Source organism: Sminthopsis crassicaudata, chromosome 1, assembly GCF_048593235.1.
Source record: "Sminthopsis crassicaudata isolate SCR6 chromosome 1, ASM4859323v1, whole genome shotgun sequence".
Classification (NCBI taxonomy): Eukaryota; Metazoa; Chordata; class Mammalia; order Dasyuromorphia; family Dasyuridae; genus Sminthopsis; species Sminthopsis crassicaudata.
In genome coordinates, this window is record NC_133617.1 from 447,650,119 (window position 1) to 447,938,476 (window position 288,358).

A 288,358-nucleotide genomic window follows, 5' to 3' on the forward strand; every position below is an offset into this window, starting at 1 on the left:
CTCCTACCCCTTCTATCTACATTCCTACATTCTAGCCAAATATGCCTAACTAATATTCTTCCATGATAATCTATTTCCCTTCTGTATTTCTTTTCATAGTCTAATTTTTATTATTATGTACAGTCTCTCTCCACTCATACCTCTTAGAATCTTTAGCTTTAAAATAAAAACTAAACTAAACTCCCAGGCTAGTGCTCTTTCCACAAAGGACATCAAAAAGGAGATCATTTCAAATTTCATTTATCAGATATTTTGTCATTCAAAACAACATGATAGAGTATATAGATTCACAGACTATTTTAAAAGTTCAATAACAGCCAGTAGTTCTATTTAAATATTTGAATATAACTTTCTCAAAACTTGAATATCAATACATTTGACCATGACAAAATTATCTAATATGTTTATTAAAAAGTGGTGGAAGTATGTGCATAAATAGTTTCAAACCAACTTGATAAAAATGTGTAATCTCCATCTATGTGTTCACTGAAGACTGGTGATTAAAATTTGAAGGGGAAAAAAAAGACAGATACCATAATATAACATTAACTAACTGGTGCTGGAACATTTATATAGTCCCTTTTGTCATAAACAAGAATGACAAATAAATTCGTTATAATAATTGCTATGGCAACAAGTAGCAAAAACAAAACAAAGCAAAAAGAAAACTATTTTTATGGAACACAAAGTACGAGTAAAAGACTCCAAACAAAACTTGTCACCATGAAAAATTGCATTCAATACAAACAAGCATGCAATCAATGCATACTGAATATCCAACATTATTTTAAACATTCGTTATACTTGAAATTAAAACCAAACCATAAGAGTAGTGTTTCACCCAGCAAAAACATTCACTAAATGCAGATTTAAGTGAGCACATGTCTTGGATTATACCCTAAGATCATAGCCACAATAGATCATTGGGGTCCTGGCCTCATCTGGGAACATCAGGACCAACCTGAAAGTATCTACTCCTTTATGTCTTGCTAAGTTACATATTTTAATGTACCTGTTACTATTTCTAAGGGCCCATCACTACAAAATTAATACATACAGCCCTGTGGTACCTTTTTTCTTATCTTGATCTGTGAACTTTAAAAATGATTTAAAATAAACAAAAATATTAAGATACAAAATCTGTGCAAAATAGAAAAGCCTGTACATACAGTAACAGTTGTCACATGCCAAAAATAATAATAAAATAGGAAAAGTCTAAAAAGCCCTGAGTTCAGTAATCTTGCAAAAGTGAGGAGGGAAGGTATTCAACTGTTTCTATATGTCATTGAAATATTCTAAACTGTTCAGTATTCAATTACTTTTTTTTTTCAAGATGGGAGAGAAGTTGTGTAGGTTTCAGTTGTTTAGTTGATATGGCATGTCATTCAATTCAGAAAATATTTCTTAATACTCAATTTCATTTAGGTCTTCAGAAAATCCTGATGACTGCTGAGTCATATCTTCTATTTCTGTAAAAGAAAAACAAGTAGAAGTGAATAATAATTTGTTTTAAAATTGATAAAGAAAAACATCTAATAAGCCAGGTTGAGATCACTTTGTAAAATCCTTTTCAATCAAGCTTGTGTAATTAGGAAAAATAAATAAGTTTTACCTCTACAGGGTCCCGCCTGAAATTTAATATCATCAATAGCAATATCGCTTCTTATTGATACACCCCGAATAGCTTCAAAAACAATCTGAAAAACAATTCACACTGGATTTAAGAATATTGTGGCTTTTTATAGAGAAAAAACTAAGACTTGATGGAATGTATTTAATATGGTTGCTGGCATTCAGTAGAACACAGGATGGATAGCGTGCATGTACCATAAGACATCAAAAGATCTAGAGGCAGGCAAGCAGGAAGCTAATTGGACCCCTGATGGTAGAATTATGGGAGGACCTGGTCTAGAGTCAACATAGGATGGGCAGGTATGCTGTCATCTGGCCTGGAGTTAGTAACCATATCAAAGAGATAATATACACAAAGAAGACATATACACATGTAAATGGACAAACCAAGTAGAATTAAAATAATTGATTAAGTAGGTATGAGTATATTTGTCATGCTGAGCACTATTACATTCGAACTGGAGCCACCAGAAGAAAGGGGAATAAGTTTCACTGCTTTAAAGATTCTGACAACAAAATTAATCTGATTCCCAGCTTCTAAAAAGGGAAGTTGGAAAGGACTGATTTATTTTATTAATAATTAGGCTTCCAAAACAATAGATGGTGAGCCAATTAATACCTCACTGAGACTGATGGTAGCAAATCCTTCAAGAAAAGATATGCAATCTACACAGTAATGAGCAACTGTCTCCCATTTGGATTGGTTTATGATTTGAATTAAGTATTTCAAAAGAATATAAATTGGTAAGTTAATAAAAGGATGACTTGAAATTAATATATCAAAGAAGTTTTAATACATAATAACAAAGGTAAAAAATAATTTTAAAATATTCTAGGATCACATATTTTCATTTGAAGGGTTTTAAATGATTAACAATAGTATGAAGGCGGCCTCAAACAGCATTTGTAATAAGAGAAAAATGAAAGCCACTGTGAGTTTGCCTGAAAATTGGCAAAGATGACCCCCCCAAAAAAAATTTTTTTTGTCTGAGTAGCTCTAGAAAGATATGTTATTTAGTTGTTTTTCAGTCATGGCAAACTATGACTCCATTTGGGATTTTCTTGGCAAAGATCCTGGAGTGGGTTGCCATTTCTTCCCAGCTCATTTTACAAATGAGGAAACTAAGGCAAACTCATAGTGGCTTTCATTTGATTTTCTCTTATTACAAATGCTGTTTGAGGCTGCCTTCATACCATCGTTAATCATTTAAAACCCTTCAAATGAAAACTTGATTTATCAATCAAGACTAGGTTTCTTTATTTTTGCCATACTACAATTCACAGTTATTGACCCAGCCTACCAGATTATAATATTGGCTTCCATTAGGTCCTTAGTAACAAATTCCCAAGGATATAAAAAGACACACTGATCCCCATTGATAGTATAATGCTGGAGAAACTGAGGCAAGGTAGAGATTAGAGAGTTTTTAATATTTTATTTGGGTTTCTGAGAGGAAGAGGTTGTCTGGAGGCAGAACAGAATCCATTCTGCCTCCAGGGCTGAATTGGACAAAGAATCCAGCAAGCAAATGTGAGATTCCAATGATTTTTATATGTGGCTCTAAGATCAAGGGAGACAAAGGCAAGAGGTGGAGTCCAAGCATTGGGAAACTCACGAATTTCCAGGAAAGGACCATCAATCTGGTTCTGACAGGGTGATAAACTGGGAGGAAGGGGGTAGTCACTAAAGACAGAAAGTCTGGAATTTAAACATATATAAGCATATCTCTCAGTAACTCATCTGAAACTTATGGCTCTATGGAATGCTAATGATCAGGGATCCCAGTCCTAATTATCTCAGTCCTAATGGTCAGGAAGGGAAGGTGCAACCAGGGGGATTAAGGCAGAACAATTCAGGGAAACTGAGGTAGAACAATTAGGGAAACAGGCAAGACATTTTAGGGAAACTGAGGAAGAATAATAAAAAGAAACTCTGGCACAACAATAGAGCTGTTTAATAGTAATCATGAAGCTTTTCTTGAGATTTGTTGTTATAATTAAAAAGAAAGCCCTAGTTGCAGAAATATATATTATTGGTAAAGTTATATGCAGGTCCAACCATTTCTGAAAAATAATTTAGAATTATATGAGAAAAGTAACAGAAGTATTCATACTCTTTGACCCAGAGATCCCGCTGCTGGCCATATTCCCCAAAGAAGTAAAAGCAAAGAAAATATAATCCCACATATACCTAAATATGAATACATTATTTGGGGAAACAGCAAAGAGATAGGAATAAAATGAATTACCATTAATAGGGGCATGGCAGAACAAATTGTAATATATAAATGTGATGAAATGACAAATATGTGAAATTCAAAAATCACAACTATATAGATGGCCATAGGATGACTTAGGCAGTACAATATGTACAATAATTATAATATAAATGACAGATCACTAAAAGAAAGCCAAAGTCTGAGTAAATTTTAAGAAAATAACATCAGAGACCTTTCAATCAATATTTCCCTTCCCCTCAATAGAGAAGCAGCGGACTACAATGGCAGAATACTGCTCAGAAATGGTCAGATGAAATCAACTGTGATGTTGAACAAAAAAGAAATCAATCTTTTTTAGAAGGAAAATCCAAAAAGACCATCTGAGACATGAATTTGAAATCCCCTCAATTTGAGCCTCAGCTTATTTCATTTACCTGGTGCTGCCTTTCATAGCTGTATTCAACCAGTCCTCTTAGCCAGGTAATACTCTGTTCACCTCTTCTTCTCCATAAGAGGGATTCTTGTCTATAACCCTCCTTTTTCAAGTAAATATTTAAGAATCCAGTTCCTGCTCCATACATGTGATAGAAAAATGTGAGGCAGTGCTTTCCAATGACTCCTCTTAGAGATGTTGATGCCAGTTTTGCCTTTTGCCCATAAACCATATTAGATGCCTCAATGTACATGTAGTAGCCTAAAGAGAGATACAAAGTCAAATACAGTCACAATAAATTAAATTATATCCTTCTTCCACTCCATATATTCTGTGCAACAATCCGAGAGAAATAGATGCCTATATTATAATAATGAAAAAGGATACCACATACATGCAAAATAACTGTTAAGAAACCTTACTCTCATTATATTTTAAGTTCAATTGTCTATGATAGAGTTTAATTTTCAGGAGGATAATTAGCATACTATAATATTTTCATACATGTTGCTACTAAAACATCAGCTTTATTTCTCTAATAAAATTTATCCTTCAGATATAAATATGGATAATGTCTTCTTTGCATTTACAAAGAGGAAGAATTGAAACACAGCACTTTGAATTAGTTCAAGATTGAATTAGTAAAGAGGCAATCAGACTGAGGGAAGACTGTAGGGTCTTTATTTAGGAAAAGACTCTGAATAATACAGATCATAGAATTATGTATTTAGTTCTGGCTTTACGGATCATGTAATCCAACCTTCTCATTTATATATGAGGAAACTGAAACCCAGAGGAGTGAAATAATTTGTCCAAGGTTTTAAGGTTGGAAAATTGTGGTTTCAAATCAAATTCCCATGTCTTTCCAAATGTAGCTCATTGTCCCCCTCCTCTCTCTCTCTCTCTCCATAATGGATGGAGCCCTCAAAAGATAAAAGATCTCCTTAGAGGAAATGCTCTCCCTGGAGGAAGGATAATTGAAAAGTCTGTTAAGACATTCAATTTTTGGAGTGGTTTCTGAAAAATGATGTCCTTTGAATTTTTGAGAAGAAACAAATGATCCAATCAACGTGATAACAATGGAAAAAGCACTTCATTCAGGGCCAAAGGATGTGATGAACCAATTACTACCTGTGTATAAATTACATGACTTTTCTAGGTCTCAGTTTCTCACCTCTAAAATGAGGAAGTTAGACTAAATAATTTCTAAATTCCAGCTCTAAATCTGTGATCCTTCGATTTAATATTATACCCAGCATTTTTTTAATGACAGTGTATGATAAGAACTAGTTTAATGCTTAAGTAAGCCATCTTTCCCCTTGTATTTACAGCTTATGATCAATAACTGAGATGTGTGAGACAGTTGTCAAGATATCAGGACCTCTGCCTTAATCAGGGTATAATTGTTGGGGATGGGAGTACTGGGCCTTCAAGGAAGATTGTAATGAAAAAAGCCTTGAGGAATTATCCACCCAATCCCCAAAGGACTCTAATTCCATAATCTAGTCCCAAATATAGTTAAAAATTTCACATTGTATCCTACATGGACATAATAATAATAATGTTAGCTAGCATATAGTGATTTATGTGTATTATCTTATTACAATATTATTTTTCTTCAATCTTTGGAGGTAGGTGATATTGTTATCCCTATTTTGCAGATGAGGAATCCAAAGCAGGATTGAAACTCCAAATCCAATACTCTAGCCATTATGCCACATATCTGCTTAAGTGCTTCTGGATAGAGGTTATGGCTGCTTCCACTGAGATCAGGGCCTGTTTGAACATATCTGATATTTTTAAATCTTAAAAAAATCTCCTCAGGAGTCAGAATTGATTAGACACAAATTGTCTAAGGAATTCCTTCTGGACTAATAGAGTTCCCCTAGAAACTGTTCATTGAGCTTTCTCAGTCATGGACCCTGCTTTATAAGTTATTCTATTATATTTGGCTGTTGACCAACCTTCAATTAGCTGTCTTCACTGATCTTACCTTGGTTCCTATTCATAATGAACCCTGATGCTTACCTTGGATCCCTTTGGATCCTATCTATCAGGATACCTATATCAGGTATCCTGAGTTTTTCAATTCTCTACTATCTGACCATGCCTTTTACTTAGACTGAGATAGAGATATTTTAGGTTTACCTATTGATGCATTTGCTCAAGTTTCTACATATCTCTGTTTTGACTGAAAGAGGGAGTGAAAGAAGTAAATTACTTAGTCCAACCTTATTTTTATTAATACTTTGCTCTACATAACTATTTGAATCAACTATTTTGGATCAATTGTGAAATAATTCCTGATTATGCGATTGAATGAAATACTCATACATTGATTGAATAAATGCTATACAGTCGTGAATCAAAACTTTATCCTTTTTGTTTGTGAGTTTTGGGAAATAGTCTGAAGATGCAGCTTAATGTTAGAGTTTTAAGTTTGTAATGAATACAGGGGAATTCAAAATAATTCTCTTAAGTTGTACTGAAATTTATGACCAAGTTATTTTTGTAATTATAGAGTCAGTAATTGGAGGGGACTATAAGAGCGAAGGTGACCTTGGTGGGGAATGGATGTTACTCTCAAATTAATCATTTTCTGTAGATTTCTTCTGAGAAATGTGAACTTTTTTTTATTATGAACACATTAGGATTGTCCATAAGACAATACCAAAATAGATCAAAACCAGTAATTTTAAGGAAAGTTGAATAGTGCTTAGTACAGTAAGTGCTTTAAAATATTGATTGAGGTCAAAGGATATGAACAGACAATTCTCAGATGATGAAATTGAAATTATATCCACTTATATGAAAGAGTGTTCCAAATCACTACTGATCAGAGAAATGCAAATTAAGACAACTCTGAGATACCACTACACACCTGTCAGACTGGCTAAGATGACAGGAACAAATAATGATGAATGTTGGAGGGGATGTGGGAAAACTGGGACACTAATACATTGTTGGTGGAGTTGTGAAAGAATCCAGCCATTCTGGAGAGCAATTTGGAACTATGCCCAAATAGTTCTCAAACTGTGATCCAGCATTGCTGCTATTGGGCTTATATCCCAAAGAAGTACTGAGGAGGGGAAAGGGACCTGTATGTGCCAAAATGTTTGTGGCAGCTCTTTTTGTAGTGGCTAGAAACTGGAAGATGAATGGATGTCCATCAATTGGAGAATGGTTGGGTAAATTATGGTATTTGAAGGTTATGGAATATTATTGCTCTATAAGAAATGACCAGCAGGAGGAATACAGAGAGGCTTGGAGAGACTTACATCAACTGATGCTGAGTGAAATGAATAGAACCAGAAGATCGCTGTACACTTCAATGTTGTATGAAGATGTATTCTGATGGAAGTGAATATCTTCAACATAAAGAAGATCCATCTCACTTCCAGTTGATCAATGATGGACAGAAACAACTACACCCAGAGAAGGAACACTGGGAAGTGAATGTAAATTGTTAGCACTACTATCTATCTACACAGGTTATTTATACCTTCGGAATCTAATACTTAATGTACAACAAGAAAATGGTATTTACACACATATATTGTATCTAGGTTATATTGTAACATATGTACAATGTATGGGATTGCCTGTCATCAAGGGGAGGGAGTAGAGGGAGGGAGGGGATAATTTGGAAAAATGAATACAAGGGATAATATTATAAAAAAATACTCATTCATATATGCTGTGAAAAAAAATTATAAATAAATAAAAATTTAAAAATAAAATAATAAAATAAAATAAAATAAAATATTGATTGATTGGAATTATGGGACTTGGAGGCAAACCTCAGCTCTGCCACTTCTGTTTTACTTTGGTCAAGTTAACATATATCTGAAGTTCATTTGCCACTTCTGTAAAGTTAGGGGGTTGTACTAGATGGCTTTATATGTTTTAAATCTATGATAGTTGTCTGTTATCAGCATGGACATTATTCCTAGTGACTGTAATAATGCTAATGGCAACCATCCATGCTTATTTCTTTCTCCTGAGGCAATTGGGACTTGTTAGGAAGTGTCAAGTGTCTGAGATCAAATTTGAACTCAGGTCCTCCTGACTTAAGGGGCTGGTGCTCTATCTACTGTGCCATCTAGCTGCCCCATGCTTATTTATCTTGTGGGAATTTTGTTCATTTATGCTCCTAAATTTACCATGGGTTCATTCAGTGTTTTGGAACTATTCCTTTATTTCTGTTTGTATTACAGGATTAACAGTAAAATATGGGTCGTTTGCTATTTTTCCTTTTTGCCTGTCTTCTTTTTGACTTATATATTTCTTAGGGGACATCTGTTAGCAGAAAGGACACTGAATTTGCAATCAGAAAACTTGGCCTAAATCCCATCTGTTATCTACTATTGTTATTACCCAGGCCAAGTGACTTAATCCCTCTTTACTTTGGGTTCTTATCTATAGTGAAAGAGTTGCATCTATTGGCCTTAAAAGTCTCTTCTGTCTCCAAATCTATGATCCTACCATCATTTACTTATCTTGATATACAGTTCAAATTTAGTTTCTTTGGGAGATAAATGTGCTTTTCATCTTTACATGTCAAGAAATTTATTTCTACAAATACTTCTCCTGTAAAAAAGCTCAGAGTTTTGTGAACATCCAATAACAGTGACATACATTTTGGAAAGTCCACAAACGCCTTATGTGTTTAATAAGCTCTGCCACATTAAAGCAGCAAACACCTCAGCAAATACAAATTGTGGAGCTAAGCCAAGAAATTTGATTGCTGTGAATCACAATGGAGCTCATATGATCCAGCACACACAGGTCTGAAGAATGGATTACTAACTGGAGATGAACATAAAAAATTATTTTTCCTCTAAGGGTCCTTGTTTAACACTCAAATCTGGGGCTATAACAGGTCTATTTGGGATGAGAAAATTATTTCACGGTTCCATCTGTTCTTTGTGTAGCATCTGTAAGGCATGTTAAAGCACAAAGCATCCTAGGAATTCTGAATTAGGTGCCAGTTGTTCCTGTGGCCTCCTGACCTCCCTCTACTTGAGTTGGGGACACAGCCTGAATACCTCATGTGACTTTGTTCCCTCTGAGCAATAAAGAGTTATCCACAGTCACTCTCTGGCAATGTGGAGAATTCTTAATAATCAGTGAAACTTTAGATTCGCTGTTCATGTACTCTAGGAGGAATAGCCACAGGATAATCCTCAGAAAATGCTCTTAACTCTGTTTTAAGATGCTCTTTAATTCCAGTTAGCTAAAAATCTTCCCAGTGATATTTCTGTGATTAAGTAGCATTTGGCACTATGGGTAGTTTATAGGGATTACTAGAGAAACTTAGGGATAATAAGAGAAAATGACAAGATTTTAACATAGAACTTCAAAAATATTTTAACATTATTTCTATAGTATAGGAGATTAGATAGTTGCCTGAGGCTCCAAGAGGACCAGTCATGATCACTCTAGAACTGGCACCATGGTCATATAGCTAAGGGAGGATTGAATCCAGATCTTCCTGACTAAAGGTTCAGAATTTTTATCTTTTATACTTTTTTTGTCTCTCCATATAATTAGAGGATAGTGTTGATGAGGAGTAAATGAGGAGGAGTAAACTGAAGTTTTAAAGAGAGATGGGTCAGTTGCTTTCTCTCTCTCTCCTTCCTTCCCCAAAGTAACCAAGGGCTGGTTCGGCAGCAAAGGAATTTGGTACTTAATGCTGTATGGAAACATAGTCTTTATTGATTAGAATGGAAACACCGGAGAGCCGGTGGGCAAAATGGCTGCATGGTACAAGACCATTTTTGCAAAGAGAAGATTTTTGAGTTCTCTCTTTTATGCAGTGATGTAAGGAGGTCCCGGAGAGTGATGTAAATAAGATATCGATTCTCTTGTTATCTTTTGGGGACAGACAGAAGTCTCTTCCCAAAAGGAATTTCCTGATGCCATTTGGTCTATCTGAGCAGATTAGAATGGGGGCTGTAAAACACTGGCCAGCTCAAACTAGTTTGACCACATCTTGTATCAAAGGTCCAAGTCCCAAAAGAAGTTGGAGATCAAACAAGGATTACCAAAGGGCTACCGCCCTCAACAGTGTTAGGATTATACCTGTGGAATTAAATGGCTTTTTAAAAAATTCCTTAATCATGTGTGGGGGAGAAGACCTTATCTGATGCAACAGTAGATTGAAGGCAAGTGCAAATCAAAATAGTCAAGACGAACTTCCCTTCTGTGATATTATAGAATATCGAATAATATAAGGATGAAGTAGAATGATTCTTTGGAAGGAGCACAAAACTCAGCACAGAATATGTTTTTAAGTCCTGGCTCTGCCATATACCACTTATGTGACCTCATACAAGTCACTTAGAAAAGCCATTCTGCACCTCAGTTTTATTATATGAAAAGAAGGAGGTTGTACTAGATAATGCCTAAGATAACAATATCTGTAAAAAAATCAAAGCTTGTTAGAAGACAAAAACATATATACCCCAAAACAAATTGAAATTCAACTGAAACATTTTTTAAATAATAAGACCCTTTGCCCAACTTCATAATTTTAAAATAAATTTTAAATTAAAAAACTTTATTAACACTCTTAAGATATTAGCAACAGCTCCATTATGGTTTTTTAAATTATAAATAAAGATAAGAAAAGCATTTACACATTTACTGTGTATTAGGTGCTATAACAAATGTTGCACATACAAATGCAAGCAAGTCAGTCAATTTTTATCCTCAAGGTGCTTTGACTCTAATGGAAAAAGACAACACATAAAGAGTTGGTGGTAGAAGAAGATGGTGTATCATCTAAGGAATTTTCAAACAACACTTCATTGTCAGAGAAGCTGCAGAGCATGGTGGAAAAGAGCATTAGAAGAGCATTAGACTTTCAATCAGAAGCCAGAGATGAAAATCTACCTCTGCTACTTATCACCATGGGACTTTGGACAGGTATCTCTACTGCTTTGTAACTCAATGAAGGGTCAAACTGAATGCTCACATGACCATGGATATTGGAACATGGAATTTAAGGGTTAGAAAGAACATGGGTAGAGTACAAGAGACATTTTAAAAATGTAATCCTGATTACTGTAAATATTGTATCCCCTCAAGCAGTCACACATATTAGAATTCAGACTATTCAAAGTTATAATTATGTAAAATATGGTAATTGACTCAAACCCAGTGGAAATATTTGTTGTGAATTCAAATAACGAAGCCAATTCAGGAGATTCATGATTAGTACTAATTAGAACTGCAATTTTTAATCTCAGTAAATTCTAGAGAAATAAAAGAAGTAGATACTGGACATGAGTGCCTTTGAAAGAGTCAAGATGATCTGGTATAGCATAAAATGAGATGAAAATTCACTAATCAGAATTTAGCTTGCAAAGGGCAGAGTCCAGGCTTCTTGCAAGACAGAGATGACAATTATGTATAAATTGTGGACAGTACAGTATGGAGATAATAAGTGACAATTACTGGGAATTAAAAACACCTCTGACTTTATGTGCTATTATTTTGGAGGATAATTGCTTAAGACGATGAAGACTTCTGAGAAGCACTACTAAATAAAGCTTTCCTAGAAACTATTAAAAAAAAGAGAGATGCACATCTACCTTCTTGAGATAGAGTAAGGGTAGCTTTACCCAGAAGCAAGGGAAATAGATGTAAAGTTCTTTTGTCTCTAAATCGTGATCGTTCTCTGGAAGGAGATCTCTTGGGGAGCTTCTGGGGAGGCAGCCTTAGTTTTAGATTCAGTTCAAGTAATCCCCAAAATGCAGCCAGGAGTTAAAGTCCAGATCCTATATTGTGACCTTCAAAGTCTTGAATCTTTTCCTGTCAGAATGTCTCCAGCCAGCGTCAGTCTTTAGCTCCCTCTGAATCCAAAGCCTCCAGCCAGCATGAAGGTAGACATGGGAATGAATTAGACTCTGCCTCCAAGAGTGTGGGATTTTGGGTTTCCCAGAATTCAATCCTAGATGTGAATCTCCCAGAAGTCCATGAATAGGCTTTTCCTTTAGACTTGTGAATCTGCTCTTGTCCAAGTGTCCCTAGCCAGCACCAGAGTAGAACCTTGAATGACTCCTCCTTCCTGAATCCTGGCTCCTTATTATCCTCCCAGAGAATGGGCTTGTGGGTACTCCATGGGCTTGTGGGAACTCCTTACAGAACCAATGAGCAAATTCTTTTAAAGGTGTAAACTCCTTTAAAGGTTTGAACTCCTTTAAAGGTGTGAACTCTGAGCTAGAGAATTGTTAAGAACCTACTTAGCACCTAGTAATAATCCCAACAAATAGATATGATTTTTCAAGGTTCATTCATCATTAAATTACCAAGGCTAAAGAGATAAAACAATTTCAGTTCAGCAATATTTAAGATACTTTCTCAGTAAGACTTTTTTTTTTTTTGGTTGCCATGAAACACCCCCATAAACATCAAGGACACTACAACAAATAATGGATTATAGAAAATTCTGAAAATATGGCACCATGTACATACTAATAGAACAACAATGAATAATAAAAATCTTGAGAACTGAACAAGAATGTTCTTCATTGCCTCATTAAACAAGAAGCATCTGAACTGAGAACTTCCTGATTCTGCCAGATTGGAACAGGTCATAGAAGAGAAAATTGCTGAATCTGCTTACCATCATATAAATTTTTTGGTTGCCATGAAACACCCCCATAAACATCAAGGACACTACAACAAATAATGGATTATAGAAAATTCTGAAAATATGGCACCATGTACATACTAATAGAACAACAATGAATAATAAAAATCTTGAGAACTGAACAAGAATGTTCTTCATTGCCTCATTAAACAAGAAGCATCTGAACTGAGAACTTCCTGATTCTGCCAGATTGGAACAGGTCATAGAAGAGAAAATTGCTGAATCTGCTTACCATCATATAAATTTCAACTGATCTGTAATAATGTAATTAGATATGAAGGAAGGCATTTATTATCGAAAAATAAAATATTGAGGAGTAGGTTATTGGTGGTGATAAATCTGGTGGTGGTGATGCTCCACCTTTTTATTGCTTCAGTACCAATAAATAATTCACTGTATTCTTTTGGGTTCCTTTTAAATCATTTATCATAGACCTAAACCTAGCTTTTCCCTGTTTTATGTATATGTATATATTATATATATATATATATATATATATGATATAAAAGTAGCAGATTTGGTAGAACAGTCATTAGTTGCAAATCTGATAAGCATACTTCCTTCTACAGATGAGAAAGGACCTATACTCACCACAGTGATAATAGAGTAACAAACTGATACTTTTATATTATGAATAGATGACATAGTAGTACCCTAAAGTTTGCAAAATTTTGTTGCCTATAAAATCTAATTCAGTTGTTACACTACATCAAGTAAATACTACAAGCAAATAATATGAGCAGTATTATACACATTTTACTAGTGATGAAGTATAGCCTGGCTTCAAAATCAAGGAGACTTAGGTTTTAAGTGCCTGAATGCTGAACTCTAACCTCTTAAAAATGAATACACCATATACATATACACCCATTGTTGTTGTTCAATTGTTCTTGTGTCTGACTCTGAACTCCATGGACTGTCTTACTCTAATACTGTCCATAGGGTTTTATGGGCAAGGATACTGCAGGGTTTGCTATTTCCTTCCCCAGTGGATTAAGGCAAATAGAGGTTAAATGATGTGTTCAGGCTCACACAACTAGTAAGTGTTTGAGGCCAGATTTGAACTTAGGTCTTCCTGACTCTAGTCTCAGCACTCTATCCATTGAGCCACCTACCTATTTCCATACAAAAATACACATATAGTTATGCATATATGTGGACATAAATACCCATAGATAACTTATATATGTTGTTGTTATTCCATTGTTTCAATCACATTCAACTCTTTATAACACTATAGTTTTTTTTGATAAGATACTTGGTTTGCTATTTCTTTTTTTTAGCTTATTTTACAAATGAGGAAACTGAGGCAAACAGTGTTAAGTGACTTGCCCAGGGTCACACAGTAAGTGTCTGAAGCCAGATTTGAAGTTAGGTCTTCCTGTTTCCAGGCCTAGTGCTCTATCTATTGTCCTATCTAGCTCCTTACACACACATATATGTATATGTGTATGTATAAACATATGTTTATACGTATATGTTATGTTTTATTAATTCTGTACTTAGAATCTTTTACATAGAAGTGCATGGCTAGAGGTACATAATATGCTTCATCACTGATCCTCTGGAGTCATGATTGATCATTACATTGCCAAAAGTACTAAGCCTTTCAAATCTATCTGTATTTATACATAGATAATGGTTCCTTGAATTCTACATCATTATCTTCCAGAACCATTCATGCATCACACTCAGGGGACAACCATATAACTTAGAAGGGCAGCAGGAAGGAGCAATGTTTTATCTGCTGTGTTTATAGAATATCATTATAAATGATGATCATAACAATGATCCTGACTCAAGGAAAAATAGTAAATTATATTCAGGAACTTGGACAAGTCACTCCTTTTCCCTATTTTTCCATTTGTGCAATAGGAATAATCATATTTGCATTGATAAGCCCTCAGGGTTTTGGGTAAGGAAAGAACATTGCAGACAAACCCCTAGTCTATTATTATTATTATTTATTTAGGATGGCAAAGAATTGAACACTTCATTTTTAAGAGGTTAGAGTTCAGCATTCAGGCACTTAAAAGATTAACTTTTTGCTATTTGGAAAATTGAACTGTCTTCACTTGTGCAGGAATTGGATTTAATTGAGCCAGAGTTGCACAAAGTTGTCAGTCTCACTCTTCCTGAGTTATTGAAGTTTAGTGACAAAGACAAAAGTCAAGATGATGATCTGGGATTCAGTGGATGACCTTGGTGTCTTTAATACCTAACCAAGATCTAAGCATTTTATTTGCCTGCTTGAGCTACCTTTATGGCTGCTGGAACAAATTGTTCTCATCTGCACGTTCTGTAGGGGAGAGTCTTGACATGCTTGTGGTACACATCTCCCTAACTCATCAACAAGTTTGAGTCTTGTCAGTGGCCCTCCCCTTAGCGTAGCCCATCTCACAAGATGATTTACTGGGGTATGGCTGGTGTACATGCTATATAGATTCTTGGAGTCACGGGTGAATCAAGTAAATAGCAAAGATGGATGGATGAACAGCCCTGAAAAGGGGTTGGCAAGCCCTAATACCAGAGGTGCTAGTCCTTCTGGAATACCTCATGCATTCCTTGATACATGTCAGGGTTCTGAAAAGTGGATGGACACAGTCTGGCACAGGGGAGATAGGAAGAATAATACAAATAAGAACTTAGAGGTGAGAACAGAATAGTGACATGTAAATTGTTAAACAATTTGCTTGGCAGGTTAAAAAAATGTGATCTTGGATATAACAAGACATGAGGACATGTATGCAACTGAAGAAGAATATTGAAGCTCAAAATCAGGAGTTTCTGGAGTTATTGTAGCCTCATGAGAAGTGGAATATAAGAATTACCTTGATTTTACCCATAGGGAAATTAGCTCAAAGAGAAGAATTGATTAGCTTAAGTTCAGGGATGCAGAGCCCAGATTTTCTGATATCAAATGTACTTGCTTTTTCTACTAGACCATGGTGGTGTAATATATCAGAAAAAACATGATCTATACGTAGCATATAGGTAAACATACACAAAAAGATATATGTGTATAAATCCTGTCCTTCTGTATCACCTTTCTATTGTCAAGGGAAGATTTTGGAGTGAATCACATGGAAAAGATTTGGTCACTTTCAAAAGAAATGTTTTAAATATTTGTATTAATACTCATAATCTCAAATGTTTTTTGAACATTTTAATCACTATTTGAAACAGACATAAAACAAATCAAACTTGAACACTTAAAAGACATGCATAGCAGAATAAATTCCATTTTTCATTTTTGTTCCAATATCAGTGACACAACACAACAGATTTTGCCTCTGGCAAATTTAGACTAAATCTAAATTTCTTATAATTGGAGCTGTCTGAAACTGGAATAAACTGCATTAGCACACAGAGAACTCCTGTCCCTGGAGGTTTTCAAAAATTCTGAATAACCACTTATAGGCTATATTGTTCAGTTATGGCATAGGCTTCAGATATACTTTCCAGCTCTTAAATCCTATTCTTATGTGAGAACAAGGGTATCAACATGACATCTGATAAAAATTTCTGGATATTAGTTATAGGCTACAAAGGAATAAGAGGGGACCATGGAAAAGAAATTTGGTAAGGAAGTTGCTGTAGTCCAGGCCTTAAATAGAATATTAACGGGGACCATAGGAATAAAAAGGAAAGAATCTGATAAGAATTATGGGCTGGTGCTCTAGCCTTGAAGTTAGGAGGACCTGAGTTCAAATCTGGCCTCAGACACTTAACACTTCTTAGCTGTGTGACCCTGGGCAATTGTCTCAGGAAAAAAAAATGGCAACATTTCCTAATAGATTAAATGAGGAAGACAACTCAAAGGTGGAGACAAAAAAAAAAGACAAGTTGGGGAACCAAGATGACTGATGTCATTAATTATGATGGTGAAGTTGGTGAGGTTTTGGAAGTTGATATTGTTGTTGTCCAGTCATTTTTCAGTTAGGTCCAAATCTCCATAATTCCATTTGGGATTTTCTCAGCAAAAGTCTTGGGTTGATTTGTCATTTATTTCTCTAGCTCATTTTGCAAATGAGGAAACTGAGGCAAACAAATTTAAGTGATTTTTCTCATGGTCACACCACTAGTATTTGAGGCCAGATTTGAACTTAGAAAGATGAGTCTTCTTGACTCCAAGCCTAGCGCTCTATCACTGTAATATGGATATGCCCTTTGGAGGATGAAGTGGATAATAAATTTTGGAAATATTTGCGTTAAAAAAATTTTGGGATTTCAGGCCTCAAGAAATTCCGAATTAAACAAAAGACCCTGGAAAAGATTTGAGAGTTATATGGGTAAAAACTGAAACCACACAAATAGAGCTTAAGATGAACTTTGATTGCTACCACAGTTGGTGGAAAGGATGAAATAAAGGATTTAGCAAAGGTGAAAGAAAAGAAGTTGTCAGAGTAGAATCAAAAGAACCCAAGTTAATAAGAATGTGTTTAGCAGGGTCAGAGATTTACCTCGTATATGCTAGACACTTTACAAATATACATTTGATCTGCACAAACAAAATCAATGTAGCCACAATTGAAAGGGAAAAAGAAAGCTAAGGAATTTTTTTTTTTTTACATCCAAGGGTTTTGATAAAGCCAAATATATAGAGAACATATAAAGAATTAACTCAAAATTATAAAATACAAGCCATTCTCCAATTGATAAGTGGTCAAAGGAAATGAACAGACAATTTTCAGATGAAGAAATTAAAGCCATTTCTAGTCACATATGATCTGCACAATAAACCTGTGAGGTAGGCATTATTGCTATCTCCATTTGAGGAAACTGAAGTAGGCAGAGATTAAATGATTTGACTAGAGTCACACAGTTTGTAAGTGTCAGAGGCCAAATCTGATCTTTAGTATTTCTTAATCCAGGCCTAGAGTTCTTTCTACTACTGCCTGTAGAGATTAAAATATGAAAGCTACAATGCAAAGGATCGAGGGAGCCATTGGTGACAAAAGAAAAAAAGAGCAAATATATTAAGAGCATTTTATCTGTCTTTTTCTATTTTACAAGTCCAGGTGAGTACTTGAAAACATCACAGAGATTCAAGTGCCATGCTTTTCTAAAAATTTATCCTAAATGTAATATGGACTCTTATAATTTCTTTAACACTTCTGGGTCATGTGGATGTGAGCTGGCATGGTCTAGTTCAGTAAAACACAAATGAATTGATGTTTTCTTTTATTTGTTTTATCTTTGATGACACATAGATGTGGATATTACTTTGCTTTAATACCTATTCACAAAACAGAGTTGATATTCTTAAAGTCATAAAAACAAAAATCAATTGAGTATTTTCAATGAACGTTCAAAGTTTAAAATAGGTTGTAATATAGAATTAGGCATTTAGATTTTATGGGGTTCAGTTATGCCAAGGCCCACTGAGAAGGAAAGAAGAAAAGGACAGATATTTATTTGTATTTATTTTCTTTATGTTTAATCTGTCTCATATATTGTAATCTTCTGTTGTCTCTAAATTGTAATCGTAATTGTAAACTCCTTTAAAGGTTTGAACTCCTTTAAAAGTGTGAACTCTGAACTAGAGAATTGTTAAGTACTCTGCTAAAATTAGATAATTATATCCATTCCAGTGACTTAGCACCTTGTTAAGAATCCTAACAATATATGTCCTTGTTGTCTCCCCCATGAGAATGTAAGCTTCTTGCAAGGAAGAATAGAGTTTTTAAAATTATTATTATAGTTTTTTATTTACAAGATATATGCATGGGTAATTTTATAACATTGACAGTTACAAAACCTTTTGTTCCAAATTTTCCCCTGCTTCCCCCCATCTTCTCCCCCAGATGGCAGGTTGACCAATACATTTAAAATATTTTAAAATATAAGTTAAATACAATATATGGATACATGTCCATACAGTTATTTTGCTGTACAAAAAGAATTAGACTTTGAAATAGTGTACCATTAGCCTGTGAAGGAAATAAAAAATGCAGGCAGACAAAAATTGAAGGATTGGGAATTCTATGTAATGGTTCATAGTCATGTCCCAGAGTTCTTTTGCTGGATGTAGCTAGTTCAATTCATTACTGCTCTATTGGAACTGATTTGGTTCATCTTATTGTTGAAGAGGGCCATGTCCATTAGAATTGATCATCATATAGTATTGTTTTTGAAATATATAATGATCTCCTGATCCTGCTCATTTCACTCAGCATCAGTTCATGTGAGTAACTCCAGGCCTTTCTGAAATCATTCTGCTAGTCATTTCTTACAGAACAATAATATTCCATAACATTCATATACCACAGTTTGTTTAGCCATTCTCCAATTGATGGGCATCCACTCAGTTTCCAGTTTCTGGCCACTACAAAGAAGGCTGCCACAAACATTCTTGTACATACAGGTCCCTTTCTCTTCTTTAAAATCTCTTTGGGATATAAGCCCAGTAGTAGCACTATTGGATCAAAGGGTATGCACAGTTTGATAACTTTTTGAGCATAGTTCCAAATCGTTCTCCAGAATGGTTGGATGTATTCATAATTCCACCAACAATGTATCAGTGTCCCAGTTTTCCCACATCCCCTCCAACATTCTGCATTATCTTTCCCTGTCTGACATGTGTGTAGTGGTATCTCAGAGTTGACTTAATTTATATTTCTCTGATTAATAATGACTTGGAGTATCTTTCCATATGGCTAGAAATAGTTTCAATTTCTTTGTCTATGAATTGTCTGTTCATATCCTGAATAGCTTGATTTCTAAGAAATTAGAGTCAGTTCTCTATATATTTTGGAAATGAGGCCTTTATCAGAACCTTTGACTGTAAAAATGTTTTCCCAGTTTATTGCTTCCCTTCTAATCTTGTCTGCATTAGTTTTGTGAAATTTTCTATTTTGTGATCAATAATGATCTCTAGTTCTTTAGTCATAATTCCTTCCTCTTCCACAGGTCTGAGAGGTAAACTATCCTATGTTCTTCTAATTTATTTATAATCTCATTCTTTATGGCTAAGTAATGAACCCATTTTGACCTTATCTTGGTGTAGGGTGTTAAGTGTTGGTCAATACCTAGTTTCTGCCATACTAATTTCCAATTTTCCCAGCAATTTTTGCCAAACAGTGAGTTCTTATCCCAAAAGCTGGGGTCTTTGGGTTGTCGAACACTAGATTATTAAAGTTATTGATTAGTTTGTCCTTTGAGCCCAACCTATTCCACCGATCAACTAGTCTATTTCTTTGCCAATACCAAAATGGTTTTGGTGACCACTGCTTTGTAATATAATATTAGATCTGGTATAGCTAGGCCACCTTCATTTGATTTTTTTTTTCATTAATTCCCTTGAAATTCTTGACTTTTTGTTTTTCCATATGAACTTTGTTGTTATTTTTTCTAGGTCATTAAAATAGTTTTTTGGGAGTCTGATTAGTATAGCACTAAATAGATTAGTTTAAGGAGTATTGACATTTTTATTACATTTGCTCATCCTATCCAAGAGCATTTAATATTTTCCCAATTGGTTAGATCTGACTTTATTTGCATGGAAAGTGTTTTGTAGTTTTGCACATATAGTTCCTGATTTTCCCTTGGCAAATAGATTCCTAAATATTTTATGCTATTGGTAGTTACTTTAAATGGAATTTCTCTTTGTTACTCTAAGTGTTGGATTTTGTTAGTGATATATAAGAATGCTAATGACTTATGTGGGTTTATTTTATTTTGCAACTTTGCTAAAGATATAGGTTATTTCTAATAGCTTTTTAGTAGAATCTCTGGGGTTCTGTAAGTACCATCATATCATCAGCAAAGAGTGATAATTTAGTTTTCTCATTACCTACTCTAATTCCTTTAATCATTACCTACTCATTACCTTTAATCATTACTCATTACCTACTCTAATTCCTTTAATCTCTTTCTTCACTCTTATTGCCAAAGCTAGCATTTCTAATACAATATTAAGTAGTAAGTGGGCAACCTTGTTTCACTCCTGATCTTATTGGGATGATCCCAGTTTATCCCCAGAATAGCTTGTTCTATTTCTTTTTCTAAAATGGGACCATTTAAGCAATTTACTTCCTCTTTTGTTAATCTGGGAAGCCTATATTTTTGGAGGTAGTCATCCATTTCACTAAGGTTATCAAATTTAAGTTGGGCAAAGTAACTCCTTATTATTACTCTAATTTCCTCTTCATTGGTGGAAAGTTCTACCTTTTCATTTTTAAGACTAACAATTTGATTTTCCTCTTTCTTTTTTCTAATCAGATTTACCAAAGGTTTATCTATTTTATTTGTTTTTTCATAAAACCAACTCTTAGTTTTATTTATTAATTCAATACTTTTTTACTTTCAATATTATTAATTTCTCCTTTTAATTTTAGAGTTTCAAGTTTAATGTATGAGTGGGGGTTTTTAATTTGGTCTTTTTCTAGCTTTTTAAGTTGCAAGCCTAATTCATTGATCTTCTCTTTCTCTATTTTATTCAAGTAAGCCTTTAAAGATATAAAATTTTCCCTTATTACCACTTTGGCTGCATCCCACAAATTTTGGTATGATGTCTCATCGTTGTCATTATCTTGAGTGAAATTATTAATTGTCTATAATTTACTGTTTCACCCATCATTCTTAAAATGAGATTATAGTTTCCAATTATTTTTTGGTCTATTTACCCCTAACTTTTTGTTGAATGTAGTTTTTACTGCATTGTGATATGAAAAGAAAGCATTTACTATTTCTGCCTTTCTGCATTTAATTTTGAGATCTTTATGTCCTAATATATAGTCAATTTTTGTACAGGTTTCATGAACTGCTGAGAATAAAGTATACTCCTTTCTGTCACCATTCAGTTTTCTCCAAAGATCTAGCATACCTAATTTTTCTAATATTCTATTTACCTCTTTAATTTCTTTCTTATTTGTTTTGTGGTTTGATTTATCTAATTCTGAGTGTGCAAGGTTGAGATCTCCTACTATTATAGTTTTGCTGTCTATTTCTTCTTGCAACTCTCTTAACTTCTTCTTTAAGAAGTTAGATGCTATACCACTTGATGCATATATATTTAGTATTGAAGATATAGTTTCCTTCCTTATCTCTTTTGATTAGATCAATTTTTGCTTTTGCTTGATCTGAGATAAGGATGGCTACCCCTGCTTTTTTTACTTCACCTGAAGCATAATAGATTCTTCTCCAGCCTTTTACCTTTACTCTGTATGTATCTCCCTGCTTTAAATGTGTTTCCTGTAAACAGCATATTATAGGGTTCTGACTTTTGATTCAGTCTGCTATCCGCTTCCACTTTATGGGAGAGTTCATCCCATTCACATTTATGGTTAAAATTACTAATTCTGTATTTCCTGCCATCTTATTATCCGTAGATTATGCTTTTCTTTTTCTTGCCCCACCTTTTTCACTTTCCCAGTATTAAACTTATGGGCACCACTTGCATCATGCAGCTCTCCATCTTTAGGATCTCTCTCCCCCTTTGAATCCTTTCCCCTTTCTTGTACCTTTCCCTTATTACTCTTTTCCTTTTCACTTTTCCTCTCTCACTTTTTAATGATGTGAGAGAAGTTTCTCTGTAAGACAAATATGTCAATTATTTTCTTGTTGAGCCAACTCTGATGAGACTAAGATTCACATAATGTTCCTCCCCCTCTCTAAATTCCCTCAGATATGATAGGTTTCCTTTGCCTCTTCATGGAATGCAGTTTTCCTCTTTTTATCTCCACTTTTCCCTTTTTCTGACACTATGCCCTTTTCATTTCTACTTCCCTTTATGTTATATCAGTAAAATCAAATTATACATGTACTCTTTATGCATATCCCCAAAAGAAATACAGTTCTCAGGAGTTCTTTTTACCTTTTTCTACTTCTCTTGAGTCCTGTGGTTGGAGATCAGATTTTTTGTTTAGATCTGTTTGTTTGTTGTTTTTTTTTGGAAACAAATGGAATTCATCTGTTTCATTCCATGGAAGAAAATGCTCAGCATATTATAGGGTTCTTGGCTGCATTCCAAGTTCTTTTGCCTTTCAGAACATCATATTCCAGGCCCTTTGATCCTTTAATGTGGAAGCAGCAAGATTTTGAGTGATCCTTATTGTAGCACCTCAGTATTTGAATTGCTTTTTTCTGGCTGCTTGTAATATTTTTTCCTTAGTCTGATAGTTCTGAAATTTGGCCACAATATTCCTTGGAGTTTTTATTTTAGGGTCTTTTTCAGAAGGTGTTTGATGAATTCTTTAAATGCCTATTTTACCTTCTGATTCTATTACATCTGGGCAATTCTCTTTAATGATTTCCTGTAAAATAGTATCTAGGTTCTTTTTTCATCATAATTTTTGGGAAGTCTAATAATCCTCAGATTTTCTTTTCTAGATCTATTTTCCAAATCTGTTGTTTTTCCAAGTAGATATTTAATGGTTTTTCTAATTTTGCATTTTTTTGGTTTTGTTTTTTGGTTTTGTTAGACTGATTCTTGATGTCTCAATGAATCATTCATTACTATTTGTTCAGTTCTGATTTTTTTTTTCAGTTCTGATTTTTAATGAGTTATTTTCTTTATTAGCTTTTTAAACTTCTTTTTGTATATGTCCAATTGAGCTTTTAAATGACTTGTTTTGCTCTATGGAATTTTTTTTCCATTTCACTATTTTTTTTTCACTGAATTACTTTCTTTTTCCAATTCACAAATCCTACTTTCCTGGGAGTTCTTTACCTTTTCCAATTCACCTTTCAGGAAGTTGTTATTCTCTTGCATAGCTTCTCTTTCCTTTCCCCATTTTTCTTCTAGCTCTCTTTTAAGATTTTTTATAGTTTCTTTTAGGAGAGCCTTGTGTGATAGGGGGCAGGCTACATCGTTTTGTCTGGAGACTGTCTACTATTAGTCTCCTTGGGATTGAAAATTTGCTCTCTTTCTGTATAGAAGCTATCGATAGTCCTTTTGATTTTTTACTCTTTTTTTTTTTTTTTTTTTTTTAAAGCTTTTAGGGTCTGCCTTCAGGGCAAGGAGGTTACCAGCTTCCTCTGTAGAGAAGGGATAGGTATATGGACAGTAGTTGTCCTGCCAACAGGCTGTGAAAAGAGTGAGGTGTGAGAGTGCTCTGGGAAAAGTTCCCCACCGGAAATCTGGGTATCATAGCTGAGCTGTGGAAGTGCCCAGTGAAGGACCCTGCTGTGGGGATTAGCAACTGCCTTGGGGCTAGAGGCTGAGCAGCAAATTTGTCATTGCTCCAGGCTAAGGCTCACTGTGTGTATTAGCAGTTGCCCAGCCACCCTGCAGGGCACTGGAAGTGTCTCTGCCCTGGGGAGTACAGTTGCACTGCAGAACTTTTACTGCCCCAAGCCGAGCCCCCCACTGTGCAGATTAGAGGCTGCCCCAGGGTCACCCTGTGCTGCAGTATGCTGCTGCTCAGCTGTGTTGTGGTCTGTGCTGAGTCACTTCCGGTTTTGGGTGGGTAGAGCCAGATCCTGTTAGGTTCTGGCGTTTTTTAGAGTACCCTTCTATCTTTGGCTTTAATTTCTCTGCTGGTCTATTGCTTTGCAACCAAAGCAGAGCAGTCAGCCTATGGCAGAGTCGTCTCTGTAAATTTTCTAACCACAGAGGCCACCCCTGCCTGGTCTACTCAATAAGCTAACCTCTGGTTCTATCCCTATTTGTGCTGGTCTGTTCCTACTACTCAGGACAAACCTTCTCTGGCAATCTTCCAGATTATCTTCAGCTGGTAAGTTGTTGCACTTCCAATCTTCGTGAATTTTACCAGTCAAGCACTATTTTTGAGGCTCAATTTAATAATTCGTAGTGAGGGTATGAGAGAGGCTCAGAAAGTCGTGTGTGCCTTCTCCGTCATCTTGGCTCTGACCCCCCCCCCCAAGGATAGTTTTATTCAATTTATTTAGAATACCACCAGTTCCATTGTAGATGACAAATATTTGCAAGTTTGTTGATATCAGTCTTAGTAATATATGTGTGCTTTTATAAATTAAAATGCTACCAGTCCTTCTCTAGCTACTCATTAGAGTTGTAATCTCCTTCTTGTAATAGGGAACAAGGTAAAGGACAGGTGACTTGGGCTATAAGCTCTTCCCTGACTCTAAAATTGAATAACTCTTCTTGAGCATTTTACTTAATTTCTATTTAAGTTTCCATTTGGGAAAGTGTAATTATTGCCAAATGCCTCTCCCTACCTTCAAGGGACAAATATAATCAAAATTAGGAAGAATTGTTGGATCCTGTGTAACTTAACTAATATAACTGTGTTCTTAACTAAACAAGGCTAGGCAATGATCTAAAGACTTACATTGCAGTAAAGATACTGATGAACTGTATTGGCATGGTGAGTTCACTCATCTGTCTACCTTACTCCAATGAAATCACATATCTAGGCCCTATTCTCTATCCTACTAAGTGCAGTACATATCTAATAATATCTAATTATTATCTAATAATAATAGCAACATTTATATAAAATTATAAATTTTACAAGGCACTTTACATATGTTATCTGATTTCTCTCTTACAACAACTCTGAGGTAAATAATGCTAATATTATGCCCATTTTACAGAATAGGTTAAGTGACTTGCTCAAGATTCCCCAGCTATAGTAAGTTTCTGAGGTAGAATTTGAAATCAAGTATTCTTTGCTTCCAAGTCTAACAATCCACCTTTTGTGTTTCATGCCTACTGCACAAGAAGAGTAATCAAGGAAATAAAAGATAAAATTCTTTCTTTAAGGAACTTCTAATTTAATTGGGAAAACAAGAAATAAACCTAAAATAGATGAGTAACTGGCTACAAGAGGGCAAGGAATGACTGGCTCAGTCAAAATGAAGAACAGGCAATATTTGTCTTTAGCCATCCTTTCCCCTTTCTTGCCACTACCTCTACATTTTGAGCTAGTATACCTAGTTTCCTATTGCTAGCTCTTGGCTATCCAGGGTCCTATCCTCTTATATCAGAGGAAATAAGAGTAATAAATTTAGGGCTGGAAGGGACTTGAGGTCATCAAGTCATATTCTTTTATTTTATAAATGGGAAAACTGAGTCCTAGCGATGAGATGTCCCCATGACATCACTGTGAGAACTAAGATAGTCCCAGAACTTCTAGAAAGGTATGCTTGAAGGAAGCCAATGACTCTAATAGACCAAGGCAAATAGGTAGGGCATTTCAGGAAATGCAGTAAAAAGTTATGGGAGACAAAAGATGGCATGTCATGTAAAAAACAGCAAGGTTAACACAAGTGATGTTGGAGCTGGGATTCAAGTTATGTTCTTTGACTCCAGATTAACACCCTTTCCATTGCATCATGATCCCTCCCAAGCCTATTCTTTCTTAGGAGTGTCCCAAGTTCTGGAGCTTTCCTTTCTCTCTCTCCTAATAAATATCTGTTTTTTAGTCCAATTATCATAGCATCCCATTGAGTAACTGGCTAGCTTAATTTAGATAAAGTAATCCCAGTTAAGAGGTAGTGTGGCATAGAGAATATGTTGCCAGAAATCAAGTACTTGTGGGTTCCAATTCTATTTCTGTCACTTACCAAGACTAGTCACTTAACTATCATGTGTTTCAGGGAAGTCCTTAGAATTTATAGGCTAAATTAGAGAAAGACTTCAATTTGCATTGGTGGAAGGAGATCCAATATCAGGAGTTTCCCACATTGACAAAATTACAGATTCTTAATCTTTCAATCATAGCTATGATATTCACCAATCTTTTCAGATTAATATATTACCCTATCCACATAAATTATCTGCATTTTCACAGAAGACCTCTAGACTAACTAAAGATTCATCAAAAGCTGGAACTTTAAATATTGAGGAAGATAGGAAAGAGACAAAAACATTTTGAGATAAGAGGGCATTTGTTCCTTCAGGCAGACTAGATTTGTAGTTTGAGGTACTGAGTTTAAGTCTTTATTCTTTCACCTTTTACTTGTGTGACTTTGGGCTTAATATCTCTGAGTTTCAGTTTTCTCAATTATAAAATGAGATACTTAGACTAAGATTAGGGGTTCATAGCCTAGGATTTGTAAACTTGCTTTAAAACTATTTAAATGATTGTATTTCAAAATTTATCTCCCTTTGTAGTTCTATATATTTTTTAAAATATTTTGAGAAGGGGCCCATAGGTTTCATCAGACTGCCAAAGGTTTCAATGACACAATAAAGATTAAGATTAAACTAGATATGTCTCTGAGGAGCCTTCTAATTTTAAATCTATGATTATATGAAAACTACATAACCTATACATACAAGTTATGTATATATATATATAAATACATATACACATACATATATGCATGAAAACACATATAAACATGTAGAAGATGTTATATGGTCATATAAAGTTTTGAGTACCACCTCTAAAAGATATCCTGCTCATTTCTCTTCCCTTACCTATGGCCACAATGGAATGCCTTCCCCACAAATTCTACCTTCATATTAAGGCTCAGTTAAAATCCTAATTAAAATCCTCCCTGACTACCCATTCCTCATTGATCCTTCTCCTGTATTGCTAATACCGCTTCTAATAGATTCTGCAATTTCTATTTTCTGTGGTTACTTAGGTAGGTTAGTAGTTCTTTCCCCCATTAGATTCTATGTTCTATGAGAGCAAAAAGCCCATGCTGCCTTCTGTGTCTTCCTATATCACTAAGCAGTTTCCCAAATGTGCTCCACAATTTGTTGTGTCTTTGTTTTACCCAGGCTATTCCTTCCTTAATGGAATGACCTTACCCATCCTGTATCACTACCTATCAAATATTACCTATCCTCCAAGGTCCAATTTAACTGTCACTTTTTCTTAAAGCCCTGAGCCAGAAGAAAACAGTCCCTCTTTTGAACTCTTATAGCACTTTATATAGTTGACTGGATTTTTTTTGAAGCCATTGTTTTTCAGAAAACTTGCTCTCTATCTTCCTAGTTTTGTTTTCCTTCAATTAACCCAAGGAAAAAAAAAACTGCCTATGATAAAGAGAATAGTCCATGAAGAAAAGAGAAGAGAAAAAAGAGCTAATCTTCTTGCTCCTGTTTTCTCTTTTTTTCCTTCCCTTTCCTTATGTGAGAAGGTATAAAACATTTACTCTTGGAAAGTATAAACTCCACTTTTTCTTGTATAATAATAACTTATACTTTAGAGATTTACAAAGCAGTTGACATGTTCTTTCATTTGATATTCACAATAATCCTATGAAGCAGGCCCAGGAACTATTATTATTGCCATTTTATGGATGAGGCTTATAGACCATAATTTGCTCAGGGTCCCACAGCTAACAAAGCATAAAGTGCTATACTCTACTATATTATTCACAAACTATAAAGTACTATATATAATACAAGCTACCATTGCATAGTTTCCATTTTTAAGATTAAGCCCCAGGAGAAAGGCAGCCAGCTATGTAGAGAAGATATAATGTTTATGTATCTGCTCTGAGCTGCTGATATGGTTTGCTGTTGACATGCTTTGTTGTGGTGGTAAAATTGGACTTTGGGAATATTTGTGATGAAGCATGAATTAAACTTGTAATTGTAGTTACTAGGCATATTTGATATGAGATTCATATATATCTATGAGTTGGAATAGATGGCCTCTGAAGTCTCTTCCAAACTCTTAAGATTGTGATTTCCTGCCTTCTTGCCACTTGGAGAGTGTAAGACAGAGTGTAAGAGAGAGGCAGATGGCCTCTCTTAACTTGTATCTATTGTTTCTGATTCTGCCTTCTAAGGTCAAACAGAGAACAAGTCTGATCCTCCTTTACTTGACAATTCTTCAAATTCATAACAGCTCTTTCTGCTTGGCCCACCCCCAGCCTTACAAGATCATTTGCCTTCAGGCTATCTCATCATCTAATAAAATGTGGGAAAGAGAAAGTTTCTTTCCTGGGCTTATAACTTTTAAATAATTGCTTTGAATAGACTATTCTCTCAGACAATTACAATTATTATTATTTTGACATTCTGAATTCTTTGCAGATAACTTCAGCATAAGTGGAGTGATGAAAATGTAATCTGACCAGGAAGCAATAGACTGTTTCTTTAAGAGTTTATGTTCCCCATTATTGTTCTGTAAGAAATGACTAACAAGATGATTTCAGAGATTTCAGATTTCAGAGAGGTCTGGAGAGACTTAGATGAACTGATGCTAAGTGAAATGAGTAGAACCAGGAAATCATTATACATGACAACAACAAGATTATACGTTCTGATGGACGTGACTCTCTTCAACAATGAGATGATTCAAACCAGTTTCAATTGTTCTGTGAGGAAGAGAGCCAGATACACCCAGAGAAAGGAATGTGGGAACAGAGTGTAGTTCACAACATAGCATTTTCACTCTTTTTGTTGTTGTTTGCTTGCATTTTGTTTTGCTTCACTTTTTTTCTTGTGCAGCACAATAATTGTATAAATATGTATACATATATTGGATTTAACATATATTTCTACCATATTTACCATGTATTGGATTACTTGCCATTTAGGAAAGGGAATGGGAGAAGTGAAGGAATTGAAACATAGGGTTTTGCAAGGGCTAATATTGAAGATTTTTCCATGCATATGTTTTGAAAAATAAAAAACTTTAATTAAAAAAAAAGTGTTCATGTTCCCAACTCCCCCTTTTTGTTCTATGTAAAACTGGGTCCTCTAGGGGACCTCTAGGGACTCTGTCTTGCCTCTATTCTATCTACTCCTCAGTAGAGGTTTATTACTTACTTTAGCAAAAGGAAATACAAAGAAGTCAAATCTTAGCAAGATAATAGAATAATCAAAGACTTAAAAATAAGGAAAAGCAAGATCTAGGATAGAAAGTTCATCTTCCCCAAATGATGAGAAGGAAAGAAGGAAGGAAAGAAGTTTGAGACAGAAGTCTATGTAAGGACCATAGTAAATGGTAAATGCTATTTTAAGCCTGCACAGTAAATGACCTAATATGTTAAGTCTCATGCATCCCATGTATAATTAGCCCATGTATATTGAGATCTATTTTTAAATAGATTTTTTAGATAGCAAGTCCCATATATAATTAACAGATGCTTGAGTTCTATATATAAATGTTGAGTTCCATAAAGAATTAACACATGTATGTTGAGTCCTATATAGGATTTGTACATGTGTGGATTTGTATGTATCTAATGCACAATATATAGGTGACCAGTCATGATCTTTTAAGTGCTGCTTGCATAGCTCAGAAAACACTATTTGGGAAGATTTTTTTAAAGAACACCACATGGCCTCCTTCTGCTCAGAAAGTTCAACATGAAGTTTAACTCACCTACCCCAGTAGTGTGATCGCCTTTTGGACCTGTGTAGGATGTAGGTGTTTCTCCTCTCCTTCTATGCCAGCTGCTCCGGTTTCTTCTTTCTTGAGTAAATGTACATTCATCTTGCTCAAAAGTACACTCCCCTGGTGGGGGTGGAATCATCTCTGTAAGGAAACAACAGGGTCTGTGACTTTCAGCTAATTTCTATAAATATGTGTTCAAATGCTTATAACATGAGATCAATTTATAAGTGCAGCAAAGTAGTATTTCATGCACATGGTTAGGGAACTATTATTATTAGGGAGCATTTATACAACTGTCTAGAAAGCAATATATTCCTTATGTATGTGGTAGAATGCTATATACTTCCCCCCATACATGCATATGTATACATATATACAAATAATTTATAATGCATTTATATGCATTTGCATACTTTCCTTTCTATTTCAGAGCACAGATGTGACACAACAATATTTGACTGGTGAGCCATGCTTACCAAATTACAAATGGCATATGTTATATGTTATTATAAATATTGTTTTTGTTGTTGTTACCTACAGATTCTTTTAAGATTATGGCAACATGTAGTAAAAAATTCTCACAAAAGTTTGAAATGAATCCTGATTATTTTCTTTGGGGATAAGAATTCAAATATGTAGAATACAAATTGAAGGAGGGTCGAATAAGGTCTGCAGGGAACATTAGTACTCGAGGAGTTGGAATAGATTAATTGTTTCTCATGATTCCTGGTCCATTTTCCATAGTTAGCTGGATTCTATCCCTTATGTACTATCTACTACATATACTATATGGGAAAAGGGGATAAGAATAACAACAATAGTAATAACTAGCTATTTATATAGTGCTTTATGATTTACAAAGTAATTTATGAATATTATGAGACAACTAACAAACACAGGTTAAGTGACTTGTTTAGGGTCACACAACTGGCAAGTGTTTGTGACTAAATTAGAACTCAGCCCCTTTTGACATGAAATGCAATATTCTATTCATTTCATGTTTAAGAGATAACTAGGAAAAGAAGACACTGAAAAATATGATTAAGGTCAAAGTTAAGGGAGAGAAGGTGGATTATAAATTATAATTCTGCTTAGTGAAACACAAAAACTGGATATTTTCTCTTCTGACTTCTTAGGGTCTCCTTCCTCTTTCTGATTGTAATGATGCTTTTCAAAATCCAGATTTTGAGTGTTTTATCTAAAACATACAGAATCTTTTCAAAATGCTATGTAATTTTGGCATTCCTTTTGTTTTCCCAAGGTGCAGGTATGACTCATTTATCTTGAATTGTATTTGACTGATACAGGCCAATAGTCTTCATTAAAATCCATACAATTTTCATGCACAAAAGAAAGAAATAGATTCAGCTTACTATAAAATAAAAGATTGTTCATTTTTCTCACTCTCTGATTAAAATCCCCTCCAGTAGATGTGTGGGGTGTGTATTAGTGTCTCTACTTATATAGGTATATGATACATACATAATTTAAAAACAAGACTTCTGACTACAAATTCGGTGCTTTTTATCCCATAGGTGGGCTCAGTCAACTGTCCTTAATTTTCGTTTTTGTACCATGTCTAGCATGGTACCTAGCATATGTTAGTCACTCAGCAAGCATTTATTAAGTGCTTACTATGTTGCAGGTACTATGCTAAGTTCGGGGGATAGAAAGAAAGACAGCCTATTGGTTGAATGAAAGTGGCAAAAAGAGCTTATGACTGAAAAGATATAACAATCTCAGTATTGAACAAAAACTCATGCAATCTTGTAATACCCAAAGGAAGGTCAGTAGAGTGCTGGGTGGATCCTCAAGGGAGTATTTATGGAAGGACACAAAGAAAGACTTTGAATATTGAACTGTCAGTTTGAACTGGGTTTGAGTACTTACTGTTGTTTATCATCTTTGTAATATTGGGTATGTGATTTAACCTCTCTGGATTCCTGTTTCCTTCTCTATAGAATGAGCAGATGGGACTAAAAGGCTTCTGGGATTCTTCCAGCCTCAAATCTATGATACAACTTTATGATCCTGTGGGGGCAGTTAGGTGGGTAGCAACACTGGTCTTGGAATCAGGAAATTTAAATCCTGCTTTAGACAATTGCGAGCTATGTAACCCTGTGCAAGTCAATGACCCCTGTTTGCCTCAGTTTCCTTATCTGCAAAATAAGCTGGAGAATGGCAAACAACTCCAGTATCTCTGCCGAGAAAACTCCAAATTGAGTTCTTTGATATGGCCAAGAATTGTATGGACTGAGAAACCAAAGATTAATTATGATGATCTGGACTAGTGGAGAGAATACCCACACCAAAGAGATCAGAGTTTCAACAAAGGTTTTTGAGTTACAATAGTAACTCAAAAGTAAAGTACAAAAAGTAAAAAATGTACATTTACTTTGATGTATTTTAGAAATTTATATTTTATAAATATATATATATATGTAGATAGATATCTACATATTACATATATAGATATCTACATATATATATATGTAGGTAGATATCTATATATGTAATATGTAGATATCTATCTACATATATATATATTTTACAAATATATATATATGTAGATAGATATCTACATATTACATATATCTACACATAGATATATATAATATACAGATAGCTATATCTATATGTAGATATATATAGATATAGATACATGTAATATATAGATATATATCTATATATAAAGAGAAATATGATTTTAAAATGTGGATGGTGATATGAACCTGGCTGTATGATTAGAAAAGGCTTTTATTTATGATTAGGGGATGATGGCCTCTGTTATATACTGGTACATACAACATTTGAGAAGATCCATAGGAAGGCCTCTATTGTTTGACATTTAAGTGAAGGATCTATGAAAGAATATGGACAAGAAACTGAAGCATAAATGGGCTATAGTTTGTACTCTTTAGTGAACATAATAGTGTAAATGTCTCCTTTCATACAAGTTGGGAAATAGCACTGGCATAGAAATGGTATGATGAGTTTCTGAAAATAAATTATGTTTCTCACTCGTATTCTTAATATGACTAAGGCACAAGAAGAGAAATGAAAACTAGAAGGTATGGAGTAGAACTGTCTAGAAAACAGAAATGACATAAGTCTTACCAGTAAATTGGCAGTTTCCCAGATGTACTGTTATATCATCCAGGGCTACAAGGCCACAGTCCCAAAAGCTTTTACACCAACTCATGAAAACAACCTGTAATTTATAAGCACAAATATCCATGAATTCTGTTGCCTATGATACCAAAATGTGAATAGCTGAGGATTTTATTACAGAATTAGGAGAGTTTAAACTATAGTGAAAATCATGTCTTGACTAGTCTAAATGGCATAGTAATGGATGCCATTTATCTGTGACCAATGGAAAGAGTGAGATTTTTTTTCACCTTCCAAACATATTTACCTTCATAATTATGCTTCAACTAAGTCTAATAGTTAAGCTAGTTTATGTTCACTGTTACATACTGTAGCTAAATCCTAATTAGTGCAAATATGAATTCCATGAAATGGTCATATTATTTGAATTTACATTACATATTTTCAGTGGGCTGGAACCAGTCACCATGCTTTACATGATTATATCTTTGATATAATAATATAATAATCTAATGATCACTTCATGGGACGCATCATTAATTTGCAATAGGGATACAGCTGTAAATGACACTGGGGGAAGTCAGGTAAGAGAGGTAACAGATGGTAGGGAAAAGGCAATTGACAATTAAAAATATATCCCAGACAATCCACAAAGTAGTCAATCAAAAGTTAACTTTTCTGTTTGCCTTTTTTCCAACGATTTTTAGATGATGGTTAAAAAGGACTCTGAATGACAGATAAAGGATTTGTATTTAATACAATAGTAGTAGGAAACCACTTTGTGTGTGTGTGTGTGTGTGTGTGTGTGTGTGTGTGTGTGTGTATGTATGTGATAGAGAGAGAAAGACACACAGAGAGACACAGAAACAGAGACAGACAGAAGGAGGGTCAGATCTGCAAGTGTGGATGCAGAAAACTTCATCAGAACCTGAGTCAAAATCTTAAAAAAAATTTTTTTTATAGAGCCAAGCTATCCTTTATATTCTTTTGGCATAGGCTTTAAGAATATAAGGTTAATTCCATGCCATGATGAGCATGGCATAAAATGGCATAAGAATATATAATCATATAACAATGATTATGATAACTTAGCATTTATGTAGAACATTAAGATTTTCAAAGTACTTTCCTTATGTTTACTTACTTGATTCTTATGATAATTCTGTGAGGTATTATGGTCCCTATTTTACTAAGAAGAAAACTGAGCTGCATCTAGAAGGAACCTCTACTTTAATTTATAACCACAGCTGTTGTTGTATTTTTAAAATATATGCATTTATTGAGAAGTAGCATAGTATAACAATTTAGAGGGTTTACTGGATTCAAGTGCCAGCTCTGACATATATTGGTTATGTGACCTTGGACAAGTAACTTAGCCTCTTAATGCCAAAGATAATTCTGTAACACTCTTAAGTTGCAGAGAAGGTATTGATTTGCATTGGTATAAAGAATTTTCACATTAAGAGTTCCCCACACCAATGAAATTAATTACAAGTCTGTTCCTACCCACTGTTAAAAACTGAATAAAATTTTTCTGGGCTATAATTTATTAAATTAATTATTATAAACATGATGGTTTAAAAAGCATAGTTTTAACACTTTAACAGTCTCATGTTTGATTCTTCCTAGTGTCTTCTCTGATATTCACAAAACTAGGATTTACCTGCTTATCAGCTAAAATAAATTCTCTGAAGAAAAAATAGGAGAAAACCATATGGATTTAGGGGCCATTATATTACCCTTGAGCTGAAAATGAGCTAATAATTGCAAAAAAGGAATTAATAAAGAGGCAACTCATTAGTATAGAGGATAGAGCACAGGACTTGGAATCAGGACAGCCAAAGTTTTAATCCTGCTTCAGCCACTTAGCATTATATGACTTTCAACAAGTCATAACTTCTTGCTGCCTTAGTTTCCTTATAATAGCATCTTCTTCAGAGAAAGGTTATAAGGAACAAATGAAATAACAAATACAAAAGGCTTTGTAAACCTTCAAGGACTATATGAGTTATCAAAAGGGAATGAAATCTTGCTCAGTATTCAATTTGCTCTCCTTTAGAAAAGGATGATTTGCTGTAATGTTCTCTTGTTGGGTTTTCTTGGGATTTCTGGGAGCAGCTTTCTTTTCAGTTCAGTAATCACAACAAGGGCAGGGAGGTGTTAAAGTCCAGATCCTTTATTGTCTCTATCAAAGTCCTATCTCCTTCACTTGGGGCTCAGCTAGTTTTCTGGAGGCCTTCAAGAGTCTTGGTTTCAGTGGAGAAGCAAAAGAGGAGAGCCTGCCATCAAGGTGGTGTGAGCTAGGATGAATCTGTCTGAGTCCAAGGGCTTATTCTCTAGCCTTCAGCCTCCAGTATTCTGTCCTCTTCTATTTGAAAGAACCTAGTTGAGTTTGTCCTCGTTTATATGCTCTTTCATCATAAGTGTGAATCTTGTAGAACTATATTAAGTACTAATTACATGTACTGAACTTTATTAAGTACCATGCTAAACAACCATTGTCTTTATCAATTCCACTGGCTTAACACCTTGTAAGAATCCTTGTTTCAGGGGGAGCCAAGATGGAGGAGAAGCCAGACAGGACTTTTTAAGCTCTCTCTCATTCCTTCAATACCAACTATTTAATTCAGCCTCAAAAAAACAGTGCTTGACTGGTAAAACCCACGAAGATTGGAAGTACAACAACTTACCAGCTGAAGAGAATCTGGAATATAGACAGAAAAGGTTTGACCTGAGGTGGTGGGAGTAGACCAGCACAGGCAGGGGTAGAATCTAGAGCTGGGATGGCCTCTGCAGTTGGAAGATTTACATGGAGCTCTCTGCCATAGCTTGACAGCTTTGCTTTGGTGGCAGAATAGTCGAACAGCAGAGAAGTTGGCCTGGGGTAGTGGGTACACTGAGGGACGCCAAAGCCTGAGAGGATCTGGCTGCGCCCACCCAGGAACGGAAGTGCCTCAGTGAAGACCATAACACAGTGCATAGTGGCATTCTGTAGCGAGGGGCTCTGGTTGGGGGGCAGTCACACACAGCAGGGGCACAGCCCAGGGCAGCCTCTCAATTGCACAGTGAGGGGCTTGGCCTGGGGTAGTGGAATTTCCCCAGCTCGGCTGCACTCCCCAGGCAGAGACACTTCCAGTGAGGTGAGGGATAGGATGGCTGCAAATACTCAAAACAGGAGTTTGTGGTGGGGGGCAGTGATACCTTTGCTGCCTAACCTCTAGCCCCTAGAGCACTTACACAGCCTGGCCAGATACCCAGGCCTACTCACTTCCATGTGGAGCTCTTCCCAGAGCCCTCCCACAGCTCGGCCATTCCTTGCAGCCCATTGAGAGGGCAAATACTGTCCATATTCCCCTCCTTCCTCTGCATAGGAAGCTAGTAACCTCCTTGCCCTGAAGGTAGACTCTGAAGGCTTTTAAAAAAATGAGTAAAAAAATGAAGAAAATGATTGACAGCTTCTATACAGAAAAAGAGCAGGTTTCCAACCCCAAGGAGACAACCCTAATAGCAAACAGCCTCCAGACAATACCCCAAATAATTCTCTCCTAGAAGAGACTATTAAAGATCTCAAAAGAGAGAAGAAAAATGGGGAAAGGAAAGAGAAGCTATGCAAGAGAATAACAACGTTCTGAAATGTGAATTGGAAAAGGTAAAGAAATCACAGGAAAGTAGGATCTGTGAATTGGAAAAGATAAAGAATTCCCAAGAAAGTAGGATTTGTGAATTGGAAAAAGAAAATAACTCACTAAAAAACAAATTTAGTGAAATGGAAAAAAAAAATCCATAAAGCAAAACAACTTATTTAAAAACTCAATTGGGCATATACAAAAAGAAGCAAAAAAAGCTAATGAAGAAAATAACTCATTAAAAATCAGAACTGAACAAATACAAATGAATGATTCATTGAGACACCAAGAATTAGTCAAGCAAAACCAAAAAAATGAAAATCTGGAGAAAAATGTCAACTATCAACTTGCCAAAACGACAGACCTGGAAAGTAGATCTAGGAGAGATAAGCTGAGGATTATTGGACTTCCTGAAAATTATGATGAAAAAAAGAGCCTAGATACTATTTTACAGGAAATCATCAAAGAGAACTGCTCAGAGGTAATAGAACCAAAAGGTAAAATAGGCATTGAAAGAATTCATCAGACTTTCGGCCAAGATGGCAGCATGGAGGCAGACAGCTGCTTCAGCTCCATTTTTCTCTCAGAACTTACTTCATGACAAGCCTCGGAATTAATGGTTGGCCGAGAAAGAAACCCACAAATAATCACCAAGAGAAGACATCCTTGACCAAGGGAGAACTAGAGATCATTATTGATCACAAAATAGAACTTTTTGATTACATCAAATTAAAAAACTTTTGTACAAACAAAACTAATGCAAACAAGATTAGAAGGGAAGTAACAAATTGGAAAAACATTTTTACAGTTAAAGGTTCTGATAAAGGCCTCATCTCTAAAATATACAGAGGATTGACTCTAATTTATAAGAAATCAAGCCATTCTCTAATTGATAAATGGTCAAAGTATATGAACAGACAATTTTCAGATGATGAAATTGAAACTGTTTCTACTCATATGAAAGAGTGTTCCAAATTACTATTGATCAGAGAAATGCAAATTAAGACAACTCTGAGATACCACTACACACCTGTCAGATTTGCTAAGCTGACAGGAACAAATAATGATGAATGTTGGAGGGGCTGTGGGAAAACTGGGACACTGATGCATTGTTTGTGGAGTTGTGAACGAAACCAACCATTCTGGAGAGCAATCTGGAATTATGCCCAAAAAGTTATCAAAATGTGCATACCTTTTGACCCAGCCATACTAGTACTGGGCTTATATCCCAAGGAAATACTAAAGAAGGGAAAGGGACCTGCATGTGCCAAAATGTTTGTGGCAGCCTTATTCATAGTGGCTAGAAGCTGGAAAATGAATGGATGTCCATCAATTGGAGAATGGTTGGGTAAATTATGGCATATGAATGTTATGGAATATTATTGTTCTATAAGAAATGACCAACAGGAGGAATACAGAGAGGCTTGGAGAGACTTACATCAAGTGATGCTGAGTGAAACGAGCAGAACTAGGGGATCATTATATACTTCAACAATGATACTGTATGTGGATGTATTCTGATGGAAGTGGATATCTTCAACATAGAGAAAAGCTAATCCAATTCCAATTGATCAATTATGGACAGAATCAGCTACATCCAGAAAAGGAACACTGGGAAATGAGTGTAAACTGTGAGAATTGGTTTTTTTTTTTTTGTTTGTTTTGTTTTGCTCTTCCCAGATTATTTTTACCTTGTGAATACAATCCTTCCTTTGCAACAACAACAAAATTCGGTTCTGCACATATATATTGTACTTAAGATATACTATAAGATATTTAATATGTATGGGAATGCCCACCATCCAGGGGAGGGAGTGGAAGGAAGGAGGGGAAAAACTAGGAACAGAAGGGAGTACAAGGGATAATGTTGCAAAAAAAAAAATTATCTATGCATACATACTGCCAAAGAAAATGTTTATAATTATAAAAATTAATAAAAAAAATAAAGAAGGAATTCATCAAATACCTTCTGAACATTGTGGCCAAATTTCAGAACTATCAGACTAAGGAAAAAATATTACAAGCAGCCAGGAAAAAACAATTCAAGTACCAAGGTGCCACAATAAGGGTCACTCAAGATCTGGCTGCCTCCACCTTAAAGGATCGTAGGGCCTGGAATCTGATATTCCGAAAGGCAAAAGAACTTGGAAAGCAGCCAATAATAAACTACCCAGCTAAGTTAAACATTTTCTTCTATGGAAGAAGATGGACACTTAATGAAACAGATGAATTCCATATGTTTCTAAGGAAAAAATCAGATCTAAACAAAAAATTTGATCTCCAATCATAGGACTCAAGAGAAGCAGAAAAAGGTAAAAGGAACTCTTGAGAACTGTATTTCTCTTGTGGATATACATTAAGAATACATGTATAATTTTATTTTAATGATATTACAAAAAAAAAAAGGGAAGTAGAAATGGAAAGGGGATAGTGTCAGAAAAAGGGAAAAGGGGAGATAAAAAGAGGGAAACTATATTCCACAAAGAGGCAAAGAAAACCTATCATATCTGAGGGAAGTTAGAGAGGGGGAGGAACATTGTATGAACCTTACTCTCATCAAAATTGGCTCAAAGAGAAAATAATTGACATCTTGGTTTTATAGAAAATTCTCACCTCATTAAAAAGGGGGAGAGAAAAAGGGAAAAGAAAAAGAGTTATAAGGAAAGGGAACATGAAAGGGAGGAGGGATGGATACTAAAGAGGGAGGGCTGCGTGACACAAGTGGGGCCCATAAGTTTAATATTGGGGAAGGGGTTCGGGGGGGGAAGGGAAAAAAGCATAATCTGGCGATAATATGATGGCAGGAAATAGAGAGATAGTAATTTTAACTGTAAATGTGAATGGGATGAACTCTCCCATTAAGTGGAGATGGATAGCAGACTGGATCAAAAGTCAGAACCCTACAATATGTTGTTTACAGGAAACATTTAAAGCAGGGAGATACATACAGAGTAAAAGTAAAAGGCTGGAGCAGAACCTATTATGTTTCAAGTGAAGTCAAAAAAGCAGGGGTAGCCATCCTTATCTTAGATCAAGCAAAAGCAAAAATTGATCTAATCAAAAGAGATAAGGAAGGAAACTATATCTTGTTAAAGAGTAGCATAGACAATGAAGCAATTTCAATACTAAATATATATGCACCAAGTGGTGTAGCATCTAACTTCCTAAAGGAGAAATTGAGAAAGTTGCAAGAAGAAATAGACAACAAAACTATAATAGTGGGAGATCTCAACCTTGCACTCTCAGAACTAGATAAATCAAAGCACAAACAAATAAGAAAGAAATTAAAGAGGTAAATAGAATATTAGGAAAATTAGGTATGATAGATCTTTGGAAAAAACTGAATGGTGACAGAAAGGAGTATATTTTCTTCACAGCAATTCATGGAAACCTATACAAAAATTGACCATATATTAGGACATATGAGATCTCAAAATTAAATTCTTTTCAGATCACATTGCAATAAAAACTACATTCAGCAAAAAGTTAGGGGTAAATAGATCAAAAAGTAATTGGAAACTAAATAATCTCATCTTAAAGAATGATTGAGTGAAACAGCAAATTATAGACATAATTAATAATTTCAAGATAATGACGACAATGAGACATCATACCAAAATTTGTGGGATGCAGCTAAAGCGGTAATAAGGGGAATTTTTATATCTTTAGAGGCTTACTTGAAGAAAATAGAGAAAAAGAAGATCAATGATTGGGTTTGCAACTTAAAAAGCTAGAAAAAGACCAAATTAAAAATCCCCAATCAAATCCTAAACTTGAAATTCTAAAATTAAGAGGAGAAATTAATAATATTGAAAAGTAAAAATACTATGGAACTAATAAAACTAAGAGTTGGTTTTGTGAAAAAACCAATAAAATAGATAAACCTTTGGTAAATCTGATTAGAAAAAGGAGAGAGGAAAATCAAATTGTTAGTCTTAAAAATGAAAAGGAAGAACTTTCCATCAATGAGGAAATTAGAGAAATAATAAGGGTCTTTCTTGGTATAATTCCACTTTTTCAGTTAGCTAGAAATGATATAATCACAAATCCATTGTGGAGCAGCTAACAAGGCAGAGGTTCTTGAGCCAAACACTAGGCTTCAACTGAGTTTTAAAAATACTTTTCAAAGTGAGTTTAAGGATCCCTTAAACATTGTTGATAATTGCTTTCTGTTTAGGTTATGAATACTTCACAAGTGTCTCCAGTTATGTTTCATTATCCAGGCTGAACAGCTATTTTTCATCACTCAAATATCTGTATGAAGGGAAAGGTTTTAGAAAAGGACATTGATTTTTATATGGGAACATTCCAACTCACATGCCAGAAAGTTCAGATGTTCACAAAACAATGTTAAAAACCCGAATCCCTTGACAATTTACCAAACAGTTTGATTCTGAGTTAATTTTTAGTTCTCCTCCCAATGAAATTACACATCTTTTAAAAATATATGTTCAGGAAAGAGTTGGACTCTATTGACTATTGACTTCAGAGATAATTCTTTAGGAAATTACTATAATCTATCAAGTAAAAAAGCTCAGTGTCTTATAATTAAGACATTATTGACACAAACAGTTGTAGCCTATACTATCCATCTTGAGAACATTCACTTAACTATTTAAACATAAAGGCATAAATGAAGATAAAATAAAACTATAAAAGATAACAAAATACAAGAATCCAATATTTATAGCTATGGAGCTTGTGTTTTCATGAAACTAATGCTAGGCAGAATTGAAGATATTTAAAATAAAAAGCCCAAATTTCTCCATGTTCTTAATGGCAAGGATGTATTTTTAGAAATAGCAGTTAAAATGTAATAATATGCCTTTTACAAATGTATATTTAGTTTCCATATACCACAGAAGGCAATTTGAGGATTTGTTTTAAATATATATATTTTAGCTGACCAGTACTTAATTTGGTCATGCCTTTCCTTTCTTCCTTGGTGCATCTGGTTTAGTTCAACTTTTAGCTTTGAAAAGCAACAAAAATTGGTCAGCTTCCAACATTTCCTAGTGTGCAAGACTTTCTGCACTAGTATTCTTCCAAGTTTTGGGTTAAAGGGGTCTTGATAACATTCTACAGGTCTGCAGTTTAATTTTTCCATTGGTATTTCAGTAGTTGCTTCCTTATTCCCAAGAAAAACATTATATATATATATATATATATATATATATATATATATATATATATATATATATATATATATATATATAATAAAGATTACATATATATATATATGTAATCTTTTGTCTTTTGACTTACTGGACTTTTAAAGCTAGCATTCCCTTAAGTAGTAGATCTGAGGATTGGTTGTTTCAATGAAAAGCATCTTCCAGGAAGTTTATAGACAAAGCCATGGAATCAAGAGAATTGGGGGACACTTTAGAAATAGTCTAGTTGGAATCACACTTCAGAAAACGTGATTGAAGAATTTAGGTTCTTGCAGCACTCTTTCATTTATTCAATAACCATTTATTAACTATTTTATTACATTTCAGGTATTTTGCTAGGCACTGTGACTACAGAGAAAAAAATTAATCTCAGTGCTCAAAGAGTTTAAATTCTGTTGAGTAAAAACAACATATACACATATATGTAAATACAAAATATATGAAAAGTAATTTTGAGAAGGGGAGGACATTAGGTGACTAAGAAGAAACTTATGTATGAGGTAAACAGTTTAGTTAAGTTTTGAAGAAAGACAGAGATTTTTAGCCATGTACAATAGGTCCCCCTACTTTCTCTCTCTCTTCTTAACCAATCCAGCTTCCTAATTTATTATTTTTCCAAAGCTGCTCTATCCAGAATTATTTATTATCTCTTATTTAATGGCCAATGGGCTTTTCCTCAATCTTCATTCTTTATTACTTCCCAATAGCCTCTGACACTGTTATCATCCTTTCCTCCTTAATATTCTCTTCTTTTTAAGTATTCAGGTCATACCTCTCTCCTGTTTTATCTCTTTGTTATCTGACCATTCCTCACTCTACTTTGTAGAATTCTCATAAAAACCATACCTTCTAATTGTAGTTAATCCACATGGCTCTGTCCTGGGCTCTCTTCTAATATTGTCTTCCTACTATTTCACATGGTGAGCTCATCAATTCCCATGGATTTATTTAGTATCTCTATGATGATGATTTTCAAATAAATATAACAATCCTACCCTAACTTTTTCAATGACCTAACTGCCCTTCAGATATTTTGAACTGATTAACCAGTACAAATCTTAAACTCAATATATCCAAAACAGAACGCACTATCTTTTCCTCTAAACTGTCCTCACTGTCTACCATCCCTGTTACTGTTTAGAGCAACACCATCCTCCTAGTCCCTCAGGCTTGCAACATAAGAGTCATCTTGGTCTCACTCTTCTTTTACTCCACCCTTCTTTACCATCCCATCCATATGCAACTGTTGCAAAGGCCTGTTGACTTTGCCTTTACAACATCTTTTCAATATATCCCTTTCTCTCCTCTGATACTATCCCAATACTGGTTATAAAACCTCATCATCTCATGCTTTTTGGAATAGTTTAGTGGTAGAACTATATGCTTTCATTCTCTCCTCACTCACATCCATTCTTCATTAGCCACTAAAGTGATCTTTCTAAAGTACATGTTCTTAAAGTACATGTTAAAGTACTGGAGTACTCCTACTCCAGTGGCTCCCTATTGCCTCCTGGATTAAATTAAAAAAATTTCTGTTTGGCATTCAAGCACTTCCTACTTCCCTTCCTCTCCCCATCAGGTACTATTTAATCCAGTAACATTGGCATCCTGGATTTTTCACAAATAAGCCATTCATTTTTTCTGAGCTTGTTATTAAAGGTATTTCCAAGATAGTCTTCCTTGATTCTCATTTTTCAGTGCTTGGTCACATAATTCAGAATGAAACGGTCATCAGATGAAGTCTTCCTGATAGCCCAAACTGGTGACAGTTTTTACCCTCTCTGACTTCATACAATACTTTATTTTGCTTCTCTCTAAGATTAGCATATCATGTTGTTGTGTATTAGTATTATCTATCTATGTCACATCCTCTTACTACATCATTAGTAAGGGCAGTGATCATAGTAAGAGCTAGAAAGGAGAACTGAGGCTTTCCAATACAATTCCCTCATTTTACAATTGAGGAAACTGAGGCTTAAGAGATTAGGTGACTTGTCCAAGGTCACAGAATATTTACAAGTATTTGTGACAGCCCTCCTGGAGAAAAGGGAGTATATGGTATAGACAAGGATATGAAAGAAAGTGATCTCCCCTTACCTACCTTTGCTTTTCACACAATAGATGCTTAAGTAATATTTCTTGAATTGAATCAAACAATGGACCCCTGAAGGCAAGGTAGAGAGCAGGCAAACGTTTATGCTGCTCATGCCTAATTCTAACTCTTGTTCTTTCCCCAGGAAAATTATTTTTGGATTAGAAAGAGAGGCTGAGGAAAGAAGTCTGAATTGAGATGTAGCCCAAGGGATAAATCTTAGAAGAGGGTGTGAACTAGAGCCATGGTAACTCTTAAATAAAGGAGTGAGGAGGAGGCATTACTGGCATGCTGCCACCACAAAAGAATACCGTTTTAGGCAAGGAAGTTACAAAGGACTAACTATAATTTCACCAGTACTTATTAATCCCCTTTGTAGCATGCTGTCCTTTACTTTTCCTTGATTTCATACTGATGCATTGAATTCCATTTTCCCAATAGTCTTGATATTCTTGAAATATTTTGGCTTTACCTGGTTTAGTCTCTTTTACATTATAGCAATCCTTCCTTTTCTCTAGGATAATTGTTAAAAGAATACTTATATTTATTGTGTGACTGTAGATAAATCACGTAAATTTAGCTTCAGTTTCCTCAACTGTAAAATGAGGGAGTTAGATTAGAGGATCTCAAATACTACTTTTCAGCTCTTCATCCTCCTAAAACCTCAAAGCTTCATACTAACCATGCTTTTACAATATACCCTGCAGCTATTAATCTCTAATCAGGAACTCTGGGGACAATGCTTTGGAGGAGTCAACTCTTCTTTCAGACTATATATTGGCTTTCCTGATTGGTGAGAACATATTCTATTTAGCTGGCACAAGGCCTGATCATGTGCCCACCTCTGTGCCATATATTACATGTACTATTACCCACTTCTACTTCTTTCTCTAAAAAATAGTAATCAAATCAATAAATCTATTGTTTCTGAAAAGAGGATGTTAAGCCATGAATGACCCTGTGATTTCATTTTCTTTGTCTTAGCTCAAACACTTTCCCTTAGTCACAATTTTTCTATAAGGGCTATCTTTCCCAATTAGAATTTAAGCTTTAGGAAAGTCACTTTAGTAATTGAATAGAAAATGAATTGAACTGAGGAGAGACTAGAGACAGGCAGATTAATGCAATATAATCCATAGAGTGATAAAGACCTGCACTAGGTCTCTCTCTGAAACTCCTTCAAGGAGAAAGTCTCCTTGAATCCTGGCCTCTGTAAAAGACCCCACTTTAGAGAAACAGGATAAATAGCTTCATTCTGTTATCCTGACAGATGGGCACCACCCCCATTGATAATACTCACTACTGATTAATTTTCCTATTGATGTGGAGATTAATCCAGAGACACTCATTCAATTCCAAGATTCCTCCCTATTCTGATTTCAGGTAGCTCAAACTGCACTCAGCCCTCATCAAGAGCAACCCCCAGTTTCTAGCCATAAAATAAGCCAACTTGGAGCTCAGTCCTTGCAGAGGACCTAACATGCTATACCAAGGAACCTCTCCTTGGCATAAGCTGCAACCCTCTGCCCCTGAAATGATATTCTCTTTCAGCGTTACCCCCTCTTTTATCTTTCTCACCTATTTCCCTAACAAGACTTTATACCTCTCTGTTGTGATTTCTGTGCTAGAAACTTATTTCTCTGTCAGGATTTTGCCACAAGCAATTCAGTCTTTCTGTTCATGCATAGCTAAGGCTGACTTCCCAATGCCAATAATAAACTATTTTTACCAGTCTAGCTTTTTGGGCTCATAAATTCTTTTACAAAGGACCTCTGTGCTGCCAGATGGGGGTTCCCACAACTCCCTGCCCTGCATTGAATTCTAGGGGAATCTAAGGGAGCCAAACCACTTCATTTGATTCCCTGACCACCAGAAACACTAACCTCATCATTTGGTTTCCTGACCGGGAATCAAGGGGAGACTAACCTCATCATTTTGTTTGCACATTCTAAGCATTTAGCAATGCTTATCTTAAATGAACTTAAATTCTTATATTAACTTCTCTCATTCATTCATACATACATAATATATAGCTTATAAGTATGTATAATAATATACACATCCATATATATACATATATACAGGTTAATATTTATATTGTTAGTAATATTAAATTATAAGGAGATGTAAAAAGCATACACATATGCTTAAAGGAGATCACATGTAGAAAGCATGGAACATAATAACATAACAAACTCTCACAAGTTTTGAATATATTTATCTTCACCCTTAAATGCCCCATCATTCTTTACCAGAGACTTCTTTTACATTTTACAGAAGCTATTTATTTCAACCATAATTTTGTCCATAAACATTTTCTCTACCATACTTTCTCCAAAACTTACAAATTTATTTTTGTTCCATTATTTTCAGTTGTGTCTGACTTTGTGACCCCATTTGGGGTTTTCTTGGCAAAGATATGGAAAATCCATTTCCTTCTCCAGATGTAGAGATTGACACAAACAGGAGTTAAGTGACTTGACCAAGGTCACACAGCTAGTAATTGTCTTAAGGCCAAATTTGAACTCAGAAAGATAAACCTGCCTCACTCCAAGTACTAAACTCTATTTATTGAATCACTTAGCTGACAAGCTGATATTCAGGAAAAAATCCTTGTTTTTTCTTCCTTATTCCTGACAGGTCCCTCTAGGATGGCTTGAAAAGGTCATAACTTTGAAGGAGGAGAAGTGAACATTTCTTCCACTGTTATTTAAAAAAAAAACTTGGAAAGGGAAATCAGTCACGCTCAAACTTGTACATATGGTCACCACACACAGCAATGATGTGATGTGTCATTCAGGAGGAATGTTTTCCCATTTTTCCCAGTAGCTTACCATCAGTTGTCAGTTATATTTTCTGCTGAAAAATCAGGCCCTTCTATCAGGGACTTTTTTCTTCTCTTTTGATATTTCCAAGAGATAAAATGATTTAAATTAGAACCATCTGATGACTAGTTGATACATTAGTAAAAGTCTTTGGAAAAATACAAAGAAAACAGTCTGTGTGCAAAATAACAATATGCTACAAAATTAAAAGGAATTGATTTGGAAAATTAATGGTAGGAGAAACTGATGTGAAAAAAAAGCATATGATCAGGATGTTATTGTTGTTTCTCCTTTGTTCTTGAAAAGGATCAATGACATCAGGAGAGTGATGAAGACTTGCAAATGATTTAAGTGATGCAAGGTGGTGCACGGTCATTAGCACTTTTCTGTTCTCCAGAAGCATCTAAGTCTAGTGGCAATACATATGGCAAGACAGTTGACTGGTGATGATTTCAGTATACAGTGGGAGATCTTGAACTTTTAAAGCCCATGTCTTTCCCAGGTCTTGGTTTGTCTGAGGCAATGCCCATTCAATGATAGAAGGCTGGAGTAAGAATTGAGACAAAAGATGACCTTCCCAAAAGAATCATTGTTCTCCCTTCATTCTTTAAGAGGCTCAATGACATCAGGAAGGTAATGTCTTGACTTGCAAGTGAATTGTATTTAAGTGAGGCCAGACTGTATAAAGTCATCAGAGTTCCAATAAGACAAGATGAAAGGGATGGTTTTAGAGAAACCTGAGAAACCACATAAAACTGGTGTAGAGTGAAGTAAGCAGAACCAGGAGAGCAAATAATGCAAGAACAATATTATAAAGGCAAGAAATGTTGAAAGAATAAAGATCTTGATCAATACAATTAGCAACCATGATATTAAAAGACTTACAATGTCAACACAAATCCTGTATGGTCAATCTGGAGGGTGATATGAATAGGGAAAACTACATTATTTTAGTTCAGTTTAGCTCATTAACAAAATTTATCACATAAAAAGGAAAGATGATGCTTTAGCTTTCCAACAACAACAAAGAATGTCCAATGAACAAAACTAGTTAAGAGAAACAGAAGGATAAATTAAAAAAAAAAAACCCTCAAATATGGAACTGGGAAATAGCAATAGATACAGTACATTTGTATGGAACGGGTTTCATGATAGTTGCCTTACCTAACATAGGATTGTTGTGAGTAGAGATACAACCTGTACAACAGCTTTTCTGGAGATTTATACCAGGGTGTTAAAATTTAGAGGGGTATGTTTCTTCCTCCAGAGTTCCTCATGTCCCTCATGCTTTGGGATCTTCTTCTAGGTCTGAGGCTTCTCCCTCTGCATCAGTTATCCACTAATCTACTCTTGGACCTGGTCTGCCATCCCCTGTCCTTCTAAGAAGCCCCCAAAATAGTTCACCATCACATTTGTTCCATATTATCACTACATCTTATAGTGAAGGAGAGTAAAAGACGATTGTATTTGAAACTAGATATAGGTTTGAATTCCACTTCTGCCACTTAATAGCTGTGTAATCTTGGCAAGTCACCATATCTTTGGGTCTCAGTTTCCTCATCGATAAAAGGAAGGGATTAGACTAGATCTCCAAGGTCTCTTTCACATCTTGATTCTATGTAATAAAACCCATTAGAGCTTTCTTTAATATTAAATATCAGAGACAATAGCAGCAACTGACTTTGTAAATTGTACTGATGGTAGAGCAAACATCTTTCTGTTGCTAACAGAGCAAGCAGAGCTTTCTTGATGAGGAGGAAAATTAACATCATGCTGTTATATTAATAATCAATTATTATTTTTGTGATCTATCCTTTTTCTTTCTATTTTTATCAAGATCCTACTTCTGAAAAGACTAGGAATTCTCTGAAGTGTGTGACTGAATAATATGATCACTCCTAGCTCCTGAAGCATCTCTTGGTCTGGACCTCATCCAAATGAATCCCTGACTTTTGTTTATTCTATAAACAGGATCCAGTTTGAGTTTAATCCTGGTCAACATAGGGAAGAACAAGCCAATGAAAATCTGATTGTGGGCTAATTTTTTTCTAGTAAAGATTGTTAACATTCCTTAGGAGTCAGAGATGGATGTGATTGGCCACATCTGAGGGCCAGCCTACCACCTCCCCCATTCCCAAAGATGGGGAGGAGCTGGGAACTCTTGGCCTATCCCCTCATTAAAACATCCATCAATCTGTATTGCTAGGGAAAATTACAATGATATCCTCAGGCCAATTAGAAGTAAACTTTATGTAAATAGGTCTTCTCTCTGGGTCTCTGGTGCAAATGGAGGCATACTATTGACTAATCACATTCCCTATTCATAAATGATATTGTGTTTGGAGAAGTGGTGTCATCTTTTTTATTGGTTAAATTTCCCTCTCAACAGTACAAAACTATCCTATCTCTTTAAAAGAAGAAAAACCCCCAAATAGAAATTTTGAATTGAAAGAAATGAGTTCAAATCCTAGTTCTGAAATTTGCTACCTATGTGACCCTGGGCAGATCACTTAATTTCTCTGGGCTTCAATTTCCTCCTTTAGGAAACGAGGGAATTAGAATAGATGGTCCATCTTACCTCTAGGTCTATGGGGCTGAAATAGACTTAATATAGAGCTTTGGGATATATGAATTAATTTTGCCTCAAACCTCTAAAAGGAGCTGAAAAGCGGGGAGGTGATAGAAAAGCTTTGGTATTGGGAAGATTATTTTTGTTTGATTCTCTTGCATGTGACTTTAGAAGCTGGGGGAAAATTGGGAAAATATAGAGCAAACTTGGACATCATTTCATCTCTTCTTTTCATCCAGGCTGGCTACATACTTAGGTATATATCTTTGGGGACAGATATTTGCCCCTCAACACTGTCCTCGTGGCTAAGTGTATTCTAGTGCCATTAAGCTTTCTGGGTTGATGATTGGGGGGAGGAGAGGGAGAATGAGAGTGAATTCAGGGAGACTAATACATCCTAATTCTCTCTGTGTTTTTCTTTCTGTGGCACTGGGATTCAACTAGTGCTTCCTTGCATATATGGTTGTTTGTTTTAACACTGGGACTGGTTCTGAAGATAATAATTTTCATTAACAGGTGCTATTCTTAATGCTCTTTCCTGTTTGCATCAAGGTAGAAATTCCCTCCTAAAAGTCTATATGCTTGCAAATCTTGTAACTCATCAAAATGCTTATTATATTTCAAAGTGTGCTCCTTATACCAATGAAATCATATATCTGGTCTAAATATAAAATACTACAATAAAATAAATGAGTTCATATAGGATACAGGTAATAATAAGAATATTGCTTAGGTGAATTTTCATGTGTTTTGAAATCCTGGAGAATTGAATTTATATGTAAATTTGAGATTGCTCTTACAATAGCAACTATAATTCAAAGAAATACTTATGTAATCAATATGACTGGAATTTCAAGTCATGCTAATTTGTCTCTTAGTTCTATTCCCTCACAAAACCAGTTGCAAAACCCAGTGGAATTGCCATTTTGGTAAGGAAAAAGTGAACAAATGATGAATATGTAAGTAAAAGAAAATGACTGGAAATTGGCTCAAAGCTGTTTTTCTTTTTGATTTGATATTTAATTTCACTGAAGTGCTTGGGGGTACTGAGAAATTAAATGACTTGCACTAGTCACATAATTAGTATATACTGTGTCAAAGCCAGGACTTTTTGAATTCACATCTTCCTCATTCTAAAGCCATATTCTACCCACTAGAGTATGTTCTCGAAGAGTATCAAAATGCCATCACTGTGTTAGATTCAAATTACAAAGAGTCCAACTGTGGCTAATCTGACCAATAGGAGCTTGAAATATTCTACCACAGGTAGTCCCTATGCACATTCATGGTGGATTCTCTTATTTTGTATATCTTATATTTCTTTTGAGTTATTTCAGTTCTTTGCTCATAGAGGACAGTACCTTCTCAGATGACTGCACTCCATGCTAGGCATCTCTGTGCTAGTGTTGCCCATGTTACGCAATCAATTCTAAAGTTTTACAGAGAAGCCTAGAGAGTATCCCTGTATCTGTTTGTTTGTTTGTTTGTTTGTTTGTTTGTTTTTTTTGACCATCATGTGAACACTTGTCCTGCTAGCACCCACCCTTCTTCATTAAGAAAGGATTAAGAGAAGGGAATAAATCCTTTTCTTTACCTCCACTGTAAGAAGAACAGTTCAAGAGGCATGGGATTGTGTCTCCATTGTTCAATTCTAGAATGTTTACTCAGATTCATTTTAAAATATCTTTTCCTGGTTCAAGAGTCTTATAAATGTAACCTGAAGTTGTCTGGGGCCTTAGTCATGCTGGAAGTATAGGGGGAACTGTTCCAGATAGGATATCTCCAAGCTAGAAATGACTTGAATAATATAGATTTATGTTAAATTGAATGAAATTGTTTCTGGAAGACTTGAGCCTAAAACCAGAGAGTACAATGTGTTTATGTGTATGTATGTATGTTATCTATCCATAGAAAGTATACATATATGTATATATGTATACACACACATACCTATGCTGCCTCTTATTTCATACCTATTATAGTTTAGACCATCTCTGATGAATTTGGACTTTAAATGATACTATGAGTGAAGACTAGGTTTATTAAACTTAAACTAGGTTTATTAAACTTAACATTTGCAATACTATGTTAAAATGTAGTCTTAGTTAAGGTTATATTTTTTTCCCTTGTTCATTCTTCATTATTATGGTGTTTCATTGTGTACTGAATGATATCTTAATACTTTGATGGATCTGTAATCTTGCCAATTTGGGTACTGTTGTTAGAAGTACAGAGCATAAGTCATTTATGTATTCTTTTTTTTTTTGGCTGAGGCAATTGGGATTAAGTGACTTGCCCAAGGTCACACAGCTAGTAAGTTTAAGTATCTGAGGCTAGATTTGAACTCAGGTCCTCCTGATTTCAGGGCTGGTGCTTTATCCGATGCACCACCTAGCTGCCCTTCATTTATGTATTCTTATCCACAAGAATCTTATGGGATTCTTGACAGTTGTTGTGGATGATTCCCAGATTGGGAATGAATGAATGGATGAATCTGGAGAGGGAAGACCCTCAGGGTGTCTGGCCAAAGCAGAAATGACTGCTATTTACATTCAGTTTGAGTCAATCAGGACTCAAACCATGACCAAATGGGGCTTGGCCTAAGACCTAGTGACTAGCTAGAATCAAATTGGTTTTGGTTTAAGCCCTAGTCCTTAAAAACAGAAATATAGTCAGTAAATCCCAGATAGTTGTTAGATGACTCCTTTTTTTAATAAGTGACATTGTGCTAATGCCATCATGTATATGCAGAGACTCCTAAATGAGATCCACAATCATTCCAAATACTTCAGTCTAAAGGATATTGATTAATTAATGACTTTGTTTTCACCATTTTGCACTCAGAAGACTTTACATGATTACAGAATATACTAGCTAGAAGGGTTTATGTAGATCATTTGAATCTAGCCCCTTCATTTTGCAAAATGAGAAAACAAGTCAAAAGACATGAAATGATTTTCCTACTGTCATGGAGATGAATTGAGTGTTAGAACTATGTTTCAAAATCAGTTCTGATTCTCTTCCCAGTGCTCTTTAATACTGGAACCTTAATTTCCTGGAACAGTAATCTAGCAATATATCTCTTCATTCTTAGAGATTTCATGATATGACTGGAAAGTCATTTCCTGGTACAATTCTTGCCCACATCTTTGTTGCCAGTTCTCTGATCTTTTCTAAATAAGAGATGTCTTGTTTACTAAGCAGACAGCTGCTGACAAATCTTTCCAGAAACTTTAAAGATCAGTATTTTGAATTTTGAGCAAATTTCCTTTTGGACATATTGCCCCCAGAATATTAGTCTGATAGATTTTGAGCATGGATTCATTCTGATATCTTTAAATATTTAAATTAAAAGAAGAGGTCATGGAGATCTTAAGAGAGGCCTATTTTTTCGTTGTTCAACCATGTTGATTATTATTAAAAATAAATTTTTAAAAACTAAGTTTTACAGCTTATTAAATCTCTATACAAGGTATCCAGACACAAATCAGTCTTTATGTTCTCAAGAGTCTTTCTATTTCTCTATTTCCATAATAAGAATATTCAAGGACTCCTATTTAAATTTCACTATGGCCGAATTGCATTTTCTGTGGCTCTGACTGTCGTATTCTAAGAATGAAAGTGCATTAACCTTGTTCATATTTCTCTTCCTTTGCTCCATAATATGCTTTATTCATGGTATAGTATAAAATAAGATGTTGGCAGGCAAATTTGACATATATCTTCTCCAGGAGAAGAGGAGACAGAAGGTCTGTTTTCAAATGTTTATTCAATATAAAAGACTTTTCTTTCCCCCTTGGTGATCTCATGAGCTCCTATCAGAACTATGGGTGCAACCTGACCCTAAATAACTTTTCCAGCATTATTACATATCATAGTCCAGTTATATTTTTATTGTATTCTTCCATGACTGTGTACTCCATCCTAACATTCTTCTCTTAGAATTGCTAGTTTCTTTTAAAACTCAGCAGGTTTAAACCATTTTCTTCGTGAATGCTTTTCTCATTTCCCTAGCTATTAGTGACCTCCCCTAAAAATATCTTATATTTATTTTATATGTACATACACATATAATACCAATATTAATATTATTAATGCTAGTGTCTTATCTCTATAGATTATTTATAATTTATTCTGTGTGTTGTTCTTACATAGTTGTTTGTATGATGTCTTTCCCATTTGACTATGCATGAACTCATTAAGAACAGGTGCTTTTTCCTCTTTCTTTATATGTACTTAACACAGTGGCTGATGGATAATAGGCACTTAATCAATACTTGCTGATTTACTGACATATAGATGTTTTTCCTAATAAGTAGTTAATTTATGTCTTATAGATTTATATTCCTACGAGTGCTTTTTACTGTATCAATGTTAACAATAGAATGCATTACTTTCTTGTTTCTTTTGGATATTCTCCAAAGAAGATTAATTAGAATCTTTTTTGTAGTTCTTTTGATACTTTATGGATACCAGTGCAATGCTCAAGGTTGTTCATCTGTTTCTCTTTGACTCTTCCACTCCTTTCATTTACTATCTTCTCCTGAAACCTGCCTAGTTGATACTGCCTCCTTGGCTACTCCTTCCAGTACTGGCTATACCTTCACTCACTCCTGTCAGTTCACTCACTGAGGCAGGTGATTTGAATTACTTCTTGTTTTCTATTTTCACTTCAAGATTCTCTCTTTACCTCCATCATTCAGTAACTTCTCCTCTGAGGTTCATGCTATTCAAACCCACCACACAAACAAAATCCTGGTAGCTATTGTCTTGTTGTTCTGTTGTTTTTTTAGTTGTACCTGACTTTTTAGTGAATCCATTTGGAGATTTTTTTGGCAAAGATAGTGGAGTGATTTGCTATTTCCTTCTCCAGATCATGTTTGAGGCAAAAACAACATCACACAGCTAATAAATGCCAGAGGGCAGATTTGAAGTCAGATAGATTATTCTTCCTGACTCTTGGCTGTGGTCTACAGACTCCCAAGTCACTCCTCTCCTTTCTTAATTACTTCAGTACATGGCTCACAATTTTTCTCTCCTCTCCAGCTTCTTTCCTTATACTAGAGGACTTAAATATGCCTAATGACTTTCCCTCAAATACTCTTAATTGCTCACTTCCTCAACCAATTCACTTCATCTTGTTAAAATGAGAGTTTGCTCATGACTGTATCCTTAATGAGAACAGGGTATGATGTTGCTTCCTTTTTATTTGTAGGAATAAATTCATTCTTTGTTGGAAGCTTAAACTTTCCATTTGTCAGCATTTTTCCACTTTTCAATGACCTCATCTGGTATAGCAAGATAGTTCTTGCTCTCAAGAAGGTTATATTCTAATGGGGAAAGAAAGTCTTTGTAACTATTCTTTTATAATTATCACAATATAGCACTTGAAGCTATGTCTATCTTTGTGATACAGGCAATAAAAATCTCTCTCCCTTCTCCTTCCCCCCAGGGAATAATTGTAAGGAGTCCTAGTCCTAAATTCCTTACCTTTCAAGACATGTAAGAATAGAGAAAGATTCCTGGAGTACCCTTTATTTTCTGTTTTAGAGGGAGACCAGGCTTTACTTTGAAAATGGGTAGGAGTCATTTGACCGTGGCAGAATTAGAAGTTTTGTAGCAGATCACTTCAAAATTCATTCTACTCTTCATACTTGCTGGAAATGAAATCTTCACATTTCTTTTCCCCTTTTCTTACCTTGGAGAATCCCTTTGGTTTGTTCCTTTGCCTCTAAAATGGTCACTTTCCTTCTAATCTCTTTAGCATTTCTCATCTCTTTAAGGGATTTGACACCATTATCTAACTTTCCCTTATCTTACTAAGATTATTCTTTTCTTATTTTTCTATTTTCTTTTCTTCTTCATATCTTTCTTTAGGTCTTTCTCCTCTTTCCCATTCCTTATATCAAGTCAAAAACTGAGATTTCATCAGAGCAAAACAAAAAATACTATTCTGGTCCATTTCAGGATTTTGTGGAACCAGATATAAATCTACATACATCAGTCAAGCTTTCACTAGAAATAAAAAAAGGCTAAAAAGAATTAAGTGGAAATAGTGTTGAATGTGGAGTCAAGTCAGAAGACTTGAGTTCAAATCTTGATTGCCAAATTATCCTACTCAGACCCTGAAGCCTTCAGTTTTCTTATCTGTAAGATGTAAACTTTCGATTTAATGACCTTTATTTAATTATTTTTCGATTATATTTATAGCTAATTATTAAATTAGAATCCAGGATTTTCTCCTCTGTTTCTTCATTAAGAACCAGAACATATAGAAGGTCAACTTCTAAAGGAAATGACTGATTGAGATTCTTGGGGAACATATACCTTAATCTTAGGCTAGATACTATCTGACTAGAAGACTGCATGTTTTTAGGTTATAAACAGAATCCAGTCTGGGTGATTTCGTGCTCCAAGGAGAATAGTCTCTGCCCTTGTACCCCTCCATTAGAATTTAGGGTGACTCAGTTCCTGAAGGAGAAAACCAACCAGATGCATGGAGATGGATTCCCCTATCCAGATTGCTAGAGTCAGCTGAGTTTCATGATCAAGCCATTATTCTCCCCTTTAAAGAGAATAAGCCATTAGCTAATAATTAGCTATATTCTTGCTTATGTGGATTTTCAGTTTTTTTCTTCTAAAAAAAAAAAGGAACTTATAATGGACAGAATGTTAAATGTTTCAAATTAACATAACATTTAAATTATTATTTGTTACAATATTATATATGCAATATTATAAAAGAGATTGTCTTCAGACAGGTTGCATTGAAAGACTAAATTGGCATGTGTTAGGGTGACTCACTCACATCAAAGCACGGTCTTCAACCAAGGATCTGAATGTTTGAAGGGTAATGTTTATCCTCAATTTTATATATATATATATATATATATATATATATATATATATATATATATATATATATAAATTATATATATATAAATTTTCTCTGTTGAAAATTGGCTTTTAAAGCATATTTTGGAATGAATTAGTCTCTCTTCTCCCAAATTCTAGCTTGGGAAATATTGTCAAGATAAATTTTGGTTATCTGCTCAACATTTGACCTAGACAAAAACCCGAAATTAAAAACTCTGATCTGATTAAAAAAAAAAAGTCTTCCCTTAATTTGTGGCCTTTCAAGTATCATCTTTAAATGTGTGCATGACCTGAAAGGATTCTGAAACATTTGAAAAATATTACCTTAGTAGGCTAATCACATAAAAGCAGACATTTAGAATGGAATATTTTGGAGTGTGTATCACCAGCTTTAAAAAGGATTGGTTTAGGGGCAGGTAGGTGGTGCAGTGGATAGAGCACCAGCCCTGGAGTCAGGAGGACCTGAGTTCAAATCTGATCTCAGACACTTAACACTTCCTAGCTGTGTGACCCTGAGCAGGTCACTTAACCCCAAATGCCTCAGAGAAAAAAAAAAAAAAGGATTGGTTTTTTTCTGTTTGAATTTTATTTGTTGAATTAATTGAGATACAAGAAAGTACACTTTGTAGCTAATAATCATGGTTGTCCACTTATGAGGGGGGGAAATCTGAAAAATAACATTTTAAAATCTCACTGGGGCAGTAACCATGCATAGTTTTTCTCTAAGCTTCCTTTAAAATTTAGGTCCCCCCTTTTTTATTTTAAATCTCCACTCTGGTGGTAGAATGGAAAGACCATTGGGTTTAAAGTCAGAGCCCTAAGTTCAAATATAGATTCTAATGAACTTTATTTAGACAGGTCTCTTAAATTCTCTAGGTCTTAATTTCTTCATCTGTAAAATGAATCTTGGGATAGATGAACTTTAAGGTCACTTCCAGCTTTAAATATATAACCTTGTGAAACTTTTGAGATCCCACATATAAGGCTTGTTTCTCCACTCCAGACTACTCTCCACTTAGCAACTGTAAGTTAGAGCCAGCCTTACCCAGAATCAGAGAAGACTGTAATTTATCTACACTAATGATGATAAGGGTTTCCCAAAAATCACATTCCTTCCCTTCCCCCCCCAACCAAGATTATCTCACTCCATCAATTGGGCACAAAATCTGTCACTATTAGTTCTCTATATTTTAACTTTCATAAAATATTATGTCATTGGAGTTTAGCATGCCAGCAACTTGTAACTGGCTTAAAGCTAATGCTAAACTAATAACAACTTATATCAATCATGAGATCATAAATTTAGAGCAGTAAGGAACCTTAGAATATTTTGGTTGATCACTTTCTTAACAAAGCTGTGAGATAGGAAGTACACCTTTTGTTCCATTGTTTTTCAGTCATATTCAACTCTTCATGACCCCTTTTGGAGGTTTTTTAGCAAAGATCCTAGAGTAGTTTGCCATTTCCTTCTCTACCTCGTTTTACAGATAAGGAAACTAAGGCAAACAGAATGAAATGATTTGCCCAGGATCACATAGCTATTAAGTGTCTGAAGGCCAGATTTTAACTATGGAAGATGAGTCTTTTGTTCTCAGCCCAGCACTTTATCCACTATGCCACCTAGCTGTTCCACACTTATTGATACTTCCTTTTTTAATAAGATTCAGAGAAATGAATGTGTGACTACATAGAGTAAGTACTGATTCTGGGATTCGAACACAGATTTTTCCTAACTTCAGGTTCAGTACTCTATATGTTAGATAAACTAAATACAATAAGAACATTTCACACCTTACTTTAAGGTTTCTAAAATTCTGTTCTCACATCAACTCTGAATTGGACAATGCAAAAATTATTATCCCCACTTTACAGATGAGAAGATTGAGGTTTAGAGACTTAAACGACTTAGAATCATATAGTTAGGAAATAGAAAAGATGGGTTAATAATGATACTAGCTAACATTTACATAACACATGATTATTATCTCATTCTAACTTCACAGCATCTTATAAATATGGAAATTGAGACAGGTTAAATGACTTGCTCAAGGTCACATGTTAGAGGTAAGATTTGAATTCAGATCTTCTTGACCCTAATCTAACTCTATTTCATCCTTTTCCTGACTCAGAAGACTCCAAGTATAAGTCTTCTGAATCCAAGTCCAGAGCTCTTCACCGAAGCAATTGGGGTTAAGTGACTTGCCCAGGTTCACACAGTTAGAAAGTGTTAAGTGTCTGAGATCAAATTTGAACTCAGGTCCTCCTGACTTCAGGGCTGGTGCTCTATCCACTGCGCCACCTAGCTGCCCCTAGAGTTCTTTTCACCAAACCATGATGCATACTTATAGGCAGAAATAGTCTATTATTTATAAAATTATTTATAAAACAATTATTTTCTACATGCCTATTATTGTTGGGCTCTAAGGAAAAGCAATTTTGGGCATGATTTAGCTTTGGCTTCTATACGGAGAAAAACCACATGGAAGAACCATAAATTCATTCAAATTTATTTATATTCAGATATTATGACTGTCAAATCCTGAATTATCGAGAGCTTCAAAGAGGATTGTATATATATATATATATGTATATATATATATGTATATATATATATATACATATATATATATATATATATATATATATAAAGGATTCTAGAATCATAGATGTTGAGCTGTAAAAGATCTTAAGAGATCATTTATTTTCATGTACTCATTTTATAGATGAAACTGGTCATAGTAGTAAGCCTTATAGATGAGAAAGGAATTGGGTTCTCTAACTCTGAAACCAGCTTTCTCTCCTTTATTCCATGCATGTGAATTGTAGATGTGTTTGGACCCTCCTGATCCAAGTCTTTCAATGACAGGGTGAAATTATATCACTTAGGAAAACAAAGTATAGTTTTCTCCCCATACCACCTTGGCCACAGCCTACCACTACCATTACATAGCCCTAGACATTTAATTGTGGGTTTGTAAAGAAAGGAAACACAAATATATTTCCAAACTGCAATCTCAACATCTGGTACACCTGCCACACCCATGGCCCAACCTGACTGGGAATGGTGCCTAAACCTTCCCCAACATCAAATATAATACATTATACCAATGTATTATAACATATAAATAGCATTATACATAATATATTCACATTAATATATATAAAATCATGTTATATATTATAATCAATTTTTATATTATGTGTTACTTATAAATAAGCAAAATATTTAATGGTTATAATATAATTTACATTTATATGTAATTATAATAATCCTGACTTAGATATGTTGACTTTAAAATTAAGAGGATAAAGTAGACTAAAGGAGCTTACAGAATAGATAAAACATAGGAGCATCAAAATCTTATGATAGTTTTAATCTTCCCTTCTCTGGGCTTCAATTTTCTCTTCTATATTACCTTAAATCATCCCTAAGATATTTTCCATCTCCAAAAATATGACTGTTATCTATGCATGAATAGCCAATATGTTGTGTAACTTGGCCCTGCTCCCACCCACTGAATATTGAGGCCTGTTTTTCCTTATTTGTAAAATAAAAGGATGAGATGACTTCTGAAGTCCTTTCTTAGGATCTTTTGACTTCTTGACTCCAGAGGCAATCAGTACATCACACTACCTCTTTTATATCAATACAACCAAAAAACTTGCTTTGTAAAGTACTATCTGTAGATAATATTTTTGACTCACTCTGTCTAAATATCAGCTTTCTTATCTATTCTCTTGCATTTTTCCTTTAAATATTCAGATAGTAGATAATGTTCTTTTGTTTTGTTTTGTATTTTTCCTAAAGATATTTCCCTATGTCTTAATTCTTGTTGATCTTATTTGCATTACATTACACTTGGGCCAGTAGGTGGTGGCACAAAGGATAGAATACAGAAGGATTCATCTTCCTGAATTCAAATATAGACTCAAATACTTACTAGGTGAGAAAGTCACTTAACCCTGTTTGGCTGTTCCCTCATCTATAGAATGAACTGAAGAAGGAAATGGCAAACCATCCTACTTGTTTTGCCAAGAAAACCACAAAAATGGGTACAAAGAATTGTACATGACTGAAATGACTGAATAACGAAAATTTATTGCGCTAATAATAGTGTAATTTAGCTAATTGTCTCACTTCACTGGACATTTGGTTTGCTCCCAGGCTTTAAAAAAATAATTACAACGAGTGCTGCCATAAAATTCTTTGGACAGATATATCTTTTCTCATTTGTTTAATGGTTCCTAAAAAAAATATTTCTAAGCTATAGCCCAACAATTGAATTATTGCATCCAACACTTCTTTATAGGCTTTATTAATGTTTTCCTTCATTGGATCTGGTAAACTTCAAAAATTTCCCATTACCAAATGAGATGGCTCTGGTTCTCTTCAATATCTTGTTGGACCCATCTACAGAATGATACCTAACTTGTCAGGATCCAGTGATTTTCTGGCACAAGTATGCATATACTAAAGAATAAGGATAGACTCAGAGTAAGGTTTCTTCCTATGAAGTCTGGCAAAACTGCATGCTTTTTAGTGCTTAAATGGAATCAGACTCAGAGTAGAAAAGAGATTTTCTAGTTCCACCCTCACATATAGCATGAATCCCTTTTCTAGCATTGATGGTGGGTGGTCATTCACCCTCAAAGGACAATATGGAACTCATGTTATCCTGATATAGCTCACTTGAATGAATTAATTTGGACAACTCTAATATTAGATAATTTTATATATAATTAGCAATATGGTAAAACTGCCTGAACAGGATTTTTTGTTGTTGTTGTTGCAATGAAAAAACTGACTAAAGAGTATGTTATTATTGATAACAACTATAAAAGTAATTCATGCCCCAAAGAATACTTAAAAACTCTGGATTCTCACCCCAAAAAGATCATTGTAATATTCTTCTCTAAAATGTAATATTTTCTGCGAGCAAGTTTCTTGGGGAGCTTCTGAGAAGAGCCTTCGTTTCAGTTCAGTGTAATCATCCCAAATGCAGCCAGGAGTTAAAGTCCAAATCCTTTACTGTCTCCTTCAAAGTTTTGTCTCCTTCACTTGGGGCATGGCTAGCTTTCTTAGAGGCCTATCTCTCTCCTTGGTTCCAAGAGCTCCTGCCTCTAGTCCTTTGCCTCTGCCAGCTTCAGTCTACAGCCAGCACAAAGGTGGAAGATGGAATGAATCTGTCTCCTCCTCTGACAGTGGGCTTGTCCCCTTTGGCTCTGAGAGCTCCTCCTTATATATGTTCTCTTAAAGGTGTGAATCTTGTGTAATTATAGTAAGTACTAAGTACATGTCAATTAGAGAATCATTATCTCATCAATTCCACTTCATATCTTGTTTCAAGTTCTGGCCCATAACATCTCCTTGTAGGATCAGATCAATCATAATGAACCATGCTAAATTAGATAATTTTGTCTCTATCAACTCTATCAGACACAACCTTGTAAGAATCCTAACAGGTCATTTTGCCTCAATATCTTCATTGAAAAATGGATGGGCATTATTTGGTTTCCAGAGTTATGAAAATTAAATTGGAGAAATGAAACAAATTAGAAAACTATAAAAATTGTCCCTGTCTCCAAGGAGCTTGCAGTCTAATGCAGAAGACATAAGCAAACAGTTGTGTATAAATAAGATATATAAAGGATAAATGCTGTATAAAGATAGTCCAGGGAAAAGCCCAAGCAGTAAGGCAAAATCAGGAAATGCTGCTTGCAAAAAGTGGAACTTTAGCTGAGACATGAAAGAAGGCTAGATATGAGTTGGAGATTGAGAGAATTCCAGGCTCACTGATCCACCAATGAAAATGCCCAGAGTTAGGATATGGAATGTGTTAGGATTTTACTAGGTGCTAAGTTGGTTGTCTGATACTTAACAATTCTCTAGTTCAGAGTTCACACCTTCAAAAGGAGTTTACACCTTTAGACTTCTGAGAGGAGTTTACACCTTTAAAGGAGTTAGCTCATTGTCCCCTTAAGGAGTTCCCACAAGCCCATGGAGTACCCACAAGCCTATTCTCTGGAATGATAAAAGGAGCCAAGACTCAGTGGGGAGAGTCAGTCTGGAAGAAGTCAGTCTGGGTTGAGTCAAGGAGAGGATTTGCCAGGAAAATTTCAGGGAAGCTTGAGGAGATTCACTAGTCTAAAGGAAAAGCCTGCTCATGGACTTCTGGGAGATTCAAATCTAGGATTGAATTCTGGGAAACCCACAATCCCACACTCTTGGAGGCAGAGTCTGATTCATTCCCACATCTACCTTTGTGCTGGCTTGGAGGCTTTGGATTCAGAGCGAGCTAGAGACTGAAGCTGGCTGGAGACATCCTGACAGGAAAAGATTCAAGATTTTGAAGGGCACAATATAGGATCTGGACTTTAACTCCTGGCTGCATTTTGAGGATTACTGGAACTGAAACTAAAACTAAGGCTGCCTCCCCCGAGGCTCCCCCAAGAGATCTCCTCCCAGAGAACCATCGAAATTTGGAGACAACAGAACATTACATTTTGGCGCCCAACATGGGGCAAGGACTTTTGCTTATCCTGACTCTGGCTGATTCTGAGCCCAGACTCTTCAGGAATGTCTGTAAAAGGAACAGCAAAAAGGCAAGGGGGAACATTATCTTCCTCCAAAAGAATGTAAGTTCCTTGGGGATAGAAACTAACTTTTGTAAAGAGGGGTTGGCTTGAGATTTGAAAAGAATCTTTTGTTCTTTGCCCTTGGCCCTCCTCTGTTACCTTCCCTTCTAGAATAAAAGCTCCTTTGGGGAGAGACTGGCTATGTAATGGGGGGTCTCCGCATTCATGTTGTGTAACTTCTGTAACATTCAATTAATGGGGAATCAGGAGAGGGACTTGTGCTTCAGGATAGGAAAATAAAATGCTGCCTTTGGAGTTTCACAGGATCTCTAGCATCTCAAGATAACAATGCTATTATTTCATCCCACGCAAAATACAGAAGATGCCAAGGAGGCACAGAATTCAATAAACTGATATAGGGGAAAAAAATCAAAACCTTTAGACAAGGAATCCATAATCTGAACTGAACTTGGGGATACCACCAAAACAAACATTCTAGTAAAATCTATCTTTATCTCATAAAGTCCTTCATATCACTCTGCCTTCCCCTTCCCCTAATTCCCAACGCCAACCAGACTTATAATTACTCTGTGAAATGCAAATACATTTCAGGGATGTTGAACCCTTTCCCCTAGAACTGCATTGTAAAAAGATTTTACTGTTATAATGGGAGTGGCATGATACAGTGGAGTTGAAGGCAGTAAGATGGGTTCATATTAAATCTCTGATACATACTACTTATATAATTCTTTACATTTACAGAATAAATATCTGTTTTGGTAAAATTATTTTGTCAGAAGTACTCCCTACATACATGCAATCAGCAATCTGAATAAAATCCTGATCTCTTCCCTGTTCCCTTCATCTCCAAGTTATGTTGTTTTTTTTCTTATAATTCTTCTGGATGCTAGAACCATGTGCATGATTCTTTTTCCAAGCAACATAGTGCTTAGAAACTCTCCTCTCTTCTAGCCCAGTTCTTAATTTTCAAAGATAGTATTTCACATGAGGCAACTCAAGGCTGGTACCATTTAAGAGATCTCTTTTCTATAGCTGTAGTAGAAAATCAAAATCCCTCCTTCCTCAACAATTGGCTGGGAAACAGTTGATGAAGTCCTGAATACTGTGTTGGACAGAAAGAAACTAAAGAAACTGATCCCTGAAGGAAGCAAGGAGAAGGTACTAATAGAGATCAGTTTAGTACCCTCTGGGAAGGTCATCCAGTCTGAAATACAAGTTATGTCAAACCCCTGAGACCCACTCCCTGTAGGGGTTTCCAACAGTATGTCCCTAAGATTAAATTTTCCCTATAAAATGTACTTATGGGCCATCTCATGGCACTGTCTTCCTTTGGGTCAGTCCTCCTTTTCATTCTACATCATGGTGTTTTCTTTATCCTACCTCCCCACCATCACCATATATATGCACACATATCATGCCATGTGGTAGCTTTTCTAACTCCATTAGACTTCTCAATCCCACTTCTCCTTAAAGCTAACTAACTCTTTTAGAGTGCTAAGTCCCTTTCAGGATTTAGCCTGCCAGCTAAGGATATTCCCCAACTTCATGGAATGCTCCCTTTCCATTGGGTAATTGTGGGTTCCACTGAGGAACTTATCTTTCATAAGCTCTCCCACTCTATTTCACTTTTATCATTACTGATGTCTGTTGTAATTCTTCATTTTGTTTATAATCTTTTCATAAATCTTTTGCCAAAGAGATTTACCATTGTGAATTCTTCACATGACTGAACCGCGACTTTTGGTGCCTATCATCTGGTGTCTATATCACTCATATCAAATGACATTGGCCATGAACTCTTATCTGTGTCCAAGTAGGCAAGCACATCTATTTCCATCACATATGAACTATATAGGAGTTCCTATGTAGGAACTAAAGGAACTCTATAGTTGCTCTAGTTGCTGCCATCTCTTGTGTTAGGAAAGATGTTTGTATGTGGAAGGGTCTGGGTAAACATATATAATTCTCATATAATTTCCATTAGATTGTTAGCTACCTGAGAACAGGAAATAATCTTTTGCATATTTTTGGATATATTAGCCCAGTGCCTGGCATATAATATTTATATACTATATAGTATTTATAGTAAATACTTATTGATTGAATTATTGATGTGCTATTGTTCCAAGGCCATCATTACTGGTGGGGGATGGGAGAAAAAGTATATGGTCTATATAAATGAATGAATGAATGAATGAAACTCACTCCAAAAGAGTCTCAATAAATCTCACTATACAAAGAAGAAAATTGTTAACAATGATACATTTTCTAAGATCACAGTCTCAAGAAAAAAAATTCTTGATAGGGAATGCAAGGAACTTAAACACTTCCAAGTAATAAATACTTTTTAGTACTTGGGCAAGAAAAAAAAATCAAAGGATAAATGATGATTTTTGTTTAGGCAAACCAGAGACTAGTAACAAAGACTCTGTGATTGAACCTGTTTATATATATTTTTTAGCAGATAGTCACAAATTGAGACTTATTATACTCCTTTTTCTCTCCACAGATTCCTTGGATTCATCATAGGTAGACAAAATTTTGATCATTAATTAATTAAGAAGGTTGTTAGTACTCTATTATGCCAGCATTACTCCAGCAATCTCAGAATTCCGAAAAGATGATTACCACGCAGTCTGTTTGAAACTCCCTTTAGATATCCCAGGATGACAAAATCTTTGGATATTAAAGGGACATCGAGTTTGTTAAAGTGCACTTGGACAACAATTCACTTCTATAATATACATGACAAATATAATATATATAACTCAGACTTTACTTAAATAGCTAGTGAGGCGGAACCCACAAACTCATCCATACTCCCTGTTACTCCCAAACTTGGACTCATATAAAGTAAAAGTATGGTTGCTTTACCTTATAGGTGGGAATTTGATCTGTACTTTTCTGTATTCCTCACAGTGTTGAAGTATATTTGGGGAGAGCTCTTTCTTTTCTAATTGCAATGAAGATCAATTAGAGGTGCCCATGAGTGATCACTAGAACAGTAAGTTTTTGATGACCAGTAGCAAGAGTTTCCTTGGGATTATGAATTCCACCCCCCACTGCCTACCCCATTTTCATTTCAGTTAGATGTCTCTCTCATAAGTTGACTGTGACACAATGTGCTGACCTTCTTTTATCCTGCTCCAACTTTCTTTTTGTGGGGAATTTTGGCTTTTAGATGGAAGCTCAGTAGTTGTATCTGGTTCTTTTATATGTACTTCCAGATGAAGCAAACAAACAAACAACTTATAAACTCTGGATGGTTTTGTGCCAGAGACAGAGGCACTAAAAACATAAAAGCAAGAATATATATATATATTGCCAATGCAGGTTATCAGCTCCTGGAGAAAGAAAACTGACTAATCCTGAATTATGAAATGACATTTTTTTGTTCGATTGTTTTTCAGTTATGTTCAATTCAATTTACTTGGGATTTTCTTGGCAAACTCAATACTGGAATGGTTTGCTGTTTCTTTCTCCATCTCATTTTACAGCTGGGGAAACTAAGTGACTTGCCCAGGGTCACATAGCTAATAAATGTCTGAGACTAGATGTGAACTCATGAAGATGAGTCTTCCTAATTCTGAGCTCAGAGTTATATCCACAGCAACATCTAGAGGTGGCATTTTACCATTCTTCTAATGTTAATACTTGTAATTTTATTAGCATAGAGAGATCCCCATGAGGAAACTACCTCTACCAAGGGAGAACAATAATCTGCTCTGAAATTTATAGTTGAGTAGGGCCCTGAGAGGTATTCAGAGACACCCAGCTAGAATATGTCAGAAATAGGACCTATACTCACATCTTTCTTACTCTGACATTGGCTCATTACCCACTAAATCACATTGCACTGGAATCTCATTTATAAAGTGAATTCTTATTCAAGTACAGTTTAACAAACTAGATATCCCTTCCAACTTTAAAGATTTTGTCATTCTGGGATATTTAAAGGGAGTTTCAAACAGACTTAATGGTAATAATCATCTTTAGGGGCATTTTCAGAATTCTGATGCTGGCATAAGAGAGTACTCACCTTCTTAAGCATACATAACCTTCTTAAGCATATATAATATACATAGATCATACTTCAACAGGTGGGATAGTGGGAAAAGATGATTGGTTTGACAGTACCTTAGAAGGCATGGGCTTCTTGAAAGTGATTTCAGCTTGAAGCCAAACTCCTGGTGGAGACTCCAAAACTGACCAGATTTTCTCTTGGACTACATGATTCTCTTCGAAGATATAGACAGCTAAGGTGTCACTCATTTTAAAAAATCCATTTATGGCATAGTAAAAACGTAGACAATACTGCAAGTTTCCAGGTAGGGAAGGACCATAGAGACGTCCAATGTACCCTGGCTGTGATGTAAGCTTTGTATTCGCCAGCAAGTAATAACCTGAAAATAGAAGAGGTTGGTTATTGCTTAAATCATATAGATCTGCTATTAAAACATTAAACAACAATGAGGAAAAAAACAAACTTCTGCTTTCCTCATAGATTTTATTGATTGATATAATTTTCCAAGACTAGGGTTTTCAGTGTTAGCTTATGTATTTTAGAAAGCTGTATTTAAAATTGGGGTAGATAGGAGGAGTCCATAGTAAGCTCCATAAGCCATTATTGATATGAGGCTGCATATGAAAAGATTCCAGTCATCAGAGTAAATTAATAGTTGATTTTTCCCTTGATTTACAAAATTAAAAAGCTAAATGTATCTTTGTGCAGCCTGCCCCCTTTGGCTGACATCCTGGCTGAAGTACAGTGCTCTTGGTCACTGGACAATGAAGGTGAGCTTAAGCTATTTATTCCTGGTTTTGTTACTGACCAGTTGGTACTGAAAAAGGAAGAATCTGAAAGATTCTTATGCTTGGGACCTGAAAAAGCAGGATAAGTGTATCAGTAGATAGCAGTTGTACGCTACTCTTCTGTCACTCATACGTGTGTTTTAAAACACACTGAATGAGAAGGTTTAAATCAAATATGATCTTCTGGTCTCAGAGGGGTTCTTCTTCCATCCTCCATATTTCCCACCAACTATGAATCAGATCAAATTCTTTTGTGGCAAATGCAGAAATGATGAACAACATGGGTGGTAACTATAATGTAGACCAGGGGTTCTTAATCTGATGCCTGTGAATTTTTCTTTTTTTAAAAAATATTTTGATAATTGTATTTTAATATAGTTGGTTTTCTTTATAATCCCATGCATTTTATTTTTATGGATTTAAAAATAGTATTTTTAAATTTTTAACATTTTTAAACAATTTTTAACATTTTAAAAAAAGTTTTGAATTCCAAATTCCCTCTCTTCCTCTCTCTGCTCCTCCTTCTCTGAGACAGTAAGTAATGTGATATAGGTTATACATGTGCAATCATTTATGCTTATTTACTTTTACTACCTCCTTCAATAGGATAGTTGTAAGGAATAATCTTCAGAAATGTGAGTAGTTGTTTTTGCATGGGAACAAAAAGATATATAGTAATTCTTCTTTTCTTTGTCCATCTCTGCCCTTTACTCTACTTGGTTTCCTCTTACTATTTAGATCTCCAACTTGTACCATAATAATTTGTACTTTCTCTCAAACTGTTCTTTAAATATGTACTTATGGTGTTTTCATATCTGTGTGCTATGTATAAACTGTGAGCACTTAAGAGAGTAGAGGTAATTTATTTATTGTTTCCTTTTCCCCATTTCCTTTATTGTAGTTTATTTCACAAAGTGGGCTTTCAGAAATGCTGAGAATGGATCATTTTCTTTGTTTTCAGAGTACCTAAAGATTAGGTAACAATCCTAGCTTCTAGCTTCTAGCCCATCAAACTTCTGGACTTTGATTCCTATTAGAAGTATGTAGTGCTGTGGAAGGAGTGCTGTGCTTGAAGTCTGAGGTCCAATTGCAGCTTTGCTGTTTACTGTTTGATCTTGAGCAATTCAACTAATTTCTCTGGGCTCAGTTTCTTCATCTATGCAGTGAGAGGGGTTGAATTCAATGATAACTAAAGTCCTTTTAGTGCTATGATCCTCACACATTATTTGTCTTGAGACACAACTTCCTTACTTGAAATGATTCTCTTAAAGTTTGACCATCGCAGAGCAACTGTTATAAAGCGTTTTGAGTTCCAACTTAGCCTCACCTTTGATGATTTTAGATAATCAATCGCCTGTTCCCTTCTCAGAGACACAGTTTGTGAAAGTTTTTTTTTTTTTTTTTAAAGCCTGTTGTAAGACTAAAGTAAAACAGGGGACAACCCTCTCCCCACCACCACTTCCATAGAGCATGCTAAACATTGGAGATACCAAATCCTGTCGTGTGGTCTCCTGCTCGGTACATATTAGGTTTTACTTTTACTCTGTTCCAGCCAGGGCCATCTTTATCTTGATAGAAATTGCATAGATTTTCCTCAAAATCACAACTTGTTTCTGAAGCATCAAAAGAAACCCCTGAAAGAAGTAAATATTGATTAAAGTATCATTATGCATAAACACCTGAATGGAATATCTAAGTCTGTTAATCTACAGGAGGCAGATTTTGAGGTTAGAAGACACTTTTTAAAAAATTAAATTGTTTTGAATAATCAAGAATTTATTTTTCCCTCTATCTTTCATCCCCAACTTGAAAAAAAAAAAGTAAAACAAAAACAAAAACCTTGTAAAGAGTAAGCAGAGTCAAGCAAAACATATTCCCATATTGGCCACATTTGAAAATGTCTCATTCTGCTTATTAGTCTAGCACCTAATAGGAACTAGGAAGAATTCTTCATCATTGGACCTCTGCAGAAGTACCTGATCCCTGCTTTGATCAGAGTTCTTAAGTCTTTCAAAATTGCTTGTTTTTTTCAATGTTGATATTATTAGTATTAATCATTCTCCTGGTTTTGCTCAGTCCACACAAGTCTTTCCAAGTTATTCTGAAACTATCCCTATCTTCATTTCTCATATCACAACAATATTCTATGATATTTATAAACCAAAATGTGTTCAACCATTTTCCAATTTGTGAGCACCTTCTTAAGTTTTCAGTTTTTTGATCCTACCAAAAGAGATGATATAAAGTTTTCTATGTACAGGACATTTTCCTCTTTCTCTGATCCCTTTGGAATATAGGAATTCTGTCATTTTCTGTCATTTCTGAGTCATTTAACTGATAAGAACATTGAGACATAGATTAGTTAAGTGACTTGCACAGCTGTACAGCTGTTTAGTGTCTGCAGCATGATTTGAAAATATTTGCACTATGTGGTAAATCTTAAGAGTTACTATGAAGTTCAGATAAGAGAATGTGTTGATCTTCCCCAATTGCTGGAGCCTTTCCCCATCAAAATTACCTTGTATATATTTTCTATGCACTTACACATACAAGGCAATGGCATATAGAGACTTTGAGAGTTGGCCTTAAAGCCTGGGTTCAAGTCCAGACCCTGATACATACTAGCCATGAAATATTGAGCTAATCACTGAGTTGCAAGGCCATTCTCTAAAAGTATAAATTATGGGGAAGGTGTTGGTCTGTTTAGCTAGGAGAGTTCAGTATACTGAAGGAAACACAGATCCAGCCCTTGTCTCTCCTATATAGACACTGACTGAGGACCGAGTGCTAATATTTTTGTCTTACATCCCCAGCATTTAGCAAAGTGCCCAGTACATAATGAGTACTGAATGAGTGCTTATTGATTGATTGAATGAGGGCACATGACACATTTCAGGGACTACAGAATTGTTAGATTTTGTTTTTATTGCTTCATCTTCATCATCTTTTTGTATCAGGATAGATTGTAAAATTCAAGAGGGCAAAAAGTATTTTACACATGTAGTCTGCTGACAAATTAGCATCAAGTCATCTTTTTGGCATGAAAAGCTAATGTGTTTTATATCTGTGGACCTTCCTCCTTTCCCATTCTTCTGTATTCCTTATTTAAAATAAGTAAGATCCAAATTCCAAAAGACAATTTCTTACGAAAATACAATGCTTCAAGATGATCAGCATTTATTTTCATGTTCTTTCACAATTCATAAAGATACTCAAAAACAAACAAAAATTTCAAAGTCCATTTCCTACAGGCAGTTCTCTGAGATTTTACATTATAGAAGAGTTTCTGACCTGAATTGGGAGAGGTCATTTCCTCTCTGGAAGTATGTTATGCCAATGAATTCGTGCATCTGAACTCTAACTCTCAAACTACCTTCTCCTTCAAATATAATTCCAGAATAGATGATAGAGAACATAAAGTAGATTATACAGTATTGTGCTTACAATTAGGAAGACTGTGTGTGGTTCCAATGCTAGACTTACTGCCTTTGTGGCAGTGGGGAAGCGCCTTAATTTCTCTATGTGCCTTGGGTAACTTATCTACAAAGTTATTAGTGGGATCTGATCTGGGCTATAATTTTAGATAAAATGAGATATAATTTGGTTTACAGAATATTCACTCTAGAAGGTCCCTGTCTTATGAAATCACAGATACCTTTGTGAATCTTGGTTGTGTTTTTCCTGAAATGACTTTTTTTTTTTTTTTTTTTTTTTTTTTTTTTTTTTTTTTTGATGGTCACTGTTGTCCTGATACTTACAGATAGCTATTTCTCTGAGCTGTTTTGGGATATCTTTAGTTTCATTTCATTGACATTAATAGTATGTGTGATTTATCTGTCTGAAGAAAATCATTGCTTTATTATGGAAATATTTTCTTCAAAAAACTCAGAATAATTAGTTTATCTGTGATTCTGTTGCTGTTGGTTAGCTTTTATGAATTCAGACATAGTTTGTCAAAGTCTAAAAAACATTATCTCAGGCTAGATTGCTGTTTGAGAATAGATGATTCCTGCTTTGTAGGTCTAATCTTGAAAATTCTATTAATAAATTATCAGAAAGCTTCAACCTTCTTGGTGACCTTCTGGTAAGATTTAGAACAAAGTCCTCATGATCACATGAGACCTTCAGAATGATCTAATATGGTCTTGGCTCATTCTTCTATAACAACTAGGGTGTATTCTTGGGCATTCTAAAACTAAAATTCTCTAATTGAGGAGAGGATAGTCTTCTTTGAACAATGCTAGTTAATTAAATGGTGAGATATTAAGAGGAATCCTGAGATGGGAGATTAGATAAGACTGGGAGACGTTTAAGGATACCAAATGTTCCATATTCCCATCTGAAAGTGATTCTTTTCTCATTAAATCTTATAGCATATCATAATATTAGTATATATTTATCTTTTTAACAATATTCTTTCAGAAATATTATATGGATTTGAATAATGAATTACCATAATCTCTGAAGGCTGTAAGTTGAGTCAATGGAAAGGTACATGGGCAGGTGGCTATATATTACCAATAAGGAACATCTCATGAGAAATGACATATAGGATGTGTGATTAGAAAAGAAGATAGGTTAGCTACATACTGAGAGCAAGGGAAAATATCATTGATATTCATGTAGTAATGCTCCACCCCAATTTGTGAGAGGACATGTACAAAAATCTTAATGGATAGAAAGACAGATGTGGATGGATCATCATCTGTCTTGGTGGAGTAAATTCCAAAATTGATGATATGACACTACTGCAGTATCAGTTAGAGGATCTGGTTCATATTCTGGCTATACCATTTATCACCCAATTAATTTAATGCAAATTATTTTTATTCCCAGGACTTAGTTTCCTATGTGTTAAAATGAACAAGTTGGACAAGATAGAGTACTAAGTCTTTTCTAGTGCTTAATCTATAGGTCTATAATCATATTCAAAATTTTACTCCATTTACCTTCATATAAATCTTATTATCCTCTTCTCCCTACCACAGCTTAAGCTTAAGGGAAAGATCCATTAAAAATTAGACATTTACTAAATGTGGAGTGAATGAATGACTGAGCTATTTGTCATTTTTAACTTTAGTAGCCTATACAAGGGTATTCATTTATTAAACAGAAAAAAGAATTGAGAAAAATCTCTGAAACTACATTAGAAGATATCCCAGAAGAAAAAATTGTGGCTTAATATAAAAGAACAAACAAGCAGAGAGAAGAAAAGGAAATAGAAACTATCCAATGCTCTGAAATCATCAATAAATCAAAATACTTAACCATGGTGGAAATGCATATGGATGCCAAACAAAAGCAACACTTTTGATCAACAAACAGGGTTCTCTTATAAATATATGCAAGGTCATGTCTAAATAATGGATTCAATGCTAGTCAGCCCTTTCTTATTTGGCAATGACAACTCAGATCTCAACTCAAAGAATATAGCTCAATGTCTAGAGGTCATTTGCCAAAGCAACAATTGAGAAAAGTTCAGGTGTATCCCTTGATTCAGGATTTCCCTCCCTCACCCCCAATCAATATTGTGGTTCAATTGCATTATGTTTATCAAATGGCTCAGAGGGATGTGATTCTGTTTATTTCCATGTAAAGAAGTAATTTTAACTTGGTAGACCTTTGAAAACACATTTTCTGAAGTTTGAATAATATTCTGTAGTAAATCAGAAAAACAGATATCTATTCTTAAAGGAATATCCTTTTAAAAAAAGATTTTGTCTGGGATATTGAAGAAGTCTCAGAAAGAAAAATTTTAAAATAAAATGTGAGAAGCTAAATCTGATAACATCAAAGTATTCTTGATTCCAAGACCTGCTTAGCACTCCTATAAGAATTATATGTTTTGTAAAAATTGTGCATAGATATACTTGTGTGTATATTGTTTTCCCCAAAAGAACATTAGCCCTTTGAGGGCAGGATATACTTTGCACCTATAGGGATAATGCCTGACACATAGTAAGTTTGTAATAAAGGTCTATTGACTGATTAATTGATAAAAATCAAGAAAATAATCTTGCTGGGAAGACAAGCCCAATTTATGTTAAATTTCAAGAGGTGCATAATATGGGTAAGAGGAGGGGAGAAAGAGGAAGTGAATAAAGATTTATTTAGAGCCTACTTTGTACCAGCACTGTCCTAAGTGCTTTACAATTATTATTTACTTTATCCTCACAATAAGGATAGGAGGCAGGTGCTATTACTGTTGTGGTCATTCGTGTATGACTCAGCATGCCAGATTCTTCTGTCCTTCACTATCTCTCACTATTATCCCATGTTATAGTTGAGGAAATTGAGGCAGACACAGGTTAAGTCACTTGCCTAAAGTCACACAGTTTGTAAGGATTTAAGGCCATATTTGAATTTAGGTCATTATAACTCTAGTCTCAGCCACACCACCTATGAAAAAGTCAGATGATTAGGGCCAAAGACCTGAGTTATGTACCATGTATATAAACTTGAATGAGTTCTATAACCTTCCTCTAAGCTTCAGTTGCCCTATTATAAAATGAAGGTTTATAGGATCATTCATATAGAGCTGGAAAAAACCTTAGATATCATAAAATTCAAACTCTTTATTTTACAGAGGAGGACAGGGAAGTTTAAATGAGACTTGTCCATAATCATACAATGACAGCAAAACTCATATTCTCAGGTTGGACTATGAGATTTTGAAGGACTATACCAGTTTTAAATCTCTCAGATTCTAATGTCATAATTAAACTGTAGGATGTGGTGATGACATATATTAGAGAAATAAGAAGGAAAAACAAGCAGCTGGAAGCCTCAGAAAATGGCCTAGAAAGATAAAATAACACTCCTTTTTGTAAAGCTGAATTCTAGCAAATAAAAAAGAACATAAAATGGGAAGGTTTTTAAAGACTGAAAATCAGGAGAGAACAAATTAATTGCTTTTCCCAGCTGGATTTTTAGATTGATTAAGTATAAATATTGAAGATCTAATTAAGGTGGAATTTATGTCTGAACCACAATGAGAAAGAAATTCAGAAGAGTTGGGGATGTTTCTCATTTTTTGTTTTGATCCTTGGAACTGAACACATCAGGTCCATAGATTTTAAAGGCAGCTTTATGCTCATGAGGATCAGCTACCCAAGGCCAAAAATTGGGGGCATAGTATGATTATATTTTTCACCAGGCATCAAAAATTCAAGATAAACCAAAATATTGAACATTTTCTGATGAAACAGAAATCAATAAAATAGTTAAGTTTAAAGTAAGAAGGTTCCATTTCTAAGACTTCAAGTCAAGCCAAACATCTGCTAAATGAAAGTCATAAAACAGATTCCATCTGATACTGATTCAGCAACTTAGGTCTCTCCCTCTCCTTTTTTTCCAGTTTCCATCTGATAGGACTCTAGATAGAGAATAGATGTTTTCTAATTATTAGTCAGATCTTAATTTTATCAGATCTTACTATATATAGAAATTTACTAAATACAAATATAAGTATTTGGTTCCCTAATTTTCATTTCCTACATGAGTACTTTCCATTATTAGAGAGTAAGCTCTTTGAGGACAGCTTACTTTTTATTACAGTACTTAGTATTATATGCCTGGTAGACACTTATTAAATTTTTTCTTTCCCTCCTTCCTCTCTTCCTCCCTCCCTCCTTCTCTTCTTTCCTCCCTCCCTCCCTTTCTCCCTTCCCTTCTTTCCTTCTTTCCTTCTTTCCTCCTTTCCTTCCTTCCTTCCATCCTTCCCCCTGTCTCTTTCTTCCTTCTTTCCTTCCTTCCTTCCTTCCTTCCTTCCTTCCTTCCTTCCTTCCTTCCTTCCTTCCTTCCTTCCTTCCTTCCTTCCTTCCTTCCTTCCTTCCTTCCTTCCTTCCTTCCTTCCTTCCTTCCTTCCTTCCTATATATTTTGCAAACATTGCTTATTTGTAGATGCAATGGTAGAATAAATATCATTCTAAGAAAAATTGGAACAGCTAAAATTGATTAGCTAGCTTCCTTGCAAAAGGTCCAAACTTCTGTTCTTTCCCACTCTTAATATTAACTAAAAATATAGAAGAAAAGAATTTGCACTTTTTCAGACAGCCTAATAGATGTGAATCTCACTTCAAAAAAAATCTTTCTGCCTTGGTGAAATGAAAAAATTAATAATTTCAAAGTAAATAATCCAGGTATAACATTTTATTAATAACTAGAACAATGCTTGAGAAATTCTGTATAAAATAATTAGAAACTCCAACCTTGTGAAATATTGACCTATTTGGAGACTATATTGTTTTCTCTGTTTTCTTCTAGTTAAGTAATTTTGTACAGAATGTGGATTTGATTCTAGTTCTAATTGTTTCACCAGTTTATTTCAAATCTTTCAAGGATTTGTGATTCTGTTTATGGTACTCAAAGGTATGGAGTGCAGCCCATCCAAGCCTTCTAATCTTATGTGATGGTCATCCATATCTTCCTGTTAATACTCTGGGGGAAAGGATGGGGGAGCAGTCCCACCCAAAATCAAATATAAAATGTTGATCTCACCTTTTATATTTGATATTTATAAAATCACATCTTAAATGTAACCTATATCTTTGACTTTGGGGAACTGAACTGGAAATAAATGTTATGATATTTATATAGTGCTTTAAGGTTAGCAAAATACATGTGTATACATATATGTGTGTATATACATGTATAAACATACACATATACTTTATGTATACACACACACACAATCTCATTTAATACTATAGCCCTGGGAAGTGGGTATTTTTATTATCCCCATTTTACAGATGAGAAAAATGAGGCTGAGAAAGGTATTAGCTTATTCTGGATCTTACAGATAATATCTGAGGTAAGATTTTAATTCAGTCCTTTCTTCAAGCACTTAAATTCTTTGCATTATGCAAATTTATCCATCACTTTTTGTTCTATCTGATCATCCTACTTTCTCTTTTAGGCATGTATTTATTTCATTCTTTATGGTTCTTGTGTAATATTTTATTGGTAGCATGCCACAAAGCTACTTCTATTTACCATATACTTTTCTCTCTGCTCTCTGTTGTCCTTTGAGGCACCCATTGTTTTAATGCCATAAAAAGTTTAAAAATTGGATCTTTATTTCAATGTATAATCTTGAAGTTCTAATGTTCAATAAATTAGTATAATTCCTTCTGGTCTGGGATGATTTCAGTTCATCTTTTCTAAAAAATAATTACTTTTGTCAGGTTATATCCTCTGTAGATATCACCAGAACTTTGATCAAAACTGGCAACAATCATATCCTAAATGAAAGTCTTACCCCAGAGATGAAATTTCTATCTGATTTGATCTTCAATGGGCCAGACAAAAAGCCCTTTAGGAAACTATAAACAAGCAGAAATAACTGATGACCAAACTGATTTCTAATGCTCTCAAGCACTGAAACTTCTCAAGAATTGAGATCTGGACACTTTTCTGCTCCTTTACCCAAATTTCTTTATGTTTCCAGTTTTAAAATGCTCAGAATTATATGTGCTATTTTTATTCAGTGACTCAGGAGAAAACGTTCTATCTTCTTTTAAGAATTGCAGTTTTCAAGAAAATTGTTAGGTTTTGCAAGATTAAAATATACAACTTGACTGTTTATTTTATAAAAAAAAATTAAATGTTTGTAATTTTGTGTCAAAAACCAGCATAAAGACAGTGTAGCATATGCTATGGTCATATACCATCAGGACATTTAGAATGTATAGATCAGTGATATCAAAGCAGTAAAATCAGCATTTGCATAGTTACTAATGAAGCTGGAAGGCCTTTGCAAACATTAGTTAATTAATTCACTCCATATCCCCTTGAAGGGAGTTAAGGTCATCAGCATTCTTTTATCATAACTACTTAAGAAGCCTGCAAGTGTAGCACTTTTAAGAAAAATGATTTGGGTTTGAAATGGAAATGAACTGGGTTCAAATATTGACCCAAGCAACTTCTGCAAATCACAAACCTCTCTGGGCTTTAATTTCCTCTTCTGTAAAATTTGGTTGTTGGACTAGGTGATGATTTCTAAGATGCTTCCCAGCTCTCTACCTTCAATCCCTATGTCCTACACTGGTATATGGTGATAAGCAAGCCATATTCACACTTAACAAAAATAATTTGTTGGAGATCTGGTTATACTATGAAAAAAATGACAGGGCTCACAATCTAATCCAATTTAACAAACATTAATTATGCACCTACTATGCACAAGACATTACATTATATATTGAGAGATACAAAGATTAAATGAAAATCAATCCTTATGCTCAAGAAATTTATGTTATCTCCAAGGAATTTAAAAAGTGACCACATAAATATATACAAATGAATGAATGGGGAAAAATGTGTTAACTTGAGGGAATCAAGAAAGGTTTCTTATATAGGAAAAGGTTCTTAAAGTGAGCCACAAAATCTTTGGGATTCTAAGAAGCAGAGGGAAACATTCTCACAACTTGTGCAAGGCATAAAGGCAAGAAAGGGAATGTAGGATTAAAGGAAGAGAAAATAGGCTTGTTTTTCTGAAGCACAAATGGATTAAAGGGAGAAGAGTATAAAATAATCCCGGAAATAAAGGCTGGATCCAGATTTTAAAGGACTTTAAAAAGCCAACAGAAGAATCTGCATTTTTTCCTGGGGTTAATAGCATACTATTGCCCAGCTGGTATCACTTCTAGGAGGCAAATATAACAACTAAATCCCTAAGAAGTTAGGAGAGTTCATCCTTGTTTGAGCAAAATTCCCCCCATTAATTTTTCAGTTACCACATCTCCTTCCTCAGTATCTCAACTATACCCACACATGGCCATTGCTACCTCATGCTTATCCACACCTGTATTCTGAAGGTTTTTCTTGAGAACCTTAGAATTGATTGTATGACACAGGAGACAATGGCACAAGACTGTCCATAATGACATGCCCTCAACAACAACAACCTGTTGAACAAAGTCCAAACTTCACCTCAATCAAGCCAAGTTAAGGCCCTTCCATCCAGAGCAGGGCCTCATATAATTGTGGGGCTAAATTAAAATGTATAACATCAGAGAATACAATCCAAGAGAAAATTAGAAAATAGAGGGGAAGAAACAGATTCTTTACCTGTCTGATTTTGGCATTGAACTGGAGAGAAAGAAATATCATCCAGGGCAATGTATCCTCCCTTGGGACCATTAAAAGCAACTTCAAAAATAACCTGAAAAGAAAAATGACATATTATCAACTGTTTAAATATTCTGAGTTGACTTAAATGCTCTCACTCAAGATTTATGATGGCCTTGTTAAGGCCAATGAATGATGCAAATTCAATTTCTATTTACTGATTCATATGCCGTATGGCAAAATATATAACATTGTCTTTTATAAACCATGGCCAGTTTTAGGGATTATGAGTAATTAGCCACCAGACTTCAATATCCTAGTGAATTCCTGGATCTCAGCTATGACATGACATAACATGTCAGTATGACCTTTGTCATAACATACCACTAACTTATCAGAGTGGCAGAATGAAGATTTCTTTTTCATTAAGAGGTGAAAGGAATTATCACTCTTGTGCAAAAAGAGAACAGTCCAGTGTCTGCCTCATATATGGAATTCTATAACAAGCTAAGGAGCAGATATCAATGACAGATAAAAATCATAAAAGTTCTACCTTGGCTGGCAGTGGGGAGATCATAGTAAAATAGGCTTGAAATTCGATCTCTGCTGCCTTACTTCTTGTTTGGCCTACAGCAAATGTATTAACTGGCCTGAGCCTCAGTTTTCTTATCTGAAATGAAAGGCTTTGACTAAATGTCTTCCACAAACCCTTCTAGCTCTAGTTCTGTGATCCTGATAGGATTATATACAGAGCAGATTGGGCATCATCAGATGTGATCAATGTATCAAGTGTTAGCTTTTTAAAAATTATTCTTTGCTTTTCTTTGTTATTATTCTTTATTTTTATTTGCTATTGTTGTCTTTTTTCTCAGTATCAAAGAGGGAAGGATTCCCCACTTCTAGAAAAAATTGTGATATAAAGGCAAAAGCAAAATTTTTTTAAATTGATTAGGAAGCATAGCAAAGATGGTGGCATAAAACTGGGGACTTACCTGAATTCTGCCCCAAACCCATCCAAATACTGTTAAATAAAGACTCTGAATAAATTTTAGAGCATCAGATCCTATAAAAAGATGGAGTAGAACAATTCTCCAAATGGAGACAACTTAGAAGGTCAGCAGGAAAAGTCTGTTGTACTTGAGTGGGACTGAAGCATAGTTAGGGTAAGACTGTGCCAGCACAGCTCCAACTCCAACAAACAAGGAGTGGGTCTGAATCAGTGGCAGTAGCTGCAGTTTTCAGACTTCTCAGTCTACAGATGCCTCCAAGGATGACTTAGAAGATTGTTAGGGAAAGTTTATCACACTAGGATGTGAGGGGAGCCCCTGCAAACCAGAGCAGACTTTGGGAACTGTTGAATCAATAGCGTCAATAGCAGTGACAGCAACTGACTGCTTCAGGAGGTCTAGGCCCACAGGTAAGGGGGCTGTGCAATTGGTCAGAAGAAAATTACAGGAGTCTCTTTGCTAACACTGAGGCAGGACTCTGTTACTTTGTTCATATGCAGTTCCAGGTTGCAATGTTTGCTCATAGTACAGGTCCCTAGAAAGATCTCTCAAAATAGCTTCCAAAACACCCTGGAAACAGAGTCCTGTTTAATAAAGAGTAAAAAAATCTAAGAAATAAACTGGGGAAATGAATAAACAACAGAAAAAAATTCTGATCATAGAAAGTTACTATGGTGACAAGAAAGATATACACATAATCAGAAGATGACACATAATCAAAACTCCTACATCCAAAACTCCCAAGAAAAAAATGATTAAGAAATTATTAAACATCTACAATATAGTAGGCACTAAGCTAGGTACCAGGGAGGCAAAGACAAAAATGAAATAGACTTTGTCATCTAAGGAGCTTTTAATGTATCAAAAAATTTTTAATGATTAAAAAATCTTCCCCCAATAACAAACAAACCTTTCATTCCAGTACCTTGCAATTTGCCCAGGCATGGTAAATTGGCTAGAATATCAGTAGATTTAAATTCCTTGAGGGGAAGCATTGGTTTTGTTTCTGTTCTACTTCCAGTGATCAACACAGTGCTTGATGTCAGTGTTTAGTAAATACTTTTTAAATGAATGAACACAGTTAAGTCCCTGTAGTGCATATATTATGATCTATATTCCCAAACTCTAGAAATCCTAGAAATGTGCCTTTGACCATAAAGACACTGGGTGAGAATCAAAGGATCAATACAAATCCTTCACCAGGGCTAGAAAAGTTATTCAATTCAGAGTATGCCCTATTTTTAAAAAAGTAATGTAAGGCAATATGTCATAGGGGAAAGAGCACTAACTAGAGAGAAGATGTGCATTGATGGACTATCTCAAATACTACAGGGCAAATTACTTCTCTCTGGGCCTCAATCTGTAAATAAGGAGGTTTGTACTGAAAAATAATAATAATGGCTACCCTTTATATAACACACCAAGTTTAACAAAGTGCTTTATAAATATTATTTTATCCTCAGGATAACTTTGTATGGTAGGTACTATTGTTATTATTATCCCCATTTTAAGAATGAGGAAACAGAGGTAGACAGAGATGAAATCATTTATGTAGGGTCACAGATTGCAAGTATCTGAGGCTGCATTTAAACTCAGGTCCTCCTAGTTCCAGGCCCAGTATTCTATCCATTGTACTAGTTAGGTAGTTTCCAAGGTCCTTATCCCACATAGCAGTCTATGATTATTTCAATATTCAGTGGATATTACATGGGCTTGTTTACCTAGAAATTATGACATAATACAAAAAAGAGTAAAGTTACATCCAAGCTCCAGCACATTGAGGAGAAACCTTGGAAAGAACAGATAGAGATGACCATAGTAGAAGGGGGAAAATTCAGTTTACAATTTACAATCAGGGAATCTATAGGTCAAAAAGTCCATGAATCACTAAGTTATATTTTACTCTGAAAGTGAATTCTTTTTAAAAGTCTGTGTGTGATTACACACACACAATTCTATTTCCCTTGAATATTCAGGTCATGGCAATTTCATATTGCAATTTTATTTATAGGAAAGGAGAAAGAATTCTTGAGGCTTTTAAAAAATATTTGGGGGAAAGTTGCATAAATAATGTCACTGATTTCTGTAGTATATAGGATTTTTCCATATTTGAAAGTATGAATAATATCATAGAAAAGATTCAAACTTTTCCCCTCATAATCATACATATGTGAGACACATTGAGTAATATTCAAACAGACTAAAGTCTAGAATTGAAACTTTTCAGCATTGATTCTGGCATTGAAAAAATGTGTTTCAGAGCTCCATTAAAAACACATTTTAATTCCAGGACTTTAAAGGAGGATGATGAGATTTTGCAGACTAGGCCCATATCATTAAGACTGAGTCATTTGACTTTTATAGGAGGCACATAATTTTCTTTCCTCTTTAGGCTCTGAGCTCATAGGAACTTTTCCACTGGGCTCAATGACAGAGGGCTAGAAAATAACATATCTTTTGAAGTAGACATGGTACTACTTGAAGTAAGATATGTTATTAGAAGAACTACAGGAACCAAGAATAATGTTCTTTAAGTCTACACACTGGGCAAGCAGATAACACTATTCAAAAGTATTTAATACAATATCTCTCTAGTCCTTTATTCATGAAAAGGAAATGCTGCAACAAAAGTGAAAATAGTGGATTATTGTTATGGGCCAGAACTCTGAACTTGAAACAAGGATGCTTACAAGGTACTAAGTAGAATTGATGAGACAATGGTTATCTAGTTTAGCATGGTTCAGTATAATTGATTTAATCTTACAACAAATAATGGTTTTCTAGAGATATAATGATTGGTTTATACTCAATGTGGAGCATATAAGCAGGGACTGAGAGCCACAGAAGACAATCACACTAGAAGCTCTTGAAGCCAAGGAGACAAATTTATTTCACCTTCAGTCAGGCTGCTGTTGGCTAACTCCTGGCTTCCTGCATTTCCTCCAAGACTTCAGAAGGCCTCCAAGAAAGCTAGTTGAAGCCCCAGGAAAATAGACAAGACTTTGAAGGATACAATAAAGGATTTGGATGTTAACCCCTGGCAGTTCTTGTAGTGATTACTGTGACAGAAAGGAAAGCTGCTCCCAGAAACCTCAAGAAAACCAAACCAGAGAACATTACATTTTGGTGTCCAAACATGGGACCAAGAACCTTCATCTGTGACCCAGAAATTAGGGTGAGTATAAGAAGGAAACTTTGTAAAGGGCTAAACTAGTATTTCAGCTAAAATGGTACAGGTGTTTAGAAAGTAGCCTTCTTTTCCAATTCAAGGAAAATGTGTAGAGAGCATTGCCAGACTTATAAAAAACGAAGGTTTGATTGTAACTTGTAAGCAGATCATTGAACTTTTAGAAACAGTACAGTGCATATCTCCTTGGTTCTCAAAGAAAAAAGAATTAAGATCCAGACGAGTAGAAATTAGTAGGCGAGCAACTATGTGAATACTACAATGATAATGGACCTGACTCAATTTCTAAAGAAATACTTTATACATATAAATTTTTAAAAATTTTTAAAAATTAATTTTATAATTATAACACTTTTGGACAGTATATATGCATGGGTAAATTTTAAAATATTTTCCCTTGCACTCACTTCTATTCCAAATTTTCCCCTCCTTCCCTCCACCCCCTCCCCTAGATGGCAGGCAGTCCCATACATGTTAAATGTGTTATAGAATATTCTAGATACAATATATGTGTGCAGAGCAGAATTTTTTGTTGCACATGAAGAATTGGATTCAGAAGGTAAAAATAACTTGGGAAGAAAAACAAAAATGCAAACAGTTTTACACTAATTTCCCCAGTGTTCCTTCTCTTGGTGTAGCTGATTCTGTCCATCATTGATCAATTGGATCTGAGTTAGATCTTCTCTTTGTTGAAGATAGCCACTTCCATCAGAATACATCCTCATACAGTATTGTTGTTGAAGTGTATAATGATCTCCTGGTTCTGCTCATTTCACTCAGCATCAGTTCATGCAAGGCTCTCTTTATTCATCCTGCTGGTCATTTCTTACAGAACAATACTATTCCATAACATTCAAAAACCATAATTTACCCAACCATTCTCCAATTGATGGACATCTATTCATTTTCCAGTTTCTAGCCACTATGAAAAGGGCTGCCACAAACATTTTGGCACATACAGGTCCCTTTCCCTTCTTTAGTATTTCTTTGGGATATAAGCCCAGTAGTAGCACTGCTGGATCAAAGGATATGCAGTTTGATAACTTTTTGGGCATAATTCCAGATTGCTCTCCAGAATGGTTGGATTCGTTCACAACTCCACCAACAATGCATCAGTGTCCCAGTTTTTCCACATCCCTTCCAACATTCATCATTATTTTTTCCTGTCATCTTAGCCAATCTGACAGGTGTGTAGTGGTATCTCAGAGTTGTCTTAATTTGCATTTCTCTGATCAATAGTGATTTGGAACACTCTTTCATATGAATGGAAATAGTTTCTATTCCATCAGCTGAAAATTGTAAGTTCGTATCCTTTGACTATTTATCAATTGGAGAATGGCTTGATTTCTTATAAATTAGAGTCAATTCTCTGTATATTTTGGAAATGAGGCCTTTATTAGAACCTTTAAGTGTAAAAATGTTTTCCCAATTTGTTACTTCCCTTCTAATCTTGTTTGAATTCGTTTTGTTTGTACAAAAGCTTTTTAATTTGATGTAATCAAAATTTTCTATTTTGTGATCAATAATGATCTCTAGTTCTCCTTTGGTCACAAATTCCTTCCTCCTCCACAAGTCTGAGAGATAAACTATCCTATGTTCCTCTAACTTATTTATGATCTTGTTCTTTATGCCTAAATCATGGACCCATTTTGATCTTATCTTAGTATGTGGTGCTAAGTGTGGGTCCATGCCTAGTTTCTGCCATACTAATTTCCAGTTTTCCCAGCAGGTTTTGCCAAATAATGAATTCTTATCCCAAAGTTGGGATCTTTGGGTTTGTCAAACACTAGATTGCTATATTTATTCACTATCTTGTCCTGTGAACCTAACCTATTCCACTGACCAACTAGTCTATTTCTTAGCCAATACCAAATGGTTTTGGTGACTGCTGCTTTATAATATCATTATATAATTAGATCAGGTACAGCTAGGCCACCTTCATTTGATTTTTTTTTTTGATTAATTTCCTTGAAATGCTCGACCTTTTGTTCTTCCATATGAATTTTGTTGTTATTTTTTCTAGGTCATTAAAATAGTTTCTTGGGAGTAGTTTAGGGAGTATTGTCATCTTTATTATATTTACTCGGCCTATCCAAGAGCACTTAATATTTTTCCAATTATTTAAATCCAATTTTATTTTTGTGGCAAGTATTTTGTAATATTGCTCATATAATTCCTGACTTTCCTTTGGTAGATAGATTCCCAAATGTTTTATACTACTGACAGTTATTTTGAATGGAATTTCTCTTTGTATCTCTTGCTATTGGATTTTGTTGGTAATGTATAAAAATGCTGAGGATTTATGTGGATTTATTTTTTATCCTGCCACTTTGCTTCTATTTCTAATATTTCTAATTATTTCTAATAGCTTTTTAGCAGAATCTTTTGGGTTCTCTAAGTATACCATCATAATATCTGCAAAGAGTGATAGTTTGGTTTCCTCATTATCTACTCTAATTCCTTTAATCTCTTTCTTGACTCTTATTGCCGAGGCTAGCATTTGTAATACAATATTGAATAGAAATGGTGATAGTGGGCAACCTTGTTTCACTCCTGATCTTACTGATAAAGGTTCCAGTTTATCACCATTACATATGATGTTTACTGACGGTTTGAAATATATGCTCCTGGTTATTTTAAAGAATAGTCCATTTGTTCCTATACTCTCAAGTGTTTTTAGTAGTAATGGATGTTGGATTTTGTCAAATGCTTTTTCTGCTTCTATTGAGATGATTATATGGTTTTTGTTAATTTGGTTATTGATATAGTCAATTATGCTATTATTTTTCCTAATATTGAACCAGCCTTGCATTCCTGGTATAAATTCCACTTGGTCATAGTGTATTATCCTGGGGATGATTTTCTGTAGTCTTTTTGCTAATATTTTCTTTAAGATTTTAGCATCAATATTCATTGAAGAGATTGGTCTATAGTTTTCTTTCTCAGTTTTCAACCTATCTGATGGTTTAGGTATCAGTACCATGTCTGTGTTATAAAAGGAATTTGGTAGAATTCCTTCATTCCCTATTTTTTCAAATAGTTTATGTATCAATGGGGCTAATTGTTCTTTAAATGTTTGGTAGAATTCACATGTAAATTCATCTGGTCCTGTGGATTTTTTCTTTGGTAGTTGATTAATAGCTTGTTCTATTTCTTTTTCTGAAATGGGACTATTTAAGCAATTTACTTCCTCCTCTGTTAATCTGGGAAGCCTATATTTTTGGAGGTAGTCATCCATTTCACTTAGGTTATCAAAGTTATTGGCATAAAATTGGGCAAACTAATTCATTATTTCTCTAATTTTCTCTTGGTAGAAAGTTCCCCCTTTTCATTTTTGAGACTAACAATTTGATTTTCCTCTTTCCTTTTTTAAGTCAGATTTACTAAGGGTTTGTCTATTTTGTTGGTTTTTCATAGAACCAACTCTTAGTTTTATTAATTAATTCAATAGTTTTTTATTTTCAATTTTATTAATCTCTCCTTTTATTTTTAGAATTTCAAGTTTCTTGTTTGTCTGGGGGTTTTTAATTTGTTCTTTTGTAGCATTTTTAGTTGTAAGCCCAATTCATTGACCTTCTCTTTTTATATTTTATGCAAGTAGGCCTCTAGAGATATAAAATTTCCCTTTTTTACTGCTTTGGCTGTATCCCACACATTTTGGTATGATGTCTCATTGTTGTCATTTTCTTGGGTGAAGTTATTAATTATGTCTATGATTTGCTGTTTCACCCAATCATTCTTTTTTTTAAATTTTTTATCATATATTTTTTATAATATTATCCCTTGTTTTCATTTTTCCAAATTATCCTCCGCTCCCTGTACTCCCTCCCCCCGATGACAGGCAATCCCATACATTTTACATGTGTTACAATATAACCTAGATACAATACATGTGTGTAAATACCATTTTCTTGTTGCACAATAAGCATTAGATTCTGAAGGTACATGTAACCTGGGCAGACAGATATTAGTGCTAATAATTTACATTCACTTCCCAGTGTTTCTTCTCTGGGTGTAGCTACCTCTGTCCATCATTGATCAACTGGAAGTGAGTTGGCTCTTCTTTATGTTGAAGCTTTCCACTACCATCAGAATATATCCTCATACAGTATTGTTGTTGAAGTGTACAGTGATCTTCTGGTTCTGCTCATTTCACTCAGCATCAGTTGATGTAAGTCTCTCCAGGCCTCTCTGTATTCCTCCTGCTGGTCATTTCTTACAGAGCAATAATATTCCATAACCTTCATATACCATAATTTACCCAACCATTCTCCAACTGATGGACATACATTCATCTTCCAGTTTCTAGCTACAACAAAAAGAGCTGCCACAAACATTTTGGCACATATAGGTCTCTTTCCGCTCTTTAGTATTTCTTTGGGATATAAGCCCAGTAGTAGTACTGCTGGGTCGAAGGGTATGCACAGTTTGATAACTTTTTGGGCATAGTTCCAAATTGCTCTCCAGAATGGCTGGATTCTTTCACAACTCCACCAGCAATGTATTAGTGTCCCAGTTTTCCCACATCCCCTCCAACATTCATCATGATTTGTTCCTGTCATGTTAGCCAATCTGACAGGTGTGTAGTGGTATCTCAGAGTTATCTTAATTTGCATTTCTCTGATCAGTAATGATTTGGAACACTCTTTCATGTGAGTGGATATAGTTTCAATTTCTTCATCTGAGAATTGTCTGTTCATATCCTTTGACCATTTATCAATTGGAGAATGGTTCGGTTTCTTATAAATTAGGGTCAGTTCTCTATATATTTTGGAAATGAGACCTTTGTCAGAACCTTTGCTTTTAAAAATATTTTCCGCTTCCGGCCAAGATGGCGGCGTGGAGGCAGACAGCTGCTTGAGCTCCTCGTTTTCTCTCAGAACTTACTTCATGACAAGCCTCTGACTTAATGCTTGACCCAGAAAGAAATCCACAAATTATCACCAAGAGAAGACATCCTTGAAAGTCGCCAGAAAAGGTCTGTGTTTGTTCGGGGGAGGGTCAATCAGACTGGGCGCAGACTGAGGGCAGACAGCCAGAGCAAGACAGGCAGCTCACACAGCTCAGACCAGAGGGGGAGGGGTGTGATCTCTGTCGTTTTTGTGAAAGGGCTTTTGCCCCAGTGTGGATGCTCCGTCTTGGCAGCAAGCCAGGAGCGGTGGAGAGGGTGTAAACACTGGAGGTGAAGATTAAAACCCCAGAAAGCCAGCGTCTCTCAGAGCCCGGCCACCCCCAACCCCCACCTGGACTGACTCGGTGCGTTCTCGGAGCCTCAGAGCGCAGACTCAGTACAGTCATTGCTGTTCTGTTAGTGGCTCTCTGCTGCCCTACCCCCAGTCTGTAGAGGAAGCCCATTAATACCATCCAGCCCTATCCCCCGCAAAACAGACCAATTGTTTCTCTTGTCAGTTTGTTTTCTTTGATTCCTACTCTGACAAAATGAACAAAAAATTCAAAAGGGCTCTAACCATTGACAGCTTCTGTGTGGAGAGGGAGCAGACTTCAAATGCTGAAGAGACTAGGAACAGAATGTCCCCAGATGTATCCCCTGGGAGGGATATAAGCTGCTCCTCAATACAGAAGAACCTCATAGAGGAAATCAAAAAGGCTCTCACAAGAGAGCTGGAGGAGAAATGGGAAAAGGAAAGGGAGGCTTGGCAGGAGAGCCTGGAGAAGTCATCCCATGCATTCAAAGACAGAGTGGATAAAGAAATCAAATCATTGAGAAACAAGATTAGTGAGCTGGAAAAGGTAAACAACTCCAAGGAAAACAGGATTAGAGAGCTGGAAAAAGAAATCAGCTCTCTAAAAAATACAATGGAAAAAAATTCCATAGAAGATAAAAACTCAATTGGACAATTACAAAGAGATATAAAAAAAGTGAGTGAAGAAAATACATCATTGAAAATTAGACTGGAACAAGTAGAAATGAATGACTCAAGGAGAAACCAAGAGGGAGTCAAGCAAAACCAGAGAAATGAGACAATTGAAAAGACTGTCAAGTACCTTACCAGAAAGACAACAGACCTGGAAAACAGATCCAGGAGAGACAATTTGAGAATAATCGGACTCCCTGAAAAATGGGAGGAAAAAAAGAGCTTGGACACCATTTTTGAGGAAATTATCAAAGAGAACTGCCCAGACGTTTTGGAAACAGAGGGTAAAATAGACATTGAGAAAATTCATCGATCACCTACTGAAAGGGACCCTAAAATCAAAACGCCAAGAAATATAGTGGCCAAGTTCAAGAACCATCAGACAAAGGAAAAGATATTGGAAGCTGCTAGAAAAAAACAATTCAGATATGGAGGATCCACAATAAGGATAACACAGGATCTAGCAGCGTCCACATTAAAAGAACGCAGGGCCTGGAACATGATATTCCGAAAGGCTAAGGAACTTGGTATGCAGCCAAGAGTGACTTACCCAGCAAGAATGAGCATCATTTTCCAGGGAAGAAGATGGACATTTAACGAAATAAATGAATTCCATCTATTTTTGATGAAAAAACCAGACCTACATAAAAGGTTTGATCTTCAAATACAGAACTCAAGAGACTTCTAAAAAAGGTAAAAAGAAATCTTGAGAACTATACTTCTGTCAAAAAAATATGTAAAGAACATATGTACAATTTGTCTTAGAAACTAGAGGTGGAAAGGAGATTATATCATAAAAAAGTATAAAGTGGTGGTACTATATCTCATGAAGAGGCAAAGGTAACCTATTATATCTGAGAGAAAGAAAGGAGGGAGATGAACATAGCGTGTATCAATAGACATATTCGATTTATGGTGAAACTTCTTCCACTTCATTGAAAAGTGAAAGGGAAGGAGTAAGCTAAGGGGAAGGGAATACAGTAATTTCGAGGAAAAGGGATAAAATAAGGGGAGGATCTTTAAGGTGGGGGAGGGATCCTAAAAAGGGAGGGCTGTGAAAAGCAAGTGGTGTTTACCAGTTTAATACTGGATAGGAGGGTAAAAGGGAAGGAAAGGGAAAAAGCATAAGCAGGGGTTAATAGGATGGCAAGCAATATAGAATTAGTCCTTCTAACCATAAATGTGAATGGGGCAAACTGCCTCATAAAGAGGAAGCAGTTAGCAGACTGGATTAAAAGTCAGAATCCTACTATATGTTGTTTACAGGAAACACACCTGAAACAGGATGAGACATTCAAACTAAAAGTAAAAGGGTGGAGCAGAATCTATTATGCTTCAGGCAAAACCAAAAAAGCAGGAGTAGCCATCCTCATCTCAGATCAAGCAAAAACAAAAATTGATCTAATTAAAAGAGATAAGGAAGGGCATTATATCCTGCTAAAGGGAAGCATCAATAGTGAAGCAGTATCAATATTAAACATGTATGCACCAAGTGGTGCAGCATCTAAATTCTTAAAAGAGAAATTAAGAGAGCTGCAAGAGGAAATAGATAGCAAAACTATAATAGCGGGAGATCTCAACCTTGCACTGTCAGAATTAGATAAATCAAACCACAAAATAAATAAGAAAGAAGTCAAAGAGGTAAATAGAATACTAGAAAAGTTTGATATGATAGATCTTTGGCGAAAGCTAAATGGAGACAGAAAGGAATATACTTTCTTCTCAGCAGTTCATGGAACCTATACAAAAATTGATCATATACTAGGGCATAAAAACCTCAAAATCAAATGCAGTAAGGCAGAAATAGTAAATGCATCCTTTTCAGACCATAATGCAATCAAAATAACATTTAATAAAAAGCCAGGGGAAAATAGACCAAAAAATAATTGGAAACTAAATAATCTTATACTAAAGAATGATTGGGTAAAACAGCAAATCATAGACATAATTAATAACTTCACCCAAGAAAATGACAATAATGAGACATCATACCAAAATGTGTGGGATACAGCCAAAGCAGTAATTAGGGGAAGTTTTATATCTCTACAGGCCTACTTGCATAAAATAGAGAAAGAGAGGGCCAACGAATTGGGTTTACAACTAAAATTGCTAGAAAAGGAACAAATTAAAAACCCCCAGACAAACACAAAACTTGAAATTCAAAAAATAAAAGGTGAGATTAATAAAATTGAAAGTAAAAAAACTATTGAATTAATTAATAAAACTAAGAGTTGGTTTTATGAAAAAACCAACAAAATAGACAAACCCTTAGTAAACCTGATTAAAAAAAGGAAAGAGAAAAAGCAAATTGATAGTCTTGAAAATGAAAAGGGTGAACTCACCACTAATGAAGAGGAAATTAGAACAATAGTTAGGAGCTACTTTGCTCAACTTTATGCCGATAAATTTGATAACTTAAATGAAATGGAAGAATACCTTCAAAAATATAGCTTGCCCAGATTAACAGAGGAAGAAGTAAGTAGTCTAAATAGTCCCATCTCAGAAAAAGAAATAGACCAAGCTATTAACCAACTTCCTAAGAAAAAGTCCCCAGGGCCAGATGGATTTACAGGTGAATTCTACCAAACATTTAAAGAACAACTAACTCCAATGCTATGTAAACTATTTGAAAAAATAGGGATTGAAGGAGTCCTACCAAATTCCTTCTATGACACAGACATGGTACTGATACTTAAACCAGGTAGATCGAAAACTGAGAAAGAAAACTATAGACCAATTTCCTTAATGAATATTGATGCTAAAATCTTAAATAAGATATTAGCAAATAGACTTCAGAAAATCATCCCCAGAATAATACACTATGACCAAGTGGGATTTATACCAGGAATGCAGGGCTGGTTTAATATTAGGAAAACTATTAGTATAATTGACCATATTAATAATCAAATTAATAAAAACCATATGATCATCTCAATAGATGCAGAAAAGGCATTTGATAAAATCCAACATCCATTCCTACTAAAAACGCTTGAGAGTATAGGAATAAATGGACTATTCCTTAAAATAATAAGGAGCATATATTTAAAACCTTCAGTAAACATCATATGTAATGGTGATAAACTAGAACCTTTCCCTGTTAGATCAGGAGTGAAACAAGGTTGCCCACTATCACCATTACTATTCAATATAGTACTAGAAACTCTAGCCTTGGCAATAAGAGCCGAGAAAGAGATCCAAGGAATTAGAGTAGGAAATGAAGAAATCAAATTGTCACTTTTCGCAGATGACATGATGGTATACTTAGAGAACCCCAAAGACTCTGCTAAAAAGCTATTAGAAATAATTCAGAATTTTAGCAAAGTCGCAGGATACAAAATAAATCCACATAAATCCTCAGGATTTTTATACATTACCAACACAATCCAACAGCAAGAGATACAAAGAGAAATTCCATTCAAAATAACAGTCGATAGTATCAAATATTTGGGAATATATCTACCAAAGGAGAGTCAGGAATTATATGAGCAAAATTACAAAACACTTGCCACAAAAATAAAGTCAGATTTAAATGATTGGAAAGACATTCAATGTTCTTGGATAGGCCGAGCGAATATAATAAAGATGACAATACTCCCCAAACTAATCTATTTATTTAGTGCTATACCAATCAGACTCCCAAGAAACTATTTTAATGACCTAGAAAAAATAACAACAAAATTCATATGGAAGAATAAAAGGTCGAGAATTGCAAGGGAACTAATGAAAAAAAAGTCAGAGGAAGGTGGTCTAAGTGTACCTGATTTAAAGCTATATTATAAAGCAACAGTCACCAAAACCATTTGGTATTGGCTAAGAAATAGACTAGTTGATCAGTGGCATAGGTTAGGTTCACAGGACAAGATAGTGAATAAAAATAGCAATCTAATCTTTGACAAACCCAAAGATCCCAAATTTTGGGATAAGAATTCATTATTTGACAAAAACTGCTGGGAAAACTGGAAATTAGTATGGCAGAAACTAGGCATGGACCCACATTTAACACCACATACTAAGATTAGATCAAAATGGGTCCAAGATTTAGGCATAAAGAACGAAATCATAAATAAATTGGAGGAACATGGGATGGTTTACCTCTCAGACTTGTGGAGGAGGAAGGAGTTTGTGTCCAAGGGAGAACTAGAGACCATTATTGATCACAAAATAGAACATTTTGATTACACCAAATTAAAAAGTTTCTGCACAAACAAAACTAATGCAAACAAGATTAGAAGGGAAGTAACAAATTGGGAAAAAATTTTTACAGTTAAAGGTTCTGATAAAGGCCTCATCTCCAAAATATACAGAGAATTGACTTTAATCTATAAGAAATCAAGCCATTCTCCAATTGATAAATGGTCAAAGGATATGAACAGACAATTTTCAGATGATGAAATTAAAACTATTTCCACTCATATGAAAGAGTGTTCCAAATCACTATTGATCAGAGAAATGCAAATTAAGACAACTCTGAGGTATCATTACACACCTGTCAGATTGGCTAAGATGACAGGAACAAATAACGATGAATGTTGGAGGGGCTGTGGGAAAACTGGGACACTGATGCATTGTTGGTGGAGTTGTGAAAGAATCCAACCATTCTGGAGAGCAATCTGGAATTATGCCCAAAAAGTTATCAAAATGTGCATACCCTTTGACCCAGCCATACTACTACTGGGCTTATACCCCAAGGAACTACTAGAGAAGGGAAAGGGTCCTGTATGTGCCAAAATGTTTGTGGCAGCCCTTTTCATAGTGGCTAGAAGCTGGAAGATGAATGGATGTCCATCAATTGGAGAATGGTTGGGTAAACTATGGTATATGAATGTTATGGAATATTATTGTTCTATAAGAAATGACCAACAGGAGAAATATAGAGAGGCTTGGAGAGACTTACATCAACTGATGCTGAGTGAAACGAGCAGAACCAGAAGATCATTATACACTTCAACAATGATACTGTACGAGGATGTATGCTGATGGAAGTGGATTTCTTCAACATAGAGAAGAGCTAATCCAATTCCAATTGATTAATGATGGAAAGAACCAGCTACATCCAGAAAAGGAACAATGGGAAATGAATGTAAACTGTTATTTTTACCTTCTGAATCCAATTCTTCCTGTGCAACAAAAAATTCGGTTCTACACACATATATTGTATCTAAATTATACTGTAATATATTTAACATATATAAGACTGCTTGCCATCTGGGGGAGGGGTTTGGGGGAGGAAGGGAAAAAATCTGAATAGAAGTAAGTGCAAGGGATAATGTTGTAAAAAATTACCCATGCATATGTACTGTCAAAAAATGTTATAATTATAAAATAAAATAAAAATAAATTTAAAAAAAAAAAAAAAAAAATATTTTCCCAATTTGTTACTTCCCTTCTAATCTTGTTTGCATTGGTATTGTTTGTACAGAAACTTTTTAGTTTGATGTAATCAAAATCTTCTATTTTGTGATCAATAATGATCTCTAGTTCTCCTCTGGTCATAAATTCCTTCCTCCTCCACAAGTCTGAGAGGTAGACTATCCTCTGTTCCTCTAATTTATTATCTCACTCTTTATGCCTAAATCATGGACCCATTTTGATCTTATCTTGGTATATTGTGTTAAGTGTGGACCATATCTAATTTCTGCCGTATTAATTTCCAGTTTTCCCAACAGTTTTTTCCAAATAATGAATTTTTATCCCTAATATTGGTATCTTTGGGTTTGTCAAAGATTAGATTGCTATAGATGTACCCTTTTTTGTCCTTTGTATCTAATCTGTTCCACTGATCTACCGGTCTATTTCTTAGCTAATACCAAATGGTTTTGGTGACTGCTGCTATATAATATAGCTTTAGATCAGGTACACTTAGACCACCTTCCTCTGAGTTTTTTTTCATTAGTTCCCTTGCAATTCTCGACCTTTTATTCTTCCATATGAATTTTGTTGTTATTTTTTCTAGGTCATTGAAATAGTTTCTTGGGAGTCTGATTGGTATAGCACTAAATAAATAAATTAGTTTGGGGAGTATTGTCATCTTTATTATATTCGCTCGGCCTATCCAAGAGCACTGAATGTCTTTCCAATTATTTAAATCTGACTTTATTTTTGTGGCAAGTGTTTTGTAATTTTTCTCATATAATTCCTGACTTTTCTTTGGTAGATGGATTCCCAAATACTTTATACTCTCAACATTTGTTTGGAATGGAATTTCTCTTGCTGTTGCATTTTGTTAGTGATATATAAAAATGCTGAGGATTTATGTGGATTTATTTTGTATCCTGCCACTTTGCTGACATTTTGAATTATTTCTAGTAGCTTTTTAGCAGAGTCTTTGGGGTTCTCTAAGTATACCATCATGTCATCTGCAAAAAGTGATAGTTTGATTTCCTCATTTCCTACTCTAATTCCTTGAATCTCTTTCTCGGCTCTTATTGCCGAGGCTAGCGTTTCTAGTACTATATTGAATAGTAATGGTGATAGTGGGCAACCTTGTTTCACTCCTGATCTGACTGGGAAAGGTTGCAGTTTATTTCTATTGCATATTATGCTTACTGAAGGTCTTAAATATATGCTCCTGATGATTCTAAGGAATAGTCCATTTATTCCTATACTCTCAAGAGTTTTTAGTAGGAATGGATGTTGGATTTTGTCAAATGCTTTTTCTGCATCTATTGAGATGATCATATGGTTCTTATTAATTTGATTATTAATATGGTCAATTATATTAATAGTTTTCCTAATATTAAACCAGCCCTGCATTCCTGGAATAAATCCTACTTGATCATAGTGTATTATCCTGGAGATGATTTTCTGAAGTCTTTTTGCTAATATCTTATTTAAGATTTTAGCATCAATATTCATTAAGGAAATTGGTCTATAATTTTCTTTCTCAGTTTTCGATCTACCTGGTTTAGGTATCAGTACCATGTCTGTGTCATAAAAGGAGTTTGGTAGGACTCCTTCATCCCCTATTTTTTCAAATAATTTATATAACATTGGGGCTAATTGTTCTTTAAATGTTTGGTAGAATTCACATGTGAATCCATCTGGTCCTGGGGATTTTTTCCTGGGGAGTTGATTAATAGCTTGTTCTATTTCTTTTTCTGAAATGGGACTATTTAAGCAATTTATCTCCTCCTCTGTTAATCTAGGGAGCCTATATTTTTGGAGGAAGTCATCCATTTCACTTAAGTTATCAAATTTATTGGCATAAATTATTTCTCTAATTTCCTCTTCATTGGTAGAAAGATCCCCCTTTTCATTTGTAAGACTAACAATTTGATTTTCCTCTTTCTTTTTTCTGATCAAATTTACCAAAGGTTTATCTATTTTATTGGCTTTTTCATAAAACCAACTCTTGGTTTTATTTATTAATTCAATAGTTTTTTTACTTTCAATATTATTGATTTCTCCTTTTAATTTTTGTATTTCAAGTTTAATTTTTAGTTGGGGGTTTATAATTTGGTCCTTTTCTAGCCTTTTAAGTTGTAAGCCCAATTCATTAATCTTCTCTTTCTCTATTTTCTTCAAATAAGCCTCTAAAGATATAAAATATCCCCTTATTACTGCTTTAGCTGTATCCCACAGATTTTCGTATGATGTCTCATCATTGTCATTATCTTGGGTGAAATTATTAATTGTTTCTATAATTTGCTGTTTCACCCAGTCATTCTTTAAGATGATATTATTCATTTTCCAATTACTTTTTGGTCTATTTATCCCTAACTTTTTACTGAATGTAGCTTTTATTGAATTGTGGTCTGAGAAGAAGGCATTTATTATTTCTGCCTTCCTACATTTAATTTTGAGATCTTTATGTCCTAATATATGGTCTATTTTTGTATAGGATCCATGAACTGCTAAGAAGAAAGTATATTCCTTTCTATTGCCATTCAGTTTTCTCCAAAGGTCTATCATACCTAGTTTTTCTAATGTTCTATTTACTTTTTAAATTTCTTTCTTATTTGTTTTGTTGTTTGATTTGTCTAAATCTGAGAGTGCAAGGTTGAGATCTCCCACTATTATAGTTTTACTGTCTGTTTCTTCTTGCAATTCTCTTAACTTTTCCTTTAGAAAGTTAGATGCTATATCACTAAGAGCATATATGTTTAGTATTGATATGGCTTCATTATTTATGCTACCTTTCAGCAGGATATAGTTTCCTTCCTTATCTTTTTTAACTAGATCAACTTCTGCTTTTGCTTGATCTGAGATAAGGATAGCTACCCCTGCTTTTTTGGCTTTACCTGAAGCATAATAGGCTCTGTTCCAACCTTTTACCTTTACTCTGTATGTATCTCCCTGCTTTAAGTGTGTTTCCTGCAGACAACATATTGTAGGGTTCTGATTTTTGATCCAATCTGCTATCCGTCTCCGTTTGATGGGAGCGTTCATCCCATTCACATTTACAGTAAAAATGACTAATTCTGTATTTCCTGCCATCATATTATCCCCAGATTATGCTTTTTCCCTTGACCCCCCTGATCCCCCTCCCCGATATTTAATTTACAGACCTCCCTTGTGACGCACAGCCCTCCCTTTTTTTAGTATCCCTCCCCCCCTCCCTCCCAGTCCCTTCACTTATTCTCCTTTTCCTTTTCCCTTTTCCTCTCCCCCCTTTCAATGAGGTGAGAGAAAATTCTCTGAAAAACAAATATGTCAATTATTTACTCTTTGAGCCTCTTCTGATGAGAGTAAGATTCACACAATGATTCTCCCCCTCACTAAATTCCCTCAGATATGGTGTATTTTCTATGCCTCTTCCTGGGATGTAGTTTCCCTCTTTTTATCATTCGTTCCCCTTTTTCTGAACCGACCTCCTTCCCTTTACTACACCCCCCTTTTTTTCTTTTATATCAGTAAAATCAAATTATCCAAGAGTACTTTTTATATACCCATAACAGAGTTACAGTTCTCAAGGGTTCTGTGTACCTTTTTCTGTTTCTTTTCAGTCTTGTGGATGTAGATCAAATTTTTTGTTTAAGTCTGGTTTTTTTCTTAGAAACATATAGAATTCCTCTATTTCATTATATGACCATCTTCTTCCATGGAAAAAGATGCTAAACTTAGCTGGGTAGTTCATTCTTGGTTGCAGTCCTTGATCTTTTGCCTTACGGAATATCAGGTTCCAGGCCCTTCTATCTTTTAATGTGGAGGCAGCCAGATCTTGAGTGACCCTTATTGTGGCACCTTGGTATTTAAATTGTTTTTTTTCTAGCTGTTTGCAAGATTTTCTCCTTTGTGTGGTGATTCTGCAGCTTAGCCACAATATTCCGTGGTGTTCTTTTTTTAGGGTCTATTTCAGAAGGCGTTCGATGAATTCTTTCCACATCTACTTTCCCTTCTGTTTCTATTATCTCTGGACAGTTCTCTTTGATAATTTCCTGTAAAATAGAATCTAGGCTCTTTTTTTGGTCATAGTTTTCGGGAAGTCCAATGATCCGCAGATTATCTCTCCTAGATCTATTTTCCAGGTCTATAGATTTTCCCAGTAAGTATTTGACGTTGTTCTCCAGCTTCTCATTTTTTTTGTTTTGTTTGACTGATTCTTGGGTTCTCTGTGAATCATTCATTTCTAATTGTTCCATCCTGACTTTTAAGGAGTTATTTTCTTCTTTCACAGTTTTTAGTTCTTTTTGTAAATGCCCAATTTCGTTTTTAAATGGATTATTTTGCTCTATTGAATTTTTTTCCATTTCCCTAATTTTTTTTTGAGAATTATTTTCTTTTTCCAATTCAGAAATTCTATTTTCTTGAGACTTTTTTATCTTTTCCAATCCAGAAATCCTACTTTCCTGTGATTTTTTAACCTTTTCTAATTCACAAATTTTGTTTCCCTGCATCTCCTGTGAATTCTTTATTTTTTCCAACTCCAATTTCAGGACGTTGTTATTCTCTATCATAGCTTCCCTTTCCTTTTTCTTCAAACTCTCTTAACTTTTTACTAGTCTCTTCTAGGAGAGAATTATGTGATGGGGGGCAGGAATCGTTCCCTTTTAGGTTGTTATCTGCTGACTCTCTGCTGTTAACTTCCTTGGGGTTGGATACCCGCTCTTTCTCTGTGTAGAAGGAATATATAGTTTTTTTTGCTTTTTTGTTCATACTTAAAAAATCTTTTGGGGTCTGTCCCTGGGTTAGGAAATTATTTATTTACTTCTTTACCAGCTTCCTCCTAGACTGCATGGATGCAGCGGCTCCTGCGGCTCCTGCGCCTGAGCTAAGAGAGAGCTCTGGGAGAGAGTTCCCTACCCCCTCCCTGGAAGTGCCTCAGAGGTGACTAGCACTGCTGTGCCTTGAGGGCGTTGTGTTCTAGCCGCTTCCCTGAGGTTTGAGATTGAACAGTAAAGAGGGCACAAAGCCCAGCCTATGAGTCCCGGTGGGGCGTGGATGTCTGCAGCAGGTGACGTGAAAAGCCCCTGCACTCAAACTGGAAGTGTCTGCCAGAAACCGAGGTCCCTAGTTCAAAGGTTCTACTTCTCTGGGACTTCTGGAGCTGAGTTCCACACCCTCCAGCTGAGCTAGGCAGTGTGTGTTGCCTTGGGCCGTATCCGCCCACTTCTCAATCTCTTAACTAGTCTCAGGTGGGAGCTAGGGGCCACACCTCCCAGTGCCGAGATCTGCTGAGTCACCCCCAGGATCTGGGAAAATCTAATCCATCTTTGAATTTTTAAAGTAGTTTAGATTTCTCTTCTGAACTGCTATATTATAAGCAGAGAAGAGCTAACAGCCTGTGCCAGATTCCTTTATCTCAGTGGCTTCTCTGATCCCAGAGCCCTTCCCAGCGCGATCAGTGCAGTATGCTAGCACCCAGCCATCTGTGCTGGCCTCTCTTCTTCCTCCCCTGGGAACTGACCTTTTCTGTTGAAACTCCAGATTCTTTTCAGCTGGTAAGTCGTGCTTCCAGTCCTTGTGGTATCTATCAGTCCAGCGCTATTTCTAAGGCTGATTTATCTAATTGGTTGTGAGGGAGTAAGGACATTCACAGAGTCGTGTGTTTCTTCTCCGCCATCTTGGCTCCACCCCCCAATCATTCTTTAATATGAGATTATTTAGTTTCCAACTATTTTTTGCTCCATTTTCCCCTGGCTTTTTATCAATTGTAATTTTCATTGCATCATGGTCTGAAAAGAATACATTTTCTATTTCTGCCTTACTGCATTTGATTTTGAGGTTTTTATGTCCTAATATATAGTCAATTTTTGTATAGGTTCCATGAACTGCTGAGAAGAAAGTGTACTCCTTTCTGTCTCCATTTAGTTTTCTCCAAAGATCTATCATATCTAACTTTTCTAATATTCTATTTACCTCTTTGACTTCTTTCTTATTTATTTTGTGGTTTGATTTATCTAATTCTGAGAGTGCAAGGTTGAGATTTCCCACTATTATAGTTTTGCTGTCTATTTCTTTTTACAGCTCTCTTAATTTCTCTTTTAAGAATTTAGATGCTGTACCACTTGAGGTGTATATGTTTAATATTGATACTGCTTCATTATCTATGCTACCCTTTAGCAAGATATAGTGCCCTTCCTTATCTCTTTTAATTAGATCAATTTTTGCTTTTGCTTCATATGAGATGAGGATGGCTTCCCCTGCTTTTTTGGCTTCACCTGAAGCATAGTAGATTCTGCTCCAACCTTTTACCTTTATTCTGTATGTATCACCCTGTTTCAGGTGTGTTTCCTGTAAACAACCTATTGTAGGATTCTGGCTTTTAACTACAGGTGATAGTGTCTGCTAACTGCTTCCTCTTTATCAGGGAGTTTACTCAATTCACATTTGTGGTTAAAATGACTAGTTCTATATTGCTTGCCATCCTATTAACCCCTGCTTATGCAAATTAAGGATTTGAAAAAGGGTTGCACTCTTTATGGTGGTACATCATCTTATGTTAAGATGTTACTAGAGAATTTGGCTTATGAAATCTTAATCTCTAATGATTGGAAATCTATAACAAGGACATGTTTAGACCCTGGACAAAACTTGTTGTGGCTTTCTGAGTATAGTGAACTCTGTAGGATACAAGTCCAATGATATAGGCAAACTAGAGTTAAGATACAAATCACCTTTGAACAACTAGAAGATAAGGGTCAGTATGCAGACAATTTAGCACAGATTAATTACCCCATAGCAGCATATGAACAAATTGCTGCTGCTGCAATCTAATCATGGGACTCCCTCCCAGGAAAGAATGGAGGGGAAATGCCTTCACAAAAATAGAGCTTGGTCTCAGTGAACCTTTTGCTGATTTTGTGGGACGTCTGCAGATAGCTGTCACAAGAACCATTGGAGAAAATGCAGCTACAGCAATAATGATCAGACAACTGGCTAAGGAAAATGTTAATGAGGTTTGTAGAAGAATTATTTTGCTGGTTCATGGGGCATCCTTGTGTAGTCTCAGAAGAATTTTGTGGGATGTCTGCAGATAGCTGTCACAAGAACCATTGGAGAAAATGCAGCTACAGCAATAATGATCAGACAACTGGCTAAGGAAAATGTTAATGAGGTTTGTAGAAGAATTATTCTGAGACTACACAAGGATGCTCCTTTAGAGAAGATAATAAGATGCTGTGCCACAGTGGGCACAAATTCTTTTTCTACCCAGGCTATGACCCCAAATATGGGAAGACACGGTCTCTCTTGGCAAGGGACTTCAAGAGAAACTTGTCAATGCTTTTAATGTGGAAAAACAGGGCATCTGAAAGCTCAATATAGGCATAAAGATAGAGTGAGAGGACAGGATGGGAGAACAAGACAGGTATAAAGCTAGAGTGAGAGGACAGGTTGGGAGAACAAGACCCAAAACCCTGTGGCCCAAGAGGCTTCCACTGGGTCTCAGATTGCAGATTGACTCAGGGAAATAAGAAGCAAGGCCCAGATCCAAAACCTCAAACAAAAAAGCAGGTGGGGCATGATGGCAGCAAAGTTTACACCCAGAGAGTCTTTAGAAGTTCAGGACTCTATATGATCAGTCAGCAGAAAAGCAATTAGATATTAGAAAGGGATTACAATTGGGAGAATACAGGCTTTTTAACCTAACAGAAGGGCAGTGTCCAGTGCAAGCAGCTTCAATATAATCTCCAGATGATGATGTGGAGAGAAAGTGGTAAATAGAAGGGACTAGGTAGGTTAACTGCTGGGGAGAGAGGGTTTGCTTGTATTTCTACAAATGGAGAAGGAATCAGCTGGGTGCAAATGGGTACCTAGAGAGAGACAGAAAAAGAGAAAAAACCTTGAAACAAAGGAGAAGACCTAAGACACATCTGGCACTGAAAGAGCATGGCTAAAAAAAAAAAAGACTGTTACAGAACTTCAAAACCCACAGGAATCATTGGATTCTCTGAGACATGATAAACTTGATACAGGATTTCAAAATTTGTAGGAGTCATTGGATTCCCTGAGATGAAAAATTGTTGATGAGACTATTGCAGGATTTCAAAACTTGCAGGAATCATTGGATTCCCTACACACATGAAGTAATGGACAATAGATTGGTTTTTGGACTATTTCTAGGACTTATAAATTCCTCATGTTGATTCATGTTATTTGTCACATCACTACTAGCCTGTGTTACTATGTGCTTATGTAATTTATGTAATTATGTGTAATATCTCCCATATTGATGGATTTATGTATACCTGTTTCAAGTAAGACCTTTCAGAAACCCGCTAATTTGATTTGATTCCCCATTTCCTTTGGTGTTTTCATCTCCCTATCTGAAATGTCTCTTTTTTTGGGGTTCTCATTTCCTTGAGAAGTCAGGGAGGGCATGTTCTATGTTCTAAAACAAAAGAAAGCAGGAATTATTATGAGCCAGAACACTGAACTTGAAACAAGGATGCTTACAAGGTACTAAGTGGAATTGATGAGACAATGGTTATCTAATTTAAAAAGGTTCAATATGATTGATTTAATTTTACAAGAAATAATGGTTTCCTATAGATATAATGATTGGTTTATACTCAGTGTGGAGCATATAAGCAGGGACTGAGAGCCACAGAAGACAAGCTCACTAGAAGCTCTCAAAGCCAAGGAGACAGAAATTCATTTCACCTTCAACCAGGCTCCTGGTGCCTACCTGGCCTCCTGCACTTCCTTCACTGAAATCAAGACTCCAGAAGGCCTCCAACAAAGCTAGCCAAAGCCCCAGGAAAATAGACAAGACTTTGAAAGAGACAATAAAGGATTTGGACTTTAATCTTGTGGTGATTTCTCTGACTGAAAGGAAGGCTGCTCCCAGAGACCCCAAGAAAACCGAACCAGAGAACATTACAGATTATGAATGAGTAATGATAACTGGTATATGCTATTTAACAAACTTTACCATCAACAATAAAAACATTGCAAACACTGACTAAAGATCTTGGTTGTTATGGGATTTACTAAAGCAGAAACTTTAGAAGGGGACAATTATTACAATTTCCTCCCTCTTCAATGGCAGCACAGTGAATAGAGTGCCAAGCTTGGAGTAAAAAAAAACCCTCATTTTCCTGAGTTCAGATCTGGCCTTATATACTAAACTCTGTGACTCTAGGCAAGCCAATTAATCCTGTTTGCTTCAATCTCCTCATTTTTAAATGTGCTGGAGAAAGAAATGGCAAACTACTCCAGTATCTTTGCCAAGAAAACTCCAAATGACATCAAGAAGAGTCTAACATGATTGAAACTTCTGAACAATCTATAGGTAGAGAGGGATGTCATGTTTTAAGAGCAATATCCTTCTAAAGCTGCTATAAAGCACTCATTGATGATTATCAAGATAATGATACACACTTGTGTTTTAGGATGATCATAGGTCGAATGATTTGGCAGAAGTTTTGAGAATGAGAGACTTTAGGCCTGGAGACCAACGAAGAAAGCTATTGCCAAAAATTAATTACTCTTTCTCCTTGTCTTTCTTGCAAGTGAAATTGTGATAACTGATAACTGAACAAAGAGTATCTTTCTTCCTTTAAGAAGGAACATTCTCTGCAGGTAGCCTTTACTGATCTTTCAGTCTTCCTTCCCAAATCACTTTGCATTTAACTACTTTGTCTATATTTGTATGTATTCACTTTATGTTTATTTTGTGTTCATGCACACACACTTTTATGAGTAAGAATTATTTGATTTTTTATACTTGGTTAGCATACAGTGACTGCTTAATAAATACTTGTTGATTGATTAATTGAATGAATTTCACTTAAAGAGTACTGAGTCTACCCTATTATTCACTACATTTATTTCAAGATCTACATAAAAGAATCATTCATTAAGTGTTTTTACATTTTATTCCTTAGTATGACAAAAGATACCATCTTGCTGTAAAGAAATGAATGATAAATAATTATAAAGTATTATTTCCATTTACTTTGGAAAGATTTCATTTGAAAAGCTTTGGGGACATATGCTATAGCCATAAGAAAAACTAATCATACCTCCATTGGATATGGAGCATGGAAGTCAACCTCAGCTAGGTTCCATGTTTCACTCATAGAATTGTCAATTTTCCATATTTCTTCATAAAGTCCATTGGCATCCCGGGTGTAAAGGGTGAAAATATTATCATTTCTTTGCTGGAGTTGGTAATAAAAAGACAGGCAGCCAGACATGGGAGTTGTTGTCCTTGGGGAGATAAGCTGGGCAACTTCTTGGAAATGCTTAACATAAAGGGAGTCCACATACATATAGTGACCTTTAAAAGAAAAGGTTGGGGGGGGAGAAGAATAAATAGAAGAGTTTTAAAAATACATGGCATAGGTAAAGCTCCATTAAACTAAATAATCTTTGAGGGGCCCTTAATCCTCTCCTAACTTAAATGTTGCCACATTTGATTTTTGAGTAAAAGAACCTTGGGTTGTTATATACATCAAATTAACAAGATATATAACATAGCCAGTCTTGTAATAGGAGTAGAGCAGAAGCTTGAAACTTTTCACATATAATACAGTACTTATTTGATTCAGTCATTATATTTGCTAATCCACCTGTCAATTTTATGGTGAACTTTCTGAGGAATTAATGGCAATGCCCCAAATTTTCTTTTCTAAGCATTACCATCAACTGCCACTGCCATTTCATAGAAATTAATGAAATACAGTTTCAAGAGAATGATTTTTAGTGACTGTTTTAAAATGTTTTAATAATAAATAGCCTCACATCCATTTTTTTTTTCAGAAAAGCATAGGAAAAATATAAACTACATCTACTATATTCTTTAAAAAATAAATTTAATAAGCAACTCCTACTAATGTCCTCTTGGGTGTTTTAGCAAAGCATAGAAGTGATTTTGGATTCTTGAAGATAATGTCATTGAAGCCCAGGTTCTGGCAGGTCCTACCAAGCAATATGATGCGGTGTTAGGTAGATAAGATGTTAGACCCAGAATCAGGAAGGGAAAGATTCAGATATATCCTTGGATCCTTTTTAGCTTATTCCTAGCATTAACTTCATTCTATGTAAAATAATGATAACGATAGTATTCACCCCCATTGAATTGAATTGTGCTAATTGCATGAGATATTCACAATACATATATACATATATATGTACATACACACATATTCCTATGCTTATACACATAATGTTCCATATACATTGTGTACCCAATGAATGGTAACTGATTGACAGAGACTTAACTGACCATGTCACCTCAAGAATCTAAAATTTAATTGCCTAAGAATTTTTTTTTCAGATGCCTTCATCATTATACTAACATTCTTTTTCATATTGAGAGATGAAAAAATGGTCTGGTCTGACCAGTTTACACCAACATGGAAGTTAATAAAAGAACTTCAATTTGATCTTCTCTTTACATAGAGTAAGAATAAGTAAAGTCCTTGACATTTATTTCCAGTGTATGACACTTAGAGGCATCCCTCCATCTCTTTCCAACATCCGGTTTTAAAACTGATATATTTTGTTTTGGGGCACCTAGGTGGTGTAGTGGATAAAGTGCCAGGTCTGGAATTTTTTAAAAAATCATCTTTCTTAGTTCAAATCTGGCATCAGACATTTAATAGCTGTTGTGATCTGGGCAAATTAATCCAGCTTCCTTATATGTAAAAAAGAGATGGAGAAGGAAATAGTAAATCATTCCACTCTAATCACCAAGAAAACCCAAATGGAATCAGGAGGACTCAGACATGACTGAAAAGCAACTGAACAGATTTTTTTTGTCTTTATGTTACCTTTATTTCCAAATTTATCCCTGCTTCTAACTCTCTCCAAAAGGTCATCTTCTATAACAAAGAATTTTAAAAGAGGGGAAAAATAGCTCACCAAAACTAAAAAATACATCAGTTTATTTTGACAGTACATACAGTTCCTTTTTGCAGGAAAAAAAAGAGCATGGCACATTTTAAAATCTCTTCTTTCAGACTGTTAGAGAAGTCACGGTTTTAAAACTTTCTTTATTCACAGCTTGTGATTCATCACTGCCCTGCTCAGACACATTCAAGTTTCTCAATAAACTCTAGGATAAAATCAAGATTTCCCACCCTGACATTCTTGATCATTAATAATCTCTCTGATTTACCTAGTCAGTGTTACCTCACGTAAATCCTTTTCACATGTCAGTCAGACAATAAACATTTATTAAACGCCTACTATGTTTCAGTCACTGTACTAAAACCTTGGAATACAAATATAAAAAAACGATGGTGTCTACCTTCAAGGAGCTTAAATTTAATGGAAGAAGACAACTTACAAGAAGATACTGATAAGGGAGTAATGGGGAGTGGGGAGTAGAGTCGAAGATCCTCGACTAAGGAGAATGAATGATGGGAGGACTCAATCAGAGGAATCAGAAAGTAGGGTAAGTGTGGCCTGGTAAGAAATAAGATGTCTGATAATTAATCTATTGCCAATCTGAACTACATCTTATTGGTAAATTGTCAGTTGTTGCAAGTTTCTCAGTGAGAAGGAAAAGGTAGTAGCAGAATAACATAAATCACTCAATAGGAAAGAGAGAAGAATTGATTCAGAAATCACCTTTCAGATACAAGCCAGGAAAAGTCAGGTCTTGGGAATGATGTACAAGTCTGGGATCAGGAAGCTGCCAGGAAAATGTTGAACTAAAACCAATCCCAGGGGGCAGGGTGGTAGACACTATGTCTGTTAGTTCCAGTGAAAAATCCTGATGAGTAGTCTGATATCACAAAAATATGCCACAAAATATCAAGAAAATAGGGAAATCAGACACATTTTCTTTAGAGAAGGTTACCACAGGATCAATCTATTCTGTTTAGAGAATCTCTTCATCCACCTGAATTTTCTAGAGTCTTTCTGGTTTGTGTAATATAAATGGAATTGGACAGAATTCCATAGCCATTCCAAACTCTAAGGGGTTCTTCAAGCCCAATGGTCAGAGTAGCTGACCTTAGATATCTCCAACTGAAAGCAAGGCATCTGCATTTTTTCTAAGAGTAAAAAAAGGGCATTGAGTTTCCTATAAAGTCACAAATCAAGAACTTCTATAGCAGACTCAGTAAGTCTGTCATGTCCATATCATCTTTGTTAGATGAGTATTTGTTCCCTGTCACCAGAGAACACTAAGAGAGACTAACATTTATGGAAGGAGACAAAGCTGAAATTCCATGTCACATTCATGATTTCTGCCAAAACATGTCTCCAGGGGGAAACCCTGTTAATTGTCTAGACAATTTTGATTTAGGCGGCCTTGGTAAATGGTAATTTTTTTTTTTTTTGGATTAGGAAAAGAGATTTTAGGATAGTTCTTTAAATTTTATTTTCAAATAGTCTGGCTAAACAGCAATCTCCAGTGATTACACTTGGTTTGGTTACATAAAAACAGTTCTGATTCATTCATTCAAAAACTTTTGTTGAATGTTTGCTTTGTGTGAAGCACCAGATGGGAGAGATCCAAAGATAAGATCTGTTCATCTGACCTCAAGTAACTTATTCCCTCATAGACATATCAAAGATAATTAAAATATATAGCACAGTATAGCAAGCATGTTAAGGAGGAAGAAACCATCTCTAATGGATTTCAAAAAAGGAGGTGGCATTTGAGCTGGGTATTAAAGGATGGAATTTGTACTGTTTCTGCTCAAGCTGAGCTGTTTGATGAAATAAAAACATTTCTCCTGGGAAGAGGAGAGCTTATTTTCAAAGAATTTATGACATTTGAAACATTATGAATATAGAAAGGACTCAGCATCTCCAGAAAGGTTTTTTTTTTTTTTTTTTTTTTTTTTGAAATTCGGTTTCATGTAGTGAGGGGGGCTTATATGAGATTACAGTGAAAGTCATTTGACATAGGAATCAAGGGATAGTATTAAAATGTAGAGTGGTAGAATCATGATTGTGGGCAATTACGTAGTCAAGTGAATAGTTGAGTTCAAATGTGGTACATGACACTTACTAGCTATGTGATCCCGGTCAAGACCCTATTTGCTTCAGTTTCCTCATACGTAAAATGAGCCAGAAAATAAAATGGCAAATTATTCAGTATCTTTGCCAAGAAAAGCCCCCAAAAGGGTCATAAAGAGTCGGAAACAACTGCCAAAAAACTAAACAACAAAAGCATTGTGATTGGGGGAGGAGCATAAAGTAGACAGTTATGAAACTGACATGTTAAAATGCAGGGAAAGAAAGAGTCATCCCTCAGACTCAGGAAAAATCAGGCTCAAGTGTCATATACGAAAATAATTCAGTTCCATTTCCTAAAATATATTTAAAAAAAAAACATTTGATGAATCAGATAAGGAAAATGGAATTTAATTTTAATTTCAAATTGAAATTTTAAATAATAGATAAAATTTTAAAATCTTTTTTTATTTTAAAAATATCTTTTAAATAAAAAATTTTAAATGGTCTTAAAATTTACCAAGTTCTTTACAAAGTGGTTGCTTTATTTGAACCTTACAACAATCTTGTGGCATAATCAACTACAGAGATTATTAACCTCTCTTTTGCAGATGAGAAAACAAGGTTTAAAGAGATTAAGGCACTTGCTCATAGTAAGCCTAACCCAGTTACTTCCTCTTGCCAAGTCCCATATCATCTGATAAGTTTGCTGCCTCTGGTAAGCATTGTTCTTAACTTTTAAGGCTAACTGAAATTTAATAAAACCTTAAGAATATAATTATAGTTATAATATAATAATTATATAATTATATGTTATGTTATTATAAAATATGTCAATATACAATGTATATAATAATATATAATATTGATGAGGGCAGGGTACTGAAGGAGAGATGTGGCAAGAATGGGTGAGAGTTTCCTTGTTACTCCAAGGCATGGGTTTGAAGGGAAGGAAATTCGCTTACTCAAAGTCTGTGATAAAAAGGCTTTAGTTGTTAGAGAGACACCAAGAGAAAGACTTCTTGGCAGGCAATATCATTCTCGAGAGAGAGAAGTTATTTGCCAAGAGACATTTTCTGATGACCTATTTTATACAGGAATCTAAGAAATGGCATTCTGTATGCAAGACCATTTGAGTTTGTCTATGAAAAGAGACATTCTCTGAAGACTCATCGTCCTGTCTCCAGAGGATGTAAGACCATTTGAGTTTTGTTGGTGACTTTACATTACAGGGCTATCTCAGGTCAGAGTTTTGCTCTCATCAATATAATTATAATATAATATAATAATCATAAGTGGCTTTAACATTCCTCTAGTAAAACTTTCATTACAGGAACCAAGATGGTTCATTCTGAACAGATGGTTGAATTTGGTGGTTTTGGAATTTTGCTTACTGCATTAATATCAGTGAGGTATAATTGGTTTCAGGCCCTGGTTGAGCATAACCTGGCTGTGTGACTTAGAACCAATCACTTAATTTGTCTCAGCTTCATCCTTTGGGGAAATAATGCTTAGTACTATGTTCTGAAATTCTGAGTCTGATGGGGGTTGAGGTCCCTTTAAGATTCCTTTCTAATTGCCCAACCCATGGCTGACCTTGATTCACAAATCCTGGTCAAAGGCACCCTTTGAATATCCAAGCCCAGCCCCACAATCTGCTGGCTTCCCCCAGCCCTCATCTGATCTGATCTAACCTAAAAGCCCGACAAGAACTTGAGGAGTACCGTTCATCATCTTCTAGGTATAAAAGAAACAAGCCAGAGCGCTCTCTTTTCAGGAGCCCTCCCACTAACGCATGGTATCATTCCAGCCATGTAAGGGTTCCTGCCCGCCCAGCGGCCACCTTTGGCCCTGGTGTCTTTCTAACTGAGTTTTACTTCCAAATTTCTATAATAAACCTTTTATTTAGCAATCTAGGTTTTTGGGCCTGTAAATTCATTTATAGGGGACACCGTGCCTCATGAGATTATCTTACTATCTATGTGCCCAGAAATGGGGTTCCCCCTTTCCTTTCCCTCATTAAGTCCAAGTATGATAAAGATAGGAAAAATACTACCTATTTACCATAGATGAGAGTTGTCTTGTTTTGAAGGTATTATATATACCCCCAGGACACTTATAGTGTTACTGCTTTTATCCCTCTACTATAAGATAAGCTCCATGAAAATGTGTCTTTTTAAACTTTCTAGTTCCCCAAGATGCCAAGTTAGTGCTTTGGATCCAGTAAAATGCTAACAAAGGGAATATTGAAGATAAATCCTAGTGCTACAGGACACAGACCCTAAGATTACTGAGAGAGCTTTTGTGTAGTAGACTAGGTGTAAACAATGTCATTTCTCTCTGTATCACAGAAGTCAATAAATATGGGCTCTTTCTAGGATGTCTCAAAGGATTGGAAGCATTTTTTAAAATGAAGAAAAGGGAAGGAGAGAAAAAATAAACAAAAGAAAATATTTGTATGCTTCTTGAAAGCAGGAAGCTTCCTTCCTCCCTCCCTTCCTTCTTCCCTCCCTCCCTCCCTTCCTCTCTCTCTCTCTCTCTCTCTCTCTCTCTCTCTCTCTCTCTCTCTCTCTCTCTCTCTCTCTCTCTCTCTCTCTCTCTCTCTCCTTTTTTTTTTTTAATATAAACATAAAAATATTTATATCCCCATTGTGTAGGACACTGCCTGGTACATTCTTAGCATTTAATAAACACTAACTGACTGACTTGGCAAGATTGATGAATTATCAACCACCATTTCCTTAGGTAACACTCAGAATTACCTCAGCTATAGAGTGTCATTTCTCTACAGGAATACATATGGTGTGTCTCTATCATTTCTTTCATTGTTTGCTCTCCTCACTTTGGTACAGCAAGTGTATAAAATGCTGGAATTAAAAGTTAGGAAAACTAAATTCAAATTCCACTTCAGATACTTTCTGGTTGTGTGACCCTTAGAGATGTTACTTTTGAAAATCAGGAAATAATAGCAGAGTTGTTGTATGTATGTATGTATGTGTGTGTGTGTGTGTGTGTGTATATATATATGTATACATATATATGTATACGTATATATGTATACATATATATATACACACACACACACAAAGATAGATACAGAGAGAGAATATTGAGTAGATATAGACAGTAGTAGGTAAGAAACCCTAACCTTAGTGTGGTTCTGTTTTAATAATCTGTCAGTGAGTCTAAAGTCTTCTAGCTTTATAATCAGTGATCCCAAGGATCCCCTTTTAGAGTGCTTTTGTTCTAACAATCTAGCCTGCAATGATTGTAGAAGTCTTCTGGCCTAGTAATATAATAATATTTCTTCCCTTAGACTTTAGGGAAGAAATCCTAAGACTCTCTAATCTTAGAACTGTTCTGACAATGTCAATGATTGTAATGTCTTCTGGCCTTAGGATACTTCTAGATCTGTTAGTCAGTGATAACCAAATTCTTGAAGCCACTCCTCAGTTTTACCTCTAGGCCATAAAATTAGCATATCAATGACATGAAGAACTGGATAAATGTGTCTCCTTTCTCTTGTTCCTTTGCTACATTTTTTTTTTAAACTTAGCCCACTTCAATTGGTGTTGCAATTACAATAAACTTTGTCCCTTGACTTGGATATGGGTTCAAGCCTGCAAATTCTTGCCAGATACTGGTCTGTGACCCCAATCTTTTGGGGTTCCTTCTGAATCTCAACAGTACTATATAAACAGAGAAGCAGAATATTTCAGATCTGGAAAGGAACATTTAATTTAACCCACCCCCCTCATTTTACAAATGAGAAAGTTAAGATCCAGTGATTAAGCCACTGACTGGTCTAAGGTCATATCATATAGCTTGCTAATTTTCCAGCCAGGAACTGAAACCAGGATTGTGATTTAGAGTAGGATTCTTCCTATTATATCATACTGACATAAAGAGTGTCAGCAGAATTCTAAAATAACCACAGCGATTTCAATCTTTAAGACAGGGAAGGGAAGACTGTTGGTATGGAACCTTTCAATGAGTGGATCATATGCTGACATTAACTAAACCACAGTCAAATTAATGGCCCAAGAAACTGTTTATCTCAAAGAATTTACACTCTTGACCTTAGCAGCAGAAATTTCTGGCAACATATTGTCTAAATATCTGCTTATTCATTAAGTAGATTATATCAAGATTCTAGAAGGCTTATTTCTTTCCTTTATGTAACCATGGCACGTTCCTTTATTTCCCAATATCTGAGCTTTTAAAAATTCAAAAAGTCATTTAAAGTTTGTTTTTTGTTTGATTTTTGTTTTTTACTCTTAATAGTCTGATAGTATACTAGACATGAACTCAGAAGTATTTTACTTTTAAGCCTCTGAAACTTATTAGCTGGTTAACTATGGGCAACTTATGTTATTTTCCCACTCCTCAGTCTCCTCATCTGCAAAATGGGGTTAACAAGAGCAGTTACTTCACAGGACTTTTTTCAGACTCAAATGAGATAATGTTTGCAAAACACTGTAAACTTTAAAGTACTATGCAGTATCCCAAAAGTCCTTAATAACTTAAAATTGCACAAAATTTTTTGGGATATTTTGTGTAATAACTAATCTTTATATTGGATTTTAAAGTTTACAAAAATGCTCAATATCTCTATTTCCATAAAGGTTATTTTTAGATATGTAGGTATATCTATATATCTATTGATATCAATATCTATAAGGCACTTTATACACCTTAAAACAAGATATTTATATCTATAAGGCACTTTGCAAACCTTAAAGTATTATTTATTATCTAAATAATCTATATTTAAATTTATATACACACATAGTTCAGCAAGGGTCGGCATATACATACATAAAAATGCACATATATGTGTGTATGTTTGATTGAAAAGCATTGTTAACCTTAAAACAATCTATATATCTAGTCATATATATAAAGGCTACTTTATAGATAGACACATATATCTATATATCATCTCTCTATAAAGCATTTTATAAATCTTAAAACACACACACGTATTTTTTTTCTGTGTCAGGATATATACATAAATATGTATTTTAGGGTTAGCAAGGTGCTTTTCTATCTATCTGTGCATTTATATCTAATTTGACTCCCATAGCAATACAATATTATTATTCACACAATTTTACAGATAAAAAAATGAGTTTGAGAGAGACTTGATTAGGGTCATGACTACATCAGGATTCAAATCCAAAGCTTTCTGACTATTAAGTCTTACACTCTTAACTATTATGCCACATAATTGCTTCTATGTAAATGTCAGTTATGTAACCAGAAATAAGAAAAATCATTATTTAGTCTGCTGTACCAAAGGAAGAAAGTAAAATAAAACAAAATAAAAATCCAAGTTCATAAGAAAGTACAGTAGAATTTCCTTATTGATTAGTTGATCTCAAGCAGCTCTTTCCTATAGTCCATAGTCTTACCATGTTTTGAATATTTTTCTTTGAGTTGTTTTAATTTATATATTTAAAAATAATTCCATAAACCTTATAGATAAAACCAATTCTACTCTTTATGTAGTATCAGGGCTTCATCTACTGCACATGAAGCTTTTAGCTAACATCTGCATGAGTATGGTCCCAGCTGTGGCTACTAGAGAAGAAATGTATGTGGACCTGGAATGTACATATTGTGTACCAAGATATGGCAAATTTTTATAAAAACCCTAATGTCCTTCATTGACATGTATCACTTCATTAGTAACTAAGCTATATAATTTATTTATTATATTTGTTAAAAGGAAGTGAAAATATTTATTTTAATAGTTTCTGATTTCAGTTCCCATTGATATCTGTAAATACAAACAGATGTATCTAAGGAAATGTTAGCTTTGTTCCTTTTGTCCAACCTGCCCCTGTCTAGTTTTTTCCACTGGTGCATGATTAATCTTTCTAAAGCACCGATCTAATAGTTTCACTGCTCTGCTGGAAATTTTTTAATAGCTTCCTATTGAGTACTCAGCATAAACTCTTAACGAGTCACTCAAATTTTTTAATGATTTAAGATACATATACCTTATTTCCTGCTCCTCTTCTTATTTTTTCCTTCCCCCATTTCTTTGCTCATGTCATAATCTCCTCAAATATTTTCCTCTGAATAATTTTTTCATCCTTTTAGAAACTTCTCCTTCCATGAAGCTATTCTTGATATCTTTAGCTTAAAGTGAGTACTTTTAGTGCTTTCAACCAGAGTACTGATAGTAAAAAATGTTCCCATTCCCTGACAGGTGATGGATTTGAGATTCAGGAAAAAACACATTTTTAGATAAACCAATGTGGGAATTTGTTTTGTTTGACAATATAAATTTGTTACAAAAGTTTTGCTTTTCTTTATTTTTCCTATGGAAAAGGTGGGAGGCAAGTTGTTTTCTCTCTTCCCACCCCCATCCCCCCACAATGACAACAGAACAAAATGAAAACCAGAAGGAATCACAGAAAAGTTATAGGGTCAATTTATATTCATATATGTATATACATATATATATATACACACACACACACACACACACACACACACACACATACATATATACATCCATACATACATGCAGACTGAGAAAGAATGTAATCATTTTGTTGTTGTTTAGTCATTTTTCAGTCATGTCCTACTAGTGACTTGTTTTGGGATTTTTTTGACAAAGATACTGGAGTGGTTTGCCCTTTCTTTCTCAATCTCATTTTACAGATGAGGAAACTGAAGCAAACAGGATTAAGGTACTTGCTCAGCCTCACACCTTTGTAAATGATCAGATTTGAATTCAGGAAAATGAGTCTTACTTACTTCAAGCCTGCTTTATCTCCCATACCACCTAGCTTGTTTTAAAAGAAAATCAAGACCTATACAACAGGGATTTGCAGTTTCATGTATAATCCTTACAATGTATATGGAGATTCTAATCTTATTTGGCATTAAGTTCAGAAAAAAGGAAGAAATTATTGATTGTTATTAAGTAGTGAGAGACTCTATTCTTTGCCATAGAGTTATCTATGCAAATTTAGTTATGCAAGGGTTAGGGTGAGATCAGAAACAACCTCCTCAGTGGCTGGAGACCTCCTGGAGGAAAAATGCTTCTTTCCAAAACCTTTCAACCAATCTTTCCATTTTTTCCTATTCATTGTCACTTGGTCCTCTAAATGTTGATTTATTCTTCTAATCCTCCCTCCTATAGCAGGATAATTTTCCTTCCTTTTCATATTTAAGTTTTACTATTAACTTATTTAGTATTAATTTATTAAATTTTTTATTCCACATCTGTTTCTCCCAAACCTCACTCTAATCCCACACTGATTTTGCCCTTGTAATAAAGATAAAAACATTTTATCAAAACCAGAAGAAATGGCTATGCCTAACATTTTATAGCACATTTCACATTCATAATTCCTTACCTCCCTATTGATATAATAGAAGTAAATTTTGTGTTCTAATATTGTTCAGTATCATTTGAAAGATTTTCTTCCTAATTACTAGTTTTCCTTCCCAAACTATCTTATAATTTAACCACTTCATGTATTTGATTTGTATTTATAGATAACTATTTTTATCTATTTGTGGATGAGTATTATCTTTTCTTCCTCCCCCAAATTAGAATTTAAACTCTTTGGGAGTAGAGATTATTTCATTCTTTGTACTTATATCCCCAGTGCCTAACAGTGTCTAGATACATACTAGGAACTCAAATGCTTGTTAACTGATTGATCTTTGGGTTTCAAGGACAAAGAGAGGAAAAAAAGAGAATAGAGATGAAAAGCACAATGAAAACATAATACAAGAGGATAAATCCTCTTGGATTAGAATACTACTTGATGTTGTCCTCAAAGCTCCCCAAAATAAGTATGTGCACAACTGTACTCCAGTACAATTTTCCTACTCCTATTTACATTTAGTAGTTCAAAAAATGGTTTGTAGCATTAACAAGCCAAATATTTATTATATTTATAAAAATATTTATATTTATAAGCATTTTTATTTATCATTATAATACTTGTAAGTATCAAATTTGTGCAAAATATTGTGCTAAGTTCTGGAATCGGAAAGACAAAAATGTCACTCCCTGCCCTCAAAAAAACTTATATTCTTTGGGAAAGATGTGGCATATTCACAGGTAAATACAGTATAAATACACTGAAGTAAGCTAGTGAGAGATAACCCAATTAACTTTTTTTTTTTTTTTTTTTTTTTTAGTTAATCCCTGACTTACCCAGTTCACTTTTGAGTGTGTGATCATGAGGAAGAATTGAATGTGAATTCCGTATATTTCCTCCTCCAACAAACCAGTTCACATTGGGATTCCAACGATTTAAAAAGCCACAAAGATGATTTTCTTCAAAGTCACACTCTATAATTAGGTGGGGGGGGGGGAGGTGAAGAGCAGAAAAAAAACATATCAACAAAGATCCAATCACATCCCAGTGCATCTATAGTCAGAACCTAAAGGGAGGTCTGGCCTCATGTATTTACATGGTTAGATTGCTCTGTTCTTTATCCCACTGAGATCATCATCTCAAAATTGTCCATGTTAGATTTCTTAAAAGTACCAGGTTAGTAAGAAAGAAATAAAATAGATGACAGTCTCCAAAGTCAACAGCATAGTAAAATAACTAAAATAATTGGTCTCTGAATCAGGTAGGTTTAAATTCAAGGCCAATTTCTGATTCAGGCTGGTTTATGACTCTGGGTCAGACACCAAAATTATCAGTTTCTCAGCTAACTGCCTAACACTACAAGTTGAAAAATAACTTAATGTGAATTGATGGAGGCCATTCCTAATATCAGTGAAAACACATTTGGGGTTCTTGGACTCCCAATTTCACTCCATTCCCCCTTTTCACTTCTGGGCAGGAGTTTTAATAGGAAGAGTGCTGGATTTGGAGTTAGCAAGAGCTGGGTTCAAATCCCACCTCAGACACTTGCTGTCTATGTGATCTTAGGCAAAGCATTTAATTTTTCTTGACTCAGGTTCATAATTTGTAGATAATAATAATAATAATAATAATAATAAAGGAGCTGGATTCTATAGCCTCTAAAGTCTTTAATAGCTCTAAATATATGATTCTTTGATTTATGACTACTAGATATAAATGGATGATTATAGGGAGCTCCCATACAAACAAAAATCATAGGTCTCTGATATATTGATGAAATCACTGAATGTTTCTAATAGAAAATATTTCATGTAATCTCAGAGGGAAGACACTAGACATATACGACCAGTTCATAGTGTTAAAACAAAAGAGGAGGGAGTTACTTTTAGATTCCTGAGGAAGTTAACAGATTTGGAGTCAGAGAAGCAAAGTTAAGTGTCATTTACCTGTCTGTATGATCTTGAGACCTCTGGGTCTCTATAATTCAGTCATTTTAAAAATTGTAGCTGATTCTTTATGATCCCATTTCTTTCTTTTTTTTTTTAAATTATAACTTTTTATTGACAGTACATATGCCTGGGTAATTTTTTACAACATTATCCCTTGCACTCACTTCTGTTCCAAGTTTTCCCTTCCTTCCTTCTACCCCCTCCCCTAGTTGGCAAGCAGTCTTATACATGTTAAATATGTTATAGTATATCCTAGATACAATATATGTGGGCAGAACTGAACAGTTCTCTTGTTGCACAAAAAGAATTGGATTCAGAAGGTAAAAATAACCTGGGAAGAAAAACAAAAAAGGAGGTAGTTCACGTTGATTTCCCAGTGTTCCTTTTCTGAGTGTAGCTGATTCTGTCTAAGATTGATCAATTGGAACTGAATTAGATCTTCTCTTTGTCAAAGATATCCACTTCCATCAGAATACATCCTCATACAGTATCGTTATTGTATATAATGTGCATAATGATCTCCTGGTTCTGCTCCTTTCACTTAGTATCAGTTCATGTAAGTCTCTCCAAGCCTCTCTGTATTCCTCCTGCTGGTCATTTCTTACAGAACAATAATATTCCATAACATTCATATGCCACAATTTACCCAATCATTCTCCAATTGATGGGCATTTTCTAGTTTCTAGCCACTACAAAAAGGGCTGCCACAAACATTTTGGCACGTAGAGTCCCTTTCCCTTCTTTAGTATCTCTTTGAGATATAAGCCCAGTAGTAACACTGCTGGATCAAAGAGATGCAGTTTGATAATTTTGGGGGCATAATTCCAAATTGCTCTCCAGAATGGTTGGATTCGTTCACAACTCCACCAGCAATGCATCAATGTCCCAGTTTTCCTGCATCCCCTCCAACATTCATCATTTTTTTTTTTCTGTCATCTTAGCCAATTTGAAAGGTGTGTAGTGGTATCTCAGAGTTGTCTTAATTTGCATTTTTCTGATCAATAGTGATTTGGAACACTCTTTTATGAGTGGAAATAGTTTCAATTTATGATCCCATTTCTTGACAAAAATACTGGAGTAGTTTGCCATTTTCTTTTCTAACTCACTTAATAGATGAGGAAATTGAGGCAAATAGTGTTAAACAACTTACCCAATGTCATATACCTAGTAAGTATCTGAGTTTGACTTTGAACTCAGATTCTCTTGACTTCAAGCCCAGCACTCTATTTACTGCCCAGCTGCCTCTGGGACTCAGTTTCCTCAATTAGAGGGTTTGTACTAACTGATCTCTTCATTCCCTTCCAGATCTAAATTTATAGTCTCATGATTCTTTTGAAAGTTGAGACAGAAGTATCATGAGAAGCAAGGCATACATTTAAAAAATTCTTATCCTCTCCCACTAGCACTGAGAGAGAGAAGAGGTGAAAAGACCTTTGACTAATCAAGGGAATTATAACTAACTGTGGGAATTATAGAAGAGATGGAGAAGACTAGAATGTCTCAAATCAAGCAAAGGGAAGTATAAAACTACTTAACTGTGAAGAAAAAGGAAAATTATGTTTATAATTATTTTATTCCCTTTAAATTTAAACCAGCACTAGGAGTTCAAGAATGAGAAATGAGACTTCAGAAATTTGTGCTGATATTGTTGATATTTATGATGAGGAAGAAGGGGACACTGAAGAGTATAGGAGATACTTAGAAGGTAGGGTGATGATGTCTATTTTTCTCAGCAGTTGGAACAAAAGGCTAAGTGTGCAATGCTAGGAATTCTTATTATAACTTGCAGATGTTAGGCAATGACTGTTACATTATAGAAGCCACATCAGTTTTTCTTCCTTTCCATAGTTTAGTACTCTGAGGACAATAAGGACAAGTCTTTTGAATATAGACAGAAAAAAAAAAGCCACAAAACTTTAAGGCATTTTGCAGAGATTTTCTAGAGGCCAAATTCATAAAATGAAAAAACAGAAAGGAAATTAGAGATCTAATCTCTAAACAATTTTACAAATGAGAAAACTGATGCCCCTGTTAGTGAAGCGGTTTGCTCAAGATCACACAGCTGGTTAGTGTCAGAGACAAGACTTGAACCCAAATCTCTTAACTTCTAGTCCAGTGTTTTCCCCTTCCCTAGCTGCCTTCCTAGACTTTTTCAACTCAAGAGTAAGCAGTGTCTGCCTAGAACATTTCTCCTGGCAACAGTAGATTTCCAGCAAACATTGAAACAGGGGAAATGAAAAACCACTTACCAATACAATATCCAGTCATCATCTTAATTTCAAAAACTGCAATACTGGCTATAGTTCCTTGCCCCAGTATACCTTCTATTAATATCTGTGTAACACATGGAAGAGGAAGAGAATTGTTTATCTAAATCATGTTTCTATGATCACCCTTTCAATTCCTCAATAATTTAGCCATAAGGCTCTTCATTAACGCAAGACAAAATACTTCCATTAATCTCTATTTAGTTATTGTTTGAGATATCATTACTCTTACTCTAAAGAATGCACATGGAAAGGTTCTGTGCTTGAGTGTGAGAACAAGCTGTTGTTAATATCACCTTCACTCTTCTATGAAAAAAGACAGAGGTAGTATATACCAATCAAGGTCATTTATTAGATGTAAGAAAGGACAATATCAATTAATGATGATAATAATAATAACAACACTTCTATATCACCAGCTATGTGTTAGGCAAAGTGCTAAGCACTTAACAAATACTATTAACAAATATTTGATTTTCAGAACAACTCTGCAAAGTGGGCACTTTTGCTATCCTATTTTACAGATGAGGAAACTGAGGCAAATAGAGTGAAGTAACTTGCTCAGGGTCACACATCTAATGTGTCTGAAGAAATATTTGAGCTGACTCCTGAACAGACTTCCGGACTACAGACCCATTGCTCTATCCTCTAAATTGCCTAGCTGGCCATTTATAGGATCATGGGTACAGTCTCAGATGTCTCAGAAAACATTTAATACAACTCCTTCATTTTATAAATGAAGAAATTAAGTCTCAGGGACATTAGATGGCTTATCCAGGGTCACATAGATAGAAAATAGGGCAGGATTTGAATTCAAGTTCTCTGATTCTAGAGGTACCATTCGTACCACCAATTGTCACAATAGTCAACTCTAGCTGAAATCACAGTTTAACCAGCTTGGGTAATAAAAGAAGACTAAACTTTACTATTGAAGGCTGTCTATCAGTTAATTTTTAAAAATCTTTTGTCAATACTGTTATTTTTTCTGCTTATTTTTTTAATTAAAGCTTTTTATTTTCAACACATATGTATGGATAATTTTTCAACATTGACCCTTGCATAGCCTTGTGTTCCAAATTTCCCCCTCTCCTAGGTGGCAAGCAATCCAATATATGTTTGATACTGTTTTTAAACATAGGCATAACTTCCCAATGACTTTCTACTCTTCTTACTTCTGGCAATATAGCTTCTCTTATAAGAAAGAATATCAACTAAGCAAAATAAATCAGTAAATTGGTTATGTCTAATGATGTTTCATTCTTTACTTATCTATAATGTACCACTAATACAAATGAGAGAATGGAGACATTTTCCCAAGATTTCACTTGACGATATGCTTGGCCAATGTATTATTAATTGAAGTTTTTTTGTACTGTGTGTGTGTGTGTATGTGTATGTGTATGTAGTCATTTTCAGTTGTACCTGTCTCCAGCTCATTTTACATGTAAGGAAACTGAGGCAAACAGGCTTAAGTTTAAGTGTCTTTCCCAGAGTTGCATAGCTAGTAAGTGTTTGAGGTCAGATTTGAACTTTGAAGATGAGTCTTCCTGACTCCAGGCCTAGTACTCTATCTACCGTGCTACCTAACTGCCTGAAAGAGATTGAGCATGATACATTATCATGATCATTTGTATAAACTATTCTGAGTTGGGCTCACTTCATTTTATATCAATTCATATACATCTTTCCTCGTTTTCCCGAGTTCTTCAATTTTGTTGTTTCTTTCATAGCAAAATAATGTTCTGTTCCTTTCATATGCTACTGTTGGTTTTATCAATCCTCCATGAATGGCTGATCATTTTGCTCTAATTTCCTGCAATAACAAAAAGTTCTGCTACCAATATTTTTATGTATTTGAGACCTGTCATTCTGCCTTTTATTTCCTTGTGATATCTCTGGGTCATTGGAATATACGTAGTTTAATGCCTTTCTTATATAATACCATCTCCACCAACAGTATGTGAGTATGCGTGTCTTCCTATGGCCCTTCCCACATACAGAATTTTTTTGTCTTTCTCCATCTTTGATTATCTGATAGGCATTAGGCAAAAGCTCAGAATTATTTTACTTGCCTTTTTCTTATTATTCTTGATATGGAAATAAATAATTAATTTCAGTATCTCAATGGTTTTTACTAGCTCTTTAGAATCAGAAATGTAAGTAGGGGAAAAGGGGAAAGAAGACAAATAAAAACTGCTTCCTTGAAAATCTGTGTCCTTAAGACACTTTCTCTCACTAACATTATACTTTTCCAGGAGTTATATCAATCTATTTATTCATTCTAGGGATAGGTTAAGCAAGAATAGGGATAACTAAAAAGAACCATTTGGCCTGCATCTAAGAGTAGAAAATAAGAGAAACTCGAAGCAAATGAAAATTTCGAGAGTTTCTGTTAACAAGCAAAAGTATGTTAGTAAATGTTTAACAACTAGCTCTCTTGTCATGTCCAAGATATATATGTTCATATTGAAAATAAGTGAAGCTGGCTCCAGAATATCTCAAGCAATAAGTAAAATTTTAGAAAGACAGTAACTTTAGAATTTTAAATTTCTAGGTTAAATTTTTAAAAGGTAAGTGACTGATAGTTAAATAATGATAGGCTGATTAAGTATCTAGATAGTCTATGGCAGTCAAGAGGCAAAAGATGGGACATGATAGCATCAGGGAGTTGATCAATGAATGTTAGGGATACAGTTGCAGGTACTAAGGTCTAAGAATAAGACTTCAAATCTAGTTCCAAAAATATAAGATATGACATAGAAAGATTGGGATTCAGGAACAAGAGGGTAAGCTGAGTTATACAACTGGAGTTTGATAAAGGAGGGTTATAGAACAAGTTATTAAGGAACAAAGGAGTACATTTATTTGAAGTAACCTGTAGCTCAAAGTAGCACCAACAACAAAGTTGGTCTGGGATCAATCTTTGGGCACAATTGGTCCCAAAGTATGAGAAAAGGCTAAGGAAAAGTTTGTGTGAGCCCAACTCTGGGGTATAAAAGACTGGAGAGGAGGAAGAAGAATGATTAGAAGGGGCATCCTTTGTCTCACTCCCTTCTTTAACCTTTCTAGGGAGAAATTCTAAGTATCTGAAAAGGACATATACTCTAGAATATGAACATATATTCTACATGTGGTTCTTCCCAAAATACTTACATTTTACCTTTTAAAAATAGTTTTATGTATCATCCTAAATTTATAGCAAGTAATTATATAAAAGAGATATATATGTATACATTAGCAATAATAAAATCAAATTATAAGAAAAATGAAAATACTTGTAAAAGCCCATTGCTTGCTTAAACTCAACTTGAGACAATTTACAAGCTTGTTAATATTTGAAAATCCTATTAAGTAGGTGAAGAGGTGGTCTAGCAAAAATCTAATTTAGGGAACACAATATAATTTTTTATTACTAATCTTTCTTTATGGTGTTTCAAACACCTTCCCTCACCCCTAAACAAATTCCCAACATAGGAAAACACCCATTATGTCAGAAATTTTAAGCAAGATTCTAGGAGTACAGGAAACATACATAAAGAAATTTGTGCTTTATTTCACTTACCTTGAATTTCTTAGTGCTATTTCGTAAATCTAGACTAGCTATGAGCCAGCTATCAGAAGACTCCTTGGTTGACCACAGCAAATGATCAAAATTTTCTCCTGCTGACCTAATATAGAGATTTAGCTGGCTGGGGATGGATGGAAATGGTGAAGATGTGGTAATCTGATAAACTAGCCGAAGGCAGCTCCATTCCTCTGCCTGCAGGTCAGGACTCAGCAGGACTGCTTTCTCCCCCTGCTTGGCAAAGGTAGAATCCACATAAATATAATGACCTAGAAATAAAAAAAACCAGTTTAATATATACAACATGAGAAAAGGAAGTGTAACATGTTTAAATACTAAAATATTAGCTAATATTTATATAGCATTTAATGTATATTATCTGATTTCATCCTCACAATATCCCAGGGAAGTAAATGCTATTATAATTCTCATTTTACATAAAAGAAAACTGAGGCAGACAAAGGTCAAGTGATTTGCCCAGGATCACATATCTAGTAAAGATGGGAGGCAGGATTTGAACTCAAGTCTTCCTGACAGTGATGGCAGCTAAGTGGTGCAGTGGAGAGCACTAGGCTTGGAATCAAGAAAACCTATCTTTATGAATTCAAATCTGACTTTACATGCTACTAGTTGTGTGACACTAGGCAAATTATTTAACCCTTACTACTTTAGTTCCTCATCTGTAAAAGTAGCTACAGAAGGAAAAGGGAAAGTACTCCCATTATATTTGCCAAGAAAATCCTAAATGGAGTCACAAAGAGTTGGACATGACTGAAATGAAATGCTTCCTGACTTGAAGTGTAGCGTTGATAATAGTGGTTGGCATCCAAACATCTCTTAGAAGGAGAATAGAACTAGATTGGAACTATCAATACTCCTGAATTTTTCTAGTTTAGATATAACAGTGACCTGAGTTACAAGGGTACAGGGCATCTAAGCTGTCCCTGACTAGCATTTGTAGACATTATATAAGACATCATCATGATCTATGTGTACTTTACAATAATATTCAAGGATCTCTACAGATATATGAATAATACCCATCCCAGATTAGTAGTAGGAATTTGATCAAGTGACCTTTGCAGCCTTATGTTTTAATTCATCTGGTCATCCAATGAAGACACTTGTATCTAACGTAGTGTATAGTGTCATTATAAGATTTAAATGGGTTTAACTAAATCTATTTATTCTGAGTATCCTAAAGACTTTGTGAGATACAAAAGTTGACCACAGAACCATCAGCACGAGTTTACACTTTGGAGATTATTCACTATCATAGAGGAAATGAAGCCCAGAGCAGCCAAATGATTTGCCCAGTCACAGAACAAGTTGTTACTCTTTTTCTTTTGTTCTGGAAGAGGACTGTGACATCAGTGAGGTAATGGTATGACATATAAGTGAATTGGATTTAAGTGAAGAAGTGTAAAGTTACCAGATGCACTTTCACCTCCAGAGCCATCTAGGTCCACTGCCAAGATATAGATGAGGCCACCTAGTCTTTTTAAGCTAAGGTCTTTAACAAGTTTCAGTTTGACTGAGGCAATGCCCAACCAATGATTAAGACTGTAAGAAATGAAGCAAAGAATTATATTATAAAGAGGCAGTTATAAAAACTATTTGGTACCGGCTAAGAAATCAGTGGATCAGTGGATCAGTGGAATCAAAAAGTAGTATAACAAACTAGACATAGATCAACATCTCACATCCTATACTGTTGTGATAGGGGTACCACCCGCCAGTGGCTGCTAGAGGTCTAAATCAGATCTGTAGAATGGATCTCTTATGTGAGAGGATGATGATGATGATGATGATGATGATGATGATGATGATGATGATGATGATACAAGGAGATTTCTCAATCATCTGTATTCTCTGATCTCTCTCCTCTGCCCTATTGCCTCCAATGTATTTCATTCCCAATCCACAAGGAACAGGCTGCTTTGCAACTCCTTCAAGAGTTATGATTCACAGCAGTGGAGGCTCCTGGAGAATTGACCTGCCCGTTCGCTTAGGCATGGTCCTTAACACTATACCAAGATAAGGTTGAAATGGTTTCATGATTTAGACATAATAGATTGATAAGTAAATTAGGAGAGCAAGGGATAATCTACCTGTCAGATTTTTGGAGAAGGGAAGAATTTATGGCCAAAGAAGAACTAGCGAACAGTATGAAATGTAAAATGTGTAATTTTGATGCACAAACAAAGCCAATACAGTCAAGATCAGAAAGGAAGCAGAAAGCTGAAAAACAATTAGTGTAGCCAGCATTTCTGATAAAGGCTTCATTTATAAAATATATAGAGAATTTTTTTCAAATTTATAACAAGTCATTCCCCAATTGGTCAAAGGATATGAACAAACAGTTTTCAGATAAAGATATTAAAGCCATAAAACAAAGCTCTAAATCATTATTAATTAGAGAAATGAAAATTAAGACAACTCTGGGGTACCATTTCATATCTCTCAGTTTGGCTAAGATGACAGAAATAGATAATGATAAGAGCACCCTCGTACACTTTGCAGCCCGTTCACAAGACAGCTGCCCCCATATACCTATCCCCTTCTGCAGAGGAAGCTGGTAATCTCCTTGCTTTGAAGGCACATCCTATAGGTTTTAAAAATGAGTAAAAAATTTAAAAGGACGATTGATAGCTTCTATATAGAAAGAGCAGGTTTGCAACCCCAAGGAGACTAATAGCAGACAGTATCCAGATAATACCCTGAAGGGGAATGTTACCTGACTCCCATCACATAACTCTCTCCTAGAAGAGACTATTAAAAACCTGAGAGAGTTAGAAGAAAAATGGGGAAAGGAAAGAAAAGCTATGCAAGAGAGTAACAACATCCTGAAATGTGAATTGAAAAAGATAAAGAATTCATAAGGAAGTACAGGGAAACAGAATTTGTGAATTGGAAAAGGTTAAAAAATCCATGGAAAGTAGGATTTGTGAATTGGAAAAGAAAGAATTCCCAAGAAAGTAGGATTTGTGATTTGGACAAAAGAAAATAACTCACTAAAAAAATTATTGAAATGGAAAAAAATTCCATAGAGCAAAACAACTCATTCAAAAACTCAGTTGGACATATACAAAAAGAAGCAAAAAAAGCAATTTAAGAAAATAACTCATTAAAAATCAGAACTGAATGAACAGATGTGAATGATTAATTGAGACAGCAAGAATCAGTCAAGGAAAACCAAAAAAATGAAAAGCTGGAGAAAAACATCAAATATTTACGTGGAAAATCAACAGACCTGGAAAATAGATCTAGGAGAGATAATATGAGGATTATTGGACTTCCCAAAAATCATGATAAAAAAAGAGCCTAGATTCTATTCTAGAGAACTGCCCAGAGGTAATTAGAACCAGAAGGTAAAAATAAACATTGAAAGAATTCATCAAACACCACGGAATATTGTGGCCAAACTTCAGAACTATCAGACTAAGGAAAAAAAAAATATTATGAGCAGCCAGGAAAAAACAATTCAAATACCAAAGTGCCACAATAAGGTCACTCAAGATCTGGCTGCCTCCACCTTAAAGGATCGAAGGGCCTGGAATCTGATATTCCGAAAGGCAAAAGAACTTGGAATGCAGCCAAGAATAAACCACCCAGCTAAGTTAAGCATTTTTCTTCCATGGAAGAAGATGGACATTTAATGAAACAGATGAATTCCATTTGTTTCTAAGGAAAAAACCAGATCTAAACAAAAAAAATTCATCTCCAACCACAGGACTTAAGAGAAGCAGAAAAAGGTAAAAGGAACTCTTGAGAACTGTATTTCTGTTGTGCATATACATAAAGTCCACATGTATAATTTAATTTTACTGATATAACATGAAAAAAGGGAAGTAGAAATGGAAAGGGGATAATGTCAGAAAAAGGGAAAAGGGAAGATAAAAAAGAGGGAAACTACATCCCAGGAAGAGGCAAAAAAAAAAAAACTTATCATATCTGAGGGAATTTAGAGAGGGAGAGGAACATTGTGTGAACTGTACTCTCATCAGAATTGGCTCAAAGAGAAAATAATTGACATATTTGTTTTACAGAGAATTCTCTCTCACCTCATTAAAAAGGGGGAGAAGAAAAGGGAAAAGGAAAAGAGTAATAAGGGAAGGGTACAAGAAAGAGGAAGGGATTTAAAGGGAGGGGAGAGGGATACTAAAAAGGGAGGGTTGCGTGATGCAAGTGGGGCCCATAAATTTAATACTGGGGAAGGGGTTCAAGGGTGGCAAGGAGAAAAAAAGCATAATCTGGGGATAATATTATGGCAGGAAATACAGAATTAGTAATTTTAACTGTAAATGTGAATGGGATGAACTCTCCCATTAAGCAGAGGCGTATAGCAGACTGGATCAAAAGTCAGAACTCTACATTATATTGTTTACAGGAAACACATTTAAAACGGTGAAATACATAAAGAGTAAAGGTAAAAGGCTGGAGCAGAATATATTATGTTCAAGTGAAGCTAAAAAAGCAAGGTTATCCATCCTTAGATCAAGCAAAAGCAAAAATTGATCTAATTAAAAGAGATAAGGAAGGAAACTATATCGTGCTAAAGGGTAGAATAGACAATGAAGCAATATCAATATTCAACATATATGCTCTTAGTGATACAGCATCTAACTTCCTAAAGGAGAAGTTAAGAGAGTTGCAAGAAGAAATAGACAGCGAAACTATAATAATGGGAGATCTCAACCTTGCAGTCTCAGAATTAGATAAATTAAACCACAAAACAAATAAGAAAGAAGTCAAAGAGGTAAATAGAATATTAGAAAAATTAGGTATGATAGATCTTTGTAGAAAATTGAATGGTGGACCCACATTTAACACCACATACTAAGATTAGATCAAAATGGGTCCAAGATTTAGGCATAAAGAACGAAATCATAAATAAATTGGAGGAACATGGGATGGTTTACCTCTCAGACTTGTGGAGGAGGAAGGAGTTTGTGTCCAAGGGAGAACTAGAGACCATTATTGATCACAAAATAGAACATTTTGATTACACCAAATTAAAAAGTTTCTGCACAAACAAAACTAATGCAAACAAGATTAGAAGGGAAGTAACAAATTGGGAAAAAATTTTTACAGTTAAAGGTTCTGATAAAGGCCTCATCTCCAAAATATACAGAGAATTGACTTTAATTTATAAGAAATCAAGCCATTCTCCAATTGAAAAATGGTCAAAGGATATGAACAGACAATTTTCAGATGATGAAATTAAAACTATTTCCACTCATATGAAAGAGTGTTCCAAATCACTATTGATCAGAGAAATGCAAATTAAGACAACTCTGAGGTATCATTACACACCTGTCAGATTGGCTAAGATGACAGGAACAAATAACGATGAATGTTGGAGGGGCTGTGGGAAAACTGGGACACTGATGCATTGTTGGTGGAGTTGTGAAAGAATCCAACCATTCTGGAGAGCAATCTGGAATTATGCCCAAAAAGTTATCAAAATGTGCATACCCTTTGACCCAGCCATACTACTACTGGGCTTATACCCCAAGGAACTACTAGAGAAGGGAAAGGGTCCTGTATGTGCCAAAATGTTTGTGGCAGCCCTTTTCATAGTGGCTAGAAGCTGGAAGATGAATGGATGTCCATCAATTGGAGAATGGTTGGGTAAACTATGGTATATGAATGTTATGGAATATTATTGTTCTATAAGAAATGACCAACAGGAGAAATACAGAGAGGCTTGGAGAGACTTACATCAACTGATGCTGAGTGAAACGAGCAGAACCAGAAGATCATTATACACTTCAACAATGATACTGTACGAGGATGTATGCTGATGGAAGTGGATTTCTTCAACATAGAGAAGAGCTAATCCAATTCCAATTGATTAATGATGGACAGAACCAGCTACATCCAGAAAAGGAACACTGGGAAATGAATGTAAACTGTTATTTTTACCTTCTGAATCCAATTCTTCCTGTGCAACAAAAAATTCGGTTCTACACACATATATTGTATCTAAATTATACTGTAATATATTTAACATATATAAGACTGCTTGCCATCTGGGGGAGGGGGTTGGGGGAGGAAGGGAAAAAATCTGAATAGAAGTAAGTGCAAGGGATAATGTTGTAAAAAATTACCCATGCATATGTACTGTCAAAAAATGTTATAATTATAAAATAAAATAAAAAATTAAAAAAAAAAAAAAAAGAAAATTGAATGGTGATAGAAAGGAGTATACTTTCTTCTCACCAGTTCATGGAACCTATACAAAAATTGACCATATATTAGGACATCTCAAAATTAATTGCAGGAAGGCAGAAATAGTAAATGCTTGCTTTTCAGATCACATGCAATAAAAACTACATTCAACAAGAAGTTAGGGGTAAATAGTCAAAAAAGTAATTGGAAACTAAATAATCTCATCTTAAAGAATGATTAGGTGAAACAACAAATTATAGAAATAATTTCACTCAAGATAATGACAACCATGAGACATCATACCAAAATTTGTGGGATGCAGCTAAATCAGAAATGATATGATGGTATACTTAGAGAACCCCAAAGATTCCGCTAAAAGGCTATTAGAAATAATTAGAAATATTAGAAATAGAAGCAAAGTTGCAGGATAAAAAATAAATCCACATAAATCCTCAGCATTTTTATATATTTTATATATTACCACCAAAATCCAACAGCAAGAGATACAAAGAGATATTCCATTCAAAATAACTGTTGATAGTATAAAACATTTGGGAATCTATCTACCAAAGGAAAGTCAGGAATTATATGAGCAAAATTACAAAACACTTGCCACAAAAATAAAGTCAGATTTAAATAATTGGAAAAAATATTAAGTGCTCTTGGATAGGCCGAGTGAATATAATAAAGATGACAATATTCCCTAAACTAATCTATTTATTTAGTGTTATACCAATCAGACTCCCAAGAAACTATTTAAATGACCTAGAAAAAAATAACAAAATTCATATAGAAGAACAAAAGGTCGAGCATTTCAAGGGAATTAATGAAAACAAAAATGAAGGTGGCCTAGCTGTACCTGATCTAAAACTATATTATAAAGCAGCAGTCACCAAAACCATTTGGCATTGACTAAGAAATAGACTAGTTGATCAGTGGAATAGGTTAGATTCACAGGACAAGATAGTGAATAAATATAGCAATCTAGTGTTTGACAAACCCAAAGATCCCAACTTTTGGGATAAGAATTCATTATTTGACAAAAACTGCTAGGAAAACTGGAAATTAGTATGGCAGAAACTAGGTATGGACCCACACTTAACACCACATACTAAGATAAGATCAAAATGGGTCCATGATTTAGGCATAAAGAACGAGATCATAAAGAAATTAGAAGAACATAGGATAGTTTCCTCTCAGACTTGTGGAGGAGGAAGGAATTTGTGACCAAAGGAGAACTAGAGATCATTATTGATCACAAAATAGAAAATTTTGATTACATCAAATTAAAAAGCTTTTGTACAAACAAAACTAATGCAAACAAGATTAGAAGGGAAGTAACAAATTGGGAAAACATTTTTACAGTTAAAGGTTCTAATAAAGGCCTCATTTCCAAAATATACAGAGAATTGACTCTAATTTATAAGAAATTAAGCCATTCTCCAATTGATAAATAGTCAAAGGATACGAACAGACAATTTTCAAATGATGAAATAGAAACTATTTCCATTCATATGAAAGAATGTTCCAAATCACTATTGATCAGAGAAATGCAAATTAAGACAACTCTGAGATACCACTACACACCTGTCAGATTGGCTAAGATGACAGGAAAAAATAATGATGAATGTTGGAGGGGATGTGGGGAAACTGGGATACTGATGCATTGCTGTTGGAGTTGTGAACGAATCCAACCATTCTGGAGAGCAATCTGGAATTATGCCCCAAAAGTTATCAATTTGTGCACACTCTTTGATCCAACAATGTTACTTATATACTTGGGCTTATATCCCAAAGAGATACTAAAGAAGGGAAAGGAACCTGTGTGTGCCAAAATGTTTGTGGCAGCCCTTTTTGTGATGGCTAGAAACTGGAAAATGGAGAATGGTTGGGTAAATTGTGGTGTTATGGGATATTATCGTTCTGTAAGAAATGACCAGCAGGACGAATACAGAGACACTTTTAAAGATTTACATGAACTGATGCTGAGTGAAATGAGCAGAACTAGGAGATCATTATACATTTCAATAACAATACTATATGAGGATGTATTCTGATGGAAGTGGATATCTTCAACAAAGAGAAAATGTAATTCAGTTCCAATTGATCAGTGTTGGACAAAATCAGCTACACCCAGAGAAGGAACACTGGGAAATGAGTGTAAACTGTTTGCATTTTTGTTTTTCTTCTCAGGTTATTTTTACCTTCTGCATCTAATTCTTCTTGTGCAACAAGAGAACTGTACGGTTCTGCACATATATATTGTATCTAGGATATACTCTAACATATTTAACATGTATAAGACTGCCTGCCATCTAGGAGAGGGGGTGGAGGGAGGGAAAGGAAAAGTCGGAACAGAAGTGAGTCCAAGGGATAATGGTGTAAAAATTACCTATGCATATGTACCGTCAACAAAGAGTTATTTTTAAAAATACTGGGGTCAATTCAAATATAGACTTTGAGATATACTGACAGTATATCCCTGGGCAAGTCATTTATCCTTAGTGCCTCAGGCACTGAGTAGTAGAGCTGACACTACCCTGTCCTATTAGAGGTGTTTCCTCACTGGATGTACTTTAGATCTTAGTTTCTTAAACTGGGTTATGACCCCATATAGGGCCATGTAACTGAATGTGGGGAGGTTGAAAAATTATGATTATTATCAGCAAATGTTTGATTTGTATGTCTATTTTATACCTATATACTCAGGGTTTTGTAAAAATTTTTAAGTGAAAAAGGATCATAAATGGAAAAAGCTTAAAAAGTCCTGACTTAGACCAATGAAATCACAGGCCTAGTGGAGAAAACACCTGTCCCCAGACACTTGCTACCTTGACATTATAGTCTTGACCTATACAACCTGACTTGTAAATCTGCTAATTTTAAAAGTATAAATGTTGACACTAAAAATTCAATAATCAGTTCCCTACATCTATATGAACTGGTTCTGTCTAGCACACTGTTTAACAAATTATTTTCTTATTCTCCTTCTCAATAATTATAGTGTTCAGAAAGTTGAATGTCTGGGAATTATACCTATAGCAGATGGATATAGGGTTTATTAGAATACAGAGTGGTATGATAAAAGAAAGGAAAAGGATTATTTTGAACTTTCTTTGTAATCCAATCACACTTATGTGCTTGGTAAATGGTAAGCATTTAATTAATGTTTGTTGATTGAACAGCAAAAAGGGTATCATATTTCTAACTATATTGCAAGGTTTAAAAATTATTAATTATGAGATTGTTTAAGCACATGGATTATATCTGCTTGGAACTCTCCTTGCTTTCTAATGAAATCTTAAAACATTTCCCTCATATATAAATTCTCTTTAAATCTGGCTTTATTATACATTGGTAGCATTGTTCTCATAATGTTAAATAACCTCACAAATATAAAAATATTTGCATTATTTGAAGTACTTTGATAATGAAGGGATTTTAATTCTATTTACTTAAGAGCTATTATTATATCTGTATCATAAATTGCTGCTATTAAAATACCCTGAATATAATTCACTTGCATGCCTGAGATTTTTCTAAGTGCATACTTTGCAACAAGCACAAAAGTATTTATTAGAGATAATACATCTGTCCAACCAACTGTACCTCCCTAACAGAAATGGTGGTCTTCCTTAGCTATTTTTAGCTTCACATTAGACTAAGTAGCAACCCATTCAGTTTTAAGACCATGGGAGGATTAAGTAAAGCAATATTTTCAATAATCATAACACTCACTGCTACAATAAACTATCTTTTCAATGCCAGTATTCTCGGAATTATGCTTTATGGCTGTGAGTTGTAAAATATTATTAGCATCTCAGAAGAATCATGAATATAGGTGACCTAAAAAGGAGTCAGGCTATTAGTAGATTTTAACAGAGTGCTATAGTAACTTTCATGTAAGAAGTGGCATAAAAATGCATTATAAGGGTCAAAGATAAAATGTGGATAATATGGACAGTTTAAGGGTTGCCAAGGTACCCATGAAATATTGAAAGAACTTATACATTAGGTGGTTCTGCTATGGACAAAAATATTAGTAAGAATAAGAAAAGATGAAAATATTATATGTGATTGGGTTTTAATCTTTACCAGTATAGGGGAAAGCCACTGTATAAGACAATAGCTAAGGAAGACCACCATTTCTGATAGGGAGGTACAGTTGGTTGGACAGATGTATTATCTCTAATAAATACTTTTGTGCTTGTTGCAAAGTGTGCACTTAGAAAAATCTCAGGCATGCAAGTGAATTATATTCAGGGTATTTTAATAGCAGCAATTTATGATACAGGTATAATAATAGCTCTTAAGTAAAAAAAAGATATTAAACTCTAGATCATATATAAAGATCTTTCTATGCTGTATATTGATTTTGTTTTAAAAACATAATATTATTGATGTTTTGTTACATTTGTTAAATATTTCCAAATTATATTTTAATCTGGTTAAATCTGCGTTTGGGGATGTTGTGGGCTGAATGTGGCCTGTGGGCCATGTGTTTGATACCTTTTGATACCATTGATTCAATGAAGACAGAACGGGGTCCAGTAAACGCTCCCCAAACCAATAGGATTTCTAGAACTTTAGTAGTTGCACTCGTCTGTAAAAAACAAAGCTTATGACATAATTATCATAGATGAGTTGTGGCACAGTAAGAAGAATATGCTGGATTTATAGTGAAGAAGACCTAAATTGGAATCCTGTTTGCCTAAGACACTTACTAATTCGATTATTCTGCATTTTCCTTACTGCAACAATAAGAATAATAATAGCACTTACTTCCCAAGATTGTTGTGAGGATAAAATAAGATAATATTTTTGTACATAATTCTGTAAATGTTAAAGTGCTATATAAATGTTAGCTATAAATATGATTATTATGACTTGATGTGGTGAAGATAATCTCAAATCCTAGTTTATACATAGATACACACAGTCATCTCTTCATTTCATATGATTGTGTCATATTTAAATTAATGATTCTGTTAACTGTGTATCAATAAACTTTTGGTTTATCTGAAACATTCTAACCCACTGATTTCTATGCTCTTCTGTGACAATAAATCAAAATATTAATTTTTTATTGGGTCATCTTAACAGTTGTGATTCTCCTGAGACTGTGATTTTATATAAACTTCTCTTCCTTTAAGCATGTACATTCTCTCCACTCCTGGAAAGTTAAATAGCACTACAGAAAAACAAGAAAAATATAATATAAATATATAAAAAAGAAAAAAAGATTTTACAAGTCCTAGAAATCATGTGTGGAAAGGGTGATCACTTCTAATAGAAGTCTAGGGAAGATTACAAAACACAGTGTTAATGAAATATTGACAGGAGATGGAAAATTCATTTGTTATTTAGGGATTTTAAACAAGTTTAGAAAAAAGAAAATGTCAATTTACACTTATATATCAATTTAATGTTTACAAGACCCTTTCCTCACAATAACTCTGGAAATATGTTACCGCAAATACTAGTATTTTCATTTTATGAGCTGAGGAAACTTACAGACCTAAAGATATTAAGTTATGGTATTAATAAATGGCAGAAATAGGACTTGAAGTTAGTTGCTTTCGCTCTAAATGCCAAACTCTTTGAATTATGCTGTTGTTTTTTAGAAGTGGGAACCTTTCCTACCCCTCCCCAAATAAACAAACTTGTAAGCAGTCAGAGTCCTTAAACAAAATTTCAAAATTACCTTGACAAAAATGTTGCAAGATATAGCTCAAGATCAAAAAATGAAAGGATCCACAGTTTTTTTGATATGTACAAAATACACACATATATCATGAATACTTTCTTCAAGAATATCTTCAAAAGGCACTGGACACAAAGAGTACTAAACAAAATTACAAAGAATGATGATATCTTAGGAGGTAGAGAGACTGGACTTGGGATTTCACTTATATAGGGAACTTTCCAAATAGGACATTCTCTTTACCACTGTAGACTGATGATTTTTTTTTTTTTTTTTTGCAAAGTAGAGTCTTAAAAAATTATCCAGAGCATTGAAGGTTTGACCAGATTCACAAAGTCACTGTGTCCCAGAGGAAACTTGAACTTCAGTCTTTATGGCTGCAAGGCCAGCTCTAGCTACTACATTAACCTTATCTATGTTGTATTATATTTATTCATTTTGTTAAATATTTCCATTTCCTTTTTTTTTTTTTTCCTTGAGGCTGGGGTTAAGTGAAACTTGTCCAGGGTCACACAGCTAGGAAGTGTTAAGTGTCTGAGACCAGATTTGAACTCGGTCCTCCTGAATTCAGGGCTGGTGCTCTATCCACTGCGCCACCTAGCTGCCCCTCCATTTACATTTTAATGTGGATGACGGCACTAAGGACTTTTCAAGTTTGATGCTTCTGATCTTTGCCACTGCTGCTTTTATATACTAACAGAGAATATGATTGGTTTTTAAAGCAGTAGTATGGACATTGTCTGTGTATAGTCAGACCATAAACAAATTAAAACAAAGATAAAATCAATTTAAAAAGATATGATCAAAATTACACAAGTTCAAGATACCACTGAAATAATTCCAACCTCAGTTCAATACTGAAAAATGGGGAAAGGAAAAAAAGGAGACATCAAAACAGGAAAACACAATTTGCTATGAAAATTGAATTTATGAAAATAATGACCATAATGATGATTCAAAAGAATCTACAAATCACTTGGTCAATAATTCCTTCATCCATTTGCCAAATGGAAAGATGTGGTAGACAAAGACAACAGTTTAGAAAGGATAGAAAGGTGCAAGAAATGTCTAGACAGCAAGACTTAAATGCTGAGTTCATCTAGCTTTATACAAGTCTGCATATGAAAGTCCAATGCCCTGGAACACTTTTAAGAGTTAAGAAAGAGAAAATGATTCCTGATTCCAATGATCATTCATTGTGGCAACATGGGCAAGTCCCTACTATATGCTTAAATTTTCCCTTTTTGATCCAGGTGTCTCTGGAACACAAGACTATGAGGGCTTCTATAGAGAGTAAAAGAAATGGCGAGATCAGGCCACAGGCTCTTATTCTGGTGAATCTGTTTCCAGAAGATATGGTAATCACATTTATAGCTGCTGCTGCTTTTGGCATGATCCCAACACAATCTGTTGAATATAGACCAGGATATGAATGGAACCATAATTGGTCTTCAGAATATGACTGCATGGACGCTTAGGAATTGTAATTTAACAGGGAAATGTGAGTTCATTTCATTTGAAGGGAAAGGATCACAAACATTTAGCTAGGGAACAGTTCAGCTGCTGAAGTTCCACCATGCTGAAAGTTATTCTGAGTTTGGGTTTGTGGAACCATCAGAAACAGTTGGTTAGAGCCAATATGGGAAAAACTGGGCATGAAGTTTATTTATATATTTAGTTAGTTTATTAATTTTATAATTACGACTTTACTTATGCATAGGTAATTTTTTTACAACATTATTCCTTGTACTCCCTTCTGTTCCGAATTTTCCCCTCCTTCCTTCCACCCCCTCCCTTAGATGGCAAGCATTCCCATACATATTAAATATGTTATAGTATAATGTAGATACAATATATGTGTGTAGAACGGAATTTTTTGTTGTTGTTCCAAAGGAAGAATTGGATTCAGAAGCTAAAAATAACCTGGGAAGAAAAAAACAAAAATGCAACAGTTTACACTCATTTTCCAGTGTTCCTTCTCTGGGTGTAGCTGATTCTGTCCATCATTTGATAAATTGAATCTGAATTACATCTTCTCTTTGTTGAAGATATCCACTTCCATCAGAATACATCCTCATACAGTATCATTGTTGAAGTGTATAATGATCTCCTGGTTCTGCTCATTTCACTCAGCATCAGTTGATGTAAGTCTCTCCAAGCCTCTCTGTATTCCTCCTGCTGGTCATTTCTTACAAAACAATAATATTCCATAACATTCATATACCATAATTTACCCAACCATTCTCCAAGTGATGTGCATCCATTCATTTTCCAGTTTCTAGCCACTATAAAAAGAGCTGCCACAAACATATAGATCCTTTTCCCGTTAGTATTTCCTTGGGATATAAGCCCAGTAGTAACACTACTGGATCAAAGAGTATGCACAAATTGATAACTTTTGGGGCATAATTCCAGATTGCTCTCCAGAATGGTTGGATTCGTTCACAACTCCAACAGCAATGCATCAGTATCCCAGTTTCCCCACATCCCCTCCAACATTCATCATTATTTTTTCCTGTCATCTTAGCCAATCTGACAGGTGTGTAGTGGTATCTCAGAGTTGTCTTAATTTGCATTTCTCTGATCAATAGTGATTTGGAAAACTCTTTCATATGAATGGAAATAGTTTCTATTTCATCATTTGAAAATTGTCTGTTCGTATCCTTTGACTATTTATCAATTGGAGAATGGCTTGATTTCTTAAAAATTAGAGTCGATTCTCTGTATATTTTGGAGATGAGGCTTTTATCAGAACCTTTAACTGTAAAAATGTTTTCCCAATTTGTTACTTCCCTTCTTGTTTGCATTAGTTTTGTTTGTACAAAAGCTTTTTAATTTAATGTAATCAAAATTTCTGTTTTATGATCAATAATGATCTCTAGTTCTCCTTTGGTCACAAATTCCTTCCTCCTCCACAAGTCTGAGAGGTAGACTATCCAATGTTCCTCTAATTTCTTTATGATCTCGTTCTTTATGCCTAAATCATGGACCCATTTTGATCTTATCTTAGTATGTGGTGTTAAGTGTGGGTCCATGCCTAGTTTCTGCCATACTAATTTCCAGTTTTCCTAGCAGTTTTTGTCAAATAATGAATTCTTATCCCAAAAGTTGGGATCTTTGGGTTTGTCAAACACTAGATTGCTATATTTATTCACTATCTTGTCCTGTGAACCTAACCTATTCCACTAATCAACTAGTCTATTTCTTAGCCAATACCAAATGGTTTTGGTGACTACTGCTTTATAATATAGTTTTAGATCAGGTACAGCTAGGCCACCTTCATTTGATTTTTGTTTTCATTAATTCCCTTGAAATGCTCGACCTTTTGTTCTTCTATATGAATTTTGTTATTTTTTTCTAGGTCATTTAAATAGTTTCTTGGGAGTCTGATTGGTATAACACTAAATAAATAGATTAGTTTAGGGAATATTGTCATCTTTATTATATTCACTCGGCCTATCCAAGAGCACTTAATGTTTTTCCAATTATTTAAATCTGACTTTATTTTTGTGGCAAGTGTTTCATAATTTTGCTCATATAATTCCTGACTCTCCTTTGGTAGATGGATTCCCAATGTTTTATACTATCGACAGTTATTTTTAATAGAATTTCTCTTTGTATCTCTTGGATTTTGTTGATAATGTATAAAAATGCTGAGGATTTTTGTGGACTTATTTTGTATCCTGCAATTTTGCTAAAGTTATGAATTATTTCTAGTAGCTTTTTAGCAGAATCTTTGGGGTTCTCTAAGTATACCATCATATCATCTGCAAAGAGTGATAGTTTGGTTTCCTCATTATCTATTCTAATTCCTTTAATGTCTTTCTCGACTCTTATTGCTGAGGCTAGCGCTTCTAATATAATATTGAATAGTAATAGTGATAGTGGACAATCTTGGTTTCCTAATCTTACTGGGAAAGGTTCTAGTTTATAGCCATTACATATGATGTTTACTAACGGTTTGAAATATATGCTCCTGATTATTTTAAAGAATAGTCCATTTATTCCTATGCTCTCAAGTGTTTTTAGTAGAAATGGATGTTGGATTTTGTCAAATGCTTTTTCTGAATCTATTGAGATGATCATATGGTTTTTGTTAATTTCGTTATTGATATAGTCGATTATGCTAATAGTTTTCCTAATATTAAACCAGCCCTGCATTCCTGGTATAAATCCCACTTGGTCATAGTGTATTATCCTGGGGATGATTTTCTGTAGTCATTTTGCTAATGTTTTATTTAAGATTTTAGCATCAGTATTCATTAGGGAGATTGGTCTATTATTTTCTTTCTCTGTTTTCAACCTACCTGGTTTAGGTATTAGTACCATGTCTGTGTCATAAAAGGAATTTGGTAGGACTCCTTCATTCCCTATTTTTTCAAATAGTTTATATAGCATTGGAGTTAACTGTTCTTTAAATGTTTGGTAGAATTCACATGTAAACCCTGGGGATTTTTTCTTAGGGAGTTGGTTAATAGTTTGTTCTATTTCTTTTTCTGAAATGGGACTATTTAGACTGTTTACTTCTTCCTTTCTTAATCTGGGCAAGCTATATTTTTGAAGACATTCTTCCATTTCATTTAAGTTATCGAATTTATTGGCATAAAGTTGGGCAAATTAACTCCTAATTATTGTTCTAATTTCCTCTTCATTAGTGACAAATTCTCCCTTTTCATTTTTAAGACTAACAATTTGCTTTTCCTCTTTCCTTTTTTTAATCAGATTTACTAAGGGTTTGTCTATTTTGTTGGTTTTTCATAGAACCAACTCTTAGTTTTATTAATTAATTCAATCGTTTTTTTACTTTCAATTTTATTAATCTCTCCTTTTATTTTTAGAATTTCAAGTTTCTTGTTTGTCTGGGGGTTTTTAATTTGTTCTTTTTCTAGCATTTTTAGTTGTAAGCCCAATTCATTGACCTTCTCTTTTTATATTTTATGCAGGTAGGCCTCTAGAGATATAAAATTTCCCCTTATTACTGCTTTCGCTGTATCCCACACATTTTGGTATGATGTTTCATTATTGTCATTTTCTTGGGTGAAGTTATTAATTATGTATATGATTTGCTGTTTCACCCAATTTAGTATAAGATTAAATAATCCAATTATGTTTTGGTCTATTTTCCCCTGGCTTTTTATTGAATGTAATTTTCATTGCATCATGGTCTGAAAAGGATAGATTTACTATTCTGCCTTGCTGCATTTGATTTTGAGGTTTTTATGTCCTAATATATAGTCAATTTTTGTATAGGTTCCATGAACTGCTGAGGAGAAAGTGTACTCCTTATTGTCCCGATTTAGTTTTCTCCAAAGATCTATCATATCTAACTTTTCCAGTATTCTATTTACCTCGTTGACTTCTTTCTTATTTATTTTGTGGTTTGATTTATCTAATTCTGAGGGTGCAAGGTTGAGATCTCCCATTATTATAGTTTTGCTGTCTATTTCTTCTTGCAACTCTTTTAACTTCTCCTTTAGGAAGTTAGATGCTATACCACTTGACGTGTATATGTTTAATATTGATACTGCTTCATTATCTATGCTACCCTTTAGCAAGATATAGTGCCCTTCCTTATCTCTTTTAATTAGATTAATTTTTGCTTTTGCTTCATCTGAGGTGAGGATGGCTGCCCCTGCTTTTTTGACTTCACCTGAAGCATAGTAGATTCTGCTCCAACCTTTTACCTTTATTCTGTATGTATCACCCTGTTTCAGGAGTGTTTCTGTAAACAACATATTGTAGGATTCTGGCTTTTAACTACAGGTGATAGTGTCTGCTAACTGCTTCCTCTTTATGGGGGAATTTACCCCATTCACATTTATGGTTAAAATGACTAGTTCTATATTGCTTGCCATCTTGTTAACCCCTGCTTTTCTCTTTTCCTTCCCCCTTACCCCCCTCCCCAGTATTAAACTTGTGAGCACCACTTGCTTTTCACAGCCCTCCCTTTTTAATATCCCTCCCCCACCTTAGAGTTCCTCCCCCTATTTTACCCTTTTCCCTCACAATTTCTGTATCCCCTTCCCCTTAACTTACTCTTTCCCTTTTCACTTTTCCCCTCCCACTTTTTAATGAAGTGGAAGGAGTTTGACCATAAATCAAATATGTCTATATTTTTCTCTTTAAGCCAGTTTTAATGAGAATATGATACACACTATGTTCATCCCCCTCCATTCTTTCTCTCAGATATAATAGGTTACCTTTGCCTCTTCATGAGATGTAATACCATCACTTTACCCTTTTTTATGATATAATTTCCTTTCCACCTCTAGTTTCTAGAACAAATTATACATGTATTCTTTATATATCTTTATGACAGAAATATAGTTCTCAAGATTCCTTTTTACCTTTTTTAGAAATCTCTTGAGTTCTGTATTTGGAGATCAAACTTTGTGTTTAGATGCAGTTTTTTCATCAAGAATAGATGGGATTCATTTATTTCACTAAATGTCTTTCTTCTTCCATGGAAAAAGATGCTCATTTTTGCTGGGTAAGTTATTCTTGGGTGCATACCAAGTTCCTTAGCCTTTAGGAATATCATATTCCAGGCCTTTCGATTCTTTAATGTGGATGATGCTAGATCTTGGTTAATCCTTATTGTGGCTCCTCCATATCCGAATTGATTTTTTCTAGCAGCTTGCAATAGTTTTTCCTTTGTCTGATGGTTCTTAAACTTGGCCACTATATTTCTTGGTGTTTTGATTTTAGGGTCCCTTTCAGTAGGTGATCAATGAATGTTTTCAATGTCTATTTTACCCTCTGTTTCTAAAACGTCTGGGCAATTCTCTTTGATGATTTCCTGGAAAATACTGTCCAGGCTCTTTTTCCTTCATATTTTTCAGGGAGTCCAATTATTCTCAGATTGTCTCTCCTAGATCTATTTTCCAGGTCTGTTATCTTCCCAAGAAGGTACTTGACATTCTTTTCCATTGTTTCATTTTTCTGGTTTTGCTTGACTGATTCTTGGTGTCTCCTCGAGTCATTCACTTCTATTTGTTTGATTCTGATTTTCAGTGATGTATTTTCTTCACTCACTTTTTTTTACATCTTTTTGTAATTGTCCAATTGAGTTTTTAAGTGAGTTTTTTTGTTCTATGGAATTTTTTCCCATTTCGCCAATTTTATTTTTTAGAGAACTATTTTATTTTTCAACTCACTCATTTTGTTTTCCTTAGAGTTGATTACCTTTTCCAATTCACTAATTTTGTTTTTCAATGATTTGATTTCTTTTTTCACTCTGTCTTTAAATGTGTGGGATGACTTCTCCAGACTCTCTTGCCAAGCTTCCCTTTCCTTTTCCCATTTCTCTTCTAGCTCTCTTGTGAGAGCCTTTTTGATTTCTTCTATGACATTTTTGTGTATTGAGGCACAGATCATATTTCCCTTTGGGGATTCCTCTGGAAACATGTTTTTAATCTCCTCAGGGTTTGAAGTCTGCTCTCTATCCATATAGAAGTTATCAGTGTTTAGAGTCCTTTAAAAATTTTTTTCTTCATTTTGTCAGAGAAGAATCAAAGAAAACAAATTAATAAAAAAAACAAATGGTCTGCTTTTGGGAGAGGGGATTGGGCTGGATGGTGTTACTGGGATTCCTCTACAGACTGCAGGGGGCAGCAGCAAGGCACTACCAGGACAGCAATGGCTGGGCTGTGTTTGGGCTCTGAGACTCTGAGGCTCTAAGAACATGCTGAGTCACTCCGGGTGGGGGTGGGGGTGGCCAGGTCTTGAGAGACACTAGATTTTCAGGGTTTTAGTCTTTACCTCCTGTGTTTACAGCTTTTCTGCTGATCCTGGCTTGCTGCCAATGCACAATAGCCACACTGGGGTACAAGTCATTCTTCAGAAATGGCAAAGATCGCACCCCTCCCCATTCTGGTCTTTGCCATGTGAGTTGCCTTTCAAGCTCTACTGCTTGCCCTCAGCCTGAGCCTGATCTGTTAGTTCATCCCCCGAGCAAAAAACAGACCTTTTCTGGCAAATTTCAAGGATGTCTTCTGTTGGTAATCATTTGTGGGTTTTTTTCCGGTCAACCATTAATTCTGATGCTTGTTATGAAATAAATTCTGAGAGAAAACGTGGAGCTCAAGCAACTGTCTGCCTCCACGCCACCATCTTGGCCGGAAGTCCCGAGCATGAAGTTTAGATTGAGTTTTGGTTGGGAGTGGAGTGAACTGGCACCTTCTGCCAAAGCCTCCATTCATTACAAAATAATCTTTGGTGGGTGGGTCTGCAAAAGACAGAATCTGTTTCTTATGTCTTTGAGATCAGTAAAACAACCATATAGAGTTAATTCTCTGAACCCTGCTCCTTTTCCCTGTCTGCAGGTGGCAGGTTTTTTTTTTTCTCTTTTCCTCTAAACTGTTTCTAACTTTTGATTTTTGTCTTATGTAAACTATGATTAATTGTAAATTCTCTCCGACTAACATGTGTTAATTAATTACACATAGTTGGATTGCAATGGAAGAAGTTGGGATTATGGTATTCACAGAGATAAACAGGATTTACATGTACTTTTCTGTCTCATAACATTAGATGATTTCACAGCTGGGAATTAAGCCAAATCTTATAGTTTTATTTTTAAATAATTCTTATAAGCATCCAAATAATTAGAGGGAGAAGAGCTATGTGGCTTGGGACACTTTAACTCTAGGAGATAAAGTTGTAAGTATCAAAGACTAAGGTTGTATAGAGTAGAGGTAGCTAGGGGGCACAGTGAATAGAGCTCTGGGCCTGAAATTGAAGATATTTATCTTCCTGAGATCAAATCTGGCTTCAGGCACTTAATAGCTTTTCTACCCAGGGAAAAGCACTTAACCCTCTCTCTTTCAGATCCTGATCTGTAAAATAAGCTGGGAAAAGGAAATAACAATCTTTCTAATACCTTTGCAAAGAAAACTGCCAATAGGGCCATTAAAATTCAGACATTATTGAAAAGACAGAGCAATCAACAATAAGGATTTTTGCTTTTGGAGTGAGAGATGAAGTCTAGGTGTGGATCAATGGATGTCATGTATCCTGTGCCACAAAGGTATGATTAGAGCAGAATCTTTATTGGTTGGTGTTGGCTGAAAAGATGGGAGGGAAAAGACAAAACAAATATTTCTCTCATACATTCTAACCCTATCACCTATTGGTTGCATAAGTAAGATTTGTGAATTATCACTGTTACAACAATGAGCAAAAATATAGTGTTAAAGATATTTAGGTTTTCTCATTCATTCTATAAGCTATGTTATGTTGTAGATACTTTGTGGGCACACAAAGGTAAAAAACCCAAACAATTCCTGCATTCACAACTACTCTTCTGATAATCAGTCTCACATCTCCAACAATCTATTTAGCAATCTATTTTACATCTTGAAGTACATTTCTTGAAAACATCTTAAACTCTACATGTCTAAGATTAAAATCATTATCCAATCTTTCCTTCTTCCAAACTATCCTATCACTGTCAAGGACACCATCATCTTTCCAGGTCCCCAGGCTCACGATCTAGCATGTCATCAGACTCCTCAGTCTGTCATTCCACATATCCACTCTACTGTCTGATATTCTTCCTTCATGACATCTCTCACATATACCCTCTTTTCTCCATTGTAAAGAATCTCATGACCTCACATTGGGACTATTTAACAGTCTTCTCTAGTTGATCTCTTGGACCCAAATTTCTCTCCACAATAATCCATCCTCCATTCAGTTGTAAAAGTGATTTTCCTAAAATGCAGGACTGATCTTTTCAACCCCATCCTGTCCCCCTCTATTCAATTACTGTCAATGCCTCCCTATTGCCTCCAGGATCAGTTTGGCTTTTAAAATCTACATAACCCGGCCCATTTGCACTTTTCTAGTCCTTTTATACCTTACTTTGCTTCATGCTTTACAATCCAATGGCACACCGAACTCCTTTATACTTTTTCCTTATGGTGCTTTTTCACTGGTTGTCCCATATGTCTGGAATTCTCTCCCTCTTCCTCTCTGCCAGAAGGCTTCCTCAGGTCAGCAAAAGTCTACATCCTGCAAGAACCTTTTCCAAGTATCCTCACAAAGATGATCTCCATTTCCCTATGAGATGATCTCCATTTTTTTCCCATATGCATCTTATTTCTGCATAGTTGTTTGAATATTGCCTCTTCCATTAGACTAAGAGCCCCTTGAGGACAGAAACTTTTTTCTTTCTTAAAAAGTTTCCAATGCTTATTACAATGCTTGAAACATAGGAGACAAGTAATAAATGCTTATTGACTTGACCTGCTAATAGAGCTTATCTTCTATTGGAGAAGAGAAACGATATGAATCTAAATAAATATGAACAAAAAAGTGGGGAAGATATTACCAATTGGGGCAATCAAGATAGTCTAAAAGTAGGATTGAGCACAAGATTTAACAGTCTTAGAGAAAGTTTGGAATTTTCTTAGGAAAAGGTGAGGTAGAACTACATTCTTGGGGTGGCTCTACAAAAACATGGAGATGGGAGATAGAATGTGAGTGGGAACAGTTTGTCTCTAATATTGAATGAGTGTAGAAGGACAATTTTTAATTTAACCTGAAATACTGCCTGAAGTGAGGTTGTAAAAATGAAACAATCTCCCCTCCCTATATAAAAACAAACAAACTCTAAATGCTAAACAGTGGTATGTAGATTTAATTGTAAAGACAACTGGAAACTACTAAAACCTCTTAATTAGGATAGTGACATAGCATAGACTTATAGTTTGGGGATATTCATTCTTCATCTGGGTAAAAATAGAATAAATAAAATAAAAATAGAAACTGGCAATCTAAACCATTTAGGAGCTAATTCATGAGAAAGAAAATGAAAGATTAGTTTAGGTTGGTTCTCACTGCATAGAAAGAAGTGTGGTGGATTAGAAAGAGATTCTGAAGACAGAATTGACAAGACTTGGCAACTGCTTGGCTATAAGCAAAGAATCAACAAGAATTCTGAGATAGTAAACATATATGCTTGGGATTGTGGTGCCCTGTGCAAAATTACAGAAATAAAGGAAGGGGGTTGTAGAGGGCTATAGTGGGGGAACTCTGAATGAGATATAAGACCCTTCAGCCCAGAGGGAACCTGCTAACAATGTCTGGTTTGGCTCCCCATCTCCCCAATGGGCTCTTAGATTTCCTGAGAAGTCAGGGGGTGATGACAACCTGTGTTGTAATTGAAGCAGAGTGATACCAAGTGGCAAACTACATACAATAGCAAGTTATTTATGTGGTCTTACTTGAGCAGTATGCCCAGTGTTAGCACATGTATAGCACATGCCCAGTGTTGTTTTGGTTACATAAGGGTATGAGGATATATAAAGACCTTGGAATAAATGGACTCCATATTTCCACTATCCTCGGGAGTCTCACCTCATCCACTAAGATGGTATGTTTTAACCACCTCAGCATGGGGATCTAGAAAGCACAGTACATTTTGTCACCCCAACTTGAGGGCTCTAGAAAGCAGGACACAACATGGGATAGATAGAGTTCTTTTTGGACATATTAAGATGCTTTAGGACATTTATCTGGCAATGTCCAATAAGAAGTTGATGAATCCTGATTGGATATTCTTTATGTGTGAGTTTCTTGAGTGTTCTGAGTAGTTTGGCTGGCTCTGGTGATGAGAAGATGTGTCTCATATTTCTATTCACTAGTGGAAGTGGCGTTGCCCATCTAAGGTTACAGAGATAATTAGTGCATTGGACAACAATATGTGTCTTTAGGCATAGTTTCGAGCTGAGTAATGTGTGTTCCTCATCCATAAGAGTATTAAAGTAGATGATCTCTTTCTAGTCATATGAAAAAAAATGCTCTAAGTAACTATTAATTAGAGAAATGTGAATTAAAACAACTCTGAAAAACCACTACACATTTCTCAAATTGGCTAAGATGACAGATAAAGATGAATGAATAAATGATGAATATTGGAGGGGATGTGGGAAAACTGGGACACAATGCATTGTTGATAGAGTTGTGAACTGATCTAACCATTCTGAAGAGCAATTTGGAACTATGTCCAAAGGTCTATCAAAATAGTTGGAACGATTAGCAGGCTTATTTTAGCAAGGCCTGAAAAGACTTATATGAATTGATGCTAATGAAGTGAGTAGAACCAAGAGAATATTGTATATAATAACAATAAGATTATGTGTTGATCTTATGTGATTATGCAATAGACTTAACTCTTTTCAACAGTGAGGTGATTCAGGCCAATTCCAACAGACTTGTGATGGAGAGAGCCATCTGTATCCAGTAAGAGGACAATGGGTATTGAATATGGATCACAACGTAATATTTTCACTTTTTTTGTTGTTTGCTTGCTTTTTTTCTTTCCATGTTTTCCCTTTTTGATCTGATTTTTCTTGTGCAGCATAATAACTTAGAAGAATTGCACATGTTAACCTATATTGGATTTCTTGCTGTCTAGGGGAGGAAGGTAGAGGGAACACAAGATTTTACAAGGGTGAATGCTGAAAACTAACTTTACATGTATTTTACATGTATTTTGAAAACAAAAAGCTATTATTAAAAATTTTAAAAATAAAATAGATAATCTCCAAGGTCCAATCATTTGTAATAGTCTGCTTGTGGGATTTGCGTTGTCTTTTTATGGATCAGAAGTGGTTTATGCCTGATTATCAATATTATTGTCCAGTATGACTGAAGACAGGGCCTGTTTCATTTTTATCTTTGTATTTCTAGTATTGGCTCATCATAGATTCTTGTAAGTGCTTGTTGACTGATTGCTTGACTGATTCATAATTTATATCTGTAAGATGAGTGACCAACACCACCTGTTTTCAGTGATGGACACCCATGCATTTTACAATTGTGTAACTGGATTTTTTTCTACATTTGTTCATAAAAAACATTAACTCTATGACTTTAGTCTCATAAGCACCATGTTTTAACCAAATGAATTAATTGGCTCAGACTATAATGCATGAAAAGCCTCTGGCAAACATTGAAAATTATAATTAGAAACTCTATGGAAGATTTTTTAAAATCATAGTTAGAGTAACCTACACCAGTAATATCTTAGAACTAGGTAGAGGTCAACAGCAGATGTGTCATAGAAATCTTGTCTTCTTTTGTACACTAAAGTACTTTTCATAGAGCCAAATTTCTTAACATTCATGGGAAAAGCAATGAGTATAGAGTTGCATAAATAGTTTATAATGTTTTTAGAAGTAGAAAGGGCTCCTTGGAATATAAAAGATGAAATATTCAAATTTATTAAAATTAAAATTAAAAAACAACCTCTTCTTATTTTTAACTTCTATATTACTTTTAGTTAGAAATTTATATATATTTTTATATGTACACACATATACATATACAGATCAACACACATACACACACACATATATTATATATATATATATAATACACATTTATAAATGAGCAAGTATAGCATAGTGAAAGGACATAGAAAACTGGGCTTGAAGTTAGATAGGCCTGGATTCAAATCCCTCTTTTAATGTTGACTTGCTACATAGCTCCTGATTTATCTACTAAAACAATTCCTATAGAGGAAAGAAAGCTGAAATCTGAGTTGTGGTTAGATCTCTTACTGGATCATAGATTTGAAGTTATAATAGATCTTAGAATTCATCTATTCAATAATCTTATTTTATAGATGAAGAAGTTAAGGTATGGAGAGGTGAATTTTTCCAACATATATGTAGTAAGAGCAATATTTGCTAGTCAGGGAAATCCTGCTTTATAAAGAGTTATAAATGATGGCCAAAATGGTTTGCAATGAGAATGAATAGATAGCAATTGCACTCTTATGTTGGTCCTAAACTAATGAGAAACTGTATGGAATGAATACTCTTCTTTAGTCAAAGTTACTGCTCATTTCATAGGGGGTGTCTGGAATATATCTTTGGTGTCAAAAATGCAATGTTTGTATTAAAAAGTAACAAAATTATCAGCTACATGGTCCCTGGATCTTCCCAGATCCAAAAAGTTACACATTTTTATGTGATTTTCCATCCTCCCACAATGTCCCTGGAGCTACCAAAGTTACTATGTGGTTTAGAAAATCCATTAGTCAGTTGTTCTTATTGAAATCAAAGTCATTTGTGAAAGGAAAATTTTTTTTGGTAATAAATAAGAATGTAATCATTTCTTCCCAGTTTAATATAAATTCCTTGATGGTAGGGATATTTTGATATTGACTTCATATCTTCTCTCTCTCAGCAGAGGTTCTAATCTGACACTTCTAATCATTTCTTTATCTAAAACCTTCTTGACATTAATCTCCATCTCTGCTTCTTTGGTTATTCTTTAGTCTTAGAAGGATTTTTCCTTGTAAATATCAGACCGCCAGTTGTATCTTTGATTCCATTCCTTTACATATGCTTAATTTTTTTTCATTAAATCATCTCCTTTCTCTTTCTAATATTCATTTTTTAAAAATGTACTGGTTCCTTCTATGTTGCCTGCAAACAAAAAAAATCTTCATCCCTTGCATTTGATATTGCCATCTTCTTAAATTAGAATTCCATGTTCCTATTCCATTTCACTGGAAAACTTCTAAAAAAAAAGTCGTTTATACTCATTGCTTTTGCTTCTTCATATCCCACTTACTTCTTCCCCATAGATTCCATGCTCACCTTTTGACTGATTCATGTTTGCCAATGATCTCTTAATTGCTTCATCTAACAGCTTTTTCTTACTTCTCATCCTTTTTGACATCACTCCATTTGTATCTTCTTTTTGTCTTTCCTCTTTGTTTCAGCCTTCATTTGGCCCTACCATCTCTTCAAGATATCTTCCCATATCAATCTTTTCTATTATAGTTCATTTCTTAGAAAAATCTCCACTTTTTCAATTCCCATTCACTTATCTTTTGAATTTATTACTCACCTAAAATGACTTTCTCCAAGGTCATCAATGCCCTCTTCATTACTACATCCAATTGCCTTTTTTAGATCTCATCCCTCTTGACCTCTGTTGTGTCAACAATTTTGACCCTCTAGTCCAGTGGTCCTCAAACTTTTTAAATAGGGGGCCAGTTCACTGTCCCTCAGACTGTTGGAGGGCCAGACTATAGTAAAAACAAAAACTATGAACAAATTCCTATGCACGCTGCATATATCTTATTTTGAAGTGAAGAACAAATCAGGAACAAATACAATATTTAAAATGAAATAAAGTTAAATCAACAAAATTACCAGTATTTCAATGGGAACTATGGGCCTGCTTTTGGCTAATGAGATGGTCAATGTCTGGTTCCATATTTGTCACTGTTAGTCATAACAAGTGATGCAAGTGTGCATCTGTTAGTCTTGATCTGGTTGGAGATTTCAAATGTTTCATTCTAGAAAAAGTCTGTTCACAGACATAAGTGCTGCCAAAGATGGTTGCCATTTTGAGTGCATGGTTCCTGAGATGAGGATATGTCTCAAAGGGGAGAGATGCATAGAAATTATGAAGGCTGCTTGACTTGAATGCGTCTTTCAGAGAGTCACAATTCTGCAGTTCAGCCAGTTCCATTTGGTAAATTGTATCCACATTTTCAATGTCAATAGAAAATGGGTTATGGAAAAGCTGTGTTCTGTTCATGGAGGTGAAGCTCTTTAAATCTAAATTGGAACTCCTTTTGCCATTTTTCCAATGAATCCACACATGTTTTGTTTGGGAATGCAATCAGCGGTTTTTCTGCTAACAGATTTTGAGTTGTGGGGAGATGGCAGAAGTTTTCCTCCTTCACTTGTTTGATGAGGAGGCCTAATTTTACTTCCAATGCTTTGACAAATTGCATATCACAGATGAGCTTCCCCTTTCCTTGAAGTTGCATATTGAAATTGTTGAGTAGCTCTGTTACATCTGTCAGAAAGGCAAGGTGCCCATTTCCATTCTGCATCATTGAGCTCTGGTACTTCTTTGTTTTTTAAAAGCAGAAAAGTTGTAATCTGTGAAAGTAAGTCATAGAAACGGTTTAAAACTCTCCCTCGACTCAGCCAACAGACTTCTGTGTGATATAGAACACCTTCATACTCAACATTTAGCTCAGACAGAAATTCCTGAAATTGTCTGTGATTTATTGCATTAGCTCTAATGAAGTTAACACAAGATACCACAATTTTCATAATAGAGTCCCACTTCAATGATTTACTACACAGCGCATGTTGGTGGATAAGACAGTGTATGGCTATTGGATGAGAATGGTTATATTTGTCCATCTCTTGGTTAATGTGAGCAATTACTCCTTTCTTAGACCTCACCATGCTAGGGGCACCATCAGTTGTCACGCTGGCTAGTTTAGCCCAGTCCAGCTCCAAACCTTTCATAGTTTGGCAAACCTTTTCATAGATATCCTCTCCTGTAGTTGTTCCTTTGATGCTTTGCAGTGCAGCAAGCTCTTTTATGACTTCAAAATAATCATTCGTCCCACGAATAAAAATCAGAAGTTATACAGAATTACGAACAGCATTGTTTTCGTTGAGTGCCAAGGAAAAATATGAATTTTTTTTTGTGGAGTTTTGCAAATGTTGATGCAGATTGTCTCCCATTTCTTCAATTCTCAGTGTAATTGTAGGTCCTGAAAGACTCACTGTACTAAATAAATCAACCTTCTCTGGACACATCTCTTTGGCAACAGAAAGAAGGCATTCTTTTAACAAATTCTCCCTCCACGAATGGTCTGCCAGTGCGTGCTATTAGCTTGGCAACTTGAAAACTTGCTCTCAGTGATGAAATATTTAGCTGCTTCTGCTTCACAAAAATATTTTGCTGAGTTGTCAATGCATTTTTCAGTTTTAATATTTTATCTTTTCTCACTTCTCCAAACAAAAAATCATATTTATCTTTATGTTGAGTTTCATAGTGTTGACGCAAATTATATTCTTTGAACACAGACACCATATTCTGGCATATCAGACATACAGCTCTTTCCTTGTACTGCATGAAAAAGTAATCATAAGTCCACTGTTCTTTAAATATCCTACATTCCAAGTCAATTTTTCTTTTTCTTGACATCATTATTTCTAAAGGATTCCAAATTGCTCCCAAATGCCCTGGCTTCCTCTGAATCCTGGGATCAATTCTCATGATCCAGCGCTGCATGATCATACATGCTGCACTTGTAATTTATCATAATTGCAGGCAAGACTGCACATATATGTATATAACTGTGCAATATATTGTATGTACAGAATGAGCTTCAGTACATTGGGGCTTCTGGGGGAGGTCATTGTGTGACTTGAAACTGCACAAGTGTATGGGGACCTTAAGAATCTGGAGGGGGATGAAGCAGTACACCAGCTCTGCACCCCCTCATACTCAGGATAAGTGGGGGCACTAAGGTCAGACCCCCAGTGATAATAAGGTGATGACATATGTTAGCAATATTCCATCTCTTTATGAAACTACAGAACATACACACAATGATAAAACTGATGACCACAACAGCCAGACATGAGGTCACTATGGATACAGGGCCATGGCCTGGTACCAGGAGCCTTACTCTAGGTGACAATAGCAGTGAGTACCACAGCATGCACTAGAGAGGAAGACGTTACATTGTCATTACATCATAATGACAATGATAGAGTCAAGCTGGGACTAACTGTTACTATTGCCTGTGCACCAGACACAGCCCATATATTCCCCCTGCAGAGGCTGTGACACGTGCAGCATGCACTGTACATCCCTGCGCCTATCTGTTGTGGTGGCTTCCCTTACTTTACAAGGTTGCAGGCGTCAGTTCTCTGTTTTCTGTCTCTCTCTCCCTTCCCCACGCCATACACCCCAGACTAGGAACTCACCTTACCTCTGTATCACCTCACACTCTGTCTCCGCCCCCTCAGCCCAGTGCTGGAAGTGTGTGTTGCTAACAGGAGTTTAGGCCGAATGCCACTTCCAGTCTGATTTTGCCATAACCAGGTGGGCCACATAAACATCCTCAGCGGGCCACATCTGGCCCACGGGCCGTAGTTTGAGGACCCCTGCTATAGTCTTTTCCCCCCATTACAGGTTCTTTATCCTGAACTCTTAACTCCTCTCTTTTCCCACATTTTCTCAGTGATTTTATTAGCTCTTATGGATTTAGTATTCATCTCAATACAGACTCAAGGTAGGAAGAAGCAAACACTACATTTTTATTGGCTGTTTTTCATGGTTGGAATTTTCTCCCTCCTCATCTTTGTTTCTGGGCATTCCTGGACTTCTTCAGACCCCAGCTAAAATTCTTCATCTATAAGAAATCTTTTACTGGTCATTAATAATGCCACTGTCTTTCCTTTAAGATTATCGCCAATTTTTATTGACTATAATTTTGTTTTTACATGGTTGTTTAGAGGAGTCTACTAGATTCTTTGACAGACAGCAGGAACAAAAAAACCTTTCTTTGTATCTCCAGCACTTCACATAGTCCTATATAGTACATAGTAGGCACTCAACAAGTGCTTATTAAGTTAACTTACAGATGGCTTCAAAATAAACATATCTAACCCTTAGTTCTTTCCTTAGATCTAGTTCTGCTTCTCCAACTATGTGCCAGATATTTCCACCTAAATGTGTAGAATAGAACAATGGTTTTTTCCTCCCTTGAATTTTCTTCTAATTTATATTATTCCTGACTTGGACACTGTATTATTCTAGTCACTTAGGTTTATAACCTTAGAATCATCTTTAAATCTTCCTTCTCTATCACTCTTATAACCACTCAATCACTGCATCTTATCAATTTTACCCCAGCAACATCTTTCACATCTATTTCATTCTCTCCCCTAATATGCTATTAACCCTGATTCTAGGTCCTCATCACTTTTCCTCTTTACTACCGCAACAACTTTCTAATTGGACTTCCTATTCCAAGTGTGTCTTTCCTCTGGTCTGTTCTTTATACTGCTGCCAAAATGATTTTCCTAAAGAGGAAAGGAAGGGAATAAGCATTTATACAGTATTTATTATGTCCCAGGTACTGTGCTAAGTATTTTATGAATGTTATTGTATTTATTTTTATAACTATGAGCTAGGTGCTATTATTATCCTCATTTTCCAGATGAGGTCTCTGAGTCAGACAAAAGTTAAATTACTCTCATATAGCCAGATCTAAACTGTGCTCATCATGTCACAACTTGCTTGAGAAGCTTCTAGTTTCCTATTGCCTTGATGGTATAATTCAAACACTTTATTTTGGAATTTATAATCCTTCACAGTCTTCTCAATTCTATTTTTATGAACTGATTATATATTATATCTTAGTCTTACTTAGTGTCACTAAGTAAGTTACTTAATAATTTAGTGTTACTGCCAGGCTGTGATATGGGCTGCTCACTGCTAAGAAAATGCCAATATAGCAACAAGTCCTACCATTACAGTTGTAATGCATCTTTCTGTTCAGTGTAGACTATAGAGATGATGTTAATTAAAGCAGTGGAAAAGATAATCACCAATGGGAGAGGAATGGCAAGGTTCAAGTTGGGAGGAGAGAAAATATGATCTAAAGGTTTAAGCACTATCGAAATACCTAAAGCTACTCATAGTTAAGAGGCTGAGATGAGTAGGTTGGCTGAGTCCTGTCAAGGATCAGGAAGTCAAAATGCAAACACATTTAAGAATTAACCATATATATGTGTGTGTGTGTGTGTGTGTGTGTGTGTGTGTGTATACATATACACAAAATACATACACAAATATATGTATATATGCACACGTTTGCATATGTGTGTATGTATGTGTATATTTACATATACATTGCACATCATGGCATCATCTTCCTAATTTCATGGTTTTTTTCAAGAATGAAGGACAAATCAATACATAAATATATTTATACATACACATGACTATAATCTTGGAGATATCTACCCCCTGTCATACCTGACATTGGTTGTCCTCTATCATCTTGGTTTCCTGCTGATTAAAACCACATTTACAGAGCCATGAGCCCATAACAGTATATCCCCCAAGAACCTAGCAGAGTTTTTGGCATACAATAGCATAAACAAACATTTTTGGAATGAATGAATGATAGTGAACATTCAATCTTTTCCAAAATACATAGATCTGAGAAAACCAGGCTATGTTTTTCTATATGTATTATTGAGTTCCTGGAGAATGTAAAAAAATTTTCAGTGTATTATATTTCTTAATTAGAATGTATCAATCCACTTTATTTTCTCAAAATAATTTTAAGGAAGTGGAATTGACCAACACTTTGTGATGCCTCTAATCCCATTTTTCTTGTTCCCATGACAATGAGAAAAATTGTTTTCATTCTCCATCACTTGGATACATAAAAATGCTGTTATCAGCAGTTCCTAAGGCAAAAAGAGTTTTAAAAGATTATAAAACTTTAAGGTTGGCAGGAACAAAAGCTGTGAAGTGATCTCTAATGTATACTGTCTATCAGAGTTGGAAACTCTAATCACAGATGTACATTCCACACTTTCTTAGGGCCTGTCTGGGGAACAGTCAGAGCCAGCAACAGTGGCAGCTTGCAAAACAGGCCAGGTTTTCCTTAGTAACTGCCACCAGAAACCTAGTGATAAACCCAGCATAAAAGGTCATAATGCCATAACAAAACAAAGAAGATTAATTTACAGCATAATATCTAATATCTAATGGAAGTAACATACTTCCATCCTTAGAAGATGAATTCTTTTAGTTGACAGGTATTAGGTTGGGTTTTTTTTTTTTTTTTAGTTTTTTTGGACTAGGTAAGAGAGATTATTCTTTGCTTGAATTTTTACCTAGCCTTAATCACTGAATGGGTGTTGTTTCAGTAGAGCTGAGACCTGTTAAAAACCTTAGCTTAAAAAAACTAGGGTCTTCACCTGTATTCAGGGCCATCTCCAGTCATCCTGATCTACATTTTGTCACTGGATCCAAATGGCTCTGGAGGAAAAAGTGAGGTTACTGACTTTGCACTTCCTACCCTCACTTAAGTCCAATTGACTTGCACGTCATGGCATCACCTTCCTAATTTCATGGGTTTTTTCAAGAATGAAGGACAAATCAACAATTAGATACACTGAAAACTTTTCATTGGAAATGGTTTTCCTATCTTCATTCATTCAACAGATCATTATTTATAAAGGGCTAAAACTGAGCAAATGCACTTGGATAATGAAACACGTGAGACTAATTGCCAGTTGGAAGGTTCCCTATTAACTTGTTTGAAGGTTGACCCTTCCCAGCTATTCTGTGCTGACTTGATTGGTGGGACAAAGAGGGGGAAGTGACGTGTGTGGGAGGAGTAGGAGGAGGAAGAGGAAATTGAGATGCTCACTCTCAGTCTCTTGTGGCATTTGAGGGAGGAAGGTATGTATGAGATTGCTAGACCTAATCCCCTGATCTTGACTGTAAAAGATCAAGAATAAAGATGTTTAGTGATCCTGATTCCGGATGATTTCTGGGAAGACAGAGTTCCAACAATTATTGAACATTTACAATGTGGAAAGCATTGTGTTAGGTACCAGAGGAGATGTTTAGATAAGACAACATAGGAAAATTTATATAAGACAAGATCCGTGACTTCACAGTCTAGAAAGGGATAAGGTCTTAATCACAGATGAGTGGATAAGTGAATAGACTTAGGCTTGAAAAGACCTGAGTTCAAATGACATTTAAATATATATATATATATATATATATATATATATATATATATATATATATATATATATATACACACACACACATATACACAAACATGTATAAACACACACATATATATATATTCTAATTCACAGGGATACTGTAAATCTTAGAGGTAAAGCATTTTTGCAAAATAAAAAGGATTATAGAAAAACTATTGTCATTATGATATACAACAAGATGTGAGTACCACAGAAAATTGCAAAGCAACATGAGGACCTAGGATGAAAAGTTGCTGCCAGCCAATCTTTAGATTAAGCTTGCCAACAGACTATAAGACTATGTCAAATGGGACAAAATAACTCTTAGAAATATTTGAGGTAAATGAAATCTTTGAGGCTAGGAACAAAATGGTAATTGTAAGGAACTGTTCTTTCTCCCAGGAAAGCCACATTTACAGGAGACTACATGGATTATCCTGATTTACCACTGGATTTTACACTATTTTTGAAAACTGAAAAATATACTCTATCAATTAGCTATGTTAATAACATTGTTGACAATGCAATGGAATATTTTTGCATGATAACACATTATACAAGTTGATTTTGTCAAAGAGCTATATGGATATCAGCTTCATTCAGAGTCTAGTAGAAACAGAAAAAAAGAAGACAATGTTGATACAGGCTATGATTATAGAAATGTATGGTATTTTTATTTTTCCATCTCAAATTCTTTATGATATACCCAACTATATAAGAAATATAATAATGTTTAATTATGAAAAGGAACATGTAACTAGGGTTAACTAAATTTCACTCATTCTCCATAAGAAATTACCTTTTATAAAGTAAATTCAGTAAAAAAAAAAAAAAAAAGAATGTTGCTTAATTAAAGAACACCTCCAAAGTTGTAGTTTTCATATCTTTTATATGAGATATTTGACCAACATAGGTCAATTGTCCCTTCCAGTTCAATATATTCTAGAAATCTATGAAATATATTTCATTCTTATTATACTTTTATCATCTTCAACTCTTTCTTTTCTTTAGCTTTATGTACTTAGTGTACTTTTTGACCAACTAATAGGAATTTACCCTAAGCTAAAACAGAAGGAGAAGAAATGGAAATAATGTCAGCCTTTATATTTTGGGGCTCAAAGATCACTGCAGAGGATGACTGCTGTCATGAAATTGACTTGCTCCTTGGAAGGAAAATTAGGGAAAATATGGACAGCCTACTAAAAAGCAGAGATATTACCTTGCCAACAAAGATCTGTATAGTCAAAACTATGGTTTTCCCAGTAGCAATGTATGGTTGTGAGAATTGGATTATAAGCAGAGGGCTACTTTCAAACTGTGGTGTAGGAGAAAAAATTTTGAAAGGCCTTTGAACAGTAAGAAGATCAAATCAGTAAATCAGTAAAGATTAATTCAGACTATTCAGTAGAAGGTCAAATACTGAAGCTAAAGGTGAATTACTTTACTAAATAATGAGAAGATAGAGGATATGTATAGGTAGTGTTATGGAAGCAACAAATCATAAGATTCTCACTTAAATGTATTAATTTTTTTGCCTTCTTCATCGTCTTTGAGTCAAGATCAAATATTCTTTTTATTCCTACTACTTCTATGTAATTGGAACAATGAATAGAATCCTTATGGTTTGGATTAAGTGGTGATCAGGGAGATATACAGGATGTTCTACCAGGTCAATCTAGAGTTCATAGATTCCAGGGACTGGGCAAGAGCTCATAGCAACAGAACATCTCTAGGATAGTCAACACTGAGTATACCAGGAACATCATACTACAAAGGAGAACAGGAAGGATTAGGAAATTGATCATTTGTCTCTTACATCTTTTCCAACCACTTCTTTAACAATAGCAATGAGGTATGTTGCCACTTCCATTCCTTTTCTTAAACTTCATTCTCACTCTGTGTTTGGATAACCCATGCCAAATAAATTGAGTATGTGTGAAATGCAGGTCTAAAGGGGAAAAATACTCCATTCAAACTATGAAAATTAGATCATGTGAACTTAGATTTTTATTTTATTATTTTAAAAAAATCTTCAATAGTATTTTATTTTCCAAATATATGTAAAGATAGTTTTCAACATTCATTTTTGTAAGATTTTGTAATGAACATAAAATTTTGAAGAAATCAAGACTGAGCTGATTCAGAGAATGGGCTTGAAAAGATACTAAACATGATTCTGGTCCAAGTTCTGCTACCAAGTATGACTGTGGGTGGCATAGTACATAGTCTGAGAATTGGAATAAAACCCCGTCTCAAACACTTAGAATACTAAGTTAGAATACTCAATAAATAGAATCCTGGAGATCACTTAATCTTTCTCATCTTAACTTTTTTTTTTCATTTGTAGAAGTGGAGATAAAAAAACCTTAAGATGCTATAAAAATACTGGTCATAATTATTATTTTTAGGTTCTTCTTGGCTCCAAGATTTTCATTCCATAAAAAAGGTGTTAGCTAATAAATATGACCTTTCCTAGGTGTAGTTGATTTATTTATGGGGAAGAGGAAAAAAGAGATATTCTAGACCCAGAAGACAGAAAGAAGACACCCTTAAAAGTCCATAAAAAAAAGGCAATTCATGTCAAAGTAGAAGAGAAGGTATTAAGGAAGAATAGGAAAAAAAAAACATGGATTTGGAGTAAAAAGTTCTGCTAATTAGTTTCTATGTAACCTAACATAAGTTTTTCCCCTTCTCTGGACCTCAGTTTCTTCTTTTGTAGATTGAAGAAGCTGAACAAGATTATCTGTGAGATTCCTTTCCAACTCTAAAACCTGTGGAACCTTCTCAAATGACAGAAGGTCAGAAAATGGCAATGATTTGCTCAAAGTCACCCAGTTTGTTAGTAGAAGAATTTGGACGCAAACCTGGGTTTTCTAGTTGAGTGTGATCTCCATTACACAATGGTGCCTCCAAGAAGTGAAGCTATAATAATAGAATGACAGTGCATGAGACAAGCTGTCCTGCTGAAGTCAGGTTGTTTTGCATTTGGTCATTTCGAAAGGCCTGCTGAGAGGTGCAACATTACCACCACAAAACAGTACACCTCACTCTCCCACTAAAATTTAAATAGTTTTTAGCAATAATAAAAAATAAAGAGCAATACTGAATCAACATTTTGGTAGCCTAAGGTAATCCCCACCCTTTTTTTCCCTAAGGAGAAATATATATGTCACCTTAATAACCTAAAACAACATCCAGTGGTACATATAATGAAGTGAAAATTTTTTCCCATGGTACATATAATGAAGTGAAATTTTTTCCTACTACCCTTTCTGATCCTGTGCACAGCTTTATCTCAGAAAAAAAATTACCATAGCCTAAGAGAAATCCAAGGTAATAACACTAATTTCGCAAAATAGGTAGGCTCAAACTTCCAGCCTTGGTAACTTGGTAGCCCAGTGACCTGAACCATCTGCTTAGGTAAAGATTGAGCTTTCTTGAGTTTTTCTAATATGAAACTTGATAGAATCCTTTATTAAATTCTTTGTGGGTTAATTTACTGGTCATCCGTTCAACTAAGCAGAAACACAAGATTAAATTCTGCCTTTCTACCAACTTTGCTAATTATAAAATAATAAAAATTTTAGTGGAGAAGAACCTAAAAGTATTGTGTGCCCTGATGTAATATAGAGCCTTCTTGAGTAATTAAACTCTCTCTCTCTCTCTCTCTCTCTCTCTCTCTCTCTCTCTCTCTCTCTCTCTCTCTCTCTCTCTCTCTCTCTCTCTCTCTCCCCTTATTCTACATTGGTTCTTAATTTGTGATTTCGCTGGTGTAGAAACTCCTTATGAGATAATTATGCCTATGCTACAATTTATGATTCTTAAAAAATTGCTTGAAGCACTTAGAGGAAGTTAACAAGCATTTATTAAGAAACTTACTATGTGCCAGACATTCTCCTAAACACTGACGATGTATATACAAATAAGATCTAGATAGAGTAAATTGAAGATAACTTCAGAAGGAAAATACTAACTTAAGGAATATGGGTCAAGATTTCTCATAGAAGACATAAGAAATTTGAAGAAGATTATAGGGAAGTCAATTTTGGGAGGCACTAAAAAGGAAGGACAGAATTTCAGGTATGAGTGACAGCTAGTGGAAATATATGGAATTGGGGTAAGGGGTTGGTCTTGTGCAAAGAACGGTAAGGAGGCCAGAATCTCTGGATTGCAAAGTTGGAAAGCAGGATTTGAGACCAGGTCTTCCCTATTCTGAACCCACTTCTCTATTCACTACCCCACAAATCCCATACCTCTCTAAATAATATTAACACTTCTATATTCCAGGATCACCTTGTAGGTAGAAGTTTGTCATTAGCAATGGAGAAATCAGAATAAAGCAGAGAATTTGAAATCAATTGGGGAGAGTCAAAAGCCAAAAAGATTTTTGTGGGGATACACTATATAAATACAAAAACTCTAATAAGAAAGTGGAGACTGAAAACTACTTTTGACTCTATTAGGAACCTATTAGCTCAGCTGGTTAGAGGCCAAGTTTAAAAGTTAAATCCCTGAAGGATTAGTTACCTTTGCATAGAAAAAAAAAATATGGTCTCAGATTTTACCGAGAGGATTAACCAACTGTTCCATAAATGTATGTCATTAATCACAAGGAGAACTGGGAAAAATAAAACATAGATGACCTCAAAAAACCCATAACCATGACTTAGGAGCAAATGAAAGCATTTCACTAGCTTTTTGACAAATCTCTTGAGTCTCAGTTTCCTTCTCTATAAAATGGGATTGGGCAAGAAGAAGGAAAGATGTTGCATCACATAATTTCTAAGGTGCTTTTCTGTTCTAGAACTCTATGATTCAGTGATTCATATATACTGCTGAATACAGATGGCCATATATGTATGTTAGTAAATATACTTTGAATGACTGAAGACTGTACAATGGAGTATAAAGATCTTTGAGATGGATGTCAGAATACCTATTTCTAGTTCTACCGCTTATTAGTTGTTTAATCTTGAGCAAATGGTTTAGGGACAGTTTTCTGACACAGGCATTATTCAGTCAGGCTGAGTATGATCTGGGCCAAAATAACAGTACTAGTTAATATCAGGATGAATGGATATAAGTTGGGTCTGGTATATATCTTTAGAAGATAGTTATGGTTTAATAGAACACAAATCAAGAGAAGTACCTGGTATCAGAGATGGGTGAAATGAAGGAAAATTCAAGGGTTCAAATGGGTTGGGACAGAATCATAAGGTCTTAGATAGAGTGTCTGATGGAAATATCCTGGATAATTTCCTGGCAGAGAAGTTACTTTGAGGTCTTTTCTCTTCAGAACATAAGCTCTACTCTTGACAGAATCCTTCAAAACACTTCTTTTTTTTGTTTTATTTTTTAATAGTTTTTAGTTTTCAAAATACATATAGAGTTTAACACTCACCCTTGCAAAATCTTGTTCCAAATTTTTCTCCCTCCTTTCCCTCTACCCTTTCAGATAGCAAGTAATCCAATATATGTTAAAACACGTGCAATTCTTATATGCATATTTCCAGACCATAAGAAAAATCATATCAAAAAGAAAAAAATGAGAAAGAAAAAAAGCAAGCCAACAATAAACAAAAGGTGAAAATACTATGTTGTGATCCATATTCAAGTCCCCATAGTTCTCTTTCTGGGTGCAGATGGTTCTCTCCTTCACAAGTCTATTGGAACTCAGCTGAATCATCTCATTGTTGAAAAGAGCCATGTATCAGTATTGATCATCACATAATTTTGATGCCGTGTACAAGGTTCTTCTAGTTCTACTCACTTCATCATCAGTTCATGTAAATCTCTCTAATAATAATTCCAAACTGCTCCCCAAAATAGTTGGATCAGTTCACAACTCCACCAACAATGTATCAGTGTCCCATTTTTCCCACATTTCCTCCAACATTTATCATTATCTTAGCCAATCTGAGAAATGTGTAGCTTTCATATTGCTTCTAATAATAAGAAAAAGCATGTGAACAACTGAATAGAATGTCAAGAGTTGACAATGAAGAGACTGAGATTAGTGTAAAAACAATTTAGGAAGTGAGCCTGTCTCCCATTTCCTTGTAATGTCAAGGAATCAAATAATTTCAAGATATTCAGTGTAAATACTTTCCTACAGAACTTTAAAAATATTATGCTCTATCAAATTCAAAATTTTAAATTGAATTTTTAAAAAAATAGTCCATAAACAATAGCACATTGGGATATTATAATCTTTATACCTCTCATCTAATTGTATGTGAATATGTGAGTTGTTTCCCTTATTAATTTTTTTAATCACTGATGCCTTTAAAACATGTGTAGCTTATTACAGTAAAGATTTTAAGATATTGGAAAAGTAGACATGTAGATAAGTAATTATGGATGTATTCTAGATTGATTTTGGGAGGCTAATAATAGTTTGTGATATCCTCCTTTCTTTCAAATTTCTTGAAGCTGAATTAGTCCCTCTATGTTGTTACCTCCAAGGCAGATCTTTATTGTTCTAGTTTAGGTGTTCTTACCTTTGATTTCTTTGGTACCATTTCCACTTTTTCATGGAGCAATTTGGAGACTATGATGCTAGAAACCAAGTGCTTCACTGTCATTCATGGAGAAAATGCTTTGTTTAAGAAATCTCAACAAATCCTTTTTCATTTTTTGAAATCTACATGGTGTCCTTCATTCAGTTTTGTCCTTAAATGATTTCAGGATTTCATCCAATATCAATGATTTTTAGAGTCTCTTCAGCAATAGGTCGTATTTTATAGAACATTTTGAGCAATTTTTTCATCAGTTTTGACATTTTCTACCTTACTATAAAGATACTATTTTCAAGAGGCATTGGGTTGATTATCAGAGAAAAAGGAAGAAAGACTGATTTGTACTTAATTTGCAATGTATCACAAAAGGTTCCTGAATATAATAGAAATAACATTGGACCATAATACTAAACACTTGGGTTCTCATAGCTCTATAGTTCTGTGAGTTCAAGAAAGTTGTTTTCCATCCTCTTGGTCTCTAAGTTCTCATCCATAAAATGAGGAAAATGAATTAAATAAAGTTTTTTCTAGGTATTAAATTATGGGATTAGTAAACTTATTATTAGACAGAAGAAAGGAAGTATCTGTTTTCAACAGAAGCAAGCTATCTAGTTGACAATCTAAGAGTCTTTGTTTTCTGTTGGGTTCTTTACAAAATTCTTTGATACACAATGGGGAAGGGAACACAACAAAAGAATTTAGAGTTTTCCTCAACTATGAGGGGTGGGCAGGGTAACAAAAGTAGTTTTGCTAAGCTTTGTGCTTCCCTGTATGGATAAAGATCAGGATTTTGGTTGAAGGGAAGAAAAAAGAGCTGACAATACTCCAGCAGTCAAATTCCTCAGAGTAAGGGCAAAGAGGAGGCAAAGAGGAAGCAAAGAAAGAGCATTAGTTGAAAAAGCAGTAGATTCTTTCCTGTTTCTATACCATATGCTCTGACAGAATAGAAATCTGAGTCACTGTCTTATTTTCCTGGGAAAATAACAACAGACTTTTGCTAATTTGGAATTCAATGTCTAATGTATAAGGTTCTAAGTACAGAGATAAGATGAAAATCCTACAGGCCACAGTGGTAGTCTTTCTCTTCCACATGACCTGGCCAGTAAATGCTATAATACAAGTACAACAAAGGTGTTTTACTTCATAAAGTAATAATATGATCTTATGAATAATCAGTGAGCAATATAGAGACAGCAAGTGGGGTAGAGGAGGTGGCTAGCTCAGACTTGTCAGGTAACTAGTCAAATAACAGGACCAAAATTTCCATAGGGTTTGATGATAATGATGATGATGATTGATGATAATAATAATATAATACTAGTTATATCACAGAATTTTGTTGGGGCAATATTCTATAAGATATCCCTGAGTAGTAACCACTGGAATATTTTTCTCTTTTCCTTCCCTCTTTCATTTGAATAAATAGCAGGAATAAAGTCTATGTACCACTAAGGTTTATAATTTGAAGGAATGAAAAAAAGTGAAGAGAGAGAAGGGCCTCATTTAGCCTCATCTTATATACTGAAAATGATGCATAACATGAGACTATACTCACAATGGGTAACAAGTAGTGAATTGGCTGGCAGCATTATAAGACTGGAACTACAATGAAGACCAGATAGAAATTGGAGAGAGAGTTGATCAATGATGGACAGAAACAATTACACCCAGAGAAGGAACACTGGGAAGTGAATGTAAATTGTTAGCACTACTGTCTATCTACCCAGGTTACTTACACCTTCAGAATCTAATACTTAATGTGCAACAAGAAAATGGGATTTACACACATATATTGTATCTTGGTTATATTGTAACACATGTAAAATGTATGGGATTGCCTGTCATCAAGGGGAGGGAGGGAGAGGGGATAATTTGGAAAAATGAATACAAGGGATAATGTTATAAAAAAAATTACTCATGCATATATACTGTCAAAAAAACATAAATAAAATTAAAAAAAAAGAAATTGGAGAGAGAATGAAAAACATCACCATTTCACCCCAGTAGCAGTGCAAGACAGGACTTGTTAGATGAGATAGGGGGAGGAATGTCAAGGAAGTTCTTATAATCAAGGCTGTCACCAAGTATTGGCATTTACCTTTAGGATTAATGGTTGCTTATTTAAGGATTTCGTTATGTTTTCTTTATGCTTTCATTAAACATTTTTTTTGTAACATTATGAATTATGTTGAGTCAGAATTTGGTCTCAAGAGACCAGAAAGAGTCATATAGGTGTTTCTCTAAGTTTCCTTGGTCAGGACCATAAAACAGGAGGGTAGGAAAATCCCCCAAAGTATAAGACTATTCAAGTGAATACCTTCTAAAGATAGATAAACAAAAGAATGAGATTCCCTCTTCCCTTCAATCATGAAATGTGAAACAAAAAAGGCTCTTTCCCATGGACTGATATGTGGATACATTTATGGTGAGCTCTGACACATTATAGGATCATAATCTTAGAACTATAAGGGACCATAGTGTCAGATTTTTAACTTTGTGGTATGGATCTTGTTGATAATTTGATTGTCTCCTTTTATATAAGATTACTGAGGAAACGAGTTAAATCAAAATGTAGATATGTATTTGCTAAGGCAATTGGGGTTAAGTGACTTGCCCAGGGTCACACAGCTAGGAAATGTGAGTATCTGAGGCTGAACTCCGCTCCTCCTGACTTTAGAGCCGGTACTTTATCCACTAAGCTGCCCCAATAAAGATGTGCATGTGCGCGCGTGCGCGCACACACACACACACACACACACACACACACACACACACACACACACATTTTTTTCCCCATCCAAGTTTACAGACTCCTCTAAAATCTGTAGTTGGTAGATTCCAGGTAAGAAATCCTGATCTAGTGCAACCTCTTTTTTTTTTTTTTTTTAAACAAATGAGTTAGGTGGAGCCTCAGAGAGATAAAGAATACTATGGCTCTGTTTTTAGAGATACATCTACAAGGAATTTCAAAGTTCATCTAGTTCAGAGACACCAAACAAATAGCCTCCAAAAGTCCAAAGTGCTGCCTGAACCAGATTAAATCTAATTGGGAAATATTTAACAAAATAAATAAAAATAGAAGATAATAATAATAATAATAATATGTTGTTTTAAAAAGTCAATGTACAGAGAACATAATGAATATTTTCTATCTAAATTTGATACAACTGATCTGGGTCCATCTTTTTATTTTAAAGATGAGTAAACTGAGGTCCAAGGAGGTTAACAATTTATTTCCCCCAGTGGCAGAGGCAGAAATCAAACCTCTGATTTCCATAGTACCATACCAACTTCTATTGCTTCATACTCCAACCCAAATACCATTAACATCTCTCTCTTTTATTTAAATATGGGCAGGGAATAATTTTCATTTTGTCTTTGCATCTTATAGCACCTAGCACAGTATTTTGCAAACTGCATGTGCTCAATAAGTGCTTATTAGATTGAATCTCTCTGTGTTTCTTTCTCTGAAGCCACTGAAGACAATGGACCCAATGACATTATTTCATTTCTTCTGTCCATTCAAATGAAACTTTATATAATATGTTATAGTTGTAATATATTTGGTTACACACACACACACATACATATATATATATATGCATATATATACACACAAATATTTATGTATAATCAAACAAAGACCCAAATTGTCCTTGCTCCTACTTCATTTTATCAAGCTTTTGCTCTCTCATTAAGAATTCAGGAATTCCAGCCTTATTCATCTCTGAAAGTTTAATGATAATATACTTTCAGCCTTACACTGAACTAATTCCAATCCCAAAACTCCTTTTCTATCCTTCACAAACTTTTCTTCCTAACTTGCACACCAGGGAAATACATATTTAATTTGTGAATTAGATTCCATTAAATGAGTGCTCACATTATAGATACTAGGAGGCCAGTTTTAGGATTAAAATCTTCTTGACTTTTCAGAAGCTAAGCAATACTTTCCATTCCTTGATACTGTTTGCACTTGGCCCAGAACTCAGTGAGTGCTCTTGGCCTCCAAGTTACACACATTGGCAGGGATATGTGGATGCCTAGGAAACAGATCATGTAAACAAACAATAATCCTAAAGAAATACAAAACTGAATACAACATTCCCTACCACCAAATGGCAACTGAGATTCCAGTCCAAAGAGTTTCCTCTTTTTATTTCTCCCCAAGAAAAAGGCCTTGAGGGAATCATTTTATTAAAAAAAAACAAAAAACAAAAAAAACTATATTCATTATAAAGATCATCGTAGAAGGAAAAAATATCCATCATGTGGACATAAAAACTTTATTGATTCTCTCTTGATAGTTAACAGGGCATTTGGCACTGAGCTAGTCAGAGAAAGGGGCCTCTGTCTTATGAGAGGTGTAAAAATTTTAAGTATATACAAAGTAAATCTAAGTCACGTTTAGCAACAACAACTGGCAGTTACATAACACTTAACCACCAAGAAGCTCAACCCTGCCAAGTTTTATTTAGCTTTAATCTGAGGCAGCTGCATAGGCTCCCTCTGTGCTAGATGAAAGGCAGGTGTAGTATGCTTGATTTTAAGGAAGTGGCAGAAAGCACAGAGATGTTGAATGCAAAAGCAAAGGAGTAGGAACCAGGCTTTCTTAAACAGAAAATGGTATGGTGCAGAAGGATGATGGTCAGGAAGACCTGAGTTTGAATTAGGAGATAATGAATTTACAATTACAAGTGAACCTAATTAAAGGTGATTGAGTATAATACTCTCATTTTAGATAAAGAAACCGAGGAAATACATATCTAAGGCAGGATTTGAACCTAGGCCTTCCAGATTCCATGCCCACATTTTATCATCTACTTACCTCTATATCTGATCATCAACAAGGCATGTAATCTAGCTCAGTCTTAGCTTCTTGATCTGTAAAATGGTGATTCTGAAAATACACCCAACTCACAGACTGTGAAGATCAAATAAGATAATGATTGTAAAAAGCTCAGAGAAGGACCAAGGAATGAGGGAACTCCTTCTGCCAATGCAGACTTATTAACAACTCTTTATGTTTATATAATGTTTATAGCATTAAAAGAGTTATTCACAGCACTGAGAGGTTAAGTGATTTATCATATGGGACAGAGTTGGACAAGTGTTCTTGATTCCCGTTCATCTTTCTACCCATTTTGCTCCTGTTGCCTTTTACAGTAGATATAAAGTGCTATATAATGTCAGCTGTTACTATTTACCAGTGTTGTTTCTGTGACCATTAGAGGCAACAGAGCAAAATGTAAAGTATATTTGGAAGCCTGGGTTTGAGGCCAGGCTTCACCATTACATATATTCTTGCCAGAACTCAGGCTGTATACCCTTGCCTATTGTATGTATAAGACAATCATAATACTTTTGGTACTCATTTCTCAAGATTGACACAAGGATGAGATGACATCATGTACCTTTTTGTTTCTTTCTCATGTTTTTTTTTTTTGGTCTGATTTTTCTTCTACAACATGACATATATTTAATCTATATCACATTTCTTGCTGACTTGGGGAGGCAGATGGTAAGGAAGGGAAGGAGAAAAATTTAGAACACAAAGTTTTACAAAAATGAATTTGAAAACTATCTTTACTTGTGTTTAGCCTGCTTCATTTCCGACCTGAGCCAGTTCACCCCTTCTTAGGCAACCTGGTGGTCCCCCATTCCCAGGGGGTCACCATATTGATGCCTGACTTATGCGGACACCTGATGGGCATAATACACAGCAGGCCAGAACTCCTGGGCTCAAGTGATCCTCCAGCCTCAGCCTCCTGAGTAGCTAGGACTAGAGACGTCCATCCCCAGATTTACATGTATTTGGAAAAATAAAATACTATTGAAAAAAATAAAATTATATGCCAGTATCAGTAAATATGTTATTGTTCAATTCTTTAGTTGTGTTTGACTCTTTCAGATTTCATGAATGTCTGTCTATGGGATTTTCTTAGGCAAAGATAGTGAAGTGATTTGGCTTTCCTTTCTCTAGTGGATCACTGATCCATAGGCAAATTGAGGTTGTGACTTGCTCATGTTCACAAAGCACATTTCTGAAGCTGAATTTGAACTCAAGTCTTCCTTATTCAGCACAGCACTCTATCCATTGTGCCACCTATCTGCTCGATATGGCCTCCACCTATATATATATACTTACATAGGTGTAAATTTTAAATTATATATATATATATATATATATATATATATATATATATATATATATATATATATATATATATATACACACACACACATATATGTATATACACACATATATATGTATATCAAATAACATTTTAAAATATACATTTAAAATGTTGAAGTAACATGTTATCCTAGAAGCAAGAGGAAGATACAGGAGAAAGTGAGTAGGGAAGCAATATGATCAGACCACAACATTAGGAAAAAATGCTTTAGCACCTGCATAGAAGATGAATTAGAGAGGGGAGAAATTTGAGGGAGGGAGGACAATTAGAAGGTTATTGTCCAAGTTGGAAGTCATATGAGTCTGAATTTAGTATGGTGACTATGAATAGAGAGATGGAAAAGGAGGTATGGGGTGATAGAAACAAAATCTGGCAACTAGTTCAACATGTGATATGAGTAAGAACAAGTCAAGAATTATACTGGGGTTATGAATCTGGGAGAATGGTAGGGCTTTCAAAAGAAATAGGGAATTTAAAGAAAGTGGCAAGTTGGTGGGAAAAGGTAATGAGTTCTGTTTGGGATATATTGAGTTTGTGATACCTACAGGTAATCTTGGTCAAAATATCTAATAGACAGTTGGTCATGGGGAACTGGCATTAAGGAGAGAGAGATTAGAACTGGACCCACAGATTTAAGATTAATCTGCATAGAACTGATAATTAAAACCATGAGAGTTGATGAGGTCACCAAATATAGAAAGAAAAGAAGGCCCAGGATAGAACCTTGAGGACAACTTACAGTTAAAGGGTATAATAAGGTAATCGAGGCTAAGAAGAGGAGAGAAGGCCATTAGATTTGGCAATTAAGAGATCACTGGTAATTTAAAAGAGAAAATTTTCATTTCAGTGAGGAATCAAAGATAAAGGAAAAGATGTGAACATGGAAGACCAGAATGGTGCCATAGACAAATATAGGAAAGTTCAGAATAGAAATGTGTTGGGGTGGGGGAAAGGTCATATGTACAGATAATGATCTATCTATGCTTGTTAATTTTGTTGCAACTTACTCTGTCCTTCCTCCCCAAACCCAAAAAACCTAAAGGAGGAGGTGGTGGGACTTTTATGTATTGGCCATTGACACATAGCACTGAGCCTATTTTATCTATATCTCTGACCTGATCTAAAGGGCATCTCCCTGACCTAGGATGAGGGTGAAAGTTTTTATTTTCAAACAGCACTGAAGCAGTTGTTGGAGTGGGGACAACAATCACAAGAAGATAACCATCCTGAGTGACTGTGCCAAGAGATGATGGGAAGAAGTTGGAAACTTGCCCAGCCAAAGAATGCCAGCAATAAGGTTATGTGATAGTGGTGGGAACTAATGGCTTAACATAAGTTAATTAACCACATTAAAGTGGTGTGGTAGTGGAAACAAGTCCTATGATTGGCCATCATGATATAAAATAAGACACTATTCCCCCTCCTCCTGAATTTAAAGTAAGGGAAAGAATTCAGGCAATGGAATTCCTTACTCCCCAAACTATTGTTATGTCCTTTGACTTCCTTCATTTCTCCCTTTCCTATCACTCCCTCTAAAGTTAACTACCCAGAATATATTAATATTAGGCAAAGACACTAGGTAATGCAATTTCCATTGAATTTAGAATTAAGCAATTTTGTAGCCTACAGATTTTTTTCCTCTCAATTTTTTTTTTTTTAAAATACTAAAGGACCTTAGTTGTGATGTTCTGTTTCTCTAAGTTATGATCGTTCTCTGGGAGGAGGTCTCTTGGGGAGCTTCTGGAGGCAGCCTTAGCTTTAGTTCCAGTTCAATAATCCCAAAATGCAGCCAGGAGTTAAAGTCCAGATCCTCTATTGTGTTCTTCAAAATCCTGAATCTTTTCCTGGGGCCTGGTTGGCTTTAGTAGAGGCCTATTTCTCTCCTTGGTTCCCCCCTGAGCTCTTGTCAGAATGTCTCCAGCCAGCCTTAGTCTTCAGCTCCCTCTGAATCTAAAGCCTCCAGCCAGCATGAAGGTAGACTCTGCCTCCAAGAGTGTGGGATTGTGGGTTTCCCAGAATTCAATCGTAGTTATGAATCTCCCAGAAGTCTATGAGCAGGCTTTTCCTTTAGATTTGTTTATTTCCTGGACTTGCAAATCCCCTACTAAAATCCTGGCTCTCTGAATCTCCTCAAGCTTCCCTGAAATTCTCCCCTTGACTCCATCCAGACTCTGACCCTCCCCACTGAATCCTGGTTCCTTATATCCTCCAAGAGAATGGGCTTGTGGGTACTCCCTGGGCTTGTGGGAGTAGCTTAAAAGTATGTTCTCTTAAAGGTGTGACTCTCATGTGTGGACCAATGAGTGAACTCCTTTAAAGGTATGAACTAAGTGCTTAAGTACCTTATAAGAATCCTAACAGTTCTGCCATTTAACATTTTATCTATTGAAATTCATTTAGAAGTTTGGGATTTCATAATTTCACAGGGAAAGGTGATCCTTGTTTTTTGTTTTCTGTTTTCCTTCCCTCTGTATCCTGCTCTCCTAAGTCTTTGAGCCATGACACCTAGCTTAATGGATTACAAAGTGGTTATTTTTAGAGAACAATCTGTTTCTGAAAATTTTCATGTTTCCACTCAACATTCTTTTGGGCATTAAAAGAAACATTTTGCAAATACAATATTCAAATTTAAAAGGAGAGATATGAGTTGGAAAGAGTCAATTATCTAAATGAACTGAAATGGTATCTCCAGTTGCCAAGCCACCAAGTTCTATCAGCAGAACCAAGATTGCAGAATAGAATTTAAAAGTTGGGAAAGGGGAAACAAGACACATGATGTAAATTCAGGCTCATTCTGTACCTCTAAGTGAAAAAAATGCTGATTCTGAAATAAAATTGACCAGCTCTATTTTTATTTCTAAAGCAAGATACTTAATTGCAAATATTCAGGGCCCTGGAGGTACAAGATATGCAAGTATCATACATGAAAATGAACTTTCCTTCAAGTCAGGAAATCATTGTCCTATTTAACTTTGTGTTGATAGGTTCCTTAGTTTGAGAAGAACTTATTCTTTCTTAGTCCATCTAATATTCCTCCCATAATCTGGGTTCTTTCCAATAACTAAGGAGCAAAATTAATTCTTTTCACCTTTCCTCTTTAGCACCTTATTGCATGGTGTGTCAAAAACGTCTTCTTACAATGCAATTGAGCTAGAACTTAGTTACTAAAAAAGATTATGGAATTTGAATTTTAGATCTAGTACTATTTAGGAGCTATATAACTGTGGATCGTAAAAATAACTACAGATTTTACAAAACCCTTTACATATATTTTCTCATTTGGTCCTCATAACAACTCAGAGCTATTTTTAAGCTCTCTGTGACTCAGTTTCTCCATTGTAAAAAAGGGGAAAGAACATTTACATTAATTACCTTAACAGATTGTTATATAAAGAGTACCAGGAAAATGGTGGATCACTACATGTCTTTGGATATATATTGATCTATCTCTTCTGTGTGTATATTCACATAAATTACATGTGTGCATATATGTGTGTATATGCATATATATTTATATACATAAACACATACACAATTTACTTGTTTGGTTTAAAAAGTATTTATTATATATGAATTTATTGTACAAAATAATGTCTCGTCAGTACTTCAAAGATTATCACAATTTTGTATTCTATATGCATTTTTGAAGATTATATTGTATCCACCCTATATATATATATATATATATATGTATATATATATATATATACATATATGTATATATGTTGTGTGTGTAGGTGTGTGTGTGTATATATATATATGTTGTTTGGAGGTGTTAAGGGCAGACTGGAACCTCTGGTGTGAAAGCTTTTCAGGGTTACTCATTCACTTTAAGTGTCTACCTTCATGCAATTCTCATGCATGACTCCAAGAAGCTGTAACATGTGCAGTGGCTACCCTTAGTAAATTGTCTTGGCAGATGGACTAAAACAGGGTGAGAGTAACTCACAGGCCCCAAACTATTGGTCATTTAGGGGGATTCTACCCCAAGTATGTTAAGGCTTTCCCTGGTAAAATAGGCAGAAAGGAATACTTTGCTCCAATAGCCATGAAGGTAACAGAACAAGGCTCTGTGAAGCAAATAGAGTTTGATTAAATATCCAAGACACCAAGGTAGTACTACATCCTGGAACATTGCTAGTCATCTTGACTTTTGCTCTGCCATTGGACTTCCATGACTCAGAAAAATAGAGTGAGGCTGATGATACAATTCTGCTTTGAGAGTCACTACTTTTCTCTCTCCCTTTCCTCCTCCACTAATAAAAGTTATTAGCCACTATAACTGGTAAAGATTATCTATTAAGTGTAGAGTGGATTATGGTCTACAGCAGTGGAGGAAGTACCCACATGAATGAAATAATTGATTTTTTAAAAAATACTGAAGAAATAGCTATTATATAAAATAACATTTGACTACAGTGTATATTAGCAATGTGCTAATAGTGGTAACAAACCAGAATGCTATTTTGACTAAACTCATGGAGTTTAGCACTGGAAAAGACCTAAGAGGTCGTCTAGTCTAACCCCTTCAATTTGCCAGATAAAGAAATTAAGTTCCACAGAGGTTAAGTGAGTTGTCTAAGATACATCTTTAGTAACTTATAGAGCTAGGATTCAAACCCAGATTCTCCCAAATCTAAAATATTTTCTATGTTGTGAACCATAGTTCAAACAAAATAATATGTAGTACTTAACATGAACTGTATTAAATACACTTCATTCTTTTTCAAATGATTCAGAAGGTACTGGAATCTTATAGGACCCTAACTAAGGTCAATATTCTGTCTACTTAATCTCCCACAACATTGAAGAAGGTATAAATTAGAGTGAATCATACAATGTATATACTCTTGAAATTATCATTTAATTTTGGATAAATTTTTAAATTGACTTTCTCTTTCTGATCTGAATCTTACTTGTGAAAAAGTATAAGGAAAATTTAGTTATCTGATATTTCTGATTGTCTAGATTCTTTATAAATAGGAGCTTTTATAATAATCTATTTTTTGCTATTGCTACTGCTATTGCTATAAATGTCTATAAGGATTTCTAGGCTAAGAAATTGCATCAGTATAATGTAAAGAACATTGTATTTGCAGTAAGAAAACTGAGTTCACATTCCAGTTCTGTCATTTATCAATTGTATGATTTTGAATATTACTATATACAAGATACTGTGATAGGCAATGGAAAACAAAGGGAAGAAAACTGATTTTTCATGAAAGCCTTTCATTCTTCTCAAAGACACAACTCATACATAGACAAATAAATACAAACTTATTTGAGGAGGGAAAAAAAAAAGCATTAGCTACAAGGGAATGAAGATAGTATGAGGAAAAGCTTCTTAAAGACCTGAGCATTGAAGGTACCCTGAAGGTGTGTTCTGGGCATGGGCTAGATCCCTATGCAAAAGCATGGAGACAGTTATGAAAATTTTAAATCCAAGGAATAGCTAATAAGCAGCTTAGTCAGAACATCAGTGTATGAATGGGAGTACTATGAAACAAATCAAGGAAGGTGGGTTTTAGGAGGAAGTGAGGCTGTGGAGCCATCTTATTCCACAATCTTCTTGCTGTTCTCTATATATACTACCCCATCGTGTGACTCAGTTTTCTTTTGCTGGCTGTCCCCCAAGTTACAATGTTCTCCTTTCTCATATTTCCCTTTAAGACTTCCTAATTTCCATTAAAATTAAGCTCAAATTCTTCCTTCTGCAAGAGGCCCTTCCTAGTTTTGCCCCTGATTTACTAATCAGGCCACTCTTCTGAAATGTTCCATTTACCCTCTATATATTTCATATACACAGAGTTGATTGTACATTGTCTCTCCCATTAGAATATGAGCTCCTTCAGGGCAGGAATCATGTCCCCCCTCCCTTCCTTTACGTATTCCTGTGACTTAGCATAGTGTTTTGCACATAATAAGTACTTAATAATACTTGTTGATTTAACTTAATTAGTGAAAGACTTTAAGAGCCAGGCAGAGGAGAGTGCAAAATTATTCTGGAAGCCACTTGTAGAGCAAGAGTCTTAAGATTCCTTATCTGTGAATTGAGGATAATAATTACACTTGTACTACCTATCTCACAGGGTTATTTTGAAGTTCAAGTAATTTGTGACCCAATATAATGCAATATTTCTAGGAGTCATAATTTCATTTATGTCAATATACTACAACCTATCCTGCTAAACTTACTTCAGAAACTATGGTGACCAACTCTCCGGAGGTTAGCCTTTCTGGGCTTACTTAAACTGATCCTTGGGTGTTGATCCATGGTTGTCACTGAGCCTTCACTTGTGGTCTTTTCAGTTTGGTAGGATCTACAAGAACCAAAATAATCTTCAAGAATCTAGGCTTGTAGTCATGTGCCACAACTAACACATCTGAGGAAGATCCAAGTGGAGGTTTATAGCTAAAAAGCATTTTGTATATATGAGCTGTTATTAATATTATTACTGAGGCCCATAAAGAAGCCAAATCAGTTTCTTCGTGATAATTTCAAAGAGATTCTCCAAGACCCTAGGGCTCTCTCTCTTAGAGCTTGCTGCTCATGCCTGTTAGGTTCTTACTAGGTGCTAAGTCGTACTTAACAATTCTCTAGCTCAGGGTTCACACCTTTAGTTCACATCTTTAAAATGAGTTCTGAAAAGGAGTTTACACCTTTAAAAGGAGCAAGTTCATTGGCTGTAAGTAGTTCCCACAAGCCCCAGGAGTACCCACAAGCCCATTCTCTGGGAGGATTTCCAGGAAAACTTCAGGGAAGCTCGAGGAGATTCAGAGCCAGGATTCAGGAAGAAGAGGATTTGAGATTCTACTTTCACTCTGGCTGGAGGCTCTAGAAGCCTCCCAAGAAACCTGCTCTCAGAGAAAAGGATTTACAGAAAAGAAACCTCCTCCCAGAGAAGGATTACAATTGAGAGAGGACAGAACATTACATTTTGGCGCCTAATGTGGGGCAAGGACTTTTGCTTGTCCTGACTCTGGCTGATTCTGAGAACTTTGGGGGAGCTAACCTGGACATAACATTTTGGTGCCCGAATAGGGACAGACATGATCTTGATTCCAGTGGAAAAACGTCTGATTCAGATCTCAGTGGAAAAGTCTCTCTGACTCAGAAATAAGCATGAGTAACAAGGAAACTTTGTTAAATAGTTAAAGTAGAATTGAAATGGTGCAAATGTTTAGAAAACAGCCTTCTGTTTCTGTTCAAAGAAAATACTTAGAGAGCAAAAGTTATGAAAAGTCAAGGATTGATTGTAATTTTGGAAGAAATCACTGAACTTTTAAAAACTGCAGAGCACACATCTCCTTGGTTCTCCAAGGAAAAAGAATTGGATATAGACGAGTGGAAATTAGTAGGAGAGCAACTAGGAGAACACTATAATTCCAAACCAAACTTAATTTCCAAAGATAGACTTTATACCTACAATTTAATCCAAGTGGCTTTAAAAAGTGTTAGACTAAAGAAAAAGAAGAAAGAGCCAGAGGGGGAGGATCCAACTAAACTAGGTAAAAAGGATGAATCAGATAACAATGGAGTTAAGTACAATTCTGAGCAACAGGAGCATTTCCCATCTCCTCCCTCAATTAACCCTTCAGGGGTGGAGGAAGAAGGAAGAGGGGAAGAGGCAGAAACACAAACAGAATTGCCTTTAAGCAGCCTATGACAAGATTAGAAAAAGCATTGGTTAAAGCTAAGAGAGAAGGACAGGATGTAAGTGATTTTGTACATGCATATCCTGTGATTGAAGAGATTGACTTTTTAGGTCAAAAAAAGAGAAGATTATACTCCTTTTGATTTGAATAAAATTAAGGATCTGAAAAAAGATTGTACCCTCTATGGGGCTACATCAGCTTATATTAAAATGTTACTAGATGGTTTGTCTTATGAAATCCATAGCTAGGACATGTTTAGAATCTGGACAAAACTTGTTTTGGCTTTTGGAGTTTTATGAATTATGTAAGATTCAAGTCAGACACAATATGGAAACAGGAGTTCACACACAATTCACTTTTGACCAACTAGCAGGTGAAGGTCAGTATGGAGAGAATTCAGAACAGATTGGTTATCCAATAACAGTGTATGAGGAAATTTCTAAGGCTGCAATAAAAGCTTGAGGTTCCCTTCCCAAATAGAAAGATCAAGGGGAGGCTTTCACTAAAATAGAGCAAGGTCCCAATGAACCTTTTGCAGATTTTGTGGGACATCTGCAAACTGCTGTCAAAAGAACTATGGGAGAAAATGCAGCTACAGAAATAATGATCAGACATTTGGCTATGGAAAATGCCAATGAGGTTTGCAAAAGAATTAAATGGGGACTAAAAGATGCTCTTTAAAGGAGATCATAAGACACTGTGCTACAGTAGGAACAAATACTTTTTACACCCAGACTATGATGAACATGGAAAAACAGGGTCCCTCTTGATAAAGGATTTCTAGAGAAACTTGTCAATGTTTTCAATGTGGAAAAGTTGGATATCTAAGAGCTCAGTGGAGATACAATGAGAAGACAGGCTAAGAGAAGACCTAAAACTCCATATCCAAAATGTCACAACAGCTTCCACTGGGCCTCTGAATGTAGATTGACCCAGGGAAATGAGAGGCGGAGCCCAGCTCCAAGATATCAATCAAAAGATAGGTGGGGCATGCTGGCAACTAAGGTTACACCCAAAGAGCCTTTAGAAGGTCAGGATTCTGATTTGATCAACCAGTAGAAAAGCAATCACATAGCAGATAGGGATAAGTCAGCCAAAAAGCAATCAGATAGCAGAAATGGATTACACTTGGGGAGAATACAGGCCTTTTAAACCAACAGGTTTCCAGTGCAAACAGCTCCAATGTAATTGCCAGATGATGAGAAGAGATTTAGAAAGTGGTAAATAGAAGGAAATTAGATAGGTTAACTGCCTGGGAGGGAGGGTTTGCTTGTATTTTAACCGACAGAAGGAAACAGATGGGTGGCAACAAGCACCTGGAGAGAGACAGAAAAAGAGAAAAACCTCAAAACAAAGGAGAAGATCTAAGAAACATCTGACACTGAAAGAGCATGGCTGATAAGGAGACTGTTAAAGATTCCCTAACACAAGATGAGACTATTGTAGGACTTTAAAACTTGGAGGAATTATTGGATTTTTGGCACATGAACTAATGGACAATGAACTTATGGACATGTATAAATTCTCAATTTATGATTATTTGATTATGTTATTTGTTACATCACTTCTATCATGTGTTATGTTACTATGTGTTTATGTAATTTATGTAATTATGTGTAATATCTCCTCTATTGATGGATTTATGTTTCAAGGTCATGACCACCTTATGTTCTAAATCAAAAGAAAGGGGGAGATGTTAGGTTCTTACTAGATGCTAAGTTGGTACTTAACAATTCTCTAGCTCAGGGTTCACACCTTTATTTAACACCTTTAAAAGGAGTTCTGAAAAGGAGTTTACACACCTTTAAAAGGAGCTAGTCCATTGGCTGTAGGAGTTCCCACAAGCCCCTGGAGTACCCACAAGCCCATTTTCTGGGAGGATAAAAGGAGGCAACATTGAGCTTGGAGAGCAGTCTGGATTGAGTTAAAGACAAGACTTCCCAGGAGAACTTCAGGGAAGCTGGAGGAGATTCAGAGTCAGGATTCAGGAATTAGAGAATTCGAGATTCTACCTTCACTCTGGCTGGAGGCTCCAGAAGCCTCCCAAGAAACGTGCTCCCAGAGAAAAGGATTTACAGAAAAGAAACCTCCTCCCAGAGAAGGATTACAATTGAGAGAACAATCAGGACATTACACATGCCAAGAAAACTGCCTTTCTTTTCAGTTTTTCCATAAGGATTGTTATGCCACAGTTTGCTTTAATTGTTCTACCTCAGTTTCCAGAATTGTTCTGCTTCAGTTTCTCTGAATTGCCCTGCCTCAGTTTCCCTAAATTGTTCTACCTTAGTTTCCCTGAATTGTTCTGCCTCAATCCCCCTGATTGCAACTCCCCCTTCCTGATCATTAGGACTGATATAACTTAGGGCTGGCTACTCTAGGGTCATAAATTGTAATTGTTTAATCTTAGATAAGGGGGAAATCTTCTATTTTAGACATTCTAGCTCATAGGTTCTCCTAAGTTATCAAGAATTTATGGTCCTCACCCCCAACCTGTCAGAACTGAATTTACAATCCGCTCACCAGTCCTTTACTCTCTCCTCTGCCTTTGTCTCTCCTGATTGCTGGAGCCCTCTAAAGAATCCCTGGAATTCTTCACTAATTGTTGAATGCTTTGAGACAATTCAGCCCTTGCTTGTGTGCATGAAAATTACTGGAGTGATAGAAATGAGAAAGCAAGGAGAAAAGATCAAGTCTCTGCTTCCTCACTCCAAACATGTGTCTTCTGCCTTCTTGTAAACAATTTCTGGGAGGAGTGAGGTCCCATTTTGCTGCTGTTTTCAGTGACAGAGATATGGTTATCTATCAGAGCTTATACTTATATGACAATTCAGGATTTACAAAGTACTTTTAACACAATATCTCTATGAGGTAATAAGTACTTCTATTTTACCCATTGGGAAACTGAGGCTCAGGGAGATAAAGTGACCTTTCTAAGATCAAATAGCTTTAGTAAGGGCTGGAAATACCAACTTGTAAGTCAGAGGTCCTAAGTTTAATATATGCAAAAATATTTCTAATAGCTCTGTTTGTTACTTGAAAGCAGAGGGACTTATCATTAATTAGACAATGCCTAGACAAATTGTGGCAAATGAATGCAATGGAATAATATAGGGCAAGATGAAAGGGATAGTTTCAAACAAACCTGGGAGACCATATGAACTGAGTGAAGTGAGATGAACCAGGAGAACAATTAATATAAGAAAAGCAGCATTATAAAGACAACAAAATTTTGAAATAATAATAATTCTGATCAATACAATTAACAACTATGGTACTAGAGGACTAATGATGAAATGTAGATGTTATCTAATACTTAGCAAAGAAGTGATGGACTGAAGTTGCAAAAGTGAAGGTTTGTTTTTCTTAGCTGTGTGCATTGGTTACAAAGATTTTGTTTTTATTTTTTGCTCATGTTGGTAGAGAGGAATGAGAAGAGAGGGGAAGCTAGTAAAAATGTTTCAGAAAAAAAGGGGGGAGAGAAAAGAAAGCAAGAAGGACAAAATGAGGGAAAGAGGAAAGAAAAGGAAGTCAGGCAGGAAGGGAAAAAGATGTGGTGGGGGAAGGAGGAAGGAGAAAGGGAAGGAGGGAGGAAGCTTACTTACATATCAGACACTTTGTTATATTGTATCAGAGCACTATTTTCAATTACTTCCTTCAAATCAGGAATTCTTTACCTTTTTATGTCATGTACTTAGGTATTTGCTGGCAAATGTTTAACAACTGACTCTCAGGGTAGAAGTAGGACATGCATTCAGGATACATCTAAGTTTAATCTTCAATATGAACATTTTCTTCTTCACTTTCTTAAGTCTAAGCAGTTAATAAAACAATAAACCAAACCCTTATTTTCAGTGGTTGCTTATTTCTAAGATGAAAATTCTCACACGCTGAAATTTCAGGAATTGACTCAACTTTAAACCATTGTCCATTCATTTTCTTTGACTGTGAGGCTAAGTGATCTACCCTTAATGGATGTTTCTGAGATCTGCAAAACAAAAAGTTCCCCATTGCAGCCCTCAGTAGGAAGCTTGCAAATCCCCTCCAAAATACCCCCTTATCAAAAACAGGACCTTGGGTCCCACAATATCCAGTTCTCCTCTCCTCCCGAGCCAGATTCTGAGTTACCCAGCCCCCACTCCTTAGCCCTTCACACATAGGAAGTGAAATCCTTTTTTCCTCAACCCATCCCTCCTGCCTCCCTCTGAGGCTGCCCAGCCCCCATGCCTCAGCCCTTCTCATACTGTGAATGGAATTCCCCTTTCTTCTCCATAAAAACCTGATTCAGCTATGGCTCCTCCTCAAGATGCTGATTTAGCTACTTCTTCTAAACTTTGCCCATTGAGGGAAGTTGCTAACCCTCGAGGAGGAATGCTTAGGGTGCAGATATCCTTTTCAACGTCAGATCTTTCCCAAATTAAGGAGAAACTGGGCAGGTACTCTGAGGAACCCACCAAGTATATTGAGGGGTTTAAAAACATTATCCTCCAATATGATCTTTTCTGGGGAGATAATATCATTATCTCCTCCTGTTGTACCATAGAGAAGAAAAAGAGAATCTGAAATCTGGCCCAAAAGTTTGGGGATGACATGGCTGCTTCCTCCTCTTCTAAGTAGGTACCTCCCAGGAGCAATGGCCGTGCCACTCTCAGACACCTCAGGTGGAACCACCAAGGGGGGAGTGCAGATAGAAAGAGAAGGGACCACCTCTTAAGCTGCCTCACTGAAGGCATGAAGAGGGGAATTAAGAAGCAGGTTAATTATGATAAAATTAAGGAGACCATCACCCCAGTAGCTGAGGAAAATTCTACCCTTTTTCAATTCCTTGTAGAGGCTGTTTAAGGAAATACACTAATCTGGACCCTACTTTTCCAGAGGGGACTACTATCCTCAACATGCATTTTATTAACCAATCTGCCCCAGATATATGGAGGAAGCTGCAGAAGTTAGCCTTGGGCCCCAAAACTCCCATGACCCAATTATTGCAAGTGGATTTTGGAGTTTTTAACAACAGGGACTGGGCAGCGGCAGAGGAGGAGGACTGCAGGGCCAGAACGAGAAACAAAGAGCAGGCTCAACTTTTGGCTGCTGCTATTTCCGAAAAACAGAAGTTCGTGCTTTAGGTGTAAGGAGCAGGGACACTGAGCATGCAATTTCCCCCAGAAAAAAACCCTGGTCCTTGCCCTGAATGAAACAAGAAAGGGCACTGGAAAAGGGACTATCCAGAAAGGGGTAGAGCTGCTGCCTCAAGCCTCACCCTCCAGTCTTCTCAGAATCAGGAGTGACAGTGCCCAGTGTTCAGCCAGGCTCCCCCTTACTCCATCACTGCTGCCAGGGTTACTTTGGACGTGGCAGGTAAGGCCACTGAATTTCTTTTAGATATGGGGGCCTCTCTTTTGGTTCTCTGGCACTTGGGTCCCACTTGATCCTCCCCCCATAAGGTGATGGGAATTGAAGGGAGACTCGGGAACTATTTGGAAACTCTTCCTCTGCTTTGCACATTCCTTTCTAACAATCTCTTCCAGTCCCACCCCGTTATTGGGGCAAGATTTGATGGTAAAGTTGGGGGCCCAATTCTCCCTTCTCAGACTTCTGAGTGATCTTTTTGTACTCCTTTCAAAACCCTCCCGTATTCCCTGTGAAATCTGGAAGGAAATAGATTCTTCTGTGTGGGATCAGGGAATCCCTGGGAGGATGACACACGGTGCCTCAGCCTTAATTAAGCTGTGAGATCCTAGTGTATTTCCTCATAAACATCAATACCCACTTAAACCTGAGGCCAGAGAAGGATTGCAACCTCTGAGAAATTTCTTAAATTTAAGCTTTTGGTTCCCTGTGAGTCTCCTTGCAACATTCCAATTCTTTCTGTTAAAAACCAAATAGGGAGTTCTGCATGGTACAGGACTTCAGGGCAATCAATGAAGCAGTCATTCCAATCCATCCCATTGTGCCTAACCCTTATATAATTTTCCCTCAGATTCCAGGAGATACAAAGTGGTTTTCCATGGTAGATCTTAAAGATGCCTTCTTCTGCATACTCTTGCATAAAGACTTGAAGTTTCTCTTTACTTTTGAATATGCAAAGCCAGGGGAACTTCCCTACCAACTAACTTGGACAGATCTGCCTCAGGACTTCTGAGATAGCCCACATATATTCCAGCAGGTATTGGCTAAAGATTTAAGGGAAATGGAATTACCCAGCAGCAGCCTTATCCAATATGTGGATGACATTTTATTTTGCAGTCCCACCAGAGAGGAGTCCCTACATGCAGCCACAAAGACCGTAAATTTTCTAGCCTCAAGGGGCTACAGGATCTCCTTACCTAAAGCCCACTTAGCCTTCCAGTCTGTCAAGTATTTGGGTCACAATCTCATCCCCACTTCCCACTATCTGAAAGAAAACAGACCCTGCCTTAAAGAAGCAATTGCATACCTTTTTAGGCATGGCCGGCTTCTGCAGGATCTGGATCCCCAATTTTGGGATTATTGCCAAACCTCTCTATGATTCTATTCAAGGTCCCAATAATCTTCCTCTTGACTGGGGACATGATCAGGCCAAGGCTTTTAAAACCCTGAAAGCCAAACTGACCTCTGCCCCTGCCCTTGCCCTGCCTAACTTAGAGAAGCCCTTCACCCTGCATGTGGATGAAAGGTGTGGACAGGTCCTTATTCAGGCTCTGGGACCTGACCCCATACCTGTTGCTTATTTCTCAAAGAAACTGGACTTGGTTTCCCTAGGATGGCCCTCCTGCCTCAGAGCAATAGCTACCATAGCCCTTTTAATGGAGGAGACCTCAAAACCAACCTTGGGACAGACATTGGAGGTTTTAACTCCTCACCAGGTTCAGAGCATTTTAGAAGCCAAAAGGCACCAGTGGCTTGCGATTGGGAGGCTTACTAGATACCTGACTCTCAGGGTGTGCCACACCCTAAATCCTGCCACACCTGCTCCCTGACCCCTCCCAATCAGGAGAAATCATCCATAATTGTGAAGAAGCTCTAGATTCTGTCCACTCCATTAGATATGACTTAAGAGAAATTCCCCTTGAGAATCCAGATAGGAAGTGTTTTACAGATGCATCTAGCTTTCTTGAATATGGGGAGAGAAAAGCAGGTTATTCTCTGGTGACTCTTCATAGCACTCTGGAGGCTAAGCCACTACTTCCTGGGACTTCTGTCCAGAAGGCTGAGCTCATAGTTCTAAAGCTTTAGAACTGTGGAGGGGAATAAACATCTATACTGACTCCAAATATGTTTTTCATATTTTGCATGCTCATGGGGCTATATGGAGGGAGAGAGGTCTGTTGATAGCAAAGAATTCTCCCATTAAACATGCAGAAGAAATTCTGCCTTTGTTGCAAATTGTCCACGAACCCAGGGAGATTTCAGTCATATTTTGTAAAGGACACTAGAAGGGAGATTCACTTCAGGCTAAGGGAAGCTAGCTTGCAGATTCAGCTGCTAAAGCTGCTGCCTGTTTACCCTTGACTATGGCACCTTTACTCCCCCAGATCCCTGATTCTTATACTCCTTCCTATAGTTCATGGGGGAAAGCCCTTGCAGAAGAAAGGGGGTACATCCTTTCTTCCTCTAGTTGGTTTAAAACATCTTCAAACCACCTCTTAATCCCAGAGGTGGAAATTGATCTTTGGTATTATTCAGGCTATGCACCTTGGGGAGAAATGCTCTCCAATCCTTTTGTAACGTGCTCTCCTGGCAGTTACCATTACTAGTCTGTCCTAGACCCACCAGAGTACCTTTGACCACTGTCCTTTGCAGTGTGAACTCTACCCGGCTCGCCTCCTCTGAGGCCTTCTAAGGTCTCTGGCCACAATCTCTTGAATCTATAGCTTAATAACCGGTAGCGCACTCAAGAACAGCCACGTGTAATCTTAAAAGCCTTTATTATACCTACTCACATAATGCCCTAACTGATGCCCTGACTTGTTGGTTCCCGAGTGAACACCTGGTCAGAAGACCCATGTGTTCACTACCAAAACCCTTACCTCTTTTGGCTACCCATCTTGGCTTGGCCACCCAGGCTAGGAGCCAGGGTGAACAGCACGAGGTTAAAGAGGGCGGTTGCTGCCTGCAGTGGGCTTATATAGGGCCTGTGAGGTCACACACACAGCCAATCAGCGAGAGAGTCACCCATTACGAAACTATCTCAATATGGCCAGGATCCCGCCCAAGGGCAGTCCTAATATCCACAGAAATTACTTCCGGGCCTCAATCTCCTGATGCGCTGTGGCACCCATTTAAAGGGCCCTTACAATTCCCTTTCTCTTGTTTTGCGGGAACCGCACATCTCACCAAGCTAAACTTTTAGCACCAGCTATAGTCCACTTGATCCATGAGATGACAGTGTTATGCCCAAGGAGGTACAAAGCAGCAGATCAGTAAACAGAAGTATGACAATAAGAACCAGGCTCAACAGTGGCCCAAGTGTTCAACCCATTCATCAAAGTCATACTCGAGATAATAAGCCAAAGAGGTTGGATGCCAATGAGGTAGGATGTCAACACTGAGGTGGGAAGTCAACAAGGTAAAACATCACAATTCTAGTTAACAATTAAATATCAGTGAGGTAGGATGTCACAATTCTAGTTACATTTATCACAGTTCTAGACCAATTCTAGTTTCTGTTGCACTTTTCACACTCCTAGAACAATTCTAGCTTATCACAATTCTCTATTGCACTTTTCACAATTCTAGAACAATTCTAGTTTCACAGGTGCACATAAGCAAAGTCATGTCCAGTAACATTGTCTCAATAACAATGGCAGGTGGGTGTGTTGGTTTTTCACCCACTAATTTAAAAGCATTGTCCTTCAATAGAAAGCATAGGGCAAAGCCTCTTCCCAGGCCACCATATGGCAAGTGGCCACGGGAGAAGCAAGCAGGCCCATTGTCCATTTACAGTCTTTATATTGCGTATCACCCAAAACAGTCCATTTCAGCTGCAACACTGGAACTGTGTCTGGTGTCTCTGGTGTCACGGTCAGGAGGGGCATTGCTGCCATCAGCGTCTGAAGGGCTGCTGACATCTGGCTGGTCCCTCTGGACAAGCTGGGAGAAACAAACAGGTTTGCCAGGCCTGCCGAATTTATGCCCAGGTGAATCTCGAGAGAGCTGTTAAATCTCTCCTTCTTCTGAGTACTTTGGTGAAGATTGGCAAATAGATTTCACACATATGCCCCCTTGTAGAGGTTTCAAATTGCTTCTGGTCTTTGTTGACATCTTCACTAACTGGATAGAAACTTTTCCTTTTAGGACTGAAAAAGCCCAGGAGGTATCAAAGTGCTTGCTGAAAGAGATCATTTCTAGTTTTGGCCTGCCTAGGTCCTTACAGAGCGATAATGGGCTGGCTTTTACTTCTCAGGTAACCCAAGCTGTAGCCAAAGCACTTAAAATCACCTATAACATCCATTCTGCTTGGCATCCTCAGGCCTCTGGGAAGGTGGAGAAAATGAACTACACCCTCAAAAGAGTCCTCACTAAACTGTGCTCATAGACTCAAGAAGATTGGATAAAGAACCTCCCATTGAGATTGGTTAAATCAGAATTGCCCCTTGGGAGACTATTAAGCTGAACCCTTTTGAACTTCTGTCTGGAAGGCCCTTTCTCACCACTGACATTCTTGTAGATCCAGAACTAGTGCCTGGTCACTCAGTTTGCTACACAGCTTGATGCAGCTCAGAAGGCCCTTTCTGAATATGCAAACGAGCATCTCCGTAAACCTACAGATACTCATGCCTCCCCTATAAATCCTGGGGATGTAGTGTACTTAAAAACCAAGGGTCTGAACCTCTAGGTATAAAGTGGAAAGGCCCATACAGTGTCATTCTGACTATTTCCAGTCAAACTGGAAGGGTCTGGACCCTTCTAGGATTTCTAAGATTAAAAATTCTGCTTCTGTTACCTCTCCTTCAGATACCACAGGATATTCCTGTGAGACCATTGAGAACATGAAGTTTCTCTTCCCCAAGAACCCTGAAAAAACTCTGGAGAAAGAAGGGTGAAATTGCCTATAATATAATCTTCCCTCCTCATCACAAGGACTCTACTCCTAATATTCTCTCTCCAGCTTTCTTGATCTTAATTCTGTGAGTCCTTGCCATGGGGTGATCACTTCCTAGTCAGATTAAGGAACTCTGTGGGTAATGGGGGTGTCCAGGATTGTTGAGTGTGCCATCACTACCCCGTGGATAACAGATACGGCCTAATACATTTTTTGCAAAGGTCACCATCTCTTCCCTGGACGCCACTCCATTTATACTAGCCACCCCCAGGGGAACCACTCTGACCCCATTGTCCCCTGTTTTCTTGCTGGGAAAGATCTCATATTTACACATTGCCATATCATGGAGACAGTGGTTGTCACCGTGGCCCATAATGGCCATGTTTACATCCTTGATGTTGGGACACTGACCTGTAATACCAATACTGTGGGTGCAAGCAAGTACGACCTCTCCCAAGACTGCTGCAATTTCACTTTGGCAACTTGCACAAGCTGCATAGTACAGGCTAGGTGTACTTATGATTATGGACCTCCCAAGAGAATAACTGTAGGGAATCTATTCTGGCATTATCTGGGATTATTATGTAGGGATTATCCTGGCAAATTCATTCACAATGCTTCTACAGCACCTTCTTTGAAGCTTCTTCATAAGCTCCTAAAAAACTAATATTCCGATTGATGGAATGTTATGTAACTACCGTGTTTCCCCGATAATAAGACCTATCCTGAAAATAAGACATCCACATACTCTTTAATATTCCGCTAAAATAAGCCCTCCCCCGAAAATAAGCCCTATCGAACTTACTATGAAAACGGTCATCATGGTGATCCCCTGCGCTATATGCTGCGTAGCGGTACCTTCAGTAAGCAGCGCCGCCCTCCCCTCCCGGGTGAAACGCATGTCGCGCTCCGAGCTGCATCCAATCAGAGCTGCAGCAGTGAGCGCGTCATCCTCTTCTTCCCTGGTGATTTGCTTGCTGGCGCTACTGAGAGCAGCGCCGCGGAGTAGAGCTGAGACAGGACCATCTAAAAACTCGGTAAGTTCAGTAAGCGATGGAGAATAAAATAAGCACTCAGGGGGCATGATGGAGGCTAAAAGGGGCATGATGGAGGCTAAAATGGGCATGATGGAGGATAAAAGGGGCATGATGGAGGCTAAAATGGGCATGATGGAGGATAAAAGGGGCATGATGGAGGATAAAATAAGCCCTCCCCTGAAAATAAGCCCTCTGGTGTTTTTTAGTCCCAAAAAAATAATAAGACAGTGTCTTATTATCGGGGAAACACGGTATAATCATCCTTGGGGACAAGCAACCAAGAGACTGCTACAAAATCTGAACATTTGTGTGCCAAAGAGTTATGCTTTTCTCTGTAAAGTTCTCCATTCCACTTCAATTTCTCTAAGGGGCCTGTTAAGAGAAATGCTTCTGATTGGGACTCTTCACCAACCATAATTCTCTCTACCCAGTGCCTGACCCCTTTTAAGCACTATGGGTCTTGTACCCTAGGCTATTTGAGTGCTCCTTTCACTGTATACAATGCCAGGACCTCAGACATAGCCCCCATCCCTTCAAGGAAACAAAAGCAGGGATTTTGGGAAAATGTTGGTGGTACTTAAAGAAAAGCACTGCAATGTTAGCAGTGCATGGACATGAAAGCATTTTCTCCACAATCAACCAGCTGGCCAACAAAACTGTACATTCTCTCCAGGAGATCCAAGAATCCCTGGACTCTCTTGCTAATATGGTTTTAGATAACCGAATGGCCTTAGATTATCTCCTTACCTCTACTGGAGGTGTCTATGCTCTAGTGTAATTCCTCTTGCTGCATGTACATTAACAATTCAAGGGAGGTCAAGCTTCACACTAAGAGAATCTTAGAGAAAGCTGCTGGATGCAAGACATTCATGAGAAACTCCTTTCACTTCCTCAGTCTTCCTTTGGGTGGGGTTCTTGGCTATGATCTCTACTAACCCCTATACTAACTCCCACTTCTAATATCTTTTTTGCTCATATTCAGCCCCTGCATTTTCAGACTGCTCATGAGGTTTGTTTCCTCTAGGCTTCAAGCTTCAAATTTTCAACTGCTCCTGCAGCCTGGAGATCATGGGACAACTGATGGGGATGTACAACATCCATTGGATGCCGTGGCTGCTATCTTCAAATCTCATATTTCCCCTTCTGGCACGAACCCTCAATGAACACAGAGACAGCTCTACAACCCTTCTCAGTTTGAAACAGTTATAGAAGTCTGAAATCTTTGCCCTTTTTCTTCAAATGAATTTGGGGGTAACTACTTGCGGGGAGAGATGACATAGCTGAACTCTGTAAAAATTATGTAAAATAATCACTGAAAATGACACGGGTGAATTCTGTAATAATCACTGAAACTATGTCCCCTTTGATCTGCAAAAGAAGAGAGATCAGGGTCTCCTAGGCTCCAAGTTGTCTAGAGAGAAGGCCCATTCTCCCAGGATGAGATAAGCAATATTATTCAAGGGCAAATCAACTCTCATTGATCTTTTGGGAAGTCACATCCTCATTCAGGAAATTCTAAAACTTCAATTTTCATTCAATTGAGAAATCCTGATCTGATTATCAATTCAAACCACCCCAGACTTGCTCATAAAGTGGGTCTTTTCCAGTCATTCTCTGCAAAATTTTCTTCATTAAGTTTTCTTAATATGCCCACTAAGGGAAAACCTCTTAGTGAAAAATAAAACCTCCTCTTTTTGCCACAGACTTTGGGGTTAGCGAATTCTTTCACTTATGAACCTGCGTCTCCAAGCCGAAGGAATATCATCCATTCAATCATCATCAATGACATCACCTTCCTGAAGTCATGGTCCTTTACAAGAAGGAAGGACAAACAATATTAAGATGTGATTTTTCTGAGATTAGTGTGCTGCAGCTGAGGTATGAACTTATGTCTTGAAATTCTTCCCCCTCCTGCTCTGGATATAGAAATCTTCATTTGAATTATTTCAGTACTAAATCAGGATCAAATTTCCATAACATTGCAAAAAAAAAGCCTTAGAACAATTCAGTGTCTATTTAAATATAGTAGTTTTTTAAATTAGTGGCATATTTTGGACTGTAAAAGAAAAGAGTGGCAAGATGTGAAGTCCCATCATGTATTATGACTGTCATTTAACAATTATTTATTATTAGTAGACTTATAATTTTCTGGTAATTGAGGAGAGAAATTAGCTCTTTTCTGCAACATATGTTTTCTGGTAGTATGATGTCATAGAAGATGATTTATTCCTGAAATAATTCAAATGGAGACTTCTATGTTCAGGGCTTTTAGAAAAAAAATCAGTGTCATTCTTTAATGCAAGCCCTGCCTTGTAAATACTGTCTCAAATTGCGTAAATTCACTTTGTCTTATATGCCAGCAATTTACTGATATACCCCTAGGAAACCCCCACCTTTTTTTTTTTTTGGTAAATCAAAGGCCCAGATAAAATTAATTTTGAGGTCTACCTTCTACCTATATATAGACATCTATATACAACAAATCTCTCAGCCTGTTTGTTACTGAACTGAATTGATTTGCTGCTGGTTCCTTATCTGTCTTTTCTGTGCCTTAAATGTTTCTCCAATATAGTCAACTTGCCTTTCATCTTGCAGTTTTCATTTTTCTTCTCTCTCAGTAGCCATCCAGATAGACCTTAAATCTTTACTGAAGTCATAAACTGTGCTTAAACTTTTGAGTATAATCTCTTTTCTACTGAGAATATCATTATACTGATTTAATCAAATCTAGCCAGTCTGCCATACTGCATGATAGTTTTAAGGTTTCTTGATCATTTCCAAATGACTGAAAAATAATAATTCTTTAATTCCCCCAAATAATAATGTCACCCTAGTTAGTGAGTAAATAAACATTTATTGTTTTTCCAGGTACTATGTTAAGCAAAGAAAGGTAAAAAGCCTAATTTCATTCCTTCAAGGAGCTCACAGCCTAATAGAGAAGACAAAGTACAAGCAACCATGTATAATCATATATAATATAATATATAATTGTATATAATATAAACAAAGAGGTCTCAGGGAAAGCTTCCTATAGAAGGCTGCAGTTTGTCAAGGACTTGACAGGCAAAGACAAGAGAAAGCATTGTAAGCATAGGGGACAGACAGTGAAACTGCCTCAAGCTGGGATTTGTAATGTCTTGTTTGAGTAGCTAGGAAAGGAATGTCACTGGATCACAGAATACTTATAGGTGGGAGAAGAAAGATTGAATTTACAAAGTGGTTTAGTCATTTCAGTCTCATATCTTGGCAGATATGCTAGAGTAGGTTGCAATTTTTTTTTCTCCAACTCATTTAGCAGATAAGGAAATTAAAGCAAATAGAGTTAAATGACTTGTCCAGGGTCATACAGGTAGCGCCTGGAAGTCAGATTTGAACTCTGGGAGGTGTATCTTCTGACTTCAAGCCCAGCACTCTATCCACTTCACCTATCTGTCATTTGCAAATAAGGGAATTGGGGATGAGAGTATAAATAATTTGTCCAGGCTCACATAGTGAGCAAGAACTGGAACCACTCCTTAAGCAGAGGTCATTTAATTCTAAGATGAGTGCTCTTCACAACACTACATTGTAAGTTGGGGTATTTTTATTTCATCATTGAAAACAAATAGGAAAATAATTTTTGTGATTTTTCCTTAGGGTATAATGGATTAACTGAAAAGTTTCCTATTGCTGAAGGTCTTCAAGTGAAGTGTGGATTGGGAAACACTGCCAATGATGGCATGTGTCTCTAACACTCCTGAATATGGCTTACATCTAGATTAAAATGTAATTGGGAAGTATTTAACGAAATAAAGACACAACAAAATAAGACACAGGCAACATTATATTTTAAAATTAATAGGTAACCACAAGAATATTTCTTTATGAATCAGTGGTCTTTGTCTCTATTTGAGTTTTGACACCACAGTTCTAAAGGATATTCTTGCTAAAAACAAACAAAAAAAAATCCTACATACTATCTGAAATCTTTTAAAGTTCTGAAAAGCTATAATTTTTTTGGAAAAAAATTTATGTGCTATTTAACAACTTATAGTACTCTAGTTCCATAATATCACAAACTAAAAGTGGCAAGCCTTCAATTTAAAACTTTGTGTCAAAAATAATTATCAGGTTGAAAATTTTTGGTATATTTTATGTGACTTTAAAAATTGTGTGGATTCCAACATCTAATAGATATCTATCCCTTTGAAAATGCAAAAAATATATATGGGGTTGGCATATACCAGCTAGATAATAAAAGAATATCACATTGATATTGGACTAAGTGGGGCAAATGATCCTTTAGTTAACAGTTCTAAGTATAACATAACTTATCTTTTCTAAACTGCCATCCCCTAAACTTTCCTACTTTTGCTACTGACTCCTTTGGCATAGAAACTGCTTATGGTTCTTTTTCCAGATCTTTCCTCACACTATTGGGTATAACCTGTTAACTCTTGGCTGTAACAAATATGATGAACCAGTCTATTCACTTCCTATTATACCCTATAATAAAATTATACACTCAATTTTATGGTCAAACTTTAAATACTGGATATGATATAAAATATATAGGGGACTATCATAAGGGTTACAATTGCCTGTTTATATATATATATATATATATATATATATATATATATATATATATATATATATATATATATATATATATATATATATATATATATATATATATGTATATCACTTTAAGCACAGGATCTATGATATCCAAATCATCCATATTGAAGGGACAGGACTGGGAAATGGAACCCTTATGTCCAAATTCCACATCCAATGCTTTCATCATCTTACCATAGCTATTTCAAGGCACCAAACATGCATAATAGCTAAAAGTGCTGGACTTTCAATGAAGGACCATGGTATGGCAGGGGTTGTTTGGTAGAACAGTATGTTAGAAATGTAATGAATATTTTTGCTTCTTCCATCAGCTTAGTTATTGTTTGTTTTAGATTCCATCATTTTGGCTTGTGGGGTTTGTATATTTTTTCCCCAACAAGTCAGCAAACCTCTTGAGCATGGAACAATGGTTGTTGTGTTGTGGGTTTGTTTTTTTTTTGTTTTGTTTTGGTTTTGGTTTTTTTGAGAGTGACACTTTAGTAGAGATCAAAATCATCTGGGAAGCAGCTACCTTTCCCATTTGCACTCATATACTAAATACAATGTCTTGTGTTCTAAGATCCCTCCCACTCCCTCCTTCTCCTTCTTCCCTTCCCACCCCAACCAAAGAATCCTAAAAATGTATGTAAATCTAAGTTTTATTGACATTTCCATATTAAAGAAAATTTCAAATGATTGAAATGTTTTCCAAATACTTCGTCATTAAGGCTATGTTGCTAAAATAATAATATCAATAAAAATATTTCATAGCATCTTTGGATCTTGAAAAAGATCATTTTTACCAATCTCTTCTCCATCTTTCAAAGTTCATTAGAACAAAAATTCATATTTGTTTATCTATTACTGCACAAATGACAATAATTTTAACTTCAGTTTTATGATAACTGGCCATATTTACCAAAAAATATGCAAAGAATGACATTAAGCAGCTTCATTCATTCAAACATTACTGTCAGCATATGCTTGAGCATATACAATGTCTCTTGGGGTAGGCAATGCAACAGTTGAGTTTAGAAAGAAATAAACAAAACAATGTCCCACTGAAAGAATATATACACTCTGTGTGCCAAAGCACTGTGGTTTTCTCACTAAAATCAAGGCAATACTCTTTAGTATCTGCATTTATACCTCAGATATTGGCAAATGTGACAAATCAAGACTTGATTTATTGCTTTGTTGAGTCTAGACTTAAGAAAGTAATGATGAAAATATTAATAATAGAGATTAAACAAATATTTGTGTATTTTTCCCTAGAGAGGTGGTTGTTAAACATTACAGCACACTCCTGATTTATAGATGAGATTGTGTTTATACGATCATGGGACTTAAAGCTGAACAGGACCAACATGACACTAAAATTCAATCTTTTTACTTTAAGGAAAATAAATAAAATTTTTTACTAGACACATACTATAATTCCAGGACCATTCTTTCAATAACTAATCACTTCAACAGAGAAGCTAATAATTCACATTGTGCTGTTATTTCAAAAAATGAGTACATTTAATGTCTAAATCCAACAAGATTATCATCTGAAACTATTTCTATTATTTTTTCCCCTTTTTCCTATTTGAATCTTCACCTAGGTACCAAAGGTGCTTTGGAAGGGCAGCTTAGGATAGGAGTACTGGGCCTGGAGTAAAGAAGACTCTTTTAACTCTGGCTTCAAACATCTACTAGGTTATATGACCATGGGCAAGTCATTTAACCTTGTCTGCCTCAGTATCCTCATTTGTAGAATGAGCTGGAAAAGGAAATAGCAAATCACTCTTTTCTTTGTCAAGTAAACCCCAAATGGGATCAAGAAGTGTTGAATGTGACTGAAACAAGTGAACAATAACAAATATGTTTTGGACTAACTTATGAAATGATACTAATGTTACTCATAGCTAAAATAATTGAAAAAGACAAGATCATGATGATATGCTGATTATATCCTAGGGAAATGTTCCTATGATTTTTTTTAAGAAATAAGAAAAAGCATTCAAGAAGGAGTCAGTATTATATAAGCAATCAACAAGCATCTATTAAGTTCCTACTATCTGCTAGGAAAGATAAAAATGGAATTGTTTCTATCTTCAGGCAACTTACATACCACAGGGGAAGAGAATACATACATATATATATATATATACATATATATGCATATGTATATGTATATGCATACATATATACATATATGTGTATATACTTTAGATATATACAAATATTTTTATAAAATAATTACAAGGGAATTTCAGTGAAGATGTACTAAGAACAGAGGATCAAGAAAAGTCTCATGTGATAAGTAGTATCTAAGCAGAGATTTGCAGGAAACTAGAGTTTCAAAGAGATGTAGCTCTGTAGGGAATGCATTTTAGTCATAGAGGGATGGCCTCTGCAAAGACATAGAGATGAGAAATGTAATGTTGTGTGAGATGAATAGTAATCAGGAAAGTTTGGCTGGAATAGAGTCTGTATGAAAGGGAGTAACTGTGTAAGAACACTGGAAAGGTTAGATTAGAGCCAACTTGGGACAGTTTTAAATGTCAAATGGAAGAATTTATATTTGATCCAATAGAAAAAACATTCTTGGAGTCAAAGGATTAAAGATTTGTATCTGGAAAAGGTCTCAGAGTTCACCTATCTCCAAATCCCTCATTTTACCCCTGATAAAAATGAGAGGAGATGAAATGAGTTGCCCAAAGTCAAAGATTTAGTGAGTATCACACATAGGATTTGATCATAGGTTCTCTGACTTCAGAGATAGTGCTTTTTCCATAGCAATATCCAAACCCAGAAGATTTTAATTCGAATATCTACTTTTGCACTAACCACCTGTGTAACTCTCGGCAAATAATTACATCTTTCTGGGTCCATTTCATCATCTATAAAACAGGAAGTTGTTTCTAGGTGGCCTCTGCCATCTCTTCTAGATACATAAATATAAACATAAAATAGATATCTAAGGTTCTATCCAGAACCTTTTAAAATTCCCCACATTATAAATCTATGAACTTTTTCTGAATTTAAATTAATTTCAAAATAGCCCCCTAACTCCTCAAAAGCAATCCTCAGAAATCCTAGCTGCTCATTCCAACAAACACTCACAATGGAAAAGATGCATATGTTTTACTGCTTTGAAAGAAAACTTCCAGAATTCTTTTCAGCATCAGTTAAGTAGGAGGAGATATGTGTGCTACGGTTTTAAAACTTATCAGACGTCTACTTCTGAACATGTCTGTGAAGATCATAATTTGGGAACCCATTTTTAAAATGTTTGAAGTAACATGACACAGTTATTCTATCTACCAGAATATTTTGGCTCCTTGGGTTCCAGTTACAGCCTATTAACTAAGAAAGCATGTTGAGAAGTAAGCTGCCTAAGGAAGTTGTGCTGTGACAAGGGGAAAAAAGCCCCATTAAAAATGCCTGGAGCAACAATAAATACAATCCCTTTTAGGTTATAGCTCTTTAATTTGATGTGCAAGAAACAATTGTAACACAGATAGCTGTACCATTGAGAAAAAGAAACCTCTCGTGTACATGGAAATGAGATCCAAAAGAATAAAAAAGGAGATGTACGAAAGTATGATAAATTAATGTCTAAGGGACATTGAGACAATAAAGAAAAAACAGTACTGATAGATTTTGGCTCATCCCTACTCTGAGTTTGTCCCACTCAGAAAGAAGTCTCTATGTGAAAGAAGATTGATTACCATGTACCTTGCAAAAGGGAGCATGAGTATGACAAAGAAGTCTTAGCAACTTATATATTTCATAAATTTAATAAAATAAAATTTCTGTAGCTGACAGATTTCTCCTCTACTTTTCCCAACCCATCAAAACTGTGGTGACTTCATTTCTCTTCATACCCAGTCTTAACCCCATAAATGGTCAGCCACTTCAGTAATCTCCTATCTTTCACCCTTGTTCCTTGTTTCCTTCATTTCTCTCTCATTTCTCCTATTCTAACTCCAAGCTATGGATAGCTCACACCTTAAATCTCAAATTTCTGTCTTTTAAATGCTTAGATGTTACTAAAGGAAATCAATGGAATTGAGATGACCATATCCCCAATAAATTCATGCTATCTAACCTCAAATGACTCATCAGTGCTACATGAAAATCCTTTGTTGGAGCAATTGTATTGTGCTGGCTCCAATTGTTTCACCAAAAGTAAAAATCTTTTGCTTCATCTCTTATTGTCTCTCTGTTGTATGGAGTATGCTATTCCCCAAAGCAGGTGTTCTAAACCTTTGGTTTTCTCATAGTCTTAGCTTCAACAGATGACTTCACCTCCTATTATCCAAAGAATGCTAAAGCCATCCTACTACTCTAACTTTCTGGGTATCTACATTCAACCTCTTCTCCTTTTCTCTAATCTCAGGTGAAAGAGCCTTTCTTGCCAATATAACTAATGTGGTACAGTAGAGAAAGGAATTAAATCTTGGCTCTGGCCATTTCTTTGTGACTTTGGGCAAGACACTGAGATCTCTCTAGCTCAGCTTTTTCATCTGATAAAATTGAAGGGATGTGAGTGTCTTTCTAGCTCTAAAATTAGGATCTTATGCCTTTGATACCATCTCTCTCATGACTACTGTTTCACTAGTCATTCCAACTTATATATCTTGTTTCTTTCTATTGATACTTTTGTCTCTGCATACAAATCTTACCATTTGGAATAATAACAAGCTAAGGAATAATTTCTCTCTCTGTTTCTGCTGTCTCTCTGTACATTACATTATAAAGAGCAATAATATGAAGCATCTTAAAAAAGGCAGGAATCCTGTACAATGTTAGATGCTGATCTTCTGAAACTTCAGTATTCAAATTGATAGCTCTTCTCCTTTTTTAAAATTAATTTTATAATTATACATTTTTGACAGTATATATGCATGAGTATTTTTTTATAACATTATCCCTTGTATTCATTTTTCCAGATTTTCCCCTCCCTCCCTCTACTCCCTCCCCTAGATGATAGGCAATCTCATACATTTTACATGTGTTACATATTACCTAGATACAATATATGTGTATAAATCCAATTTTCTTGTTGCACATTAAGTATTGGATTCCGAAGGTATAAGTAACCTGGGTAGATAGACAGTAGTGCTAACAATTTACATTCACTTCCCAGTGTTCCTTCTCTGGGTGTAATTGTTTCTGTCCATCATTGATCAACTGTAAGTGAGTTGGATCTTCTTTATGTTGAAGATATCCACTTCCATCAAAATACATCTTCATACAGTATTATTGTTGAAGTGTATAGTGATCTTCTGGTTCTGCTCATTTCATTCAGCATCAGTTCATGCAAGTCTCTCCAAGCCTTTCTGAATTCATCCTGCTGGTCATTTCTTACAGAGCAATAATATTCCATAGCCTTCATATACCATAATTTACCCAACCATTCTCCAATTGATGAACATCCATTCATCTTCCAGTTTCTAGCTACAACAAAAAGAGCTGCCACAAACATTTTGGCACATACAGCTCCCTTTCCCCTCCTCAGTATTTCTTTGGGGTATAATCCCAGTAGTAGCACTGCTGGATCAAAGTTTGATAACTTTTTGGGCCTAGTTCCAGATTGCTCTCCAGAATGGTTGGATTCGTTCACAAGTCCACCAACAATGTATTAGTGTCCCAGTTTTCCCACATCCCCTCCAACATTCATCATGATTTGTTCCTGTCATGTTAGCCAATCTGACAGGTGTGTAGTGATATCTCAGAATTGTCTTAATTTGCATTTCTCTGATCAGTAGTGATTTGGAACACTCTTTCATATGAGTGGATTTAGTTTCAATTTCATCATCTGAGAATTGTCTGTTCATATCCTTTGACCATTTATCAATTGGAGAATGGTTTGATTTCTTATAAATTAGGATCAATTCTCTATATATTTTGGAAATGAGACCTTTATCAGAACCTTTAACTGTAAAAATGTTTTCCCAATTTGTTACTTCCCTTCTAATCTTGTTTGAATTAGTATTGTTTGTACAGAAACTTTTTAGTTTGATGTAATCAAAATCTTCTATTTTATGATTGATAATGATCTCTAGTTCTTCTCTAGTCATAAATTCCTTCCTCCTCCACACGTCTGAGAGGTAGACTATTCTCTGTTCCTCTAATCTATTTATGATCTCATTCTTTATGCCTAAATCATGGACCCATTTTGATCTTATCTTGGTATATGGTGTTAAGTGTGGATCCATATCTAATTTCTGGCATACTAATTTCCAGTTTTCCCAATAGTTTTTTTTCAAATAATGAATTTTTATCCCAAATGTTGGCATCTTTGGGAGTGTCAAACACTAGATTGCTATAGTTGTACCCTTTTTTGTCTTTTGTACCTAATCTGTTCCACTGATCAGCCGGTCTATTTCTTAGCCAATACCAAATGGTTTTGGTGACTGCTGCTATATAATATAGCTTTAGATCAGGTACACCTAGACCACCTTCATCTGACTTTTTTTTCATTAATTCCCTTGAAATTCTCGACCTTTTATTCTTCCATATGAACTTTGTTATTTTTTTCTAAGTCACTAAAATAGTTTCTTGGGAGTCTGATTGGTATAGATAGCCCTTCTCCTGACCTTGATTCTCAGTTTCTCAAGATCTTTAAGTCCCATGACTTCCATCTTTATAGAACTTTTAGCTGCCTGTCATGATAGTTATACCTTAGACTTATACCTTATACTTCACTATCATTCAAAACTGTCACCTCCAAGATTCAAACTTCCAAAAGTCCTTTCTGTCTACTATCTCCTTGTCCTTTCATGTTCAGTCATGTCTAATTATGAATGCCCCCTTGAGGTTTTCTTAGCAAAAATCCTGGAGTAGTTTTGCAGCTCATTTTAAAGACAAGGAAACTGAGTCAAACAAGGTTAAGTAACTTGATAAGCATCACACAACTAGTAAGCATCTGAGACTGAATTTGAACTCCAAAAGTTCAAATTCATGTTTTGCTCTTGAGTCCAAGCCTGGCATTCTATTTACTGTACCACCTAACTTGTGGTCCTACTTCTTCCATAATCACCCTCCTACTGATCTTGCCCTTTATTCTTATTAGAAACCTTTCACCTCTCTAATCTCTTTCTGCTCTCTGTACACATCATCTCTCATTGTATGGACTTCATTTACATTCCTTCATAATATTTCTCCTTGGAAAAGCATTTGAGCAATACAGTCTTTTCTACCTTTGACCTAATTCTATTCTTATAATATTAATATTAATAATATTAATTAAGTAACTTCCACCATAAACTTTCTCTGCTCTTCTTCTCAAAACCAGGTAAGGAAGTCAGCAAATTATGCTAAATCCAGTATAATGAATGAATGAAAGAGCATGTAATAAATACTTACTTTAACCTCCACTATGCCTCTCCTGATGTAAGTCAATCCTTTTAGTTACACTGTTGACTCTGAATCACATTTTTTCATTTATTTTTAAAATAACAGTTTTTATTTTCAAAATGTATGCAAAGATAGGTTTCAAAATTTACCCTTGCAAAAACTTTCTGTTGTATATTTTTCTCCCTCCTTTCCTTCACCCCCTTCCCTAGACAGCAAATAATCCAATATATGTTATAATGTGTATCACATTTTTATAGCAATTTTCCATTTTCTCATTTTTTAACTCTAATCTTAGAAATTTTTTTTCTCCTGGACTGTGAAATTTCTTTCCTCTATTCTCCCTTACTGTCAAAATTCTGGACAGAATAGTTTATATTCACTACTACTTGCAGTCATTAAATTTCCTGCAACATACTCCTTTCCCATCCCTCAATTGAAAACATTATCCAATGACTTCCTAATTACAAAATACCATAGCTTTTTCTAAGTCTTCCTCTTTTAACCCTCTGCAGCATTTAACCATGTTGATCTGCTCATATTTCTGAATACACTTTTCTCCTGTGGCTTTAGTGATATCTCACTCTCTTGGTTCTCGTCCCACTTTTCTGACCATTCCTTCTCTGCGGCTTTCTTCTTATTTGTGCTACTTTGCATGCCTCAGGTCTCAGGTCTCTCTCTATGGTCTCTCTCCTTTAACAAATTCATCCATCTCCAAGGCATCTCTATGAATTACTATCCAATCTCTATTCTATCTCCAACCTCTTTGGAATTTTAATTCTGCAGCTTCAGCTGTCTGTTGAACTTTTCTTTTAAAATAGAATTCAACTGTATTTTAAATCATCACCTCAAATATTTACATGTAGCTTACATATATAGCTTTACATATAGCTGACATAATAGCCTTCAAAAATAAGTTTTCTCCAGTGATTTTAAATTCTCCTGAAAGAATGAATTTGTTTTAAGCCTTAACATTTCATATTCCACAAATAGAAATCCCATAAGTTTGGATATGAATTAGATTTTTAATAAAAAAAAACACTTTTAAATGGCAAAAAAACTTGTAGTAATAATGTTTTATACCAGATATTTCCTCCAAAATTAGAAAGTTGATGCATATGTTTCTAATAACTAGTTTGGATTAGCTATTATTAACTTCCTGAATTGCTTACCAATTTCCTCAGAGATTTTGTCTGTGGTGGGTTTTTTCATTTAATATTTCCATTATAGTTCAAAGACAAATGTAAATGTTAATTAAGCATTTGCTTAAAGGAATAGGGATTGGATTTATGTTTTTATTAATCTGAAGAGCTCCAGTCTTAGAAAATTGCCTAGATCAATGATAGGTGACTATAGAGAGTGGAACTCTGGAAGTATACTTGAAAGAAGTATACTTGAAACAAGGTGTTAACTCAGTGGAACTGATGAGATCTCTAGTTTACATATATACTTAGTACTTAGCATGGTGATATAATGGTTCTCTAAGTTCACACATAATCAGTATGCTGTAATGATGTAATTACAATAAGGTATATAGGCCTAACAAGGACTGGGAGACAGTCTATCTTTGACTATCCTTATGGTGGCTCTCCTGCCTCCTGCACTGTGGGGGAGACTGGTTCAGATTGGGAGACTGAAAAAAGATAATAAAGACTTTGGGCTTTATTCCTGACTATTCTTGTGGTAATTATTCTGCTGAGACCAAGGCTGGTCCCAAGACCATCTAGAAAGCTAGCCCAGACATTACAGGTGACTTGTCCAGGGTCACAAAGCCTGCATTTGGAAGTGGTAGGACTTTAATTTTTGAGGTTCTGGAGCTGATTCTTCAACTGCTGCATTACACTACTTCTCATTTCTTTAAAAGTTTTGTGACAAAAATTTTGAGACAAAGTTTCTGTGTAATTTAATAATTTTATTTAAAAAGGTCAGTATATTATTAATAAAAAGATGATCATGTGGTCATCTCTCTTAGACCAAAGACTCCTAATTGTGGTGAGTTCAGTTTATATGTCTTTCAAAGAGAAACAGAAAGAAAGGAGGGAGAGAAGAAGGAAGGGAGGGACAAAGAGAAAGAGAGAGAGAGACAGATGGAGACAGGAGACAGAGATAGACACAGAGACAGAGACAGAGACAAAGAAAGAGACAGAGACAGGCAGATAGAGACAGAGATACAGAAAGAAAGTAAAAACAGACTGGAAACTGGAGATTATAGTAGAAACCGGCTTCTGACACACCCCTGATTTCTAGTTTGCTTAAAGACTGGGAAAATGAGAACTTCTCTCATGTTTAAGATAAGATGTCATCTTGCATCCATTTAAAGAGCTCATTCACTTTTTGTATTTTCTGGCATATAATAAGCTATATGACTGATTTTTGTTTTTTATCTCCTTGGATAAATGAGTATACTCATTATTAACTCTTAGTGATGAGTTTCTTTTATTATAACTAGTCTTTAGTGGAAAGGGGTTAGGACTGTGAATGCAAGCTTGAAATGTCTCACATAGAGTAAGTGATCAATGAATGTCTGCTGAACAAGTGATAAGTAATAAGGCATTTGTTAAGTATTTATCATGTGGTAGGAACTGTGCCAAGTGTTAGAGATATATAGACAAGCAAATAAAAGTCTTTGCCCTTGATGAGTTTATAGTTTAATGGGAGATGACAATTCATAAAGAGAATAAGAAAAGGGATGGGTTATAATTTGGTAATGGCTGGAAGATGATGTGGAGGTCATGTCTCAGGCAAGATAAAGGAAAAGCTCAACTATGAAAGCCCAGAGTCCTAGGGGAAGACTCCATGTTTAAGTGGAAGAAAGAGGAGGATGCAGAGACTTGCATTGCTATCTCTGCATAATAAAGAAACAAGAAGGCAGAATCAGCTGTGACAGTTCTTCTGAAGGTAATTCATGAAAAAAAAAATGGAGAAATGGACACATTATATAGGAGGAAGGATATCGACACTGCTAGTTGGGACACTAATTCAGAGGAAATCACAAATCAGTCAGAAGCAATGCTTTTTTAGCTGTCTGGTTAAGGAAATGCTTTCTTTCTGTGTTATGTTTAGGGGATAATAGAAAAAGAGAACTTGCAAAAGAAATCTGTAACTAGAATTTGAAAGAAAGAAATGTAAGATGTTAAAATTCTGATAATATTTGATAAACAAATCCAAAGTTTACTTCTAATTTTCTGAAGCTCTGAGAGAATTCTTTACTAACTGCCAGTGCCCCCAAAATAAACATGCCATTAATTCCCATTTGTCTCAAGTAGTGCCTTAAATTCTATTCAGTATTTAAATGATAAAAGGCATTAACTGGGCTACAGTAGAAGATAAATTGCATCAAGTGAGATCTACTGGAAAGAGAGAAGGCACCCAATAATGGCATGTGGATTGGTTGATTCCCTGAATCATATAAAGAATACTTTATATAAAAATTTAAAACTACACATCTAAGAAAATCTATAGCACTGTCTATATTGGCAAAAAAAAAAAACTTATTCACACTTATTCAGTGGCCTTGCCACATAAATTAATCACCTGCATGGATCATTCAAATTAAAAAAAAATATCAAAATTGCTCCCTTTCCAGTTTAATTTCTGAAAATATCTGAATCAGTTTCCTTAACTTTCTATGCTACACCAGTTGTGTAGATGTAGCCTCAAAGTCAATCTAATTATCATTGGCAATTACTATAAGGTAATCATGCACTCTACATAAACAATAAGCATCTGCTCTGGAACAGTGTGGTGACAACGACTCAGTAGATACTCAATAAACATGAACTGGTAATGATAATTTATATTAAAACTCTTGTAGTAATGGGAAGGTCATGTTCAATTAAGGACCAGCTTCATTCCTATCTCTTCAACTGCCTTCACTAGAATAAATACTGAATAAATGATGAATACAAAAAAATTTCATTAATTCTTAGCAGATCCCAAAATAACTTTGGGGACCTCAATAGCACAGAATTCCTATATAAAGTCTCAAACTGTTCAGTTATCCATAATCATCCATCCAAGATAGCTTGCTTTCTTCCCTGTGCTGCCCTCCTTCACTCTATCTTCACTAGCATGCTTCCAGACCACACTTGAAACTATGCCATCCTTTCTGAGTGAGTTAACACATTCAGCTTTGGAACTTGACTCTAGATCTAAGCTGTTTTGAGAACTCATCTAATCCACTCTTTCTAGATCTATGTTTCCAAACTATACACATCATTAACTATGGACATCTTGCCATTTGTGTCCTGTTGCTATGCCACCCTGACTTCTCCTCACTTCCATTCCTCTGCCCAACCAGGTATTTTCTACATCTTATTCTGGAAGGTTGGAGTCAAATCTGTACTAGGCTCTAAGGCTCCTTCAAGCTTTAAATCTATGATTCTATGATCCTCTGTGTTGTCCTGCTTATTAAGATATCAGCTCTTGGAGGATAGGGACTTTTGCATTTATATTTCAAGTACCAGGCACAGTGATTAGTACATGGGTACTTAGCAAATGTTTTTAAATAAACTTATTCATTCCACTAATCCAGTATTCCAATCCACATATAACACATATGATATAGTATAACATAATAATATATATTATTTCTCTTATGCATCTCATTCTCCATTTCAGATCTGATTCTCATCAACAATTTACTGCTTAAGTGGGAATAAGAGAAATTCACCGCTCATTTTAAAATTGTGATAAATTAGAAGAATATCAAGAATCCCACACTTTAGAAGAGACTATTTCTATTATTTTTTATTTACAAGATATATGCATGGGTAATTTTTCAGCATTGACAGTTGCAAAACCTTTTGTTCCAATTTTTCCCCTTCTTCCCTCCACTCCCTCCCCTAGATGGCAGGTAGACCAATACATGTTAAATATGTTAAAGTATATGTTAAATACAATATATGTATACATGTCCATACAGTTATTTTGCAGCACAAGAAGAATCGGACTTTGAAATAATAAATAAGGTATCAATAAAAAATAAATAGAAGAATTTTCAAGGTTTACTTAATAGAACAACCTGTATTTTTTTCAATTCTGAAAGTATAGGCCACAAAATGGGGAACTTCAGCATGGTAACATTTTTACAGAGAAACTGGCTGTGAAACCATTAAATTATTTTGCATTTTTTTGACCTGTTGACTTGGGATTTTGAAAGCTGTATCATATCTAGTCACTCCTAATATGCAGATAAATGTAGCATAAGAAAAAATTTTGAAACAAAAGATAAGATTCCTGAAGAGCATTGGACCTGTATGGCACATGTACAGTAAGAGATCAAACCAATGAATCAGGAGAAAAAGCAGAACACATGGAGTACAAAGCAGTAAACCTTAGGTTGTAATTATTGTAACATTACAGCAGGATATGCAGACTTTAATTAGTCAACACCACATTTGTCAGGGATCCAAACCTTTAGCTGATTTTCCTTTCACCTGAAATAAAGTCCCCTAAAGAAAAACTATGCAATGAAAAGGATATGAGTTCTCACAAACAATGATAACATAGGTAGACCTTATGGTAGGATAAATTATTTCCTGGCTCCATTAGTTACCAATCTCAGAATAAAAGGGAAGAAGTCTTAAAGTGTTATATAGATGAAAGAGCCAACCCAAAAGACTTGTTGGAATTTTAAGAAGAAAAGTTTTTAATTTGTCTCTAGATGATTGGAGCAACTTCTCTTCCATGGAGCTATCCAGGGTTCTGCTTGCTTGCATGTGAAATTCTCTCTCTTCTCTGACAAACCTACTGATTCTCCCAGCATTACATATTGTTCTCTTGGCTTCAGCTATCCCTGATACTGATCATTTAACCCAGCTTATGTTTCATTACATTTTTGACTATCTGCTACCTGAGATAGTCTATACTTCCTATCTGATCCAGCTGAGAAGCAGGTTTCCATTCTGGCTCCTAACTATAGAACTATAGTGAGCAAGCAAACAAATAAACAAAAAAAAAAAAAATCTACATTTCAAAATACTTTTATAAAGACACTTGGATTCAGCATACTATACTTGAAAGATCATAGAATTGGTGTCAGTGGGCAGTTTTAACTCTGACTATTTAGTACTAATTCTATGACCTTGGGCAAATTATTTGATTTATCTTTACCTCAATTTCCTTACCTATAAAATGGGGATAGAGGGAGTTATGATGATTGAAAACATCCCTCTATTTTTAAATGTGATGTTTGGCAGTTATTACTAAGATATTTTGAATTTTAAGCATTAATTTCCAAGAGCAAAAAGTTTCTGGTAGCATATTGTTACAGACCAAGTAATCATAATGGCTAAGAGGTCATGGAATCCCCCTTTCCATATTCAATCCTTATGAAAGACATAAAGAGTATTCAACATTTTTAACATATTTTGAGATATTAAGCACTGGCTGGCAAAAGGATTCTTTGCCCCTTGTGAGAGATTTACATAAAACTAGAACCATTTAATTCATTCTTTTCTTGTCTAATTCTTAATCTACTTAACATACTGCCTTAAATTCTATTTATTTTAGTAAAGAACTGGAAAGTGAGTGCCAATCCCTTATTGGGGGAATGGCTAAACAGATTATGATGTATGAATATACTGGAATATCATAAATATGAAAGGAATAGTTTCAGAAGAAAATGAGAAAATGTGAACTGATGCAGAATGAAGTGAGAAAACTTTATAGATATAATAACCATAACTCTATGAAGAGAAACAACTTTGAAAGACTTAAAAAATCTCAAAAAATCTCTATCATGTAGTGGTTCCATCAACAATGACCCATCAACATTTCTAGAGGATCAATGATAAAGTATGCTTTCTACTCCTGACAGAAAGGAGATGGGCTCAAGATGCAAAATGAGACATACATTTTTTGATTATGCAAATATGTGAATTTGCTTTTCTTGACTTTGTATAATTGTTACAAGGGTTTTGTTTTTCTTTCTTTTTTCCAATTAAGGATTAGGGGTCAGTAGAAGTGGATAATGATAGGATTGCAAAGAATAATGGTAACTGAAGCATTTTTTAAATCATGAAAGAGAAAAGATTGACGGAAATACAGACAAACAGGACTGTTTTGAAAGATACATGTTAAATTTATTATTTACTTTAAAGGAAAAGCAATCTGTAGACATTTATTTCATGAATAAACCTCTTTCTCTTCTATTTTTATGTAAGTTTGTTTTATTTAGCATTGAAGTTCACATATTCACATAAGTGAAATGACATATAAAACATATACATGTATATTATATATATATATATTTATGCATATATGTTAAACACATATACATGCATACATACCTACTTTTAGTGATACTCTTGAAAAGTGCCATTATGGGGCCTCATGGACCTGGGTTAAGTTCATTTCTAATTAAAATATATATCTAAGAGGTTTAATTTGAAAGGTAACGGTATGAGATCCATTTGTGCTTGTTTCTCCATTTTATGTCCTGTATTTCAGCAGAACTAATCCCAGATTGTGGCTGAAATTCACCTTCCCAGATGCTGATCCTTTATACTTTTGCTGTGTGCTGCCTTTCCCTATCTCTTTATATTTTGAGTTATTTTGTACTCAGCTTCATTCTCTTAGTTACTTATAAACTTAAAAACCTCATGTTCTTTTTAAGGCAACAACCAAAAAACACAGAGGCCTGCTTAACAGCAAAGCATTTTTTAAAATTTTACATAAGCATCAGAAACTACCTGGAGGCCATAATGCTTTTGCTTTAAATAATTGGCTGGAAATAACCTATATTTAATTGGTTATATTTTGTGTAGTCCTCCTAATAAATCCATAGAGTAGTAGTTCATGGTGCTAACTCTGTTTTCAAAAGTTATGCCAATGGAGTACAAGCTTGGGCAGTTTCCACCAAAGAGTTTTAAATACAGGCCTAGCAATGTTTTTTATATCTGGAGTTAGAAAACAAGAGAAGCTGACTACAGAGAGATTTATCATTAGATGGCTGTCCACCAAATCAAATTATTTTCAGCCACAATGACTAATGAGAATCACTTGTTAAGGTCTATACCTTGTGATATTATCTTCACTGGTAGAGGGAGTACCTGTAATAATGAAATCATAGATCTTTTGGAATGGACTTATTAATTTCATTGATATGGGAAACCCCTGGTGCAGAGAATTTGTTTAGCAGTGCAGATCAGTAACCCAGTTTGTAGTCTTAAAAGAGCTGTACTCAGAGTACTCAGAGGTTAAATGACTTGGGTCACATAGCCAGTATGTGGAAATAATGGGAGTACTGGGCTTCAAAGTCCAAAAACCTGGGATCAAGTCTTCACCCTGACATTTACTAACTGTGTGATTATGATCAAATCATTTAATCTCTTTATGTTTTACTTTCCTAATCTGTAAAATGGGAATAATATTCACTTCACAAAACTGCTTTAAAGAAATACTTAAAAATACTTTTGCTATTGATAGATGAGTTATTTTTTTCTTTTCTTTTTTATTAAAACTTTTTAATTTTCAAAACATATGTATGGATGATTTTTCAATATTAAGCCTTGCAAAACCTTATGTTTCAATTTTCCCTACTTTCTCCCTATCCTCTCCCCTAGATGGCAAGTAATGTAATATATGTTAAATATGATAAAAACATGTTAAATCCAATATATGCATACATATTTGTATAATTATTTTGCTGCACAAAAAAATCAAATCAAAAAAGGAAAAAAAATGTGAAAGAAAATAAAATTCTAGTAAACAACAACAAAAAGAGTGAAAATCCTATGTTGTGATCCACACTCAGTTCCCAAAGTCCTCTCTCTGGGTGTAGATGGTTTTCTCCATCACAAGATCATTAGAACATGGAAAAAGGGATTACCTGATCAGTCAGCCAAAAAGCAATCAGATAGCAGAAAGGGATTACGATTGGGGAGAATACAGGCCTTTTAAACCAACAGGGCAGTGTCCAGTGCAAACAGCTCCAATGTAAGACTGTTAAAGAACTTTAAAACCAGCAGAAATCATTGGATTCCCTAACACAAGATGAGACTATTGTAGGACTTTAAAACTTGCAGGAATTATGGGATTCATGGCACATAAACTAATGGACAATGGATTCCTTTTGGACTATTTCTAGAACTTATGGACATGTATAAATTCTCAATTTATGATTATTTGATCATGTTATTTGTTATATCACTTCTAGCATGTATTATGATACTATGTGTTTATGTAATTTATGTAATTATGTACAATATCTCCTACATTGATGGATTTATGTATACCTGTTTCAAGGTCATGACCACCCTATGTTCTAAATCAAAAAAAGGGGAAGATGTTAGGATTATTTTACTAGGTGTTAACTCAGTTGTCTAATTTAGCATAATACTTAACAATTCTCTAGTTCAGAGTTCACACCTTTAAAGGTTCTCAAACCTTTAAAGGAGCTCACTCATTGGTTCCTTAAGGAGCTCCCACAAGCCCAGGGAGTACCCACAAGCCCATTCTCTGAAAGGATATAAGGAGCCAGGATTCAGGAAGGAGGGGTCATTTGAGATTCTACTGTGGTGCTGGCTGGGGACACTTGGTTGGATAAGAGCACATTCACAGGTCTAAAGGAAAAGCCTTCTCATGGACTTCTGGGAGATTCACATCTAAAATTGAATTCTGGGAAACCCACAATCCCACACTCTTGGAGGCAGAGTCTGATTCATTCCCATGTCTACCTTCATTCTGGCTGGAAGCTTTGGATTCAGAGGGAGCTAAAGACTGAAGCTGGCTGGAGACATTCTGACAGGAAAAGATTCAAGACTTTGAAGGTCACAATAAAAGATCTGGACTTTAACTCCTGGCTGCATTTTGGGGATTATTGGTACGGGAACTAAAACTAAGGCTGCCTCCCCAGAAGCTCCCCAAGAATCCTGCTCCCAAGAGAACAATTCACGATTTAGAGAACATTACAAGAACTGACCTGCATCATCTCATTATTGAAAAGAGCCATGCCCATCAGAATTGATCATCAAATAATCTTGTTGCTGTGTAGAGTTGTTATTATTATAAGTCATTTGACATCAGTTTTTGACAGATTCCTTATCCTTCTTGTCAGCCACTTCTCAGGGACCTTGCCTATAAACGTGTTGATTCTTTCTTCCTTTAACTTATTGTCCTGCAGCCTTCCTGCCCAGATTAATGACTGACCCATCCAGCCTACTATTTCGGGTAGACCTTGTCCCCAGACAAGTTTCACTTTACTTCCTATTCTCTGTCATCTTCTAAACACCTTTCTTATAATTCTTCTCCTCCAGTTCTGGGATCCTGATCCAATCATCATCAATCTTAAAAGATATGTCAATCTCCTCTGGCCCCACTTCTCATCCTGGAAACTTTCCAGACTAAAATGCCCCTTGTTGGCCACCACTACCTTTTGTATGCCATTTCTAGATTTTAGCATATAAGTTTATTGAAAACAAGAGCTGTTTTTGCATTTGTATTTGTAGCTTTATAACTTAGTATACTGCTTGGCACATAGTAAGTTCTTAATAAATGCTTTTTCATTCACTAATTTGTTCATTCAACTTTCCAGTGAGGTAAAATATATGAATTATTAGATACCAGCAGCAAATTTAACTTTCAAAATCAATAGCTGTTACAGGAGCAACCTGTGGCTGCTAGGGATCTAATTCTGTCCAGCAGAATAGATCCCTTCATGTGAGAGGATAATAATGATACAAGGAGACTGAGAGGTAGTTACATTCTCTGACCTGTCTTCTCTTCCCTCTTGCCTCCAATTTATTTCATTCCCAATTCACAAGCAACATCTGCCAGTAAAGGCTGACTTGCAATTCCTTCAAGTGTGTTATAATTCACAGCTGTGGGAGCTTTAGGAAAACCCACCCACCCCTTAATGGTACAGTCCCCCTTTAACCCTTTACAATCTTTCTGGATTTCACACTTAGGCATGGTCCTTAATGAACAGCATCTTTTCTGTTTAATAATTCCTTTTGTGGATCTCTTTAAGTCATTCATGGGGCATACTGACAGTAGCATAGTACTCGAATTCAAGAAGACTAGGGTTCTAATCTTGCTCTCTCCACACAGATATAGATATGTAGATATGGATAGATATAGATAGACAGATACAGATGGATAGCTACAGATATAGATATATATAGATAGAAAGATATAAATATCTTTCTATCTCTCTCTCTATGTCATCCCATATGTCACTTAATACTTCTTAACTTCTATTTTTATCACTTTTAAAACATGAATGTTAGGATCAATGAATTCTAAAGTCTCTTCCAGCTCTAAACCTATGAATCTACGACCCAGTAAGAAAATATAAATGAAAGCACATTGTTACTATAAAGCACTATGTCAATACAAGCTATTATTTATTAATATTATTAGTCTCTTTGATATTGAACCTATAGCTTGATGGTGATGACCTACTGGGTTTTGAAACCTAAACATCTATCTCCCTTTTTCCAGGGCAGATTTAATTTCGCTGTTCAGGATTAGAAGAGTATATATAGGATTTGAAATATTAATATTGACAAAGAAAAATGCATTTTAAAAAAGTTATTTATCCAAGATTAAAATTTCTCCCATCCCTTCAATTTCAGATAGAATTTGAATGGGCTACTGGAAAAGAATCATTTGGTGCCTATACTAGCTGCTTCCATACAGCAGTTAAGCAAAAGATGTGTGCTATAGCTCTGCTGATATTATTTACAATTTTGATCCTCAAACAAAGCTTGATATTACACTGCATAATTCAAAATTTTTCATTAAATGAAAACAGCCTCTCCATGTTGTTGGAACACATCTTAATGTTGAGTGTTTTGAATCTCAGTAAGCAACTTGTGTTTTGATTAAATCAAAGTCTGTTCAAGCCAACAAATTTGACTTGCTTGTTTATCATTTGGTTTCTATGCCACTCCATTTCTTTCTTAACCACATATTGCAGCTGTCTCTAAAAATGTAGGACTTTCAGAGCACATGAAAATTCTATTTATCTAATTCTATTGGCTGCCTCTTATAAAGGCAGGAATATCCCCTTAAAATTCCTTTTTTTTAAAAAATGATTTTTGGCAAGGACTTCACAATGCAATGTATCTCATGTATCCAAATGATTAACTGTCTGTCCCCTGAACACACTAAATGTTTTTACTTATATTGTTTCCATTTTCTAGAACATTCTTCTTTTGTATCTTTGCTTATTGATTGCCTGGCCAGCTTTCATAGCCTAACTCAAATGCTATCTTCTCCAAGAAGTTTTCTATGATCTCACCCACTGATCTTTCATCTTTCAATTTAAGATTTTCATTAAACCTCTATCACTGGCCACTTTCTGTGCAAAACCATAAAGAATTAGCCACTGAATGAATTTGAAAGCCATTATTTCACAGTAATTCTTTGAAATGTATATTCCAAGTAGGGAATGGACACTGAAGGTGCAATGTTTCTACTGTCCATCCGTATCTCTCATAAAAAGAAAATAAAATGTCTAAACACAAATTACCAGAGACTTAAAACAAATAAAACTAAATAAGCAATATTACATGTTGTTTCCCCCATTAAAAGGTAAGATTCTTGAGTTCAGGGACTATTTTTGCTTTACTTTGCATTCTCAATGTTTAGCATAGTATCTTATACATAGTAAATACTTAAGAAATGATTAACTGAATGACTAATATTAAGTTATGTCTTCCACCAAGGAAACATTTTGGACAAATGATTCCTTGTGGTCATAGTAATGCATGATCTTAAATATATTTATTTTTTTCCCAGGGAGTGCTCATTTTGTAATTTCTAAAAGGTAGCTTGGCCTGATTTGTTGAGCCTTTCTTAAAGATTATAATAAAGCAGGAAACAGACTTGTTCTGATAGAGTCCAACTCATTCTATCAAATTTTAAAGGCAAGAAAGAGACATAAGTAAATACAAGCAATATCTGAGTGCCCACTTAAGAAGAAAACATCTATAAGAAAAGATAAAATATCTCCTGGTTGTTCTGGAACAGAGATTTTATGTTTACATTCCTGTCCAATTTTTGACTACTTCAGCAATCTCAACATTAATTTGGTTTCAGATTTCTCCAACATCTTATGAATGCAAAGAAATTTTATTTCTATTGACTCTAGGGAAATTTACTTTGGATACAGTAAGGTATTCCTTACCTTTGAAGGTATTCCCTAGGGATAACCATCCATTGTTCAGTTTATTGGTAAAAGTTGCCTACTTTATTTACATTTGAACTCTATGATTTTTATTAATTGTTATTATAAATAACAGTGCAATATGCATTTCATTTGCACATTCTCTTTTTTGGCCAAATTATTAGGATTGCTAAAGACAAACAATAGAAACATAGTAAAACAATTCTCTTAAAGGTAAAGTGAGACAGCTAGCTTTTATCACCTGTTTAGTTTGTAATAAATTTCAAAAAGTCCAAAGATGTAGAATTTAGCATAATGAATTTTGAGTTACCTCCTCATTTCACAGAGGAAGAAACTAAGAACCAGAGAGATTAAATGATTTTCCTCCATGGCACAGAAATAATACAACCCCAAAGTCAAATCCAGGACCTCTAACTCTAAACACTGTATAATTTCTAGTGTACTACATCACTTCTTCCCTTATCTCTTCCTTTTCCTCATAATCCCTATCATAAATAAAACTCAAGAATATGCCCAACATTGTGAGTATAGAAGAATAATGAAACAATCTTCAAAGTAGTGATTCAAGGCAATTCCAATGGATGGAAAGTGATAACAAGTGCTATACACTTGTAGAGAGAGAACTATGGAACTGAATGTGGATCAAAGCATGGTATTTTCATGTTGTTTGCTTGTTTTTTTTTTCCTTTTTTGTGTTTTTTTCTCTCTTGATCTGATTTTTTTTTCCTTTTTAATTTTTGCACAGCATGGTGAATATGGAAATATGTTTAGAAAAATTTCAAGTTTAATCCACATTAGATTTCTTGTTCCCCCCATTGGAGGAAGAGAGGGAGAAAAATTAGGAACACAAGGTTTTTGCAAAGATGAATTTGAAAACTATCTTTGCATGTATTTGGAAAAATAAAATATTAAAATAAAGAAGAAAAAAAAGAAAAAAAGGCAAAACATAGTCTCCAGGCATTCCCTTTACTTATATTTTCTTTTTTATAAAAGAGGGGAGGGAAAAAATAAAAAAAATTTTTAAAAATTAATTAAAGTAAAATCATGCTTCAGGAACTTTGGTTTTTCAAACAATTAAGAACGTCTTTTTTTCATGGTAGTCAGTTTCTGCCAAAAAAATTACCTCCATGTGTGTGGATTGCTGGGGAAGATGGACCCTCTGGCAGTGATATCATAGTTATATCTTTAACAAATACAGCTGAATCAACATCTTGTTCCAGGATGGACTTGTGGATTTAAAACCAGGAACTACAATGTCCTCATTTGTTAATAATCCTTAAATCATCTTTATATCCCCCTAGTGCCTTACACAATGTTTTGCACAGAGTAGTGACTCAATAAACATTGAATTAACTGGAGTCATTAACTATTGCTTTAATGCAAATGGACTAAACTTTGGGCAAATGTTTTTGGGAAGTATAAGAATATGATTTCCAAACATGATACGAACTGTCCCAATATCTACTTATAGAAGATGGGATAGCCTAGAAATAGAAATTAAATTTTCTTTTGCTTTTCTTTGTATCCCAAGTGCACAACATGGTGACAGATGTTTATTGATGGAATATGTTCTTGCTTTTATAATGTTTTTACAGAAATGGGTGTGAGAATATTATTAGATAATTGATTTGAGTGATGTGCAGATAGGTCTTGATTAATACAAATAGTGAATCTTATAAAGTGATTACATTGTTCAAATTTGCATTGTAAATACATATACATATATGGAACCAATTACCATATTTTAAATAATTATGACTTCAAATAATGTGAATATAAACAATAGCTTCTTGGGATTCATCATTCATGCTAAATGAAATCAAGTTGTAGTGGAAAAAATCCTGGTATATTTTTCAGGCATAATTTTTAGGTAAGTAATTTCTCAGATCTCTTATTTCTTTATAAAATGAGGGAGTTGAAGAACAACAACTCAAAGGTTCCTTCCAGCATTAAGATTTCTGATTTGTCAATTGACTTTTCTAAATCATATGAAATTCTAGGCCATCTTGGAGTGAGTTCAATTAAGATGTTTTCTTTGTCTTTTTCTTTATTTGGAAGGGGGAAGCAAAGCCTGGACTTGCTATATAGGAAACTCCCAGTGAGTAAACTTCTTCAAATAATATAAAACTATGTGAATTCAATATCAGCAAAGTATAGTGTTAATGGGTTGCCTAGAGTGCTAAGAAGTTAATTAAAAGAAAAAAAATTAAAAGAAGTGTTTTTTCAGCAACAGGAAGATTATACTATGATCAGTTCTGATGGACATGGCTTTTTTTCATCTGCAAGGTGATACAGGCCAGTTCCAATGGCCTTGTGATGAAGAGAACCATCTATTCCCAGAGAGAGGACTGTGGGAATTGAGTGTGGATCACAACATATTATGTTCACTTTTTTATTGTTTTTTTGCTCACGTTTTGTTTTCTTTAACATTTTTTTCCCTTTTTGATTTGATTTTTCTTGTGTAGCATGGTAAGTGTGGAAATATATATAGAAAATTACACATGTTCAACATACAGGATTACTTGCTATCTAAGGGAGGAGGTAGGGGGAAGAAAGGGAAAAAAATTTGAAACACAAGGTTTTGCAAGGGTGAATGTTGAAAATTATCTGCATATATTTTGAAAAGAAAAAAAACTTTAATAAAAAGTGTTTTTAATGAAGAATATACCCTTTTATGGTATCATTTAGTCTTATTTTTTATTTTATTATTTTTTTATCAATAGTCTTATTTTGGGTTTCTACTGTCAAAGGGAAATGAATTGAGGTAACAAAAACAATAATAACAACTTGCATTATATAGCACCTTACATAAGCATACATAGATGGGGAAGGTACTATATCAATGAGATATATAGTACAGTATTATAATTCCCCTTTTAATAATAGAAAATTATAATAAGAGCTAGCATTTACATAGTACTTTTAGATTTTCAAAGCACATCATCATATTTTATTCTCACAACCAACTTGGATGTAGATGTTATTACTTTCCTTATTTTATACATGAAGAAAGTGAGGCAGTTAAAGATGACTTGAGGCAAAGGTCTATCCCTTAACAATTGTATTTATAAAAGGGATGCAACTGACCATTACATGTGTGGCTGTTTCCTCACTAGTGTTCTATCTGTTTCATGTATCATAAATCTGCAATGGAAGGAAAACCAAGAACTTTAACATAATCAAAAGGACATAGAGACTGTTAAAATTTGTCCAATGTTCTCAATGTGATTATGAAGATCCCATGGGCACAAGAAACTTACTCAAGCTCCCAAGCTTTTATCTCATTTGAAACTTGGAATCAGACAAGGGATTTTTCTGTTGTCTCAGTGCCCGGTGCCACATTTAGAGGACAAACGTGACTGAGTATCTCCAAACAGCAGAACTAATTTGCTAGGAAGGGCTCAATATTTTGGAAAAAAATTTTACCTTGCTGTGTCCTAATGTAGTCCTGTCAGGAAAAGTATGTATAGCAGTTTAAGAGCTAAAGTAGACAATTTCATGCAGCAGATCAACTGTGGATAGTTTTAATGCTTTATCTTGAACTGGAGAGTAATAGAACAGTATTTTTGGAATACTTCCCAATCCATCCAGGGTGCCTAAGGCAGTGTCAAGGTACTCACTGAGTGCTTTGTAAATATTTGCTAATGCTACTCCCTTGGTCTTTGAGCTAGATCTGAATCTCTAAGGTGAGATGCAAAAATAAATACCCAAGATTATATTTGCATTTGTTGTCTCAAAATATTCTCTCAAGATATCAGTCAAGAATAACTCATGCTTACATAGCACACTCAACTTTTGAAAAACCCTTGCCTCCTAATAGTTCTGTGAAATAGGTTTTATGTGTATCATCATTCTTGCTTTATGATGAGAATCATGAAGCTTTGAAGTTAATGGACTTGCTCATGGTTCCACAACCATGGAATTCATAGACTACAGCAGGAGTATCTCTGGCTTCTGCCCAGTAGTTTGAGTTTCCCCTTTGCAGTGAAGGGAATTTCCAAATCGACCCAGGACATAAAACCTTAGTACCTGTAACCGGGTTGGAACCAACTCTAAGAGCAGCGCTTGTGGTGGGCTTAACATCCCATACCCCCGCTATAGTCCACACCACAGTAATTACAACAGAACAACCCCAAATTGTGGTGACTAATCTATATGACATGCCAGCATTTTTAGATAAAGGAGAGCTAATAGCACAGGCACTACCTCTCTTAGATGGGCCATATTCTGATATTAATTGGATATAGCATATATATATATATATATATATATATAAAGATATGTATATTAAAGCGAAAGCATTTAATTAAAATTCAACTCCAAAGCTAATAGGTCTGTTATCACACAGCTCTACTGGCTGGTTTGTGCAGATGCCATAATGGGGTAGGAGGAGCACAATAGGAATTGTTGTTGTCAGGGGTTGAAGTGGAAGACTTGCTCTGGCAGTTTGTGGACAAACAAGGGGTATTCTGACCCCTGGTTGTTGCAGGGCTTAGGTATAACCTATGAGGTAGGGATATATTGAAGGCTTGTGGAACCTCAGTTTAGGATTTTTTTTTTCCTGAGGCAATTGGGTTTAAGTGACTTGCCCAGGGTCACACAACTAGGACGTGTTAAGTGTCTGAGACCAGATTTGAATTCAGGTCCTCCAGACTTCAGGGCTGGTGCTTTATCCATTGTGCCATCTAGCTGCCCCTCCACAGGATTTTTAATTGGGGCCATTTGGTGTTCAGGCACCACCTTTCATGTTACACCCATGCTGTTAACACAGAAATCTAATACTCCAGTTTGGGTACTCCAATGGCCCCTCCCAGTGGAAAAAGCTCAAGCTTTACATGAAATTGTATAACAGTTAAAGGCCAGACACATAAAATTAATATTCAGCCCCTGGAATAGCCCTGTTTTTGTTGTAAAGAAAAAAATCTAGTGGACTTTAGGGCCATTAATGCTACTGTGGAACCTATGGGGGCTCTACAGCCTGGCATGCCATCTCCTAATCTAGTACCCACTGGCTGGCCAGTTACAGTAATAGGCATACACGACTGCTTTTTCTCTATTCTGTTGGTCCCTGAGGATAAGAAAAGATTTGCCCATTCCCTCCATAAACAATGCAGGGCCTGATCTGCACTACCAGTGGAAAAATTTTCCCCAAGGAATGTGTTGTATCCCAATTTATGTCAGGTGTATGTAGCAAGAGTGTTAGAACCAATTAGGGTGACATGGCTTCATGCCATAATACTGCCTTATATGGATAATATGTGTTATTAATGAGCAGTGGGAAAGATCTCTCTTCCCTGCTGAAGTAGAGCATAATATGCTCAACATGGACTAGTGGTAGCACCAGAAAAGATCCAACATAACTATCGCATCACTTACCTTGAGCTTTGCATGGGGACTTCTACAATTACTAATTAGACACCTAATTTACAATTAGACAAAGTGAATACTCTGAATCTATTTCAGAAACTAGTTGGACAAATTCAGTGGCTAAGGGCTTGTGCTCTATTCCTGTTTCTTTAATGCAGCCATTATATCCCCTAGTAAATGGAGCAGGACTTATAAGATCATTGCTCTCTCTTACAAATATGAGATGGTGAGATGGGACCCTACGTGTTCCATAGAGGTCTCTTTAGTAGACCCACAAAGTCCTTTCATGGTATTACATCAAAGTAGCAAAATCTTGGAATGTGTGTACATGAAAAGGTATTACCAAACCATATTGAAATGCTGGGGAAACTTGCCCTTGAGGTGGTGGAAAGAGCTTCCCATTTAATGGGGAAAAGACTCTTACTGTGTTTATCCTTTGAACCAGGAGTTAGGGAAGTCATGATGCAAACATACTTGGCTATCGGCGTATTGTGCTCAATGGGCTACACTAAGTCCCCATTCTACAGGCTTACTCCTTCCTTCGCTGACCCATATTATAATACAGCTCCCTCGTAAGATGATGGTTGATGAGCCTGCAAGGTACAAATGTCTTTATTGATGCCACTAAGAACCACAAGGCTTCTATTATCATGAGCTCTCCAAAGAGACCTTAGTGTTAGAGACCCCTTATGATTGCATCTAGAAAAATGAAATTTTCATTATTCTCCATGCCTGTTAAGAGATACTCAGAGCTCATTAACATCATATCAGACAGTTTATATGCAGTCAGAATACTGAGAGGCACTGAGAATGCTATCCTACAACCTCAGAACTCAATTGCTAACCTTCTTGCTGAGTTGCAGATGCTTTTACAGACTAGGAAACATCTCATTTACATCCTGCATATATACTCTCACCAATGCTGCACAGAAGACATATTTGCTGGCAATGAGGTGGCAGACTGTGCCTTGCACTGCTCCCTTCTCATGATCACCACACCCCCTGAACATGCCCATGACTTTCTCCACTTACCCACTAATTCTCTGTGTCACTTTTATGGTCTCACCTGGGAACAAGCCTGTCAGATAGTGAAGCAGTATATTCAGTGTGTTCTGTTTCTCCCTCCTCCACCTAGCAAGGGAGTTAATCCCTGGGGTTTATTCCCCAATGATTTATGGCAAATGAATCGAGAAAGAGCTATCAATCTGTCAATCCTTTCCGTGTCCGGGCCTGGTGAGGTTTCCCGTGTTGGGCCGTGTGGCCATCCACAACTGCATTGACACTTTTTCTCCTGTGAGAACACTCTGTTGGTTATTAAACATTTGTATCACTTTCACTTCTCACGGCCCCTAATGCCATAAAGACAAACAATGGTCCAGCTTAAACTTCTCAACAGATGGCCAACTTCCTCGAAAAGTTCTCCATTAAACATATTACAGGGATTCTCTTTAACCCCCAGGGTCAAGCCTTAGTAGAACAGCCCATCGCACTTTGAAGGCCACCCATATTAAACAGAAAGGGGGGGGGGGAGGAGATTGACAGAGTCCCTAATGGCTCACATAGGCAGACGTGGATAAGGCCCTATACACTTACAAGATTTTTGTTCCTGGACAAAGCCTCTTCCCAGGGATGATACATTTGACACACTCTTGTAGACAGGGCAAGAAACTAGGCCCCATGAAAACAATGTTTCAAATGCCAGAGAACACACAAAAGGTCCTTTGGAAGGATGAGGAAGGACTTTGGCAAGGTCCATCCCTAGTAGTATGGAGAAGGCCAGGTTATTTATGTCTTACAGGTCCTCATGGGGAAAAGTACTGGATCCCAGAAAAAAGAACACAAAAAGTTGCCCCCAGTAAAACAGGGGCTAAAGAGGAGGAGAAGGAGATGATCCAGGAAATGCCCAAAACAGCCATTGCCACTACATAGGCCAAGAACTTTATGGATGAGCTAATGGTGCTAAGAATACTAATAGATCTGGCAAAGAATGTTTCAAATATTTGGCACCAACATGAATCCAATGACATAATACACCTGCTTGGTGATTGGATCAAACACACTTCTTTTCCCATCCTCTCTATTGTATCTCATGGGCTCTATATAGCCCTTTTTGTATTATTGCTTCTTTTACTTTTATCTACTTTGCTGCGAAGCTTTATACATATTCCTAGAAATTCTATAGAGGTGCTTAAGGAAGAGCTTCTTATTTATAAACATGAGAACAGTTGGTCTTAATTTTAAAGAAGGGGGAGTTGTTAGGGGCAAGTGTTAGAGACATTCCTCTCTCCAAGATTAGCTACATAGTCTTGCAGGCCATGTAGCTGTTAAGCTTGGCAGGGTGAAACCAGGAGGTAAAAAGGAGTGCGGCCCCTAAGGTAGGAGGTTGTATTATGAAGGAGTTATAGGAACTTCTAATGAGGCTCCTTGAAGTGGCAGGGGGCTATGTCCTCCTGCTAGATCTCCTCCTTTGGTGCACCATCAACTGCACACGCCTCCTTCCTGGTGTTCCACATATGGTACTATGCCAAGTGGCGTGGCACAGATAATCCCAGAAGAGAGGAAGGATAAATAGATGGCTTTGAGGGAAACTTGCTCTCTTGCTTCCAGCTTCTCCCACTGAGATGATCTCTGAATAAAGATAGACTGCTTGCATTTCCTGATTGACTCGACTCTATGTTTATTCTGGTGGTCTCCAAAGACTGGTAAGTATGACCCTGGCAGCCTGCTCCATTTAGGAGAAGAGTGCTCAGACACTCCAGCACAGTTTCTTTTAAAACAAATTTTATTATAGCTTTTTTATTTACAAGATAAGTAGCATGGGTAATTTTTCAGCATTGACAATTGCAAAACCTTTTGTTAAAATTTTTCCCCTCCTTCCTCCCAACCGCTCCCCCAGATGGCAAGTAGACCAATACATGTTAAATATGTTAAAGTACATGCTAAATATATGTATACATGTCCAAACAGTTATTTTTCTGCACAAGAAGAATCAGACTTTGAAATAATGTATAATTAATCTGTGAAGGAAATAAAAAATGCAGGTGGACAAAAACAGCTGGATTGGAAATGCTATGTAGTGGTTCACACTCATTTCCCAGAGTTCTTTCACTGGGTGTAGCTGGTTCTATTCATTATTGAACAAATGGAACTGATTTGGTTCCTCTCATTGTTGGAGAGAGCCACGTCCATCAGAATCGATCATCATACAGTATTGTTGTTGAAGTGTATCTCCTGGTCCTGCTCATTTCACTCAGCATCAGTTCATGTAAGTCTCTCTAGGCCTTTCTGAAATCATACTGTTGGTCATTTCTTACAGAACAATAATATTCCATAATATTCATATACCACAATTTATTTAGCCATTCTTCAATTAGTGGGCATCCACTCAGTTTCCAGTTTCTGGCCACTACAAAAAGGGCTGCCACAAACATTTTTGCACATACAGGTCCCTTTCCCTTCTTTAAGATCTCTTTGGGATACAAACCCAGTAGTAACATCAGCACAGTTTCTTAATTGAGAATCTAATGTCCTTTCCCCTAACCTAATCCTCCTTGACTCTCTGCAGCCTTTTATACTATTGATCATGTTGTTCTTCTAGGTTTTCATGACACTGCTTTCTCCTGGCTCATCTTTTCTTCCATAGTACGTCTGCTAACCACAGGGATTGTCTAAGACTCTGTCTTAAACCTTTTTTCCCCCTTTTATACAGTTTTACTTGGTGATTTCATCATTGGTTCCATTCTCATGGTTCCATTTATCACCTCTACACTGCTGCCTTGGAGAAGGAAATGGCAAACCAGTCTAGTATCTTTGCTAGGAAAACCATGCATGAAAAGTTGGACATGACTGAAAACTACTGGGCCAAGAACAAAAATACTGTTGTTTATCAGGTTTTGTTTTTTTTTGTTTTGTTTTGTTTTGTTTTGTTTTTGCTTAGCCCTAATGTCTCTCTAATCTCCAGCCTCATTTCTAAAAACAATAACAAATTTCATTCATTGACAAAAAGTCAAGAATATCAAAGGAACAAATGAAAATAAATTGTAAAAGAAGGAGGTTTAATAGCACCAGATTTTAAACTGTTGTATAAGGCTATAATTATCAAAACTATGTGGCTCTGGCTAAGAAATAGAAAGGTAGATAAGTGAAATAGAGTAAACAATTTAAAACAGCAAATATACATAGCAATCTTTTATTTGGCAATGTAAAGACTTAAATTTTAGGGATAAAAATTCATTATTTGATAAAAATTATTGGGACAACTGGAAAACTATTTCTCAGAAATTAAACAAGGACCAATATCTTATACCATTTACCAAGATAAGATCAAAATGGATACATGATCTAGGTATCAAAAAAGATAATTACAAGAAAATTTCAAGAACATGGAATATATTACCTTTTAGATATCTTGAACTGGATGACCTGTAGACATCTTAATTTTTCCATATATAAAACTCATGATCCTATCCCATACTGAACCTTCTTCTCTTCTTAACCCATCTATTATTTTCAAGGATGCCACCAATTTCCTAGTCATGTAGGTTTGCAATCCAAGTATCATTCTTGCTCCTCACTTTCTTTTGTCACCAATTCCATATCTAATCAATGATCAAGTCCTATCATTTCTATTTTTATATCTCATATACACACACACACACACACACACACACACACACACACACATATATATACACACACACACACTTCCTTTCTCTGACACTATAACCACCTTGGAGCAACTCTTCTTACCTAATGCTTGTACTATTGCAGTAGAATATTGATTACTTTCCCTGACTAAATTATATCTTCATTCCAGTCTATTATTTGATCAGCTGTCAAATGACAGCTAAACCATATGCTTAATCATATCATTTCCCTATTTAATAAACAAACTCTGATGGCTCCCTATTATTTCTAGAATCAAATATAAAATCTTCTGTTTCATTTTCAAAGTCCTTTGTAATGTGGCCCTTTTCTATCTTTCCTCTCTTCTTACACTTTTCTCATATACTCTTCAATCCAATGGTATGAGCCTCCTTGTTGTTCCAGCACATGACACTTGATGACTCCCAATTCCAAGCAATTTTTTCTAGCTGCCTCATATACCTTCAATGCTTCTCTGCATTCCTTCAAATTGCAGCTAAAGAAACTATTTTCAGTCTTAAATCTTAATGTCTTTTCTCCAAGATTACCTCCCCTCCCCAAATTATGCCCCATTAAACTGTGAGCTCCTTAAGAGTTTTTTGCCTTTCTTTTAATTTTCACCATTAGTACGGTGTCTGGCACATAGCAGATGCAAAGATAAATGCTAGTTACTAATGCTAGGCTCAGTGCTCTTTCATTTCTTTTTCTTGGAGGCAACTGGGTTAAGCGACTTGTCCAATATCACATAGCTAGTAAAGTGTCTGAAGCTGGATTTGAACTCAGCTCCTCCTGACTCCAGGGCCAGTGCTCTATCCATTGTATCACCTAACTGTCCCATCAATGCTCTTTCAGCACAGAACATTTTCTCTCTACCATTTTACTTTTATTCATTTATTAATCCTACTTTTTAGTTAGGATACAGGTTTAATCAAATGACCTTTCAAAGGTTCTATTGTATTAGGGATACAGCTTAGTCTTCCATGTTTCTTAGGATCTAAGCAATTGGCTTTTTCTCTTTATCAAAGTGAGGCAGCATAATCTATTGCCAAAAATATTAACTGGGGATAAGTAAACCAGGTCTCAACTCTACCAGTATTCCTGTTTTGTTTTGTTTTCCATCATTAAAAAGTTGACATTAGGAACTGTAAGGTTCTGGTTGGTTTTCTGGAGGTCTTTGGACCAACCTTCATTTCAGCAGAGTAATCACCAGGAGATTAGCCAGAGATAAAAGTCCAAATTCTTTATAGTCTTCTTTAAGGTCTTATCTCCTTGCCTGGGGCCTAGGCCAGCTTTCTAGAGGTCCTCCGGAATGTGTCTTGGTTTCTGTGGGGGAGGCAGGAGGACCACCATGACAATCTCTGTCTAGAAGTCTCCTGGGAGCTTGTGCTCCAGACTCCAGTCCTCTGTCTTCCCCAAGTCTGTTCTAGTTCCCCACTGTGGGAGGAGATGGAATAAATGTCTGAGTCCCAGGGCTTGTGTTCCAGCCTCCAGCTACCACAAAGGTGGGAGAGGAAATGAGAGTCTGTGGCTGATTTTGTCCCACCTTATATACTCTATTATAATTACATCATCGTAGGTGTGAATCTTGTAGAATAGGTGTCACTCTTGTAGAACTATAGTAAGTACTAAGTACATGTATTGAACTAGAGAACTATTAATCACCATGCTAAACTAGATAACCATGGTCTTATCCATTCCACTGAGTTATCACCTTTCTCCAGAATTCTGGCCCATTACAGGAACAGTTTTTCTTTTATTATTGTTATGTAGTTTCTTTTTTTATAAGAATAGGTTTTTTTCCCAAAATATATGCAAAAATAGTTTTCAAAATTCATCTTTGCTAAATCTTATATTCCAATTTTTTCTCCCTCCTTCCCCTTTCCTTAGAAAACCAATAAAGGTTAAATATGTGCACAAGAATAATCAGATCAAAAGGGAAAAATTGAGAAGAAAAAAAAAAATAAGTAACCCAACAACAACAAAAATAAAAATGAAAATACTATGCTTTGATGAGTATCTCTCTGGATGTGGATTGCATTTTCCATTACAAGTTTATTGGAAATTGTTGCCAAGTCCATCACAGTTGATCATCATCATATAATCTTGTTATTGTATGTACAAAGTTCTCTTGGTTCTGCACATTTCACTCAGCATCAGTTCATGTAAGTCTTTCCAGACTTTTCTGAAATCAGCCTGATCATCATTTCTTATAGAACAATAATATTCCATTACATTTATGTAATGTAACTTATTTAGCCATTTCCCAATTGAGGGGCATCAGTTCAGTTTCTAGGAACTATTTTTCTTTTCATTAGTATTGGTATTTGCAGGGCTTAGCCCATAATTTAAAATGTTCTATCTGCCAATCTTTAATTATCTTGTAACCTTTGGCAAGTTGCTTAACTTTTTGAGAGCCTCAGTTTTATTTTCTGTAGATCAAGAGACAGCACAATGCCAGAATGTGTCAAAGGACTTCTGCTTACATCCCCTATTCTACTTTTCACTGCCTCTATGACCTCAGGATAGTTCCACCCTCCCAGGTTCTCTATTTGATTAACTGTAAGAATGACCTTCCAGATCCCCCTGAAGTCTCTACTAGCTCTAATTCTATAAAAAGTTTCTTAGAGCAAGTAAAATTGCGAATGGAAAGATGCTTTAAATCTAGTATGTCCTTTTTGGGTCACTATCATCAGTTGATCTTGAGAAATTATCTTTTTTGAAATAAGTGATGAAAAAGAGGAAAACAAATTTTTTACTTTGAAATTTCTGGATCTTTAGTTTTTCATGTAGATTTATTCTTAATATTTTGCAAAGCTTCATTTAGGAAGGTAACTAAATTTATTACAAAAGGACACCAAAAATTTATATGAATAATTTTTTAAATGTCAGGAATGCCTTCCTTCAAGTATTTTGTGGCAGGTTCATTGTTGGGGCCCTTTTAGTTGCCACTAGTTGGACTTCCGAAATAATGAAATTCCAAGTGACATCTCACAAAATGGAGAAATATTTAGTCCATGTCAGGTGTTACATATAGAAACTCTCTTTCTCCTTTTCTAAAAGGTGTCCAAGATCACAATCAATAGTCAAGAGGAGTATTAAAGTCTTACTCAAAAATGATAGAACCAGACATTAGGTTAGTGAACCTGAATAATGAAACTTTTGACTGGAGGTTAAAAAACAACAACAAATAATAATAATAATTTGGTTTTCTATTGAAAATTCACTTTTATTTTCCTATAGCACTCCTTTTGCATATTATGTATACATATATATATATATGTATGTGTATATATATATATATATATATATATATATATATATATATATATATATATATATATATATATGTAACCAGAACAGCCATGCAAATTAGTCATGGCATAGAAGTCTAACATCTATAGCAAATCATGCCTGGGGCCCATATGGTATATCTTTAGACTGCTAATGTTTACTTCTAACAATGATATTATCATCTCTGATGCCACTGAGCTGATTCTGCATAATATTTCATATATAGTATCCATTGTAAATGTTTAATATTTTTTATGAAGAAGGTCCTGTAAGAGCAGAAAATAATAAACCATAGGACCAAAAAGAATCTTTTTTCTCATTTTGAAGCTAAGCTAAAAGATATCTGGGAGGAAATCATCCCTGCAGCTTTTTTCCCTTTGATTTGAGCATAACTTCAAAGGGGCTTCTTCTGTTGCTTCTTTATTTTCTAAGGTATTACAAGCATATTTATGGAAGCAGAAAAAAACTTTCAAAATTGTGTCATGAGATTCATTCTTGTTCTCCATTCTAAGATTTCTTTTCTTTGGTTTTTGTGATTATTGGGGCAGCCAGGTGGTACAGCAAATGGAGACTGAGCCTGGAGTCAGGAGGAGCTAAGTTCAAATTTTCCCTCAGACACTAACTGTGTGACCCTAGACAAGTCACTTAACCTTGGCTGCCTCCAAAAACAGAAAAGACTGATATGATCATGTGATACATTGGAGAGAGGGCTATATTTGAAGTCAGATGATCTTGCCTCAAATCTTTCCTCTTATTTAAGGACTTCATTTTCCTCATGCAAAAAGTAAGTAAATCAGAATAGATGTTCTTTGAGAACTCTTCTAGTTTTATATCTATGTTCCTATGATCAGATGACCTTTTTTCAAATCCCTACTTAGCTACTTATTGCATCTGTAATCTTAGATAAGATATATAACTTCTCTGAGCTTTAGTTTCTTCATCTGTAAAATGACAAGATTGGGTAGACGTTTTCTGAGGTTGCTTCCAGCTCTAAATCTATGAACACATGAAGAGGATGTACTTTCAGAAACAACAGTGCTGGATTCATCCTGCTCTTCCTTTCTGTATAAGATAGGAAGGCACAGAGTCAATAGTGCCACAAAAAAGAATATCTCCCAGTTGTTTGTCTCTTTATTTATTTTAAAGGAAAGCATATAAATATAAGGGATCAATAGTAGCTTAAAAAACAATTTAGTAGGAGATGCTGAACTAGATATTCTTAATCATAAATGCTGGAAAACAAAGAAGGTAACTGCCCAAGTAGGCTAAATTGTATTAAAATTGTCTTCATTTTAAATCTGCCCCCAAATAATACTGATTTTGACATGGAAGTAAAAATCTCTCATTTAAGGAATGGAAATTTCTCACCAGCATCTAACTCCATTATATAATCACCTAGAAACTGATAGAAGACATAGATCTATTAGGACAGCTTGCCTGAACAAGACACATTTTCCCTTATACTTACTAAATATCACACAACAGAGATAGGTGAACCCAGAGGTTGGGAATATTCTCTGAGGCTTCCAAACTATTTTTAGGTTAAGCTGCAACCTCCTCCCAATGTGGCTCTTGAAGGTGAATATGGAGCTGAAGGGCAGGGCAACTCCATTGTGAAAATGATTTCTAGGAGTAAATTTTAACCTTAGCCATGGACACAATAATGAAATGATATTTCCTAAATCCAGCCATTTACTTATCAGTGTCCTTCACTATAATTATCAGGAATATGAGAGTATGTGCCAGGGAGTAAATGAGCTGGAGAAGAAAATGGCAAACTACTCCAATATCTTTGTTGAGAAAACTCCAAATGAAGTCACAAAGGGTTGGATATGACTGAACAACAGCCTATAAAAACCTATAAGAACCAATGAGATGTTTATGAAATACTTTATAACTTTAAAGTGTTATTCAAATTACACCTACTTTCACAAAGCTAATATCAACAGGAGCAGCAGCTTTAGAGCTTGCACTAGGGTTTTTTTTAGGGATGAATCTATCAATAACTATTTCAAAGCATAAAAATCATCTTGCGGAAAAAAAAAAAAAAAAAAAAAAAAAAAAAAAAAAAAAAAAACTTGTCCAAAGTCCTAGTATTTAGGTGGCTTGTTGTTTGTTCTTCGTTCTCAAAGAGGACCATGATACATCAAGGAGGTGATGCCATGACATGAAAGTGAGTTGGAGTTAAGTGAAGGGGGAATGGGCAAGGTCACCTTCACTTTCCTCTCCAGAGTCGTCTGGGTCCTGTGGCCAGATGTGGATCAGGAGGACTGACAATGCAGTGGGAGGCCTTGGCCTTTTTTGCTGAGGCAATTAGGGTTAAGTGACTTGCCCAGGGTCACACAGCTATGAAGTGTCAGGACTGGTGGTCTATCCTAACTGCCCCAAGGCCTTGGCCTTTTTAAGCTAAGATCTCAGTTTGACTTGAGGCACAACCATTCAATGGCAACATCCTAAGGCTAGGTAGCAATTGACGCAAAGAATCTCTTTTTTCTCCTAGTCCCCCTCCAAAACCAAAACAAACAAAACAAATCTAACTAACTAACTAACTGAATGAATGAATGAATCTGGGAGGGGAAGACCCTCAGGATTTCTGGCCAAAGCAAAAATAACTCCTATTTACATTTAATTTGAGTCAATCAGGATCCAATGACCAAATAGGACTTGGCCTAGGACATATTGGTGGACAATTAAATTGGTTTTGGTTTAAGACTTGGTGCTTAAGAAAGAAATCTATCCAGTAAACCCCAAGATATCTTGGGAGAGTTCAGAGTTGCAAAAGAGAGAAAAAAATGCTTTAGGAAGAAAGGAAGGAATGTTTTGTGCTTATTATAAATGTCAGTCTTAGTAGAACTTATTTAATAGTTTGAAGACATACAATAGAAGAGGGCCCAGAATCCACATCTTTTTCTAAAGGAAGTAGGGAACATAAGGATTTTTAAGATCCTGGAAATCTCCAATAGGATCTAATTTTTGAGCTGTGGCATTTTTGCCCTTACTCCTAATTCCAATACTAAATTCTACTGACAAGTTGGAGGCGGCTAAATAAATGGCTCCACTGATAAGAATGGTGGACCTGAAAACAGGAAGACCTGAGTTCAGATGAGACCTCAGACACTTCTTAGATGTGTGACCCAGGGAAAGTTTCTTTGGAGAAGGAAATGGCAAATTCCTCCAGTATCTTTGCCAAGAAAACCCTATGGACAGACAACATTGGCGTGCTATAGTCCACACATAGACTGAACAAGAAGAACCATGAGTAGTTAATTATAGAGTGTAAATTGTGGAGTATCAGAGAAATTCTTCACCCCAAAACATCTTCTCCTGAAGAAAGGAAGAATTGGAAGATAAGGCAATATTCAATTAGTGCCAGAAGAAAAGTACAAACTAAATGCTATAAGAAGAAATTCAGAGAACAGAGAAATTACTATAAGGTGAGGAAATAGGAGAGAGCTTCAAAGAGACAAAAAATAAATAAATAAATAACGCCATAGGAAATATTCCAGGGAACAAGAGAGGTAGAGCAGTTTGAAGTACAGAATTTATAAGGAAGAATAGTAAGAAATAAAAAAGAGGTTACAAAAACAAACACTTTAAAAGTATTCTTAACTAATTGCTCTCTAATACAGTAGAGACTCATGAACTGAGAACCTAGAAATCCAAATGCTACTCCTTGACTAACTTTTGACTAGCTGGGTAAGAGATCCAGGATGCAGGGAAGTGTGCTGGAATGGAATAACATGATATGGGTGTAAGGAGGCATGATCCTAGGGCATAAGGAGATAAGGTAGCAGGGAAACTAGGAAAACCAAGGCATAGGCCAACCTGTTTGGGTCTTTTCAAGAAGTATAGTTAATAGGCTTAAGACAATACTAAGAAGAATGAAACTCAATGTTGAACCAATTACATTCTGAGGCAAGTATTATGGACCAGAACTCTAAATTTCTTACAAGGTACTAAATGGAATTTATGAGACAATGGTTATCTAAATTTAGCATGGTTCAGTATGATTGATTTAATCTTACAACAAATAACGGTTTCCTAGTGATAAAATGATTGGTTTATATTCAGTATGGAGCATATAAGCAGGAACTGAGAGCCACAGAGGACAATTGCACTAGAAGCTCTCAGAGCCAAGGAGACAGAAATTCATTTCACCTTCAGTCAGGCTCCTGGTGGCTGGCCTGGCCTCCTGCACTTCCCCAACTGAGACCAAGGCTGGTCTGAAAGGCTCTCCAGAAAGCTGCCCAGCCCCCGGAAGGAGATAATAAAGGATTTGGACTTTAACACCTAGCTGTTCTTGTGGTGATTACTGAACTGAAAAGTTTGAAGAGGGGACCCCGGAACTCTGAAAATCCTTGAAGGAGAAAATCTCAAAATCTCAATAAGGGCCCGAGTCTTTTTCCTTTAAATGAATTTAAGTTTTGACTGTTTGAGGGGGATATGAAGAGGGAACCCCAAAACTCTGAAAAATCATTAAAGGAGAAAACCTTCTTCGACTCCGCCTCAGTGAGGGGACTCCACCCCAAGCACAAACAGCTTCATCTTTGTTATCTGGGTAGGGAAAGCTCAGTCCCAAAATCGATTGAATTCAATTCAAATTCTAACCCTGGCTGAAACCCAGCCAGGAACCAACATGGGACTCTACCCACAATCCCTCTTGTATAGCCAAAGCCTATATTATTATAAGCCCCCTTTCTTTGCAGAGGGTCTAAACATGCCAGCACTATGCCTGGCACCCCGCCTGGCACCCCAAAGACTCTCTGCCTACTGGAATGTTTCCAGTGCCATCCTCTCTTTACCCTTAACTATTTCTCCAACCAGATTTTATGCCTCTCTGTCAGGATTTCTAACCTTACTTCCAATCCCCATAAAAAACCTCTTTTATCAATCTAGGTTTTCAGGTCTGTAAATTCCTTTACAGAGAACTGCTCACACCTCCACTAAACCTCATTTCATTTGGCTATCCCAAATCTAAACCTCATCATTTATGGTGGCCCGTAGGGGACCCCAAAAACTAGACATAATTTGGTGACCAAACGGAATCCCAACTTTTTGAGTTGTTGGTGCAGTATTCTTCCAGGAAAAATATCTGTGTTCCTTCTTTTGTCTCACCCTATCTCTAAAGCTTCAGGAAAGACCTTTGGGATGATGGCTGGGGAATAAAATTCCAAATCAAATTTAATTAAATTGTTAAGAGAGTAAAGATAGCTTCATTCTTTCTTTTCTCTTCTTATTTCCTGACTGCAGGAGGAAATGAGAAATTAGAGGGAAAGATTGAACCTGTTTGAAAACTCCTTAACCACTTTAGAAGATCACTGCTCCTGATGTAATTTAGACTGATATTGGAGAGTGGGAAAGTGGTTGAATTATTGTTAACATTTTAACTGTGCCACTGCATCTAAATAATTTTACTGTTGCCTTTGCAGGCTAGGTTTGGTTATCTCTGAATGTAAGATCTTAAGAACTTGTGTGGGGTTCAATCTTCATTATGTTTCCTTAATGTTTGGTCTAAACCCCCACAGTTTTGCTGATAATTTCTAATTCCTGGAGGTGCTAGGAACATAGTATTGGGAGAAGGAGTTTTGAGGGAATAGCAGATCATCATTGCAAATTAAATTAAATTTCAGAAGGCAACCTGATTCCAGAAAAGGGAGTGAGCTTTCAAGATATGAATACAGCAGAGAAAGAGGAAAACCTTCTCCAATCCCTTTTACCCTAGGTAAATACCTTAGGGCAAATCACCATTGCCTCACTCTAGTTACAACTCCACAGTTTTGTGTGTGTGTGTGTGTGTGTGTGTGTGTGTGTGTGTGTGTGTTTAGCTTTAATGTTTACATTTTTTACAAGCACCTTGTAAAACAGATTATATAAGGGGCTATGTTCTGGAAACTGATAGTCTTTCTATCACTCTCTATTGCTCAAGGCCATTTTCTGGTTTCTGTAATATCTAATTCACTAGGCTTTCTATCAGATCACAAGTGAAGAGAGTGCTGAACTTTGAAGCAGAGGAATTGAGTTCAAATATGAGCTTTGTTGCCTGCCATAGGTATGAAATGGACAATTCATTTAATCTTGATTAGCTTCAGTTTCTTTATCTGTAAAATGAAAGGATTGGACTAGAGGAACTTCTAAGGCTTCTTCTAGCTCTAAATGTATGATCCTATGATTTTACAGGTAAGTAAACTGAGGATCTGTGAGGTTAGGTGACTTGCCCACATAGTCTGTTAAGAATGCTCTCATTTTTTATTCTTGCTCAGTGGCAAGATGTACCCAGTCATATATAATCCTTGTGGTTACTTCTATAATTCTCCCTTGAATTTCTGTCTACACAATCTGACATAGAAATCGGTATTTCATAGCCCAAAAAAGTGTTATTTTGTGCTACTGGCAGCCTAAATGCTGGATGGAATAACATGATATGGTGTAAGGAGGCATGATCCTAGGGGATAAGGAGATAAGGTACTAGGGATCAGGAAAAGAAACTAGAAAAACCAAGGGACAGGCCTCATTTATTTATTTGTTTGATTATTTATTGGTTTGTTTATTTATTTTTGCACATAGGCCTTGATTTTTTTCTTTAATAGATCTATATTACAGGTAAGATCATGTCATAAATGAGGTTTCTGTAATAACTAAAGCCCTTTGAAGAGGCTCCAAGTTAACCCCAAGTTAGTTGTATTTCTGTGCTATGGTTGGGGAAGATGAAAGGGGGAGGGGGCTACCAGAATCATGCCATGGCAAAGCATTAGTAACAGCAGTAGCAATGGAGCAAAATGCTATGCGGTATGCAGAAAAAAATTGGCTGGATTCCTCAACACAACTGCCTCTCTGAAATACACACACCAGGGAAGCTATAGATTTCAGTTAGACACTGACTTTTAAACATAGTGACAGTTGAGATCCTGAGATGCTCATAAGAACAAAATAATGGTAGCTTCAGTTCCATGCCAAGAGCAAAAACAGGTCACAATAGTCATTATCTATTGGAATAGCAAGTGTTCAAAGTAATTTCTAAGTTCCTGGGAATCTAGAGAATTGGGCACTGCAGAAACCTGGAAAGGGCCCTGAACCTTAAGGAATGCAGAATAACAATCAGTCCTAGAATAAGGGCCCTTAGGGTCTATATTGTGTTTCTAGCTATTGCTCAATTTAGAGCAAACACCAGTCAGGATTTATCCTTGTTAATAATAGCTGGTATGTGAAACTCTGATGTCCAAGACAGAGAAAACATCTAAAAGAAAGAAAATACACCAGAAGAGAAGAAAGGAAAAAGAGATGTCCCATAATCCCATTTGTGTATTTGCAAGGTGCTTTTAGCATATTTTGCATTTTCTACTTCTTTGTTATACTATTTTCAATAGCATGCATTCCCCTGCTTTATTTAAAGGCATGGAATCATTCTTATCTGCTTTGGGTCAGACAAGCCATTTCTTTAATAAGAAGCTTTGCCACAATCCCATCTCTGATAAGCAAACTATTTCTTGTATTAAGCTATTTCTCAAACCTGATTCCTTATGCACTAAAAACCTTTTAATCCTGTGACTATTTTAACTTTCCTTGACTCTCTTGCCTTGACATCTTGCCCTCTTTCTTGATATACTTCAAAGTTCCAAATTCTAATTGTGAAACTCTATGCCCATTTTGTCTTTAATACTTTCCTCAAGTCCATACAGCATTTCCTCATAAAAGATATGGTGGAAAATATCTTATATCAAAGATGGTCAAGCATAGTCTATGATTATAAATAGAGCCAAAAGCAATGCTGAACATCTGCTAGATACCTGGAATTATGAACTTCAGGCTTGTCCTATTGCCTTTAGGAGTCTTAAAACCTGGAAGCTAACTGGTGCTTTTTAAAAAGCAAAGTACTAGTGCCCTTTGTTGTTGAGCTATCCTATGTGACTCCATTTGGGCTTTTCTTGGCAAAGATACTGGAAAGATTTGCTACTTCCAGCTCATTTTACAGATGAGGAAACTGAGGCAAATAGGAGTAAGTGACTTGCCCAGGGTAACATAGCTAATAAGTGTCTAAGGCCAGATTTAAAATCATAAAGAAGAGTCTTCCTGATTCCAAGCTCTATCCACTGTACCATTTAGTTTCCCTAGCCCTGTCCTTAAGACTTTCTAAATCCCAGAAGCATCTTTAATTCAAAAGATAAATAAGAGTTTTTGTGGCTTCAGTTAAAAAGGGTTACTAGACTCTAGAGTCAGTAAAACAGTATACTAAAAAGAGCCATTAGTTCTAGAATCAGAAGACATGAGTTCAAATTCTATCTCTGTCCATACTTAACCTCCCTTAGCCTCAGTTTTTTAATCTGTAAAAAGACCAGATGACTTCTCAGGTGCCTTCCAGCTTCCATTAGGCTATAACCCAGGTTCAAATTTCAGTTATGATAACTTACTTCCAAAGTAAGGATAACTTTATTCATTCATTCATTCATTTATTTAATTATATTGGTTGTTTATTTATTTATTTATATTTATTAATTATGAATTTATTTATTGTAAAGAAGAAAGTTCTTTGCAAAATATCAAAGCATTAAATAAATAAGGGTTCATATTATTAATAAGGAAATTAAAATTTTAAAGTTGACCAAATGGTACTATGTTTCCCCCTCTCCACAGACATACTTCAAACTCTTAAGTGCATTCAAAATAGTAGCAAATATAACTCCCTACACATACTCATGATATCAAATACAATCTCAAAGAGTCCAAGTAAAAGAAAATATGTCCCAGCTGGGACATACTGTGAAAAAGGCAAAATTTATTTTGTATATCCTCCTGCTTCTTATGAATGCATTCCTTTCCTCTGGGGGGGGGGGGGGAGGGTTGCTTTGCTCTCTCACTGCCCAGGTGGCCTTTGTTTCCCTTGACCCTTTCCCAGTCCTACTGCTGTATTTCACTTGTGTGTCTTTCTCTTGTGAAACTGACCTATGAAGGCTGATCCATTCCTATTACATGGTATTCATGCTTAATATGCTTCCCAAAGGAAGGAATATTTTAATGGGGTTTCTGGAATTAGAAATTCTTAGCCCAAAAGAATGAATGCAATTTCAGGCTACAAGGAAGTATTTTTGGATGGGCTCCTCTCCCCTTCCTCCTCTTAAAATATCATATTTAAATAACTATACCCTTTTCTAATTCTTTCAGCTGTGCTTTTGTAGTAACATCCTCTGTGACACCTGCAGAATGGTGCTTCACACATTCTTACCTCAGCTACCAAAGGGCAAAGGTATCTCTAATAAACCTTTTTAATACCCAAAAAATTGAATGGATGATACCAATTTCAAGAGGACTTTGTTACAAAACAGCAAATAGGTTTACAATATGTATACCGAATTTCATCTGAAGTTACTTTTATTGGGACCAAGTTACCTAGAAATATAATTTAGAATGGAAAGAGCCTTTAACTGTCTCTTGGAGTAGCAGGCACACACCTACCTAATTTTCTTACTTGAGTAAACATTTCTATCCAACTTTTAAAACTTTTTGAAAACTTGATTTGTAACGGCATAACGTCCATAGCTGTAGCCCTAGCAAGGAGCAAGTAAAATGAGTAACTTCCCAGCCAAGCTAGCTCCTCCTACTCACACCGCCACCCTCAAAAAGTCAGAAAGCAATGACTGTAAGTTGTTAGAAGGGGAAAGAACAGTCTTTCCATTATAGTATTAAACTAAGCTAAACTTTTATATATGCATCCTGATGCCTACCCTTAAGGTACTCCCCTAATTTGCAACTGCCACTCTTTCTGTGCCAGTGCCAACTCAGCAGAAGGCTTCCTCTAAGCCTTGGAAAGGAAGCAGGATTTCCAAAAGTCATAGCTTATTGAAATGTTGTGGTGATTCCATGAAGTTTGTAAGTTGTAAATTGAATCAGAGGTTAACTGTGGAGCTACATTATTGAAGTGCTGGGTGTTCCTTTTCTATCTTTGACTAGGAGATATTTTATTTTTAATTTAATTAATTTTCTTTAATTTGTACTCATCTCTTTTGTTATTACACCGCCTCCAGTTTCTCTTCCCTCCTCTAGCCACTGAATGATCCCTTTTAACAAAGAATAAGAAAGAAAGAGGGGGAAAAAAGCAATGCAGTGAAACTAACCAGCACATCAGTCAGTTCTGGCAATATATGAAATGTGCCACAAACATAGTCCCTCACCTCTGCAAAGAAAGGAAGAAGGTACATTTTCATGGAGATGATTTTTGAGACAGAGCTTTTTTTCTCCTTTATTAAAACTGCCAACTTGTGTGGAGAGAGCACAACTATTATCTAGAAGGCAAATCTAAAATGACAATACTATAGCATCAATCTAGAGCTAAAAGGGACTTTAGATAGTCTCCCTCAATCCTTTTATTTTATGGGAGAGAAAATTGAAGCCAGAGAGATAGTGATTAGGATAGCTAGGAATTCAAATCTTTCTATTAGAGATTTAACTAGCCAAAATTACAGTTGGGACACATTCAACAGTGTATTTAAGGTGGGAATAAAGTTGAAAGACCAGTTCTATTTCGTGTGTAGTCACACCGGAGGACAGAGCTCATCCCATAGAAAAAACAGAAGGAAATATTAGTTTTGTTATCAGAATACCTGGATTTAAATTCAGGCTGTGTCATTTTGGGCAAGTTTCTTAATTTCCTTGGGTTTCAGTTTTCTCATTTGTAAAATACAGATAATAATAATACAGTTGTGAAATCATGTAAATAAAGCAATTTAAAATCTTAGGACTACATAAATCTTAATGATTGTTATTAATGCTATTATTAAATGGCCTCTCAGGTCTCTTCAAATTCCACAACTATGGTTCTATTATTCCTAGAGAATCCCATGGACCAGCTGTCCCCTATGCTTCTAGATGATGGAGATGAGGTACAAGAACAGCAGTTAACACATGATCACCATGGATAGGATCACCACATGCCGTTGTACTAGGACAAAGCCATGTGAACCTGTTCTGGTATGGTTCTTTCTGCTAAATTTAGTGCTGTTACCAGGACAGGTAATTTCCACACTCATTTTCTCAGTGTTTACTAGTTATAATATACAAGATACAATAAGGTTAAATTTACTTCAAAGTCAAACATCTAGTTAAGAGTCAATGAGTCAGCTTTGACCACTAATTTTTAGTGCCCATTGAGCTTATCTTTTGATAACCACAGGAGTAGAAAAGGTCATCAAAACCATCTTATTTTCTCAGCTAACCAGGTAGATTACTCAGTTATCAACTCAGGAATGTTTTTCATTTCAGATTTTCAATCTCTTGTTTTGTGTATTCAACATTCTCCAATAAAATTACATTCTGATAAGGACATAAGTTAATTTTTCCTATGCTGCATTTCTACCTTAAAAAGGCCAAAGAAGAGAGGAAGGCAGAAAAGGAAAAAAAGAAAATGAGGGAAAGAAAAGGAAGTAGTTCCATGCTAAACTGAAGAGTTCCTTATTTTACAACCAAGAAAAACAAGCTAACCCCCATTTTTTGATATGTATTAGGGAGCAAAATATCAACTGAGATTTATCACACATAGAATCACAGTGTTAGACCTGGAAGAACCCTTAGAAGCTTCTAGTTCAATTCCCTTATTTTGGAGGCCCAGAGCTTTCAGTAATTTGCTAAAGATCACAGGGTTATTAGTGTATCAAAGATGGAATTTGAACTTGGGGTCTCTACTTCCAAAATCTAGTTCCCTTTCCACTGTAGAAAATAAAGCTCAAGGAAGCTGTGTCTAGCCCAAGATGACACAGCTAGTTAGAAATGGAATGGGATTAGAGTTCATCTAGATCCTTCTAATTCATCTCACTTTTCACTACCCATGCTACCTCAATCTATCACCCAAAAGATAGCACTTAGCATGGCAACAGACTTAAAAAGCCATCCTTTAACAGCTTCCTCCAGTTTTAAAGATGAAGAAATTCAGACTCAGAATTTAGTAACTTGCTTAAGGTTACACAACAAGTAGGCTAGTTAAGATTTGAACTCATCTTCCAACTCTCAGTCCAGCCCTCTTTACAGTAAATATAGCATGACTTTGGGATTGCTCATATCTTTTAAACCTTTTTTTTTTTTTTTTAATGGAGACAGGAAGTAAACTGATAATTTCATCTTTTTATTGTCTGATTTCTACTCTTAATGGCATGTTTAAGCTTTCAGACACCTTGGATTTCTTCTCTGTGAATAAGAAATTAACATCTAACATTAAAATAAAAATCCCATCTGAAAAAGTCAAAATCCGAAAGGCAAGTCCATCCTTACCTTCCTCATTTAAAATCCACGGCAAAAATGTAAATATTGAGTCAAAGCCACAAGTGCTTTCTTCAAAGGCACAAGAGCCAGCAGGGAGCTCCACAGCTCTGGCAAACTGCAGCACTGCCGGTACAAAGAAAGTTTCAATACATGTTCCCTGGGCCAAACTTTAAGCAGAGATGATCACATGCAAGCCAGCGTAGGTGGAGGGAAAACTTGGGGGAGAGAGGGCTGCATTGGTGTTTTGAGAATACCCTTCCCCACCGTCTGCACTCTCCACCCCACCCCCAATATCGGCCAAGACGGGACCAGAGAGCAAATTGCAAGAGCAGTACAGGGCATCGCGCGCTCCGTTGCCAGCCCAGAAGAGCCCGGCGCTCTCTCCAGGGAGAGAATGAGCTTTCTGTAGCGCACGCCCATAGCAAAGCTTCCCATTACGGTGGGCAGCATAGAGGATAGGCTCCAGTGGGGCAAAGTTTAGAGTGCTCTTACTCCTGGTCCTGACTCTTACCTTGCACTGCCAGGAAGACACCGCACAGGAGCATAGTCGCCCTTCAGGGAGGAATTGGAAAGATGCAGCTCTCAGACTTTAAGATGACAGCTCACTGCAACGCGATGACTTAAGAGTTGGAAGGGGGAGAGGGAGGGCTGAGAATCAGAGGTAGCCGCACTGGGGGGAGTGGGCGGGGAACGCCACTGCGGGTATATAAATTGTCGCCTGCAGAGACAGCAAAGTGAATTTCTAGATGAGCCCAACTTGGGATCTCAGCTCTGTGTGTCTCCTCGTGAAGCTGGAGGTTACTGAAGGAGCGTCACGAGCGGCGAAGGCTGCAACGGCAGCTCCAGAACTGGAGTCCAGAATGGAGTTCGCTCTGCTGCACAGCTGGTCCTCAGCGGAGCTAGGGAGGGAGGAGACAGCTGTACGTTTTCGGGCCAAACCCAGGCCTGGCTAAGGAAAGATTGGAAGAGGAGAAAGAGCAGGTCAGGATGTAGGCCCTTGGCTCTGGTATTTGACTCTAAAAGAATGATCCAGGAGACGTTATTACAAGGAGACCCAATACTGAATTGAGCGGAGCTGAGAGAATGATAATTCCCCACCTTTCTTCTGGGGGAACCAGATTATTTCTGGGGACCTTTGCAAGAACTTGCCCGCATCTGGTTTACCGAATCATCTAGGTTTATCCCTTATTTCTAACTTCTTCTCCCCAGAATAGAACAGGGTTGGAATGTGTTCAGGACATATTCTTGGGTGTTTGGGGTACTGATAATGCAATAATAAACTTTACACAAAAGTGCTTGTCTTAACTACCAACAGTTCAGTTATATTCTTTGTATCCAGAAGAATCTTGGGCCAAAAATCTGTAACTCAGCTAAGGAGATAGTCGTTTCTTCAATCAGATGAGTCCCTTTTTTGCTAAATTTGCTCTTCTTTTGGTGTGTGTAGTACACATTTTTTTTTCCTTTTTAGGCATCCAAAAATGTTTTTTTTTAGATTCTTTGGCAAGAATTTTCCCCTTCCTAAATTATTCCCCCAAGCTCCAAAGTAAAAAAATAAAATAAAATAAAACCCACCCCTACAAAAAACAAAACAGTCCCCTCCACTTCAGAGTATAGATGAAGAAAAAGGAACTAATACAATTTATAATGTCTGTTCCTTGACCTTAATAGACGTATCTGAGATAAAAATCTTAGGGGAAAGAAAGCAAGGGTTACTGTTAAAATTTAAAAATATTAATTACCCACATAGTGTTTTAAAGTTTAGTAAGGTCATTCTTCACATTATTAGGTAGTCCTAGTATTCTAACTTTCATGATCTCCTCAGTGGGACTATTCTCCATTTTTGCAAATCCCACCACATCTATACCTGCCTGTCCTGCAGAATTCTTGTCCATGTTCTTCCATAAGTTCCCCATGCCCCAAAGTGCTGAAGGCCTTCCTCAAATTCCATTAAAATTTCATGAATAACTGAAAAAAACTAAAAAATTTGTTGTTTTTAAAAATCATTTATTACAATCAAATGAATTTATCTAGGTGTCTAAGGATGGACAGGGAAACAACATAAGTATGTTAAGAAAACATTCAGAACCACATGATTATTTCCACAGATGCAAATAAGGTATTTTACAAAGTGTAATACTTATTTATGTTAAAATACAAAGTAAAGGCATCGATTAATGGTTTTTGACTTTTTTTTTTTTTTTTTTTTTTTTCCTGTCAGGGGAACCTTTGGCAATCTGGTGAAGCCTATAGGGGGCAGTTAGTTGAACCTTAGCTAGTATATAAAGTACTTGATACTTAGTGGCTGTGTGACCTTGGAAAAAAGTCACTTCACTCTGCTTGCCTTGCCAAAAAAAAAAAAAAAAAAAAAAAAAAAAAAAAAAAAAAAAAAAAAAAAAAAAAAAAGAGCCTATGAAAGACATGCTTTCTCATACAAGTTCTTGGCCCACCCTAAAATAACCCACAGATCTCTTAGGATATTCTATGGACCCCCAGCTTGAGAACAGTTGACAAAGGTATTTTTAAAAGTATGTACCAAAAAAAATACAAGCTTCATAAGCAATGGGAAGTTTTCCCAGTAAGTACAAAAACAAAAGATGTCCTCTTTCTCTGCTGTTATTTGATAAAATTCTAAAAATAATAGCAACAATAATAAGACAAGAGAAAGAAATCAAAGGAGAAACAAAATAATTTTAATTTGATGATAACATGATGGTTTGCTTAGAAAATACTAGAAAATCAGCTAAGGTACTAATTGAGACATATTATAATAGTCTTACATAATACAAACCGAAATTGTAAGGTTTTTGGAGGAATATTCAGTACTTATGGCTAAGGTTGTGCCATAACAAAAATGACAATATTACCAAAGTTAATTTTAAATATAAAAATATATGTATTTAATATAAGTATTAAAATATATGATATGTATTATATTTATTATATATGTGTATATATATAATTATATATATTATATATAAAATAAATATAGCAGGTTTATTTCTGCCAGATTGCTCCCAGTTTCCCCAACATTTCTTAATAAAGAGGAGTTCTTTCCCAAGTAATGGGAAACTTTCCCAGATTTTGATTTTTCTTTATCTCTTCTGTTCCACTGATCAACTTTTCTACTTTTAAATCAATACAAAATTATTTTGATTTTTAATATAGCTTGAGATCTAAGAATCACATTCCCTTTTTATTACTACTCCTTTTTCATTATTTTCCCGGCTATGCTGGATCTTCTTTTCCTTCAAATGAATTTTATTACTGTTCTATATAGTTTTATAAAATATTCTTTTGCTAGATTAGTATAACATTAAAATGTAAATTAACTTTGGTAATATTATCATTTTTGTTATATTAGCACAACCCTAGCCATAAGTACTGAATATTCCTCCAATTTAAATTTTTTAAAAATGTCTTTAGAAAACATTTTAATTAAATCTATATAAGTACTAGGCGTATTTTGGTAGATTGACTTCCAATTATTTTATGTATTTGATAGTTATTTTGAACTGGAGTCCTCTTTTCATAATTGTTTCTTATATTTTGTCATTATTTAGAAATTTTGTGGATTTTTGTGGGTTTATTTTATACCTTACAATTTTGCTGATACTATTAATGTCTCAATTAGCATATTTGATGATTCTTAACTGAACAGGAGATAGAAGTAGCTATAGAAGATTTTAATTATATTTGAAAAGTTTCTGCACAAATGAAAAATTAATATATCTCAGATAAGAAGAGAAGCTGTCAGTCCTGATGAGAGGTAACTAGGGCAGGTGACTGTGTAAGTAGAGAGAAGGGAACTAATAATATTAGATGCTATCAAGTTAGAATCAGCAAGATTTGACAACTAATTAGATATAACGGGAAAGAGGGAACAGCATTTGAAGTTTGTAAACTGGGGTAACCAGAAAGATGGTAGTGCCTTCTGCCAAAATAAATGACCAGATAGATAGAATTTATTACCTTTTTTAATCGTCTTAACTTTGTATTTATTATAAACTTACTCTGAATCATAATCTGAAATCAAAAGCCCTTTATTTTTTTAATTGAATTTTATTCTATTTTTAGTTCCAAATTCTTTCTCTTCCTTCTCTTCCTTCCTGACATATTAAGTAAAGGAAAACAAAATCCTTTACAAATATCTATAATTATACAAAAGAAATCCCCACATTAGCTATATAAAAAAGAAGGAAGGAAGGAAAAAAGAAAGAGAGAAAGGACGGAAGAAAGAAAGCAAAAAGAAAGGAAGGAAGGAAAGAAAATATGTTTTGGTTTGTACTCTGAGTTCACCAGTTATCTGTCTGGAGGTAGAAAGTATGTTCCATTATGCTTTATTTATTTTTTTTTTGTAATTGTGATTGGTTATTGTGTTGATCAGCATTATTGTCTTTCAAAATTCACTTAAAAGTCCTTTCAAGTAATTTCCCCCTAACTTTTGAATCTGCTTAGTATCTGTACTTTGGTGGCATAACTGTTTAGTAGGCAAAATGATCTATGAGGCTAGATAATAATTCATATAAGAAAATAGAAAAATTAGTGGACCAAAGATTCATTATGAGCTAGTGTGATATAACAGGCAATGACCATGCAATTTTATGATTTTAATGATTTTATGATAATAGAAGCAGTATGTAAAATTGTGGGATTGATAATCTTGCTGTATTTTATCATTATGTTTAGAACACATGAGATTTTTTCCCCTTGACAATAACCTCCTTGGGAAACAGTCCTTTCTACATTAAAGAATAGTAGAGTAATATTTTTTGAAGGACATTTGACAAGCTGGGGTGTGTACAAAGGAGATTAGTACACATTGAGTGGAGACTCAAACCATGCTATATAAGGATTTGTTGAAACAAAAAAATTTGAGTATATTTTAACGTGGAGAAAAGAAGGTTTAATGGATGACTATCATTATAGTCTTCAAGGTTGATTCATAGAAAAGAGATTATGTTTTTCTATTTGCTTCCAGAGAACAGAACTAAAGCTATGAACTGAGAATATAAGAGGGGAAAACTTCCTAACAATTATTGTTTCTAAAGATAGAATGGGATGCCTCACGAATAATGTTCCATCACTAGAAATCTTCAAGCAGAGACCATTTGACAGAATTCTTGTAATTCTGCATCCCTAAGTATGCAATATTGTTAAGATTCTTACAAGGTACTTATGCACTTAGTTCACACCTTTAAAGTTCGATCATTGGTCCACACATGAGAGTCACACCTTTAAGAGAGCATCTTTTAAGGAACTCCCACAAGCCCAGGGAGTACCCAGAAGCCCATTCTCTGGGAGGATATAAGGAGCCAGGATGGAATCAAAGAGAGGACTTCTCGGGAGAACTTCAGGGGACTTTAGAGGAGAGGACTTCCGGGAGATTCACAACAGAGAAACCCACAAGCCCACTCAGGAGGAGGAGGAGTCTGATTCATTCCCACGTGTCTACCTTTGTGCTGGCTGGAGACATTGGAGAAGATGAGAGACTGGAGGCTGGAGGACTAACCTTTGGATTTGGAGACATTCGGACAAGAGCTCTCGGGAGACAAGAAGAGAGTTAGACCTCTACTAAAGCTAACTGGGCCCCCGGAAAAGATTCAGGATTTTGAAGGACACAATAGAGGATCTGGCTGCATTTGGGATTATTGGAACTGAACTGAAGCCAAGGCTGCCTCCAGAAGCTCCCCAAGAAACCTGCCCCCAAGAGAACGATTATGATTTAGAGACAACAGAACATCACACAATATATTGCTGCTATAGGAAGCACCTACATCAACTCAAGGATATTTACAGAAAACTATGTATTATTCTCTACTGTATCTGTGAGTTTAGAACCAACTGAAATCAGAATTGCAATGGTCTGGTTAGCTTTCTGGAGGTCTCTGACCAGCCTTGGTTTCAGCAGAGTAATCACCACTAGAATAGTCAGGGATAAAGTCCAAAGTCTTTATTATCTCCTTAACAGTGTGTCTCCTTCACCTGGGGCCCAGCTAGCTTTCTGGAGACCCTCCGGAATGGGTCTTGATTTTGTGCGGGATGTAGAAGACTCTTACCCAAAATGACTATTCAGAGATCACTCAGTAGAAAACAGAAAGATGTGTTTATTAAAACCTCCAGTGTATGAGCCATGAGATAAGGGAAAGAGAAAACTCATGGACGGAGGGCTAAAGAAGTAGTAAAGATACACAGCTTTTATACAAGAGATTACATCACAAGTAAGAGAGCTTTGAGAAGGGGAGGGGGAGACATCTAATTGGTTATTGCTATCCAGAGAGATTGGAATGGGAGATTTCTGTTTCCCCAAAATCACCTGATTTCTAGGAAACAAAATCAGGCCTTCAGGCTTAAGATATAGCTGGCCAACGCTCAAGTAAATATGGGCCTGCACATGTTATATAGGTCAAAGGGGAAACACAGAAATAATGATAATAAAATACAGAAAAAGAATTCACACATTTCTGTAAGTTCACCTTATCTCTCTTCCACACATCATCAAAGTCCAGATCACTACCAGTGGTCCAACATAGTTTTTTTTCTTTGTTTTTTTGGTTTGTTTTTGTTTTTGAGAATATTTTTGAACATATGATTTCATCAGTGTAGGGAATTCTCATTGAAGAATTTCCCCTAACAATGCAGATTTGAACTTTTCTGCAACTTACACACTTGCAGAACTGACTAGGGCACTGAGTGGTAAAGTAATTTGGATCATATACCCAGTATTTTTCAAAGGAAGGATTCCAAGGACAAATCTTGACCCAACAGAATGCAAATTTCTTGCAAGCAGGGATTGTATCATTTATTGTATTTGCATACCACACATTTAGCATAATGCCTTGAATATAATAGATGCTAAATAAATACTTATTGTATTTGTATTTGTATATTGTACAGCATATCAGTAGTCACTGATATATTGTAATGCCTCATGATGTTTGGAATCAAATGTAAAAACAACAACAACAACAACAACAACAACAACAACAACAACATTTTTTGCCTGGGTAGGAAATATGTTTACATCAGAGAAAATAGTCATCTTTACTTATCTCCATGATATTTACAAATTCTTTGGTTTCCTTGTAATGCCAGAGAAACTGAGGCATGACAGAGATTCCTTTTTAATGTGGAGAGTTTAGGCTAGCTGACTGAATAGAACTCATGTTCAAAAGTCATTTTTGGTACTGAGGAACTAATTGAGGCAGGGAACTTTTATTACTAACTATGGTTTGCAAACAGAATAACCTGAATATACAATCTTATAGGGGAAACAAAGGCAGATAAGGATGGGGCGAGGATACTGGGTGAGCAGACAAGCCATAACTCCAGAAAAGGACCATAACTTAATTCTCACAGGATAAGGGTCAAGATAAGAAGTTCGAGGGCAGGAGGCAGTGAAGCAAGAGGCAATACTCAAATGGAGAGGGAGTTATCCTAGCAAGGATGGAGATAATGCATCTGGATTTTATACAATGGAATGTAAAGTGGCCAGAGTTTCAAGGTTTTTCCTGACTCAATCCTCCCAGTCCTAATATCAAGGAAAAAAGGAGTGGAGCTATAATAATTTTATTCAGGGCATAGCAATTCAGGTGTTATGTCCTGAACGACACAACTGTCGTTCAGGATATAACACCTCTTATAGCCTGGTAAACTGAAACATAGAATACAGAATACAGAACCCTTGATTAGGCACTGTTCTCCCTCATGTGATAAGATCCACTGTTAATTTATCCATGTGAAGTAAATCTCTACTGCTTTTTATTATGTGTGAAGGAATGACCCATACAGAAGGGAACAAATGTCCATTTCTTGAGTTGTTCTTTCTTTCCTCCATCTTCCCACCATCACTGCACTTTGCTGTTAAGGACGTAACTATCTTGTCTTACTTGTTTGGGAGAAGACTGGGGAAGGGATTTGTTGGGTAAGTGGGAGACTGGCTGCTCTCCAAAATTGCTGCCAGTTTTAGGGGAGTTAAAGAAGTATATTAGTCTGTCAATAGTTATCAAAGTATCTAAGGTAGGAGATTTGAAAATATGGTTTTTAAAAAGGATCAAAAGGCACCAAAGATCAATCAATAATAACCTTAGGAGAAATATACTTAATATTTTAAATTATAAGTTTTTTAAAAAGGTGGGGGGGAATTGTTAAGACAATAGATCCTCTATAAATTTTAGTAGATTTTAATGCTATTAGTATTAATAACAATGGTAATTATTAGTATAGTTATCATTGTTAGTAATAATTATAAATTTTAATGTTATCATTGTTAACAGTTATAATAATTACTAAGCATAATAATGATTATCATTATTATTTGTTATAGTATTGGATGTAGAGTCAGAGGAAAGATATAATTTCAAATGTTAGATTTGCCATTTATCTGTTTGACTTTAATCTTACTGGGTCTCAGTTTCTTCATCTATAAAATTAGGGAGTTTCACAAAATGATTCCCAAAGTCTCCTTCACTGCTAAAGGTATATTTTTGACACTTAGATGGAGCTCAGTATGAGCAAAGAGTATGAATACAATATCCAAAGAAGCCAACAAAATCTTGGACTGCACTGTCATTGTTAAGAAGTATTTAAGTACATATTATCTTCTATATCCAGTGCTAAATGCTGGGGATACAAGAAAAGGGGGGAAAAGTCACTGTCCTCTAGAATACCAGAGACACCAGAATAATAGAGATGATAGAGTCCCATATTCCTCTATCCTAGAGATAATGTGGTATCGTGAAAGACACACACACACACACACACACACACACACACACGGGGGGGGGGGGGGGGAGGGAAAGGAAGAGAGAGAAACACGAGAGACAGAGAGAGATAGAGACACAGTGACACAGGTGGGGGGGAGGAAGGGAGGGAGAGAGAGAGGACAAGAGAAAGAAGGAGGGAGGAGGGAAAGAGAGAGGAGAGGGAGGAAAAAAGAGACAGAGATAGAGACAGGAAGAGAGGGGGGAGGGAGAGGAAAAGAGGAAAGAGAAGGGCAAGGGAGAGGGAGGCAGGGGGAAGACAGACAAAGAGAGCAATCAGGAATCAAAAAACTGGGTTCAAGTCCCACCTCTGACCCATTTGGGTGTATGATCCTGAGCAATTTGTTTATTCTCTAAATCCTTCCAAAATGTGTTAACTTACAAAGTAGATCCCTATCTAATTTGATAGAAGAACTTTGGGGAAATATATATGTGTGTGTGTGTGTGTGTGTGTGTGTGTGTGTAGCTTTCATATCCCTCCCATCTCAACATTCCCACAATCCTTCTCTATGTTTTTCTTACATAAGAGTGACGACATAGGCCTTGAAATCAAAGAAGAATTGATTTAAAATTTTACATTTAATCTGCCTCAGTTTTCTCATCTGCATGCTAGGGATAATAATAACTGGAGAACTTATACTGACAGTTTATTGTAAGGCTCAATCAAAAGAATTTAAAGCAATTTATAAACTTTAAGTTGCTTTATCTTATTTATTATTCTTTTATTTATGTCGTTATCATCTCTTTTTAAAAATTATTATTACCATGCACTTATGGCATTGCATTATAATTTCTGTATAGATGACTTTTTTCACCTTATCTCCATAAAGGTCAAAACCATGTCTTCTTTAATTTCTCAAACATCATATTCTGCAAATCAATCAGCAACTATCTCATTAACTGCCTATCATTGTAGGTTCAGGAGATAAAAAGACAAAAGTGAAACAGTGACTGCCCTCAAGTAGGTTACATTCTACTGAAAAGGTATATTTTCACAGGAAAATAAGCACAAAATACAAACAAAATTAATGCAACATTATTTGGGGGGCACCAACAACTATTGAAGGATTCAGGAAAAGCTATCTGAAGGAGAAAGCACTTGAACTGAAGCTTGAAGAAAGCAAGGGATTCCAAGAAATTTAGATGAGGAAGAAGAAGCAATGTGATACTGATGCAGTTTCTCAATTCCTGGTGGACAAGAGGCTAGTGGCAATAAGAGAGTTGTTAAATAACCCCTTTAAATTGGCTGTAGGTTTAGGAGTGAAAGAATTCACTCATTCCCGAATTATTAATTGCAAATGAAATGGTGGATAGAAATGAGTTTCTAGTGGAAAATGGAGTTTTGGCACTAAGAAGGCTTTCTCAGAGGGCAGAAGAGTCCTGGCAGCTGAGCAAGCTACCTAGGGCTGTCTGCAAAGATCTTAGTTGAGGGAAGCTGTTATATTGGGTATCTTGATGGGGGCTAGGACAGCCCAAGCTGATCAGACCAGGGGCTTCAGGAGCCAAGATTCCCAGGCTTAGATTCTTATCAGTTTTCAGCCTGTATCTCCTATTGGAATTAACAACATTTCAAAGGGGTGCTTTTTTACTCGAATTTCTAGTTGAATCAAAGGTATCCTGGAAAGGTAACTTATCTGGGGGGGGGGAGGCGATATGCCTTTCCCAAGAGGGGCTGAAACTCTGAAAGGGATCACAGATCAAAAAGAAATACAGTTTCTTAAAGGGACCACAGCTTTAGTAAAGGAAACAGTTTCCTCCTGCTTCAATACTACAGGTGAAATTTGTACAAAGGTTCAAGAAAAAGTAGATATGGTGTCCTGCATACAGATCAGCAAGTCAGACAGTTCAGCTAGAATTTAGGGTGTGAGAGAAAGATTTCCAGCCATCTCCAAACCCCTTACTATTCATCAGTCTGGAATCATACTAAAAGAAGGAAGAAATCTTTGATTATTTCAATTAATGGAAATGTCACTTGAGTTCCCTTTTGACTAGATGGAAAAGAGAATCCTTAGAGAAAGTGGTTTAAAAAAAGTTTTTTTTAAAGGTTTAGAAAAATTGTTATCTTGGCAATTTCAAAATTGAAACTATCATTGTTCATATAAAAATGCTTCAATTCATTAATCATTAAAGAAATACAAATTAAAGCAATTCTGAGGCTCTAATTGATATATGTCAAATTTTTAAAGGTGACAAAAAGGGAAAATTGAATCGGGTTGTGGTCCCTTTAAGAAACTAGTCCTTTCAGATTGATTTATTCCTTTCTGATTCCCAACCTCTCCTAGCTGATCAATTCAAGAAGCTAGGACCTTTGATTCACAAATCCTGGTCAAAAGCACCCCCTTTGAATTCCAATAGGAGATCTGGGCTCTCTCAGCCCTCATGGGATCTGAGCCAACTTGGAACAGCCCCGTTAGCTAAATATCTCATTATAAAAGAGCCAAGCTGGAGTCCTCTCTTTACAGAGGTTCTAAACATGCCAGCCTTACTCCTGGGATGCCAAGGATCTCTTCCCACTGGAACACTGTTTTCAGTGCCCTCTTATCTCTACCTTCATCTTTTACTAACTAGATTTTAACCTTACTTCCAAACCCCATAGTAAACCTCTTTTATCAGTCTAGGTTTTTGGGCCTGTAAATTCCTTTACAGGGGACTCTTGTGCCACCACTAGATGTTATTTAACTCCCTATCCTTGCGCCAAATCCGAAGGTGTAGCAAAGGAGCTCTATTTGACTCTCTGTACCCTGGACCTGCCACTAGACCTCATTTTCATTTGGGTACCCCAAATCTAGACCTCATCAAAATGACAAATATTGGAGAGGCTGTCGAAAAGTAGGCACAATAATGAATTATTAATGGAGCTGTGGATAATTAGTGAAGTTAAGTCATTCTCAAAAGCTATTTAGAATAATGCTCCAGAGGTATAGAATTGTCCATACTTTTTGTCCCAGCAATATCTGTACTAGACCTATTTCCTAAAGGGAAAAAAAGACAGGGAAATGGGCCTATATGAATAAAAATATTTATAGCAGCAGTTTTTATAGTAAGAAAGCAACCCTTGGAAATTAAGTAGGACTTATGAATTGGAGAATGGCTCAATAAGTAATGATATGGAACATACCAGCCCCAAAAGGCAAAATGCTGTACAATAGAGAGCTATGTGCTGCTTCCTTTCCCAAGAGAGGCCAGAAAGCTGCTGATATAGGCAGTCTTTGGTGCAGGTTCATGTTATCTTTGCCAAAACATCTGGATGATTTTTATGGTGCCTTTGAACAGAAATTTTGCCTATTCTATTGACATGATTATAAAACAGGGTTGGAGAAGTATAAGTAGGAACAGATCTGTTCCTGATTAACCCTAACAACGTACATGTGTTTGGCATGTTGACTGAGCACATTATGGGGTTCTCTGCAAAAGAGCCTGTCACTTGTTGAAAAGATTTTGATTTTCCTCATGACAACTTAGCCCTCATGACACCTCTCTGCAAGAGAGTTTCTTAAAGAGAAGAGATTTAAGGAAAGAAAATGTTCCCAGATAAAGGATAAGAAAATAGACTTCAAGTTCTTTCAGAACATTTATAATGTCTTTGAGTCAAGCATCAGAAGTCTACAGTGGAAAAGAGCACATTTTCTTAATATTTGAAGACAGTCGAGGCAGCCTTAGGGGAAACTGAAGTAGGCAGTGTTTGTCTTTGGAGCTCTTGTGCCTTTTTTTTTCTCTGTCAACTCCTCTCTTGTTTCTCATGCTGCCTTCGAGCTGGTAATTCCCTGGCCTCCTCTACCACAAGCCTTCCCTTTTTCCAGTGCCTAGAGATCCAAAATTACTTTTCTTTCCTCTGCCACAACTTTTTAGTGACTTATCTCTTCTAAGTATCTAAGAGGAAATATCTAATTAAATTCCTTATAGGGAACTTTTTTTTTTTTTTTTTTTTAAGAGATGAATGTCCAGTTAATGGGCTGACAAGTGGGTGGGACAGTAGGGATCACAAAAACAGAGTATTCTCAGAGATTCTCAGAGTAAAAAAAAGGGATTTATTACAATTTCTTGAGAAAGGGCATCTCCCATTTGATATGGTATTTGTCATTGAAAGGAGTACAAAATAAAAACTTCAAAACAAAGATTATATAGTCAGAACACAGAAGCCCCTACCTTTCTTCGTGGCCTTTTCATCCAATGTTTGGGGGAGTTAGTTTACATTGTAATCCCAGAAATCTAACCCAGAAACAAAACAATAAATTCCCTTTAAAAGAGGTACTTATATGCTAATTAAGAGATGGAGGAAACCAAAATGAACTTTTTTTTTTTTTTTTTTTTTTAGCTATAGCTCTACTTGTTATTATAAAGTCTCAAGTCACAATTAAGGTGTAATTTAAGGCTATATTCCCATGGGAGTTCTTCATTTAGTTAATTCTACACACAGGCAATTCAAAAAGGAAAGCCATTAAGTCCTGTCTGTATTCAAAGAGAAAGGGAGACCATTAAAATTTTTTTACTTCTAGGTTTCTAGGAAGATTTTCATTCTACTCTGGCTCTGCTCCTTACTCTCTGACTTCTTTCTCTATCTTGCTCTAGCAGCCTTTTCATGCTGAAAGATCCCTGAGCCCCACTGCTCTTTCTGATTGATTATTTCTTCCAGACACCTCCATTTTAAGGAAGAGTCCCCTAGGCTAGCCATGTTCCCTCCATTATAATCCAGGTTTCACTCCTGACTTCCTGGATTCTTTTTTTCTGTCATTCCCCAACAGAGATACTTTATTCCTTGCCTTTTTCAGTTTCCTTTTATGTGTTGTTTTCTTCCCTTAGAATATAAATTCCTCCCAGGCAGGAACTGTCTTTCTTTCTTGCTTTTCTCTGTTTCCTCAAAATTTACAACAATGCTTTGAGACTTACTAGCTCTATGACACTGAACAAATCACCCTCTATTAGTCTCAGTTATCTCCTCTGTAAAACAGGAATGATAATAGCACCTACAGGTGGTGTAATACCTGAGAAACCTGAGATTAATTTTTAATCTTTAATATGGAGAGTTTAGGCAACTGAATGGGACTCTTGTCCAAAGCATTTAGTGTAGATAAACTGAGGCAGAGGATTTATATAGGATTTTAGCTAATTAGGGTTTGTAAACAGAATACATAATCTGAGTATACAATCCTATGGAGGAAACAAAAACAGAAAAGGGGGGGAGGTGAGGACATTGGATGAGTGGGCACATAATTCCAGGAAAGGATCATAACTTAATAGAGGTCAAGATAACAAGGTCGAGGGCAAGAGACAGCAAAGTGAGGAGCAATATTCAGATGGAGGGGAAATTATCCTAGCAAGGATCAAGTTAATGCACCTGGAATCTTTGACACAATGGTATATAAGAGTGATCAGAGCTCCAAGGTTTTTCCTAACTCAATTCTTCCTTTCCTAATGGCAAGGATGGGGGTAGGGGAATTACTATGACTCCAACATATCCAGTGCCCAATAGTGTAAATTTATAGCATTTATAAAATTATAATTATTAATATTTATAATTGCTTATATTTATGAAATTACATTTATAAATTTATAAAATGCTTTGCAAATCTTAAAGTACTGTATAAATAATAGTTAATAAAATAAGGCTCAAATATAATATATAGACTTTGTATAAACAAATCATATTAAGTGACTTGCCTAGGGTTACACAGCTAGTAAGAGTATCTGAGGCTGGATTTGAAGTGGAGGCTAAATTTGAACTCAGGTCCTCTTGACTCCAGGGCTAGTAACTGTAGAGGGCTGGAACTCTGGAGAAGTATACTTAAAACAAGGATACTTACAACAAAGTGTTAACTCAGTGTGATTGCTGAGATGATGGTTCTCTAGTTTGCATATACTTAGTATATATAGTGATATAATGGTTCTCTAGTTCACACATACTCAGTATGCTGTAACGATGTAATTGTAATAGGGTATTTAAGGGCTAAGAGTGAATAGAGCCCTGAAAAACTCTAAAACTCCTTGAAGGACAGATTCTCCTTGAATCCTGGTCTCTGTAAAAGATCCTGAGAGATGGGCACCACCCCCCATTGATAACACTCACTGCAGATTAAGCTTCCCATTGAATGAAAGAGACTCATTCAATTCCAGCTCAAATTCCACTCATCAGCCCCCACCAAGAGCTGCCCTTGGCTTGTTTCTATTATAAAAAGAGCCAATCTTAAACCCTCTCTTTGCAGAGTACCTAACATGCCATGCCATGCCAAAGAAACCCTTGCCTGCTGGAATGATACTCTCTTTCAGCACTACCCTCTCTTTATCCTCACCTATTTCCCTAATGAGACTTTGTACCTCTCTATCAGGATTTCTCTACTAGAAACTTTACTTCTCTGCCAGGACTCCTCCAGTATTTTACTCCCCTGTCAGGACCTTGCCACTAAGGAATTCTGCCTTTCTATTCAGGCATAGCAAAGACTGACTTCCCAATGCATATAATAAACTTCTTTTTAATCAGTCTAGCTTTTAGGGTTTGTAAATTCAGCCAGAAGGGGGTTCTCCCTACCCATTCACCGAATCCAAAGGAGATTTAGGGGAACCATACCTGTTTATTTGGCTCCCTGAACCTGCCACTAACCTCATCATTTAACTCCCTGACCACCAGGAACCCTAATCTCATCATTTTGGTTCCCTGAATCTAATCTCATCAGTACCACCTGCCATTTAGTTTCCCCCTATAGACTTTAAAAATATATATACTTTTAAAGAACTATAATGATTCTTAATTTATCTCTTCTTGATTTATTTTTAGGTCAGTTGTTTTTGATATCAGATTTTTTTTAGTCTTTAGAATTTTGTTCTAATATTTCTGGCTACTTCATGGAGTCATTGATTTGCATTCACCCCATTTTAACTTTGAGTGGGAGGCCATTACTTGGGTAAAATTTACTTACTTTCTTTTCTAGCTATTTGGTTTCCTAAGAATTCTTTTTTCAGGTGTTTATATTTAATTTTTAATTTCTTGCTTCAATTCATCTAGGTGATCATTATAATTTTTGTGGATGTCATTTTCCTCTGTCTCCCTCAGTTTTCAGTTATTACTTTTTCTTTTGGAGGAATCTTTAGATATATAATATTTTTGAGAACTATTTTTGATATCTTAAGATATATAATATTTTTTGATACTTTCTTTGATTTACTTATTTGTCTAGCTGGGCTTTGTAACTGTAGCCCTATTGCAACACGGTGGCTAGTTATCTGCTACCATTCCCTAGGGCTTCCAAGGTCTCCAACTTGGACTTTCTGAAGTTTTTGCTGCCTCTATTTATTGAATGTTGCAGATTTTTGCAAGCTGAGCAGGTGTTAACTTTGCTGGTGCTCCTCCTTTCCCATTGCCCTCAGGCTTTTGGTCAATTTTCTGTGTGCAGTTATGTGGGGGAAGAAGTCACTTATTGTTGTTTCTCTTTGGAATTCTGACACAGCCTGGCACAGTCTGGTACAAACTTTAAGGTTTTGTCAGAGAATGTGAGAATTGGGTGGACTGCCTTCTGTTTATGCAGCCACTTTTGTTTGGAATGGATTTTAATTCAATTTTAACTGAATTTGTGATTCTTGGAAAGTTACCTAACTCTAGACAAAACCTTAGACTAGTATTTTACAAAACAAGTGTTCATCTGATTAGAGGATGTTTTCTCACTAGAAGTTTCTCATAGCAACAAAATCACTGGTCTGTTCTCTCCCTTCCGCCCTCAGCCTAGAAAAAAAAAAAAAAAAAGATAAAAGCAAGTTAGTTTTCCATTTACATGTACAAACCACAGTATTCAAAGGAGTTGAAATCTGATGATTAGATGAACAACTTTCACTAATCTGGCTGGGGAGAACTCGCCTATTCATTTACCCAACTTTGAAACTATTGTTAATTCCTAAAGTATGGGGTTTCTGTATTGCAGGTTATTTTTATGTAGTTCACAAAGCCTGAATGCTTTGATGGACATCAGATATACCAGAAATCTTAACACTTTATCAGCCTATAAAAGTAAAACTTTAGGATCTTTCCTGCTTTGTAGCTTAGGGACCAAGGAATCTAATTTGCTTGCCTGTACTATAGAAAATACACTATGGAGAAAATGTATGTATTTAGACTGGATAGCTGAGAAGGAAAGCTAACTCCTTTAAAGAGAATGTGACTTAGTATTGGTCCTATGAAAACAGAATGAAATTAAGATGGGCATTAGTACAAGAGTCCTCTATTTAATTCCTTTGGAGCCAAATAAATCTCTTCAATGAAAAAAATAAAGTTACTATCAAGGGATGTGGGAAGATCTGGAAATCTAGACATAACTATGCAATATGTCTCCCCATATATAAATGAGTTCTATTGCAAAAGCTTTTCATGAGTTGATTATCTAGAACTGGGAACATATTTCCTATCCACTCAAATCTGTTCATGATGATTAGTGATGTTCCCAGGACAATTCACAAAAGCCTAACTTATGAGGAAGCATGGTATAATACATACAGAGCTGTCTCCACTGAGTCAAGGTTGTTTAAGTGTGTACAATCCATTTAACCTCTTGGTTCTCTCAGGCCAGTGATTTCCAAAGTGGGAGCCATGGACCTTTTAAGAGCTATATGATCAATTAATCAAAGGTTAGTTGTATTTTTCTCATGATTACCATTCACGATTTCCTTTCATCCCATTGTCACCCAGTATCTACCAATTCTGGTTCTTCCCTTCACTCTGCAAGTTCCTTTGAATCAGTGACCACGGCAAGTTATTAACCTTCACACAAAACATTATTTTTATCATAGTTATAATCTAATAATTAGTACTACAGAGAGTTGGTCTCAGTGTTAAGATTCAAGCCCAGCTTTTAACAGATACTATGTCTATGTGACTCTAGCAAATCACTCACTCTTTCATTTCTCCCTACAACTAAGAGTACAAATTCTAGAACAGTTTCTACATGTAATGTTTAAGAGGATTTCTACATCAGATACTAATGAAATCACAAGTCTAGGATTTTTCCTCCCCCACCCTAAGGATTTACATATGTCATATCTCTGAAATAAACCATAAAATTTATGAGAACAGTGACAATATTTTGAACTTCTTCATGTGCCTAATTTTGTTGCTTTAATTGAATTCAGTATACTTAAGAAAGAAGGGAGATTCTAAAGATATTCAGTTGTATTAATTAACTATTCAACTCAATTATCTATCACAAAAATAGAAAATAAAAACCACCTATGAGCATTTCATATTTTGTATCCATCATTAAAACATTTCATAGGCTGGCCGCCTCATAAGAGCAAGCAACAAATGTAAGTGACTAGTTATATAGTTGTGTTTGTAATGTCAAGATAATGTGAGAATGGCTCCAGGTAGAGAATTTATGTGAAGAAATGGACAAGAATCTCACAGATTTGTCAGGTATAGAGGGATTAGGATCTATATTCTTATATAACAAATGCCTGTTTCAATGAGACAGAAGATCTGTTGGAATACTAAGATATTTATTCCTATTTAAAAAGTGGAGAGGTATATACTAATCCTTATTACAAAGACAATTAAATACCTACAAGAAAGTAAGAAGAAATTAGAGAAATTATACCAGGTGGTATATGGGAACATTACATTGAATAATCAAGATTAAATTTATCTTTTGACACAGCCTTGTTTTTAATTTAAAAAATTTTTTTTTTAAATTATAGCTTTTTGTTGACAGAACATATGCATGGGTAATTTTTTACAACATTGTCCCTTACACTCACTCTGTTCCAACTTTTCCCCTCCCCCCCTCCAACCCTAAATGGCAGGCAGTCTTATACATGTTAAACATGTTAAAGTATTTCCTGATACTGATGTTGGCTGGCCTAATTCAGAAACGGGACTCCAACAAGTAGGATGAATTCTCTTCAAGTCTGATAATGAATGCCCAGCACAGCACCAATGTAACCCTTGTACCACAATGCAATTTTTAAGGAGTGAAGAGATAAGAAATATGATTGGTGATTAAACATATTGAAATTATCATTAAAACAATTAGTTTGTGGTTTTCTTAATCAAAGACAGAATTTGAATTCAGATCTTTCAGACTCTAAGCCATCAGGCTTATTCACTACGTCAGGCTACCTTTCAGTTAAGTTTTTATGGAGATTTCATTCCGAATATAACTCATGATAAAATGAATTAAATTATTGATATTTAAAGTTTCTTATAAATGTTATACAAAAAAAGCTACTTAAGAAAACCATAAACTAATTGTTTTAATGACTTTGGACCACTCATCTAAGCTCTCAGAGTCATAGGCAAATCTCTAAAACTACAGGTTACAGACAAAGATTACAGAGTACATGTCATCTACATTTATAGAAGGTGTTGGCTTGTAACGAGCCAGAATTCTGGAGAAGCATATTTTAACCAAGGTTAACCTCATGGTGTCTCTTCTGCCTCCTGAACTTTGAGAGAGAAGACTTCATCAGCCTCTGGTCTCCCACATTTCTCCAATAAGACCCATTCTAGAGGGCCTCCAGAAAGCTATCTGGGCCCCCAGGCAAAGGAGACAGACTGTGAAGGAGATGGTAAAGACTTTGGGCTTTATCCCTGACTATTCTAGTGGTGATTACTCTGCTGAGACCAAAGCTGGTCAGAGACCTCCAGAAAGCTAACCAGACCATTACATTTTCTCACTGGAAGTTCTCTGTGCCAATGAAATAACAAGTCTAATTCACACACAATCCCTCATAAAAAAATAGAGTGGCTAGCTATTGACAAAAATTAGTCACACTCCTCGTGGTCCTTAAAAAGCACATACCTCTATAGACACACTCTCAAAGAGGTTTTCCATGCTGGTCAGGTTAGCTATGAAAGAAGAATCCAATTCTTCAGAGAGAATCCTTACTATTTGTATTCTGATGAGAAGAGACAAATACTATAAAGTTAGCAAGCCTTGTCTATCCAGTGTTTGTATGTGGTTCATGAATATGGATTTTAATTTTTTAACTTAGAGTTGATTCTTTTGTTTTTGGTGAAAGGAATTAAGCTATCATTTTATAAGTTTCAAGCAGTCTGGAGAACTAGTTGAGTCTAAGAGTCCAAAGATTGTTGCCTGTTGGGTTTTGCAGTCAGCCCAGTATTGATGCCCCAAGGTATAAAACATTAAGACATAGCAGGCAGTAATGTCACGTTTGGACATAAAATTGGACATAAAATTTACAATGCTATGTTAAAACTATATTGAGTCTGAGTCAGCTCTCCCCAGAAACAGAGATGGATAGGGAGAGTATTCCCAAGGTGTTGGGAAGAATTTTCTGTACTTCTCTTCTTGCTATATTTTGATGTAAATATCCTTTTGTAAAAAGTATTAATATTAAATGTGCTGGTTATGGGCACCTGATAATGTGTGTGTGTATTATTCTTGTGGCAGGTTAAAGTAAACATTTATTAAATGTTGAATGACTTCCAACTTACTCCTTTCATCTGAACATCAAACCTGGACTAAGAAAGTGCTTGAATTAGAGCTGCACTTATAACAAGACAAAGAAAATGAGGGCCAGAAAGGAAACTTCTTAAAATCACAAAATTCCTTACATTGTATTGTGCTTTATATTGTATAAAACATTTTCATGTTCAACATTCCTTTTATGAAAAGTGTGGAATTTTGAGTTAGAAGTCCTTAGTTCAAACCTTGGCTCAGCCAATTGTGCTTGTGTGATTTTGGGAAATTTATGTCACTTCTCTAGGATTCTATTTTCTCAGCTACATAGTATGGACTTAGGTGACTTCTAATGCCCCTTACAATTTTTAACTTTATAATCCTATGAATTGGAACTTTCAGAATTTCCAAGACAACATCTTCCATGAATTATTATTATTATTGCTGCTAGCAACATTACTAGAACACTGAGATTTGCAAAGTGTTTTATACATATCTCATTAGATTGTTATTTTTGAGAATAATTTAAATCTAATCTCTTTATACTGTTTATGAGATATTAGCAATATTTTGGGGGGACTCAGAAACCTTAGAATTCTGAAGCTTGTGGATTATATATTAATGTGTAAAAAAAAGTGCAGTGAATACTTTGTGAGGAAGACCAGGGGAAAAAAAGAGAAAAAAAAGGAAAATTTAAAGTATGCTAGCTATTTTTAAAGGAAGCAATTTATTAATTAGTGAGACTTGTGGTCCTTGTGACTACAATAGTTTGCACAGTACATTGAAAATGTATATGGGGAAATGGGAATACACATATTTAATTGGATAAATGCTAAAATGACTTTTTTTTGCAGTTTATTTAATTCTACCTTATTAAACGAGGGCATTTTACATTTGTTTTTTTTTCTTATTTTGTATATTTATTTTGTGGATGGTTATTAATTTTCTAATTAAAATTATGAATGAATGCTTTGAAAGGGACAAATAGAATGACATTTTTTTTAGAATCTCATTCTGAAGGCTTACAAAATGTTCTTTATAAATGAAAAGCCCATTAATGGTAAATAGAGTTAATTGTTTAATCTTTGAGACAATAATATGAATTGTGGGTAATTGAGAAAACACTAATATAGAATTGCAATTTGTTCATGATGCAGTGAAATTCATAACAATTCAGGCCTATTTCTAGCCTATATTCAGCCCCATTTCCAGGGAAATTTGGAAAAACATGATGTACCATAATTGCTTGCTCCTGGCAAAGGAATCTGGTTACTTTTCCCACTCTCACTGAGGATGTGCTATCACTTTCTAGACATATATGACTTCTCTTATAACTATCTAGCTTTTACTATAAGGGCAGCTAAGTGGCATGGTAGATAAACTAGCCCTGGAAAACTCATCTTAATCCATCCTGCAGATACTTATTAACTGTGTGACTCAGGGCAAGTCACTTAAACCCTTTTTGTCTCAGTTTCTCATCTATAAAATGAGTTAAAGAAAAAAAAATCAAATCATTCCAGTATCTTTTACAAGAAAATCCAAAATAGAATCATGAAGAATTGGACTTGACAAAAGTTTTGAACAACAAAACTTTTTCTATAACATAAGTTAGAAGTTGGATATTTAAGAGCTAAAAGAGGTTGTTACTTATTGATAGATACTTCATGATTCTCTCTTCCTTCTCTCTTCCTTCTCTCTTCTTCAAGAAATTATAAAGGAAAACTGTTCCATTGCCATAGAACAAGAGGATAAATAAAAATTGAAAGAATTCACCAATCACCACCCAAATGAATGAACACTCCCAAGAATATTATAGCTGAATTCCAGAGCTCTCAAGTCAAAAACAAAATACTTCAAACAGCCAGAAGGAAACTATTCAAATATCATCAAGCTACCATATTAAAGAAACAGAGGGCTTGGGATATGCTTATTCCAGAACATAAAAGAGCTAGGATTAGAATGAAGAAGAACTTATCTAGCAAAACTGAGTAATCATTCAGGGGAAAAAATGAATTTTCAGGCCTTAGTGAAAATACTACAACTGATTAGAAAATCACTATTAATCAGAGAAATGCAAATTAAAACAACTCTGAGATACTAGCTCATACCTATCACATTGATTAACATAACAGAAAAGGAAAAATAACATGTTGAAGAAGATGTGGAAAAACTGAAGCAATAATGCACTGTTGGTGGAGTTGTAACTAGTCAGTCATTCTGGAATACAATTTAGAGCCAAGACAAAAGTCCTAAAACTGTGTATGCCCTTTGACCAAGCAATATCACTAGTAGATCTATATCTCAAAGAGACCAAAGAAAAGAGGAAAAGATTTATTTGTATAAAAATATTATAGCAACTATTTTTGTGGTGCCAAAGAATTGAAAATTGAGGGGATATCCATCAAGTAGAAAATGGCTGAATAAGTTATGGTATCTAATTTTGGTGGAATATCGTTGTACTATAAGAAATAATAAGCAGGATGATTTCATAGAGGCCACATTTTCCAAAAATGTAAAGTATATATTATAGAAATATCTATGTATCTGTGTGTACGTGTTATATACATATGCTTATATGTATTTATTATATTATATGTATACATGCACACACATAAATGGATATTTGCTTGACATTCTATCATGAATTCTATTCAAAGTTTAACCTGTATTATTACCATTTTTCATCACTTTCTTAAGACTAAATGATCAATAAAACAATAATCCAAGCCCAGATTTCTAGTATCTCAATAAATGTTTATTGAATTGAATTATCTTCTATTTCCTGATAGATATCTTCTTTCTGCCCAGTGGTATGTTGACAATGTCAATTTAGTCTCTCCACTATGCTTCCCCACTCCATTTCCTGTATTCTTCATATTCTTCACATCTTAATACTCGATGTTACTCCACTTCTTCTTTTATCTATTCTGAATTTTTTCTAATGAGTATTGTAATGTCCAGGCTAGCTTTCTGGAGGTCCTCAGGATGGGCCTTGGTCTCAGCAGGATAATCACCACGAGGATGGTCATTAATAGAGTCTAAAGTCTTTATTGTCTCCTTCACAGTCTGAGTCTTTCTGGATGACTCTGTCCCCAGTTCTCTCAGCCCTTAAATACCCTATTACAATTACATCATTACAGTATACTGAGTATGTGCCAACTGTAGAACTATTACATCATCATGCTAAGTACTAAATATATGTAAACTAGAGAGCCATCATCTCATCAATCACACTGAGTTAACACTTTGTTGTAAGTATCCTTGTTTGAAGTATACTTCTCCAGAGTTCCCCAATATCTGTGATCCTCTACAAGGTATAACTTTTAATAACCATATTTAGGTTACACATTCTTCTTGGTTTCTTTAAGTTCCAACTAAAATCCTAAATGCTTGTCCTGCCATTCCCCTAATTCCATTGCCTTCCTTCTATTAATTATTTCCTATTTATCCTACATATAGTTAAGTTCACACTGTATATATGTGTTTACACGTTATCTCCTCCATTAGATTGTAAACTTCTCCATGGCAGGAGCACTCTTTTGCCTCCTTTTGTATTCTCAATGTTTAGCACAGTGCCTGGCACAAAGTAAATGTTTAATAAATGTTAATTGATTAATTACTGATTGATTGAAGTCTCCATCTATGAAATCACAGCAACACCTGAAAGGTAAAATTTGTTTTCATTGCCTATGTCTGTGTAACAGGGATCTGGTATATGTGCAGATTGCTTCTCATGGCATCTTTTCAAATGGAGACATTGGGAAGACAACTTTTAGAAAGGCACGAGGATATGGAATACAAGTGTCTGGAGAGACTATGTAGCATGTAATTCGTTTCAGTCTGCTAACTAACTACATGATGCAGAGGAGCCTTTTTGAATTGGCTGCACCGCCAGAACTGGGAGGTTCTTCAAAAAGCCTGGAGTCAGCCTTGGTCTCTTCCCTTTAGCTCAAATCCCCTTGGCTTCCGTGATTGTGATTGGAATCATATACTCAGGAAGATAAGTGGGAGAAAAAAAAAGGTATAAAGGGAGAGGCTTTTAAGTCTTCTCCACAATGTGACCATGCAGTCCTGAGAAATGATCCTTTTCATTTATTTTGTTGTTCTTATTCTGAGTAAAGGAATTGAAGCTTCTAATCTTGTGAATTTTGAAAAATCAGAAGTACATCCAAGAGTTCCAAAGTTCAGGTTTTGGTGTGCTTGGAGAAGCAGGGAGCAACAATTAAAAATCATCCCTGCAATAAATAAGATGAAGACTCCTGCAATAATGCTTCATGTAAACTTGAACTTAATAATATCAATTCTCTGTAGAAACTATACCAATGACATGGCCATAAGGCATGGGAAGGAATATTTATACTTTTATTATCTCTGTCTTTGAAGTAAATATCTCTTTGTAAAGAATAATTAATGTTAATTAGTTAAATGGAAATGGAGAGCTACTTATTGGCACCCATGTTTGTGGAGGCTCTTACCAATAATAAGAGTGAAGAAATGCCATACCCATGAAGGAAAAATGAAGCTAGTCAAGTTCTAAGAAAGTAAGCTATAACAAACCAACCACATCTGGAATGCAATCTGGTATCCTGTATCACTGAATCCCTCTCTTTCTTTAAAATATACCACTTGGCAAGTTAAAGCTTTCCACCATCTACTAACACACACACACACACACACATACAAGCTTCTAGTGCTCTACCTCCCTAACTCATGTATTAAACTGTCATATTCATTCTGTATTTATTCTTTATATATTTATGTATATACATGTTGGCTCCTCCAAGAAAATAGAAGTTCTTAGTGGAAAAATTGTTTCATTTTTTTGTAAGTGAACTCTCAAGTTTTGGCATAATGCATGGCATGTAGTAAGCATTGAGTAAGTACTTGGTTAATCAGATTTGTTTCCTTGTGATCTCCAGTTCATCTTGTATATTATCCATACTTTGTGCATTCATTATAAATGTATGGTGAATTGAAGAAATATATAATGAATTTTGAATGAATGACATTTGAGGACAAGAGTTTTATTGCTAGATCTCTTTCTGGTTGTTTTCTGAGGAATCTCTGGTCTTCCTTATTGAAATTCTTCATTTAGCTAGATCCTGATCAATATGAACAATAAAATATCAAGAAGTAGTCACACATATTCTCACTCATGCTATTTAAAGTTATAGTTATGAAAAATGTGGTAATTAGTTCCAGCTCAATGCAGTATAAATTTAAATTACATAGTAATTTGTAACTTTGGCACCAAAAGGGAAGAGGAGAAAAATTTGGTTTTGCTACGATGAATGTTGAAAAGTATCTTTGCCTGTATTTTAGAGGAAAAAAGCTATTATTAACTTAAAAAAAAAAGCCCAGTGGCAAAATAAAAGTAAAGCCCACTGGCTATAGCTCTGGATGTAGTATGTGAGGTGGATTAGTACCTATATATGGAAAATTTTCTCCTTTTTACTCCCTTTTCAGTTTAAATACTTTAAATCAGATTCATGAGATTCCAGACAAATATATGTATATTAGTATACCTCATTCCACTATTTCTATCCCTGCCTATATACTTTGAGACTTTGTTCAAAAATCCAAATCCCATTTTCTGAAACTGCCTTACTTTGCACTAGCTGCAATAAAGCCTTCAGCTCTCTGAAGCAAACTTCATAATTGTCCTTGTTGTCCATACTTGGTGAAATTAAAATTTTTAGTCCTCATCCTTGCTAGTAACTCTTATATGAAACTGTCATGGCAAACTCTCTAGTTTGTCTTTAGAGCCAGAGAAATTTGAAACAGAAATTCAGTCATCAACCACTTCAATTTTTTTTTTTGTACTTATTCTCTTCTCTTCCAAATGGTACAATTCATATGCCACCTCCTATCTTGTTTCTCTACTACTAAATACTGGCCCTTTAGTAAGATTTTACTTACTTATTTCTCACCTAGACTAGCAGCCTTCAAAATTTTAAAATCAAATATCCCAATCAATAAATTTTTGGTCACACTCCCACAAATGCAGTTTTACTTCTAAATTATATCCTAATATGTTAACTACATAAAAATATAGACAAAATATAATTTGAATAAGATGAAGAACGGATTTTAAAATAATTTTTAAATTTTTATTTGTTAGCTACAGAAAAACATTTTTGTTCTTATTAACAATAATTTTATTGAGAATAATGCTATTGAGTATGCTTATTTTTTAAAATCTTGTTTTAATAATTTTTGTATAGTAGCTTGAAAGTTTCATTCCTCATTAAATTACTTCAATAATTAGTTTTAAAAAGATACCTCATAAAACCGTTTAGAATCAACTATTTTTTCAACCTCATCCATTATTCCTCTCCATTTATATAAAAGTTTTGTCATAATTTATCTAGCAAGTTTCCCTTTTTCCTAATGTTAATCAGTTGTTCTTGCAAACTTATTGAAAGGTGTTGATGTTAAGAAAAAAATCACTATTGATTAGAGAAATGTAAACTAAAACAACTCTGAGATACTAACTCATACTTGTCAGATTGGTTAAGATAACAGAAAAGGCAAATGATAAATGTTGGAGAAGATGTGGGAAAATTGAGACATTTAATGCACTATTAGTGGAGTTGTGAATAATCCAATCATTCTGGAGAGCAATTTGGAACTAAGCCCAAAGAGTAATCAAACTGTTTATCTCTTCATATCTACCTATACAATATTTATAGCAAATCTTTTTTATGGTGACAAAAAATTAAAAATTGAGAGAATGCCCATCAATTGGGAAATGGTATATGAATATTATGGAATACTATTGTGCTATAAGAAATAATGAATAAGTGGATTTCAGAAAATCCTGGAAAGATATCAATTGATCCTGAGTGAAGTGAGCAGAACCAGAACACTGTATACAGCATTGTTCAATGATCAACTATGATAAGAGTTAACTCTTTTCAGAAGTACAATGAATGATCCAAGACAATTCCAAAAAAATTAATGATGGAAAATGCTATCCATTCAACCAAATTGTTTTCATTTTGTTTGAGTTTTTTTGGTGTTTTTTTCCTTTTTTTGTTTCTTCTTTTACAACATGACTAATATGAAAATATATTAACCTAATTGTACATGTATAACCCATATCATATTGCTTACCATCTGGGGGCTAGGGGAAGAGAAGGAAAGAGAAAAATTTGGAAATATGACTCAATATGTTGAAACTGGATGATAAGTGAAGACACCATTGTCAACTCTTCTGAGTTCTAGAACTCCCACTCTGTTCCCAGGATACCCTGAGTAATCATGGGACCATTTGACATTACACTGAGTGATGGCACCAGTATCCATATGTATATTTAATCTTAGTAAAGCTCAATTTCCTTCTTAAGATAAAATCAAGAAGAAATGGATATTTTAATATTTCTCCCTAGACTCCAATGAATTCTCCCATAGACTCTTTAAAGATATGTACATCTTACCTTGAAGACCACTGACATAAATTCATCATAACTTCATAATTCTTTCTTTTTCCAGCCTAGCCCCTCCTTCTTACATCTGATCTTCCACACCACTGCCCAAACAATCTTCCTAGTGCTTCAATCTGATTATATATTCCCTTGACTCAAAACACATTCCATGGTTCCTTACTGTCTACTGAATAATTTATATTCCTTATCCTGTCTCGAACCTACCTGCAATTGTATATTTTACTACTCCATTTATGTAAATGGTATACTCTATATATTGCTTATTCTTGTCTTTCTCTCTTTCATCTCCCTTTCTTTGTTCATATTGTCCCTTGTGATTAGAATAGATTCCTTCTTTTTAGGCCCACTCAAAAGTCACTTTCTCCCTGAATATAACTTTTCTATTCCTATCTACAACTCAAGTAAAATTGATCTTACCTTTCCCAAATTTCTCATGGCGTCTTGCCAAAGAAATCATGACTCTCCTTTGTCCCTTTCATAGTTGACCATGTCCTATCTCATCAATTAGTAAGCTCTTGGAAGGCAGGTCCTATTTATTTTTTTCCTTTTTTAATTCTTAGCACCTAGCACAATGTTTTACACATAGTAGATCATTAATAAACATTTAATTGAATTGAAACAGGTTAGACTCAACATCTCAATAATATATATGAAGTATATTATATGCAAAACTCTGCATGATGCTGAGAAAATTACAAATGCATCCCTTTTTATTCTGCTCCACTAACAGTGGAAGCAGAAGGAACTAATCATTCACCCTGTGTAACAAGTTAGTCATAACCAAGGCTTCAGAGACAACCAAAGGCAAACAAAAAATAGGCCTAGAAAGCTTCAGTTGTCAGGATTCAGAAAGAGCCGATAAGTGAGAGAGTTGCCATCTTGGAAACAGAAATGAATTAGTGTATAGTGTACACGTTTAAGAAAAAGGGGCAAGGACAAAGAAGGGAATAGAAGATAACAGTGGTAAGGCACATGTGTTTTCTTTTGACCAATGAAAAACACTGAAGACTGGCACCGTAGTATATATGGAGATCCACATCCCCTATACTTTTTGTTGTAAAAGAGAAAGTGAACAAAAAAGCCAATAGCAATGGCAACTGATCTAGCTCCCAAAAGTTGTCGGGGAATACTCCCAGAAAACTGATACTAAGTCTAAAGGGAAGCATAAGAGCAACTTCTAAAGCTTTTAGACTATTTCAATAGTTAGGAATGAAATCATGTGGCTAACACTGTTCCCTCCTTACTCAACAACAGTTTAAAAGATTAAACTCTTGGGTTTTCTTTGGGCTTATATGTGGAATAAAAAGAGGGGGTGCTGAATGGAAATGGGAGGAGCCATAAGGATCCAGCCTACATAATGCTTATATATATGCATATATATCTATTTGCATAGATATATATGCATCTCTCTCTCTCTCCATATATATATTATATATATACATACACACACATTGTCAACCTTAGAATTGGGTCTAAGAGAGACAAACAGAATTAGGTTGTACTTTAATTTCTCTCAAATGGGCAGCATGCATGTAGGTCTGCAGGTTGAACAGCTTGGAATGGACTTAGGCAGTAGTGTAGACAAAAACTCTAAAAGTAATGTGTGGGGCTAATCACATTACAGTTCAATTAGGCTTGGATATTGGTCCCCTGTGCTGGGCTGTTTCTCAGACATTACAAGACACGCTTTAGGTATAGGGAAATGGTTTGGAGTGGAAGGTCTCCAGAAACCTGTTGGTGTTGCCATGAGCCAGCCTGAGTCAGTTCTGTGGCCGTTGGCACAACAGAGGGATTCTAAATTCAAGATACTACAAAGAATCTCTAATATGTCAAATTTAAAGGATGCTTAATTTGTTTTCTGTTGGGTTAATTTTGATTCCCTGATCAGTCCAGTCTCCTGGATATTAAGGGAGCTCAAGCAAATCAACGAATCATTCCATTTCCATAATATACAGATGTATATACACACATACATATACACATAGATAAATATAGACATCTAGGCATAGATATCTGGACATATATAGGTATGCAGAGATAGCTATCTAGCTATATATATATATATAAAATACACACAGTGAGAGACATGTATATGTGCCATATTCATGAGGAAATTCCATTGAAACTAAGAAAGAAAAGGAAGAGAGAGCCTTTTAATTATGACCCCAGATTTATATCACTGAAGATATCTCTCAATAGCTTGCTGATGGAATCACAAGTCATAAGTTTAATTATAAAAATTCACACATATATACATAATTCCCTTATAATAATATCCATGTAAAAGATAAGATCAGATATGTATATGCATAAACTGATGAAGAATGAAATGAGCATAACCAGGAGAAAATTTTGTGATAACATTTTATTTATTTAAAAATTTTAATATTATTTTATTTTTATAAATACATGCAAAAATAGTTTTCAACATTCATCTTTGCCAAATCTTATGCCCCAAATTTTTCTCCCTTTCCTCCCTTCCCACCCCAAGATAGTAAGCAATATGATATAGGTTGAACATGTGCGGTTCTTTTCAGCATGTTTCCATATTTGTCATACTGAGAAAAAAAAACACGCAAACAAACAACAACAAAAAAGATGAAAACAATTATGCTTTGATACACAATCTCCATTGTTCTTACTTAGGATGTAGATGGGACTTTTCATCACAAGTCTATTGGAATTGTCTTGAATTATCTCATTGTTGAAAAGAGTGAAGTCCATCACAATTGATCGTGACATAACCTTGTTGTAGTTGTGTACCATGTTCTCTTGGTTTTACTCACTTCACTTAGTGTCAGTTTATATAAGAGACTTTTCAGTCTTTTTAGAAATTAGCTAGCTGATCATTTCTTATAGAACAATAATATTCCATTACCTTCATATATTATAACTTTTTCAGCCATTCCCCAACTGAAGGGCTACCACTCGGTTTCCAGTTTCTGGCCACTACAAAAAGGGCTGCCACAAACATTTTTGTACATGTGGGTCCTTTCCCCTCTTTTATGATTTCTTTGGGATACAGACTCAGTAGAGATACTGGTGGATCAAAGGGCATATGCACAGTTTTATAGCATTTTGGGCATAGTTCCAAATTGTTCTCCACAATTGTTGGTTTAATTCAAACTGATGGATTCGTTAGAGTTAACTTTAGAGACATTCATCCCCAGAGACCTAGACATCAAGTGAGAAACTTTTATGGTTACAGAATTCATGAAGATGGTCTAGTAAGGAGTAGAAAGATTGAAATTTGTTTTGATGAAAGGACCATACAGCATAACTTAAGAGCTTAAGTTTAAAACTAATAGGCACAGGGCAACTAGATGGTGTAATGGATAGAGTGACGGCCCTGAAGTCAGGAGGAACTTGAGTTCAAATTCAGCCTCAGACACTTAACACTTCTTAGCTGTGTGATCCTGGGCAAGTCACTTAACCCCAATTGCCTCAGCAAAAAACCCCAAAAACAAACAAACAAAAAAAGCCTAATAGGCACTTCAGAGACCATCTAATATAATCATTTATATTTACATTTACATTTACATATGGAAACTGAAATTCAAGCAGGTTAAAGGACTAAATCATCACTCATGCACTCTGACTACAAATCCTGAAAATTTTCCCCTATTCTACATTGCCTCTCAAATAAATGCTGGATTCTTACCGAATTAACATAAGTATGTTGATATTCATTTTTAATGGACACAAAGAATAATCAAATTAAGAACTTCATCGACAAAAAAGATTAGATCCTTCAAGAGAGCATATGAACTTCCTTGGAGAAAGTGGTTCTATATATACAATAATTGATTTATGGAAAATTATTTCTCTCAATTAAACCTTTAAAATATATGACCTTCCTGGAAGAGAGAAAAGATTCCTTGATGATTAAATCAAGTCTTTTGTTTGTTTTTGATCCTCAGGATCTGTTCTGCAAGCTGTGTTCACATTGTGCTTTACCTGGTTGATATCCCAGAGGAATTTTCAATGTTGTGCCCTGAAGCATTTGGCACAAACTCCTCCCTAACTATGGGGACAGATGCTTATTAGAAATTCTATTACCAGTCATGTAGCTCCATTCCACAAACTGGAAAAAATTATTCCATCTTTTCCCCTATGGACACTTTCTTACTTTCCAGAATTTAACTTGAAATTTCGCGTTCTGCATGAGATATCTCCAGAATTTTCCTGGAGTTCCTAAGACTTGGTTGCCTCCTTTCCATGGTGGAAATACAAAACCCAGCATTGTTGCCCTAACATGAATTTTTAATTTTTTCCATTTTTTTTTGTCTGGGAATCCCAGAGAACCTTAGGAATGGTGGTACAGGGAACATATGCCATGCATATTATTTAGTCTATTATAATTTTTATCTTTTTTTTTAAAGTGAATTTGGTGTTGGGGGAGATATAAAAATGAAGATAACATAGTGCCTGCTTTCATGGTCTTTTATAGTCTATAAAGTTGTGATTGGCTCCTGCTTTCATGTTTTGTTTTCAAGTCTTTGTCTCTAAAATGGTATGATGATAACTCTTAAGTCTACAACACATTTATCTTTATAAAATACTTTCCCCTTAATACTGAGATATAGACAGTGAAAATATTATTATCCCTATTGGAAAAGTGGGGAAAACTGTTAATTTATTTGCCCATATTCATCAAACTTATAAGTCAAATTTTATATATAAGTCTCTTGAATCTAAGGCCAATACTATTTCTCCTACATCATATTGTCCCACAGTGTTCACTGGCAAAAAAAATAGTGAGGTAATTATTTTTTTGTTGTTGTTATTTTTTTTACTTTGAATTGTTCTGGAGCAACTCTGTTATTGAACTACATTTAATTAACTTTTTTTTTCTTCTTGAAATAGAAATTTCACTCCCCTTTGATACTCTCTCCCTGCCAATCATCTCTATTACCATTTGCTTCCCAAATTCCCTTTTGGTTAAAAAATGATTGTCTTTCCTTTACAACACATAGAACTATCATGAATTTGGAAAGTTTTCATTTTTCATGGTAACCGGTCTCTAGGCCAATAACAGAAACATTGTAGTTTAATGTCAGGTATCAGTTTGGGCACTAAGAAACAAGAAATGGGAGCCTTAATTATTTAACTATGTCAGGCAATTCAAGATAAATAAAACTGAAAACAAGTTTCAGGGGCAAATTTGCAATCCTGGTACTACATTTTCTAAAAGATATGGGAACATGAAAGCAATGATTATATTTCAAAATGGCTGTATTCTTCCTGCTTGTTCCCTCTTGCCCAGTTCTCTTAAATTGTATAGCAAAGCCTTTCTACCTAGAGCAAAAGAGAAAATAGAAAAACAAACAAACAAACAAACAAAAAAACAAACCAATTTATATTCTCCTTTCTTTCTTCGTCTCAGAGGTAATTCTCTCAGGGAGAATTCAATGATACTGTACATTTTTCCTAATTCCTCTCCCATAAGGAGATTTTTTTGTTGTTGTTCCTAAGGACTTTTTTATTCATCCCAACTCAAATATAAATCATTCCTTGCTTAAAAATGAAAACATACTTTAGTTGTGATATGTTGGTACAGGATGGGACATTAGTAATCATATATTATTGAAAGTGCTACAAGGAGCTTTAGAAATCACCTAATACAACCTTCCCATTTTATAGTTGAGATTCTAGTCATGGAACATCCAAACTTTTCTAGTAATGGGCTGTGTGGTTAAAAAAATATTAGTATGAGTGTTGACCACGTGACAATTATTTTAAACCAAATATTTCTTTTTTATTAATTTTATAATTATAACTTTTTTTGACAGTATATATGCATAGGTATTTTTTTTTTTACAACATTATCCCTTATATTCCCCTCTGTTCCAAATTTTTCCCTTCTTTCCCTCCACCTCCTCCCCTAGATGGCAGGCATTCCCATACATATTAAATATCTTATAGTATACCCTAGGTACAATATATATGTGCAGAACCGAATTTTGTTGTTGTTGTTGCAAAGGAAGAATTGTATTTGGAAGGTAAAAATAATCTGGGAAGAAAAACAAAAAAAATGCTCACAGTTTACACTCATTTCCCAGTGTTCCTTTTCTGGGTGTAGCTGATTCTGAACATCATTGATCAATAAACCAAGTATTTCTTAAAAGATTACTATGTACAAGACATTGTAGTGCTACAAATTACTGCTACAAATTAAGACACATTTTTTTAAAATGGCTACTGTGCTCAAGGAGCTTAAATTCTACTATATAAAGTAAAAGGTAGCATGAGAGACATTCAAGAATATGTAGCTTTTTCCTTAAGTGTAATATATAGTGCATGTATAAAACTGACTTTTTACTATATATCTTTATTAAGGCTGGTGCTACCCTAGTAAGACTTATACTCATCAATGTATATAATCAAAGTTTATTGAGTATTAATAATGCAAACATCAAACCTTTTTGGGATAAACCACAATGTGAATCCCTGTTTTCCCAGTAAGCATGTCTTGTAACAGCATTCTTGACAAAGTTCCCTATCTGTCTAGCTATTTCAATTAATTAGCTCTGTGCTTATATTTTCAGGTGTACACATGCATATACATTCACATATATATATATATATGTATATATATATATATATATATATATATATATATATATATATATATATATATATATATATATGGGAATGTGAGTGTATATATGTGTAGAAAGTGGGGAGAAGGAAAGAGACAGACAGGTAAGATACAGAGACAGAAGAAGAGACAGCCAGAGACAGAGATTGAAAGAGAGGAAGAGAAAGTCAGACAAATGGATAAAGATAGAGAGGGGAAGAGACAGAAAGAGACACAGAGAGAGAAAAGCAGAGAAAGAGGGAGAAAGAGACAGAAAGTCAGAGAGACAGAGAGACAGACAGAGAGAGAATGAGAGCACTTGCTCAGATACCAAGGTCATCTGCTACATCCTGAGCCATTGCCAGTCATCTTGACTTTTGTCTTACCATTGGATTTCAATGACTCTGGAAGAGAGAGTAAAGCTAAAGGATTTGTACAACTTTGCTTGACTTAAATCCAGTTCATGTGTAAATTAAAATATTACCTAGTGATATTATCAGTCCTCTTCAAAAGGAAGGAAGCTGGACAACAAATGTCTAGCTAAGGGTGTTTATCTTAGGGCAGCTAGATGGGTACAGTAGATAAAGTACAGGGCCTGGAGTCAGGAAAACTCATCTTTGTGAGTTTAAATAATGGCCTCAGACATTTAACTAATTGTGTGACCCTGGGCAAGTCATTCAATTTTTTTTTTTTTGCCTCATTTTACTCTTCTGTAAAATGATCTGGAGAAGAAAATGGCAACCTACTTTGCCAAGGAAATCCTAAATGGGGTCACTAAAGAATCAGACATTCCTGAAACAACTGAAAAACCACAAAGGGTGTCTACAAATTATATCTAAGTTTTTATTAGTGATTGATTATCAAAACATAAGATAAAATGAAACTTCAATCAAAGTTTTGATTTTCCTAGTGTCATCAATAAATGTTTATTGTTTGTTTACTCAATTTGGGACACATATACATTCACACACACACACACACACCATTATTGTTTGCTAAATCTGGGAGATACACATCTGAGAATACACATATCATTGCTAAATTATATACAAATACTTATTACAGGAAAAAAATTACAAAACTATTTAATCATAGTATGGAGTCACTCATTCTAAATTATCAAAGCAGCTTAAAAAGTAATTGAATTGGAAAAATAAAATATCATTTAAAATAAAATAAAGTGACACCTCAAAATTTTAAAAAGTAATCTAATCAAATTTATTTATACAAAACTATGTAGCTTGGACTTGATGTTATCACCGCTTAACCTCTTTTCATGAGATATATTCATTCATGGATCATCTGAACTTTAACTCTAGGCTCATCTAGGATTATAGATTTAGAGCTGGAAGAGAAGTTAGAGGTTATCAAACCCAGTCCCTTTATTTTACAAATGAAGAAACTGAGACTATGAGAGGTCACTCTTTCAGTAAGTATGTGAAACAGAAATTGAACCTAGGTCTTCCTGATACCAGGCATATCTGCCTCTCAATCACTGATCACTGACAGCAGTTCATAGTTAGCTTCACCAACTTCACTGAAATGGTTATGCCTTCATAGAGCACAGTAGTTACAAATCTTGCTCAGATTTTGGCTATAGAGCAAGAAATTTTAGGTGGTTGGGCCCCAAAGGCTTACTAGCACAAGTGTGTTAACTAAATTGTTTGTTTGTTTTGGCTAAAAATCTAGACTGTGTGCATTCTAGATGAAGGCAAACCACATTTAGACCACAAGATGTGTATTGGATGCCCAGTCTTACTCAACCATTGAATGGTAGAGCTAAGCCTAGAACACAGGCCTCTTTCCTCCTGGACCCATAGTCTTCCATACTATCAGAAACTTTGAGAACTGCTTTGTTGTTCCCAGTTATTTCCTGGAATATAGGTTGCAGGTATTATACTAAATTGTGATGGTTCCTTCTCATTCAGCCAGGAGGAAGACCTTGAAGCCTAAGTGATAGCCGAATTTCAGAATATACCATCCTCATGCAGGAAAGGTCAGTGCAAAGGGAGGGAGGTGAGCCAGACAGACAGCATTCTAGTCACTTTAATTTTTTGACTTAATTCCAGGTAAACATTCTTATTTTGAACTGTTGCTATTGAAAATTCTTCTAAAAATAATAGTTCAGTGGACAAAATTGTAAGTCAGTTTTGATCACTATAATAGGATGAACATAATTGATTGTGTCTTTAATAATGATGAACCTGAAGCTAGAAAAAGTGGGTTCTCAAGTGAAGGCCAGTGCTGCTCCAAAGGAGAATCTCAGAAAGCAAGTCAAACACCAAAATGAGACAGGGCCTTCAAAGTAAGACCTGCTGCAGATCTGAGTATATTCCATAATCTGTGCTATCTTCTAGGTATTACTTATTAACCCCTAAGTAAATACAGATATAAAGTTAATCTTTGGGGAAGTTCAATACAATCCAAACATCTTGCCATTATTACTATCTTACTATCATTCATTATGTGTTCCCTCATCTTTTTCACTCTGCTACATATGGGGGAAGCCCCACTATGAGAAATTAATTAATATTGTGAGAATTAATTGGTTTTTCGCCAGCCTCTCTGCTTATGTCTTGAAACTAATCCCCTCCTGTCTTCTCAAAGGGCTTGGCACATGAATAATTCTCGTTGCTCCTCTTTTTTTCTCTCCTCTTTCTATATTTATTAGATCTTCCCCATTTCAGGATAATACGATAGAATACTACCTTTGGAATTAAAAGACTTAGATTCAAATGCTGTTTATTTCATTTGCTTTAAACAAATTATTTAGCCTATGGGTCACAGTTGCATTAGTTGTAAAATTAAAAGTTGGACTTGATGACTTTCCAAGTCTCTTCTAGTTATAAAATCTGTGATAATGATTGTTTCCTATGAACACACACAAGTTTACTTCATTTTAGAAAAAATAAATAAATAAAAATCCTTTCTCTTGACTGCATTTCCTCAAACTCTCATCCTATATCTCTTTTCCCTTCTACTGTTCTCCCTCCTTGTCTTCATCTTTTGGGACCCTGGGTCCCAAAATCTCCTTGAGAACTTGGTTAAATTCCATTTTCTACAGTTTCTTACAACCCACTCATGTAAACTCCTTATAATCTAGAAAACTATCCTCTATCCTCTACCTCTCTTAATTCTTTGGCCTTTTCTTAGTTCTTGACCTTTCTGAGTATATTCACAACATTAAATTCCCCTTCGTTTTGGAAACAATCTCCTTCTTTGAGTACCATTATGCAGTTCTCTCTTCATTTTTCTCCTATTTGTGTGACCCTTCCTTTGCTAAATTATCAACCATCCCTTTCTCCTTTACTATGTTTATCTATAAGGACTCTGTCTAAGAAAATCTTCTCTTCTCTCTCAACTTTATCACCCTTGGTGATTTCATCTGCTCCCAGATGTCCAATTGTTTCCTCCTAAATGAACCTTACATCTATATATGCAGTCCTCAACTCTCACCTCATCTTCAATCTTACCAATTGGATGTTTTTACCTGTAATTCTATAGATTTCTCAAAGTAAATTTATTATCTGACTTGTTTTCCCCAAATTCATTCTTCCTCCAAATTTCTTTATTTACATTTTAAGTACTATCATCCTTCCAGTCATTCAGACTTATCACCTCAAATGCCAAGTCATTGTGATTCTATTAGTAATAGATACAAATTTTGGCACATAACAAGCCCTTAATAAATGCTGATTGATTGACTTCCTCCATACTTTAACATCCATCTCCTTTTCACTTGACCCTGCTTTCATTCTTCATCCTCTTGAAATCCTTTTCCTTGGCAAAGTTCTAATTTTGTATGTTTCCTAATCATTCAAGAAAAACAAAACACACAAAGTGTACACAGTGCATTTAAAGGTCTTTCTAATATGGCTTTTATTTACTATACTCATTGTATTTCATGCTACTCTTCCTTATGCATTCCACTTAAACTGTCCTCCTAATTAGAATCTGAACTAAATACATCTCCTGCTTCTGTCATTGTCGCTCCTCAATTCTACTTCCAAGATTCCTTGCCCTTCTTCAGGGCACAGATACCACATCCTTCAGGAAGCTTTCCTAGATTTCTCCCATGCTATTTGTAATAGGCTCTCCCTTCTCTAGAAAGAAAATAATAAAGAACATGGATGACCAGAAGAACTGCAAGGATTCTCAGTGGGCTGAGAACATGCCAATAATAGCTGCTATGTAAAGTGGATGATTTCTAGTGCACTTTAGATACATTCTTCTATTTGACTCTTATGGCAACTCTAAGAGGCAGGTCCTACAGGTTTGAGAATCCTCTTTTTATAGATAAGGAAATTAAAGCTCAAAGATGCTAATCAACTTACACCAATATATTTTACAGGAGGAACTAAAACTAGGCCTTTGGAACTAAAGGAAATATGAGAATTAGGGGTATCTAGGAACTATGACCAGCATTCAATTGCACGCCTATCCTCTCTGCTAATGAATGGCAGGCAGCTCTGGAAAGCAAGGGCACTGGAAGTAGTCTTTTGTCAAAGAAACCATGAATGTCATCCTAGGCAAGCCAGAACTTTAGTAGAAAAAGATGTATTTGTCTTTGCCAGAAATTAGACCACATTCGACCAAAATTTTCTTGACTGCAAACTTAATATTTAAGCTGGGCCAGTTTTCTGATTGTTGCTTCAATGGAGACAGCAGGAGACTGAGTCCATAGCTTTAGCAGGAAAATGAAGAAGAGGGAAGAGGAAAGTTTTGTCATCAAGCTCTTATAAATGAAAGGTAATCTCAGACAAGGTCAAAAACAATCTATTTTGTCAACATCTTTTAAAACAGAGATGTACTTTTCAGCTGGTTTATTTGCACATCTCCTGGACATTTAGAAATGGTAAAGTAAAACATAAGAGGTATAATTTGCATTTATAAATTTTTTTCTTCCCCAGGAAAGTCCATTACCTCAGGCTCTGGGCATGATGAACATAGAGAAAAAGCACAAAGTTCAATCTGGATGTTTTATTTTACCATTTAAAAGACTTAAGAAAAAAAGCAGGCAAAGAGGCTAGCAGAAACAGAAATTGAGTGAGAAAATGCCAGCTGGACACAGAGAAATAAAATATATATTTCTATGGATGGAGTGAGAAAGGAAAATGGAAGGGAGAGGTGTCAGAATATTTACCTGCATTAGCTTTGTAGACACTGTTATGTAGAATAGGGCTTCTTAAACTTTTTTCACTAGCAAGCCCTTTTTGCCTGAGAATTTTTATATAATCCTGGGTTGTGTGTGTGTGTGTGTGTATATATATATAAAGTAGGTATACAAATCAAACATTTGCTGATAATAAATCATAAAAAAATTTATTTTAAAATAATTCTTGGTACACATAATTTTATCATTTATTCAAAATGAAAGCTAATTTGCATTTTAATAAGGTCTATGTAATTATTTTTACATGAAGATTTAAATCTTGGTAGAATATTTGATACTTTTACTGTTGCCAAATTTTTCATGACCACCATATTCAGTTATATGTGACCCTATATAGTGGAGTTATGACCCACAGTTTAAGACATAATGGATAGAGTTTGATGGAAATCAGAAAGATCTGATTTGAGGTTTCAACATTTAGCAGTTTTTATGATCTTAAGAAAGTCACTCAATGTCACTGAGTCTTAGTTTTTTCAAGTGTAAAATGGGGATCATAACACCGCTAATGTTTTATGACTTAATTGAGATAATATTTATAAAGCTGTTTGGGGTAACCTTTGTATTGATTGGTTAGTGACTTCTGTGATCCACTTCATAATTCAAATTTCTGTAGAAATTCATATATAAATGTCACTTTGAATTATGAAATGGGTCACAGAAGTTACTATTTGTAAAATGCTACTTCTATTTGTAAAAGTAAGGCTAAATATGAGACTAAAAGCACTGTATGAGAGTAAATGCATTTTTGTTGTTGTTGCTGTATGTTAAAATTGTCATTGCACATTCAATTTTAAGTTTACCTCTTTAGCAAGAATTATGTTTTATTGAAATTCATTTTGCATGAATATTGAGTTAATAATCTGCAATGTTTAATTGCTTGTAACTTCATAAATGTCTGTGCTAAAAGTTTACTATTATTTTTTCCTTTTTTTGTAACTTTTGCAAGGAGTTAAGTAATCTTCCTTCTACTCTAAAGAAATGATAGTTTCTTCCATAGTCATCCTCAAGATAATTGTTAGTATTTGCAATAAACAGTTTGCCCATCCTGAGATAACAGATTTCTAAGGTTAGTGAATATATGTCATCTTTATATTAATTATGAGAAAATATCCAAAACAAGTCTCCTGTCCTGAAAACAATTACTTGAGTCTAAATTTGAAGATGCCCGTTAGCTGAAGATGTGTCAATGCCTAACCTCCACCAATATTAAAGATGGCAAATTATGAAGACTCATCACAAGCCTAAGAGGAACATCAGAGACAATACCCTTCTCCTTCATCTTGGGCTTTGAGTGATACATTTGTCAATAAATCACACAAATATGTTTGTTATGTATTCCACCTGCATTTGTTAGAGGGAAAGTGACAACAAATCATAGAAGCATCCATTTAGAGAGAATTTGCTGTTAAATGTCAGGGAACAGAGCAGTAGAAACTAATTACTTCTTCATCCTCTGAAATTATCTGCTTTAACCCAAGTTGTAAATTTTAAAGTATCCTATAAATTTCATTTGTTATTAGTGCTTACTAAAAAACAAGAACAAAATCCAGAGTCCTTTCTAGTTTTCAAATTCTACCATTCCATAATTTGACTGAGTCTTCATTTTTGATGACCAAGTTTAATACAGAGGTAAAATGAGAATATGTAGTGCTATCTCACCAAGGTGAAGATTCCATATAATTCTTATGTGGATTTATTTTAAATCTTAAATTACTCACATAAATGCATTTTAAATTATACCTTTCACCTTAGAATATAGCAATTGAAATCTGAAAGAAATTTTAGAGATTACAGAATTTCAGCATCATAGATTCATAGTTTGGCCCCTTAATTTTATAAATGAAAAAACTGAAGCAAAATGAAGTTAAATGACTTGCCCAGGGTCACATTGCTAGTATGTCTCAGACCTTACTCCAAGTACAATGCTCTATCCATTGCATGATCTCATTTCCTCTCTCATCTGCAGCTTCCTCATTTTACAGATGAGGAAACTAAACTAGAAGAGGATAAGTGATTTATCTAAGAGCAATCAGAATAGGTCCAAAGTCAGGTCTTGTCTTTCAACTCTAAATCTAGTGTTCTGACCAGGAGGTAACGAAGGCAGAAAGAAGTTACCAACTTTTTCAATGTCACATAAAAGAGTGAGAACAAGAACAAGATCCTTGGTGTCTTGACCCTCTATACAATGTGCTTCCCCCTATATCATATTGCCTCTCTTTTTTTAGGTTGTACATATACAACCATGTTAAATGTATTTCCATATCAGTCTTGTTGTAAAAGAACAAAAAAGGAAAACCATAAGAAGGAAAAAGATTTTAAAAAGTGAAAATAGTATGCTATGAAAAATAGTGCATTCAGACTTCATAATTTTTTCTGTGGATGTGGATAGCATTTTCTATTATGAATCTTTTGGAATTATCTTAGATCATTGAATTTCTGAGAAGAACTAAGTTATCATAGTTGATCTTCACCTAACATTACTGTTATTGTGTACAATGCTCTTTTGGTTCTGCTCATTCTCAGCATGTAAGTCTCACCAGGTTTTTCTGAAATCCACCTGCTCATCATTTCTTATAGCACAATAATATTCCATTACATTCATATACCACAATTTGCTCAGCTATTTGCCAACTGATAGATATCCCCTCAATTTCCAATTATTTGCCAACACAAAAAGAACTTCCATTAATATTTTTGTATGTGTAAGCCTCTTCTCTTTTTTTTATGATGTCTTTGGGATACAGACCTGGTAGTGGTATTGCTGGATCAAAGGGTATGCACACGTGCTATCCTTTTGGAACAGATTATTTTGAGTAGATGGCCATTAATTGGAGAATGGCTGAATAAGTTATGGTATATAGAAGTAAAGGGATATTTATAGTTCTATAAAAATATGATAATTCAGCTATTTTTTAGAAAGGCTTGGAAAGATTTACACGAATTGATGCTGATTAAAACAAGCAGAACCAGGAAGACACTGTACATAGTAACAGCAAGATTGTGCAATGATCAACTATGAAATGCTTGGTTCTTCTCAGTGGTTTAGTGTTTTAAGACGATCCCAATAAACTTTGGGTAGAAAACGCCATCTGCATCCAGAAAGAAAACTATAGAGATTGAATGTAAATTAACACAGGATATGTTCATTTATTTTTCAGGTTTTTTTTTCTTCTCTCATGTTCCGATTTTTCACTCCAAACATGATTCAGAAAGAAATGTGTATTTAAAATAGTTAATATACATGTATAACCAGAAAAAAACAATTTAAAAAGAAAGAAAAAAAAATCCACAGAGTCAAACAAAATGAAGAAAGAATACAAAAAAAATGAAGAGATTATTTTTCTAGTTATAAGGGGTTAAACATGGGCAATGACACACTAGAGCAGCTCTTGTGTTGTAGGTAAAGTGCCTGAAGTCAGGAAGCCTCATCTCCCTGAGTTAAAACACTAGTTGTGTGACCTGGACAAGTCACTGTTTGCCTGTTTGCCTCAATTTGTCATTTGTAAAATGAACTGGAGAAAGAATTTTAAATATTTTGCAAAAAGGCCTCACATGGGATCACAAAGGGTTAGACATGACTGGAAAACAACAATGACATGCTAAGCAGTAAGAATGGGATGTCTAAGTGTTTATATATAAGGAATAAGAAAAAATGAGAAAGATGATGTAGGTACATGATCCTGTCCCAGATTCAAATCTTCCACTTTCAGGTTTTTTGTTTTAATAAAATGACCAGAATTAAGCCTGTCATTCCTTAAAATGCATGTTGACTAGAAGCAGAAAAAGAATTATTTTTTTCCTTAAATGAAAATAAGAATTTAATGCTAAAGGGGATTCCTCTGAAAAGTATTAAAATTGGAGATCTAGAATCATTCATAAGGAATTATGAAAGAAATGATGAGAGAAATAGTCAAATTGTCAGAATGGCAAGATTACTAACTGTTAGGATCCCATGACCTTGACCCTAACAAGCTCTAGAGAATAGAAGAGGACTCAAAAAGATTGATGAGGTGTTTGAGTTTGAAATTTTAGAGTTTAAAGAGACATTTTCTATTCTAGTTTCCTATTCTGCAGAAAAGGCAACTGGGGCCTACAAACTGTTGAAAGCTTCCTTTCTTGATAGCCCCAACCATTATAAACTTGCCATCTTTCTGCCATATTCCTCTGCTACTTTTCCCTTTTACTTCTGAAAACATAATTTAAAAAATGGAAAAAACATGCCATTTGATTGTCTTTTACCAACAGTTTTTAATTGTTACCTTCCTTCTCTTAACTATTTCCTATTAATCCTATATATACCTTTTTTTGTATATAGTTTTTAAATATTGTCTCTCCCATTAAAGTGTGAGCTTCTTGAGGGCAGAGACTGTCCTTTGTCTCTTTTTTGTATCCTGGTATGCAATAGGCACATAATAAATGTTTATTGATCAATTTTGTTCTGTCACAATACATCTAACCTCATTCTGTTCCACACACAGTATTAAAGACCAGGAGGTTATTAAACCAGGAGGTTTAGTAGCTTTAGAAGAGAGAAGTCTATTTCTTCTGCTACCTCCTTGCTCTCACAGCTCTTAAACATTGTGAGTTCCTGCATAATAACTCTTGAAAAATAATTTTATCTTCCTGAGCTTCATTTGTCTCATTTTATAAACTAAATATATTAAGGGTGGATTCATAACTGATGGCCAACTGAACAGTTCTCTGATTCATCATTAACATCCTGGAGTCAGCATTTTGAATAAAGTCAGAGAAACATTAACTCTTCAATGAAAATATTACAATAACAAATGCAAAGAGGAAGAGGTTACCCAACAGACACCAAAATTAAGCTATATGAACTCAGTGATGCTCAGGATATAGAAGCATTGAACTCCTGAGTAGAAAAACTGTATGAATCACAAACAAATCTTGCCAACAAAATGATGACATATCTGAAGCCACAGACAGTGATACATGAAGCAAATATGCTGCTAAAACCAGAGTCTTCCTAGACAAGTATTTATGTCACATAGGCGGGCCCAACAACAGCTCACAACATTTAGATTGGTTCACAGGGGGAAAAAAACCTTCACTAACCAAACACTCAGACTTTATCATATGAACCTCAAAATTAGAGCCCAAGAAATAGAGGAAACAATAATGATCCCTCCAAAATCTATCATTTCCAGATGAGAGGGTATGATTTCAAATACATCTAAGTGATATTTTAAAATTAAGTTAGAGAAATGTAAATAGATTTGGGAGAGAAAGATGAGAGACACATAGACAAAATAATTGCTAATGAAAAGAGCTAAGCTCTGGCCTCTAAGCCTTTCCAGATCTGTCCCTTGCTGATTCGTTTCTTCTATTTGTTCACCACCATGGAAGGAAAGTAAACCTTTCCAGCACCAGTTCCAATTGATGAAGTAATGTGTTCATGACAAATGAAAAATGAGGGTTGTAAAACTTGGAATAATAGAAAATAAAATCCGTTACTGTTACCAAACACATCAGCAAACAGTTGATTGCAGAAAGGGTGACTAATTTAGCCCCTTGGTTCTAAATTAATAATGGAAAATGAGGATAGGGGTACTGTGGTTTGAAGATGCAGAGACAAAGACAGAAGAAAAAAACCAGTTTCAGACAAATAAAATGGCAGTCATCACCTATCACTAGACTAAGGAATAGATTCCCTTTAATCATCATTGGTTTTTTTTTTTTTTTTTTTTTTTGCACTTGTCTATTCTCAGAGCTCCAAGGTACTGAGTATCAGGAAGAATGAAAAAGAAGCAAGAAGTTTATTAAAGAGACACTAAAGCAGGCCAGACACATTAAAGGAGAGTTTGGAACCATATTATAAGGTTGAAAAAGAAGCCCAACCTTACAATATAAGAGCAAATCACTAAAAACAGGTCTCATTTATTGGTATGGGATTCAAAATGTGCCATGGTGTAAAACCAGAATGTGAAGGGTTTGACAGGGAAAAGCCCCCAATTCACTCCTCTATTTTATGTCAGAAATATAAGGACATTAAAACTGACCAATGAAACCTCAGTTGAATACATTCAGATAGTTGCAGGTATGAAATGGCAAAAATCTCAAGAAAGTGGAAAGAATCTTTAAAAAGCCTGAAAAAGGCTTTTGAATCCCAACTTTGCCATTCTTTAGCTATGTGGCTTGGGGAGCTTATATCCAAACTGTGTGATTTATGTAACTATAAGAGCTTTCTGAGTCTTAGTTTCTCTCTCTTAGAAATGGGATAATTCATTGCCTTCCTTATAAGATTGTCAGAAGTATCAGCCATCTGCCTACAGAGTCTATCCCAGAGCCTTGCACACGGTAGGTACATTAGTAAATGTGGTTTAATTGAATTGGATTTATGTAAGTCACTGAAAACTTTCAAAGCTCAGTATAATTGCCTGCTATTATCACTGGATGATGCCTAACTATTCCAAGTCTTTCATTGAGTCAGATTTTAACAATTTTTTCAAAGTCTCATAATAATAACTGACTGCTCATTTCTATTTAATGATAGACATAAAAACAGGAGATTATTCTTAGTGGCCAAAAGAGATACAAAGTAATTTTTCCCCAATCTAAAGAATGTTCCTTCTGAAATTGAAAATCAAAATCATGCTCCCATTTAGAGGAAAGACAAATGATGGGAAAGACATAAGGAGGAGTAGGCTGTCCTCTGGCACTAAATAGTGACTTAAAACGTGATGGGATTCAGAAACCCTAAAGAAATCTCCATGGAAAGATTCCCAAAATAATTCCCTCTCCCACTAGCTGATGCCTGAAATCACACTGTTAAGATGAATTTTCCTAACTTTTGATCATATCACTCCCCTCCTCAAGAATTTTCATTTCTTCCCCACTGACTGTAGAATAAAATCCCAAATTCAAAATCCTGACAGTTACACAAGTCACACAGTTTGGGTACAAGCTACCCAAGCTCACATAGCTAAAATCCAAATTAGCATTAGCATCTAATGCCTACAATCTAGCCTCCTTTTGCCTTTCCAGCTTTATCAAATATGATTTATCTTAGATCCTAAACTCAAACATTTTTGTTCAACTGCTATTTTCTCAGTCCCTTGTTACCCCTTTTATGATATTTTACATGTCTGGAATTCTACCTTTGCATATGTCCCCTTTTGATGAAATCCTGCTAGGATTCAAGGCCTTGTTAAATTTCATCTTTTCTATGTATTTTTTTCCCTGATTGCACAGGCCCTAGTGATCCTTCTCTCTCTTTTTTTTAAAATTAATTTTATAATTATAACTTTTTTTGACAGTACATATGCATAGGTAATTTTTTTTTACAAAATTATCCCTTGTACTCTCTTCTGTTCCGAGTTTTTCCCCTCCTTCCCTCCACCCCCTCCCCTAGATGGCAGGCATTCCCATATGTATTAAATATCTTATAGTATATCCTAGGTACAATATATATGTGCAGAACCGAATTTTGTTGTTGTTGTTGCAAAGGAAGAATTGTATTTGGAAGGCAAAAATAATCTGGGAAGAAAAACAACAACAAAAAAATGCTCACAGTTTACACTCATTTCCCAGTGTTCCTTTTCTGGGTGTAGCTGATTCTGTCCATCATTGATCAATTGGAATTGGAGTAGCTCTTCTCTATGTTGAAGATATCCACTTCCATCAGAATATATCCTCATACAGTATCATTGTTGAAGTGTATAATGATCCCCTAGTTCTGTTCGTTTCACTCAGCATCAGTTGATGTAAGTCTCTCCAAGCTTCTCTGTATTCCTCTTGTTGGTCATTTCTTAGAGAACAATAATATTCCATAACATTCATATACCATAATTTACCCAACCATTCTCCAATTGATGGACATCCATTCATTTTTCAGTGTCTAGCCACTACAAAAAGGGCTGCCACAAACATTTTGGCACATACAAGCCCCTTTACCTTCTTTAGTATTTCCTTGATATAAGCCCAGTAGTAGCACTGCTGGGTCAAAGGGTATGCACATTTTGATAACTTTTTGGGTATAATTCCAGATTGCTCTCCAGAATGGTTGGATTCGTTCACAACTCCACCAACAATGCATCAGTGTCCCAGTTTTCCCACATCCCCTCCAACATGCATCGTTATTTGTTCCTGTCATCTTAGCCAATCTGACAGGTGTGTAGTGGTATCTCAGAGTTGTCTTAATTTGCATTGCTATGATCAATAATGATTTGGTTTCATATGAGTGGAAGTGAAGTTTAAGTGCTTTTTTCATTCATTTATTTATTTTGCTAGAAGCTCTCTATATGGGGAAACCCACTACTTTCTAAGGCAGTTCATTCTATTTTCCCAGCCTCTGGAGCCAGCTCAAACCTAACCAGCAATAGTCATTTGTTAGTATTTTAGTGTGAGCATTTCTACCTCATAACCAAAAATACTACATATCAAGGCTTGGGTTGATTCAATCATATAGATTGAAGAATGTGATGGATAAAATATTAATAATATAGCTTAAACTTATAGACTTAACACCCCTCCCTTCAAAAGTTGGCTGTTAAAACATTAAGCAGTGCAGCCTTAGAATTCCTAATTGCTTCCAAGGTTCAACTCAAGACCCACTTTGTATGTGAAGTCACCTCCTTTGGGGAGAGAGGAGAACTTGTACATATATGAATTTTCTGCACTGACTTACCATGTTTGGGAACATGGTCAGAACTGTTTGTATCTTTAAAACTACCTAACTTAACACAGTCTGTCCCTTTCCCTTCATTCATGTCTACAAAAGTCCATAGCATCCCCCAGAGATAAATGTTTTAGGCTATTTGGGAAGGTGCCAAACTCATTATGGTAGCACTGTTTTGATTTCTGTCCCTAGAACAAGAGATTGAAATATTACCACTACATTGTAAACTCCTTGAGGGCAAAGACAGTCTTTTGCTTCTTTTTGCATTCCCAATGTCTAGTCCCAATGCTGGAAACATAGTAGATGATTAATAAATGTTTATTGATTTTATTACTGGGGCAGGGTCATAACATAAAAGGAAGATGGCATGATGGAGTGGTTGAGGTTATCTTGATATAGTGATTTCTCATAAATTAGCAAGCACAGATCCAGAGTGGGTACTAGAGATTCCTTGGGAGGGTTCCTATCAAGTGGACCATGAAGGAAAACTATATTTTATGGAGGGAATTCTTGTCAGAGTCATTTTTCATAGCTGAGATTTTGGATTCTCTAAAAGACAACACCTTACCTTCTCCACAATAACACAAAAGGCCAGTAACGTAGGAGGATTGAGAGGAAATTCTGAATGCCTGTGACCAGAGGAAAAAAACCCAGCAGAATGCTATGTGGGTGACATGGAAACTGGTACTTTCCTGTTCCCTAGAAAGCTATTTAAAGCTGCTCCTCTCCTATTCAGAGAGCTGATGTCTGAACCCTTCATTATCTTTTCCTGAAGAAATTCCAGAAATGTGCTATTTATTTTTTTGGCTTTGAAATGAAAATGCTATTCTGAGAAGCAGATCTTAAATTTGATCCATGTTCAGTAGTAGCACTGTAATTCCCACAAATGTATATTTCCTCCTAGATTCCAAAGCATACATGCTTTTCAAGTTTCTGAGGACACTTGGGATCAATTTATTCTATTAAATTCTTTTTATAGAATTATACAATCTCTTCAAGTATCTTCCTCTCTCCTATCCCCCCCAAGACAACTATTGCTAACAAGTCCCTTCAAGCTTACCTCCATTCATCCTGCCTCCCTTTTCCCCTATTATTTATACTTGCTCCTCTAAGGATATTATCTCTTTCCAAATTTTGATTTCAACTCTACCTCTCTCCGGGCTCATTCATTCATTCATTCATTCATGCATGCATTCATCACTTATTAAAACTGTACTATGCATTAAGCAAAACTGCCTGGCATAATGAATAAAAAGTGGCTTTGAAGTCAAGAATAACTGGATTCCAGTTCTATACCTGACACACACTGACTGGCTAATCTTAGGAAAGAAATTCTCAGTTTTCCAGGTGGCTCTCCTAAGATTTTCAATTGCAAAGCAAGGCCTGGTATGCATTTACAGGAGAAGCTTC

The 288,358-nt window shown here is 35.5% G+C and overlaps 1 protein-coding gene across 1 annotated transcript; it reads right to left on the reverse strand.

Annotated features, from left to right (window-relative positions):
• Window positions 1-1,307: 1,307 nt before the first annotated feature.
• Window positions 1,308-239,849, reverse strand: MAMDC2 (MAM domain containing 2). Its single transcript, XM_074280715.1, has 14 exons — window positions 239,466-239,849; window positions 238,964-239,077; window positions 123,429-123,700; window positions 119,849-119,933; window positions 116,487-116,624; window positions 104,407-104,663; window positions 78,930-79,023; window positions 69,350-69,493; window positions 67,185-67,450; window positions 33,295-33,388; window positions 30,166-30,318; window positions 4,286-4,545; window positions 1,613-1,697; window positions 1,308-1,469 (listed from the first exon to the last, which is right to left on the reverse strand). The coding sequence occupies exons 1-14, from the start codon at window positions 239,497-239,499 to the stop codon at window positions 1,405-1,407; spliced, it is 2,061 nt and encodes a 686-aa protein (XP_074136816.1). The 5' UTR covers window positions 239,500-239,849; the 3' UTR covers window positions 1,308-1,404.
• Window positions 239,850-288,358: the final 48,509 nt, after the last annotated feature.

Bases quoted from the DNA above. Each gene is read 5' to 3' on its own strand.
- MAMDC2 (XM_074280715.1), bottom strand. From the start codon at position 239,499: ATGCTCCTGTGCGGTGTCTTCCTGGCAGTGCAAG. The intron at 79,024-104,406 runs GTATGATTAGTT...TTTTCTTTTCAG, and splicing joins ATGCTCCATATCCAATGGAG to GTTATTTTTGAAGTTGCTTT. The intron at 1,698-4,285 runs GTAAATGAAATA...ATTGTTTTTCAG, and splicing joins GCTATGAAAGGCAGCACCAG to ATTGTTTTTGAAGCTATTCG.